The following is a 288,358-nucleotide window of genomic DNA, read 5'->3' as shown; positions in this document are numbered from 1 at the left end:
TATTCTCACCTATGAATCTAAGAATTATTTTTTCAAGTACCTTAGAATATAAATTGAAGATTAGAGAAAAAAAACAAAAGAAAAGAAAAGAAGAAATTAATTTCTACTTTACCTCCAAACAGGTACCCAACTGAAGAAAACTTTTACTGCAGTTTGAAAAGCTGTGCGACAATCCAATTTTATTTGATTGCAAATCATAGGGCATGCAAGGAGGAGATGAATCTATCTTGGCAAATGTATTATTAAAGTTTTTGAAATATGTTTCATAGAGGAGACAGAAATGTTATGTATCTGGATGAGAAGGGAACGAGGAAAAGAAAGCATCTTTGTGCATAGGTCCTGGATATGCTGGATGGTAGTTGGAATTGAACTGCCATAAGTGTGTAGTATCTAGCCATTTTTAGTAATGATGATGGGTGGCTGCATCTTCTGAAATGGGAGCAGAAATTCCATTTGTGTAAATGAAAAGCAACATACTTCTAGTTATTTGTACGGAGGCTATAGGAACCAGGATTCTAGGGTAAAGGATTCTAGGATCTGAAGACCTTGGAGTAAATGTGAACTAGAGAAATGTGAAATGGTGACTTACTTATATTCCCACATTATATTGTCAGTGCTTGGTTTCCAACTGCTAACATTTGCTTCTGTTTTTCTGAGACATTCTCATATCTCCAGAGTCAAATTTAGATGCAAGTACCTGTGGCCAGAAGTCCTGGGGAATAAGGATTGCCCTCTCCCAGAAACACTCCTCCCATGAATTAGCCTTACCCCATTTGCTCAAGTGGCTGTGGAAGTGAGTTCCACACTGGCTCCAAGATTCCCCAGTGGGACTGAGTCTACGGATGCTCACACTTGACATCACATATATGATTGGTCTCTTTCCTTCTCCTGTCATCCTTCATTCCCCAGCCAATGTTTTGTGGGACCACCTGCCAAATAAATTACTTGTACTCACATCTTTATCTTAGGGTCTGTTTCTGGTAAAACCTAAATCAAGAAAATAGGTTTTCTTCTTTAGAAAGAATTGGGGTCCTTATACTCATTGCTGGTGTCTCAGTAGTCACAGATAAAGGAAAAGAAAACCCAGAAACAGAAGTAAAGAAAGTATCATTACTAAGTGAAGAGACTGGTTGGGACTAGAGAGTTACAATCAGCTACAGTCTGTTTCATTTCATTTGGCAATGCAATTCTTGGTTTGCCAAATCCTCTTACAGGATATCTGATTTTCAAATATTGTAGATAGTTAAAATTCTTTTTTTTCTTCTCTTTTTTTATTAGTTGTTCAAAAGATTACAAACCTCTTGACATATCATATTTCATACATTTGATTCAAGTGGGTTATAAACTCCCAGTTAAAATTCTTTTTAAAAAAATACAAAATAATGTAATAAATTTGAAAAAAAGGAAGAAAGAAAGAAAGAAAGAAAGAGAGAGAGAGAGAGAAAGAAAGAAAGAAAGAAAGAAAGAAAGAAAGAAAGAAAGAAAGAAAGAAAGAAAGAAAGAAGAACGAACAAACGAACCTTTGGGTGTTACCTACAAAAAAATTAGAGTAGGTACATACCTTATGACCAAGCAGTTCCAATCCTGGGAAGACTGTCAAGAGAAATACATTCTGAGAGGACCAAAACTCTACTAAAATGTTCATAAAACATTCTTCATAGTATCTCTAAATGGAAAGGATGCTCAGAAACAGTTGAAGGAATAAATATATTGTGGGTATCCATGATGGAATACTCTGTAGCAATTAATTATTGCTCCCCACCATGATATGAATGATGTTTTCAAGCATTGTGTTGATTAAAAAGCCAGAACCAAGTATACCCACTATATGACTCTATTTATATAAACTACAAGACAAAAAAAAATCCTAATTTCCACTTGTTGGACATCAAAACAGTATTTTCTATTCCAAATCAGCTCCTTCATTCGTGGCCATACTTCAAGGATCCTATGGCTATTGATATACGCTTTAGGGTTAAATCATTTCTGCCTATTTTAAGGGAATTTTTCCTGGAAGAAGTGATAATGAAGTTCTATAAGTCACTATTACTTTAACATGATTTAGGTCCCAACATGGACAGAGGACCTGTTATCATTGTGCTAAAAACTAAGGACATAGACATGCCCTCAGTGAACACGGGGGTTGGGAGGGGAGCTCACTTGTTCTGACGTTCAGGATTCTGCATGTCCCTCCTATTTAAGAAATAAACCTTCTCACCACAGCCCTTGAAGATTCTCAGAACAGATATCACAGGCCTGTTGTCTCCTTATAGAATTTTCATTTTCTTGGAAAGCACTAGAAAGGGACAACCTGAGCTATTTCTATAAAAGGATAATTGGTTGCATGAAAGAGCAAGACATTTTGTGTATTCAAAGTTGGACCAGACTTTAAACTACTAATGAGACAATGGGCTAGTGTTTTGAACTCTGAATCCAAAGCCCCATTCGTAAATAATGAGAATAGCCCTCCACACTTCTTGGGTTGCTGAGGATTAGGTGTTGATATTCCTGGCATGCTATGAATACTCAAAGTCACTTTTCTTTTCTTACTGTAAATGCAAGTCCTCACTTTCATTCTAGTACAGAAAAAAAAAAGAACATTTCAAGTGTTGCCTCTCTTTCTCTTTCTCTTAGATATTTTTTCAAAAGTAATGAATGAGATAGGATTACATAGACTATTGGCAGAGTAAGCTAGTGACAGCAATGTGTTTATCAGGAGGAAAGGACTCCACAGTTCCCTGGCCTTGTCCCCTGCATTTAGTCTAAACCATTGTTCATTTTTGTATTGCATCTGCCTATTCATGATCTGCCAGACTCCACTGCAAAATCTACCTTTAGTCCAGCCAAAAAATGGTCATATTCTCTCCTTCCTTGCTCCATTATCAACGCACCTATTCATTCCTAATGTCAACTGAAAACGTCTCTTTCCCTCCGCAGCCTCTGCATCTCCTACACACACACACACACACACACACACACACACATGTTTTAGCGTCTGGGTTGTTTAACTTACTGCATGCCATGGGGGATACAGATGTGCAGCAGATGCCAGGCTAAGTGGAAGGAATGTCATGTCAAATGGAAAATACATTCAGGTATCATAATCATGGCTATATGTTATTTTCCTTAAGATTGCTGGCTTCTGGAACTTTCCTGAAATTTAAGAACTTTTTGTGATTATCTCATTAAAGCATAGAACAAAATTTTTAAAATATACACATTTTAAATGTATGGTCTGATGAATTTTCACAAACTGGAAGCTGGATACTTGTGTATCAGTTTCCAGAGCACCTAAGAGGATAACCAAAGCTCTACTCATCCATCATTTACATCCCCCCCAAAAAAACTGCTATTCTGATATTTAAGAGAATAAATATATTTTTTAATCTTACATAAATGAAATAGTACTAGCATTTTCTGTCTGGTTCCATTTGCCAAATATGTTTTTGAGATATATTCATACTGCTACCTGATAGAGTAGTACAAGTTTTCTCATTTCTATACATTTTCCCATGTTATAAATATTCCACAATTAATTTACCTCCTCTATTGTTTTTTGTTGGTTTGTTTTTTATTTTTTAGTTGTTGATAGACCTTTATTTTATTTATTTACTTTTAATGTGGTGCTGAGGATCGAACCCAGTGCCTCATGCGTGCTAGGTGAGCACCCTACCACTGATCCACAACCCCAGCCCCAACCTCCTCTATTGTTAGTGAACATTAGAGATGTTTTCAGAGAAAAGCTCTTAAGAAAACTTCCACTATGAATATTCTTGCACATGACTTTAGTTGCATGTATGTGTGCTGGTCTGTACATACCTAGAAGTAGAATCCATATTCAATTTTCATAAATTCAACTTTTGTTTTATGTTTTATTTGGTCTTTGGCATTATAGTGAATGTATATTTCCTTGTGATTTTAATTTGCATTTTCCAAATGATAAAGTCGAGCACCTTCTTCACATAATTATTAGCCATTAGGTAATCTCTTTTGAAATCTTTTGTACATTTAAAAAAATCTTAGTCTTTTTTCACATTGTTTCCAAAATTTAAGGTTTTATATAGAGTTGGAGAATTGACCGCAATTTTTTTTCTAAACATATAATAGATGTTTCCAGTATCATTAATAGCATCTAAAATTGTCAGGAATCTCTCTAAACAGCTTCATTTTATTCACAAAGAGCACCTTAAAGCATTTTAAAAGCAATGGATAGAGACTCAGATATCTGATTTGTTTTTGAACAGAAGAACTCCATGACGATAGGCAGGTGCTTTTCTTCTTTCATAATAGTATCCCCTTCCGATAAATGAAAGAATTGAACCTGAGATTGTCCAACTCTAAGAGTCTATAAAACACTAATAAATATGCTACTTGGAGAGGTGAGGAACAGGCATACTGTGAAACTTAACTCCCACAAATTTGTTGAGCCCTGCTCTTAGGTGTAGAAGATGAAAAATATTCTAATATTGTTTTATAATTTCTTCAAGGTTGTGGCATGTCTTACATCTTAAATCCATTGTGAATTTTCTGTTTAAGGAAGAGAGATTTTTGTATCAACAGGCTCTTTGTTCTTTCTAGAAGTTTTCATTTTATTGTTAACAGTCCCTGCATCAGAAATGAACACACACACACACACACACACACACACATACACACACACTTTGTGGTGTTCTGATTGTTTGTGTATGCCGCAGTCCGGCTGCAGCAGAATAAGGGGGGGGGGTGACGAGTAACTTGTGTACGTTGATACAGCAGGAGTGGGAGCCTTTTATTGAAGGACAACAGAGCTATTTATACATTTTGCACAGCTTATCTTAATTAGCATAAACTAGATACATCAGTCAACCAATAAGGAATCTCCACACTTAATGGCTCGCTTTTGTTACTTCTCAAACCACTCCCTCTGGCATTTTGCCAGGCACCAATCAGACTTGTTTACGAACTCTAACATTCCCCTGGCAAAATACCAGGTGTTATTTTGACTTGTTTACAGACCTTAACATGTGTACCTGAAATAGAGCTTGAAGACAACACTTATTTTCCATGGCCCAGCCATTGACCCTCCCTCAGCACCGCCCTATTGTAAATCTACCCTACTTCCTATACAATTTTGCCTTCGTGAATGAACACTTAACTCCTCAAAAGTAAAAGGGGTGCTTCCATCCCTAAATCTAAATTTCCTTTCTCTCCTTCCTCACTCAGCAACTAGCTGCCTGATGGTGAGCATTGTTGTGGCCTCCCCTTTCCTGGAAGAATTTGGAATAAAATATTTAATATTTAAAAAGTCTTCACAAATTCAGCGAAATGAAAGCTTTCATATAACAAAATACAAAATGCCCTAAGCATAGAGGAAATGATTAATAAATTAGACAACATTAAAATGAAGAACCTATTTCATCAAAAGACTCCACAGGAATGCAAAAGGTGAGCCAAAGAGTAGGATAAGATTTGCATAATCAGCAAAGGGCTTGCATCCAGATTATATTTTTATAAATCCTATAAATCAATGAGAAAAAGAAATCTCAATAAGAAATAAGTAGTACCTTTGAACAAACACTAAAAACCAAAGGACAAATAAGCATATAAACAGGTCCAAGTTCATTAGTAGTCAGGTAAATGCATATTAATGCCTTGATGAAATACCACTATGTGAGAGAGACTCATTAGTGTTTAAACTTATATGATAATATTCAACTTTGCAGAGGATATGGAACAATGTAAATTCTTATATATTGTTAGCCAAAGTGCAAATTAATCCATTTACTTTTTAAAAATCAGTTTGGCAGTGTCAAATAGAGTACACACACACACACACACACACACACACACACAGAGAGAGAGAGAGAGAGAGAGAGAGAGAGAGAGAGAGAGAGAGAGAGTGGGGCTCAGTAATTCTACTGTTAAGTATATAATACACAGAACTGAATACATAATATGTATATCAAGATACATTTAAATGTTTATAGGTGCAAAAAGATGAAAATAGTCTAAATGCCCATCAGTGGCATACATATATTACTATATTTTCCTACAGAAGAATATATATGTGATGGAAATAAATGACTATGTTATATAGAACAAGACAGATGAATTTTCAAAACATGATGCTGACAAAAGACACTAAGTGCAAAAGAATATGTACTATTTGATTTCATTGATGTAAAGTTCAAAAAAACTAAATGAAACTGTATTATCTAATGACTATTAATATATAAAGAAAATTAACAGATGATTACCTAATTACCAGAATAATGAGGACCTCTAGGGAAGGAAGAAAGGGAAAGAGGCATGTTTACAAGTCCTGGGTTGCTGACAGCACCCTGATTCTGGACACAGTGGTAGCTCATAGGTATAACTTTTACAAAAATTCTTACATTATATAATCAGGTTTATGAAGTTTTCTATGGTTTATTTACATTTAAAAAAATGTGTACCATGCCTGATCCTCAGGAAGGACTCTACAAATAACAAATATTGTCATTAACATAAGTATATAATAGAAAAATTTTATTTCGATTATTTTGTATTTTATAAAGGGTTTTACATGAAAATTATCCCATTTCAACCCAAAGTTGATATTATTCCTATTTCAGATGAGAAAATGAAGGATTTAGTCTTTCCTCAAAAGAAATGGGAAGGAGCACAGGTGAAGCCACAGCTCTAGTCTTTTGGTTTAAAATCCTATTCATTTTCTATGCTCCTGCCTGCTATTTTGTTTAAGGAAAAGAGAATGAACAAAAAAATCTGAAGATCCAAAGACAATGCTGGTTGTGGTCAGCTGTGAGATCTGAGTCACATGCCTTTATGTAAGTATAGGTTTGTTTCCATTTTTCCATGTGCTGGAATTAAGGCTTCCTATTGGCCACAGAACTGGAGATGACAGAAATGAACATGTGTGAAAGTGCATTAAATGCCAAACACATTCAATTAGTTCTATTTTTATGTTATTTAATCTACACTTTGAGACTGAGCAATTGCAAAACCAGAATTAATATTAGTGGTGTCTGATTCTTCCTCCCAATGGTACCACCCATATGCACACCAAGAGAAATAAGTGAGATTAATCTCATTGGAAGACTTGGGCTTTGAGACCAGTTGCAATCTATGTAACCTGCTGCATAGGACCAACACAGCCAACTATGATCAGAAGCAGAAAAACAAAACATGTATATTTTCTTCACCAAAAGTTAATACAAACATTTTTTTTCCATTGCATCATTCTGAAAGGTTAAAGTGTACAGACTTGGAAATTAAGCTCATTCTCAGCCAGCTTTAACCAAAAACAATCTCTAGGTCTATCTCATATGTCTTCTGACAGAGAGGCATACATTTGGGAAGATTGCATCTGTTATCAAGGAAAGCAATGAACTTTCCATTTACATTGGGCATTTATAATCTGATGAGAGAAAAGGTACATTTATCTAGTCTTTTAAAAAGGAAAAGGAAACCCTACAAATCTGTCCATTATACCTCCTGAGAGTCTAAAGTGAGGTCAAGACAAAAGGAGATTATTTTTGATAGTGTTAATAAGAGTTTATTGCAAACCTTGCAAGCCATATCTCCCTCTGTGTATTTCTGAATGGCTTTGGGAGCTGGGCTATTCTTAGAGTAATGAGAAAGAGCCTTATCTCACACTGTAGGAAATTCTAAGATCCCTTTGGCTTCAAAAGTCTTATTGATGCATGTTAGTAGAACTAAAAGCCAGGGTGGTTATCATCTCAAATGCCTGTCCAATATGGGAACATAGGAACAAAACTAAGAGGTACAGACATGCAGCTCACAACAAGGCATTTGAACAACAGCTCCCTAAAGGACACTGTGTGACTATGGCTTCTTCCATAAATAAATGACTTTCTGAGGCAGTGTCGACAGTATTACATTATTGAGGGTTATTGATTACAAACCTCAGAAACAGACTCAATTCATTGAAATAATATATAATAAATATATTAGAACAAATATTATGGACTGAAAGAATAGTGGGTAGTTGGATTTTAGAGGCAGGAGTCCAAAGAGAGAGAGCAGGAAGAAAGAGGTACAGCAATGACATCCTGCTGATCAAACCCTAGTCAGGATACCACCTTTTTTCATGGCTGACAATATATAGTTGCTGTGTTTTGGGATCCTGGGAGAGATCATCTGATTGACTAAATTTGGATGATACCTAATCTCCCTTCATCAAAAAATAAATAACTAAATAAACAAACCTCTATAGGAGATAAAGAGAGACGGAACATGGCCCTACTCAGCTTCAACAGTGAACACCTAGTACCTGAAATTCCTCTTCCACTGATAACTATGCATGATGTCTCACTGAATATTTCCCCATACTTTCATTTTGTGTCTGATTCAAGTCTTCAGATAAAAACGAATTTTAAAAAAGACCATAGTTGCTGTTGCTAGTGGATACACTCTGATCATCCCTATGTGTGTGTTTCAGTTCCCAGTCCCGCATTCTTCACTAATTACAAAGGAGCCTTATTTTCACTCTTAGATAATGAATGCCTTGAAGGAAGATCATGTATTTTTATAAGGATCAGCAGTTGCTTGGCCTGTAGTTGTTTTTCTTGCATTACTGGTGAAAGAAAGAGTGAGTGCTATTAGATTCTTACCACACCAAGAAGCAGATGGGCATCAACCTGTGTGACCATGGTCTGATAACTTCTTTGTGCCTCAAATTGTCCTCTGTAAATGGAGGTAGTAAGAGTACATAATTGTTAATGATACTGTGAGTACTGAGCAGGCTAAGGCACCCAGGACAAGTCCTGAAATATTACAAGGAATTAGTAAATGTTCCATAGGGCCATATACTCCTCCATTCATCTATTTGTCTCTTCACCTCCTGAGCAAGTCTCCCCCATCCTGGAAAAACTTCACAAGACTATGACTGAGACACAGTTCTGGCCAACGAAGTCTGGCATGGATCCAGGAAGTAGCCCATCATACCAGGAATGCCCATATTCTCTCTAATCTTGACAAAAAGAACAAGGAAATCCCTTAGGATCTCCTGTGTTTTAGTTCCCTCATATTACAGCATTTTTATTGATTCTCCTTTAGCCATACCTGCCTATAGAACAACTAACTACCTTTTATGAACTTGCTGGCTTATGCCAATTTCATTTCTTTTCAGTTATACATTTGACTACTTGGAATTTTTGTTTTTAATTTTGGTCATTTATATCTTATTTTCATTATGAGAAAAATTTAGAAATTATACTTTTAATGTCATAGTAAGTAATATTAAAATAAATGGCAAGTCATGAGTTGATGAATTAAAACACCTAATAATTGGATTGGAGAAATATAAAAACTCTGGATTCAGTGAACCAGTACCAGTCTAATTTAAATGTCTAATTAAAAGTTATTTGGAGACACAGCAACCACAAACTGCATTGCAGTCTTGTCTGGATGCAAAGGAAGCTTGGTAACCAGAAGAAAAATTGGAATTGCATGAATAAATGGGAATGGACTGTAATCTTTAATCAGAGTACTCCATTTTAATCAAGGCATGTCTGACTCTACATTCTATTACCACTTCATTAGAATATGCTGTCCCTGGTGCTGAAACTGCTGTTAGTTGTTTAACAGCAGAGCAACCAAGCAGCAAGCCAGGAAAGGAGGTAGTAATACCCCGATAGAGGCAGCAGCTTTTGTTAAATGAAGGACTGTTAATCCTAAATTACCACAGAACAACAGAAGAAGAAAAAGAAGAAGGTTTGTGATTAGGCCAGTCGAGATTAGAACTGATTTGACAAGAACAAGCCTTCCACTCTGCAAACTGATTCATTCAGAAGGCTATTCATAGCAGAGGGCTATTTAGCACATTGTCAAATATGACATTCTAAAAAAGCAGCATGATCGTTAGTACAAATAGCTAATGAACAGTGACATATTTAGATTGCCTGCATAGAGGTGGCAGGGTTGTGCAGCTAGGCAAAGAGAATTCTATCATTCTATGGGGGAAAAAATGAACAAAGTGAAATTCAAAAATTGGAATTGTTTTCAGGGGTTTACCAGTTCTGACACTGCCAACCTTTGCCTCTATTTGCTCATCTGCAATATGGGATAACAACTGTGCTTCCTTTGCAGCCTTGTTATGATGACTAAATTGAGATTCAGTGAGTTAAGTTACATAATGCAATGGGGAAAGTAGCCAGGAACTCTTAATAAGCACTCATTCTTTTCATTATTGGCAATATTATCATTTTTTTCCAAGTCCTGAAAGTACAGAGTATAAAATTTGTAGAGGTATCACCAAAGCAAACCTAAATTCTAAGCTAAACCTCATTTATAGTTTATTTAAATAGTCTTTTTATTTCTGGAGAACAAAGGATAATCTCTCTTTTTAAAGATGTTTTCTATGTTTAAGAGATCAAAAACCTCTGAAATCATTTCAAAAACCACATTTTTCCCTTTCCTCTCATTGTCTTGACGCTAATTGGTTTATTTCATTTGTTCACTTGTATTCACTTTGAAAAGTTCTTCAGCATATCATGCTCCTTTAATGAACCAGCCACTGTGCTAAATTCAGTTTTCACTACAGTGAAGACTAAATATGTTAAACAAGAACCTTGAAGATCCTCTGCCATGAATGAAAAGAGCTACCATGGATAACACAGCCTGTAACATACTAGTATACTAACAAACACATGTGCAGATTTAAAAGGTTTGTTATTATTCCTATGTTACAAGTGGGGAAATTGAGGTTTAGAGAAGAAAGGGTCTGCCTTGAGCACTCTGCCTGAAGGGCTCAATGTAAATTTTGCAATGTACAATCTGGACCACATCTCACTGCCCGGGCTCATGTTCAAGGACAAGTTGTCCTTTTGTTCCCACATCCCCTTTTTCAGGACCATATGAAGAAAACAGTTCAAGCAAGTAACTTAGAAATTAAAACTTCTAGTGAAGGACAAAATCTCAGCTTCTCCCCCTCCCTGCAGACACTCTTGTCAATAGAGGGTGAACTAAGAAAAATCTCTGCAGTCAAAATGGGGTGAGCACAGCAGATGAATTACCTCTTATCTTCAGTTCGGCTTCCTTTCTTAATGAATAAATGAGTAAATCAATAGATCCCTAGGTCATATGCACTGCCTTCTACTCCAATCAAGTTTCTTTGTTTTGTTTTGTTTTGTTTAAAAGAAAAAAAATACTAAGCAAAACAACCAGAGGCCATTTTCACAGTTTACCATCTAACAAAACACAGCAGTGGTAATTAAAACAATCTGGGGCTAGAGAAAGATGGAAGGGAAATCTGTCATCACGAAGACTATCAAGGAGAAAAGAAAAAAAAAGAAGAAGTCCTGAGGGATGAAGCAGAAACACTGACAATTTGTTAGATCTAACCCCAGAGTGATGCAAAGTGAAAGGATGAGGCAGAGATTGTTGCTGGAGGAAATGTCAGAGAAGCTCATGAAAAAAAAAACACTGAAAAGGTTCTCATATTCCCATCTTCTGCCAAGGCCAAGAAGGGATAGTATTTCCTTTGTACAAATGGGAATTAAATTTCTAGTCATTTTTGTAGACTAGTTTTGGAAAGAAACAACCATCATGGTATATTCACCCTGTGTCAGCTAAAAGTCAGGGGTTTTAAAAAAGTCAACTCATATCCTGACTTTAAAGTACTTTAAGTTTTAACGTAACTTGATTTGAAGAATGTTATAAACCTTTCAGTCTCCTTTTCTTTTTTTCACCAAACCCCCATCTACTGGCTGGACCTTTTCAGCCTTCTGACTGGCATGAAATTGCTCAATAGTTTCCAGCTTCCAATCTGAACCTCCTAAGGAGAAATCAACAAGAACAACCCTGCAAGACATTGCACTCCCCTGCTGTTCTTGATCCATTTTGCAGGAAAGAGTTTCCCAGTCACACATAAACCACAGAATTCAGTGAACTTTTTGGTGCTATGAATCTCATATACTTGCTATATTATGGGAACAAATTTGCCAGACATTTGTGAATTTTCCCACAATCGGAAAAGTAATCATTGAATTTGGAACAATTTTGCTAACCTCCTTTTTCTTGTTATGTGTGTTCATTAAAGTATATCAATTGAATAATATAACAATAGCAACAATATCAGAACAAACCACTATAAGACTCTGTTATAGTAAATGTTGTCCTTAAGTTAATCCACAAAGCAATTCTGTGACATAAGGACGATTGTTACCCCCTTTTCACATTCAAACACATTGGTTTGAAATGGTTCATGGTATTCCTTGTTATCATCTTCCCGAACTGTGGATCACTTAATTTACCATAAAAATATAATCATATCATGAAATTTATTTATCTTGGATATCAGCAGGTGTTTTTCAGTAAAGCTGAAACTGGAGTTTCTCTTTTGCTAGCAGAAGAGGTCTGCATAAGCTAGTTTTCTACAGCCAGGAAAGCCTGTTTTAGCGTTAACAGTTAACCAAGACAAGGTATGCCTGCTAGCATCAGCTCTGAGGTGTGCAGCTGGCAAAGCTGGATTCTTCTCCACTACTATTGAGTGGCATATTTTAGCTCTTAATGGTAAATTATGCCCTCCTCCAATGTGCAGCAGATCCCAACAGCTCACCACAAACTTCTCCCCACATTCTTATCTCACAAATTCAAAGAATGAAATTCATGGACAACAGAAGGCAAGAAGGGTTTATTCACATGGGAAGAAAATAGACAGAACTCTCACAAGGGAAGAGGGGGACCTAAAAGCTTGTTGCCTCATGAGTGTGCTAATCATGGAGTATATATAGATCTTGGGTCAACAATATTGGTCCAGTTTTATGCTAATAAGATTTTGGAAAAGAACCAATGCTACTGGTACAAAATTATGCTAATCAAGTTTCGAAAGCATCAATGCTATTGGTTAGCCTTGCAATGTCCATTCAGGTCTTCTCTCACTTCTGTTTTCTCAAGGTTCATTGGCCTGAGTTAGACCAAATAAACAAACTTGTTCTTGGTTACCCAAAGGACCAGGACAAGAAAAAGGACGTCAAGAAAGACAGAAGAGTTTCTGACAATAACAGACTACAGGAGTAAACCCCCCAAAATCTGTAAACTTACCTGTGGCAACAAGTACAATAAATGTAATGTAAATGATTCAAATATACCAACTAAAAGACAGATATTAGCAGAGTACATGTAAAAATCACCCAATTATATGCTATTTACAAAAAAAATCACTTAAAAATACAATGGCGTAAGGTAAAATTAAAAGGATTGGAAAGATTCTTTCAAAAATTCATTCAAATATTCATAAAAAACACATAAATAGTTTGATTGCAATTAGATTGACTTCAAAACAAAAATTTTAATAGAAATTGAGAGGGACATTAGATAACAATAGATGACAATCTCCCAAGAAAATACAGCAATCTTAAATATGTGGATGCCAAAAAAAGAGAAATGCAAAATATGTGAAGTAAAAACTGATAGAAATAAAGAAAAAAAAGAGATACCCAGGGTTATAACTAGAGACTTCAATAACCCTCTTTTGACAATGGATATAACAACTAGATGTAAAATCAGTAAAGGTATACAATACTTCAGCAACACCCTGAAACATTGAATTCTAATTGACATTTATAGACTACTTCACCAAACATAGATCATATCTGAACAATAAAACAAATCTGAACATACTTAAAAGAATGGAAATTATACAGAATAATATATACTAGGTGACAAATACACACACACATATCAATATATATGTAAAACCATTAGTCACATACATATTATCCATAGGCTTATCGTCACTGAAATAAAGTATGTGATACCATTTCAATGGCTCAAAAGAAAGAGAGAGGTAGAAATACTCAGGTATAAATATAACAAAGCATATACATGATTCGTCTGATGAAAACTTCAAAATATTGATGAAATAAATCAAAGAGAGTTAAATAGTGATGATAGAGATAATGTTCATGGATTGTATGACTCAACATAGCAAAGATGACATTCTCCCTAAATTGGTATACATCATTAATACAAATATTATCAAAATCCAAGCAATACTTTTTGCACATACAGACAAATGATTGTAATATCTATATAGAAAAGTAAAGTGAACAAACTTGAAATAGCTAAAAACCATTTGGAAAAGCATGTAGAATAAGAAATCAGTTTTACTCATTTCAACACTTATAAACCCATGTTAATCAAGACTGCGCATATTGGTAAATAGATCAATGGAAAAAAAGAGACAACTCAGAAAAAGGACCACATACTATATCCAACTGAAATTTTGAAAAAAATGCAAAAGTATTTCAATGGAGGAAAAATAATATTTTGAACAAAGAGTGATGGAATAATTGGACATTCATAGGCAAAAAAGTAAAAGAAAAAATCTTGGATGAAATTTCTTTGTAGAAAATAAAACTCAAAATGAGTCATGATTTTAAATGTAAAACATAATACTAAAACTTTAAGAAAAAAGATAAAATTTACTTTTAGGCAAAGATTTCTTAGAATTGATACTAAAAGCACAATTAATAGAAAGAAAAAAACTTGATAAATTAGACTTAATAAAAATTAGAACCTTGTTTTGTAAAATACTCTGTTAAGAAGATAAAATGAGGGCTTCAGATGTAGCTCAGTGCTAGAGCACAGGTCCTGGGCTTAATCTCCAGTATCCAAAAGAGAAAAAAAAAAAACTAAAATTCCAAACTACAGACTGGGATAAAAATATTAAAATGCACATATCTGACAAAGGACTTTCATCTAGAGCGCATAAGAACTCATAATATTCAACAGAAAAATATGTAATGAGCAAAAGACAAAAGAGACATTTCACTGAAGAAAGTATTCAAATAGCATATAAGCACATGAGAAGATGTTCAATATGATAAGTCATGGGGGAAATGAAAATTAAAGCCACAATAAGACATCACTACATACCTATCAGAATGATTTTTAAAAAGTGATACACAACAGACGGGCTACATGTAGAGAAATTGGGGTCACTCACACATTGTTGGTAGGGATATAAAATGGTACATCCACACTGGAAAATAGTTGTTAATTTCTTTAAAAATTAAACATCCAACTACCCTAAAACCCAGCAATTACACTCCTGGGCATTTATCCCACAGAAATGAAAATATTTTTACACAAAAATCTGTAAATAAGTGTTTATAGCAGCTTCATTCATAGTAGCCAAAACATGGAAACAACTAACAGTGGGTGGATAGTGAAACAAACTATGGTACATCTACACAATGATTAACTCTACACTATAATGGAGCAAACTATTGATACACACAACAACCTAAATGAATCTCCAGAGAGTTATGCCAAGTATAAAGATGCCAGTTCCAAAAGATAGCATGCTCTGTAATTCCATTTACATAACTGCTATTGTTTGGATAGGAGGTGTCTGTCCCTCAAGAGCTCTTGCATTAGTGAAGGAATGTTCAAGAGTGAAATGATTTAACTATGAGATTAGTAACCTCATCAGTGAACTAACCATCTGATGGAGTAACAATTTGAATGGACCCACTGGGTGTTAACTAGAGGTAGGTAGGGGATTGGCTGAAGGAAGTAGGTCATTGTGGCTATGACCTTGAGAACATATTTTGTCCCTAGCTCCTACGTCTCTCTCTGCTTCCTAACTTCCAGAAGGTAAGTAGCTTTATTGTGCCATGCTCATACACCTTGATTTTCTGCTTTACCTCAGGCCCAGAGTGATGAAGTCAGCCAACCACAGACTGAGAACCCTGAAACTAGGAAGCCCAAATAAACTTTTCTTTCTCTAAGTTGTTCTTGTCCAGGTATTTTGGTCACAGTGATGAAAAACTGGAAAATAGGATGACCAGAAAAATGACAAAATTTAAAAATGGATAGCAGAATTATCCTCACCAAGGGTTAAGGAAGAGGTTGGGTAGAAGGGAGAGGATATAGCCATAAAAGGGCAAAATGAGAGATTCTTTGATGACAGAAATGTTCTCTGTCTAGACTGCATTCAATGTCAATATTTTGGTGGTGTTTTAGACAGGTTTTCTTTTTTTTTTTTTCCTGCAGTGACCAAAAGACCTGACAAGCACAATTAGAGGAGGATTTGTTTATTTGGGGCTCATAGTTTCAGAGGTTTCAGTCTGTAGATGACTGACTCTATTCCTCAGTGCTCAAGATAAGGGGGAACATCATGGCGAAGAGTGTGGCAAAAGAGAGTGGCTCAAAACATGGATGATCAGGAAGCAGAGAGAGAGCTGTACTCAACATGGACAAAATATACACCCCAAAGGCACAATGATTCCCCTCCTCCAGCCACAACCTACCTGCTTTCAGTTACCACTCAGTTCATCCCTATGAGGGGATTAATTCAGTGATTGGGTTAAAGCTTTCATAACCCAATCATTTCACCTCTAAACCTTGCATTGTCTCACACATGAGCTTTTGGTGGATGCCACATATCTGACCATAACAGGTTGTGATACTTTAGAATAGTTTTATGAAGGATTTCCATTTAGGGAAATTGGGTAGAGGACATAGTGGTTCATTCTGTTCTTTCTTTTTTTTTTTCACTCTGTTATTTCTTACAAGTACACATGCATCTACCCTAATCTCAAAATTAAAAGATTACATTTATTGAATAGTGAGCATGGACTTGATCATAATTCTGCAGCTAGCCTTAGAAATGTACCTGCTCAGTACTATCACACTCTCTTAGAAGAAGTTGTTCCCCTGTAAGCCTCTATGAACATCCAACAGATATTCTGCCATCTGTTCAGAAACCATTCTCCAGGCTGCTCACACTCTGGTATCCTTTCCAGACCCAGAAGGTTCTGACTCACCTCTTTATTTTGATATTTCACTCACCCTAAACCCACATACAAGTGCAAAGTCATTTAGACCTATATACAATTGCTAAGCTACCACAATTCTTATTTTCCACTCAGACTTTTAAATCAGAATTATCATGCTCCCAAACACTGAGCAACTAAACAGCACATATGCTATAACAGATGGCTCACATGCCATGGTTTTTACCCCCAAAGTTCTTCTGCCTAGTAAACCCATCAATAAACATGTTACAAATAAGCACTGTAGAACAGGTAGAAAAAGACAGGAGGATAGAGAAAAGCAGCAGGCCATAAATTTCACCAGAGGGCCAATATTACAGCATCCAAATCCAAGGATTAAGGATTCTTAGTAGTGAGTTTTTGTTCTTGTTATTGTTCTGGTTTTGCTTTAGGTTTTTTTTTTTTATCTTGTTTGATGAAAGGGGTAAAGAAGTTTTCAGACTCTTTTGAGAATCTAAGGAAAGTCCAAGATCAATCTATCTCTCTATTTATTTTAAACATTTATTAATCATTTGACCCTTGTATATCCAAAGGACTTAAAATCAGCATACTACAGTGACATAGTCACATTAACATTTATAGCAGCTCAATTAACAATAGCTAGACTATGGAACCAACTTAGGTGTCCCTCAATAGATGAATGGATATAGAAAATGTGGTATGTATACTCAATGAAATATTATTCAGCTTTAAAGAAGAGTGAAATTATGGCTTTTGTCAGTAAGTTGTTGGAGTTGGAGAATATCATGCTAAGCGAAATAAGCCAATCCCACAAAACCAAAGGCTGAATGTTTTCTCTGATATGCAGATGCTAATTCACAATAAGGTGGGATGGAGTGGGGCACTAGAGAAGAATAGCATTACCTTAGATTAGGTAGAGGGAAGTGATGGGAAGGAAAGGGAGAGGAAGTGGGAATAGGAAAGATAGTAGAATGAAACCAACATTATTACTGTGTACATATATGTGACTACATGACCAATACAATTCTGCAACATGTACACTAAGAAAAGTGAAAAATTATATCCCATCTATGTATGATGTATCAGTGTGCATAAATACATTCTACTGTCAGGTATAACTAATTAAAACAAATAAAAATATTTTAAAAATACAATGACTGCTGAAACCATATTTTCCTGAACTAATGACTTTAGAGAAATATTTATTCACAATATGATAATATCCAAATGTTCAAATAGCAAATGTCAAACATATGTCTCTGAAATCTTTGAGCCCTGTGATAGCCATGTTCAACTCAAGCATCTTATGGAACAGTTATTAATTAGAAACATTTCCATTTTATTGTTATTATTTTTCTTCCCATATTCAAACTACTGAAATTCCCTACTAGTCTACGTCTACTGTATGTGCAATAGACTCAGTAAATGATATCTCCTTAACACACCATATATTAGTCAATTATTGCCACAAGAAAACTGTATAATTTTAGCCATGTCAAGACTGAGTGTCTTATAACAACTAGCATTTATTCTCATGTTTACAGCTTTGCAAGTCTGCCTCTGAGTGGATCTAGGCTGGACACACCCAGGCAGTTTTGCTTCAGTCTGCATACCAACTGAACTTGGCTTGGCTTGGTTGGGATATGGTCTAGTACTTCTTATGTCCTTTGACCAAATGATATTTAGAGAATGTAATAATGGTAAATGGCAGAAGAGAAAAGAATAAGCCAAAACATACAACCCCAGTTAGAGCTTCCATTTGTCACATCTACTAACATTCCATTGGCAAAAAAAAAAAACATTCATAACTGAGTCCAGCATCAATGAAGTAGCCAAAACTGCCCACAGTTAGAGAAAAGGAGAATATATGCTGAGTGCCAATCCAATATTTCACAGACCACAAACTTCTTTCTAGCATCTCTTTAAACAACTAAGAGGTTTATGCTAGTGTTTCATCACTGTGATCAAAATACCCAATATGAACAACTTAGAGAAGGAAATATTTTTTTTTTTAGCTCATGGTTTCAGAGGTTTCAGTCCATGGTCCCAGCTCCATTTCTTTGGGCCTAAGGTGAAGCGGAACATCATGGTGGAATGGCATAGTAGAGGAAAGCTGCTCAGATCATCATAGCAGGAAAGCAGAGAGAGGAAAAGACCAGGGAGAAGATAAATCCTTCCAGGGCACATCCTCAGTCACCAACTTTCTCCAATTAGGTCCCACCTATCAGTAATCCATTCAGCCATCAATGGATTAATTTCATCAAATGGATTAATCCAATGACCAGGTCTGAGCCCCCTTGATCCTACCATTGCCTAAAAATCTCACCTCTAAATCTTGCTGCCTTGGGAATCATGATTTTAACATATGAACTTGGGGTAAACATTCCAGATCCAAACCAAAACACTCCACCACTGCTTCCCAAAAGCTCCTGTCCCTTTGGTGGTATTTCACCATGTTCAAATATTTAAACCAAGTGATCAAAAAATATAGTTGTAGTTGAGATATATTATATGAGTCAATTATGTTTCAGAACAGGGTTTTAAACCTTGATGCTATCAACAGTTTGGATGGATAATTGTTAGAGGTAGGAAGAGGACTATCCTATGTATTCAAGGATGATTAGTCACATTCCTGGCCACCTCCCACTAGATACCAGTAACACCCCCAAATCATGACAATAAAAACTGTCTCCAGTTTTCACCAAATGTTCTCTCACTTTCAAAATTGCTAGTAGAACCGCTATCTTAGAGAATTAATCAGCACTCAAAGTATAATAAATATTATGAGTGACAAAGTAGAAAATGTGATAATTAAAATTTTTATATTGATATAAATAAATATTTACTGAAAAATAAAAAGTTGACTGGGTCCTTCCCTATGGTAGACATTGACTTTTCAACTTCAAATCCTTGAAACTGTTGAGTGAGTATTATTAATTCGTGCTACCTATGTTGAAATTAAGGCACAGTAAAGTGAATTCCTCAAATACCCAAAGATAAAAAAAAAAGAGACAAAACTCAGATTTGAACTGCAGTTCTCTAACTTTTAAAATGAGTTTTTAATAATACTACATACCTTTATAGCATCTATAAGAATTCCTGATTATTACCATCATGTTCATTCTATTTTACTTAGCATTCTGTTAATATAAAAACCATAATAACCAAGGAGTTGATGAGAAAATGAACCAGTCTTTTCTGCAATATTGTAATGCTGTCCTCTTTACCATTTATTTCACCAACACTAAATAATAAATAACTTATGAAATCTTCACCCACCAAGATTAGACGCTATATCATATGTGCATGATAAAACAAACTTTTACCCACAATAATCATCAAAGCATAATTTTTAAGTGAAAATGGTGCCAAATTTACCTTTTTAAAGATGATTTGTAGAAAGTGTGTTAAAGTCAACACTTCCACTGAAGTGGTTCTCATTGTTTGGAATATGGCACCTAAAAAGCTGCAGTTATCCTCGATTTCTTATTTTTACAAAAGACCCTATTAAATTTGTACAACTCACATTGAATCTAAAAGTGGATTTTTGGATCATTTTCAGGACATAGCCTCAGCTGACACTTCTGACTACATCAATAACCCCTGCCTTAGCTCAGGCCCTAACCTTATCTCTGGTAGACAATTAGAGTGGACCTAACTGATTTCCTTATTCCATCATTGGGTGTTATAGACTATCCTCTATGCAGCAGCCAAAATATTTGAAAAATGTAAATCAGAAAAAGTTCATCACACTCTTACTTAGAGCCCTCATGAGGATCCTACCACATATACAGCACAACACATATAGACCACACGTTGTTTCCTAAGTTTGTAAAACCCCTGTAAAGTGGGTACAGCACATCTGTGCCCTCACTCACAGCTTCCCCTCTACTCATTCAGTGCAACTTACAGCCACCCTGACCTCAAGCTCAAGCAAATTTGCAGCTTAGTGCCTTTGTTCTTGCTATTCATGATCTTCCTCAGATCTGTTTCCAGGTTTGCTCCAAGAAGCCTTTACTGACTACTGTCTATAGAAATGTACCTTCTGGTCTAGGGGTGCAGCTCAGTGCTAGAGCACTTGTCTAACATGTACAAGGCCCAGCATTGGGGTGGTGGGTGGGACACCTCCAAAGACAACTCTCTTCTCTTGCCTTGTTCTTTTAGTGAGCATCTTAATAATGGACATTGCACATCTTTTCTTTCTCTCTCTCTTTTATTTATTAACAGTCTTCACTACTGGAATGTAAGCTCTACACAGGCTGATACTATAGTTTGTACATTATCTCCAGAACCTGTAACCTTATCTAGTATGTTGTAGGTATTCAATAAATACTTAACAAGTAAAAGAAAGATATCTAAAGTTTAACTGAGAACTTTGAGATTCAGCCAACATTTTCTTTTTTTTCTTTTTTATAGTTGTGGATGGACCATAATACCTTTATTTTATTTGTTTACTTTTTTTTATGTGGTACTGAGGATTGAACCAGTGCCTCACGCATGGGGCCCCAGCCCCAGCCCCAGCCAACATTTTCCTACACATCTCCAACACTCTATCACTCTCCCTCTACACATGCTCTGTACATTCCAAAAACTTTCCCTTGATTTCTGAGATTGTCCAAACTTTGTGTTCTCCAGACAACTCTAGCTCTGCCTGTGTGCTTTTTCAGCCTATGAATCATGATGCTTCCCTACATAAACTATCTTTGCCCCACAAGAAGCCTTCTCACACCAGGCAACTTGAGTGTTTGGTAAACGTCATTGAAGATTTATGTGCAATCAAAGGAAGTGCTTCTACAGAGGTCTTGTAAAGAAAATCCACAAAGTTAGCAATGCTCATTCTTCAAAACCCCTCAGTCTCCACCACACAGGAGTGATTCCTAGACAAATCACCCCATGGTTACTTCTGACCCCACACCAAGCTCCCAGCCCATGTCCTCCTCACACCAGCCTCACCAGAGGGAAGAAAAATTCCTCTCTTTTGTCTCATCCAGAACCATTTGGTCTTCTCCTTCATTAACTTTACTCTTTTTGGCCTCACAGTTCAGGGTTTCTCCTTCCATCCCAAGAAGATATTTAAGGCATTTTCCTAAATATGATTCTTCCCTTTAAAAGAATGCCTTATGTCAATCATCAAAACAATATATCAATTGCTTCTGTAACTATAGGGGCCTCTAATATTCCAGAAGGACACCAAATATTGTGGCCTGAATATTACATGAGCCAACATGTGTTCATGTCTCACATACATATACATATATGCTATTCAAGTCATAAAAGAAACTATCGAAAACATTACTGAACTTACATGAACTCACAGTGACTTTTGATCAATGAGTATCTTGTCAATTAATTTGTTCTAAAAGATCAATTTCAGGTTGGACACAGTGGCACATGGCTATAATCCCAGCTACTTGAGAGGCTGAAGCAGGAGAATCACAATTTGAGGCCATACTAAATACCTTAGCAAGGTCCTAAGCAACTTAGTGAAACCTTGTCTTAAAATTTAAATAAATAAATAAATAAAAATGGCTGGGGTGTGTATCTCAGTGGTAAAGCACACTGAGGTTCAATCCTCAGTGCCAAAACAAACAAACAAACAAAGATAATAAGGGTTGGGAATATAACCCTGAGTGAAGCCCTAGATTAAATTATCAATAACACACACACACACACACACACACACACACACACACAAGTTAAAAGATCCACTTGAATCAGGCAGGTGCTATAAGCCTTTCTGATGATAAAAAAAAACAGTTTTCTCATACTTGAATAGATTAAAAGTATATTAGTCTATTTTATCCAATATCTATTTTCTCAAATGGAGATTTAAAATTAAGAAAGGAAAAAGACAAAGACAGCCATCCTTGTAGAGTCTTTTCATGCTTGTCAAGTATTTTCATCTTGGAAATTGCCACAGGGATGGAGAAAAGACAGGGATTGTTTGTTTTATCTAAATGACATGGACATATTGTTAAATGAAAAGCTATGTGATCTAAAAATAAGAATATGTTTTATTATGATTTTCTGGTGAAAAATAAGGTCTCACCTAAAATTTGAAAAAAAAAATATATATATATATATAATTACCTGGCAGGACAGAAATATGTAAAACATCAGGAAGTAGGAGTGGGCGTGGTGGTAATGAAGAGGCTGCTGCCTGCCACTTGTGTTGCACCTAGATTTTTTCAGTAAAATCGTCACCCAGGCCACCATGAATTCTTAGTCATGTTTCCACCAGTTACAGCCTCTAGTTTTAGGCACACTTAGCATATTCCATGTTGCTGAGGGTCTTAGGAAGAGTCAGTAGACTTCCCTAGGTCTCCTGAAACACCATATCTAATATCCCCATTATTCTAGCATATTCCATCAAGTTGCATTGTTTATTATTTGCCAGTGATCCAATTGATCCTACTGTCTAACAAGAATTTCAAGGCCAAGAAGGCCCTTTATCTAAGATGACAGCCTCACTTCAGTTATTCCAATAGGTTAATATCAGTTCCACAGACCTGAATTACATAGTCTCAACCTCTGAACTGCTGCTGCAGAGGCTAACTTTGGACAACTCCATACATTGCTTATATTCATCATTGGGAATAAGGGGCACTAACTGGTTGATTCCACAAACTTTATCCGATACTTTCCAGATTGGTGAATGTGACTTTCCTATGTCACTATTCCCATGTGGATCAGCAGCCTCCATATTATGATCCTAGTTGAATATAATACGAGCAGACAACAAAACAGAGTTAGAAACATAAGAAATGTATTGAGAATAAAAACTATAAAAGATGAAGGAATGAGAGAATATCTTCATACCATGATGTAGGTCTGACACCCCTAAATGGAGAAGTGAAAGAAAGAAGGAGGATTCCAAAGAGATTCAGACTGCTGTACATCTCTGAGAAAGTCTGAGCCACCCCACAGGGAGCTCCAGTACAAAGAAAGACCATAGAAAGTCCCATATTGAGTAGAAAAGCTCAGGTCCTAGTATCTCCATGCTGTTCAGGATTGACTTACAGCCTGAAAACAGTGTGACCTCAGCTCAGATGCTGCAACAGATCTTGAAGGTGCTACAGCTGGGCTATATCAGCTATCTGCTTTGCTTATAACAGGTTTTTCTTAAAGAGACATCTGAGCAGTACACATCCACAGTTGCCCAAGAAGGCAGCCTGAGATTCCACATACTTGATTGTGATCTTTTTTCCTAGGTGGGGGTTAATGGTGCTGATGACAGCAATATGGAATCTGTGAAGTATCTCAACTAAGTAACTAACAAAATTCTCCTTGCTTCAAAGACCCAACAAATTAATTTCAATTCTGTGGTCATTTTAAACAACAGACTGACTTAATTATCTGTTGGCCAGATGGGGACATCTTAGGCTAGAATATTTATTGTTTTCTATATGGGAGTATAAAGAAGTGTTTTCTCCAATCCGTAGTAACTGGAATGTATCCACTGACTGGAAGCTGGACTTCTGAGCAACTCTGTTAGGAGAGGGCTTCAAGTGTTACTCAAGCCTTTAATTTTCTTATTCAGGTCACAACCATACAAGATACAAGGGTTATGGTCTTAGAGATTTAAGATTTAAGATGGGTTCATGACTGATGATGGATAGAATCTAGCCCTTGGGATAAGAAATGAGCCGAGAGGTGAAGTTTAACTTTGTTCATTTCCTGTAGACTGACCCCTCAAGAAACATGATGGCCTCCTATGGGACTCCATAACAACTGTCCACTTAAGTCAATTAGTCCTGGAATAACAAAGAGGTGCAGCATTCAGTCTTGAGATACATCAGTGAACTTACTGTCCCAAAGCTTTAGCCTAGGCTTGGACTCCAGTTAGATGATCATGCCAGGGAAAGGGGAGTCAACCCATTACCCAAAAGCTATACACAATCTCCACAAATCTAACAGCTGGTCTCTCAATTTTCATGTATTGGCAACTTAATTGTTAATGCAACAGTGCTGAGAGGGGGGACTTGTAAGAAGTGATTAGATAATGGATTAATGTCACTATCTTGTGAGTTAGTTATTGTAGAAGTGGGATCCTGATAAGGGATGGATTCAGCTCCTTTTCTTGCCCCCTCTTGCCTTCTCTCACTCCCTTGCCTTTTGTAATGGGATGATACAGCAAGAAGTTCTTCCCCAGAAGCTGACACCCGGATATTGGACTTCTCAACCTCTAAGCACCATAAGACAAAATAAATTTCTTTTCTTTTTAAATTACTCAGTATTTAATATTCCATTATAGCAGCACAAAATGGATTCAGATAGCTTTCTAACTCCCTGGCTGCTACCCCAGAGAGTGATGGATAATGAGGACTACATACCTACTAACCTCATATACCTACAAATTTGTTTCCAAATAAATACTTTCAGAGTCATCCACCCTTATTTATTATGCAGCTCATAATAGCTACACATAAAATCAATAAAGATAGTAAACCCAAAGGAAACAAGAGTAGTGGGTAGATGGGGACATAGGGTATAAAAGAGGCTTCTCTGATTTCATTTCTGATATTTGAACACAATATGTTACCTAATTTAAAAAAATAAGTACATATTATATATAGAATATTGTACATAATATATATATATATATATATATATATATATATAATTCAAATGAAAAAGTTAAATGAATAACTTAACTGCTGGAAATAAATAAATATAGAAATAGATAATTTAAATAATGGTCACGTGGTTTTCTCTTCTGCTCAACATTCCTTAACTGGGGGTTGAAAGCAACACTGACAACCACAATACTGAAAGCACACCAGTACAAGCCAGAAGACATTCCAAACAAAGAAGCCTCATGTTGGATAGAAGACTGAGTGTTATGCCGTTTTCCTTCCATATGGAGTTCAATGTGCAAGTAGTCATCTAGCCTTTACAATATTCCTAGATCCTCTTCCAAGACCCTACCATTCTTACCCAACAATAATACCGTAGGATGTCATTTTCTTTTTCTTTTTCTTTTAATTATTTTTTTTAGTTGTGGATAGACACAATTCATTTATTTTGTTGATTTTTTTCCTAATGCAGTGCTGAGGGTCTAACATAGTACCTCACACATGCTAGGCAAATGCTCTACCACTGAGCAACAACCCTAGCCCTGGATGTAATTTTCAATGAATCTATAAAAAGTTCTTTAAACCAGAGAGGAATATTAAGAAAGTAAGAAAATTTTATAGTGCTTAAAAGTGGTAGGTGGGGGCTGGGGATGTGGCTCAAGCAGTAGCATGCTAGCCTGGCATGTGCGGGGCACTGGGTTCGATCCTCAACACCACATAAAAATAAAAAATAAAGATATTGTGTCAAAGAAAATGGACCCCCCCCAAAAAAAGTGGTGGGTGGACCTATACATCACACAGATGTTTCCCCTACTGAAAATTAGAAAGATGCCATTGACATTTTTCCTCCTAATTCTTTATAACTTAGTTGAGGAGACTGATAACTAAAAGAATAATTAAAATGCAGTGTGATGGTGTTTATAAAAATAGTTACATATAGATGGTTAGTCTAAAATATGAAAGGAAAAGCAAGGAAACATCTACAAGAAAATATCCAAAACTGTCTTGTCTATTTCAAGGTAGAAGAAATTTTCATTTAAACGGCACAAAGTAAATATATAGTGACTATAGAGGAAATGACTAATAGAGTCACATTAAAAATAAGAACTTCTGTTCATCAAAAGGCACAATAAGAGTGAAAAGGTAAGCCCTGTAGGCAAGAGAGACATTTTCAGTATGTGTACTTGACAAATCACACTTACAAATCAATGAAAGCAAGAAACATTGCCTAAAAAATGAGTGAGCATGAGACTGCAGTTGACATTCACAAAAGAAGAAAACTTCGTGACCAACGAACGTTCTTAAAGTACAAAAAAGAAAATTATAACCACAGTGTTTTGACACTACCATACAACCACCGGCTGGGCTAATCACTGATAATGCCTGTTGTGGGTGAGGTTGGGAGATTTGTAGGTTTTAGAATCTACAAACACTGCAGAAGAATTTGGTAAGACCATTTTGAAAGTTTGGTGGGTTTTTGGGGTTTTGTTTGTTTTGTTTTGTTGGGAGTACCTATGAAATCAAAGATTTGCCTACTCTATTACTTTTAAATATGAAGTCAGGAAAAATTAGTCTTTGTTTACACCAAAAGCCAGGGACAAAATGCTCATAGAACTGATACTTGGAAAAGAATCAAAATTAAAAACAACAAATACTTAGCAAGAGTAGCATTTCTGGACATGCTGGTGCACACCTATAATCCCAGTGGCTCTGGAGGCTGAGGCAGGAGGATCAAAGCTGAGGCAGGTGGATCATAGTCAACCTCAACAAGGCACTCAGCAACTCAGTGAGACCCTGTCCCTAAATAAAATACAAAATAGGGTTAGGGATGTGGCTCTGTGGTTGAGAGTCTGAAGTCAATCCCAGGAAGCCCCCTCCAAAAAAGAAGAGTAGCATTGACATTAAGTAGTGCTCCATGTATACAATGGAATACTACACAGAAATAAAAAAAATTTAAAACTACAGCTAGACACAACAACATAGAAAAATCTCACAATCATATTTTTATTACTCAGTAAAAGAAATGAAAAATAAAATTATATGTATTTCAGAATTCCACTTACATGAAGTTTTAGAACAAGAAAAACTGATAATAATATTAAAATTTAAGACATTAATTACCTAGAGAAGGAGGAGTTATATTGACTAGAGGGAAGCATTCAGAAGGCTCTGTATCTACGTAGTAGTCATGTGGGTAAATTCATCTCAAGTAAGCTGTATGTTATAAATTATGCATTTTCTGCTTGACTATTATACCTATGTGAGAGCCATGCTAAGGAATATGGATTTTTTTCAGTAATGAATTGGTTTTAAATAGGAAGGATTAGAATTAGGATTAAGTGTAAAACCACCATTGTATCTGCAATGGAGTCTTTAGAATAAAATTTGGAAGCTACTGGAAAAATAACCCAAGGCAAGGGAGATAGAAACAGGGATACAGAGAGAAGTAAAGGCTAACAAAAGTGTATTTTCATTGGCCTTGGCAATGACTTATTATGTGTGAAGGAGATTAAGGAGTGGAGGACAACTCCCAGATTTTAGGCTATGCCATTTTCTGAGATGAAAGCCACAGAAAACAAAAAGTTGGATGGAAAAGATGGGGTTAATTGACCACCGGTAGCAATGACTCTTGTATGTATGTCAACATCGCAGTGAGAACCTCACTATTTGGATCTTACAACCCTAAAATCTTAGCCTTTGTAAATCCCTTCCAATCTTATTTTAGCCCCTCAATAGGTTCTAGCATGATCAACCAGCCATTATCATTGCACACTGAAAATTCTTGGGTTCTCAGATCCATGTAGCCATTTAGAGTGGCAAAGCACGTGGTTCAGGATGTGAGAGTTGGGGCTAAAGATTCACCCCTTTTCTCCTTAGGAGTCTGTTGAGGAAGCCCAGTGCAGTGCATGGCTTATAATGGACAGCTGACATATCATGAAGTGAATTTACCCGTGTAACCCCTCTCAGGCCAAGACACTAAACACAACTAGCCACTCTCCAACTGCATCCCTCTCACTCCATGGCTCTTACCTAGATCACCACAGAGAGCAATCAAGGCAATACATGCCAACATGATTTTAATGTGAAAAAAGTCCAAGAATGATTTATTATTATTATATCCAAGAAGTGTATATAACCTAAAGAAAATCCTCCCACGGGGGAGGGGGGTGGGGGGAAATGAGTCTCCTTCTCAGAATTACCACAACCCTTATTTTTCTCCCCTCATGGTTGTATAAGTCCTGGCTTAGCTTTGGTCCTGGTTTGTGGAGTTGTGGAGTTTTCATGGCTTCTGAGACCCAGTTTATTGATTTTCTGTAAGAAGCAGCTATGTTTGGACAGGTGGGTGTGGCATTAAAACAAACTCTCTGACAGCTTCATTGCTTTGCCATGGACACCCAGATGCAGGATCTTGTCAAACACTAGGGACACTATAGCATCCCATGCTTGATGTCTCCCATTAAACTATAGATGCACATCAAGATGATGAATTCTGTGTCAACTCATTTTATTTATCACCTTTAAGATGGGCCGTTAAAAAACAGCAATTGTCAAATTTCTCATGTTTCTGTCGCAAGCCAAATAGTCAAGAAAAGTTCACAAAGAGCTGGCATTTGAACATATTCTTTAAGGGAAGAGAAATAGCTGAGCATTGCCATTTCTCTACATTTAATACAAGATCAAATTTAAAACTTAATATTTTTCTACTAACAAACAGAAAAGAATATATTAAAGAAGAAATGTTAGTATCATTGTACTATTTGATTTCAGGGTGATGAGGTAGAATGAGAGGAGGAGTTTAATTATCAATAATTTTACCTAAAATGAAATTTCAAATAGATAAGATTCAAGATCTGAGACAAAAGATTAAAATATCTAATCACTGGGCAGGCCACAGTGTCATATACATATAATTCCAGCTACTTGAGAAGCCAAGGCATGAGGATCACTTAATCCCAGAACTTAGAAACCAGACTAGACAATGTAGTAAAAGCTCGATGAATAAAAAAGAAAGAAAGAAAGAAAAAACTTTAAACACAAATGTCAAAATTTCAGGAAGCTTAGAATCTACAAACAGTTCCTCTAAAACAAACAAAAAAAAATTTAAAGGCTTGCCACCAAAACTCATATTATTTCTACCTTTTTCTACCTGTTGTTTGCAGAAATATATGGTACAGGAGAGAACCTAAGAGAATTTTTTTTTATAAACCTGTTACAATTAGAAGCATGGAAAAGATTTCATCTGAAACTCAGCAATCAATAAGTGTCAGGTGGATTGCTGTGGGAGAGCAGGGTAAATGTGAGATTTTTTCTGAAGAGTAACTTAACTATCAACTTTCATTTGAAAATGAGATGTATAAGCACAGAACATATTGCTATACTTTATCTAGCTGGAAAGGACTCTAGGTATCATCTTGCCTTGCCTCTTTATTTTACCAAAGAAGCATCTAGAGATTGAAAGTCTGAGGAACACAGCCAAGGTCACACCATCAATTAGAAGATGTGCTATGAATAGAACTCAGGACACCTTAACTTCCTCACTGGCAGTCTTTCTATGATTGACACCTTATACATTATAGTTGCTGACCTCATAAGTCTTTATTGACCATTATGTGTGATTGAGGCACTATACTAACTTCTATGGGAATGATGTTAACACTATCTGTCCTCATTTGGATCACATAAATCAATTGGTCTTTACCAATCAGTGCAATATCCACTGGGAGTTTAGTATCAGTGAGACTCATTCATTCATGTCATTCCTCTCCAAAGGTGATGTTTCTTTAAACCCATAAGCATGCTTGGGTGAGCCTGCATTCTCTGATATACACCTGTAGCTTCTGGGGCAGTTCTTGTTAGAAACTTTATCTCCACTAGCGCTTCCTATTCTAAAAAAAAAAAAAAAAAAAAAAAAAAAAAAAAAAGCCAGATGATTTTTTCTCTGTAGAAAGAAAGCTACTTCCAAGTAGAGGTTATGATATCTTAGATTAGATTTGCTAAAAAAATGTGTCTGTCCTCAGTGCTCATTTTTGTCCACATTTATGCAACCATATCTTATGCTTGGGCCATACTGCCTGTCCCTCCTATAAGATAAAAAGGAAGCCGGACAAGGGGAGAAAGCATTTAATCATAAGCTAAGACCTGAGCAGTGTCGGTAAGCTTGATCATCTCAGTGTAGCACAGCTATTGAATTCTGCTGTTGCATTATTAAATATCTAGGGAATTTTGTGTTTACATTGTTAAATAAGCTTTCTTTTTTGTTAAGCACTGTCATCTCCTTTTAAATGTGAATACTTCTGAAGAGTTAGTACACCAAATGCCTAATTTAGATGATCAGATTGTGTCCCTTCTCAATAGAAGGGAGGAAAATTTAAGGACACTGGATATTCATGGCAGGGGTGGGATACTCACAGTGATGATCTCAGACAAATCTAATTCTGTGAAAGTGGGATTCAGACCTGAAGGAACAGAATTTCTGTGCTGGAAAACTGGCCTTGAACAGCCTTCGCTGGGGTGATAATAACCATAATTGTCATCATTATCATTAAGGCAACTGATATTTATTGGGGGCTTATTGTGTTCCAGATACTTAGCTAAGAGCATTATGCAGTTTAGGCCATAGATAATCCCTCTGAGAATCTTAAATATTCACTTTTGACCCCTGCTAGATTGTCAAAGGATTGTGAACACACACCTCTTGTTTTTGCCTCTAGGCAAGGTGGATCTGTCATCCCATTTGTGGGAGTGCCAACCTAAAATACACTAATGGCAAAATATGGTATGAAAGCTGATGTGAGTATATGCTCAAGTACAATCAGTTATGCAAAAAGAAATATCACTTTCTTTGATTATCTGCCCTCAAGCATGGATCTTAGAGCTAAGATCCATGTTTGTGTTCTGGCTGTGTGACTTCAGTTTCCTCATCTGTAAAATTGGATACAAAATGCCAGCTCATAAGGTTTGCATGATGATTAAATTAGTTAGAATTTACAAAGTTCTAAGAGCCCTTATAAGTATTTCATAATAATTAATCATGCATTTGGAAGTGGCTTGCACATAGTACCTGCATACTACGGGCTAACTCTGATCATTCCTTTTTCTATTATTCCAAAATTTTGGTGGAATATGTCTGTGCTGAGTCATGGTGTGTAAGAGGTAGGAAAAGGTGTGGGTACAAGGGTTTTGCTCTCAGGTACTAGAGAAAAGGTCTTCCCCTGGTCAAGAAGCGTCTTCAAACCAAAAGACCTTGGTTGACCGTGATCTACACGGGGACGGGGGTGGGGGGAATCCAGGAACTTTCCTTAAGGCTGCACAAGGTCTAGTCTCCTAATATACAGCATGGCCATTGTCCCTCCAGGGCTCTGGCACCTCTCAGAAGCAACTGTAGGAAGGCAACTCCAGATCTCTCCTTACCAACTATTTTTCCCTTCTCTCAGTCCTGCACCAAGGAGAATGCTTTTCTAGTGCAAAGATTGGAGCTCTGGTTTTCTTCTTTTTCTTAACTGCAAATGTTCAATTTCCCCTGAGAGAGCAGGGTTTTATAACACAAAAGCCTGGCAGATATGTAGGCTATTTATGGTTTCCCAGTCCTGCTGTAGACATCTCTGCTCCGAAGCAACTGCCATCCAGATGACTGCGGTGGAAAATGGGGAAATTCAGTGAAAGAAAAAAAAAAAACAAAAAGAAAGGTAAATGCCTCCATGTATTATTCTGCCCTGCCTCATCCAGAGAATGTGTCTTAAATACACGTTTGGGAATACCTGCATCGCAGCAGAAGGCCAGGTTCCCACGGTTAGCTTCTTCCTGAAATCCCCTAAGCCCCGCCCTCCTGACATTGTTGTGCTTTCATTTTACATCCGGCATTGGCCTCCAGTGGGTGTCCAGGAAAGGAAAGCAGAGGGTGGTATAATACCCATGCTGAGGGCACACATGCATCTCATCTCTGTTTCAAGTAAATGCCAATGCAAGGTTTCTATATGCCTAGAGTCTATAAGTGTGTGTGTGTGTGTGTGTGTGCGCGCGCGTGCGCGTGCACATGTGGACTTTGTAGATTTGATGCTAGAGGTTGAAGTCTCCAAGACATTGGGCAGCTAGGAAGGAAGAGGACCAGGGAAGAACAAGAACAAACTGAAATCCACAAATACAACTTGGAGACCACAGACATGATCTGAAACCTTCATCAGTCCTCATTACCTCTGACCTTAGTGGTGGGGTGTTCTATGAAAGCTGAGTGCCCCAGTCATGAAGATAAATGTATACACACTGGTGTCTAAGTCAGGGGAGTTGTAGCAGGACCCTGGGAAGTTAAGGCACTCAGGCCTGGCTGAGGGGAGTCAGAAGATTAGTGACAGTGTGTACAAGCCAGAAAACAGTTCTGTCATGGGAGAAAAGACGTCTCTGCAGTAGGGTTTGAGGAGTTCCTAGAGAGAAGAGAAAACTGGGCTCAGGACTAGTGGGGTCTTTGGCTTATGTGAAGCAACAAAATTTCAGCGTGCACCAGTCAGAGCCATAGACAAAGGTTTATTTAAGAAAGTAAATACAGTTTATAGCAGCTCAATTCACAATAGCTAAACTGTGAAAACAACATAGATGCCCTTCGATAGATGAATGGATAAACTGTGTATATATTCACAATGGAATATTACCCAGCCTTAAAGAAGAGTGAAATTATGGCATTTACAGGTAAATGGACAAAGTTGGAAAATATCATGCTAAGTGAAGTAAGCCAATCCCAAAAAACCAAAGGCCAAAGTTTTCTGTAATAAGTGGATGATGACCCATAATCATGGGGTCGGGGGGGGACGCCAAGGGAAGAATGGAGGAACTTCAGATTGAGCAGAGAGGAGGGAGTGGAGGGCAGGGAGTGGGGAGAGATGGTAGAATGAGACAGACATTATTACCCTATGTATGTGTATGATTGCACGAATGGTGTGACTCTACATCATATAAAACCAGAGGAATAAAAAGTCGGGCTCCATTGATGTAATAAATAAAATAAATTTAAAAAATAAACATAGTAAAATAAGAAAGAAAGTAGATACATATTCAAGGGAGAATGTGGTCATCTTGAGAATGACAGAATTGTTTTTCAAGTTCCCGGCTCTTCTTTGGAGGGAAACTTGTTTCAGGGTAGGTATGGGAAAGTTTGAAGTAGTGATATCAGTGTGGTGGTTTCAAAATGGTTTATGGTGGTTTGGGCAATAAAAGGATCCCTAGAATGATCTGGTCTTCATTATCTGATTATTAGCACAAGAAAGTCCCCTATATTATAATTTTTAAAATATATTATTTCTCTTTGCTTAATCTATTTATTGAGAAAAAGAAACTAATTCATAGTGCACAGGTCAATTTTCAGATTTTCCAAAAATTTGGGAGTGAAAGGTCTGAGAGAAAGTATATAAAGGAGTGACAGGCCTCAAAAAGTGTGCAGGATTTATGAAATAAAACCTTATTTCCTCATCCTTCTTTTATGTCTCCTTTTTACCTGTTTCTTGTTTTTTCTATTCTACCTCAGTTCCAGAGTGGGGTTTGGCTCATTTTCACCACACAGGAAAGGCAGGAAAGGGAATTCTGGGAGTTGTAGTTCAGCCCAGCCCCAAGTTGACCCATTCCCAAATGACCATAGTTTCCCATCAAGCTGCACTCCTTGGTGCTAGACTTTTCTGACATGGCTAAAGTCAAGGTAGATTCAGAAAGAAAACACCAAATGTGTGTGTGTGTGTCACAGGTGCATGACACATGTAGGGTAGGGGTGACAACAGACAAGACTGTGGCAAGAAAGCCTACTTTGAAGTAAGCATTCTTGGCTCTATGATATTTTAGTCATATCCTCTGCTCTTTTCTCATTCCTCTGGTTATACATGATGCAGAATCCCACCAGATGTATAGTTACATGTGCACATAGAGTAATAATGTCTGATTCATTCTACTATCCTTCCTACAACCATACCTTCTCCCCTACCTCTACTCCCCTGAATTAACTCACCTAATCTGAACTAATTCTATTCTTTCCTACATATCCCCCATTGTAAATTACCATCTGCATATCATAGAAAACATTCAGTCTTTGGTTTTTTGGGATTGGCTTAATTCCTTAGCATGATATTCTCCACTTTCATCCATTTACTAGCAAATGCCATAATTTCATTCTTTTTTTTATAACGTTGTATTTTTTATATTTTTATTTATCTATATGTGGTGCTGAAGATCAAACCTAATGCCTCACACATGCTAGACAAGTGCTCTACCCCTGAACTAGAGCCCCAGCCCCAATAATTTCATTCTTTAATGCTGAGTAGTATTACATTAATATATATATTCAGATTTTTATCCATTCATCTGTTGAAGGGCACCTAGATTGGTTCCATAGTTTATCTATTGTGAATTGAGCTGCTATAAAAATTAATGTGGCTGCATCATTGTAATATGCTAATTTGAAGTTTGGGGGTATAAACCAGAAAGTGTGGTAGCTGAGTCAAATGGTAGTTCCATTACAAGTTTTCTGAGGACTCTCCATACTGCTTTCCATAATGGTTGCACCATTTTTTCATCCCCATCAGCAATGTATGAGTGTACTGTTTTCCCCACACCTTCGTCAACATTTATTGTTGTTTGTATTCTTGATAATTGCCATTCTGACTGGGGTGAGATGAAATCTTAGAGTAGCTTTGATTTGCATTTCTCTAATTGCTAAATATGTTAAACATTTTTCCATATATTTGTTGATTGATTGTATTTCTTCATCTGTGAAGTGTGTTCAGTTCCTTAGCCCATTTATTGATTGGGTTATTTGTTTTTTTTTTTTTTTGGTGTTAAGTTCTTTGAGTTCTTTATATATCCTGGATATTAATGCTTTATCTGAGGTGCATGTGGTAAAGATTTTCTCCCATTCTGTAGGCTTTCTCTTCATGTTATTTTTTTTCCTTTGCTGAGAATTTTTTTTTTTTAGTTTGAATCTGTCCCATTGTTGATTCTTAATTTTACTTCTTTTGCTTTAGGAGTCTTACTAAGAAAGTCATATCCTATGCTGACATGGTGAAGATTTGAGCCTACTTTTTCTTCTGTTAGGTGCAGGGTATCTGGTTTAGTGCCTAAGTCTTTGATCCACTTTGAGTTGAGTTTCTTGCAGGGTGAGATAGGGGTTTAATTTCATTTGGTTGCTTGTGGATTTCCAAGTTTCCCAGCACCATTTATTGAATAGGCTATCTTTTCTCCCGTGAATGTTTTTGGGGTCTTTCTCTATTATGAGATAACTGTATTTATGTGAATTTGTCTCTGTTTCTTCAGTTTTGTACCACTGGTCTGTGTGTCTGCTTTGGTGTCAATATCATGCTGTTTTTGTTACTATGGCTCTGTAGTATAGTTTAAGGTCTGGTATTGTGATGCCTTCTATTTTACTCTTCTTGATAAGGATTGCTTTGGCTATTCTGGTTCTCTTATTTTTCCAAATGAATTGCATGATTGCCTTTTCTAGTTTTATGAACAATGTCATTGGGATTTTAACTGGAATTGTGTTAAATCTGTATAATGCTTTTGGTAGTATGGCCATTTTGACCATATTAATTCTTCCTATCCAGGAACATGTGAGGTTTTTTTTTATCTTCTAAGCCCTTCTTCAATTTATCTTTTTAGTATTCTGTAATTTTCACTGTTGAGGTCTTTAACCTCTTTTGGTAGATTGATTCCTAAGCATTTTATTTTGTCTGAAGCTATTATGAATGGGGTAGTTTTCCTAATCTCTCTTTCAGTAGATTCATGACTGATGTATAGGAATGCGTTTAATGTTTGGTTATTGATATTGTAACCTGCTACTTGGCTGAATTTTTAGGCACTCAGGCTGGAGTGGGCAGCTACCTGATGCTGGCCTCCCTTCACTTTCCCTTTTCCTTGTAGTGACTCTCGGTCTTCTTCGGAAGTGACACAGCCTAGATGTTATGCAGGATGCTGCCCTGGGCGATGGTGACTTTGCCCAACAACCTGTCAGTTGAAGATGGCCACCTGGAGGTTATGAGGGATAATGTGAATCTCCCTATTGTGTCCGGCCTCGTTGCCAGCCAGCTCCAGTATTTCCACAGTCAGATACCAGAGCACTGCCACCATGTAGACTGGAGCTCTGGACCCCACCCATTTGCATAGTTCTCCTTATGCAGCAGATAATCCATCTACCCCACCCGGAACTGGAGACTAGTGTGGGCCTTACCTCTCTGTTTGCCAGGACCAGTGCTGACCACAACCAGCTCCCACCTGACCACCCAGACATTCTCAAAACTGTGATTTCAATCCACATCTCTCTGATCCCATATTCAAGATCACAAGTATGCTGCCATCTGTCACATGACCTCTTACTGCTTAAATCCCAACATGACTCACCAATAAATGATTACATATATAAAATATATATATTTATAAAAATATAAATGTATTTTATACATAAATGCATATATTTGTAAGTACATGTACTTATAAACATATGTAAATATGTATGCATGCATTTGTAAATCCAAATGTGAGGTCTTCAGACCCTAGCTCAGGACTCTCAGAGGCCAATCCCTCCTTCTGGTTTATAAACCTTCAGCCTGTTATATAGTCTGCTGCCAACTGGAAGCCACAGCTTAGCCAATTGCCTAAGGAGTGTGATGTCAGGATCACTCAGGGTCCTCTCAGAACACAGACAGCTACTCATGGAAGCCATAGTTGGAAGATATTTAATAAAAGGTCTAGTCACAGAGGTGGGGCCAGGTTTACTCAGCCAGTGAAGTATGCAGGGATTTGCAGCTGCAGGAAACCTAGTAGAGGTTTGGGGAAGAAGGAGTATTGCAAACTGTTGATGAGGCCTGCATCTTCAGGAGCAGCCACGCTGCTTTGCCTAAAGCTGGGGCTCCAACCTGTCTCTTTCAAGCCAGTGATTTCCTTCCAAGACCTCCTTCCAGTTCACTCATCAGGAAACCAGGAAGCCACTAGAGATGTCAGGGGCCACTTCCTAGAGCATATATAAGACAGGGTATGGATCCAGAGGGACAAGGGAATTCACTAGTCTTCTCAATTTGGATAATTCTCTTTAAGAATCACCAGTTTGGTGACTGGAGGGCACATGGTGACCCAAACATCAGAGCCATAGAGATGAATGAGCTGTCACAATGACAATGGCAAAGAGCAGGATATAAGGATAGAGTGCTGTCAGATATCAACCATGACCTCTAGCAGTAATGCAAGATCCCATAAGAGGCTGAAAACAGAGGCTAGAGCAATCTCTACATTTTAGATAGCAATTCAGAGAGATGGTCACTTTACTTTAAAATCATAGCATCCCTCAGGAAATTGCAGGTAGGAAAAGTTTTAGGTGTTTTGAGTCACCTGCCAATCTGCTGAGAAATATGTTGACATCTCAGAATCATAACAAAGCAGTAGCATTAGTTTTGTGCATATACATAAAAAAGAAATATAGATAGGCACAAAAAAAAGAACACAAATAGTACTGTAGTCTATTAGCTGCATGACTCATCTGCAGGGTTATTTTACCCATACCATTCATCCTTTTTGGCTCACCTTTCAAAGAGAACATCCAAGAATAAAAAAGTATGGGCAGAGCAGCCTGCGATCATTAGATTTGACACAAAAATTGGGACCTGTCAGGCAATAAGCCATTCCCCACAAGTAAACTCAGTGCTGTGAGAGAGACAAAAAAATAATCCTTCCAGAACCATGAACAAATAAGAAAAAGAGAAGGGGAAGAGGAAAGAACATCAAGTGATAATAAAATGAAACCTACACACTCATGTACACACACACACACACTCACACACACAGAGATAGAATTAAAATAAAGTTGGAACATAACAGGTTAGAATATACATCTATATCTGAATCTAACAAGCTTTCAATAAGTTGCTCACACATTCTTCATTGTTCTTGCTGTTAAATAGACAATGTAAATAAATAAATGAATAAAGTATTAACCTAAACATTCTCTGTGTAAACTCACAGAGTGGGCAAAGCCATTTTCCTGCATTCTCTGGGCAAGGATCCCAATGGAGTTGCCTGGGAAGGTATGCCTAGCATTTCCCCAGAGACAAATGACAGGAACAAATGGTGCCATTTCCCTAACACCACCACCATGCCACCGTGGGGGATGACTATAAATGTGCCAGGCCTCTGACATAAGATCAGTGTCCATCTAAGCCAGAGTTCTGTGCTGCTATTATGGCAGTCCTTTGTTCCTTGGGAGAATATGGAAGCATTGGTCATTTGATTACATCCTTTGACACTGGTCGCTCCAACCTGAAGACATTCAATGTTTTGTCAAGTCTACATGTCACACTCGCTATTTATCTATTATTTTTTTCCTGTTTCCTGTGTAAAATTCCTTTCCTTTGTGGAAATCAAACCTGGACTCAGAGAATAGGAAAAGACTTGCTTTGTACTCTGTATCTATCCTTTTATCAAATTTTCTTTTTTACTTTTTTCTTATGTGTTGTATAACTTTTTCAATTAAAAAACATGAATTTAAAGGACCAAAAATCTGCATGCTGCCTTCCCTGGTTCTTCCTATTCTTATTAGCAAGAGTTAGACCCAAGCAAGACAGGCAGCCGGCAGGAAAGAATTGCTTTGATTTCAGCCTCTGACTCAATCTCATTTCTGCTCCAAAGTAGGACAGTAAGACATAGCAGCAGCAGAACTGGCCTCCTTTGCTCCATTGATCCCAGAGCTGCAAATTTGAGTTCTTTTAACTCCAGATGGGCTAGTGCACAGTGCACAGCTCTGTGTGTCCTCCTGGCTGAGTTATTCTCTGACCCCTGGTCAGAGGTTGTATAAGAGGAATAGCTATGAAAGGTTTAACTTCATTTTGGCCTATTCTTGTAGTCCATGTGTAGAAGAAATACTCTTAACCAATATGCTAACCAGAAGAAAACAAAATGATCCCGGATAGTAAATTATATTATGATGATACATTCTTTCATCATATCTGGAAGGTCCATATCTCACTAACACTTACAGGACTTCAAATCCTTCCGTAATTCCTTCCTATACATTTGCTTAGTGACTGTGCATGCTGCTATACCCTCTCACTTCCCTGAATGCCTCTTCCCTTATATCAGCTCATGCATGACCTCTCTATTTATTTGACCTTTTTCACCCTCTCCCAAATCAGTTATGAACACAGCTTGTTGCTTGGGTCCTCAGCTACCACTTCTGCTTTGAGTAGGACCATAGAGTAGAAGGGAACAGGGTGGCCAAATGGGAATTGGTCACACAAGACATAAAGGAAAATAATAGAGGGAAATAGAAGTGAAGGTAAGCGAGGCCAATATTCTCTCCAGCTAGCAAAATTATTTTTGGAAAATGGAGTCTAATTTAAACAGCATAAAGACTCTTGCCTTTTGCTACAAAATCAAGGCCATCTTCTAAAAATTAGATCAACTGAAGTTAGTCCCTCTTGAAGTAAAGACCTTGTACAAGCTCATTTTTATATAAATATTTTAATTAATAGATGCCTTCGTCAAATATGAGAATTAAACATTAAGACTCATCAGAGACCCTGAAATTAGATTGATAATCTGCATCTTAATTTGCTTTTTCGACACCACTAATTTATTTTTAATAGGTCTGTAATTTAGCTTTATCTATTTCTTATTCTGCTTGGCAGACTCAAATGCCTGCAGCTCACCAGTCAGCCTCTGTAACCTTTAGGCACTGGGATCTGCACAGTATATTAATTTTTAAATTATCCAACTTAGTGTGAGAAAGAACATCAATTAATTTCTGTATTCAAGCCAGGCTAACACCTCTTCCTCCCCCAAGTAATGGTGAAATTTAAATGAAGGTGGGAGCCACTTATAGGGAGACTGTTGATAAAGACCAGAAATTCTCATCTTATATTACAGAATCTGCCACCCTTGAAACATCTTCCATTTGAATTAGAAACTTTGACATCATCGTTACAGTGAAAATAAACATTCTTCTGTTCATACCTGGTATCCACAGAGTGCCTCATGCTCATGGAATAATGGTGAATGGAGGGCAGGGACCTTTATTTATTGTGGTCAATGATATATCTGAGGCACCTAAAACAATCTCTGGATATGATAGATACTCAGCAAATGTTTACTGAATGAATTCATTACCATCTCTAGATTTTAGGCAAATAGTATTGATTTTCTCTACAACAGAAACAACCTTTATTGAAAACATGAAATAGGGACATATTCAGAGAATGATTTTCAGAAAATAGAAAAGACAAAGTCAGACATTTAAAAAGCACTAACACCAACAAACAAACAAAAACAAAACCCTAAGTTGTCAAGACAAATAGATGAAAAGCAGAGAATTCTTAAATCCTTGCCAGGGATTGTTTATAGACATCCTTTGTTTATCAAGAACATTGCTTTTATATCTATATATAGTCATATCGTATAGTGGATGAAGTAAACAGACACATGACATGACTAATTTGGACAGAGCCATTATGAGCCTGAATGAGAAAGACAACAACAACAACAAAAAAAATGAGTTTAATTTTGAGCCTAGCAATTTTAGGAGGATGTTGACAAACAGGTGACCTCCAGAAGAGAAAATAAAAATGAAGAAAAGATGCAGGATCAGGGAAACAAATATCTGAAGGGCCACTGGCATCTGTGTTACATCAGAGAGAGAACTGGGTCAATGCAGACAGATATTTAGTCCAGTTTAAAGATATTTAAAGCAAATGAAAGTGACTCAGGGGTTTCACTTGCAGATTAAACTCTCAGTAGCTCTCATCTGCTGAAGTATCCACTTTATGGGCCTCTCTCACTTCTGGCTTGCCCATCCCAATCCATTTCTATCCATCCCAATTTAATCCTGCCACTAGAACCTGGCTGACATTTCTACAGCACAAGATAAACTGCATCACATCTACCTTCAAAATCTCATCAGTGTCTTCCAAGTTCTTGTTTTGAACCAGATACCAATTTCTCAATCATGTATTGAAAGATGCACAGAGTAAGGTATCAATTTATCTTTCCAGGGATCTTTTGTGTACCCCGCTTGAACACTATTATCACAGCTAAGCCAAAACAATTCACGCTTCCTCAAACAAACAGTATGCTCACAAATAGTCCTGCTTAATCTCTCCCTCGCATGCTCCCAAGAGCATCTCAGGTTGTCAAAATCTTCCCACTTTTCAAAGGACTTTCAATTCTTTTATGTTATTTTTTTATGAGATAAACACTTAATTACTCAAAAAATATTTCCTAGATTTTTTACTCGTGAAAGAAGCCAACATTGTTCTAAAAAACTCTTAAGGTAGTCCATGACATAGGAAGTAAGAGCAAAAATGCAGAATCCTTAATAACAAATAAAAATGATTATGTGTATTTGCGTAGGAGAGGGAATGTAAACCATAGAGTTTTGATTTCTTTTTTTTTTAGTTTCTTTGTTTTGTTTGTTGGGTTTTTATTAATTTTTAACCTGATGTGGTGGGGGGGATGTCAGGAGAAAAAAAAGAGTAATATAGAATGGATGTATGCAGGGTGAAATAGAATTGTGACCTTTGCCTCTGAGGATCACTGCTGCGGTGTGGAGCTTGAACTAGAGTACGAACAGGAGGCAGTTGCATGAATCCAGGTACAAGTTCATCATGACCACAGCCAAGGGCATACTAGTATAGATGAGGAAAAAGAGTCAGATTTTAGACACTTACCAACAGATCCACTAGGATCACTGATGATCAGATGTAGGGAGGGGATGAATTGTGGATGAACACCTAGACATCTGGCTTGAACAGCTGGGTAGTTGATTGTTAGATTCAATACTGGGATCTGCAGCAGATGGAAATTGTACATCTGGATGATTATGTCTCCCAAGTCTGTGAGAAATCTGAATGGAAATATCAGATAAACAAGTGGATTATTAAGACTAAAGTCCAAAGGAAAGATCTAATTTGGAAAAAAAAATTAGGAGCTATCATTACAAGATGGTATTTAAAAGTCTAAAAATGGATTAGATTACCTGAGCAAAATAAAAGAGAAAGAGAAAAGATGTTGTTCTCTTTAGAAGTCCCAGAATTGATTTTGAGTGAAAGAAGGAAATTTCAAATAGGGACAGAGGAAAGGGAGGTTATGAGAAGGGGGGACATCTGTAGGCAACAATAGGAGATTACCTCAGAAGGGAGAGCTACCCATGTGAGTGAGAAACCAAACAACATGTGAACAAAACATTAATATTTATAGAGCTGTTAGTTTTATAAATCCTTTGAAGTAATGAGAAAATATTTGCTAGAACTTGAGGACAAGATTTAGTCGTTGATAAAAGTATGAATTCTTCCTCCATGATAATCAGAGCAAGAAGAAAATGGGCCCATTTATAGATTTCCAGGTCTTGACAGAACATGGCGTGCCCACAGGCAGCAACCCTCTGAGATAGGAAGCAGCTAATGATCTCACCTCCACATCCCTCAAATAACCTGCAGTCCACTTAACTCTGAACTCTAGCAACATAACATCAGCATGCTGTTCATAGACGCAATCTGCGGAATTGTCTAAAAGACTGTTAATTCTTTTGAGAGAATAAATAATCTTTATGTCCTATGCAGTAACCAACATAGTGTTTAGCTTAGAATAACTCTTCTGTGCTTTTCAGTTGAGATCATAGAATTTTTTTTTAAACGTTGCCATAAAGTTTCTAACACCACCAGCCTATTATAAAAGATAAACGAACCTGGTCCAGAAATTAGCAAAATCACAAATGAATTAATCTATAAATATATTACTTTTCTAATTTAAGAGAGAAAATCCTCACACAAGCTTTACAAAGATAAAAGAGATTAGTCACACAAGGGACAGAGCTATTTGATAATGTATTAATGATTGGTTAAGAAAAAAGCTAAAGCTGAACTCTGTATTTATTCTGAAGCTTATAAGCGGGACTTGTCAGAAACCAAGTCCATAGCATTTGCAGAAAATGTTCTTTACAAGAATTTACTCCAGGAGGGTTCCAAATGGGGATGCTTGCTCATATCACAGGCATCTAGAATTGCAAGAGCAGGTTATTTCAAGTGATGTTGTTTTTATGTCTCACAAAGTATAACTCACTATGACTTTTCATTCAGAGCACATCACTCAGTTCATAGTCTTAAAAATGGCAAAGTAATCTTTGAATTTATAGGAGAGATTTATGAAAAAAATAAATGAAGGCAAGGTAAAAGAAATATTTATGAAGAAGACTAAGAAGACTAGAAAGAGCTAAGAACAGGTGGAAATCAGGCAAGGAAAGCTAAACAATTTTCATAAAGTCTTAAGAGAGAGGGACACAGCACCCGGTCTAGGTCAGAAGGAGAGCCAGAAACAGCTGAGAAGCTACCAAGAGATTATTTCACTTGCTGACTACAAATCTCACTAGTTGGGTACAAAACCAAATCTCATATTCAAAGCAATATGCAATCCCTTAATTCATTGCTCTCCAAAAGATGTAGTCTGAGCTGAACTCAATTTCCCTAAAGAGAAAAGGACAAATCCCCCTTTGCTGTAGTTCTCCTGTATCTCTACAGAGAAGGTTACAGATGCTACCTTGAGTTCTTCCATGGGCTAGGGGCCATGCAAAGCCTGTTTTACAAGAGGGGTTCAAAAGCTGTGTGGAACATCCAGAACCATCTAATCTATGCCCCTTCAAGAGATCACAGAATCTAAAGAAAATATCTGGAATATCAGAATCCAGAAAATTCCAGAACACACAAAAGCCTTAATCCAACTGATTCATTTTAAAAAGTAGAAATGAGACCTATAAATACAGGTCAGTTAGAGCAGGTATCACCTGCTAGGTGCAAAACCAAAACAAGAACTATGCATCCAGCATGATGCCATGAATAAGTTTCTCACTCTGAGACTTGCTATTTTGTCTATAAGAACAAATAATAATGATCACCTTTCTGGATAGTGAAGAACAAAATACCTAATGTATGCAAAATACTTATCATAGTGATCAACTTGATTGACACATAGCAGACGTTTGATAAATTGTTCCCCTTTACACTTTCTTATTTCCATGACATGATGTTTTCTCTAATACTGTAAGACAGAAGAAATTAAAAAAAAAAAAAAAAACTTTTCCAGTTTCAAGAACACCTGGAGAAGGCAATATTCAGACTTTTTATTCCATATGAAGAATGTTTTCCTGTGCTTTATCCACAGTTGAGTATTACATAGCTTGGAAGGTCTTTTATGTTGCTTCTTAAATACTGCTCTAAAATATCCACCATGCACTGCATCTTCTCTCACAACTATGAATCTCTTGAAGTCACAGAGACACAGTAAGACCTGTGGCTCTCAGGTTATCAGTAGCCCCTCACTTACTGTTCTCTCCTCTGTAAGAGGAGAGACTGCTCCTCTCCTGGTGAGAACTGAGCTCACTTCCTTCCAAAGCTCTCTAGGATCCAGAATGTGAATGTCAAGTGATACTCAGTGTGGATTCACCAGATGTTTAGATACTTCAATATGGCCAATTGGTGTATCAACAAAGTGAGAAATGTGTTTTGTATCTACAAACATTGGCTGAAGAAGACAGATGGAGTGAGAAAGGATACGGGAAAAATTAGGATCCTCAAGATCCATATTAGAGCGGGGTGCGATGGCACACACATGTAATCCCAGCAGGGGAGGCTGAAGCAGGAGGATGGAATTAAAAGCCAGCCTCAGCCACTTAGCGAGGCCCTAAGCAACTCAGTGTGACCCTGTCTCTAAATAACATACAAAAACATACTGGGGATGTGGCTCAGTGATTGAGTGCCCTGAGTTCAATCCCCAGTATCTACTACCCCACCAAAAAAAATCCACATAACGTACAGAAAGTCAAATTTTATCTCTCTCTCTCCACATGATTATTCCTCTCATCCCTTTAGTATGTAATTCCCCAAAACTTAGTTTGCTTCCCTGGAAATCCTGCTCAACACCATCTTTTCTTTTTTTCTTAATCCTGAAAAATAGAAAAGATAACTAATATTCCAAAGAATTAAATATTAATAAGCACTTATATAGCTTAAGCCAACATAAGCTTGTTTTCGAGGAGGAAATCTCAAAAGTTGTATTGCAGGTCCCCAAGCATGGAACATCCTGCAGAGATAAAAGTTAAATCAATTCCTTCTCAGTCTACTTATAAATTGGAAGGAAGGAAAGAAAAAAGGAGGGAAAGTAAAAGACAAGAAGAAGCTTTTTCCAAGGCTATTTAACTTTTGTGGCAAGTATATTGGCTTTAGGTTCACATAGTTTTCATCTAACTTGAGGCAGGCTCAGATTTCAAAAATGAAACTATGCAAACGGTTAGTCACTGATTTTGTGTAAATGCTTTAGCTTTAGATGTTATTGTGGAAAATAAAATAAAACAGACTTAGTACAGTCCCAGTAAGCTTAGTCCATGGACAGCACATTAAAATCCTGAATTACATACTCCACCAAACTCTTCCTAATGAGTCATCTAACTCTCTGATGTATGTAATATACCTTTTTTTAAAAATGCATGAATACATATTCCACCCAGAGGTTTAGATGACTCCTTTGGGTTATTTAAGTTTCAAAGGAGTCCATCAGTCTCTGAGGTATGATGTTCTATGAAAGCCTTAAAAATGAAAATTCGGAAACTAGAAGCTCACAATGCCTTGAAGGGAAGAAATATATCAGCAAAAAAAAAATTTAAAAAAAATAAAAAAGCATACAAAGGCAAGCTTGATAAAGCATCTGCCTCCCTGAATTTCCTGCCTTTTGTCAGTTTGGGTCACCCTTAAAATAGCTGCCATTCTGTCCCTTCCAATCTAAGTATACAACTCTGGTTTTCTTTGTTTATAATTAGAATCCAGTAACCTCCTCTGACTCTTGTCTGGCTGCTATTACACGGCTGCTCTTGGATGCAGCATGAGATTGTAGAGCCTGAGTTGGGAGGGGCAGGATGTTCAAAATAACAGGATGGAGTGAGTCCCCAAGGGCTTGGGGCATCCCAGCCTAAGGAAGTTAGTCAATCCCAAAAGGAAATACTTGTGACTTAAGAAGAAAGAACTAAATCACCAAATGGGCTTACAGACTAGAAGCAGATGTAACCTTTCTTCTAGAGAAGCACAAGAAATAAACAGTGCATGACACAATAAGCAAGATGACGGGGAGAAAGGGAATCAAGCAGAAGGGAGGAAGAAGTCAGAGGATAACAGCTGTAAGCTGGGAAACTTCATGGTACCCATCAATTCACCTTGCTCCATTGCAACTCTGCCAGAAGAATAGAATCGCCCTCACTTGACAAAAAAGGGAACCAAAGTTCAGGGAGATATAGCAATATAACCCAAAATCACACAGCAAAGAAGTAGAGCCAGAGGTCACATCCAGGACTAGGTAACTCCAAAGCTTATAGGCTCTGATGCCTTCCTGGCTAATGACAGATGTAGTGAAATCGGTTCCAAGGACAGTTAAGATGACAGGAACCCAGAAGTACTATTCCAAAATCTGTCCACCATCCACCTTCAGTATGTTCCCTGAACTTTATAAAACCAAAGACTATTTCATAGAGCTGTTGTGAGGATTAGTTAATATGTGTAAAGCACACATGCCAAGCACATTGATACTATTACATGAGCAGAAACTTTTTTTATTATACTGCTTACCTGATGATTCATTTCATCACATCTGCTTGTGGAGGTTTATGTTGTGAGCCCATAGCTGTGTTTACATAATAGCAAAAATTTGATGGTATTTCAAGTTTTCTATAAATTCTACTTAGAATTCTTTTTCTTATGGTAGGAATGATGACTTACAATGGGCTAGATTTCGCTTGAGCAGATGAACCTGGGTGAGAAAATTGCAGATCATGACCCAAGTTTGATAAAATAAGACCTATAAAGCTAGCTAATTCCAGAGGTTGAGGTCTAACGCAGAAATGCATTTGTCGTCCCTGTGTAATTTAGATCTATATAAAGAACTGATATAAAGTAAATCTCAACTTTGATAAAGGAGCAAGGGGAGAATGAGCTCATCTAACCTAATGATGCCCCCGAATGACACAAGTGGGCTTGATGGATCAGAAGAATTAGCAGAGCCTAACCAGGGTGACATAATCAAGTCTGGGACTCCCTGCTTCTGGGTGCAACATCTGTACTACTAGGCTGGTGCCTCAGAAGTGTTGATGAACACACAAAAACACATTTAGGCATGATACATTCTCCTTGGTGTTATCAAGACAGTATGGATTTTTCATGGCATTGGTTGGAGGACCAGATGATCAGTCAAAAAAGACATCCCTAGGCCCTGAGATTATCCTTTCTGCTGAGGGCCATTACCAAGTAGGAATGACGCATCGAAATTTCCTTGCCAAGCGTACCCCATGCTGCTTAGAGGACATTCGATGGGACACTGCATGCATGCTTTAATAAGGTGACCTTGCTCAAGGACCAAGGCGGATCCGGGTTTAGAGCTGATCAGGTTTGAGGAAGTAACCGGCTCCTTGAGTTTAAGGCGTTGCCAGTTTAAGATAATGGGTTTTAGGGAAGTTAGAGGTTGAAGATTATTGCTGGGATTAGGGTGTTCCTGCTGCTTGTTCCCGTTGAGTTCTCGTGAGATTAAAATGGGATTTGGAGAGAGCCTCGTGGAGTAGGTGAATTGTGCGGGAGACGGCAGAACACGATTGTCCCTGGACCTGTGTGGAGGCGGTGTGAGAGCGGGAATAAAGAATTGCTGTTTGAACCTATGAAGCTGTGTGGTGGCTCGTGATTCTGGTGCCAAGCCGAGACATTGGCTTTGGCACCTTTCTAAGATTACTCAGACAGAGATGGATAAAGGAACAAGGTACTTCTATCACAAACTCAGAGAGTTCATGCTTCCATATGAGGAAAAGCTGAGAAGTGAGACCACTATAACAGACCACATGAGACTGATAATATATAAACAATAGAAGTTTATTCATCTCATAGTTCTGGAGGATCCAAGTCCAAGAACATGATGCAGGCATTTGGAAAGTACCTCCTTATTGTTTCCTGCCACACCAAAAGGTACAAGGACAATAGAGGATATAGAGAGAAAAAGAGAAAGAAGGAGTCAAATTTACTTTTACAACAAGCACATTCTTGGAATAACTAACCAACTGTAGCAATAATGACATTAATCCATTCGTGAAGGCTCTGCCAGTTCCAGCTCCCAACACCATTACAATGGGGATTAAGTTTTCAGCACATAAACTTTGGGGGATATATTCAAACCACAAAGGGTCGCCTATCTCCTGTCAGCTGCTGTACTGCTTTCTGCTAGGATGCAAAGCCCTGCAGATCTCCCATTGAACCCCTGCAGGCCAAACCTCCCTGGACTCCACTCGTCCCCCTTACCCTCCTTTCATTTGTCTTCATGGTTTTCCAGAACTCTCTTCCAAGAAGATTTTGAATTAAGGTTAAGATATAAAGGTGAGAAGGGAAGTAGTAAAATGAGAGCTTTAATTTCTCCTTTTTCAAGTCCTAAGTCCTGGACACAAGGTAAATACCATTTCTTCAAGTTCCCCTTAATATCTTGAATACTGCCTTGTCCAGATGAAAAGCTGAGTGCTTTCCCATGTGTTCCTGAGCTGTTGATTCATCAAGCCACCATATGTCTTCCCCAGGACATACTAGCATTATACTGGACATTATGGGTAAGCAGAGAAGCCCCAGATATAGTCACAGCTAGTCTGGGAAACAAGCTAAGGCAGCTATGAATGCTTTCCTTATATGGATGATTTGATGTGATTTTCCTTATAAAGTTGATTTGATATGATTATAAAATATGACAGAGATGCCCAAGCTATAAGTGTGATACTAAAAACAGCAGGGGGAAGGGGAATATTCTCCTTAGAATGAATTCCCTAATGTCCATTAAATCAACTGAAATTCATAATAACTACAGATGTCCATTTGATTCCCTGGGGTCTGTGATCTTCACTTGGGCTCACATCATTGCTGGTCTGGCCTTGCCTTTCTGGGATATAAGTTCCTTTAGGATGTTCTTACTAACAGTCTGCCTGAGTGACACTCTTGCTTCTGAGAAGTCCACTGATGCCTGGACTAAAATCTGCCCCAACTGTCCTTTAGGAGGTCAGAGGAACTTTACATGTAAATGTCTCAGGATCAGCACTTCACACAGTAAAAGTAACAGAGAAAAGATACCTACCAAGCTGGGAGCAGTGGCTCACATCTATAATTCCAGGCACTCAGGAGGCTGAGGCAGGAGGATCACAAGTTCAAAGCCAGCCTCAGCAACAGTGAGGTGCTTAGCAATTCAGTGAAACCCTGTCTCTAGATAAAATACCAAATAGGGCTGGGGATGTGGCTCAGGGGTTTAACGCCCCTGAATTCAATCCCCAGTACCAAAAATAAATAAATAAATAAAGATCCCTACCAGACTACAGAGTGTTAAGGGGAATTAGAAAGAGTCAGAGATGGCAAAATATGCAGAAGGAAAAGCTGGAGGCAGCCAGAGACATTGTCCAATGGCTAATGTGACCTTAAACCTGCCTCTGCACACTGACCAGTTTTCCCACCTATTTTGCCCACCAAGAGTTTTGGCTGACAACCATTTCTTAGTGGACAATTTCAGCACTTCCAGTACCAGCCTCCACTTCAGGAGAAGGTACGTTTTGAGAAAAAGAGGAAGGCCAGCTGAGCTGTTTGTCAACTCTCTTCTTGTTTTTGTTGTTTGTTTTTCTCAGTGTAGTTTGGATTAATTATTCTTTCTTTCCTTTTTGGACATAAGGCTCTCTGCCCCAAATGTAATTTTTTGAAGTATAGTCCAGCCTGCTCTGAATTATAAAAGATTAAGTTAATTAACCTTTCACCAGCTGATTATTGTCAACCTTTCTGTTGGCACAATGGGGAAATGTAATAGTGATTACTAATTAAAGGTATTGAGTATACCTTTACCTCTTTAAATTCTTGGACTCCTGAACTAAGTTGATTAAGAAAAAAAAAAGGAAAGTTTTTGTTGAATTTATCTTTGAAAATAGCAGGGGTAGCCTACAAATAAACCAGAAAATGGAAAGTTGCAACCTTATTTTATAAACTATATCTGTACTGGAGGACTTAGTACCATGTTGCAAGTACAGTAATAGCTAGGATTTATTGACTGCTTATCACATACAAGAACCATAATAAAATATCTACATGTGCCAACACATTGAACGTTTTAAATTCTTTGAGAAAGATATGAATTCCAATCCCATATTGCTGACAAAAAAAATTAAAGTTTAGAAGTCAAGTAAAGTGCCCAAGATCACAAAGTTAGTGTATGCCAGAAATAGAACTTGTAAGTAGTCTGTCTCCAAAGACAATCATTTATTCTCAACAATATTGGCCCAAGTGATGATGGAATCATTCTTTTGGAGTTGAAAGAACATAAAAACTCACTTGCAATTCCAAAGTACATAGTGTTTTCTCATAATTTCTTTATGCATTGGTTATTAATTACTGTATAACAAATTATCCCAAACATTTATTATGTCACTCAGGTTCTGAGGCTCAGGATTCCAGAAACAGCTTAGCTGGGTGAGTCTAACTCAGGAGTTGTCACAAGGTTGAAATCAAGCTGGTAGCCAGAACATCAGAAATCATAGGATTTAACTGGAGCCAGAAAATCTACTTCCAAGCTTATTAACATGGTTGTTGATAAGCTTTAGCTCCTCACAGATTACCGACCAGAGACATCAACTTCTTACCATGTAGCTCTCACCATAGGCAGCCTGAATGTCCTATTGACATGGCAGCTGGATTCCCCCAGAAAAAGTGACCCACCAGGGGCAGAGCCCATAATGGAAGCTCAAGTCTTCTATAACTCAATCTTAGAAGAGCCAACCAATAATTTTGTCATATTCTATTGGCTGCACAGCTCAATCCTGGCACAATGTGAAAAGAGAAGGGCATTAGATAAGGGTGTGAGTACTGGCGAGGAGGGGGCTTATTGGGTGCCATCTTGGAGGCTGTATACCATCTTTGCTTTCTTTCACTGTCCTCTCAGCATAGAATACCTCGATCCATATCATTTGTCTGCCGTACTTCTCATTTATAAAGGCTATTTCAAATATATTTTTTTCTGTAAAGAATTCTTAAGTTCTATTTCTCTTTTAGTGGTCTTGATGACTATTAATACACTGATCATACTATATTTTTTTGATTATTTGTTTGATCATCTTAGCTTGAAATTTTCCATAAAGGAGATACAAGGCTTGCACTTTGGAAATTATTTTGGGAAGTGATCCCAGAGAAAAGTAGTGAGTAATCTGGAAAGAAGAAAATATAAAAGGAGAGAAAAGTGATCCAAGGGGTAATTATTGGGCCAATCAACACTGAAGGCAAATGGACTCCATCTACTTAGGATGAAATCCTGAGAGACTATGTAAAGTATGCTTATACTTATCTACCTAAAGAAGAAAAGGGTGTTTACTTACTAGGACTTGTCTCTCAGTGATCAAAGTGGGATCAGGGAGCATTGACAATAATGCGGAAAGCAAAAAATGTGGTATGCAGTAAGTCTGATTAGGATACACTTGAATGGAGCATGTCTGGTCATCAAGAGTGATGACCTGAGCAAAAGGGAGGAATGGAAGGATGTGGATGTCCAGTATATATGTATGTATCCCAGTGATAGGCCAGAGACAGTGCCTTATTTACCTTTGTGCCCTTTGAATAGAAGAAAGCATGGCAACTGGCAAATCTCTGCCATCCCTTGCAACCATTCTAGAGAACCTGAATTTATTCAGCATATATATATTGAGTGTTGACGATAAGTTAAATACTCTGCAATATACAATTATTCCATTTGGTGATTTACAAATATTTAGTAACCATTGTGGCACAAGTACTTACTAATCAAAAAGAATCACAGGCAGTGGGGTCATCTACATTCTTAATTCAAACCCAGAAACAGTTAAATAATGAGCCATGCACCTCTTTTTTATGGGCATCCAATTAGGTCTATTTGGATTTTGGAAGGGAGCATGGAAGAAGGCAGTGTCTTTGGGTTCCATCAAGAGAAAGGATCAGTGAATAAAAAAGGAAAAGTCATTTCCATTATAGCAGGTGGGGAGATAGGGAGAAATTATGCACTTAACCATCCCTTACATAGCTGATAATTCAGCAAGAAAGCAAATGATAAACAAAACAAAAGTAAAAATCTTAGAATTATCAATTATCAAAAAGGACAAGTGCAAAGAGTGGAATACCCAGGGCCATATTAATGATGTAAACTTTATCCTAAGAAGTTGCTGAAAGACCTTCATCCTTCTCTCTGTACAGGTTGGATTGCTATGCTTTTGCGAGAGCCTCCCAGTAATATTTATTTGCTGAATAAATGAATGGAATCTAAACTGTTTGCCTTAAAATAGGAATACCTGGATTGTGTTTTTGATGAAGAAATTTTTGCCAAACACTATCACTCCCAACCTAACCAAGAAAGCAATAAAAAAAAAAAACTCTGATTTGTTATACTCATCAGAGAGCTAAGGATACTAAGTAACTTAAATAAATAAAATCTAGGGGAAAAATAAACAACACAAAAAAGATTTGTCTAGGAGGGAAAAGATCCAAAAGTTTTCTTCATCCAGAATGGTGGGAAGAGGAGGACTTTTTTATGGATAGGAACCTGAGCTCCAAGAAATGCTAAAAGACACTTTATAGGCTGAAGGAAAATATCAAACAGAATCTCAGATCAATAATAATTGAAAAAGAATACCAGAAAGGGAAGGCATCAAATACTTTTTTATATTATCTGTAGTATATTAACAATTTTAAAAGCCTATTGACTAAAACAAAAATAGTAAACATATATAATGTATAGTTTATAACATATAATGCAAAAATAAAAGATAACCAGAGCATACAGGGCAAAAAAAGCTACTGTATTAGTGATATTTGTATGAAATTCTTACAATGTGTAATGAGAGAATAAATCATGTGAAAATAAATTGTTCTAATTTAGTTTTTAATTATAATCCAGATCACCCATTTAAAACTGGCATAAAGATATATAACTAAGAAAAAAAACAGATGAAATAAAATGGAATATTATACTAAAAGAGTACTTGATTCACCCAAAAGAAGGCAAGAAAAGAGAATAGAGAGGAAAAAAGAACAGATTGGACAAACAGAAAATGAATATCAAGATAACAGATAACACAACCACGACAATAATTTTCTTAAAATAGAAAAAGCAATAATTTTATTAAGTTTAACTAAAATGTGATCAGTTGTCACAGAGATAATTCAAAGGCAGAGAGAATCTGAAAAGACAAAAGAGAAGAAAGAGCAAGACCCAACTCATTGCCATCTAAAGTGAATCCTCAATTCTGGGCACAATGATGCTTCCCTCTAATTCCAGCAACTCAGGAGGTTGAGGTAGGAGGATGGCAAGTTGGAGACCAATCTGTCTCAAAATACAAAGGGCTAAGGATATAACTCCATGGTACTGTGGCCCTAGGTTCAAACCTCAGCAACACACACACACACACACACACACAAATCAGAACAAACCAATAAAATTTTTAAAATGAAGTGACATCCTCTAAATACAGGCATAAATAGGCTGGAAGGGGAGAAAATGAAAAGAATCCAACACGCAAAGAGTTAAATAAAAGGAAACCAGAGTGGCTCTTTTAATATGTGGCAAAGCAAATTTCAAGACACAAAGTATTGTAAGAGATAAAAAGGGAAATTTCATAATGATGAAAGAAGATATTCATCTAGAAGGCAACAACAATCCTAAATAATTAATGTGTCAAATAAGAGACCTTCACAACATGAAAAGCAAAACCTGACATAACTGAAGGAGAAAAGAGTCAAATCCGCAATCTTAATCAGAGATTTCAAAACCAAGGAGATACTGATAGAACAATCAAGGAGAAAAGATTTGTAGTACATATATCTGATAAAGGACTTATATCCAGAAAATATAAAAACAATTCAATTAGAAGACAAAAACATGGGAAAAAATATACAGCATGGACCAACAAACATATGAAAAGATTCTTGCCACTATTACTCATCAGCAAAATGAAAATTAAAGCTACAGCGAGCAGTGAGATTTCACTACACATACTTACCAGAAGGGCTAAAATTAAGCAACAAGGATTTTGAGGGAACTAGGAACTCTAAATCATTGTGATCAAAGGTGATATGGCATAACCCACTTGGAAAACAATTGTCCCAAAAATTCCATTTCTAGGTGTTTGTTAAGGAGAAATGAAGACAAATGATGAAAGCAAACAACTTTATCCATAATAGTAAAAAGTAGAAACAATCCAAATATCTATCACCAGGTAAATATATTTAAAAAGTGGTATATTCATACAATACTAGTCAGCAATAAAATTAGCAGGCTACTAATCCACACACATGTGCAATTCTCAAAGAACATTATGCTGAACACGTGCAGGGGTACAGTTGGAGAAATATCTTCTACTGCTCTAATAGCATGGTAGGATAATTATGGTTGACAACAATTAATTAAATATATCAAAATAAGTAGGATAATTTTTGAATGCGCTCAAGAAAAAAAGAAATGATAAATGTCGGAGATGACAGATATGCCAATTAGCCTGATCTGATCATTACACATTGTGTACATGTATTGGGAGGTTACACTGTACCCAAAAATATACACACAATTGCTATGTCAATTGAAAATAAAAATGCATTTTAAAAGAATTATAAATAATATTGATCAAAGGAAACCAAACATAAAGAGACTTTCTTGTATTATTCCATTTTTATGAATCCCCCAAACTAGCAAACTAAATAGGGTGGTAGAAGTGAGAAAGTCTGTTGCCTCTACAATGGGGGAGAGAGAATTGCTGAAAAGGGGCACAAAGGGATTTGCTATAGTGACAGAAAGTGGTCAGGAGGGTTTTTTTCTGGATTTTTTTTAGGGGGGAGTGAACCAGGGATTGAACTCAGGAGCACTGGACCAATAGTTTATTGAAGATGGTAATTATATGAATGTATAAAATTGTCCCATCAAAAAAGTAAGAACATTAAAATCTGCTCATCTTATTTTATTGTGTGCAAATCATACTTTTAACATATAAAAAAGCATCCAACTAAAATTTGGGAATGTTAAAGAATTTACATTAATCAGATATTGTTACAATAATGCTGACCACCAAGGAACCCCCAAAAGTAGTGATTTGCAATAGGGAACATTCATTTCTTGCTCACATCACAGGTGCATAGATTGTCCAGTAGTCCTGTGGGCTTCAATCAGGAAACCACAGAAACCAATCAGGGCAAGTTCTCCTGGGACTGGCAAAAGCAGGAGAGAATGAGAGATGACAACCTTGGAACCTTAGTTTGTAACTACCTTCCTATATCGTCCACCTTCCATTAAGCAAGTCAAATGACCAACCCCAATGTCAATGGAGAAGGAAGGAGAACCCGGACGGGGCGGAAAGGAAAGAAAGAACTGTAGACACATGATACAACCTCCCTGTCACATCATGCAATCTTCCTGTCTTCAATTAGCATTAGCATAAGAGGTAGGGCAAAACCAGGTCTCCTGACAACTGGTCCAGTGTCTCTTCTGCATCAGACGCCACTATCTCCATGTAGTCTGGAATCCAGCAAGCTCAGCCCCATCTGTGCCCAAATGGGAAGGTTCCAGCACCTGTTCACACAACCTGACAGAGAAATGTGATGAAACCTGAATAACATGTTCTCCACGGGGATCTAACATAGAGAGCCTCACTCTGGTTTTCCTGGTGTTTGTTCCCCACACATTTGAGACTAACTCGAGGGGAGCAGCAAAGCTCATGGCTTGCACAGGGAGAAGAAACATCTGTTAATGGAAAGAAAGGCAATACAGCCACCTAATGGATCCTGGGTGCCATAGGCCTGCTTTCTTCTTCCCTGGAAACATTGGAAGTGGATCACAACATATAGTGATGTGTGTCCCTACTTGAAGGTTTTGAGTGTTTTAAGTGTAAGAGCCAGCAGTCTACATGGGCACCCCCAAGGGTGGAGGACAGCAAGTGTATGAGGTCTGTCACTAGATGTGGTTAATGATTTGCAGCAGATGCTCTTCAACTTTTTTGGTAGCAATGTTACCTGACTTAAGACCACCTTAGCTCAAACACACAAGAGTAGACATGATTCTGTTCCAAGAAAAGAGAAGAAACTAAGGCCAATTTTCACCCACCTACACATGGTAAAGACCAGCCCAAAAGACAGGTGGTGGCCATTTCTGGTGCATGTTTTTAATTACACCAACTGGAAATTCTAGCTCTTATTTTCCTTACAGGCACTTGAAATGATTTTCTCCCTGACTACGGATACAAAGCAAGTTTCAGAATGGCCTCTAGGTTCAAAGTCCCTTCCCACAAAATTATAGTCTGACCTGAACAAGTGATCTGTGCTTCCCCAAATCTCCCTGACTATAAGCCTTTGCCTGCTATTCTAGTTAACTGAAGATTAAGTAGATTCAATCCCATTCATTTTTCCAACAGACAATCAGCTACGGAGCAAGAACTTCACTAAATTCTAGGGATTAATCTGTAAATGAAAAATAATGGACTCTTCCTCTTCATAACTTATACACAATTAGATGAGAGAGACATTGATTATACAATTTCATCATGGTAGGAATTAAGAAGCAGAATTTCCAGGAGATCTCTTAAGTTTCATGATTCATTGTAAACATTCAGATCAGACAATGACAGACTCAATATCAAATGCCATAATCACAAACATTGAAATCCCGAAGATCAAATTCCTAATGTGTAAAATCCCTAAAGTCTAAGATACCAAAAGATCAAAATCCTGAAAATCACAATCCCAAAATATTAACATCCTGAATGCTAAAATTTTTAATATCAGAATTCCCAAAAACCACAATTCCCATTGAAAAGAAGGCTATCCTTTTAAGGGGTACAAAGCCAAATTCTGGGGAAAATATTAGTGATTTTCACTCATACACAGGATAGTTGCCAAAATTATTCAGTCTTGTACTATTTCTGCCCCTTCACACAGAACCACCTACTTGCCTTCAAAAATTGCCCTTTGTCAGAGAATAAAAAGAATTCGACAAGCTCGGTGACCTTCTGAACCAAAGACACTGGCGAATATAGACACATTACATGGTGAACTAGACTTTGTTAGGTATGTGACTGTTGAAGGAGAGAGCCTTCTTGCATTTACCACTAAATCTAACGCAGAAAGATGTAAGGTATGCTTCCCTTTGGCTAAGGACTCACACTTTATCCCAAGAACAGTGGGGAGCCATTAGAGGGGTAGCCCTGTGCAGCCACCTGCTCTGGCTGCAGTGTTTTTCCTGAGAACTGCCACATAACAAGGTGATGCTCCCGCCTCCACATCCTTCAGAGACCTTCATCTCACTCGGTGGGGTTTCGTGCTGGAGAGCATTCTGATGCACTTAAATTTTTACAAACTCAGTAAGAGGTAAAGTCAAGGTAGATGCAATCTCTGGCCACACCCCACAGAGATTGGAAACAGCTTTTAAGGACTTCAGAGGCATCTGACTGAGGCAGACAATGGCAGGAGACCACACACAGGCCACTCTTAAACTCTTACCCCTGAATGTCCTTTCCCAAGATGAGAAGCAAAATGTCCTCGCGCATTGTGATGGTTTTGAAAACCAGAACTTTTTTTTTTCTTTTGTATTGGGAATTAAACCCAGGGATGCTTTACCACTGAGCTACATCCTCAGTCCCATTTATATATATATATATATATATATGTATATTGTATATAATATATATTTATATAAAGAATATATATTTAAATAATATATATATATTTAAATAATATATATATATATTTAAATAATATATATATATATATATTTTAAAGACAGGGTCTTACTAAATTACTTAGAGCCTCACTAAGTTGTTGAGCCAGGCCTCTAACTTGTGATGATCCTCCTGTATCAGCCTCTCAAGTTGCTAGGATTCCAGGCATGTGCCACTGTGCCCAGAAAAAAACATAACATTTTTTAAAAATCACTAGAGGAGACAGAGTGAGGATTTTGGGTTAACACACTTGTTTTATATCTAGCCTATTTTATGGCATAAGGAAAATTATTTAAATACTCATTTCCTTTTTAGGTTTCCTTTGGTCAAACAAGTAGAACAAACACATAAGTCAAAGGCCTAGCTGACATCCAAAAAGTATCATGGGAACCCAAGCAGTAAAAAAAAAAAAAAAAAAAAAAAAATTAATTAAATGTAGTTTCCACAGAAAATGTAATGGGAAAAATGTCTTCTTTCTTCAGTTGGTTATTCCTCAGAATTTCCCATATAATACATAGTATCTAGACCACACAAAAAGAACAGTTTGCAACATGATATTGTGTTTTTGTTGGTTTTTCAAAGGGTGGGAGGCAGAAGGAGAATTGTGGTTTTGTTTTGTTTTTTCCCCTCACCCAGAATGTCATATGTACTAGAAACTATCATTAGCCAAAATTTGGTATGTGGACAGCAGCTCTATGTTTATAAACAAACACACACTGCTTAGGCATGCTTCATTTAGCTCCCTAAGTAGGAGCAGGATTGCCCTGGTTAGGTCTGGAGAGTGATTGATGGTGATGATGGAGAACTGAGCAGAGGGAGGTATGATGTGGGAGCCTCTGAGGGGCTTAGGAGCTCCACACCAGGACCAGCAGAATTGATGGAAGGAGATTTCATTTTTTTTCTAACTATATGGAAACTCTATCAAGAAAGGGCATTTGGGAAAATGATTCTTATAATTTGTTCCCAGAGTAACCCAGAATAATTGTTTTGTCCTGCAGTTGAAACTTAGCCATTCGGGAAACACCAGCCCTTTCAGAGAGAGAGGTCCATCAGCAACCACCATAGCATCAGCACTTTGCTGGCTCTGTTCTCACCGCCTGCTGGGAGCTGGCTCTGCACAGAAATTCAGGATAGGTCAGGTCTGGGAGCTTCCTGGCTCCCCTTCCTGCCCTAGGTGCTCTGTGCATCAGCAACTTTGGAAGGAGGACAAGAGAGGATTTGTTATGTTGGTTGAGTGTTGACCCAAAATAAATTGCAGTGCCCTTTACTTCTGCTTAAGGACTCGAGGCCGGTCTCACCTCTTGGTTTATGCACAGGGTTCAACCTGATGTCAGAGGAGCTGAAATGAACACACATAGCTTCACACACGTGCACACACCAGGGCTCCATCACTGTCTGCATTCTCTTCCTCCCTTTCTTCTTCCAGCAAATATTTAGGGAACTCTATTATGTGCCTGGTACTGGATCTGGGGGTCAAGTTATCAGTTTGGAGGTGATTGTTGAAGTGAATGCAAACAAACTCTCACTGGGAAGTGTTCTGGACAAGGAGAAGAGGGAGTACCCAATTGGAACTGCTCTGGGCCAAGTGGGAATCAGAGTGAGAATCTTGTGAGAACTTCAGTGAGACCCCTACCGGCACCTGAGACTGGGGCTCTAATCATTTCAAAGGCTGGGATCAAAGATGCAGAACCTTTTGTTTCTCCTCATCTGACTTTGTTTTACAACCAAGTAGAGAGAATGGAGAGGACAACTTATTCTATGACACAAGGAGGAAGTGTGTTTCTGTAGGAGGTATTTGTTATTTCTTAACTGCTCAGTGATCATGACCCCTTCCCAATAGTGCCCTTCTGCCCAGGATGAAGACTGGCCAATCTCAGGACTTACCAAGTGTGTGTGGAAATCCAAATGAAGCCCCTCAAAGATGTCTGTGTCCTAATCCATGGAACCTGTGAATGTGTTTTCTTAAAAGGTACGTAGGGACTTTGTAGATGTGATGGCATTAAGAATCTTGACATGGGAAGATGACCCTGGATCCCACCTGGGTGGACCTGATGCCATCAAAAGGATCATTATAAGAGAAAAGCCAGAAGGATTCAGAGTCAGAAGAGGAAAAGGCCAGGTGACAATAGAAGAAGAGGGAAGCAAAGGAGAAGGTGGTATCCCAAATGGCTTGAAATATGACCTCAAGAGCCATGAGCCAAGGAATGGAGTCTGATTCTAAAATCTGAAAGAAAGAAAAAAAAAACAGGAAACATATTCTCCCCTAAGGCCTCTAGAAAGACTGCAACTCTTCATCACCTTGATTTCAGACTTCTGACCACTGTATTATAAATTAATCTGTATTTTTGACACTAAGTTTGTAGTTAATAAATTTATAGAAAAATAATGGTCATTAATAGGAAGCAGATGCATCGTGTTATGATAAATACCTCTGGCTTCCACAGCCTTTGCGTTTCTTTCTGAGACCATCACACAAGAAGTTCTTAATGTTGATTGACACAACCTCCCCCTTGCAGCTTTTAATCAGTGATTTATGACAGCTGATAGATATAGATACGAGCTCCCTCACTTTGGGTGGACTAACAATATGCTGCAGATGCCACACAGGCTCCCCAAGTCCCCCCTACCCCATGGGATTAAGCTGGAGTTGCACACGCTGGTAGCTAGCCTGGTTAGGCACCAATTCCCAGACTTCTTCCCTGCTCTGTCTCATTCTCTCAGGCTCTACAGGTCTCTCCTGGGATCACCTCCCATATATGATATTGTACTTGAATCCTTGTATCATGGTTTCCTTTTTATGAAACTCAAACTAGGGATATGATCACAGCCCTGGTTGATTGATCTAAAACCACCCAGTTGAAACAAAAGACTGAACTGGACCTGGCCGACAGTCCCAGAGCAGAACATGAACCTTAATCAGAGAGACAAGATGAAGGATATTAAACCAATAAATGCTCAGTCCTGTAGCAGCCTCCTAACTACACTGCTCCCTCCAGGCATCTCAAAGTCATCCCTGCCTTCAGATCTATGAGTCCCTAAGAACTTTCCAAAGAACTACTTTCTCTTAAATCATTCAAAGCTAGTTTCTGTAACAGAGAATTAAGGAAACCGGTCTCTCCTGGGATCGCCTCCCGTATATAATATGGCAAACTTTTGAAGAACAAGAAGGAAACTGTGCCCTGAAAATAGAATTGTCAACAATGAGACCTGTTGGTCTATGGTTAAACATAGACTCATGGTGTATTTTGAACAGAAGACTCCTGGGCATCCATTTTACCCCTTCCCTGCCAGTATCAGCCTCTACTTCAGCATCTGGATGAGGCCCCATGTTCTGCTGTGTGGTTTGATTAAGCATGGGAAATTAGTTATTTAGAAATTAGGAGAATACAGAATGGGAGGAAATCTTTGCCACCTGCACCTCAGAGCACTAATCTCCAGGATATACAAAGAACTCAAATAACATAACACCAAGAAAACAAATGACCCAGTCAATAAATGGGCAAAGAAACTAAACAGGTACTTAGTGAGATTTTTCAAAAAATATATGACAAAATGTTCAACATCTCTAACAAGAGAGAAACACATACTAAAACTACACTGAGATTTCACCTCACTCCAGTCAGAATGGCAACAATCAAGAACACAAGTAACAAGAAATGATGGTGAGGATGCGGAGGAAAGGGTATACTAATACACTGCTGGTGGAACTGCAAATTGGTACAACCACTCTGGAAATCAGTACGGAAATTCCTTTAAAAACTAGAAATGGAACCTCCCTGGTTGACCTGGTTATACCACTCCTCAGTATATATCCAAAGGAGTTAAAATCAGCATACTACAGTGACACAGCCATATCAAAGTTTATAGCAGCTCACCTCACAATAGCTAAGCTATGGAGCCAACCTAGATGCCCTTCAACAGATGAATGGATAAAGAAATTGTGGTACATACACACAAAGTTTCCATATTACTTTTGCTGGCAAATGAATGGATCTGGAGGTTATCATGCTAAATGAAGTAAGCCAATCCTAGAAAACCAAAGGTCAAATGTTTTCTCTGATATGTGGATGCTAACACACAAGGCGGGAAACATGTAGAAGTTCATTGGATTAAACAAAGAAGAATGAAGGGAAGGGAAGGGAAATACAGGAAAGGGAAGAGAAAGAAAGGGAGGAGGGTTATGAATAGCAAAGACAGTGGAATGAAGGAATGAATCAGATGTAATATTCCTATGTTCATTTATGAATATACCACAGTGAATCTCTACATCATGTGCAACCACAGAATGGGATTATAAATGGAATAAGATATACTCCATGTATGTATACTATGTCAAAATATACTCTATCATCATGCATATCTAAAAAGAAAAAAATTTTTTAAAATTAGCATCACAAATAAAGAAAGAAATTGAGAGAATTATTTTGGGAACAAAAATAAGTTATCAATCCCTTATTATGTAATGCATGGAAGTGGCAGGAACCCCTTTGTTTGTCATTCCAGTCTTGTTGGGATGAGTCAGGATGTGTAAAGCTTGATCCTTAGTATCAGAAAGTGATCCTTTCTGTTCTGCTCTTCATCCTGTCACATTCTTCAAAAGATCCAAGGATTCTGAATCCTTGGTAAGGGAAGAGAGGCAGCCATTATGCTCAAGAAATTTATAGGAAACTTATTCAGTGGTTGTAAATATTTGTGAAATGTGTTGAAAGAGTGAGAATTACTGTTAGGAGTGTAGAGGAATGATTTCTAGTTCAGCTACAAACTATGTACACTTAAGCAAGAAACTTCCCCTCCTGGGCTTCCATTTCCTGCAATTGCAAAATTACCAGGCAATGCAGTCACTCTATGGCTTTAATGGTTTGGACATAAAGTGCTTTCCGAAAAGCTCATGTTTGGAAAACATCTGGTAAAGTAATGTTCTCAAATGAAATCATTAGGTTATGAGAGCTGTTATATCATCAGTGGAATAACCCATTTGAAGGATAAATAATTTCAATTACTTGGTAGTAATTGTAGTTAGGTAGGGCATGGCTGGAGGAAGTAGGTAACATGTCTTTGGGGATTACACATTGCCTTACCTTCTTGTGGCCTTACCTTCTTATGCTTCCTGGCCATGAACTAGGAAGCTTTTCTGCACCATTCCCCTCTGCCATGATGTTCTGCTTCACCTGAGACCCAGAACATGGGAGTTGGCCAAGTATGGAGTGAAACCTCTGATACGATAAACCCTACTTATTGAAATAAACCTCAGTTTATTTTATAAACTTTTCCTCCTCTAAGTTGTTCTTTTCAGGTCTTTTGGTCACAGGGACAAAAAGCTGACAAATGCAGTGGCCTTACAGCTATAGAAGAATATTTGCGGATGATCTGGTGCCAGCCAAATTGCCATGGCCAACTGTCATGGCAGTGAAATTGAGTGAACAGACTCTGCCTGCCTGCATGGCTGCCTCCTCAACATACTGGGCCTCCAGCAACCTGAAGTTTGAAATTGGTAATCCAGATTCTTTTCTTTCAACAGGAAATAGAAGCCAGAGGAACAAGGAAATAGCTTTAAGCTTAGTTTCATTCCAAATAACTGGTAGATCAGTGTTATATGTGAATGCATTGGCTTTGAAAGAGGAAAAATGGTAAAAGAACGTCTTATTCCTCTCATTGCATATAAAATTAAAATATCTCTGTTCCCTCTAGAATGCAAGAGCATTTGGTTTTCTAAAGCTGCTTTAAGAGAAATATGTTCATTTGGGGGATACTTAAGCTTACTGTTTTTTCATAAAACTGCTACTTCATAAGACTCTAGGTAAAACTCCTGATCTGCTGAAACAATTCATTTAGCAAACATTTTGAGCACTTTCTATATACCAGGCACAGGTAAGTAATGAGAATACAAAGCCATATAACAGATGATCCATTTTGTTTAAAAATTTACATTTATTCACAGTTCACCACTATATTCCAGGATCCTTTTATGTGCTAGAAACAGAACTAGTCCCTGGAGAAGCAAAAGTGACCAAGACCCAGTCTCCACCTTCCAGAAGCTCCCAGAACAGGATCCACAACAATAAATAAAAATGAGCTGTTCTGGTAGAGGGATAGATTTGCATATACAAGGAACTGATGGTAAATATGGTCAATATTAGGTCATTACCATGTGGAGAGGAATCTCTATCCACATTGACCTTGTAGGCTCCTGGACAGCAAGTCTGGCAGTGTACCATGCTAACCATAAATGTACATTGTACTCTGATGTGGCCATGTGGCCCTGCTTCACTACACTGGGGACTTGAGGTGACAATGGGAAGCATTTCCTTTTGGGTATGTCAATGAATGAAATGCAGGTGCTAAGAAAGCAAGATCTTTAATTTGATCACTTAGTGAATACTACAATGAACCTAGAAGAGTTCCTAGCACATGTATACCCTCAACAAATATTTACTGAATGAATGAATGAAACCCCAAAGGTTCAATATAAATCAATCACAGGTCCTTACAGGGGACTCCCCTTCCCCCCACCTTCATTCATAAAGAAGGGTCCACCTTCCAGCCTGGAATAATGATGATAAACACATAAAGACTGTCTGAAAAGTAGCTCTTTTAAAATATAAAGTCTTTTCCAAGGCTTAAGTGGCAGTTTGTCCCCCTGAGCAAAGCAATCAAGCAAGGGCTGCCCTCTACTGCTTCAGAGAGCCTCCTTTACTCCAGAGCCACTAGAACAGTAGAAAAGCAACAGGATAATTGAAGGCCTGGCCCCACCTTAATTGCAGTGTTTGGTCTCTCTCCATCCACAGAGAAGAACTCTGAAGGCCAATTTGCAGGCTACTGCTTGAGGTCAGGTGTAGGGCATTTCTGCCAGGAGTAACACTCAGAAATAATTTGGGGCCTGTTTCTATCCTGCCTCTCTATCTACCAAGATGTCAGCCCCGTGTGGAGCTCCCGGAGAGGAGGTACTGCTAATGAGCCCAGCTCCATTTCAAGAGCTTTGGCCTCTCTACTGTGCTGTCACCCAATGTTTCTCAGTGTGTCAGAAGAGCCTGGCCACAGCACCATGAAAAGGAGCCAGGGAAAAAGATGCCTGTTTGCTCTGTGCAAGTGCAGGGGGATCGACAAGAGCCCCAGGTGTCCAAATATGGAAGAAAAATGAAACAAATCCTACTATCAGAGGCAAGTAGAGCCAGGCTGACACTGGCAGGTTACACATAGGCTATGCACAGCACAGTGTCAAACAAACATTGCCAGCACTTGGGGAATACAAAACCATAGGCAGACACAGCACAGAGCACTAAGCCTGTCAATCCTGAGCAAGGAAGCGGATGGTAGTTAGAGAAAGAGCACTGTGACACATCTCAGAAGTTAGAAAGACCCCACTGTAAAGAGAGAAGACATTTGGTTGCACGGTTGGAAAAAAAGAAAATATTAAGAAGTAAGAACTGAAAAACCAGCAGAATAGTCTTACCTACAGGAAGTTCCCATTTTTTATAAATTGAATTAGAAATTTCCAGAGAATTAGGAAAGAAAGGAAGAAGAATACAACTCCTCTGACACTTCCTCTGGTAGATTTGAGTATCTACAATGACTCCTCAAGATAGATAGTGGTCATTGTTCTTTCAACCGCAGACACTCACTTGTGTTCAGCTTTTATACATGAGGTAATTGGATGACAGGTGAATCTATAAAATCAACCAAGTTTAAAAGAGGAAAGAGAATGAAAGTTATGGCTTCACTATTTGACCTTGGTGTTAGAGGAAAGACAGAGGAGGATGGTGGGAACAAGAAATTAAGAGAATAATTCTATAAAAGGAGCTTGCTGTGCTGACCCCCACGTGCTTTTTTTGCCAAAAAGCAATTTACCTGCAGCCCTGCCTGGCCTAAGGGGACAGAATTCGTCATAGTCCTTAGAAAGCTACCTGTTTTATGTAAGGAAATGCAAGCAGGAAATTACATTGATAAGAGGAACCCAAGTTACTTTGAAGGCAAAGACTTTTGGGACTCTTTGCAGAGACCAGGTTCTGGAACATAAGGATAATTCCTCCTAACCATACAACCTATAGAAATGAATAAGAACCCAATTAGAACCGGTCAGTATGGGCCAGGGTGACAAAGAGTTGTCATGGCAGTGTGGACTTGAAAGCCTGTTGTCATCTTGCTGTCAGTCAAAAGTCAAGAAGTGGACAGACCTAAGCAGGACTCTTTGGAAACTTCTCTGGGATCCCCAATAAAATTTGAGTTCAGGAGAGGTACATTGTTCCTCTCCTTTCTCAGAGGACCAACTCTCTCCCTTGACAGTATCCCGTTTCCTTTTCCCTAACCCTTCAATAAATGCATTTCTGTTATTCTGAGTAACATGTCTGAAATCATTCTGACTTGATCATAGCAATCAGGGTTTGAAGGGGGATCTTTGCACTACCTCAGTTTTTTGAAAGGCCCCAACTCTGTAACATTGGCAAAGGTGAAGGTTGATTTTATGTGTCAACTTGACTGGGCCATGAGATGCCCAAATATCAGACTCAGTATTATTTTTAATTGTGTCTATTAGGATACTTCCAGAAGAGATTGTCATTTAAATTGGCAAACAGTAAAACAGATGGTCCTCCCAATGTGGGTGGGCATCATCCAATCTGCTGATGGCCTGAGTACAACAAAAAGGTGGAAGAGGCTAGATTCACTCTCTGCCTGATTGCTTGAGCTGGGCCTTTGATTTTCTCCTGCTCTAGCTCTCAATCCCCTGAATCACAGTACCGACTTTCTTTGTTCTCCAGCTTACAAACAGCAGATCATATACTTCTAGGCCTCCATAATCCCATGAGCCAATATCTTACAATAAATTAAAAAATACATGCATATAATTATATATGCTAATATAGTAGAGGAGAATATGAAAGTCATAGATTAGGGGATGTGTTAAGAACAGTGCTAGACAGTTAGTTACTAGAAGAGATGGACCAAGCCAAATCCATTGAGTTCGTAGTTACGATCCCTTTTGTTCACACACCTACAAAGGTGAAGACTGAGACTTACTCATTCCTGAATCCTTAAGAATTAGAGCAGAGTGGTTGCATTTGTAGCAAATTCATGAGTCCCAACTTGCTTAATGCAGAATTCACATAAGAATAACCCCGCCAAAAAAAAAAAAAAAAAAAGCATGGTGGCACACACCTATAACCCCAGCAACTCAGAAGGCTGAGGCAAGAAGAACACAAGTTCAAGGCCAGCCTCAGCAAATTAGTGAGGCTCTAAGCACCTTAGCCAAACACTGTCTCAAGATTAAATAAAAAGGGTGGTGATGTAGTAAATTGTCCCTGGGTCTACCCACCCCCACCCCCGCCGCCCCTTACCATTACATATATAAATAAAAGGAATAACCTGAACACACAATGCCGCTGGGTTTTGTTTTGCTTTGTTATTTCCCTCAAAGGGGGTGCCATCATATTTTAAAATCTCTTATGAGCTCTTTGAATTCAAAACAATTTACTTCCTTGGCTGAGGCAGGAGATATCCCTCAGGTGACCTCTAGGTAATCACTCATCCTGGAGGACAATTCATTAGCCTACTGGTTAAAGTTTTAACCTAATAGACAGGAGGAGCACAAGGGTTGGAGTCCTTAGGGCTTGGGCTCAAATTTCATCTCTTTCACTTCTTCTTTCTCCTTTCACAGATCTCAGGAAGGCACCTTAACTGCTTGTAGACTCAGTTTCCTTCCCTATAACATTCAAGGCTGGGAGAATAATATCTCATAGGTTCATGAAAAATAAATCTAAAATAAATGTTAGGGGCTGGAGGTGAAGCTCAGCAATGTAGCATTTGCCTAGCCTGCATAAGGCTATGGGTTCAATTCCCAGCACTAAAGAAGATGAAAATAGGAATGTAAAAAAGGTAATTCAAAACATGTGTAAAGCTCTCTCGCGTAAAGCCTGGAACATATTAGAAGCTCAAAAACTGTAGTCAATATTATCTTGACCAATAAGAAAAATAAATGTGTGTTTGTTTTCCTGTAACAGGCAATAGGAAAAAGTGAGAGCTAAAAATTAACAGAGACAAGACCAAGAAAGACCAGGGTGGTAAGCTAATATCCTTTAGAGCAGTGCCATCATTATCCAAATAATGGTTTGACAATTTCTACCACTGTAATACTCTACGGGTGTGGTAGGCTGATGTCATGTAGATAGTTACCCAGAATGTTTTGAGTAGTCTTTCCATGTTTGGGTGATTTTCCATATTCTAAGTCTGTCTCCCTGCAACAGAAGTCAGAATTCACTTATCATCTTTTCCAAACCTCCTTGTAACTAAAACAAGGACATGTGAACTTAACTTTACCAATTACATACTACCAAAGTGAATTTGGAAGAGAAAGTAGTTGTCATGTGGGACTCACTCTCTGATAAGGTGACTGACTGTAGCAAAGAGAATGCCTATCTCAATTTTACATAATGCCCTATTAGTAATTGTTGTATTCTGCTACCTTTCCTATCCCCTACTATCCTCCCTCCCCTTCCCTCACATCTTCTCTCTCTACCCCATCTACTGTAATTCATTTCTCTCCTTGTTTATTTTCCCATTCCCATGTATAACTGATGTGATTCTGCAATCTGCATTTGGGGTAAAATTGGGAGTTCATAACCCACTTCAATCTAATGTATGAAATATGATATGTCAAGAGCTTTGTAATGTTGTGAACAACCAATAAAAAAAAGAAAAAAATTAAAAACAGTACTATTATGCTATCCAGCAATCTCACTAGTAGTTATATATGTTAAAAAAACTGAAAATGTTAAAAAGAGTATCAACCTACAGGGAATAAGTAATTTGTTCTGTTTTCCTTAAAAGAAAAAAGGCCTATCTAAATGAATAAACAATTTTATAAAAATAAAAAATAAAAATAAAAAAAAGAATGCCTATCTCAGAATGCCTATCTCAGATAGAGGTCTCTGGAGTTGTGGAGATAACACCACACATGGCACGTGTGGTGAAATGTATGGTTAGTGCTTTTTGAAGGCAGTAATTTGGTCTCTCCTTGAGCAGTCAGTGGTAACATTTGGACATCATTCCTGGCTACGCAGATTACATTCCTAATTATTTTATCCTCCATATGCTATGAATTATCTAATCTCTTAGAATAAGTTAATTTTGTTATTTAACTACTAGAGTGGACTCTTATTTGCAACCAAGAACACTGAGCTAGCTATACTTAAGATAATCACTGCATCAGAGCCCAGAAATTTGCATTCAGTAAATAAATACTTGTGGGGTAAATGAATGTTCATAAGAATGATCACCAACAGGAAAAAAAATGGTTTAATACGTTCAGAAAATTGGCATTTAAAATTTATGGTGCATTATTAAAAGTTTTCCATTTCAGAAAATGCTTAATGTAAACATTTATGAAGGAAAGAATAAACATTCTTCAAGAGAGATTTTGTGTTGTGCATTTAATGTGTATTATCTCATTAAACTGACTTCAGTCCTATGGAATTTTATCCAACAGTGCTGTTTGATCAGTCTGTTGCTCTTAATCATGACACATGCATTAAGTGTCAAAGGGTATTTGCAACCACATCCCCTCTATACTATAGGTCATAAGATAAAGATAAAAACAGTGTGGAGATGGGAAAGAGTTTCTTGATTCTCTACAAACACATCAAAATAAAATAATTAATTTTTACCCATTAATTATTGTTTGAAAACCACTGGTCATGAATCTATACTTGTTATTTTTATTCAATAAATATTTATCTATCCAGGGACTATCATGTACCTGATATTATGCTATAATACATCACCTAATACTGATTTGAGTGAATTCAACCCTCAGGCTGCTCTCTCTGAAACTCCTTAGCAGATATGCAATCTGGATGCCAACTAAAGTGATCTAGATCCTTAAGAACTAGATAAGATTGACTCAAAACTTATTTTCATGTCCTGGGTAGTTCCAAATGCCAGCCCCCCAAAGTATAACTATTTGGTGTTGTTCTTCTATTTCTTTCTAGTGCCTGCTTCTGATTGCTTCTGAATTATACATCTTCCATGATATACCTCATGATTTTCTTTTTAAACCAAATGTGGAATTCATATTCTTTCCTGATTCCCACCTGTACTACCAAAAAATCTCATTTACACAAGACCTTTCTGTGTAAGCAGGTTGGAAGAGAGATGTTCATATCACAGCAGTGCAAACAACTTTGATATGAATATTTGCCATCTGAGCTTCAAAACCCTCTATACCCTTGCAGTGCAGTTCGGCCATCCTATGGCCTCTATTCCTATCCTAGCCCCTACTTTTTTGTCCCTATGTCTCCTAATTCTCATGTATTATAGTACAGCAAAATAGTTAAGAAATCAGACTTTGGAGACAGGCATCTGAGGCGCAGATCCAAGTCCACCCCTTATATACAATCCCACAAGACTTTACATCTTCAAGCCACAACTTGCTTCTCTGAAAAATGGAACTCTCCATAGATCATAGTGTTGTTGCAAGAGCTGAGTAATGTTATACACATATGCAGTCCCTTCTATATAGTGAGTGAACTGGAGTACCAAAACCTTTGCAGCTGTGGAGCACCTCAATCGACCCTTCTATTTGTGCCATCATATGAACTAACCCCAACTCACACATTCTGTCCTGGGAAATGTTTGCAACTAAGTTTTCTCCCCTAAAAGGAATTCTGTTTCCATTTGCTATGATTAAATGTGCTGTTGGCCTGAATGTAAGAGCTCACTTAGCACAACAATTCAGTCGTTAAATACTTGGTTTTGAAGATAAATAGCCCTGGTTAGAACCTGGTACCACTCTTTCTGCTCCCTTTCTCCTCCCCAATATACAACTGATCACTCCTGATTTCTCCACCTTTCAAATGGAACTTTAATATTTTCTTCTCCATAGAATTGTTGTAAGAATTAAAATATTACTGCTTTGAGAAAATGAAAATTAGTTTGAACTAAAAAAGTAAAATCCTGTCTGGCTGTTCATCATGCTTGGGCAACAGGCAAAAGATAAAACTAGATGCAAAGTTAACTTCAACATTTCTCCCAAGGGTTTTGAAATGTAGTAAACCTTTCTTTGTCGTGAGAAATTGCTTTCTTGTCGAGTAACTTTGTTTGCTTAAATCACAGACATATTAAAAATATTGTTGACTAGAATCAAATTGGTATAAATTAAACATCCCTGTTATTTGTATGTTTGTTGTGGGGTTTTTGTTTCCTTTTTTAATGCGCATTTATTTTTTCACAGTGTCTGTAGGTCTTAAATCCGAGTGGAATCACCTGATTCCAATGCTAAGTGTTTCAGAATGCTGAAATTCAAAGTGTTGCCCTTCCTTCCTGGTGGTTCCAGGAAAAGCCTAAGATCACTCCGGTTCTTGACTAAGTTTAGCTTCCTACACTTACAGGAATGTGGTCTCCATTTCTTGACTGGCTATGAGTCAACTCTGCTTTTCAAGGTTTCTCATGAATTTGCCTCCCATCCTTGCCTAGAGGATTGGTCACGTTTACATAGAAAGCAGCCTGGACATACAGTTCACTCACAGACCTTCTGAAAAAGGATATGACTACAATATTTCACATCTGCCTTAACTTTGGTGTTTTGGGGAACAGGACTGACCTTGGGTCCACTTGTACGCAGACATCATGTTGTTGACTGCTTACACACAGTTCTGCTGCACTTTGTGACTATTAGTATACTACTTCAGCTAAATTTCATCCTTCTCCAAAATCCTAGAATAAACAGAGTTGCTTCTTCTGTTTGATAAAGATACATGCACTTTCTCAAATATGTGTTCTTCCTTATTGCAATGAGTCAACAGCCTGACATAATAGTGTCCCAGGTGGTCTGAGACTAATTGAGCTGAAAGAACCTAAAGTACTTTCAACGAAGCCTGGAACATGGATGAGTCTGGAAGACAGTATGTGAAAGAACTCCCCACGCAAAGACACTTCGCCAGGAGAATTCCAATTTTATTGCAAAAAGCTGTGTGCTTATATAGAACTAAAGGGGAGATGGTAGGGCTTAGATAAATGGCAGGACACCCGTGTATTGGCAAGTTCTTCCAGATATCAGTTCCCGCGCCCAGGAATTAGTTCTCATTGGGGCTAAGGTTCCCCGCCAGCGAGGTTTGAAATTTGAAATTGGCACCGGCGGGAGAGTTCACAAGGGCGGGAACTTTTTTTCGAGCTACTGCAGAGAAGAAGAAGGTAGGAAGAAGAAGTCCTTAGACGCCATGTTGGGGTTTTTTCTCTGGGGTACGGCTGCTGTTTATACTTTTCCCAACAGTATGTTAAGTGAAATGAGCCAGGTACAGAGAGACAAATACCATGTGATCTTACCTGCATGGGGAAACTAAAAAATTGGTGCGCATGAAAGCTGAAAAATTGATCTTATAGAAGTAGAGAATAGAACCGTAGTTGTCAGAGGCTGGAAGGGTGAGACATTAGTGCAAAATTATAGTAGTGTAGTATGGCAATCAGAGTAATTATAACTTATTGTACATTTCAAAATAGTTCAGAGAGAGAACTTTGAACGTTCCCAACACAAAGATGATTAATGTTGGATATGTTCCTTACTCTCATTTGGTCAAAACACATCAGATTCATGTATCAAAATATCACACTCTACTGCAGAAATATGTATAGTCAGTATGTATCAATGGAAAGTTTCTTAAAATAATGAAGCAGACCTGGAACATGGCAATACTTGAAATAGTCTTACCTATAATAGCAAATATAATAATGATAATGGCTACTATTATTATTATTAACATCAACTCTGTGGGTGCATACAAATAAAAGAACAAAGATGCCATGCCAGAGATGGAAGTTGTACATAAACCAATCAGAGGAGACAAACCACCACGCCCACGCACTGTATCTGCAGAAATCTCGATAACCACAAAGATTTTCCCAAGGCAAATTTCCACTTCAGAAACTCCACTTACGGACACCTTATTGCACCCAATGTACCTGCAGAAGTCATTCAGTCGTTTGAAATACTTCCTCAACATGCAGTGTGGCTCCATATCAGCTTTCCTGGACTATGAGTTGAAATAATAAAGCCACAGGAAGGCTTTAAAACTGTTTTTAACTCAGTATCAAGATTAAGTGAAAAGGCAAATTAACTTCAGAACCATTAATGAAAATGTAAAAGTAATATATTTTTATTAATAATTTTGAGTAACCATAGCATATTGTAAAAGACTCTGAGGTTTGGGGGATCTTTTATAAAATAGGCCAAGCACCAACAATTCGAAACTCAAGAGAGCCTAATGAGTTTAAAAGATATCAAGCTCATAGCATCAGGAAGACGTCACTCAGAGAGCATCTTTGCTTCCATCTTTCTGGTCCATCTAGGTCACATCATTCATTTGGACAATGAATATTCAGTGTTTATCAAACACTCAATTTGAAAGACTTAAGTCAGTGTCTAGCAATGGTTGGCATAAAATAGCGTCTCAATAAATATCTGTTGAATAAATGAGTAGGTTCTACTATGTGCTTCAAACAGAATTCTGCCCTCTAGAAATATAAATATTAGAGGGATTGCTGACATGAAATGATAAAAGCCGTCCAGACAGCAGTATAAAAATAGTTCATACGTAAATGAACTAGACCTGCCCTAGGGACACAGAATAACAAAATCATTTAAATTCAAGGCAGACAAAGAAATTAAGCGCACTTTGATTGGCAAAACCAATCATGTACTGCTTTTCGGGTCAACTATCCTGCCATCTTTAACTTTCTGGGTTTGTTCACAAGTAAACATTTGATATAAATTTTGACAGTATGTGTGGTTTTCATCCAATCTTAACAGAATTTTTTTAGTCAACTTTTCATCCCTATGACCGAAATACCTGACAAGAACAACATAAAGGAGGAAAAGATTCCTTTTGCTCACGGCTTCAGAGATTCAGTCTTGGTTGCCCAACTCCATTGTTGTGGGGCCAGAGTTGAGTCACAACATCAGGGTGGAAGGGTATAGTGGAGGAAAGCAGCTCAGGACATGAAAGCCAGGAAACAGAGACAGACCTCTGCTCATCAGGGACAAAATATAAACCCCAATGTCTCACCCCCAATAACCTTCTTCCTTCAGCCACACCTGACCTGTTTACAGTTGCTACCCAGTTAATTTATATCAGTGGATTAATCCACTGATTACTGCATAGCTTTTATAACTCAATCATTTTGCCTCTGAACATTCTTGCATCATATCACTGGTGAGCTTTTGGGGGACACCTCATATCTAAATCATAACATAGATCAAGGTCTTCCAGACTTTTTTGGACTTTTCTAATATTCAATTTGCAGGATCTAACTAGGCTAATAACTAAATATATAGACAGCAAATGTAGAAACAAACACCTGATTCACTAATTCATGCTATACATTCTTTTCTGTAGCTATGTTATTATTTTTGGAGAGGGAGGATATTTAAGATACAGCAAAACACATAGAGAACAACAGAAGAAATATCTGATTTAAGTAATTTTTAAAAAACATCCAATTGAAAACCCATTTCTAATTATAGAACTCTGTATCAACAATCCCTAATTTGGGAATTATTGTTTCCATATCTCTTTTTTAACTTTTAAAACATTTGACATTTGTAATCACCCCTTTAAAAGTATACTTAGTGGGACTAGAGAAGATGTTCAGTGGTAGAGTATTTGCCCAGGCATATAAAAAGCCCTTGGTACAATTCCAAACACTGACGTAGAAAACAGTATATACCGTATTATTTGCCTATTATAGCTTGAGTATAACTGAAAATTTACTCTATTTTTCTAAAAATGTTTCTAATGAATGATATATTTTTGTGGCTCATCCCTAATAGTAACTCTACCTTCTGTTTGGTAGTCCATTATATAAATATTTCACAGAATTTTTTTATCTTTGCTTTTTTCAATGAGCTAGATTTTTAAATTCATCTTCAGATATATATGGAGATAAATATATAAACTATTTTAAAATATTTGTTTGATATTTTAAACAATGATATGCTAAGCATTATATGCAGGTCTCCTTGGGGGATATGCACAAATATTCTAGTTTATTTTATATATAGTTTAAGAGAATATATAGTTTATTTAACAGAATATATAGGTATATATAGTTTAACAGAATAATAAAGATTCTGTCTTAGTCTATTTTGTGTTGCTATAATAGGATACCTGAGATTGAATAATTTATAAAGTAAGGAGGTTTATTTTGACTCATGGTTTTGGAAGACTATAAACAATATGCCAGCATCTGCTTGACTTCTGGTGAATGCTTCTTGACAGAAGGGCAAGTGGGCACATGCAAAGAGACAGATGGTCACTGAACACCATCAACAGCTAAAACCATTAACACAATAAAAAACATTGATCCATTCATAAGAATGGATCCCTTATGACTCCAAACACCTCTTAAAGGACCCATCATTCTTCTACACCATTACATCACATTGGGGACCAAGGCTCAACATGAGTTTTGTTGGGCACAAACCATATTCAAACCATAACAGATACTATTCCCATTACTACAACTGCTGCTATTGAGAATAAGAGCTAACTTTTCTTAGTCTGTTTGTTTTAAAGTAATTAACTCATCTAATTCTAATACTTCTGTGAAATAGATGCAACTATCGAATTCACCTTAAAATTAAAAAAAAAAATTGGGGAGGAATTACCAGGTTATAGAATTTTCTACTTTATGAAATACTACCAAATTCTTCCCCAGGACACTTGCAAAATTTTATATCCCCATGATGGGTATGTGAAAGCTCCTGTTGCTCCACATTCTCACCAAAAAACTTGGTATTCTCAGACTAAAAATTTACATATATATGTATGTGTGTGTGTGTGTGTGTGTGTGTGTGTGTGTGTGTGTGTGTGTACATAAAGAGAGAGAGAGAGAGGAGAAAATGTAAAGAGAGATATTTATTGATTGTTTGGAAGATAGATCAGAAAAGACACAAGGAGAAAGAAATCAAAGTAAAAGCAAGTCTATTTTAAGAATGAGGGAAAGATGGTCAAAGAATCAACAAAAACACAAGATACCCCAAATGAAGCTCTCTCATCCTACTTGATAGTCTTATACGCACCCATCCAAACCATAGAACCATACATATGCTAATTCTTTCTTTTCCCAGGGCTCATCTGGCTGTCAAAGACTACAGGGGGATATCTGAATTAAAGATCAGAGAATGGAAAATTCCTTTATCTCCAACTCTCAATTCATCCCCACTTTTAACATTATGACTTTTCAATAAATGGGGTATCCCTAAGCACCTCTGCTCTCTCCTTTTTATTATGAATAATTCAAATAGCACAGAGCAAATCAATAACATTCTTTTTAACCTAAAGTTATCACTTTCCACCAGGATTCATTCATTTTCTTTTGTCTCCTGCAAGAGGAAGAAATGTTTATTATGTGTGCTTGATCAATGGCCAAACACACCCAAACTATGAACAAAGGAGATTAAAAGGCCTTCGCTACAAATCAAACACACACTCTTCAAAAAAAAAAAAAAAAGAAATGTAACTCCACTAGACCACAGGAGACACCAATTTTCCCTAATTTGTTAGTATTTACTCTCTAAAGTCTCTAGAAACTTCAAAGTGGTATTACAGAGCTAGGATCTTCTGGGTAACTGAGGCAGCGTCGAGCTCCCCTTTAAACCTCTATTCTTACGATCAAGTCAGAAAGATTTCAGACACGTCACTCAGAGCAACAGGCATGAGTTTATTACAAGGATGGGAAAAGGGAAAGGGGACACTCTCAAGGGAAAAAGTGGGTTCTTCCAGAGAGGAGAAGAACAGCATGTCCTCCTGCCCTCCGATTTTATTGGGGTCCCAGGAAAGTTTCCAGAGTCCCACCCAAGCCCACCTTACTGACAACATAGGAACTGCATGAACCACCTCCAAGAGAGAAGGGTGTGGTGGCCATAGAGAAGGGGTTTTTAAAGAAATCGAGTCACCTTGTTTTTTTGCTTCAATTCAGGAATTTTCAGTTCCTTATGCTTTGAATAGTCCCCACCAAGTTCTGTGAGAGTCTTGATGTTTTGCTATCAGGTGATTGGGTGTTGTAACATAGTTTCCAGTGATGAGTGAGGAGGGTCCTAGAGACAAGGTTACAAAAGAGAATGGCATCAGGCTCAGGAATGGTAGTTTTATCTTAATTCTGGGGGAGGTTTTAATATACCAAACCCCAATCTTCCAGGTGCTTTCAACTACCCTTCATTATCTTTTCCCTGCTCACTTATTCATGACCAAGTAGTTACCTGACAGTAGGACCAACTGGAGTCCCCAAGGTATAAGAAGAAGGATTTTGTCACAGCTACCACTTATCCCTTCCATGAGCCAAGGCCTTCTGCATCCAGTGGGTAATAGAAATTTGGGCACTTCTGTAAAGCAATGAAAACAGGCTTGACTGGATAAATGGTTACCATTCTGCTCAAAAAAACAAATTTAGGCCATAAAAAGTAAAGTAACCTCTAACAACAAAATAAATGGCATTTTAATTGTGCATTTTATGTTTTCATGGCAAACTCCTTTTCCTCACTGATAAAAATTAAGTTACTATGACCTCTATTTCAGAACTATAAAAATTCTGGGTCCTTACTGAAATTAATTTAAGAATTGTCACTGGCTGTGAACTACTTCCTCTGATCTCAGAAACCCAGTAAAAATATCAACAGTTACTGCTCCCTCAAAAAAAAAAAAAAAGACTCCTTTCTTTTGATTTTTCAGTTCCACCCATTTTTAAATCATCTGAGCTTTTCAAATAACCAACAAAGATTTTCTAATGGGAAATAGTGAAAGAAATCATCCTCTCTGCCTGGCATTCTGGTTTCAAGGAGAAGCCCGGGTTTGGTGTCTGTGTTACTGGTCAAACTACTCAGGTTCAGTGATAGAAGGATATTGGAATAGTGTCTTCTCCCTCCATCTTTCCCAAAGTAAAGTAAATGTGTTTTGTGGCAGAGCCTTGGGCATTGAAAGGGTTTGCAAGCTATTTAGTTGTTATAAACCAGTCCTTATTCTTTCATGAAATCACTTCAAGATAGATAGAATTTGCTGTGATTTCCAAACCAGAATCAAAGAATACTTGTACATTTAAAACAAAATCCCTCTCTCCATTTGAGTCTTGATCAAGCCAGGTTGTATATGTTCTCCATTGGGAAATGATATCCAAACCTTCTTGAGTTAGCCAGGACTTATAGCTATGGTTCATGATTCTAAGAATACCAGTGGCTTCTTTTGAGAATATTCTAACTAAGAGTAGTTGAGATCCTTCCTCAGAAGACAATGACATTTAAAATAATTTAGTGTGAGGTTAAGATATCAGGAGGTATGTCATTAGGCAGAAGTGTGTTTGCCTTGGGATAGTGTCTAGAGAAACCACTCAGGCTTGTCTTCATTTTACAGTGTATGTGAGGGGTGTGAGAGGTCTGGTAGGACCGAGGAATGTGGAGGGACGAAAAGCAAAGGGAAAGGAGAGGGACCAGGGAGTGAAGAAACAGCAGGAAAAACATAAAAAACACGAGAGTGTCCTTATCCCTACAGAATCACTGCTCTCCCTGAAAACAGGTATGCTAACAACTCTGTTGATTCTCCATAAAGAGACCTACATTTTTTTCTTTCTTTAACACATTTTAGACTTCCTTGGGGCTATACTAACCTCCACAATATCAGAATAGATATAGCAATAATCAGGATATCAGTAAGGGAAAAGGTGACACAGCTAAAATAATAAGTAGTTTTGAAAAAAGTAGCTCTGTGTACACAAACACACACACCAAAAAAAAAAAAAACCCACTGATTTAATCAGTTTTTTCATCACTGTGACCGAAAGATTTGACAAGATCAATTAGAAAAGGAAAATTTTATTTGGCTCACAGTTTCAGAGGTTTCAGTTCATAAATGGCTGACTCCTTTGCTCTGGGATGGAGATGAGGCAGAAGGGTATGGAGGGAAAAAGCAGCTCAGGACATGGAGGTCAAGGTGCAAAGAGAGCTCTGCTCACCAGGAACAAAATATATGCCCGAAAGGCAAACACCCAATGACCTACATCCTCTATCCAGTCCCTACCTGCCCACAATTTCCTCCCGGTTAATCCATATGAGTGGATTAATGCACTGATAGGTTAAAGCTCTCCTAACCCAATGTTTTCACTCTAAACTTTCTTACACAAGAGCTTTGAGGGACACCTTCTATCTGAGCCATAACATACACATTGATCAAAGTGAACCAAGCTTCCTCAAGGTTTTTCCTATGTGCTCTATTGGCTATGTGACATGGTGGTTGTGAGAACATGATTCTGTATCTCAGGCACTGATGTCACCTGAGACAATACACCCACAATCATTATTGGGCATTGTGTTTGTGTGGGTTTCCCCTGAAATTGGTGTTGAGACAGCAATTTAAGAGCATTTAGTTTACTTGGGGAAAAAAGGAATCACCAGGAAGAGGAGTAGGGGAGAGGACCGGCCAAAAATTCCTTGTCAAACCAGCTGCCACTGAGGATGACCAGGGGACATCTGGAGATGAGTGAAGAACACAGTGCCTCAGAATTAACTCACATGAGGGGAGAGGGAGCTGGGAAGTATACACACCAGGGCTGCAGGGATGAGGGGAAGAGGCATACATAAGTTTCTTTGGTGGTGGGTGAAACAGTCTTAGTGCCCCCAGAAAGCCCTCGGGAAAAGAGATGCAGGTACGAGCCAGCGAAAGCAGCCCCGTGAACCGAGTCTGTAAAGGAAATGGAGCTGGGCAAGGCCTTGAGGTAAGAAAAGCTTAAAGTCACCCTCACATTACCCAGAGCACCTGACAGACACATAGGTGTCGTCTCCTTCAAAGGAAAACTATGAAGCTCCAATAGTAAGGGGACAATTGAGTTTTCTATGGCCAACTCCACTTGCCTTTAGATGCTCTAGAAAGATGTCCAAAGGGAACATTATGAAGCTCCAGTCGAGTTACAGAGGGCGTCTTTTCATTTCTCAAGATGGATCTAAAATCATGATAAGGGGGCCTCATCTCACAGAAGCCTCATATCAGCACCAGTGGAGCAAATAGCGTGTTACATTATTAGAAGAAAAAAAAAATACCTGTCTTTATTTCCAGTTCTGAGAAAGAACTCTCCAACCCCTTGGAGTTGTTCATGAGAGTGGCTATGTCATTGGTGTTGGGCCCTTGGGTTACACTTGAGTTTATTTTAAAAAGGAGACTTATGATGGACCCATTCTATATAGTTCAGGGCACAGCTAGCTATTCAGGGCTCACAGACCAAGAATGCTATTATAGGGCTGAGATTTGACCTGCATTATTAGCCCCTTCTCATGGGAGTAGAGAAGACCAGAAACTGGCCAAATGATTGATTGTCGATCATGCCTACATAATGAAGCCACAAATTAAAATAGGGACACTTGAAGTTCAAATGAGTTTACCTGAGTGACAATTGCACATTCATGTGTTAGGAGGATTCTGTGGGACTGTGTTTCCTACTTAGGACCCTGGCAGACATAGTCCCGAGCATCTCTTTGTCTGCTCCTCCTTTGTGCCCTTAAAAAAAAAAAAATGACAACAATAATATAGCACTTTCCAAGTCCTCTGACACATTCTAATGAATTATCCAACTTTCAGGGAATAACAAGAACCCCAGAATTTATAGCCAGTTGGTCAAAAGTCCAAGTGGCCTGGAACTCTAAGGCTTACAGCTGGTGTCTGACTTGAGTTCACTCTTCTACAAGGCTTTTCCTTCAACCCGTGAAATTTGACCTCCCTCTGGATAAAGTCAGAATTATATTATGCAGTTGAAGAAATTATGCAATTCATCTAATGTTTTCTAAATGCTCAAAGGGCATGGGCTCTGACTTGGATCCTCTTTGCTCTAGTTACAAGTATCTTCTACCCCATCTTGCTGAATTTTAGGCTATTTCAAGGAAGATTCAGGCTGGGGTCAGGGAAGACGCTAGTCAAAGCTGGTTTAAGACCTCTAGGAATATTGTGAAGTGTGTGACAGTTTCAAAATATGTAAAAATACCAATAAAAATGGACAAAATTTCTTTCAAAACACAATTAATCTATGGGGATATCATGTATCTACAATAATTCCTAAGCCTGTTCTTGAATCTCATAGCCTGAAACTTAATCTACAGAGTTTTGACTAATATTGGTTTAAAATTAAATATAGAGCTTGAGATTTTCCTTCTGATATGACCATCACACATTTGGGGAGATTTCTGGGTTTGCTGGGGTGGTTCCCCTTTTTCTTGCAGATCATATGAAATACAGTTGCGTTTTTTACTCACATTAATCTTAAATGTGCAGATAAAATGATGTATTTTTACTTTTCTAGAATTGAACTTAGATCTCTCACAACTACCTAACAGCAGATGTGTGCACTGTATTTCATTGTGTAGGGTAAAATGGAGATAAATCTGTATAGATTTTTAAGTCACCTTTAAAAAAAAGATTAATGTTGCATTATAATTATAAATAATACTGGATTCATTGCAACATATTCATATATGCATAGAACAAAATTTGTTCAATTTTATTTCCTAATACCTCTCTTTTCCTTCCCCTCTTCTCTCCCCCGAATCCTCTTCCTCTACTCCATGAGTGCCCTTTCTATTTTCAAGACATATCTCCTCTTTTTTTCCTCTCTTGCTTCTCCATGCAAAAGAGAACATAGACCTTTTTCACTTAACATAAAGACATCGTTTTGAAGAATAATATACACATAGAAGTATGCACAAATCATGAATGTATGTCTGAGTGAATCTTCACAAGGTAAACATGCCTGTATAATCAGCCCCAGATCAAAAAACAGCATGACTAGCACCCCAGAAGCTCCCAGGTGCCCCGACTTGGTCAAGATGGTGGGAAGGTTGTGATCCAGACTTTCACACCTGCATTCAGACTTCTTGGGTATATTCTAGGACATAGGTTTATCCTCCTGTCATCAGCTGCTGACATCGGTGGCCATCATAGCTAATCAATGCCCATCAATTGTCACTGCTTACTGAATCTCATGACACTTCTAAACACTGCTATGAATCCTCACAGCACAGTCCCCAGGAATACTATCATGCTTCTCATGCAATTCTGGCTCATGTGGTCATTTTGTAGTCATCCAGGTAAGAATGTTTTTTGCCCCACCATAGGGACACCATCTGGAAAGACACTTTACCTTTCTCTCAACTGTTTTCCTTCACTGGGGAGAGAAGTTAGGCATGGAAGAGCATGGGGGACCTGCTCATAGCATACCCAAACTCCACTCTCCCTCTTTCTGCCTCACAAGATGGCACCATGTTTAAACAAGACCTCCTCAGCTTGTAGCTAAGGCATCTGGGAAAATGGCACTGATCTTAGAAGGGAAGCCAGATAAATCGCTCTAACTCCCTGTTTTTTTACCCCTAAAGCAGCATTATTGCCTAATGTCATATAGGATATAGTCACATGCAGAAATACAGGCTTCTAGAGTTCATGTAGTGTGCCCTTTCTAGCCTGCCCAGCCCCAGTATTTTTGGGATGCTGCACACTCAGCTGAAGAACTTAAGTTGGCCTCACCACTACAGCCAACCCCTGGAAGAGATCCATCACTCCCTCTCCATCTCTCTTTCTTTAACCATAGTCTATAAGATAGAATCTTCCAAATTCCCCTTCCATGACATATCCTTCTACTCTAGGGCATTAACTCTACTAGCTGAGTACTTCTCTCCTTCATTTGGATTATCTATCTCCTATCCTAGTAGCCAGAACCAAAAGGGGCATGTTCACTACCTTGGAATAAAATTGATAAAAATTCTCCAAAGTTAAAGAAGGCTTTTTGGCCCCTCAAAAAAACTGATTTCCAAGATTCTGATTTCCAATTTCATTGTGTGGGATAAAATGGAGATAAATCTGTATAGATTTCTTGCAAGAGGTGTGAAAGGAGCACTCTATTTCATGCCGAGAACTGAATATTCCTTTTTTCACTTTAAATATCTTTTATAATAAACCTAATCAATCTTAATTCTATCCTGCTCTTTTCTTTTTTATTTTTCCCCCCCTCTGAAACAAGCAAATGTTCTCAAGGGAAGTAGAATAGAATGGGGAAGTCACACACACAAAAAGAACTTTCGCCTTGTGTTAACCTTACAACATCCTGTGGGATATGTTTTACTGTCTTCTTTTGAAGGCTTAAACCAGTTAAGCTATTGGCCAATGTAGAGCTACAATGTGAAACAGAAAAGGAATACACTCTAAACTGGTCTTCTTGACATACTTTGGTAGAAATTTGTATTAGAGGGAAATTTCTGTGTTTTTCCAAGGAGATATTTTTACCTTTCGGTTGTTCAGATGATAATAAAATGTAACTTTACTCCTGGTGCCCTGGGAAGCCCTCAGCAGGTAAATTATATGCAGTGTGTATGTGCTTCAAGGAAGTGCCCTGCCTTAAAAAAAAAAATTTATAAAGGACCACCATCTTCACAACAAAGGACACTCTTGACCCCTTTGAGGTTGGTATGATGCAAATTGATGGTTTTGCTTGTTTGAAGGGAGGGAAGGATTGAGGAGAAGAAGGGAATGCTTGAGCCTCCCTCTGGAACATGAGAGTTATGGGCACAAGGGAGCCTCTAGGAAACTCTGCCATTCCCCAGGGTTTTCAGGAACCTGCTAGCACCCATGGAAAGCTCATATTTGGGATCAGGACCATTGGACAGTAAAGGGAGAGAGTCTCTCATAATTCGGGGAACCTGGGTTACCACTTTAATCAGCAAGAGGAACTGAAGTTGAACTGTCTCCATTTATCATTCATACCCACTTGCCACAGAGAGAGGAGGGCAATTGTGAAAGTAAAAAGCTCAGAGTTCATAGTTTGTTTTACTATAAATAATGAAACCATCACTATGGATGTAGACATATTCAGGGCTTTGAGTCTAGAATCAAAATCATCTAAATCCCAGCCATTTGATTAACCTCAGACAGGCCACCAGATCCCTCTAACAACTAATTCTCCCCGATGTGAAATGGAGACTATCAATGCTATCTCATGGGTGGCTTTCTGGGAGTTAAGAGAGATAATTTAGAAAAAGTCCATAGTGTGGTGTCTGCTAGTCCAGCCCTCAATAAATATCCCAAAAGTGTCCCTCTATCCTGAGAACAAAGCTTTGTTCACAAGCTAATTGGCCATTGATCTTCACATTTATTTTCAGAAAAAAAAATGAAAATTTCAAGTTCATTGGAATTAAAATGTTCTGGCTCCTTTTGGAATTATGAAGATATTGTTTTTCAAAATGTAAGGTGAGTAAAAAAAATCCCTTTGTCTTATGATCATCTTTCAGCTCTTTTCAGGTGGCATTTGCATTGGTCTGCTGGTAAACCCATCTAGGATGCTGAGCAAATAAATGTTTGCCTTCAGTTGGATTTTCAATGACACCAGATATGTAATTTGATGTCTGGATGCCCTCGGCTGACAAGGACAGAACTGTCTTTGTTATGTTATTTACAGGAAGTCTTTGTTTACCTGCCCCCAAATGTCCTCCTCTCAAATATGTCTTAAAGTCTGACAGGCTTTCTTCAAATCCCAAAGGCTCTCTATGTGTTCATGAGCTCTTCATCTATTATCATGCAAATGTCCCTAATTAGAAAAAAAGAATGATTCTGCATTGATTCATATTTTAAAGAGAAACACAGCCACGATGTTAACAAGAATTTCATGGCAGTCCAGATGTGAGGGTGGGGTGGGGAGTTAACATAGGAGAGAGCATGGGACAAAGGGCAAATCCAGGTGGATTATCTCTACCAGTGCAAGTAGAAAAAAAAGATGAATTTTAGAAGTGAACAGGTGTTCAGAAGTGGAGACGTGTTCAGATTCAAAGGGAGCCAAACTCCATGACCCTTGTTTTGTTTTCTCATTTACAAAGCAGTCATTTAAATACCCTTCCTAAGGTGATTTTAAAGATTAAATGCTTTTAAAGATTAAATGCTTTGGAAGGAAGTGATGATCATTAGTTCTATCTCTGGGCCCTGGAATCTGAAGGCCTCTGCTCAAGTCCTTGCTTATCCACCCCTCGCTCATTGCAACTGTGAGCATTGCTTGGTTCTTATCTATGTAAAACAGCAACACTTCAACTGTCCTACTCATTAAGAAAATGATGGATGAGGAACACTCAGCTTGTTTCTAGTTAAAACTACACAAATCACTTGAGTCGGCTGCCATTAGTTGATCATTTAAAGAAAAGGGTCATCCACTGATATTAAGTGAATAGATTATTAACATTAAAAGCACAATCAGTCACAATTAGCCAGAAACAAATTTGTCTGTAGTCATTACAATTAAAATATCATCTTTCTGATAGCTAAATCAAAAAGACTATTGAGTGAGTTTAACCTGTAATAAGAGAATGAAGGAAAACTTCTTAGACTGCAGACAGTTTCCTCAAGAGATGCCTGAACTCCTGGAATCACTTCTTGGCCCGGTGCCTTCTCAGACTCATCCACAAGATGGCAGCCTAAGCTCAGCCATTTTTGCGTTTTAGCTGGCCTTCTAATTTCTTCCTTCGTGTTTTGTTTTCGGTTTAGGGCTCTGAGCAGAGGAACAGTTGTTTCGGATTGTGGACACAAAGCAAATCAAAATGGATTCACATGAGTACTAGTAACCTCTAAAGGGACTTTGCTTACAACAGTTTTCACAGTCTCAGGAAGACCTACACTTTCTTCAGGTTGTAGTCCCTGAGTCAGGGGGCATTGTCTTTGCTCAGGACAAGTATTTGCATTTGTTGGTGCCTCCTGCACAAAGGCAGAAACCCCAGTAATGGTCATATGTACAAGAGAGACTGCAGTTTACCTGTGACAGTGAATGAAGGCAATTCCTAGGCTGGCTCAGCAGCCTTGGGAACCTCTGAGGGTAAAAATCACTTCCTCACTTGCAACCTGTGCTCCCTAATGAATCTGCAGAACCTTCCCTCCTGGGTACAAGATGCCTGCAGTAGCTCCAAGAATCAATCTTGCTACAGTGAAGGCAAAAAAAAAGTGGGGAGCTTTTCTTTCTCCATGGATTCTGTAAGAATGGAAAGAATCTCCCCAGCAGACATACGCTTACAATTGAGCAGTCAGAAATTCATCTTCTGACTTACCAGCAAGAGGAGTGGGAATGCCATGATTCTTTTGGATCAGTCATATCCATCCCCTGGGCCTGGTGAGAGTCTGCCTTCCTTGACCACATTGTTTCTACCAGATATCAATTATCCTGGAGCTGAGTTCTAGAATTTAGAGAGTTAAAACAAGTTTAGGACAGTCTTACCTCCCTGACGTTGGATGAACACAAGTCCAGCTGTGGCTGCCCCAAGAGAGCTACACTGGACTAGAGCTTATGTTAAGCAAAGACCAAGAAACTACCAACTAAACTACCTGCCCTTTGATGAAGGAAGAAGTAAAATAAATGCTGCTGTGACCTGTGTTGGCCATGACATCAAGACGCTACAGGATGAGTGCAGGAATACTCATTTGGCTTCTGGGACCTACTGTGCTTGGACTGTCTCCCAACTTAAAAAATTGCCTTTGCTTTCTGGGACTGGTGCCTTCAAAGACATGCAGCCTGTTCCAGCAAGAGCAGCTTAACACAGAATCAGCCTGGGTGGTGGCCCTTCCATAGGAGCAGACAGGTTTAGGACCCTGTTTGTCAATCTCTCACTGTACCACTGGGCCAACAGTTAAGCGATCCAGTAATTTTCAACCAAAGGGACTTTTGTCCACTTTCTATGGCCTTTCCTGGAACTGACCAATGGGGATAAAGCAGCAAAATATAAATGTAGGATAGCCTGAGGAAGGGGGCCTGGGAAGGGCATTAATAGTAAAACCATTGATCTGAATGCTTATAAAATGGAAGATGAGTTTACATATCATCACTGCACAGGACTCTATAAAACAGGAAGTTAGATATTCAGGACCATGGTATGCACCAACTCTGGGGAAAAGAAGAGAAAGAAATGGGAAGTGACTTTGAGTCATGTGTGCACTCTTTTTTCTCTTAAAAAGTACTTGCTTGCAGAAATGAACATGCTGTCTGTTGGGATGCCAAGGCCACAGGAATAGTCAAAAATTTCTTCATATCCATTTGCAGTTAATTCCCTCTCCCAACCCCAGCCTTAGACAAACACTGATCTGTTTTCTACCTGTAAATTTGCCTTTCCTAGACATTTCATACAAATAGAATTTTACAATGTGTCTAGTTTCCTTCACTTAGCACAATGTTTTGGAGGTTTATCCATATTTTAGCATGTATCAGTCATATGCTCTTTTTAGATACTGAATAGTATTCCCTTGTGTAGATACAGCACATTTATTCAACCACTCATCAGTTGGTAGGCATTCAGATCACTTCCAGTTTTCAGACATTTTGAATAATGCTCCTCAGAAACATTCACATACATCCTTGTACAAACATGTTTTCAATTTGCTGGGTACATTCCAAGTGGAATTGCTGGGTTTCATGATCAGCTTAACTTTTTAAGAAACTGCCAAACTGTCTTTCAAAATGGCTCTGTCGCTTTTCACTCCTACTAACAATGCATGAGGATTCCAGTTTCTCTATACCATCATTGTCTGTTTCCTTATAGTCATTTTAGTGAGTATATAGTAGTGGGGTTTTAGTATTTAGGTACTGGGAATTGAACCCATGGTTGCTTTGCCACTGACCCATGTCCCCAGTCTTTTCTGTTTGAGACAGGTCTTGCTAAATCCCTGAGGCTGACTTTGAATTTGCAGTCCTCCTGCCTCAGCTTCTTGAGTCACTGGGATTACAGGTCTATGCCACCACACCTAACTGTATAATGGTTGTAATCTGAATTTCCATAATGGTAGATAACATTTACTATATTATAATGCACTCATCATTCTTAGACTGATTAGCCATTTTTATACCTTTTTGGTGAAATGTCTATGCGAGTCTTTTGAATATTTTGGAGTTGTCATCTTGTTTAGTTTAAAGAGTCTATAGTCTGAATTCAAGTCTCTATATGATTGTCTATACATGATTTGTTTTCTACTAATGAGTGTCTTGTATTTTTGTTATTTTAATGGTATCTTTTTTAATGTGAACTTTCTAATTTTTATGAAGTTCATTTAATATTTTTTATTGACATGTTTTTGATGTTATATCTACGAAAACTTTTCCCAGTCCAAAATAATAAACATTTTCCCCTTTCTTTTATTGAAAGCTTAAAGTTTGGCTATTGTATTCAGGTCTATGATCAACTTTTAGTGAACTTTTTGAATAATGCAAATTAAGTGTCATTCTTTTTTTTCTATTTTTGCACATGGATATTCAGTTGTCTCAACACTATTTGTTCAAGAGGTTGCACCTTTGTTAAAAAAAAAAAAAAACTCATTCAGCTATAAATCTAAGTATTTATTTTAGACTCTCCAATAGTTTCCAGTGATCTATATACCTGACCTGTGATAACTGTGATAATACCATGATGTCTTAGTTAGTGGAGATTAATAGTAAGTTTTAGAAGCAGATAAGTAATCCTCCAAAACTGTGTGTGTGTGTGTGTGTGTGTGTGTGTGTGTGTGTGTGTACAAAGGGGATGGCGGGGTGTGCTGGGAATCAAACTCAGGGCCTCATGCATGCCAGGCATCCGTACTCATATTTTATTTTAAAATTGTTTTGGCTATTTAAGTTGTTTTAATTTCTATGTAAATTTTCAAATAAATTTGTCTGTGCCACCAAAAATATCTACTGGTATGTTTTTAGTAATTTTTGAATTTGTAAACTGCTTTAGAAAGAATAACTATCTGGAAAATTTTGAATCTTCCAATCAGTGAATATGAAATCTTTCCACTTATTTATATCTTTTAAGTGTTTCTCAGCAATGTTTCATAATTTTCACTGTTCAGGTTTTGCTACATTTAACTTTATTTTATACTTTTTCATGCTATTATGAATGAAATTTTTATTTCATTTCTGGATTATTTGCTAGTATGCAGAAACACAATTTAATCTTGTAGTTTGAACTTGTATCCCATAAATTTAATAAGCTCCTTTATAACTTCTAAAATTTTCTATATAAAGGATCTTGGCATCTTAGAATGAAAACTATTTACTTAAGAAATCGTATGGTTTTATTTTTCTATTTATATATTTTTTTTCATTTCACCAGTTTAAAATTATAGTGTAATGTTAAATAAAATTGATAAAAGTGGATATCCTTTCTTTGTTTCACAAACTTAAGGGAAAAAAATGACACTTTTGTACTGTTAAATATTCTGTTATATGTGCTTTCTTTCATAGCTATTATTTATTAATATAAGGACATCCTTTTTGTCAGACCATTTTGTTGATTTTTTTTTTATCAAGTGTGGGTGTTGGGTTTTTGCAAATGCCTTTCCAAAGTCTATTGATAATGTGGTTTGTGTCCTTTATTCTATTAAAATGGTAGGTTGTTTTCATGGATCTTTCACGGTTACACCTCCCTTGCCATCCTGAGATAAATCCTATTTGGATTTATCTCATGGTATAGAATCCTTTTTACGTGAGGGCATCCCTTTCCTTTCACTTTCAATATGTATCCTTAAATATAAAGCGAGTTCCCTCTAAGGGATATTTAGTCTAATCATGTTTTTTATCCAGTCTGGCAGTCTTGGACATTTTAGAATGTTTAACCATGTACATTGATGTCATATGATTGTATTCCTATTTGTCATTTTGTCATTTGTCTTCTATGTGCCCCTGTCATTTTTATTCTTTATACTCATTTATGACCTTCTTTGGCATAAAATATTTTTTCTCTAACATTTTAATTCTGTGAATTTTTTTGAGAACTTTTTTGATGTTGTTTTTTAATGGCTGCCCTAGGGAGTGAAACATGATTCATCCTAATTCTAATAAAATATAAAATATTTGCTCCAATTTAGCTTCATTTCCTCCCTCCTTTGGGTTGTTACTGTCATTGGCACAACATTGACAATGAATTTCTTAATGAATAAGAAATACACTTATTTTGGGTCTAACCACATATTAACTATTTCTAATATTATTCATTTCTTCCTTTGGTTTTGAGTTACTGTTTGACATCATTTGCTTTCAGTCTGAAAGCATTCATTTTGTAGTTCTTTTTCAGATTTTTTTTTTGTAAGTTCCTTTAAGTCTGGTATCAATTCATTTTCTCAGTCTATGTTTGAGAATATCTTTAATTTCCCTTACTTTTGTTGGGGAGGGGTGTACTGAGGATCTAATTCAAAGACACTTTACCACTAAGCTCCATCCCCAGCCCTTTTTATTCTTCGTTTTGGAAACCGAATCTTACTAAGTTGCTGAAAGTCTTGCTGAATTGCTGAGGCTGGCCTTCAACTTGTCTCTGCCTCCCAAGTCTCTGGAATTACAGATGTGCGCCATCTCCACCAGCTGCCTTCACATTTCTCATGATGGTTTTTTCTGGGTCTGCTGTCATGATTTAGTAAGGTCTTTTGTTTTGTCTTGTTTTGCTTTGATTCTTTGCCTTTTTTGTCTCCACTGCTTCTGATGAGTGGTCAGCCAATAAGGAGGATTTCTCCACTCTGAAAGATAAACTATTTTTTTTCCTTGCTACTTTAAAAATTTCCTCTTTGTTTTCAACTTTTGGCAACTTGACTACAAAATGTCTAGGCATAAATTCTTTTCATTTATCTTTTCTAAGAGTTGTTAAGCTTCTTGGATGTGAAGGTTAGTGCTTCTGATTAAAATTTGGAAATATCTAGCTGTTATTCAAATAGGTTTCTTCTCTCTCTCCTTTTTCTTTCTACTACATACATTAAGGTTAATTTTATATCTTCCCCTCAGTATCTGTGAGTCTGTTGATTGTTGCCTGTACAAATCTGTTTCCTAAAAAATTTTCTGCTCATAGACAATACACATGACACTAGACAGGCAGAGTGATTGTGGAAAATAATGATAATACAGAAAACAAGTTTCCTGAGGAACAATACAAAGATGATCAGATAAACAAAATACCAGAGGACTTTATAATTAGGAAAATAAAATAAAACAAACACAGAAAACTTCAATAAAATACCAGAGCTCAATAAATAAGAAATATACTTATTTTGTATCTAACCACATATTAACTCTCTCTGGTGTTCTTCATTTCTTCCTTTGCTTTTGAGTCATTTGGCTGAATGCCCCTGAGTTCAATCCCTAGTACTTCCCCCCCAAAAAAAATAAAAAATAAAAATTTATAAAACTATAGAAATAAAGAAGACTTGGGTATACACTTTCTTGCTGGTCCAGTATTCCAGTCAAAGGCAAAAAGGGTTTTAGCTGGTTTCAGCTAAATCTTGGTGAGCCTCCATTCTGTCAGTATCTCATATGCAAAGACCCACACATGGAAACTGCTATAGCTAAAGAAGACTGAATTCATGAAAATAAGTAAAAACACATACTATGTGGAATTATGTACTCTATCACAGTCAGAAGGTATTAGAAAAACTTGAAAGATGTGGGGTTTTATGAGACAATTTGGGAGACAATTCAGAGAAGTGGGACTTTGGCCTGCAGTGGATGCTGTCAGAGAGTAGGAACTGATATTCATGGGTATCTTAATAAATCTCATTCAAAAGGTGCTGAACAAGGGATGTTAAAACTCTATTTGCTAAAAAATGTCAGTAACTCATTTCTTGCTAGGAGAGGAAAATGTTTGGCCAGCTTTGCAATTTCAACAATTATATATATATATATATATATATATATATATATATATATATATATATATATATATATATATATATATATATATATCGTTCTAGGGATTGAACCCAGGAGTGCTTAACCGCTGAGCCACATCCCCAGCTCTTTTTATATTTCATTTAGACATAGGGTCTTGCTGAGTTGCTGAGGCTGCGTTTGAACTCTAATCCTCCTGTCTTAGCCTCCTGAGCTGCTGTGATTACAGGCATGCACCACTGTGCCTGGCAATTTTCATATTTTTGTCTGCAATTAGACATTATTACTGAGTAGACTTGCTTTTTCTTGATGTCATGGTGACAGAGTTTCCTTGTCTGAAATTCATGCTCTGTTCAACAGAACACCATTACCACCACTTTTCCTCTGATTATTGAATTTATCATTTTATTTTTCTAATTTCTCTTAAATGTTTTTCTAAAACTTAAAGTGATCACAACACTCAGAGAGACCAAGAGATCTTTATTGCAGCAGTGTGAAAGAGAAGAAAAGAGAGAGAGAAAGAGAGCGAGGAAAGAGAGGAGAGAAGGAGAAAAAGAGAGAGAGAGAGAGAGCGCAAAGAGATTGAGGGGCCTAGCAGGAGGGAGTTTTTATAGCCAAATCTAATGGGGTCTCTGGGTCTGCAAGCTGCCTTGTTGGTGTACAGTGATTGGATCATACAGTAGTTGCTAAGGTGTCATCTTCTGCCTTCAGGCAGATGGGGCAGGGGTCAGATGTGGGTTTCCATTGCACCAGATGGGTGGGGGTCTAGTATTCAGCCTTGAGTGGGGTTGAGTATTCAGACTTGAAGCAAACAGGTGATAAAGGACCAGACAGAGGGGGGTTTAAGTGCCCAGGTTATCCTGCAGCTAACATTCGTTCAGCCCGCCCTGCAGACAACTTAGTTCAGCCTGCCCTACACCTAACAGAAACTGTATTTAATTCACTTTTCTTCTTTATCTCTATAGTTTTTAAAGTTTTATTTATTTTAAGGGGTACTGGGGATTGAACTCAGGAGCCACATCTTCCTCTTTTTTTTTTTTTTTTTTTGCATTTTATTTAGAGACAGGATCTCACTGAGTTGCTTAGCACCTTGCCATTGCTGAGGCTGGCTTTGAACTAACAACCTGCCTGCCTCAGATTCCCGAGCCACTGGGATTACAGGCATGTGCCACCCTACCCAGCTCTATATTTTTTTAAAGCACCATATATTGTCTTATAAAAATATTATAATCTGACTAATAAAAACTATTTGGGTTTCTCTCAAGATGACAAGAATTTATCTTCTCCATGTATTTTTGAAAAACATCTTATCTTCCTCTTACAGAGGTTAATTTAGATCCACCAGAAATAATTACAGTATTTTGTAGCCAGAACTCTTCCATCATGAGACATGTTCTAGTGCTTGCTTTTTCCTCCCATGAGGAATGTCCCTTTTCTCTATCGGGGTCTGCTGTCTTCAAGGTTCTCTTGTGGATTCAATTTCTCATTTTTCAAGGTTTCACGGCATTTGTTTCTTATAGCACTTCAGGAGGGACCAGCAAGACACCTTTCTCTGAAAGCCATTGGCAGTTCATCCAGATGGCCAGGAGCATGACCAGGTTAAACTAGGCTAAGACCCTGCCATGTTTTTCAGGCCTTTCTTCTAACCAGCCTTTGCAACCTCCTGCAAGAATTTGCAAATCACAGTGTTTTTATGGTACCCTCACACTCTGGTGGTAGGGAACTTATGTATTCCTCAGAGTGTCATCTTCAAAATGGCCTTGCTATGAAACTTTATCTGGTGATTCTGATAGAACCATTTCTCTTCTACATAGTGATCTAAAAAAAAACTCAGGTGGTCATGACCATCACAGTGATCTGGAATTCCAAGTCGACAAGATGCACAGAGAAGAATCAGCAGGTCAACCAAAGACATGGAGACAGCGGGTGGAGGAATCCAGAAAAACATTCTGTAAATCCAAGAGGCGGACTATGGCTGTTGACAACTAAGAGAAGCTGGTGACAAGCAAGCTTGGGGTAGGGGTGAGGTATAAGGAAGCTGTAGGCCATGGTTGACTCTGAGATCCATTAAAGGATGTAGATAAGAAGGTGTCCTTGTGAGAGGCCCACATGAAAGAGACCTGTATCGGGAGCCCAGGTGTAATCCTTTCATGCTCAGCCTCTACACTGGGTTCAGGCCCTGGCAAGTGGCCTTTTTTCAATATCCTGTGCCTGCATGGCCAATCCCAACTCTGCCTTAGGTTGGTCACAATGCAACCCTAAGACCTCAAGCTTCCCCATCCCAACCCCACACTTGAACTCCATCTCTTGACCTCACCCACCTCTGATCCTGTACAGAGAGACCCACCCAGCAACACTGCTAGTCTCCTTTCAGATCTTATTTCTCTTCAGACGTCTTACCTCCATCTGTTCAGTAGAGATGATGTCACAAGATTTCTGGAGAAAATAATCAAGGCTCATTCCCAGGATGCAAGGGGAGCTGGGCCCAAGAGGCCACCCAAAAAACATAGGGTGGTTTGGGGTCAGAGGCTTGTGCTGTCGTTCAGCCTTAGTATCTGAGCTCACCCCATTGAAGCACCTTCCAGAACTTTTGGCTGAAGTTTCCATGATGATAGTAAACAAGACTCAAATGCTATGGCTACCAGGCTGGGCCTCATGCCGGTTTTGTTATGTGCTTAAGAATTAAGAGCTCAGATGTGCAGCTGTGATGAGCAGAACAGAGGAAATGGAGCCTCCAGTGTACAGAGGCCCGGGAGAGACTTGAGCAAGAGAAGACTAAAGGCATAGATAGGGAAAGGAGAGGTTCAAAGATGTACTCCAAACCTGGGATCATGGCAAAAGCAATGGGAAGAATCAAAGAAAGGACCTTAGACTGTGGAACCTAGAGAGAGAGGTATGAAGTTTGAGGGAAGCCCAGACATTTCTGTGTTTTCAAGATTCATCAGAGAAATGAGAAGACCCAAGAGAGGTTGCTGTTGGTAGGACTGTCGTAAAATAGAGCACATCCCTGGAGAGCAGAGTTCTCCCAGGCTGCGACTTCGTGAGCAGAGGCCTGAACCTCCTGCCAGGAACACCACCTGTGCAGTGCAAGCATTAGGTAATCAGGAAAAAAGGTTTGTTATTAGTCTTTTCCTTTTATGAAAGTTACAGTTACATAGACTAAACAGTCAAGTCATTTATTTTAGGTTTTCATTCAGAATATGATTCCCTCCCTCTGTTCTCTGATGATATAAAAGAAAAACAAAGTGAAACTCAAACTCAGTTTTTCTTACCATATGTTCACAACACAAACCACTTTGGGCATCTCAAAGTGGATGGGGTTACTTCCCACCAATATGCAATTCTGCCATGGACACACACATCTCTAATTCAGTTTAATTCTGACCTTATCCACCATCAGATCCCACAGCAGGAGGGCTCTGCCCATAGGTCTATCCTCACCTCACTCTCAGATTCAGGCCTCTGGAACTTCTGAGAAGCTACATATTAGGGTTCCAAGGATCATTTCTTCAGGCTTAGTTAAGGTGCTTGAATGGCTCATGGAACTCAGAGAAACATTTATCTGTTTATTATATAGATATTTTAAAGGATAAAAATAAACTACCCAATAAAGAGATTCATAAGGTAAGGTCTGGAAGTGTCCCACTTCCAGGCACTTCTGAACCAACACAGGGAGCTGAGGTGTCCTACCGTCCTGGCATGTGGTTGTGTACTTATTCACCTTCCTGCAAGCCGCCATGCACTCAGAGGTCCAGAAGTCCTCCACAACCTGTCCTTTCAAATTTCTATAGAAGATTCTTTGCATAGGCATGATTAAAGCATGCACAATCATGCAGAAAAGCAATAGAAAAATAAGGATATGGGCTAATGCTTATAGACTGAGTGGGGAAACCCAGCAAGGCCTGTCTGCTCTTCTGGGCCTCTCTGTGCAAAATTTCTCCCTATAGGGAATGGAGCAGGACTCTCTGAAACTGGGGTGGGGGAATTTATGATCTATTATCAAACATAAGTCAGAGAATTTCTTTATGGTCTCTTCAAGACAGAAAGGTGGGGAAGGATTAGTTTCTATGGCCCACAGATGAAAGGAGGGTAGGAAATAGGTCAGAGAGAGACTCTGTTTTCCAGGACTACTTCTGAAGCCTAAAGTATCCCAATGTTATAGCAAAACACTGTCTTCATTCCAACCATCATTGTACAAGGGCTTCCTTTTCTCTGCATCTTATGTCAATTTTTGTCTCTGTGACAAAAGCCATTCTAACTGGGGTGGGATGATATCTCATTATGGTTTTGACTTGCATTTTCTTGATGGCTAATGAAATGGAGCATTTTTTCATGAATTTGTTGACCATTAGAATTTCATCTTTTGAGAATCTTTATATCCTTTACTCATTTTAGTTGGATTACTTGTTTATTGTCATTGAATTTTTGAAGTTCCTTATATATTCTGGATATTAATCTTTTGTCAGCTCGATAGTTTGCAAACATTTTGTTCTCTGTTACTTCGTTGATTATTTACTTTGTTGTGCAGAAGCCGCTTAGTTTGATATAATATTGTTTTTGCTTTGGTTTCTTGTGTTTTGAGGAGTCTTATCCAAAAAATAATTGTCTAGGTCAATGTTTTCCCTGTTTTCTTCTAGTAGTTCATGGTTTCGGGTCTTACATTAAGATCTTTTAACCAGTTTGAGTTCATTTCTGTTTAGGGTGAGAGAGATACTAAAAGTAAATCTACTATATTATTCTGCTATCCTACTTCTGAGTATATTCAAAAGGAAATAAATGATACTAATGTATCAAAGTGATATCTGCACATCCATGTTTATTAGTGCTCTATACACCATAGATCAGCTATAGAATCAACCAAGATGTACATCAATGAAGGAATGGATAAAGAAAATGTGGCCATATATACACAACAAAATGTTATTCAGCCACAAAGAAAAATTATAACCTATAATTTGCAGCAAAATAGATGTAAATGGAGGGCATTAAGCTAAGTTAAGACTGGACCAAGAAACACAAATACCCCATGTTCTTTCTCACATGTGGATACTAAAAATAGTCACCAGAGCATGTAAATGACTACTAGAGGCTGGGAAGGGTTGGAGGAAGGATTTAGAAGGAAGTTGAGTAATGAGTACTAAAACACAGTTTGGGATGATCATGGTTCTCAATGTCCTATTTTAAATTTTGTCAATAACTAGAAGGAAGGAGCTCAAATTTTCCAAACAAACAAAGTCATGATGGAAACATTAATCATCTTGATTTAATTAGTACATATTGTATAAATGTATTGAAATATTGTACTGTACCCCCAAAATATATGCAATCATTATATGTTAATCAAAATTTTTTAAAACCTTTAAGGCAAGGGAAGCATTAACCACCCTGATTTGATCATTACACACTATAGAGATGTATTGAATGATCACACTGTACCCCATAAATTTGTACAATTACAATCACAATTTTTTAACAAGATTCACCTCCATTACTCTGAAGCTGTTCAGAAACTGCTTCAGGAACCAAGGACTAAAGGCCAAATACTTTAACTTTATTATTCTTGTCATTTAGGACATAATAAGAGCTATTAAAACTATGAGCCAGGAACCTTGGACAAAAACTAAAAATATGCGTATCTAAATATCACAAGTCTCAGGAAAACCTTTTTTCTCACTGGTATTGTCCTCTATTGAACTTCTCCCAGTCCTGCAGCTCTCACTGAAGCATCAGCCTATGCCTCTCCTCTAGGTAGGTCTCTGCATGACAGCTGCCTACGCAATGTGAGTCAGTAGTTTGGGTCACAGTTGTCATTGGTTGCTGACAGATAATGTGTCCCTGGAGAGAATTCTCAGTGAGTCCAGCTTTGCCTTTTCTTTTCTTTTTCCCCCTCATCTATACTTTTGTTGTATCTTTATAGGACTATCTGGGTGGTTTGATCTCATCTTTGAATGATGTGAACTTTTCCTGAATCATATTTTCAATAGGATGTTCATATAGGAGAAAGCTGTACGCTGTGGGCCAGACTTCAATTGTTTGACTGCTTAAACAACATATGAAATAGTTTTCATGTCCATAAACTTTAAATATAATTTCACACTGTGCTATTCTTTTTAATCTTGATTTCTTGGAACAGTGTCTTGCTCCTACCACCTCATCTAAGTATCACAAAAGTTCATCTTTCCATCTCCCTCTCTGTCCCTTTGATTCATGTCTAAGTTGTCACAGCTTCTCTGACCTATCTAAACTGTTATGCCTAATGGTCTGTGAACATGGTATATAGGTAAAGACAGAAGTAAGGATCCAACTCCAGTGGAAGAATTTGCATATCTCAAAAGATGACATTGGCTACTCCTATTATAAGTAATGACACATACACTCACAATTTAATCTGTATTCCCCTTAGATACTTATACATTTTGGACATCAAACTTACATCTATTATCCCACTCACACATATATATCTTATATATTTGGAGTAGATATTTGAGATGTATAAAGAATTGAAATCTAAAACTGTCCTCTTTCTATTAAATCATGTTACTTCTAAAAGAAAATCTAGAAATCTTCAGAAGAAAGCAAGAATAGGCTACTTGGAAGAGCTCCCAAGAGGGGTACTGACTCCTTCTTCATACACTAGTGAACATAAAGACCCTCAGTATGTGGTACCCTTTGTTACAATTGCAAGTTTTTAAGTCTTTTTTAATAATTTTTTATTTGTTCTAATTAGTTATACATGACAGTAGAATGCATTTTGACACATCATACATAAATACAGTATAAATTCTCATTATTCTGGTTGTACAATAGAATTACATCAGTCATGAAATCATATATGCACACAGGGTGATAATGTTCAATTCTACTCTCCTTCTCAGTCCCCAATCCCCTCCCCTCCCTTCACTCCCCTCTATCTAATCCAAAGTACCTCTATTCTTCACAAGCATCACCCCCTTATTGTGAATTAGTATCTGCATATCAGAGAAAACATTGGCCTTTGGTTCTTTGGGATTGGCTTATTTTGCGTAGCAAAATATTCTCCAGCTCTATTTTCAGGCAAATTTCATAATTTAATTCTTCTTTAAGGATGAGTAATACTTCTTTGTGTACATATATCAAAATTTCTTGATCCACTCATCTGTTAAAGGGCACCTAGATTGGTTCCATACTTTAGCTATTTTGAATTGAGCTGCTATAAACATCCATGTGGCTGTATTACTGTAGTATGCTGATTTTAAGTCCATTGGGAGTGGTTAAGTCTTTGGAGTTAGCTTCTCAGAGACTAATGATCTCTGTCTTCCTTAAAGCTCTGTCTAGAGGGTCAAGTGATTGCATTTTTTAAGTGTCACTCAAACACCCTTATGCCTTTGTAATTAAGCCTTTACATTTACTCTAACACTGATTAGTACCTGTTGTTTAGTCAAGTAATTTCAGCTGATCCTTCTCAAACTACTTGCTATAAGGACCAGTGTTTTACTTTCCCACTGGTCCATATATACTTTTTAAAGTATACAGATAAATACTTTAAAAAATTACTAGAATAACAAAATGCAGAAAATCATTGCACATAGACATTAGGAGTCGAAATTTATTGGTAGTTTCAGCAAATATAAAACTAAATCAGAACGGATATAGCATCAAAAAAGAAAAGAATTTCAGAAACAATACATAGTGTGAAAAATAGGCACATGGATGGTTAATATAAAAAAATACTGTTCTTGTTACTTTTGTTTTTAATAAAAAAATTTAAAATTGTGAATAAGATAGTCAGTTTCTCATATTAAACATGTATGTAACACTTTGAACAAGCTTAATGACATTTAAAAGATTTTATATTACAAATTATTTAACAATGGTAGAATAAAAGTTTTAGAGCCATTTTATCAATCTCAAAATATCAGGGATTTTTTAGCTTTTATCCAAACTGAAGTATATGAAAGTGCTATATTTTCAAAATTGATTTTTAAGTCACACTAGCCCACACCTATAGTCCCACTTCTTGGAAAGATGAGGTAGAAGATGAGGTAGAAGGATTTTATGAACCCATAATTTTGAGAACAATTTTGACATTTTGAGACCCCATCTCAAAAACAAAAGCTATATACATATACATATATATATATATACACACACATATATATTACTTATATACATATATAGACATATATTAATCTTTTAATGATAGTCAGTTACATGATTTTCCTGTGAAATTGTAATAATTAAAAATAAATCACCTTCTAGATAAAATAATAAGATCTATATACATAAGCACTAGGCATGGATCTTCTTTTGTTAGAAAATAATGAAAATGTAAGGTGAGGCTCTTGATGATAAACCTTGGCAGATGTGCAATATCAAGATCACCAATTACTTCCTTGATAATTGTTGTCAAGTCATGGAACTGTATTCTTTCAAGCTTCTACTTGGGATTTTGCCCTTCAGTCTTATCTGCCATGGAAAGACATGTTAATTTTTTCCTTCCAAAGCAATTGTAAGGCCACACAAAGAACACAAAAAGACAAATAAGACAAATTAGACAATTAAGAGCAGCCAGTTGTCCAATACTGTCTTTAAAGTCAGTATCAAATCACTTACCTTGCAGAAAAACTGAGTTGATTCCATAGTTCAAATATTCTCCACTGAACTTTCCCCGTCAGTCAACAAGTTCCTCCAAACACATTAACAATTGTTTTTGATCGGCTCCCACATTATTGCTTCCCAAAAGGAAAATAATCTTAAATCTAACTTATTGTTCCTCATGGGATACACGTTTTACTATTTCTCTAAGCACAGTTCACTTCAACTGTATAGTACTTTAAAAAAAAAAACGAAGAAAACATTACTTTGATTTATAATCTCTCACAAACCTCTACTGTGTGCTATTATTTTGTATTGTATTGTTTTGTTTTTTGGATTTCATGGTACTGAAAATTGAACCCAGGAGTGCTCTACCACTAAGCTACAATCCCAGTCTTATTTTGAGACAGGTTCTCAAAAATTGCCCAGGCAGGCCCCAAATTTTCAATCTTTCTGCCTCACCCTCCCCTCTAGCTGAGATTAAAAGCTTGTGCCACCACCTCCAGCACAGTCACAGACCTGTTAATATGGGTAATTGTTCTAGAACTGCTCAGCAGTTATATGTAACTCCTCCCAGTTATGTCTTGTCTTTGACGTGGTCTATACCCTGTTCAACAAAGAAACTCCACTTAGATGTTGTAACACAAATGGCAATAAAAGACTCTAAATACTTGCTCTTGGTTGCTGTATTAAGCCTATTTTAAGACAGAAGTAAATTATTCACTGGTTAGCAGTGATTCACAGACTACACCTTGCAACTCACTGATTCAACCATTATATTCTCCCCACTCATGGGGAACTCTCAGAAGTGATATTTAGATGATTTTCTGAGTTTGCAAAGTCGTTCCATGATAAACTACTCTGCCCTTAGGATGCATTCAATAAATGTTTATTAATTAGAACATTTAGTAGAACTACATGACGAGGCCATGTTGTCATTATCTATATCCAAGAAATATTTTTTAACACAGTTGTCTTAATTTTGGTTCAAGTCAAAAAAGAAAGTTTGTTATTCTTTTTGTATCATTTCGAGTAAGTCTTTTTGTATTATTTTGAATATATCTTTCCTTGGTATGTGGAGAAACTCAGCAACAGAGAGCTGAGTTTCCCAAAATTTCCAATCAAAGAACAATATATTCACTGATCTCTCAAAACCATCTCCTTTATTTTATTTATTCATTCCAATTTCCCACTTCTTTTTCTACTAACATTCCCCAAAGGAACATATACATTTACTATATGTCTTTTATTATGTGTAGTTCTTATAAAATGCATAGTGCTGTAATGTGTGCTTGTTTTAATTTTAGTAAATGCTACTATTATATTTTATTTTCTTTCTTACTCTTTTAGTCTTAATTCTTCTTCTAGACCATGCCAAGAGCATAAACTTTGCTAGCTCGTTAGTGTTCTTTTTTATTAAATAAAAAAAATAGATCCATCTAGATTAATGTTAAGCAACCACTACAGACAGGTCATATCTGGCGCTGCTGCTTTATGAAAATAAACTTCATGGAACATAGCCAAGCCCATTCATTTGTATACTACGAATGCTTTCCCTCTACAACTGCCAAGTTTTATAGTTGCCACAGAAACCATAAAAAACTGCAAAGCTGAATATATTTACATGGGAGTTTTGTAGAAATTTCACTGTCCCTGGAACTGGACGATCACGGGATGACAGCTCCCATATTCTCATTGTTAGAAATCTTTTTGACAGCCATTCTTACTGCCTGATGAGGAAGATAAACAAACATTTACCATGGCTGCAGAGATTCTCCTAAGGCACTTTCCACTTCAGAAACCCCACTTGTGGTCACGCGGCACGGCCACAGCGCTGGCACACCCAGTCGCTCTTTGGAAATGCTCATTCAACAAGCTCCATCTTAACTCCCCTGGATTTTTATGGTCTTGAACAATTAAGTCACGGTGTCTGAGACTGTGAGACTGCTTTTGAAATGAGCCCATAACTAATGCTCACTATAAAAAGAATCTGAGCTCACTGAGAGCTGATCCTCATTCTTTGTGACTAATGATGTGCCCTTTTACTTTTTAGTATTAATTATGGATGACAATTGTTTCCTATATTATAGAACACTCTAAAAAGTTTCAGGTTTAGGGGTAACATTTAAAAATATAGCAGACACAAACACTTTGCAATTGAAGCAGGACTGGTAAAGACAGCACACCCTAAGCTCTTCGCATCAGATGAAGGTCTTTCAGGGTATGTTATTCTTCATCTTTTGTCCTGTCTAGCCAGCATATTATGGGGTGGCTTATTAAAGACTCAATTTATGGCAAAGTCTATGTCTCGTAAAGTGCTAGCCATAGAGAAGCTAGTCATTAAATTTCAGTTGGATGAATGTGGGGATGTGCTGGGTGTTTGGAATTGAATGCCAGCCCTCTAGAAACTTTGAAAGTAAAAACAAAGAAAGTACTGATACGGGAAATTGGTGTTGAACATTCAGGCCACAGCATGAGAAGAGTCCAAACACAAATGGACAATGAGTTACAAAACCCGAGGACCTGCATGAGGACCATGGGCTGCTGGGGAGCACAGGAGGACACAGTCAAAATAAATGACTAGCCTCACTGGAGTCTTATTTATGCTCAATTGGTGCAATTAACATCAAGGAAACAATCATGCCTTCATTAACCCTGAGGAGTCAGTAACAAATGTTTGGTGTATGAATATTTTAATTGCTTTTGGATTTCACTTGTTTTCAATTCCTTAGCAAAGATTTAAATTGAATTAAGACATGATTACATGAAACTTCTTATATTGAAATCAAAGCACCTTTCCAGATTAACAAGCAATTATTGTTCCCAGTAAATGTAAAAGTATAAAAAGCTAATCCCTGAATATGATACTTATTCATTATTCTTGCTATTTGATGTTTTTTAAAACTTTGTTGTACAATATTTAAAATTCACTGAAGGACATAAAGAATGATACAGTGAAATATAATTATTTACACATTACTCAATTTGAAAAGTGAAATATCCTTAATCCATTTGAAGCCCCAAGTGGTCTCATCCCTGATCATAGAACACTATGATCTATCCCTACCAAAAATAAATATTCTATTGATTTTGAAGATTATGTTACTATATATATAATATGTATATATATATAATTTATAATTATCTTAATAATTTTCTAGGTATATATCCATCCCTAACAATATAAAGTACTGTTCATGGCTGTTTTAGTCAGCTTTTTCACTGCTGCGACTAAAGTTGTGATCTGACCAACACAACTGTAGGGGAGGAAAGTTTATTTGAGGGCTCACAGTTTCAGAGGTCTTAGTCCAGAGAAGGCTGGCTATATTCCTCAGGGCTCGAGGTGAGGCTAAACATCTTGGCGGAGTGTGTGGCAGAGGGAAGCGGCTCACATCACTCTGGTCAAAAACCAGAGAGAGCAACTCCAGCTCCAGATGCAAAATATATACCCAACAGCCACGCCCCCAGTTAACCACTTCCTCCAGCCACATTCCACCTGCCTCTAGTTACCACTCAGTTAATCCCATCAGGGTTAACTGAGTGGTAGCTAGATTGGGTTAAGACTCTCACAATCCAATCATTTCTCCTCTGAACCTTCTTGCATCGTCTCATATGTGAGCTTTTGGGGGACACCTCATATCCAAACCATAATAATGGCATACATGAAACTGGTATTATATTTGGGTACTCTTTAGCAAATTATTTTAATAAGTATTACATTTTAAGATATATCCATACTGATACAGGTAGCTGTTGTATAATATTCCATTGCATGAATCTAACATATCTTTATACATTCCATTTTTATTAATATTTAGGTTCTTTGCAATTTTTGTTACTATTACAAATATTATTTTATGAACATTAATGTGCATTTTTCCTTGTGGGCATTGTAAGAGTTTCTTTAAGGTAGGAAGCTCATAATAATAACTTTACTACTACTAGTACTACTACTACTAATAATAATAATAATAAAACGTACCAAGCTAAGAGCTAAATATGTAATATCTATATATTTTACATATATTAAATCGTTTTATTTCCACATCAACCCTACACCACTGTGCTGCCCATCACTACTGCCCCACCTTGGAACCCTATGAGATAGATAAAATTATTGTCACCATTTTACAGCTATAGCAAACATTAAGTGAGAAATCATTGGAAATATGTAAATTTTCAATTTTACCAGATGGGAGAAAATATTCTTCCACATGTCATGACAATTTCCATTCCTGTTTGTGATATATATAATTTCATATTTTTCAACATTCTTGTAACACATAATAGTGTTAGGTTTTCAAAACTGGGTTTTGAAAGTCTTTAGATAAATAATGTATATTCATCTTTTATTTGTGTAAATGCTTGGGTGAGAGAGAGATCAGAACATATGATCTTAGGAGTGATACAAGAGAAAGGAGAACTCAGAGAAGAGGAACTGAGAACACGGTGACATGCCCTTAAGAGAGTCAAATGTTAGGGTTCATCTTGGAAGGTGCCTGTCCAAGAAAGAGCCAGACAATTGCAAAGTCTTTGTTTTTCCAGTGCTCACAGGGCCTTAGATAACTACAGAGGAAGTCTGAATTAAACATTAGAAGATAGGTAATCCCATTCTCTCTAACTTCCATTTCTTTCCTAGCTTGAACAAGGTAACTTTCAGTGGGTGATGTGCTTTTAATACCTTCCACTTTCTTCTCTTTAAGTTGTGAATCATAAAGAAATTCTCACGAGGTATGAAATAACAGAGAAAAAACAGTGCCTTTTTGAAACATCAAAATATTCACTTTTCCCCAGCACTAAAGAATTTTCTTATACTTCCCATTAGAGGAAAAGTGTTTATTAAGCATGTTTGATGGATATGGAGATGCACCCAAATTATAAACAAAAGATTAAGAATCTTTACAACTGTGGTCAAATCAAATGAAATAAAGCTTTCAAGCTCATGAAGATTATCGGAAGTGCCATTTTCCACTAACACACTAATATTAACACTTGAAGAACGCTGAATCTTAAATTGCACCAAATGGAAAATGCTCTGCAGAGAGAGTGGGCTTTTCACCCCAGGCCGACTGATTCCCTCTTCACAAAGGGCCCCTATGTGTTCAGCAGATTTCAGAGAGTGGCATTTTTGTAAGGGTGCTATACAAACATGCTTGATTAAGTAAAAGGGTAGAAATTGTTTTGCAAAGACATAAAAATTCAGGCCATAAATGTTAAAAATAAGCTCACGGCAACAAAACTGTAATTTAGCCACATATCCCTATGTTTTCGTGGCAAATGCCTTTCCCCACAGAAACTTAGAGGTACTATCACCTTCATAAAACACTACCAACTAATCCTCAAAGGGGGAATTGAAGGACTCTGAAAGGTCTGATCCCCTACTGAATTTTATAGAAGAAGCTTTATGAGACCATGAATGAGTCCTTTTTCCACCACTCTCCTCCCCAGTACTGGGGATTGAACCCAGGAGCACATCCTACCCCTTTTAATTTTTTAATTTGAGATAGGGTATCCCTAAATTGCTGAGGTTGGCCTCAAACTTGATCCTCCTTGTTCTTCTGAGTAGTTGGGATTATCAGTATATACCACCATACCTGGCTAAATCTGATTCTGCAATTCCTGAGAACACAGCCACAGTAACAAGAAGAGCTTGCTTCTTCTGTTTCTTAGTCCCAAAAGATCTCTAAACTCTTGAAACATCAACTTGGATTATTTAATGCACAAAATAAGGAATTTTTCATCTTCCTGGAATTTCGGTTATAAAGAGACACCCAAACTTGGTGTCATTGTTATAGGCCAAAGTCCCTCAGTTCAAAAATGGAATGTCTTCTCTTCCTCTTTTGCAAAACAAAGAAAACATGTTTCGCGGTGAACACTTGGTGATGGAGGGTCAGTTCTAAGTGACTATTAGCCAGACTTTACTCTCCCGTGAAACTACCCAAAGAAGGATGGAGTCCACCATAATATTCAAAAGAAGAAGAGAGGGGGAACAGAAAAATAAAAGAAATGGCATATTTTGAGGAAAAATATTTGTTCTTCCTGTGTCTTAATTAAGCATGTTTGTTCTCCATGAGGACATCTGCATTTGCACCTAAATTATTTGAGATCTCAAGTCATAAGACAAAAAAAAAAAAAAAACTGTCTCAATCAAGAACAGTCTAACTAGCAGAATTTCTGCACATGAAATACTCAGAAATCATTGTCTTTTAATGTATTTACATACCAAAGGGGAAAAAAAGATTTTGAAAGGTGTGTTATTAGCCAAGAATGTGATCTTACTGCGATAGTTTTCTGAAGGGGTCTTCTGATATTTGTCTTCCTTTAAAATGGATTCAGAGGAGGGGAGAGGAAATAAGAAAGGAATGTGGAAGAATGAAAGGAAGAGAGAGAAAGAAAGGATGGGAAGGATCTCTGAGAGAGAAAATTTCATTCATTAAGATGTCTCATTCCTCTATGACAAATTAGCATGTAGAAATTTCACAGTTCGTTTCCTTAAGGAAACAAAGGATCTTTGTTATCTTTAATGCATTCTAAGTTTATTTCTTTGAAATTATGCTGAATTCTGAAGGATTAGCATTCAGGAAGGAGAAGCAACCCAGATGACACTAAACAATAGCAGTTTTAGAAAATAGACAAGTGAACATATACCTACTGAAATAAACCAATGCTCCTTTCCCAATTTGGTTTTACAAATTTTTTTAATGGCCCAGGGCATGGATGGTGAGAAAAAAAGGCTTCTGAATTCAAGGAACCCAAGGAGAACCCATAAGGAAACCAACAAATTCAATTTCAAGGATCCAAAATTATAGCTAATATTGTTGGATTTGTCTTGGTTTGAGATTCAACAGAGGCAGATCTTGAAACAGGGATATAAATGCAACTAGTGTATCCGGGAAATGAAGAAAATACCAGCAGGACAGTGGGGAAGTGAGACAAGAAGATAAGTCACCTTAATAAGTATGGAAATCAACCATAGAGCAAGAGGTTGCTGTCATTGTAGGACACAAGTCCCAGTGTCATCATTTTTCAGTGCCAAGGAAGCTGGAATGCTCATTGGGTGCTGCTTCTAGGGGTGTTAATTCTCTGACACTTCCCAATAATTAGGGACGGTCAGTCTCACTCACCAGAAAAACACCCAGACAGGGCACCATAGGAACAGGTAGTTACAATATATGGGAATTCACTGAAGTGCTTGAAAGAAGGGCATACAAGGGGCACCAGAAGTGTCAGCAACTGTTGCGCAGGACTGAATGCAAAAAGTAATTATCCTACATCCACTATGTATCATAACCCACAGAGAATTTGCCTTCATATAGCACAAACTGTTTAGAGATATATCATTTCATATGACAAATTTTTAAATAACATAAGGAACCAGTGAAATTTTAACATGACCAATGCTACTTCCTTTAGACCATTAGATAAAGTACCAAAGCCCTGGAAATATGAAGCTACCACTGGAGTTTTACAGAGTCGGTACATATTATGAACCTCATTTCTCAAGACAGATTTACAATGGTCAAGAGTGTCCTGTTATTACAGTTTACAAAGGACTTAAACATTCAGCATCTCCTTTATTCTCACTGCAGGATGGTGGGTTGGGCAGATTTGAGGATTATTTCACTTGTGAGGAAGTAGCCTGAGAGGTTACATGGTTCGCCTAACATTCTACAACTGCTAAAGGGCAATTGACCCACTTTCTTATTTCTCTTTTCCTCCTATGCCTCTGTATTCTAAGACTACTGACATGGTTCCAGGAAGGTTTTTGTTAAAGTTAATTAAAGGTCTCCAAATCTATTGGAAAGTATATACTTGCATTGTTTCCCAAAATACAAAAAGTAACAATAAAATAAAAGAAATATATTTCAACTTCTCAAACATCTATGATAGTATACAGATCTGGTACTATAATGACTAAGTCTCCTCATTAATTTCTATCATATGAAATGGATTCTACAACATTTTCTATTGTAGATAGTATTTAATATAGCACTAGCCTAAATTTTTCCCTATGGAAATGAAAAGTCTTTGTGGATTTTTGACAAGTTTTTTTTAGCAAAACTCATAAGTGAAGCCACATGCTTCTTACTCATATTCAACTCATGTGTGGAGAAAAGATGACATCTTTATTTCTCTAAAATTGATATTTTGTTTTTTAAAAGTACCACCTGCTGGGATTTATGTGTGGGTCCTTATGGATGGGCAAATAGATGTGAAGGAATAAGAATTTACAAGCAAATATTTTGCTAAAGAATAGCATATTCTTGCATATAAGAAAATATGCAAATGTTAAGTGCACATCTGAATGGATTTTCAAAAAGTAAACAAACTTAAGAATTTAGCACTCAGAGCAAGAAATAGAATATTACTAGCACCCCATAACCTTCCCCCATGTCACCTTCCTGTTTCTACCCTTGGAGTGTGCAAATAGATAAAATCCAATTCACTGCAGGTCAAGTATCCCTTATTCAAAGCTTGGGACCAGAAGATTTTTCTCAGATTTAGAATATTTGCATATATATATAATTAGAAAAAAAAGTCTAAACAGAAAATTCATGTATGTTTTATATACACCTCATATATCTAGCCTGAATATAATTTCATATATTTTTAATGTACCCGTATTTCGACTGAAACCTGTCACAGGAAATCAGATATGAAATTTTGCATTGGTGCCCTGATGATGGTACTCAAATTTAAGTTTCAAATTTTGGAAAACTTCACATTTCAAGGTTTTTTTATTTGGATGCTTTAATTTATATTTGATAATGCTTAAATCGCCCATTCCCTATCTAGTAGACTATGCTCCTTTCTTCTTTCTCTGCCCTCAACAGGAAAATAGCTCAGCATGGAAAGTGTGGGGCTGAAGTCTCTGTGATCTGAGAAGAGGGTGTCAGATCTGCATTCAGAGTCCACACTGGTTCTAAAGAAGAAATAAGACACTTTGCTCTTGTCTGTGTCACTCAGTGCATGGCAGGGTGGAACCAGCCGTTCCTGAGGACTGGGCCCCACATCAGCACATTTCTGAATGGTGCTATGACTCTTTACCAGTTTGTGATCATGACTCTGGCCCAGACAGTTCTAAGATGGTGCTCCTTTCTCCACCATAATGATCCTTCTGCAAAATCCTTAACCATGATCCCAATTCTCTTTTCCCCTTCAGAGGTCTATGTCAACATCTATGTCCCACTTATAGCATATAGAAGCTACCTACAGTTTGAGAACACCCAATGTCAAATCCTCCCTTGTGCTCTCATCATTATAATTTTTGTTTTCCTTTCAAGGACCCAAATGGGAAATATAATAGTTCTTGAAAGGGATGTCAAATAATGTCTAATCACCTATCTCCCTAAGTCTGTCTTTGCCACTACAGGAGAACTGTTGCTCATCTCTTTGTTGGAAGTGGTCATGAGCAGAGTGTAAAAGCCTGTGCATTTTATCTAGTGCTTCTATATCACATTTCTAGGAATAAGAACTTCTGCAAAGAATATGTTCACCCTCCCACCAACATATCCCTTTCTATTTTTATTTTACATGTTTAAAGCAGTAACCATCAGGCTTTTCTTTCTTCTATATTGTATTAAATCCTGTCCTATTCCATTGAACTTTTCTTTTTCAATAGCATAGTCATTTCCCCCTCCCTTAGTGGTATTGGGTGGTAGAGCCATCTCATTTCTATGTAAGAAAGTCTATGACCTGAGTCTGTAGAATAGTTATCTTCTATGATAGAACAGACCTAGAAGAGCATTTGAAAATCTGTTCTATCATAATATAGCAGGACATCCAAAAGTCTTGTTAAATACAGCAACAACCGTACAAGTCTTGTTATTCTCTTTGGATTTCTGCTATAGCAAACCTCACCTCTCCCCATCCTCCCACTTTTCACCCCTACCTCACCTATCTTCCCAGATGATGGATGCTCAAGTAGACTGAGGATAAGGCTACTAGTCAGAAACAGAAAACAGAAAAAAAACCATATAAACATATTTCAAAATATCAATTCCACATACACATATAAATTAATATAAATTGCATAAAGAATAACTTTAGCATATGCCCCACCCCAATCTTCCTGCATTACTGAGAACTGTGCATTATAACTGAAGAACTCTGGCCAGTTTTAGAAGCACTGAGTTAAAAACAATGCAGTAAAAAAAAAAATCAACAGACATTTATGTTTGTATGATCCTTTCCAGTTTAAAGATTATTTAACTTTAATTATCTCACTTGGTTCTCACTAAGTGAAGTTATGTTCTAATTTAGAGGACTAAAGAGTTTTACCTACTTCCCACTAGCAATAGTGGTACAGTGAGATCAAAAAAGAAACTTCGGCTTTAAAATGGATTCTTTTAATGTGTCTCACTCTGAGAGCGGAAACTAAAATCCAGACTTGGGACTGAATTGCTGGGTTTGAAAATTATCTTTGTAAACCCATCTTTATCATAAGATATAGATCAAGCAGGAGTCCATTATTCTTTGAGAAACTCTGGACATTGGAAAAGTAACCTCAATTTAAATGCTTCAAAGTGAGATACTAAGGGTGTTGTTTTACAAACATGACCAGCATCGTAGTGAATGGGTGCATTCTTGCACAGGTTAATAATGTGGACTGATGATTTGCTTCCTGAGGCAGGGGCCTGAGGCAGGACTTGAGTCTTTCCTTCCAGAGACATTAAAATCAGACTCTTTGGGGAGTAAAAATATGGACTCCAGGATCTTGGCAGTGTGCCAGGAGCTGCAGTTCAAGGAGAAATCAAAGAGAGTAGGCAGCTTGATAAATTATAGGAAAGTAGAAGCTGAAATCATATTTTTAAGTTTTCCTTTTTTGCATTGGAATTTCCTTATGTTCTCTTCAAGTATCAGCTAAGTTTCATTCATAATCTTTTGGAAGTTGTGCTTGCATGAAGCATCCTGGTTCATAGCTTTTGGTGAAAGAGATCAGAGGAAATAATGATGTTAGACAAGGGATCTCAGACTCCCAAAGGAGAGAAAGATGAGGGGACTGAGCCTCAATCTAGAAAATGAGGTGCTGGGGACACAGGTAGGCCCATAGAACCTGCAGCACCTCTCATGTTCTCAGAAATTCCTACTGGCATCAACAGAGGGCACTTATCACAGACCACTAGACAGTAAAAGACAGGGCTTCTCATAGTGGAAATTGGTTTGAAATAGAGTAAGTCAAACTTTTTGAAATTCTTATATACACTTGTATTAAAAATAAATTTAAACCCATAGTTACTAATGTCAAATATTAACTTTATTATAGATATATTTTAAAGTTCAACTAAATAATATCACCATATTGTCCAAAAATTAAATAAATTGGTTTTTGTTTCTTCCTTGCATCCTCGAGGACACCATTCTTCCCACCTGCTGGCCAGTCTGAGGAATAGTTCCTTAGTGAAGTGTCTATATCATGCTGAGCCACAAGATGTCAGCCTAAGATTAGTTGGTTTGGATTTTTCTATCCCTTGGAATTTTTTTTTTTTTCCTCCCTTTCATGAACAAAAGGACTTTTGAGGACCTCAGGATACTTGGGATCAGAAACAGAGACTACAGATGTCACTCACCCTGAGAGCTCTTCAAGCCTGTTAGCAGCCATCTTTGGTGGAGAAATGACAAAAGGTGACACTAGCTCCTTTCTGTCATATCACCAGAGGAAACTGCATTCCAAATGTGGTGTGCAAACATTTCTATTATCCTTGCTCTGTCTCCTGCCCACCTGTCTTCTCTGCCAATTCCCTCCTGAGTTAGGCTTTCAGGCAGATGGGCAAGCCTGCATGCCTTGGGAGACATCCCTCTGGGAATGAGATCCTGCCTTCCTTTTATTGCAAGCATCCCTAGTCTTTGTGAATGATTTTCTCCAAGACCCCATCAGTTGGCATTACAAAAGATAAAGCCCCTTTAACAGAACACTTGCTTCACTAACCTGACGCTCACACTTCCTATGAATACTCCCACTTGTCTGGATTCTTCTATAAGTCTGGGGATGGGGTGGCTTTCAGGGACAATAAGGATAGTGTTTCTTTTCTTGTCAAATCCAGAACATGGCCTGGACCCATCTGTTTGCAGTCCTTTCCAGAAGGTGGGTAATAAGGGGCCAAAGTATGAATGTCCTCTTCAGACTCTCTTAAATTTTACATTGTTAGCAATTGTTAAAGAGAATTGGAGTTGTGGGATTCTGTGTATTGTGCTTATGAGAAAGACTCTAACAAGTTTTGAATGCTTTATTTCATCTAACTGTCGTAATTCAATGAATTAATATTATCTTCACTTGATAAATTAAAAAATTGAACTCAGAAAGTCTTCAATAACTTACTCATATTCTTATAACTAGTAAGTCATACAGAAGTAAGACCTGTCTGATTCCAGAACCTTCCACTTAACCCTTTCTGAATAGCAAGTTTTAAATAATCTATGTGAAAATATGATAAAAAAACTGCTTGAGAGGGTATAAAGCCCCCCAGCTAAAGGGTTACAACAGGCCATCATATCACCCATCTCAACCATTTAGAGCTGCCATGTGTCTCTGGCCCATTGGCTAGTACTGCAGAATCAGAACTAGAAATAGTGGCATCTATGAATGGTGACAAAGGTACTGAGCATCCAGGACTATTGAGCTACATTTGTAGGTTTGGCTAGAATCAGAAATAGAAGTTCAAAATAAATGATGGTCTTTAGCATTAAATGTTCTGATAAATGTAATTTTTAAAGAAAAACATAAGTAAAATAATATTTAATCGTTTGTAGTCATTATTGGTCTTCTCTCCCTCTCTCTGTCGGTCCCTACCTATGGTCATATGAAGGTTCCCTTTTCTCAAACCCATCAGATTTACCACTCCTTTTTTATAGTAAATCTCTTATAAAGTCTCATACAACACAGACATAAAATTCAGAGATCACATAACCTAGTTGACCACAAAAATCTTTAAAACCATCAATATTATTTAAAACCATAATACAAATGAAAAAGGCAAATTTCTAATATATGAATGTATAAAATTGCACAAATGTTCAAGTGTTATTAAGTTAGAAGATATTATGAAATGATTTGAGGGTTGAATCTACTCATATTATGTCACAGCTCCAAATGCATATTGGTCCAGGTTGTAGTAGTGAAGAGTCAATGAACAGAAGTATTTTTGTCTTAATGGTGATATTTTATAAAATGGTAAAATAATCTGAATTAAATTATAACAGGAAAAAATAGAATCTTCCCTTGATTGATTGATTCACTCACTGAATTGGAACTGGAGATTGAACCCAAGGGTATTTAACCATTGAGTTACTTTCCTAGCCCATTTTAGTTTTTATTTTGATACAGGGTCTCTCTAAGTTGCTTAGAGCCTTACTAAATTGCTGAGACTGGCCTTGAAATTGCAATCCTCCTGCCTTAGCCTCTTGAATTGCTGGGATTACAGTCATGTATCACCATGCCCAGCTTTCATCTTTCCTTGATTTATATTATGATTTATTTCTAGGAAAGTTATGATTCATTAAAATTATGCAGAAATGCCTTCTGTGCAGATGGTACAAAGAATTAGATTCTAAATTGTATTCTAAGCTTTTCATTCTCAGGAAAGTCTGGGGCCACTGGAAATCTTAAATGCACAGATTGAGCTGGATGTCTAGCTCCATGGCTTTGCATCAGAATTTTTGATCAGTAAGACAACCAAAATTCTCTACATGTGTTTCAGAGCCCTCTGGGGGTGGTACTGTGCTTACTGCAAACTCAATTTGTATATCACATTGGGGGGGGCACTCCAATCAACCTTGGTTACCAAAGGAATCCCATTGGACCCAGCTATCCTGATTCCTGGATCCTGACATCTATGAGATTTCAGACTGTACTTGGACTTAGGAAGCTCTACCAAGATTGATAACCAATCCTAGGGTGCAGATGTGCTAGACAGACCTCATGAGCATCCCTGAAGAAGTTCTGCCTATATCCTCCCATGGCACAGCCACCCACAGAATGGAGGTTCCATCTCCAGCCAAAGGATGTTTGCCCTTCTTTCCTCATCAACAGCATCTTCCCTTCCCTATTGCACACATTCCAATTAAGGACTTCTATACCATTTCTTCAAAATAAATCCACAGTTCTCAAAGTGTGGTATAAAATCCCTTGGGATCCCCAAAACTCTCACAGAAATCTTTGAAGTTAAAACTATTGCTATTATGATGCAAAGCAATTATTTGCGATTTTCATTATTTTGGAAGTGTGAAATGGGATTTTCCAAAAGTTAATAACGTGATATCAAGATATAACAAGTGCTATCAGGTAAAGTGGTGCACAACTGTAATCCCAGTGACCCAGGAGGCTGAGGCAGAAGGATTGGAAGTCTGAGGTCAGCCTCAGCAATTGAGTGAGGCCCTAATCAACTTAATGAGACCCTGTCTCAAAATAAACAATAAAAAATAGGGCTGGGTATATGGTTCCATGATAAATCTCCTCTAGGTTCAATCCCTGGTACCCAAAACAAAACAAAAACAAAATATAGAATATACCCGCTGTGTTCTATTAAACCATTAAGGAGATTTGTAAAATGAACACAAAGCCATTGAAGAATAAAAATTCCTTGGGATCCTCAATCATTTTTAATAGTGTTAAGGAGTACCCAAACCCCAAACATTCTTAGAAGACAGAAAGAAATATTTCCTTTCAATAGCTTCTCAGATACACAACACCCTGAAGTTAAAAAAGAAAGAAAAGAAAAAATAAAATTCAGAACTGGCTCCTTTTCTATAATGATAAGAAGAGAAGGGATAACAGAGAGGGAAAAATGGAGACAACCAGAGCTCACACTAAAACCTCAGTATGTGTTCTTGGCACAAATCATTATCAGATAATGAGCATGGCAAACTGAAGAGTAGGGTAGGGTGTGTATTTCATTTTCAACACCCAGTTAAAACCCACTTAAAAAGAAGTGACAACCACAGGTAAATAAATAAATAAATAAATAAATAAATAGATAGATAGATAGATAGATAGATAGATAAAATAGGACTTTTAAGAATTATCGAGAGCCCACTGTGAACAGGGAAGAAATGGGGTGTTAACCTCATCTTCAAAGGATGTTGCAGCTAGGAGATCTCCAGGCAGACAGCAAATGAACTACAATAAAATGTGCTATTTAGATTCATATATGTGTTGCATGATGATCAAGTCAGGGTAATTAGCATGTCTATCATCTTGCACTTTCTTTTTCATATCTGTATGGTTCAAGATTCTCTCTTCTAGATATTTTGAGGTTTATAAATATAAACAGTTAATATGTATCAACAAATAATGATCATATTTTAAATGTCCTAAAACAAGGCAAAAATCCAACTCTAAAGGGGTTCTGAAGCTCCCTTTCATATTTGGGGGAGTGTGGTGTCACAGAAGGTTGCAACTTGAGCTGAGTCCTGTGAATGGGTAGGCTCTGGAGCTGAAGGATTGGGGTGGGGTGGGGAGCACACAGGCAGAATCACCCTACAGGTTTGGGACACAGCCAGCTGTAGCCAGTTTGGCCGGAACACAGGCTGTGTGGAAATTTCATATTAGAGATTGAGAGATAAAAATTGAAATTTAAAATAGAGTCAGATCACAGAGAACCTTCCCAGTCATGCTAAAGTTGTGGCTGGTAAACCATGGGAAGCTTGTGAGTTGAATATCATCTCATAGGTATTGTGCCTTGGACTAGTGAGCCTGGTACAGGGCGAAGCATCAAAGTGGGAAAAAGTTGTAAAATTTAAAAAGTAAAAGGTAGAACACCAGGAACTATTTAGTTATCTCAAAATGCAAATATCAGCCAGGATGTGGAACAACTGGAACCTTTGTGTACTGCCAGTTGAAATTTAAGTGGAACAATTACTTTTTAAAAGTTTTTTGGCAATTTCTTGTAAAGTTTATCTTTACCTTATGACCCAGTAATTTCACCTCTTAATAATCCTGCAGTTTCACCCATTGGTACTTATTTAAGAGAATGTAAGTATACAGAAAGACTTGTATAGGAATATTTTCAGCAACCATATTCAAAATATAGTAGCAATGGAAACAACTCAACTTGTCTATCAGAAAAAAAATAGATAAAAAATTGTAGAGTATTTTAAAAAATAGAATATTACCTAACAACAAAAAGGAATAAAGGACTGATGCAGAAATGATTTGCTAAATCTCAAGAATGGTATGTTAAGTAAAGGGAACCCAATACAAGAGAATATTGCTGTGTGGATCCATTTATTTCCAATCCAAACTCAGTCAAAATTAACCTAAAACAATGGAAATCAAATAGTAACAGAAAAAGGGGTGGGATAGGAAGGAATAGGAAGGAACTCTCTAGAAGATGCAAGTATTCTGAATATTAATTAATTGAGGTGGTATTTACACATACTATACAATGGTCAAAAATTCATCCATCTGAACATGTGATACTTGTGCATTTTATTTTATGCTAATCACATCTCAGTTTTTTTTTTAAAAAAAGTATAGGTCATTGAAAATTAGGCTTTCACTCACCCTTCCTGAGAATAAAAAAATGACAAATCAAAATATTCTTAATACCTGAAGAATCATCACAATTAATAATAACAGAAATTATGACTGAACAAAAAGCCTAATGGTGAAGAATAAAACCAACAAAGCTTATACTAAAAATAAAATTGTATGCTTAGATTTTTTTAATTGACCTAATGATTTTGTAAGAGCTAACAATTGTTATAAAATTAATAATTTAGTAATGGTCTTTTTAGCAAATGCTACATTATGTGAAAAATCAATGGGAAAAGAAAATGCAGCAGTGTGTTTAAAGAAAATTAAGCTGGACACAGTGGCTGAGAAGGCTGAAGCAAAAGGACCACAAGTTTAAGGCCAGCCTTAGCAACTTAGTGCGGCCCTAAACAACTTAGCGAGACCCTGTCTCAAATTTTAAAAATGCTTTTTAAAAGGATTGGGGATGTAGCTCAGTGGTTGAGCACCCCTGGACTAAATTCCTGGTACCAAAAACTAAAAAAATTAAAAGAATTTTAGTCTTGCTGCTGCAAAAGACCAATGATAATATCAAATATTATATATTTACATTTAAAAGTATTAACTATAGCCTTAAGGAGTTTTTTTTCAGTTAAGTTCATGATTCATTAGTTCACTTCAAAATATAAACTGATTTTGTTGCATTTATTTCTCATGCTGTGAAGTAATTAGTGCGTACTGAAGTGTGTCCTTCCATCTCTTGGGTAGATAAAGTCCAGGGTTAAAAAAAATGCAGCATATAACTTTACGCTGTCAGTTTAGGAAGCAAAATTAAAATTATTATTCATCATCTCTCACCCACATAAACTCTAAGTCTATACTTATCAGAAATAGTATTTCATGTTCAAAACAAAGATAAAAATCTATGGAATCTGTCATTTTAGTGACTTGCTAGGGGAGTATAAAGGAGCAGTTGGAAGTCCATTTGAGAAGGAAAATACAGCCTTGCACCATGTATAACTCATATACCTCTCTCTACAGAGTAAGCTCAACTGTAACCAGTGTTTTCCAGTGATAATCAGATGATAGTAATAGTAATATGCAGGAATTAGATTCTGTATAGGGTTGATTGAGTGACAAGTGTCACACACAGTGCAAACCTTTGAGATACACTAACATCTGGATCTCCCCAGCTTCCACTCTAGATATTTGTCACTTCTCTGAATATCTACTACCTGGGGAGGCTAGAATTTGGTTGCTGAAAACAAATGGAGTGATATAAGAGGCAAATGAATTAATAAATTATGTTAAATCCCTGCAAGGAACTCTTACGAAGTTAATAAGTAGGGTTAATTAGATCCATATTTTTTATGACATATTAAGTGATAAAAATCAAGTTTCAGAAAAATGTGTACTATAAGAATTGATTTTGATTAAAAATTAACCGAAAAGGTCAAAAGTACCAAAGATTTGAAAAGAGCTAAAATATGTCATAGTAGAAGAGTTATTAATGTAATTCTGATTTAAGTGGAAATATTTGACAGATCTGTTCAAAATGAATATGGCAACTTCTATGAGGAAACTGCTTGGGAAATGCATGGACAATAAAAGGAAATTCAGGAAAGATGAGTTAATATGATGTATGGGTGAATGGATATATGGGTGGATGTATGGGTGAATAGATAAGTGGATGGACTGATGGACAGAAGAGAATAAAAGGAAAGGGAAAGAATGATAGGCAAGGAAATAATTATTCTTCAGAAATTTTAAGACCCTGTCTATTAGCCAGCGTTCTCTAGAGGAACAGAATCAACTGGAAGTATAATTTTTAAAAGGGTACTTATTAGGTTGGCTTATGCAAGCAGAAGAAGCTGGATAGTCCACAATGGCCATCTGCAGGGTGGAGAGCTGGAACAACCAGCAGCTGCACAGTTCAAGAGGCTGAAGCCCCAGAACAAGACAGATGAACAGTGCTACCCTAGTACAAGATTTAAGGTTTCTTGAGAATCACTGGCAGAGTCTGCTTTGGAAGAATGAAGAAGCAAGAGTCCGACATCCTCAGAGGATCACAGCAGCAATCAAGAACCTATTCAAGAAGAATGGAGCTTGCCTCTGCAGCTGCTTCCCCATTCTTCCAACTTTTATTCCATCTAAGCCATTATCCTATTGGACAGTGCTGCCCGTGCTTAAGGAGGGTCTCCATTTCAGTTGGCTATCCCACATGCCAATCATTTCTAGACGCTCCTATAAGCCTCATAATCTAGTTGACAATTAACCATTACACCCTGTTTTGATTGCTTTTTTTTTTTAAAGCATCTGGTGTTTCCAATGATAATTCTACTGCCAAAAATAGCTGGTCTTCTCTTTATCTTTAGTATTCTCATATTTCAATTAGGATCTAAATGTGAATCCTCATATTTAAAGAATTCTCTTTCCTTTGGGCTCTGAAAAATATCCTATATTGCTTCTTAGATAATTTAGACTCCTCTATTTCCTCTATTCCATCTTTTCTGTCAATACTACCTGCTGCCGGTAAGATCTCCTAGATAGATTTTGTGTCTTTTGCTGTTTTTCTAAAACTTTCTGTTTCCCTTTCTTCGTACACTATATTTTGGCCTTCCCCCCAACACACACACACACACACACACACACACACACACACACACACACCGTGGCACTAGGCATTGAACCCAGGGCTTTGTGCATGTGAGGCAAGCACTCTACCAACTAAGCCACGTCCCCAGAAATACCCTGTTTTTTGATAATTCCTTTCTCTCTCTCTCTTTTTTAATGAAAGAATTGTTATGAACTTTGTTTCTTTTTATAGCATCCTGTTGTTGTTTTATAGACACTGTATCTTCTTAAGTTGCCATGTTTTTTTAAGTTCTTTTCTGTGCCTTGAACTACCTGTGTGTATGTGTTATCCTAAAGCAATTAAGAGAAAAGGAACTAGAGTTGTAGTTTGAGAACAAGAGATGTCCACAGATTTCTGGAAGACAGTAAAAAGAATGGATGGCTGAGTTAAAGGTAAAGAGGGAAACTGTTTCTTAGAATGCATAAGGAAGAAAGTACATTGAAGAAACCAATTGTCCTGGATTGACATTCTATAACTGCCAATTATTACCTAGATGTCTCTAGGCATTTTACTGAATTTCAAGTTTTTACCACTATTAAAAGATCAAATATGGCCACACCTTGCGGACAACACCTGTAATCCCAGCAGGAGGCTGAGGCAGGAGGATGGCAAGTTCCAAACCAGTCTCAGCAAAAGCAATATGCTAAGCAACTCAGTAAGACCCTGTCTCTAAATAAAATACAAAATTGGGCTGAGGATGTGGCTCAGTGGTTGAGTGCCCCTGAGTTCAATTCTTGGTACTAGATAGATAGATAGATAGATAGATAGATAGATAGATAGATAGATAGATAGATAAATGAATAAATAAATAAAGTATACATGACCCAATTTAAGACAGTAAAAATTAGCAATATTTAGAAGCTTCCCTGTATGCTTCTTCCAGATTACAACCCTCTGTCTCCCTAGTTCTTTAACTTCCATGCTTTTATTCTTCTAGTTCTTAGTTTTACCATCTATATTTGACTATATTATTTATATGTGGTATCTATTGTTTTATAGGTATATACAATGTAAGTTATATGTGCATGTAACATAATTGGTTTTAAGCTTACATAGAATTGCATATTAACTTTCCATTTTCTGATTTAGTTTACCCTTTCATAAAAATTAGGTCATTTTGGGCTAGGGCTTAGCTCAGTGGTAGAGTGCTTGCTTCCCATGTGTGAGACACTGAGTTAGATCCTCAGCATGACAAAAAATAAATACATAAAAAATAGGTCATATTCACTTTGGGGCTCTTATGAATGATACTGTCCTGAACACCATTCCACCCTACCAAGTTGCTGAGATTTAAATGATTGACAATGATTAGAATGTGGAGGAACTAGAATTTTCATGCATTGCTTATTGGGATATAGTGGTATGCCAATTTTGAAAAACACTTTAGCATCAAGAAGGGTGGAATGGTGTCTTATTTGGGGTTTCGTTTTTATTTCTATTATTACAAGGAATTTGCAGCATAACTACATGTTTTTTTTGAGCCATCTTCATATTCTCTTCTGTGAAAAGTTTTGCTTATACCCCTTGACCTTTTATCTACCAGACTAACATGGATTTTTTTTTCACTTAGTAAAGAGTCTCTCACTTTGCTAATGATTATCTCTAACTAACAGTAATATTTACTAGCCCTGTTGTCTCCTAGGGTCCTCCACATTCCCCAGTTCCTTTGTAGTACATGGGACCACGTGTGCGCAATTGAAAAATCACTTTTAAATCAAAGTGTTTATGAGTGAAACATGTCTCTCTCACTCTTGTTTCTATGCCACAATAAACAAAAGGCCATAAAATTCTTAAAGGTACACTTACAAGATGAGGAAGTCTTTGTTTTCCTGAATCTCTGATCCCCTGAGTGATTCTGAGGAGCAGAGTACATGTCCCACCCCCATCTACCCACACAACTCACACTGGATTCACACTGTGAGAAGTGTGAGGAACAATTTGTTATTACAGCATTGCCTGGACTAACCTGGCTCATGCTTGCCCTTCCAAGAATCAATTTCCACTAGGCAAAATTTGTTATGAGCTGTGTATTGTGTCTGCAGCACTATATATCTATCCCACCACGAATAGCATACTTTATCAATTGGTATGATGTAATAATAAGTTCTCTGCTTCTGATAAGGAAAGTTGTTGTGCCTTGTTCTTTCTTCGGGAGAGTTTGGTTCATTTCTTTTTTTCTTGTTTTTGTTCTTTTATATAAATTTAGAATCATCTTCTCAATGCCTGAAAACTCTATAGGGATTTTGCTTGTAATTGCATTAAATTCTCAATTTGGTGAGAATTTATATCTTTGTTCTATTGAAACATTTAAACATATTGTTTATCTCTTCACTTAATTTATGTTTTTTTAAAAAATGTATCTTAATAATTTTTCCACAAAGCATTTGTACATCCTTTATTTAATTAACCTCTAAATATTTGACATTTTTACATTTATTTTTTCTAAATAATATCTGTTAAAATGTTTTACCTAATTTATCACTACTGGTTTATGGATAATCAATTAATTCTACTATTTCTATTAATATTTTTATTTAAAATATTTAATATAGACAATCATATCATCCATGAATGATGTCAATTGTGTTTTCTCTGTTCAGATACCTTACTGATCCTTCTGGTATAATACTTTTTTTTTTTCAGTAGTGGGGATCAAACCCAGGTGCAATCTATCACTGAGTTACACCTGCAGCACCTCCTCCCCCTTTGTTGAGACAGGGTCTCCTGGTTTCAAACTTGTAATCCTTCTGCATTAGCCTCCCAAATCACTGAAATTGTACGTGGGCTCCCGTTCAAACTTGAAAAGAAATTATAACCATAGGCATCTTTTCTTGCTCTTAAACATACAGGAAATGCTTTCATTCTTATCAATCTTGTATTATACTTGATGTACATTTATATGGAGGCTCTTTATCAGATTGAAAAAGTTCCCTTCCATTTATAGTTTGCTGAGAGGTTGTGCCTGTTTTACATAGTGTCTTCATGAATAGGTGGTGAATTTTGTCAGGTGATTTTTCGGCTTACATTTAGATGATCCAATATTTTTTCTCCTATTAATGAGATGACTCATACTGAAGAGTTTTATAACATTAAGCTGAAATAAACAAAAACTGGCAATGATAAATATCATCAATTTTGTACTTCCTAGATTTAATTTAATATTTAATTGAGAATGTTTTTATTTATGCTAGTAAGATAACCCTATAATTTCTTTCTCATAATGTTTTTGTCAGTATCTGGTATCAAGGTTACTATAGTTTTATCAATGAGAAAGACAGCATTTCTCTTCTTTTATACTCTGGAATACAATGTTTAATAGTGGAACTGTTTATGAAAAAAATGGCTATTAGAATTCACTGAAAACTTAGGGCTGCTTTTTTTTTATGTTTGGAGACTTTTAAGTATAAATATAAATACTGTGAAGTTTTCTAATTATATCCAGGTTTCCCTTTGACACTGAGGCAGCTTTCATTAATTAATTGTACTTTCTTGGAAATTATTTATCTCAGCTGTTTTCAAATTAATTTCTTACATTATCTTATATTCTATGTCTGTCCAGTTCTTTTGCTCTCTGCTGATTTCCATAAGTGATATCTCCTTTCCTTGTGTATTGTAAAGTTTGAACTCTGAGCTTCTCCTTTTTACTTGAAACTTCATCTGGGAATTTTTTGGTACCAGGGATTGAACCCAGGAACACTTTACCACCGAGACTCATCCCAGCCCTTTTTATTTTTTATTTTGAGACAGAGTCTTGCTGAGTTACTTAGGGACTTGCTATGTTGCTGAGGCTGGCTTTGAACTTGCAATCCCCCTGTCTCCACCTCCTGAGCTGCTGGGATTACAGGCATACACTGCCATGCCCAGTATGTGGGAATTTTTTAATGTAAGTTCAAATTTGAGGTTTCACAAAACAAGCATTTTTGTCTGCCAGGTGCCCAAAGGCATTACCAAATTGCCACCACCTGAATTAAGTGAACTTGTTGAAATTTTTCCAGATACAAGGTAATCTGAACATGAACTAAAACCCAGATGAGAACTGCTTTACCATTGTGTATTTTTAGAGGAGATTCCCACCAGCCAATCCAGCACCAAGGTCAAAAAAGATGTTTCACTGATATTCTATCTGCAGAGTGAGGTTTTCCCTAGTTCACCTTACCTCCAAGGTCTCAGCCCTTGAGGATCCAAGCATTAGGAGAACTTTTGGAACACTTAACATTTTGTGTTGTTCTAAGGTTCATCTTTTACTTCCTATATCCTGCAAGGCCCATCAGAAGATCAGGTGTCCCTAAGCTTCTTAGAAACTCCTGGGGAAGCTCCAGTTGTGGCATGTACGTAATTTACAGCTTCTGTAAGGGTCTGGCGGAGCGTCGGAGGGAGAGACCACACAAGAGACCTGCTTCATGCAATTGCAGGGGGAAGTTTTATTGAACCAGCATGCTGGGGCTCAAGGCTCACTCAGGAAGGGAGAGCAGCCCAGAGCCCAGAGCAGAGGTCAAGCAGAGCTTAAGTACACTTTTTGGAGAGGGCGGGGGGGGGGGGGGGGGGGCTTTGCATACATCAGAACAAATCATCTTCAGGCGCGGGAAAACTGAACAACAACCCTGAGCCATGATTAGTACATCTATTGGCGGGAACAGTCTGGGCCGAGGTGATTGGTCACCCCTGAGTGGGGTACACATTTAAACTGATTGGTTTTGTGGCCTGGATGCTTATGTCTGAGCTATTTGGAGCTCTTAGCTAATAAACAACCAGGGAATCAATGGAAATATTTACTGGGAAGTTCAGGTATTGTTCTAACAGCTACAGAGATTACAGGTTCTGGGGGTAGCAGAGGAATTTTAACAATACCTGGCCTATTATTATTATTTTTAGCCCAAGCCTTTCAATTTAGAAACCTTACAATCCCCAGTCTTTTACACTTTAACTCAGACTCTTGCAGCTTAGAGTCAGCTTAGAAATTTTACCTTTACACTTCCTGCTCTCACTTCAGATTAATTCTTTCTTTCTTCCCTTTTTCTTTCTTTCCTTCCTTCCTTTCTTTCCCTTTTTTAATGCCAGCACAATGAAGCATTTAGGCAATATTTTTAAAATAATCTACCCAACATTGTTGTTGTTTCAAGTGGTCGTGCCATTCAATGTATCTAATTTGGCAAAGATTGCAAAAACCCACTTTAACTTTACCCAACATTTCCCTGCTGCTAAGAAACTTTCTGTGATAATAGAATGTTCCACATTTGCACTGACCAATATGGAAGCCAGTTTGGCACACTGTGGCAGCAGAGCCATTGGAATATAACTCATGATTAAAGAAGTGAATATCTATTTTCGCTTAATGTTAAATGATTTAAATTTAAATATCCACTTGTGGCTGGTGGCTCCTTATAAGACAGTTCAGAAATACACCTTCATTCACTCACAGGAGATACCGATACATGAGCACTACAGTGAGGCAGAATTATCAGAATTATGTATAAATGAGGAGATGAGACTCTTGGCTACATGATTCAGATTGCAATGGCCAAAGGGGGAAAAAAATAGTATAAAAGGAAGTGTAAAAACAAACAAAAAAAAAGTTAATTTTCCTGCTGAATTTGCTAGGCCTCTGGCCTTATCTTCTTTGTTTTGGTTTTGTTTTGTTTATTTGTTTGTTTTTTGTAAAAGAAGAATTTCTGGATGTGTGGTATCCATCAGGATATGTCACAATAAAGGACTTAGTACAGGTTGTGGGATTGCACAAACCACAAACAGAAACAAAGCACAGGAAATGAAACAAGGCACTCCCCAAAAGGCTTAATTAGGATAAATCTTATCTCAGCTACAGTGGCCTTCCCTCCTAATCTAATGAGCCAGCTCTGACTCAAACTGACTTCTTGGATTCATGCCAAAGCCCATACTCACTCACAGCTGGGCCTCACCATGAAGCCTTTCCTTAATATTATTTGTGGCATTGAATCTCTACTTAGAAATTCAGGGAATGAGCCTTTCAGCACTAGGCTCACCCATAGGGAGGTATCTCTCAAAACTATTGGACTAAAGTCCCAAAATGTATATTTCCTTTTAGGAATACGAAGAAGATTTTTTTTTTTTTTTTGTGAAATCGTGCAGAAACATCAGATTTCTGTTTCCAGCTTCTGGGTTCTCATCATAGATCAATTGCAGTAGAAAAAGAACCAGCCATAAACTGATACCCAGGGACTTGATGATGAAAATGGCACTAATTAAGGACTTGGGGGACACAATCCTGTTTCTAGATTGCACAATTTATCACAACGCATCTGGAGACTTTCCATACTGATACCGAGGGAAAGGCAGCACTAGCCTGGTAGACCCAATGAGGATTCACTAGGTCAAGAGCTCTTTGTGTTTTTGCTCTGTCCAGAGCTTTCCAACCCAGCAGTGGTGGATGGTGATTTTGAGTCTCAGAATCACTGAAGGCATCTTCCATTCATACCAATAATTATTACTCCTGTTTCTCCTTCGTCCTTGGCATACCGTACTTAATGACCTGTTTTCTAGTTGAGAGAAGATTAAACGCTCAGAGTTCCTGACACTGTTTCTGAGCCATTTCCTGGGGTTTTTGTCCTCTCTTTAAGGACAATATTTAATTTTCCATTAGCATGCCTTTCACTTCCATGAATTAAAAACCCCTTCCATCTATAGTGTCTGAAAAGCCAGAATCCATAAGACGAATGTATGTTAAGACAGTAGGTCAGTTACATGTTTAAATAATAGGCACTAAATTTAACACTATGGGTTTAATTTCTAGTTGGGCAAAAAGTATAATAAATATACCACAGAGTGCCCTAAAGTTTGAAAACAGACAAACTCGTAAATTTATTATATATTATGCAGAAAGAGAAACTGAGTCTCAGAATGGTAAAGAGCTCATTGTTAGTAAGTAGTGTGTCACATCCCAAATTCAAGCTCATATTTGTCTCCTCTGAAGCTATAGTTTGTCACACATTAGATATAAGCATCTTGAATCAGAACCAGATCACTAACATTTCTACGGATTTTCTCGCCATATTTATAAATAACAGTCTAAGACATAACCAATTCACCTTGAAAATGACTGAATGAAGCCATCCAGATGTTTTTAATGCTTGATGCAAATATTGAATTACACTTTGGTCAGTTCAACACATTAAAAAATCACTGTTTTCATATTTTTTTTCCAAAAGGAATTTTATATAAATATGTATATACCTTTTTAAATGAAATTACTTTTATCCTAAAGCCAGCTATATGAATCAAATTTTCTTCATCCTATGACGTTAAATATATATATATTCAAGTCATCATTCTCTACTTGAACCAGAAATCTAATTACAGAGTACTATGCTGCCTAGTTTGTTTCTATAGTGTATGTTACAGTATCTGAGTAAGTATGATTCAAACTTAAAGAATTAGCAAATGTTTGGGCTGAATGGGACCTTATAATAAGCTACTCCAACCACCCCCATTTATAGATAAGTATAATGAGATCCATTCATTCATTTGGCACATACCTACTGTGTGATTGCAGTGAATGAAAAAAAAAAAGAAAAAGAAAAAAAGGAGAAGAAGGATTAGCTCAGAGGAGTCAAGTGATAGCCCAGGAACACTTATGACTTCATGTCACATTTAGAATAATGTTACCTTGCGCAATGGTGATAAGGATGCTTAGGACTTACATGTAACAACACATATCTAAAATCATTTGCAAAAGTAGCAAGAGGTTTGCTGTGAATGCAAACTCAGTGAGCACATGGGGAAGGAAATCTGGCAGGTATTTTTAAATATTAAATGTTAAAGAACTATTTCAAAGCTCATGTATCAGTGCCACTGAAGTTGGGGGATAGGAGTTGATGGAATAGTTAAGCATTTAACAAAAGAAAAATGCAGGCTATGGATGGCATGGTGTCCAAAAGGTTCAAGGTGGAGTACATGAGGCTCTCCATCCTTGAGACAGCAAAAAGTCATTTCTGCCCTGGGTGGAACCAGTTTCTTCCAGACTCATATCTTTCTCTCCTCCACTCTGCAAGTGAAATCCACAGGCACGCCTACCCAAACAGATACTGAATTGCAAATGAAATCAGTCCTCCTTGGCAAATACAGGAGGTTAAGGTGCAAAAACATCAATAAAAATTCTCTTCTACATCATGTACCTGATAAGGCAGCAGGCCCACCGATAAGAATTTGGAATACTGAGGAGTACAATGGAAACCTCCCACGCTTGTTCTCTCCAAGTCTCATGGCCACTGTGGCTCCCAGGCTGGTTCTTCCAAGACAATAAACTGTGTTCTACTCAAGTGTATCTAGACACGTTTGGAGGACTTGGGAGGTAGGACCACAGATACAGACTTGACAGAGATCTGTCCAAGCAACACCTTTGGCTTAAGGGTAATGAGCAGTGTTGCAGATGGGAACAGTAAGGGAGATGCACTCGCATGGAGGCTGGAGGCATGAGGATAGGTACAGACTCTCATAAAAATCAAGTAAAAAAGTAAAATCTCATGTCCCTTAGGCTAATAAATCTTCTTGTGCTGGGAAAGGAGACAGTGCTTGAATTGTGCTAAGTAGTCCCTTACCTAAGCTCTAGGATGTGGCCATGACTACCCTGGTGCTGGTGCTGGGTGCCTCTTATGGAGGCAGCTGACTCATGATCTCGAGGCTGCAGATATTTGTAGTTTTTCTTTTTAATTTTTTTTAGTTGTCAATGGATCTTTATTTTATTTATATGCAGTTTTGAGAATCAAGCTTAGTGCCTCACACATGTCAGGCAGGTAAGCCACAGCCCCAGCCCTGCAGATATTTGTTTTGAAGGTGTAAAGTCCTGGTCTACTGGCCCTGCTACTCTTGGCTAATTGTTCTTGCCAAGTCACAAGACTTTTCTCATTTTACTTGAGAAAAGCTGTCATTCTTGCATTGTGGTTGAGGTGAACCCAGAAAAATACTGTTAGATGACTCTTGTCATGAGGTTGACTTATTTATTTGTTCTTATGTTGGAACACAGCTTAAATTATAGGGGAGGTTAAAAAAATGTACTGTGTAAAAATAAAAGTCTATTTGGGGAATTTGACAGCTTAGTAAATTATAAAATATGATTTCCACCCATGTAGTCTTCTGGTGGCTGTTCCTGCATCTTCTCCATGTACTTCTCTATGAACTGCTTCATAAATAGCAACAGTCAAGATCAGAAGAGTAATTTTTTTCTTGTGCATGCTAGGGAAGCCCTCTCACAACTATATTAAATCATAGTTTATTTAGTGAATCAATGTCACTGGATTCTGAAAATAAGATACATCAATTTCTGTTAAACTGACCAATATCAAAGAGGTTCTAGAAGATGCATAATGTGTTCATCTATTACTATGAAAACATCTACCCTTTAAGCATTTTGTACTTAAAAATCACCTCTATTAATATTGCATTTACTACCTCCTTGTTTAGTGTTAACCTTTACAAATGCATGTATGTTTGGGCAAATTTTACACACACACTTATGCATTATAAATTATAAACACACACACAAACACACACAAACACCTCCCCCCCAAACACACACATATATCCTTTTTCTTCTTTTTTTTTTTTTTTCCCTTGGAGAGTGTGTTTATTCAGGAAATTTCTAACACAAACCACAAACAATTGATCTAATAAAATAAGAAACAGGGGAGTTTAGATGTGGAATGCCACACCTTCTTACTTTAATCTAGGACACCAGTGGAATTACCAAACTAGGGAAGTTTTGAACCTTACCTAGATAGAGAGAATCAACGATTGCCTAGTGTTCTCTTAGTGTTTGGAAGTATTATCCCCACCCCATGTATACTGAGTAGGGGAGACTGCCTCTCACACTCCCAGATAAAAAGATTCATGTAACTCTTTTTACAGACCCAGAATGAGATCCTGGGAAAGGTTCTTAACCTCTTGGGGTTCAATTTTATAATGTGTAAAATGAGAATAAAAATATCACTTTTTTCTACCTCATAGAATTTTTTCAGATACCATTACATAAAATGAAAAACTGCAATGCCCATATATTCCCTTTTAATGACAATCACCTTCCTTTAAAAAACATCAACTAAAAATTAAAATTGTCCTTTTAAAATGACTCCTTCTCATGACCTAAAATATTGGAATACTGATTTCAAATTTACTTATAAACAATCTTTGGGAACAAAGCCTTCTCAATAGCTAAGGGCAGTCTGTGTGGTTAGGAAAGGGGGTGTGTTAGATCAAATGTTCCCTGAAATCCAAAGCAATAACCTGTTTTTCTGTAATCCAGGTACTTTATAACATAGCGTAATACACACTAAGTATTTGCCCGGTGGTTCGAAAGATAAACAGGTGAAAAATCACATTTCAGAGCTCTCTAAACACTGAAAAAGAAATGTAGGTTAATAAAAAATGTTAACAGATTCAAACAGTTGAGACTTTGATAACAGGATAGATATCATGTTATATGTTTCTTTCTCCACAATAAAAAATAAACTAACCATATTTGTGCCCAGAGATACTGATTTCTCCAATGCATCCAAGAAACTCCATCAGCCCCATTGGCTAACTATGGCAGGTCCTTTGTCAGAACTTTTGGCAAGAAGAATGCATGAATCTTAGGATCTTTGCCTGAGATAAACCCTTGGGCTCAGACAGCCAATTTCTGTGCATCACAGAGGTATTCTATCTAGTCTATTCATGTATCCTTGATTGTTGAATAATCAAGAATTATTTGTGTGTGTATGTGAGGGAGGTATTCAAACATGTACTTAGGGTAATGATGTCCATCTCATTCCACCATCTTTCCTAACCCCATGCTCCCTCCTTTTTTCCCTCCCCTTTTCCCTATCTAAATTTCCTCCATTCCTCCCATCCTCCCCCCACATCCCCATTATGAATCAGCATCCTTATATCAGAGAAGACATTAGGCATGTGGTTTGGGGGGGTTAGCTTAACTCACTTAGCATTATATTCTTCAACTCCATCCATTTACTTTCAAATGCCATGATTTTATTCTCTTTTTTAAATTTTTTATTTGTTATATATGACAGCAGAATGCATTACATTTCATATTACACATATAGAGCACAATTTTTTCATATCTCTGGTTGTGCACAAAGTAGAATCACATCCTTCATGTCTTCTTACATGTACTTAAGGTAATTATGACCATTGTATTCCACCATCTTTCCTATCCCTATGCCCCCTCCCTTGTCTTTTCCCCTTTGCCCTATCTAGAGTTCATTTAATCCTCCCATTGCCCCCCCAGCATATTATGGATCAGCATCCTTAAATCAGAGAAATCATTTGGCATTTGGTTTTTTGAGATTGTCTAATTTCACTTAACCATTTTCACTTATATTCTCCAGCTTCATCCGTTTACCCTCAAATGCCATAATTTTATTCTCTTTTAATGCTGAACAATATTTCATTGTGTATATATACCACATTATTTTTATCCATTCATCTACTGAAAGGCATCTAGGTTGGCTCCACAATTTAGCTATTGTGAATTGTGCTGCTATAAACATTGATGTGGCTGTGTCCTTGTAGTATGCTGTTTTTAAGTCCTTTGGGTATAGTCTGAGGAGTGGGATAGCTGGGTCAAATGGTGGTTCCATTCCCAGTTTTCCAAGGATTCTCCATACTGTTTTCCATATTGGCTGCCCCAATTTGCAGTCCCACCTGCAATGTATGAATGTGCCTTTTCCCCCACATCCTTGCACCAGTTTTTGTTGTTTGTATTCTTAATAGCTACTATTCTGACTAGAGTGAGATGAAATCTTAGAGTAGTTTTGATTTGCATTTTTCTAATTGCTAGAGATATTGAACATTGTCTCATCTCAGCTGTCATCATGAAACAGGCTGATGGGAGCCCCATCCCTCAAAGAAAGCAAGATGTGCTGGTGTGAAGAGGATTAACAATTGTGAAATGCCAGCAGCCTATCTGGATGCTAGGATAAGTTTCTGCCCCACCCTATTTGAAGTAAACAGAGGAAGGGATGGTTAAGTGTCTTACTCCTAAAAGTGAGGATCAGAAATTTGTAATGTCTGAAAGAGGGGTTCTCACTCTTGTTTAATTCACAAAGTTGTTCTTGGACAACCTGTAATGGATTGGAAAATGTTATATTTAGTAAAAAAAAAATGAAGGATATTATGCAATTTTAGCTTTTCAAAAAAAATCAAGCATTAAAAATATTACTCAATTCATTAAAAATGAGTATTCTTTTTATTACACTGGTATCATTTCTTTTTTTTATTGGTTGTTCAAAACATTACAAAGCTCATGACATATCATCTTTCATACATTTGATTCAAGTGAGTTATGAACTCCCATTTTTACCCCAAATACAAATTGCAGAATCACATCAGTTACACATTCACATTTTTACATATTGCCATATTAGTGACTGTTGTATTCTGATGCCTTTCCTATCCCCTACTATCCCCCCTCCCCTCCCCTCCCATCTTCCCTCTCTACCTCATCTGCTGTTGTTCAGTTCTCTCCCTTGTTTCCCCCCTTCCCCTCACAACCTCTTGTATGTGATTTTGTATAACATTGAGCGTTTCCTTCCATTTAAATGAGTATTCTAAAAAATAAATATTCTTCATTGATTTTACATGTATTCTAGAAGCACTTAGACTTTTCACAATCATTTATACATTCTTATATGCCTCTTGATATTAAATGAAACAGCTACATAATAATTCTAGACTTAGCAATTTATGTCAGAGACTATATTGTTCAGCATTTAAGTATAAGTGCTTTGGCAAAATCATCAACTTTTAAAAAGTTATACTTTCTTCTATTGTCTTTTTTCTGAGAAATTGTACAATAGCACCTATACTCAAAGTCACTGATGAAAATATCCATTAAGAAAAAGTTAAAAACTTATCCCTTTATTTGCCAGGATAATATGGGAATCAGTTTTTCTCCATGACTCCAGAAAAGTATGTGATATTTTTTAGTATCTTAACAAAATGGTTTTATATTAGTCACAACTCACATTCCTCTTCAACTTTTCTCTTCTCACTTATTAATCTCTTTTTTTTCCTTTTTTTTTTTTTAATGCCAGGGTTGAACCCAAGAACACTTAACCACTGAGTCGCATCCCTAGTCCCTCTTTATTTTTTAATTTTGAGACAGAGTTTTGCTAAGTTACTTGGGGTTTCACTAATTTGCTGAGGCTGACTTCAGACATTCAATCCTCCGGCCTCAGCCTTCCAGGGTCTCTGGGATCACAGGCACACACCACTGTACCAGCCTCACTAATCATTCCTGAGAACTCCTTTAAGTCCAACTTGTACCTCTAAGGTCATTCCTTATCACACCTGTAAAATGTTTCATTCTGTAGATGTAAGCCATTTGCCCAATCATTGCACAGCTTATGGACATTCAGGTTATGTCCAAGTGTCTCTTTCTTATTTTTTTTTTTATGAATGTGTATCTTTTTGTGGTTGTCAACTTTTCTACTACAAACAGTGCGGTGACAACCTGATACATTGAATATCCATGTGTTTGAGTCTTTTGGTACTATAAGTGACATGGGATAGATTCTCAAAGATAAGATTGTTTGGACCAAAAGATACATGCATTTTTATTTTATCACTTAATGCATCTCTTCCCTCCCATTTTTAAGATCTTAAACAGAAAGAGGTTATCTTGTACTGGTTGTCGTCCTCCACAATTCTTAGCCTGGATCCCAGAATGAGTAAGTAGACAACATTAGACTGATTACCTTAGGACCCTTTTATTTGGGGTGATGAGATAACCAGATGCCAATCAGTCACCAAATATTCTTATTGTGTGGTTGATTTCAAGGATATTCATATCCTACATGCTCTTTGAAAAAAATAATTTTACTTTAAAATATTTTTTTTCAATCTCATGCCAAGAAATAAGTATTAATTCCAGTCTCCAAAAACATATACAGAATTGTTGATTGATTTCTCATCAGGATTACTTTTCTAAAATAATAACAAGTGTTGGTGAATACATGGAGATATTGGAACTCGCGTATATTGCTGGTGGGACAGAAAATGAGACAGCCACTTTGGAGAAAACTCTGGAAGTTATTAAAAATGTTAAACATAGAGCTACCATATGACCAAAAAATTCCATTTCTATATATATACCTCTGATAATAACAAGAAAAAAAATGTACCAACTCAACCTCAGTTTCTTCTATTATACGCTCACAACACAGATCATCTGTCACCCAAAAAGATGTGATGACTTTGCACCACCAGGGAGCAAGGAATTAATTCTGCATCAGACACCAGCTGAGTGTCCTTCAATTCAATTTAATTTAACTCCAACACTATCTACCTGAAGATGACATCAGGTTCCATAGGCTGACGGCTCAATCCTAAGATTACCTTCCCTTCCAACCTCAGATGCCAAAGGCAAGCCTCCGTTTATGATCTGTTCTACGGCTGAGGGGCTATAAATTAGGGTTCCCACAACGCCCTCCTTAAGATTGATCGATTTTCTCAGGTGACTCACAGAACTGAGGAAAAACACTAACTTATGTTTACTAGTTTATTTTAAAGGATTTTACAAATGGTAGAGCTGAAAAGATGCACAGGGCGAAATCTGTGGAAAGAGGACTCCAGTTTCCATGCCCTCTGCAGTGTACCACTCCCAGGAACCACGTGCTAAGCTCTCCGGAAGCTCTCTAAATGCTGCCCTTTGAAGTTTTTATGGAGACCTCATTACATAAACATGATTGAAGCAGGCACAACTGTGTACCAGTGTGACCAGGCAACACAGGCAGGATCTAATGCCAATAACCTGAGTGAGGACATAGCAAGGCCTGTCTGTTCACACTGCTCTTGTTCCCTATGCAGCATTTCTTCTTCCCGGCTATGAGGCCAGACCTCTTCTGAAATAAGATTCTTGTGAGCAACTATCAGACAAGGTAGTTCAGAGAATTTTTTTAGGGCCAGCTCCAAGGCAGACAAGTTGGGGGAAACTGCAGTACATGTTTTTGATTGTTTCTGTGACCTGCCTTAGGGAACAGAAATTCTAGTTTCCATCCTGCCTTGAGGTGAAAAGAATAAGGGTAGCAGATCAGAGGAAGAAAGGCAGAAGGGCAGTGGCAGACAGATTTCACTTTCTGAGTTTGCCTCCTAGGTGTGAAGCAACCCAACATCACTGTCACATTTATTACTGTCATATTTCTCTAAAGCAAGCTTGTTCTCTCTCTCTCCTCTCCCCTCCTCCCCCCTCTCCCCTCCTTTCCCCTCCTCTCCCCTCTCCTCCTCCTCCTCCTCCTCCTCCTCCTCCTCCTCCTTCTCCTCCTCCTTCTTCTCTCTCTCTCTCTTTCTCTCTCTCTCTTTCTTTCATACCAGCAGGGATTGAACCCAGGTGCCCAACCACCAAGCCACATCTCCAGCACTTTTTAAATGCATTTTATTTAGAGACAGAGTCTCATTAAGTTTGAACTTGCCATCCTCTTGCCTCAGTCTCTGGAGCCACTGAGATTACAGGCATTCACCTCTAAGTTCATCTGAAGCTGCTTCAGGAACCAAGGATAAAAGATCAAATATTTTAACAAAAGATATTGTCATTGTCCAAGGACTATGAAAACCCCACGCATTTATATCATAATATACAATCCAAGAAAATAAAAACATTTCCATATAAAAAATTTCATTATTAATACTAAGAAAAAAGGTGGAAATAATCCAGTTGTCCATCAACTGATAAACAGATAAACTAAATGTGGTATATCTATACAGTGGAATAATATTCATCTAGAAAAAGGAATAAAATACTGATATCTGTAACAATGTAGATGAACCTCAAAAATATTATGCTAAGTAAAATAAGTCATGTACAAAATACCACTTATTGTATGATTCCATTTCTGTGAAATCAGAATTGGCAAAATCATACAAAGCAAATTAATGGGTCCTTAGTTGAGGGGAATAAGTTGAGAGAAAATGAGGAATGAATGCTAAGAGATATGAGGTTTCCTTTGGAGTAGTGAAAATATTCTAAAATTGATAGTGTTAATCTTGCACAATTCTGTGTATATATTAAAAATCATTAAATTGTATACTTTTAAACTGGTAAATTAAAGGGATATGTGAATTATCTATTAATCCTGCTCTGATATTAAAAACTAAAGGGGTTAAAGTACAGTCCAAGAAACTTCAAAAACATTATAAAAAAAAAGCCATAGATAAAATATACTAGCATTGGAAAAGCTAAGGTATCACTGAAGCATGTCTTGTGGTTCATTTCTGAGAGTTTTATCATAGGTCACCTACATGTGACTCTTCCATGATCATTCTCATGAAAGCAAGAACTAGAAACCAAATAACTTGAAAATGGAACAAGAGAAAGCTGTCAGGTTCCCAGAACCTGAAAAACAGGTTAAATGTAGATTGAGCATGCCACCAGTCAAAGTTATATGCATGAATTCACAAGAGGGAAGAAAAAATAATAATCATTTGGAAGAGAAAATAGTATGATTAAATATGTCAATATCTTCTGGAAGCTTAACACTTTGCTGTTTCTGGGAAATTGGCACCTCTTCCAAGTTCAAAACCCAGTTGGTGTCCCTTCCCACCTCTATTCAAAGCGGACTGATTTCATCACAGTGAGTGCATATGTGTGTGTAAGATGTGCAATTTGGAAAATTATACTGAAATGATACTAAGCCAATAGTAGTAACTATGTTAAGATTTTTATAAAATAAATACAATTTAGCAATAGTAAAACTACAACTGCATGTAGTGATGTGGAAAAATCTCACCATCATGTAAAAGAGAGAGAGAGAGAGAGAGAGAGAGAGAGAGAGAGAGAGAGAGAGAGAGAGAGAGAGAGAAAGCACACACCATGTAAATAAAATGGACCATGAAAACTTTCAGAAGTCAGGGTCACCCTCTGCAAAGTAGGGACTGGAAGAGGGATGTGCAGGAAGCTTCAGGGTGTTAGTCATGTACACATGGAGTTTAAGCTTTCAATTTTTATGGGGCCTACAAATTATATAGTTTGTCCTGCCCTTAGCTCTACTTAGTTAACACATTTACTACATCTTGAAATTTAAGGAAAAAATGTTTATTGCAGCTCTGCAGAACTGTCATGAATCACAAATTCAGGAAAGGAAAATAGAACAGTAAGTCAAGCCAGTCTGAAGCAAGATTCTTACATAAGAAGCACCCTATATACTTTACCATTCAGCTTTGAATCACAGCTACTTTGTGGTTTGGAGAGGAGAGAAAAGGGAAAATAGTTACGATAAATTGACCAACTTTGAACCTGAATACTAAGCTGTTATAAAACATTATCTTCTATACTTAGTTCTTTCCACAAAGGAGAGGAATAATTCATTTGATCAACAACCACTAGTTGTGATGTTTTATTTTTTACTTTAAAAATAATTGCTGACCTAGGTGCTCTTCAACAGTTGAGTAGATAAACAAATTGTGGTATATGTACACAATGGGGTATTACTCAGCCATGAAGAAGAATGACTTTATGGCATTTGCCAGTAACTGGATGGATCTGGAGACTATCATGCTAAGTGAAATAAACCAATCCAAAAAAAGCCAAAGGCCAATTGTCTTCCCTTATATGGGGAAGCTAACTCACAATAAGGGAGGGAAAGGAAGAATGATAGTTCAGTGGTTAGAAAAGGCGGAATGAAGGGAAGAGAGGGGGATAGGAAAAGGAAAGACAGTGGAAAGAATCTGACATAATTTTCCTATCTTCATATATGAATATACCACAGTGAATCTCACCATCATGTACATTCACAAGACTGGGATCCTAATTAGAATAAGATATATTCCATGCTGGTATAATTATATCAAATGGACGCTACTGTCAGGTATAACTAAGAAGAACCAACAAATAATCCTGTTAATCATTTTTTAAATTTTATGAACTTTTTTATCTCGCATATTCTTGCCTTTCTTCTGCCAACAAATTGTTGATTATTAGCCTCATAAATATCATACATTCCTTCATGCAACTGACATGCATACTCAATATCCTCTATAATATAGGGAGGGGGCCAATTTTGCCTTGAATTTAAATCTCCAAAATGAACAAATTGTCTTTTTTTTAAAAAAAAAAAAGGCTTTAATAAGGAGCACAGTGTCTTCAAAATTTTTACAAAAAAAGAACTGTATAATCCTCAGCAATTTTGACTTTAAAATGATCCAGATTGACACACAGGAGGCACCAAGAGTGAGAGTAAGCTGGAATTCATTGGAAACCCAACAGTGTTGCATAGTAATAAGTAACTGTAAGATCCTTCTCTGAGCCTCACCAGTTTTGCCAGTTTTTAGTGTAAAAAAATGGAAATCATATTATCTATTAATTGTGAATGTTATTGCAAAGACTAGATTGAATGTGGAAAAACTCTGAGAGATATTCAGAAAAAGGAGAGGATAAAAGGGGCAATTTAAATACCAAAGAAACATCCTTTACTAAAAATGATTACCATATAATCATTGCTTTCAAAATGTGAAAACACTTGACACTCACACAAATATAAAATGAATATGTCAAAAAAAATTTATCCAATTCTTTTAACTAATCAACAGTAATATGTAAGGACTGGTTCACAGGAGAACTTGAAGGAAGGAAAAATATAAATAGATATATACAGAGAGAGGAATATAGAATGAATTTTTTAATGGATATAAAGGTGGATTATATCCTCTGGGAAATAGAATCTAAAGATGTTTAGGTTTATTTTATCAAATTGGTAGAAATCAACTCTATTTCCAGTAGTAAAATTTCATTTACATTGCTATCCACAAGGGTCACTAGTATTTCTATCAGTTTTCTACACATTAACTTCTATCCCTTAAAAATTGTAAAACAGTCAACAGAAAAGGTACATACACCTAAAGCATCAGATGATCTCCTGAAAGTTCTCTAGATTATGTCCTTGCCCTCCACTAAAAAATGTTCTGTATGGGTTTTTTTTTTTTTGCCTCTTTCCAAGTATTGAACAAGTTTTAAACAAAATTATCTGTTGTATAACAGCATATATGTTTATGTAGCTGATTGGGAACCATTTGAAATGCCTAAGATCACATCCATTCCAAACACTGGTCGTACAATACACTGACTGTGTGTCTGTGTTTGCCACAAGGATGGATGGGTAGGCAGGGGGATTCTAGTAGAATATTTTCCTAACATGCCAACTGATAGGCATCATCACTCTCTCCTTCTCTCCTCATCCTAGCTGCTGGGCTGCTCTACTCTCATTGAATCAGGAAGGAAAGTAACAGAGCAAAATACAGAGAAATAAAATAATAATTAACTCTTCTGGGTTTGGGGGTTCCAAAACAGAAGTCTTTAGGGGAATTACAGAGACACGCATGAGTGGTAACAGCAGGTTTTCAGTAGAACGGGATGTTCTGGCAGACTAGACTAGAAGAAAGACGTTTCCAGGTTTAAAGGACACGTCAAGGGCACAGGAGCACAGCAGCAGAGGGGCTTGCTCTGCTTCCCAGGTGGTGCCTCTAAGGAAAGGAGCTGCCGAGGGAGTCTTGGTAGATGGGTCCATCTTTTACAAGCCTGCATCTTTTTACAAGCTGACTGTTTTTTTCCAACCTTCTTTACTTGCAAGCAAATTATGACTCTGTGGTACATTTCCTATGGTGAAGCTAAATGAGAAGCATCAGAACCTGTGTGTGCCGGGGCATGAGGGGAACGAGTTTCAACCATGCCATAAATACCTCATTGGACATGACTCACGCAGGAATGTAATGAGCAAAAAGAAGAAGAAAAGAGGTGGATTTCGAGGTCTGAATGATCTTTTTTTTTTTTTTTCCTGCATACTTGTGGCACCAGCAGCAAGACCTTAGAGAAGAACATCAGACTCTGATGCCAGGCTTCTCTAAAATGTTCTTGAGACTCAAAAGCTATGGTTCTGACTTTCCCTTTTCCAGCCAAGTGACCCTGAGGTCAGTAGGCAAATGGACTCTGAGGTAGAAGGGAACACATACTAACTCCATTAATGCAATGGTCCACTGACCTTATATATGTGCAAGCCTATGCCCGAGTGTCACACCTATCACTGGGAGGAGGGACAGGAAGTAAATACTGTTTTCCCTCTTCAACCATGCAGGGTTTAATCTCCAAGCCCCTCTTAAGAGGCAAATTCACAATTAAATGACTTGGAATCTTGTCAAACAAGTTTAGGGTTTAACAAAATTCAATGAATTTCAACTTCATATCTGTGCATTTCATCATATGTGAAGTCTACCTTAAAAACAATAGCAATAACAATAAGAAGCCTTAGTGAGATACCACTACACATTTGCCAGACTGGTTAAAATATTAATGACACTGACCATCCCAATTGTTATTGACTGGTGTGTAAAGTTGCACAACCACTTGGAAACTGTGTATTAATATCTCCCAAAGTTACACTGATGCACACCCTATGTCCTGTGGTTTTACTGCTAAGTACATACCCAACAGGAATATGTAAATACAGTTACCCAAAAATATACTAGAAAACTCACTAACAATAATTTTAACACCTAAAAATAGGAAACAGCCCAAATTTCCACAATACAATGGATAAACAAATTACAGTGTGTAAATACAATGGAATACTATATGACGGTTGAGAATAAATAGGTTACTTCTACATGCTAGAGTACAGAAAACATTCTTAAGTATAATTAGGTAGAAGAAGGAAGGCATTAAAAATAAATGCTATAATTCCATACATATGAAATTATGAAACATAATTAATCAAGCATGACAGAAAACAAGATAGTGGTTTATTTTAGGAGACAGGAAGTAATGAGTGAGAGTGGGGCTTGAAGAGGGCTTCCAGATTCTAGAAAGTTCCCATGTCTTGGTCTGAGTGACAATTCCCATGTGTGTTCACTTTTGAAAATTCACTGAGTAGTAGACTTAAACCGTGTATCTTTTTCTCTGTAAAATAGATTGCAATAAAAATTTGCTGGAAAAAAAGTTTTTAGATGCTCAACTTTGGAATAAACTAAGAAAAACTTTAAATGCACATTATTTAAAAGGAAATGACAGGAAAAAATAAACTAAATAAAAGACACCCTCTGTGACTCTTTGTACACTTAACATTAGTGGCAATAGGTACTGTGGTAGGCAGAATAATGATTCCCTATACATGTCCAAATCATAATCCCTGATCCTATGAATACCTTACCTTATATGGCAAAAAGGACTTTACATGATATTGGACCCATGACACAAAATTTCACTTAAGCAGGAGGAATAAATTCAAGAGACCTATTGTACAATATGATGACCATAGTTACTGACAATGAAATACTTGACAATTTCTACAAGAAAAGTGTTCTTACCATACTCACACATTAGTCATCCTACAGCATATATGTATAACAAAACCCACCATGTGGTATACCGTAAATAAATATGATTTTATTTGATAATTTAAATAAGTTATTTTTGCTGATGAAATAAACTTTATAAGTATCATTGAGACTATTCTGAGATTTTACTGGACTGTCCAGATACTCACAATCTAATCACATGATTTCTCTTTTGGAGGGCACTCTGTCACTGATCCACACCCCCAGCCCTATTTTGTATTTTATTTAGAGACAGGGTCTCATGGAGGTGCTTAGTGCCTTGCTTTGCTTAGGCTGGCTTTGAACTCAGGATCCTTCTGCCTCAGCCTCTTGAGCCACTAGAGGTATGCGCCACCACGCCCGGCTCACATGATTTCTTAAAAGCAGAGGCAAATGACTGAAAGATATCCCAAAGATATCCCAAAGATGCAGGAATGTTAATTTGAAGATAGGAGGAAGGGGTCTCAACCAAGGAATTTGGATGGCTTCTAAAAGATGGAAAATCCAAGTAGACAATTCTCCCCTGGAGCCTCTGGAAGGCAATGCAACCCTCCTGACATCTTGATTTTAGCCCAATGAGATTCCTGATCTACCCAGCTCCAAAATGATAATTTATGTTACTTCAGCTATTAAATTTGTGATAACTTGTTACAGTAGCAGTAAAACCACAACAACAAAAAAACAATAAAAAAACTGATAAAAGTGCTGAGCATTTCATTTCCATTTACCGTCTCTTGCTAGCTAAAAACCTAAAAGGAGTCTTTCAAAGAAAACATTAAGGAAAGGATAATAAGTTAGTTTTATTTTTTTTTCAACCACTAAAATTTATTCTAAAAATAATGTATTTTCAAAGACTTTTCAGAGTCTGTCCCTAATATTCAAATGCATGCTGCTGTTATGATACTGTAACTAAAGTTGATGATTTTCTTTCCCTAAGATTGTAGACACTCTCTTCTTACGTATCCCACCAACTTTTTCCTATGGAAGACAGAAGAGTGCAGATTTCCTATTTCTCTCCTGAATTTATTGAGGTTTTATTCAATGAACATATTGAGCTTTCTGATATGATACTTCTCTTGATTTGGGAGCAATCTAATATTGATGATCATTCAAAAGTTTCAAGTTAATCTCTGAGCTACAGATCTGAGGGATCAGTTGGGACTTGATTGTCCTGATTTAGGTTTCTACAGACTCTGAGACAAGGAGTTGGGTGCAAGTAGTTTTTTGGGGGGATGTTTTAGGGAGGAATGGACAAGTCAAACAAGTATGGGAAGACGGCCAATAACAAATGATTTCACAAGAGGGTTACTGCTGAGGGTAACAAGGTCGCTGGGAATTGATTATGAACACACCAGAGAAGATGAATAGATCTCAGAATTATCCCATAGAGAAGAAAAGAACGGGGGTGTGGGGGTTATGAGGGTGTTTATCCATCAACTCCTGTGCCTTGTTGGTTGAGGGTTGATCCCAGGAATATGAACTCAGCACACCTGGCCCACACTACCAACAGGGGACACCTGTGGTCAGTTGCACTATTCAGATACAGAGATACATATGTTTGCCAACCTATAAGGGGACTATCTCACAAGGACATCCAATTAACCCAAGAGAATATGAATGAGAAACTGGTAGAGTCTGCAACCATGGATATAGTCCCTTTCAGGGAAAAGTTATGTGATAATCAATATGTATATGACTTTCCCAGTCACACCACTGCACAAAACTCAGAGGTGGGAAGACTAAATTTAACTTGATCTTAAAAAAGACTTAAAATTTCCACCTGAAAATAGAAAAAAAAAATGACATGGTTATTTTCTGGGTTTTCTCAATTTCAATGACCTCTTGGTCAATGCAGATTTAATTTTTGGTCATCTATAGTTTGACCTTACATTATTATATTTATAATCTGTTGTTGTACCTGTTTAATCGATTGCCAGATTTTAACAGATCAGGGAACGAGAGGGTCTTTTTATTCATGGTTTGGTCAATTCAATGTAATCATTCATGTCACAACAGTCTCTGCCACTTCTTTTCTTGGTGGCTGATGGCTCTTATGTCAACAGCTGAAGGAACAGTACCATGGTGTCAGGGAAAGGAAATTCACTTTGGGCCCAGAGATTCTTGAGTTCATGACCTACTTCCACCACACATTATACCTGTGACTTTGAAAAAGTCACTTAACCTATTGGAACATTAATTCCCACATCAGCATCAGAGAAAGATTGAGTCACTGAAAATCAATAGATCTCTATACACCACACGATTGTCCCCATTCGTTTTGCTCATTTCCTCCCTTTTCTTTCAACTTTTTAGCTCCAACAGGTTTCAAGAGTATTTTCCAGAATGTACTATTCAGCCTCTGAACATCCTTTTCTTGCTTATCCCTACTCTGTGATCTCTTTTTCTGTCTGCTTCATCAAGAACTGAGAAAACAGACTTCTGGGCAAAAAAAGTCACGTCAGAGAATATAAATCCATTGCTAACATTGAATTCACCTTTAGTCACTAATGGACAGATTTACTTTTATCTTCAAATAATGACATAACTTCAGTAGAAGCTAAGCAGGGGCTGCTAACTCTTACTTTCAAGATGGTGGAGCTGTGTTGGTTTTTATTCATTGTTGAATCCAGGGACTTAGCAAATAACCCACTAAACACTCATTCTTAAAACATTTGTTGAGTTTACTACTCAATTTGAAATGCATTTAGTTATTCAAAGAGACCAGATGTTTCTCAGTATTTAGTCTGTTACCTCCATCCCCATCCTTAAACTAAAAGCTACTGCTCAGATTAAGAGTACTCCACGTTACTGTGACTGGAGATAATGCCAAGCACTGACCCACCAGTGATTACACGGGCCAGCAGTAGCTGATGCAGAAAGAGTGCTGGATTAATATGATTTCATGCACACAACAATGCCCATATTCCAATATAGCAAGTAAAATAGCAAATGTTCAAGAGTGAGAGCTCATAGTAGGTGGTTCCCAAAGGTTTACGTGTGAATATCTAGATTTGCAGTTGGGGTTGGGGAGGTGGGGCAAGTAGTGAAGGAGACTTCAGCTGTATTTTGATACATTTTTTTTATTTTTATTTTTTGACATTTTAACTACATTTAATGTTTCAACCCAGGAGCATGGTAGATCTTTCCACTTATTTAGGTTTTTTTTTTTTATCTTATCTCAGATTCAGTGAAATTCTGTTAGATTTATCCTTAAATATTTCATATTTTATGCTATTATAAATTATATAAGAAATTTGTATTTGTTGCTAGTATATACAGATACAATTTATATTTGAATACTGGCCTAGTAGCATTTTAGGTGTTTCTACAGTTTGTGCATAGATGATTATGTCATCTTCAGATAAAGTTACTTCTTCCTTCAAAGTCTGGATGCCTTTGCTTGATCCTCCACTACAGCAATGAACAGAAATAATAAGAGAACAGTTTTACTTTCTTTATTAGATACAGGACTGTTTGGGATGTAAACTTCTTGAGAGCATTGGTGGCTTGCATTTTTCAAGGAATTTGCCTATTTCACACAAACTCTCAAATTTATTGACATAAAGTTGAGGTAGTATATCTTTTATATTTCTGTAGAATCGGTAGTAATGTCCCTAATTTCTGATTTAAGTAATTTGAATCTTCTCTTTTTTTTCCTTAGTCCACCTACCTAAAAGTTAGTCAAAGAACAAACTGAGTTTCATTAATTCCCAGCTTTTTGGTATTGTTATTATGAACGAATGTTGAATTTTGTCAGGTACTTTCTCTGAATCATCTGAAACAATCAGGTGGCTTTCCCCTTCATTTGTTAATACAACATATTATATTGACTGATTTTCAAATGTTGAACCATTCTTGCATTCCAGAAATAAATACCATTTGGTCATCATTTATATTTCTTAAATGTGCTGCTGAATTTGGTCAGCTAGTTTGAGGATTTTTGCATCAATGTTCATAAGTGATTTTGGTCTCTAGTTTTCTTTCTTGTAGTGTCTTTGCATTTCCACCTCTTTCTTGATAACTTCAAGCAAGAATCAAGGAGAACAGTGTCAGTCCAACATTACCCAGGGAACTGTCCTTGAATATAACTAGTAATGAGACTGAATCGGAAAATTAAAAATCTCTGAGAAAAAAACCCTGACCCTGATGACTTCACTGCACAATTGTACTGAACATTTACAGAAGAGCTAATGCCAATCATACTCAATCTGTTCCAATAATTTGATGATTAGGAAGCTCCTTGAGTCCAGCAATGTTATATTTTTTAAATGCATGTCTTTTGTCCACTTGTAAAAAATTAAAAATGCAGAGAAACAAGAAAAAGAAGGAGGGAGACGGGTTTAAAAAAAAAAGAAAAGTGTAAAAAAGGAAAGGGAAGGAAAAAAGAAGAAATATCTAACATTCTCACTTTAGTTTTATCACAAAATCTTTATTTTTTAAAAAAATAGCTTTTGGAGCTGGGTGCAGTGGCAAAAGCCTGAAATTCCAGCTACTCAAGAAGCTGAGGCAGAAGAATTCTAAGTTCAAGGTCAGCTGGGGAAACCTAGCAAGACCCTATCTCCAAATAAAGTTTTAAAGAAGGGTTGGGGTTGTAACTCAACATTAAAGTGTTTACCTGGCATTTGCAAGGCCCTGAGTTCAATTCCTAATATTGCAAAAAAAAAAAAAAAAAAGATAAAGATGAAAAAGAAAAAAATATGTGTGCATATGTATGTATGTATAGCTTTTAGCTATACATACATACATACATACATACATATTATACATACATACATAATATCCTAATATTGCAAAAAATTATAAAGATGAAAAAGAAAAAATATGTGTGCATATGTATGTATGTATGTGTGTACATACATACATACATGTAGCTCAGTGGTAGAATGCATGCTTAGGATTCTCAATGCCCTGGTTCAATCCCAGGTACCAAATAATAATAATAATAATAATAATACAATCTTTGTATAGGACAATAGAGCTCAGTCAAATTAATACAATGTCTTCAACTTGTCCTTCTAAGTAACAAGAGGCAGTCAGGCCACCAGCAATCAGTACTCACTCCCATTTCTTTATCTTTCCATTGTGTAATTCTTAGGGATAAATAAGCCAATAATGGTTTAGCTCCCAACACCCAGTGTAACAGCTATGGAAAAAGAGAGACCAGTGAAAAGTTCCTTCTGCTCTGATGACAGAGGTTGAGAGAAATATAATAAAAATTCTAACTTGGAGACACACAGTGGGATGGATACACATAATATTTATTCCATTTCACCTTTTGGTCAAAGACCTTAATATTATTCCTCCAGCACTTCTTGGGATGGGCAGAATGGGGACCCTCACATGAAAATTGTTGTCAAGAAGTCAAGGAAGCATGATGATCACCTCTTCTGGTAGCCACATCATTTTGGAAAAGAAATAAACCTCTAAACCCCAACCAAGCTCTCTTGGAATTAGAAAATGAAGCTTTAGCAACAGGGGAGATTATATATATATGGTTTGTTATGGGTTTATTTGCTAAGTACCTGATGTCAGAAAAGTTTTGATTCAGGTAGAAAAGGGAACAATCCCCTTCCTGATAGGGTGGTGGTGTATGTCTCTGTATTGACACATTAATAAGAGACAAATATAAATATATCTGGTCATAGTTTTACATGGCATGGGAGCCTTCAGATCCAAAGATTTAGGGTGAATAATCCAGTTTTATACTGTTTTGCTATCTGTTTTATACTGAGTGGGGGAACCCAGCCAGACCTATACATTTAGATTCTTCTTGCTCTCTCTGCAGCAATCTGTCCCCTAGGTATGGGGGGGCAGGATCCTTCCTGAAATGGAGATCTTATGATCTACTGTCAGAAAACGGTAAACTAGAGAATGTCTTTTTGTTTGGCTTCAAAACAAAAATCTAAGGAAATCAGAACCTATTTTCAAGTTTATGCCTTACCTTGGGGAAAGGGGGTTTCGTTTTTATCAACTACCTTGAACAATAGAAATTCTGGCTTCTATGGCTTTCCTTGGGGGAAGTGGGGGATAAAGGTGAGTAGGAAACAGAGGGTCAGGAGAAGGGAAAAGAGGTGCTTTACTTCTAAGACCTTTACTTTGGAGTATCATTCTCCCTACTCCAACATAGGAAAACCACGAAGGTGGGCTTGGACAGACTCAACAGGCTGTAAATGATTAACACTCTCTAATAAGCCGTGCCACTACAGTGCCATTTGATGATGAGAGAAAGAAGCAGACCTCTGATAATTGGTGCATCGAGAGAAAAAGAGTTAATAAATAAACCGAGAGGTATTTGGGGACTGGGAACCTGCAGTCACCATCTGCCTCACATACCTGTGTTAGTAACAAACCCAAGCCACAGTTTTATTTCCTAATGCCCCATTAGACACAAGTCCACCAAAAATATTTTGTCTCATTTTTTAGGCAGTAAAGTTGAAACAGAAAGAGGGTTAATGACTCCTCCAAGGTCACATGATAAAGATAATACATTTGTGAATAATGAGAAATCAAACATTCGGTCTCACAGATTTCCATCTTACTGGAGTTCTTTCTTTTTAATTTTTAAAAATGTTTTTGTATTTGTTCTTTTTAGTTACACATGACAGTCAAATGTATTTTGACATATGATACATACATGGACTATAAATTTCCATTCCTGTGGTTGTACATGATGTGGAGTTACACTGGTCCTTACTGGAATTCCTATGATCATCCCTCATTATATCTGGTTACATACGTTCATATATTTACATGGATTTTGAGTGTTGTTTTTATTATGGTAAAGTATATAATGCATAAAATTTACCATTTTCCTTCCTTTTGAGTGTAAATCCAGCAGCATTAAGTACCTTCACGCTGTCATGCAATGATCTACCACCATAAATTTTTCTTCTGCTCCACTGAAACCCTGTACCCATTAAACACATTCCCATTCCCACATCCCTCTAGTCCCTGGCAACCACTTCTGAATTTTATTTTACTGCAAAGAGAAATCGTAACCTATGAGCTTGGTTTACAACCAAAAAAAAAAAGTAATTACATGCAGAAGACAGATGACAATGAAAGAAAGAGGTAAATTCAGAACCGGCTGTACAGTACTTAGAAGACTCAGTGAGCGTGCTGGGTATGCAATGTGTGTGTGTGTCTTTAAAAGACTCTCCACCTCCCTGCCCGCCTCCTTACAGTTTGCTACTGGGTTTCTCTTCCCCAAGTTTCCTCAGTCTCCTAGAGGAGCTAGCATGGCCAATTTCCTTTGTAATTTTGGAAGCAGGTCTGTTGCCATGGAATCTACATTCTGACTGGAGTCGAGGTGTATAAAGGTGACCATTTGTTTTCAGTTTCAAAGATCTGGCAAAAAGATAGGTTGTTGCTCTTCTTCTGGAAAAGCCTGACTGGTAGGATTCCTTTAAGGGCTCAGCCCCAAGAGCTTTATCCCATCCCCTCGCCTACTTAAAAGTTAAAGCTCCAGGAAACCTCCGAAGGGGATTCTGCTCCATCACTTCCCCCAAATGGCTAATCCTGGAGGTGGTGCTGTTTGCAATGGGACGCTTCACAATCACAAGAACCCCAGCCATGGCTCGCAAAGTGGAAACGGCACCAAGAATGGAATCATGAAAGAAGCCCAGGTAAGAGGCCATCCCCTGCTCCCCTTGCTCTGCACATTTCAATACTGTCTTTGCAAAGCTGTTTGAGGCTAACTCGGAAGTTTGCTGGTGAAGTGTATTTGATGTGTCTGGGCTTCTCATCGCAGCTAGTATTTTGACAAGCTCGGCTGCCAAAAAGTTTAGGTGTGGGGAAAAAAAAAAGGAGGGAATTCTTTCTCTTTAGAAGACTGAGCACACAGAGACCCACACAGCTTTAGATTTTTCGAAAATACACACTCAACCTACTACACTTTCAGTTTCTCTCAAGCACTGAGGGGGCAGGGTTGTGAAGGTTCAGACTCTTCAGCTAAATTGCAGTCCATCCAGAAACCTGTTACCTTCACTATGCTTCAGAAGGGAAAGAAGAAGTGAAAGGAAATTTTGCTCCCATTATGGGATGTAGATGGCATTTTTCCCTGGTACTCGCTAAATGTCTCTGAAAGGCGAGTTGTTTTTGGTGTTTAATAGAGCATTGTCAGAGTTTAGACAACTTGATTTGAGTCCGGTCCTTTTGAAATTTGGCATCACAAAAATTTCTTCCTGAAACATTTTAGAAAGTGTGGCTCACTGTAACATGCATGCAGAAACCAAAGTAGTGTCTTTAAAACAGACTTTTTACGGTCACCCCACCACCACCCAGATTTGATGCTTTTATTTATTTTTTTCTTTCTGCTTTTACTTTTGCTTTAATAGAAAGTTGGAAGGGAATGTTTAAGGGGGAGCAAGAATTCAAGAAATGATTCAAAGAGGAGCCTGGATCTGTGAGTTTCTTGTTTAAAGGCAGTTCCACACTTCCCACACAATGCCCTGTCACTCTGCTCCTGCAGAAGGGGTGAGCTTATCAGCCCTGGGTGCAAACTTAAGTAGCCAAACGGATAGCCTTATTTGTTGAGAAGTGAGAAGCTACACAGGGAACCCCAGGCAATCTTCCATCATTCAGTCATCCTAAGGTGTCCGCATCCACCTAGGGAAAAGGTCAGATTATTCTAAAATCACAGTACAGGTGGAGCTAGCTAGAGCCAGTCCTCCATTCATTGAATTAAATCTGTGGATCCAGTTGCAAGAGGCAGGAGGCACTATAGAGTCTGCTTTGTGTGTAAAAATTAGTGTGATCCCAAAATGTATTCCCCTTTTCACATTCCCCTAGCCTGGAAGTATCTACCAGAATCTCAGGCCTGACCTCTCCCAACTGAGTATATGAGCAAGGTAAAGAGAAAGTCCTCATTCTCTGCTATTAGCATGGGGAAAGTCACAATAATATGAACATGTATTCATCATTTAATGTGCATTCAGATCACTGCCCAAGATGTTTCTTGTCCCTGAAATGTCTGTATCTCATAGACCATTCACCCATGCACCTTCTGGATTATTCTGTCCCTGAGGGCTCTTTTTTGAAAACAAATGCCTTCAAAACTTGTTTTCCCTTTGTCTATCTTAGTTTTATAACCATACTCTAATGTTTGAGTTTAGAGACTTTGTGTATGTTATAGTTACTGCTATGTAAGGAAAGACTCTAAGATCCTAAAGATTTCCTACTAACTGTACCTACAAGACTACCAAAAACCTTGAATATTGAGGCTTCCCTAATAGCAGGCAAAAATATAAGGGCTGCTGTTGTGTTTTCTGACAGCTCTTTCTGAAGGGCCACCCAGAGCCTGTTGGCTAAGATATATTTAGGTGTTGCTAAGTTGAAATTGGCTTCCACCAAGAGCCTCAATTACAGCTTAAAAAATATTTTCCAAAAAGAATAAACCCCAATGAGATCACAGTGTAATACAGCAAAAAGGGTCTATTTTCTTCTTCCAAGATGTGAATGATGTTGTCTTTACTATCATGATCTTCAGTCACTAGTTTCATCCCATAGGCCCTTTGACAAACTAGGTCTTGAACAAAAACCTTACACATATCTGAGACAGTGGTCTTACAAATACTTTCTTCCAGGCTTAGCATCTTCCAGATAGAACATCATCTAAAATTCTTCCACTTTCTCTGAAAATTCCCTCACCCTTTCTCTACCAGCTTTTTTTTTTTTTTTTTTGCAACCATATAGAAATAGAGTTATCTCTTTTATATATTGAGGGATCCTTTAAGGTTCTGTTGATGGAGGGTTTGGTATAACAATTTGAAAATCTCTGTTAGACAGTAGCTTGGGAATCTTCCTTCCTTTTGTTCAAATGTAGCCAGGTTTGAACCCCCTCACTCTGGCTTGCAGGCTTGCTACCCCAACCTCAAGGCTAGCAAGGAACCACACACTTTACATTCTGGGAACCTTCTATAGTTCCTTTCTAAAGTTGTTTGTTTGCTTATTTATTTTGTTCTATCACATTGCCTGTTTGATTTTTTCCCTCCTCTTCTTTTCTTTAAACCCCATTGAACCTGAAGATTCACTGACAGTGGTTTTCAACAGTGCTTAGATCTATTTCTTTGTTTACTGCTAATCCGTCCTTCTATCTGACTTCTAATAGAACACTGTTATCCTAAAGGATTCCTTCTCCCTCCTCATGAGCAAGTCCAAGGAAAATAGAGAAGGTGCCTTTAATATCCTTAATCCATAAACACGAGATTTCTTATAATTTCCTATTGACTTAATTTCATATAATTAGTTTGAATTATATTGTCTCCATAATTGCTTTTTAATTCACACTAATTATTTCTGACCCGGCTACATGCATTTTTTCGGAAACCTGAAACTTGGGCAGTAGACATTGTGTTTTCATTGGTCTTAACTGTGTGCCTCTGGATATGCATTTTTATTAGGATGAGCTCTGCATTTTCTTATTTAAATTGATTCTATAGGATAAAGAAAAAATAGCGAGATTTTCCTCTAACCATTCCTTTTCTGAAAAACAAAAAGTCCTGGAGTTAGAGACAATCCAGTGTTTATGGAGTTCTTGAACTGAATATTGTAATATTACCAGGTATGGAGTTGCAGGTCCTTAGAGCTAGCTGCTTTTACTACCTTTCATTCACTCATTCACCAGTAATTAATAAGAATCTGTTATCCTTGGGACATGTAAAGATAAAAATAAGTTTATAATTTACCTACTAGGAGAAAACATTTATCATATTTTTCATATTAAAGTTAAATGAGCTGGGCACAGTAGCAAATGTGTGTAATCCCAGCAGCTTAGAAGGCTGAGGCAGGGGGATCACAAGATCAAAACCAGCCTTAGCAAAAGCGAGGCACTAAGCAACTCAGTGAGACCCTATCTCTAAATTAAATACAAATTAGGGCTGGGAATGTGGCTCAGTGGCAGAGTGCCAGGAGTTCAATCCCTGGTATCTCCCCCAAATAAAAGTTAAATGATAGTGTAGGACAAGAGCTATCATAAAGCAGGTGTGATTTAAGGGCAAATTAGTGGTATACACAGAGAAGTTCAGAGAGACAGGGGAGAAAGTGACTTATATCAAGATTCTGCCAGGTACCAGGACCAGGCTAAGCACATAGCCCCATGAAGTGGCAGCATCATGCACCTTACAATGAAGAATCATAAATCATTGAGGACCTTGAACAGAATCACAGGTAGCCTAGCCCAAATCTAAACCCAAATTTGTGTTGCTCCGGGGCCAGTTTCCTTTCCACTACTTTCTAGGGAAGCATAAAGTAGGGATTATAGGGGCAGATTTGGGGGAACTAAAAGGACTCAAACTGAAGCCTGAAATATTGACAATGACAGATAAAATGGGGAGTTTATTCCTAGGGGACAAATGAGGAAATGAAGGGTAAGGAATCCCAGAGATGAATGTAGGAGTTGTTAGAGAGAGGGCACAAGAAACATCATAAAGTATAATGACTGATCCTGGGGTCCCACAATGCTCTCTGAGGACATGCCCTCAGTGACCTAAGGACCGCTCACTGGGCCACCTCTTACTTTTTCCACACTATTTCCCAACTCCATCACCATGGGGACCAAATTTTCTACATATGAACCCTAGAGAGACAAACTCAAGCCATTTCCAAACTATTGGACTCCACCCCTGGACCCAAGGCTCATGTCCTTCTCTCTTTTTTAAAATTTTTTAAAATTTGTTTTAATTAGTTATACATGACAATAGAATGCATTTATGCACTCTGATATATCATACATAGATGGGATATAAGTTCTCATTTTTCTGAGTGTATATGTTGCAGAATCATATTGGTCATACAGTCACATATATACACTCAGTAATAATGTCTGTTTCATTCTGCTATCTTTCCTATCCCCAGATCCCCTCCCCTCCACTCCCATAAGTTCCCTCTACCTAATCTAAGATGACACTATTTTTCCCTAGTCCCCCCTCCCCCCACTTATTGTGAATTAGCATCCACATATCAGAGATAACATTTGGCCTTTGGTTTTGTGGGATTGGCTTATTTCGCTTATCATGATATTCTCCAACTCCAACCATTTACTGGCAAATGCCAAAATTTCACTCTTCTTTAAATCTGAGTAATATTCCACTGAGTATATATACCACATTTTCTCTATCCATTCATCTATTGAGGGACACCGAGGGTAGTTCCATAGTCGAGCTATTGTGAATTGAGCTTCTCACAATGCAAAATATATTCATTGCATCTCTAATAGTTCTGAAGTCTTACTTCATCTTAGCATCACACAAAAGTCCAAGGCCAGACACACAGCAAATTTCTCAAAGCTCTGAGTTCCTATAAAATCAGAAAGCAAATAATAGACTTCCAAGATACAATGACAATGAGAAGATAAGTTAAACATTCTTATTCCAAAAGGAAGGAGTAATTACTCCAAGGCAAGACCAAAACCCAGCCCAGAACACATTAAATCTTAAAGCTCCAAGTCTGGCATCTTGTGCACATAGAGAGACAGGTTGGCACCCAAGCCTCCAGCAGCCCCGCCCTTACAGCTTTGCTGGTCAAAGGCCACATGGTTACTCTCTCAGGTTCCTTTTGCACTCTGCTTGCAGCTTTCCCTAGCAGGTGTTGCACACCACCTGTAGCCATTCCTTTGGGGACTCTTAGGGACAGTTCTACTCCCATGGTTTTATTAGGCATCACCCCATCGGGGACTATTCTGACCCAGAACACACTTCTGCCTGGACTTTAAGAATTTTTTTTTTTTAATCTCAATGTAAGTGTCCAAGATGCCACTAACTATTGCATTTTGTATGTCTACAAAATCAACACTTTGTGGACACCAAGATCTGTCCCTGGGATGAGCTAAACCTGGGCCTAATTGAACCACAGTTGCAGTGGCTACAAAGCACTTTACCAGAAAGCCAGAATCCTCAAGCAGTCGTGGCAATGTGCCTTAGAAGAGAGCTCTGGATTTGGTCCTTTGAGCAAATTTGCCAGGAGTGCCTCTGGGCCTGTGATGGGAGAGATAGCCTTGAAGATTTCTGAGATGACCTCCAGGAATTGCCTCATGGTCTCCTTTTTATCCATGATAATCTCTTTTCCAAGAGATTGCTCCACTACACCCTTATGCTCTTTTACTCCTTTCCTCACTAAATCGTGAGATTTTCAAATTTTTCTTTTCTGCTTCCTTTTGCTCCCAGGTCTCACTGTCAATATGACTAAAGAGTGTTACAACATCTTCCAGTCACCCAGTTCCAAAGCTGCCTCCACATTTTCCATTGTATTTACATTTACAACCCCCTCCTGAATAACAATTTCTTTTTTTAAGTCAGTTTTTTGGTACTATAACAAAATGATACTAGGTGACTTTGTAAGAAAAGTGGTTTATTTAGCTCACACTTTTGGAGGTTCAAATATATGATGGCTACATCAGCTCAGTTCTGGTGAGGACCTCAAGTTGGGTGGCATCATTATGGTGACAGTGCAGGCCAGAGAAAGAGATGACGTCATTATACTGGAAGCCAGAGTGAGATGGGGGTCGTTGATCTCCCCTATTGACCTAAGAACATTACAGTAGGCTTTACCTCTCCTCTTGTAAGTTCCACACAGTCTCCCAACTCCGCTACCCTACGGACCAATCTTCCAACACATGAGCCATGTGGGAATAACTCAAATTATTTCCAACTCATACCACCAAGTCTCCAAGACACTTAGTGTTCAAGACTTTACTGTTGGTTGTCGTCCAGGGCACCTTCACAAGGGCATCCCTCTATGTGCTCTCTAAATAGTCCATAGAATAGCCCTAACTTATTACAGGGTGTCTTCTTCTAAGAGCATATAAATGGACACTGCAAGTTATCTCATACTCAGAAATGATTTGGTTACATTCTGTCATCCACATCAGTTATGGTCCAGCCCAGATGAAAAGGGAGGGGAAATAGACTCTATTTCTTCGTGGGAGGAACAACGAAGTTAAAATGGTAAAGATTGTGACTGACTGGAAAGATTAATGTAACCATCTTTTGAAAGAGTCCAATACAATTGAGATATATCCACTATGCTTGGGAACACAGAGGAGAGGGAATCTGACTAGCTGGGAAAACAAAACGTCACTCAAGACATCAAAATTTGACCCACTTCAGGGAGTTGGTGTAGAACATGCCTCAAAGTTTCCTCAACTGAGGCACAATGAGAGCAAAATTTCTATCAACCATCTCTTGTCCTTTATTGGGTAAGGGGTACTCCCAGAGACAGCATTTTTACCCTTCCTACACATGGGCTGAGTATACTTCTGTGGTCAGAGAAAGCCTTCAAGCTGATGTGTCAGTGTTGTGGTACACCAGACATCACCGGAACCCATGAGGGTCTGGCTGTACCACCAAGAGCATCTACTATAACCATAGTAATTTGTGAGTAACGGAGATTTTAGAAGAGGATTGATGTGATTAGCTGTGGTTTTCTCTGACTGTGATTTTAATTTATGATGACTTTTAGAACACAGTTTGTGAATTATCCCTTAACTATTGAGCTAATCATCATAGAAGACAAGATAATGTTGTTGAGCAACATGAACAAACTTACTCACTAAACTTGGCAAGGAGATAAGGAAATATCCATGTTGAATGTCACCATCATAATTTGCTCCCTTTGCATTCTAGCAAGAAGAAAAAATAAACCATGAAATCTTAGGAAATTGAACAATATATGGTAAAAGACATCAGAAAGGATAATGAATAAAAATCAACCGGAGAATGTAATTGGAAAAAAAAAAAAACATTTACAATAGCACCAGAAAAATTAAAGACTTGGGAAAAGATGTAAGACATAAGTTGCAAATTAATCTGAAGAGAATATCAAATGCTACAGAGGAATAGATGGAAATCCATGTAATACTCATGGATAGGTAGCCTCAAGATGAAAATACGGCAATTCTACCTTTGGTAATCAATAAATTTCATGTGATTCCAGTAAGACACCATATTTTGAGCCAGACTTTAATTTTTTGTGGAAAAATGAAAAGGAAGAATAAACAGAAAAAAATTAAAAAGAATAATAATGAAAGGTAACTAGCATTGATGACTAGTAATAAACCCTATTATGCAATAAAAGACTTAGAATAGTTTCATATAGTATACAAATAGATAAATATTACTTGAAAATGTTAACCTCAATTCATAAAGTAGTAAAAAATGTAGAATTTTAAATGATACTTATATATGAATTATCTTTACACAAAAATCAACTGTCTTTTTGCATAGCAAAAACAAAAAAAAATCAAAAACATCAAAAAACAAATTACAGACTGTGAAAATGGTTACGATGTACATCACAAAATGCAAACTTTTTAATACATAAATGAGTTTTGAAAATCAATACAGAAAAAAATCTAAACACTAAAGAAACAATAACAGGTAAAATATATAAAGGAAATACTAAGGGAGACATAAAAGCTTAGGAAAAGGAAAAGAAAAAAAAGAAGGAAAGGAAAGTTAGAAAAGTTATATGCTCACATCAGGTTTTATGAGAAGGGAAAGAAAAATCTACTTTTCCAGTTTGTGTCTAAAAAATACAAAAGCAATTTGAAACTTAGCTTGAATGATTTAGTTATTTATATGAGCATAAGAATAATGGTACAGTTTTTTCATACATTTGTTGATCAATTGTATATCTTCTCCTGAGAAGTGTCTGTTCAGTTTCTTAGCCCTTGTGTTGATTGGGTTATTTATTTATTTATTTATTTATTGGTGTTAAGTTTTTTGAGTTCTTTGTATATCCTGGAAATTAGTGCTCTAGCCAATGTGCATGTAGTAAAGATGTTCTACATGTGGGCTCCCTCTGTTATTGTTTCCTTTGCTGAGAAGAAGACTTTTAGTCTGAATCCATCCCATTTGTTAATTCTTGATTTTATTTCTTGCGCTTTAGGAGTCTGGTTAAGGAAGTCAGGGCCTAATCTGACATAATAAAGATTTGGGCCTACTTTTTCTTCCGTTAGGTGCAGGGTCTCTGGTCTAATTCTTAGGTCCTTGATCCACTTTGAATTGAGTTTTGTGCATGGTCAGAGATAGTGGTTTAATTTCATTTTGCTGCACATGGATTTCCAGTTTTCCCAGTACCATTTGTTGAAGAGGCTGTCGTTTCACCAATATATGTTTTTGACGTCTTTGTCTAGTGCTCCATTTATGTACAATGGATCAAAATGCATTCTGCTGTCATATAGACCAATTAGAGTAAATTTAGAAATACTAATAATAATTAGTACAGTTAATGAATAAGATTGTTGTTAGATACTATACATCGGGCCCTTTTGTATAATTTGCCTCATTTAATTCTCTTATTGATACTGCCAAGTAGATATTATTAGCCATGTTTGAATAGATGAGGACACTGAAGCTCTGAAACCATAATTAACTTACCCAAGTTCACACAGCCAGAAGGAAATTGGGACATAAACTTGAGACTATCCATGCTAGCCCAACTTCTTTTTACTCCCAGTAACATTGCAGGGTCCCATGGTGCCATTACCATAGACCTAGAGATTCTTATTTCAAGAACCAAATATGAAATCAGTTGCCTAAAATATCAGTACATAAGAAAAGAATTTAGTATTTCCTGTAACCACAGAATCAAAGAACACAATGCTTCAATTCCCAATACAAGCTATTCTGCAGTGAAAAACATTGAGAGGTTAAAAAGGAAATAATAATTATAATAATCTCTAATGAGTATTGAGTTCTTTCAAAGTTCTAGGCACTCTGTTTTATGATCATCATTTTGCAACAGTCCTATGAGGTATTATTGTTTGGCTTATTATGTCAGTGAGGAAACTGTCTTAGGAACTTAACCAAGGTCACCAGATTATAAGTATTAAAACCAGGTTTGGAAGTCAAGTCTGCCCAATTCTACAACCTAAATTTTTCTTCCTTAGTTCTCAGGCTTCTCTGAATGCAAAATATGATTAGGAATAGGATTGACACCTACTTCCACAGAGAGCAGGCCAACTGGACTCAGTATTAAAGGTCAGAGTCAGTGTGAATTAAAGTCATTATGGATTGTTTTGCTTGCTGGCCTTTTTGTTCTTCACTAAAATTTGAATTCATCTTCACAAATGACATTGAAATGTTGCATATCAAAACTTTTAATATGCAACATTTTCCCACTCATAGACAAATTGTATCAAGTGAACTGACTACCTCCCATGCTTCACTTTAAAGGACTTTTGAGTTAAATAAATGGAACCCTGAGTCATCTGGACTCAGATTTAGCCCTATCTGGGCTCAAGGGATAAGCTGCCTGGCACTTAGAAAACCTGGAACTTCCAGAAACTTTCTGCAGGACACATGGTCTCCCTGAATAGGCAGTTCCTTTTGCACAGTATTTCCTGGTAATACAGCTATTTTAGATATGTAATGTGAAAATGAGAAGTAGATGTAGATTTTTTTTTGAATTTTAGACGTAGATCACTTCCCACTGAGTCATAACATCTAATTCTGCCCCCATTGAATCTGCCTTGATCTAATGACTTACTAGGCCAATAGAATGCGACAAAGGGATAATCTGGGATTTTTTGAGGTTCAGTCACAAGAAACATTTCAGTTTGAATCTTGGAACTCATACAGCGTGTTTGGAGGAAGCCCAAATTGCCCCAGGAAGAGCCCAGGTGGAAAGAAAACAAGTATCCGAGCTGTGTTCCTGGTTGAGATGTAGCACCAACTCTCAAATGGTGTGGGTGATCTCGAATAAGTGGATCTTCCAGCCCTAGCTTCTGTCTGCTCCAAATGATACTGCATGGCACAAAGAGAAAATGTCCCCAACTGAGCTCTACCCAAATTACGGATTTTGTTTTTCTGAGCAAACACATGATTATTGTTTTAAATTTAGCGGTAGTTTATTAAGCAGCAGCAGAAACCCACACATGGATATTATATTTCTTTCAAATGCCTACAAAAGTCATTTTGCAATCTTTTTTTGTAACTATTTCCAGTGCTTGCATTTACTTTTTGAGGGAAGAGTTTGTTTTGGCCATCTGTTTTTGGCAATGATGCCTTTCCCTAGACTGTAAACTTCTGTTTTATTTTGTTTGGCGAAGAGATTGTATGCTTAAGTTCTTAACCCAGTGATGAATGTTTGGCTGTAAAAGTCAAATACAATGAACGTAAATACCATCAATGAAAAAAGCACCATCATTTAGATATTTCCAAACATGAAGTGTACTTATTCAATCTGACAGGGCCTGTAATGTGTTGTGTCTTCTGCGAATGAGGAGTTGGCTCAAGAGAACCTGTGTACTCAGTGTTTCATTAATTAAAAGAACAGATATTTTTAAAATGTATTTGATATATTTTAACTGTGTTATTTAAAAGGAAACATGTTGTTAAGTATATTTAATATCTGCCAATCATAAATTAATTTTACTTATTCGTTAATGTTTTCTAGAAGTCTTTTTCTCTTTGGAAATACCATTAGCCATAAATTGATATTCAACTACTTGCAAAGAATCTATTGCCTTTGTTTTGAAATAGGTCAGTACAACCTCTTTTCTCATGTATATTTAAGAAAAAGTGGCTCTAGGAATTTGGCTCCCCTCGCTTCAGATTTACTTTGTACTTTAAAAAAGCAATAGATAATTCTTCCATCTTTGCTTTCCTGAGTTTTCATGTTTAACTCCTGGTCCCAGAATGTGCAGGTTGGAGGGACCCTTATAATAACTTCATGCACTAAATCTCCCTGGCTAAGCCTGATTTTAAACATTAGGTCTGAGAATGATCATCAAAATGTCATAAACTTGGCAAAATGTATTGGCCAAACCCCATTTTTTTAGACTTGGAAGGAAATAACACAAACACCTTCTGTTAGACAATGAATGGTCAAAGCCTGGTCACCATTATTGTTCTCTGGATCTGGCCTAACTGGGCCTTCAGACGTTGTCCAACAAGAAAACTAGGTGTAAACCCCGATAATCCTTCTAACCTTAAGTTATATGTGGCTGTTTGTCCTCTGCCACGTGGTTGTTAGCTTTTGAAAGGTCAGGGATAGCTTGGAGAACCTGACAGATACGTGTTATAGAAAAGCAGATATGTCTATAATCACAGAAATTTCTATGTACAGAATTCATATATTCCCTCGTGTCTTCAGTCCCCCAGGATATAAATGTTAGTGCTGAAATGTCTTTATCAGTTATGGTAACCCTATAGTCACAACCCAGCCCAAAGTACCAACAAATCATCTATCTCAGAGAAGATGTAGGGTGAAGGCGTCACAGAAAGTCACCAAAGACAGAAAAACCACGCATAGAAAATCAGTCCATAAACTCCCTGTGTGTAAAACATTTATTTTAAAATTATACTCAAATTTTGCATTCTACTCTGTAATAAATTTACATTTCCTTTACTACAAGAGTACTTTTGTGTCTTCACTTAAAACTTTTGAGTAAAACTATACTCCCAAGATGGATATTTGTGTGGTAGCTTTTCATACCACAGTTCCCCTTGAATTTCCCAGGTAAATCAAAACTTCTTAAGGACCTCAGATACAGTGAGATTCACAAGCCTTCCACTTGCTAGTTGTGCCATATTGAGCAGGTAGTTTTGTGCCTCTGATCTAACCCTCACAAAGATATTGTGAAGATTTAAATAATAAAAAACATGAAAGATTACCAGTAAATATGTTATACAGTATATACTCAATAAATGATAACTATTATCTACTAAAGCCTACAGCCATCTCTTTCACCTCTACTACTATCATAAGAGTGGTCAGTACAATGCCTGGCATATAATAGGTGCTCAATAAATGATAGTCTTATACTCTTAAATTTCTTCATCCAATGGTAGGTAACTTCTTGATCTCCATTCTACTTGGCCGTCAGCAGCATTCGACACAAGTATTCTCTCCCTTCTTGCTATAGTTTGGATATGGGTTGATCTTATGCCCCAGGACTCATGTATTGGAGCCTTGGTCCTCATTATGCTTGTGTTGAAACTGGGACCTTCAGAAGTGAAGCCTAGTAGGAGGTCAAGGCATGCCCTTGAATTGATGAATGTTAGTTCTCATGAAGTCAGTTTGCTGACTTAGTTCACATAAAAGAGAGTTGTTTTTTTTAAATTTGTTTTAATTAGTTACACATGACAGTACAATGATCTTGACACATCATACATTTGAATCAAATGGGGTATAATTTCTCATTATTCTGAGTGTACAGGTTGCAGAATCACATTGGTCATACAGTCACGTATATACATACAGCAATACTAGTATCCATTAAAAAAAAAAAATGAGCCCAACCCCTGAATCTCTCTGCAACCGCCTGTCTGGAAATGATCTCTTCTCCTCCCACACGTGCTTCTATCATTGTGGTGCCATCTGCCATAAGGTGATGCAGTCAAAGGGGTTCTTGCCAGGATCAGCACTGTTTTTGGACTTTCAGCCTTCAAAACCTCTTTTCTTTATAAAGTACCCAACTTCAGGTGTATCATTTCAATAGAGACAAGCAGACTAATACACCCTTCCTTAAAGCCTTTTTTTCTCTTGGCTTCCAGGATGTAACTCTCTAGATTTTTCTTCTTGTATCAATAGCTACTTTTTTGTAGTTTCTGTTAGAGTTCCTTCTCATTTCTTTACCTACAAACCATGGAGTGACCCCAGGCTAAATCCCAGTATTTCTTCTTTCTCCTAACCACACATTTCTCATGATGATCTAATATTGTCTCATTACTATTTATATGTAATGTTTTATATATATATGAATATAAATATTTATATATATGAATATATAAAATCCATATATTTATATATATGAATATATAAAATCCATATATATGAAGAGAGAGAGACATAATAGACATTTCCAACTAACTGTGTGACATACATACAAACACACACACACACACACACACACATACACACACATAGTAGATCATCAAAAGTCTTCTCAATCTAATACCTACAAAACTGATTCCCTGGTTTTCCTCCTTCCCTCCCCAACCCTGTTTACTTTACAGTCTTTCTCATCTGAGTAATGACAGCTCTATTCTTTTCGTGGCTCAAACCAACATCCTTGGCATCATTCATGACTGTTCTTTCTCATCCTTCATATTCCGCATGCAGTCTGTCAGCAAAGCGTAATCCGTCCTTCACAACAGATCCAGCATCTGAACACTCCTTAACCTTTCTCTCAGCAACCCCTCTGGTCTCAGCCATCATTACTTCCTGCCTGGATTAGTGCAGGAGTTCCATCTCTTTTCTCTGTGTTCAGTTATCTACTGCTCTATAACAAATCAACCCAACACATAATGGCACAAACAACAACTGTTTTATTGTGCTCATCGATTCTGCTGGTCAGGAATTCAGAAAAGGCACAGTGGAGACAACTCTTCCCTGTTCTATATGTCTGGTGGCCTCAGTTGGGAAGACTCAATTGGCAGGGCTGGAAGATCTGTGCCGGAATGATCCACCTCCAACTTGGAGTCCTCACTCTCAGGTCTGGCACCTGGGTTATGATGACTGAAGGGTTAGACAAGCCAGGACTAAACAGGATTGAAGCAATCTCAAACAAGATGACCAGGTCTGGGGAAGGGACCATCCTACCTCTCAATGGGAACAGTATCAAAGAATTCCTAGACATATTTTAAAAGTGCCAGGCTCTGCTTGTACCATTGCCCTGCTGTCTGTTGCCATCTGTAAGACCATTCTCAATGCAGCAACCAGAGATCCTGTTTGAAAGGAAATCCACAGCTGCCGTTCTTCTGCCTAATTCTTTCCCATGGCTAGCATTTACTCAGAGTGAAAGCTAAAATCCTTACATTAACCTTAAGGCCTCAGTGCCTGGTACTCCCTGACTCATCTGCTGCTAATGTCCTTTGAATTCACTCTCTTTCAGCGCCTCACTGCTCCTTGAGCTGGCTTGTCTGTGACATTTGTACTTCCTCTTACCTGAGCCTGAAACACCCTTTCCCTGGACATCCAAAGGTTCACCCTTCCTTCCTTTCAAGTCTTAGTGCAGTACATGCTCTGGGGGACGTAGGTTCACAATCCTTTCTGAAAATGAAAGAAATGAAATTGCAAAATTCTTTACTTGTCCCTTCCCTGTTTGTATTTTTGTTTGTTTGGGGATATAGCAGGGATGGAACTCAGGGCACTCTGCCCCTGAGCCACATCCCCAGCCCTGTTTTGTATTTTATTTAGAGACAGGGTCTCACTGAGTTGCTTAGTGCTTCACTTTTGCTGAGGCTGGCTTGCAATCCTCCTGTCTCAGCCTCCTGAGCCACTGAGATTACAGATGTGTGCCACCGTGCCCAGCTCCTGTATTTTTTCTTTACCATTTAATATGATCTGTGTGTGTGCACACATGCACACACACACACACACACATACACACAGTCACATACATGCCTACACATAGAAAGACACGCACACACACACAAACACAGTAATATATTTTCCTATTCATTGTATGCCTCCACCTCTAGATTATGAGTTCTGTGTGGGTATGGATTTCTGTTTTATTCATTCATGAATCTTCTACACCTACACCAGAGCCTGTACATAGTAGGTGTTCAATAATATTTGTAAATGAATAAAACTACTCATTTTTTTCCTAATATGTTGTTTGAAATCTCTTATTTTATCCTGTTTTTTTAATTCAAATTTCTATTTGCTACTCTGCTCAGACTATATGCAGCTTTCTTTATAACCTTTAAGCTATATTACCTCTCATTAATTAATCCACAGGTTTTCTAACTTTTATTGAAGAACATGGATACTAACTATGACTGTCTTTGTGAAAATTGTTAAATCTTTAGATTGTTTTTGTGACTAGGTAGCTACCCACTTTTATATTGTTTTCCAGTTATTTTATATAATGTACTACAAGACTGAGACAGGAAGCATGTTTCAAGCAATTGGAATTTTTTTTAAAAAAAAATGAAAATAGAAATTAAACATTATTAACTCATTCCAAAAATTCTTGTTACTTCTTAGCAGAAGATAAAATATATCAGGATTAAAGGGGAAAGTGGATAATCCCCCAGGGTATATTGGCCTGTCATCGGGTACTAATAAAACTCTGCATTTTCATAGTTGAATGCCTGAGAAAAATCAGTCTGATCTCTTTTTTCACTAATGACTCCATAAATAATTTTCTAAAATTTTATTTAATGAAATTACATATTGAATTACATGCTAATAACTTTAGGAATTCTAACTTATTTGGTCCTCAACTGACCTTATGAGGTTAAAGTATTACTATGCACATTTTCTAGATAAGTAAATTGAGCTGTACCAAAGTTAATTGACTAAGTAGCTAGTTTAGCAGTGTGAACTGGTCCCAGGATCTGTGTTTTTATCATTAGATGAAATGCCTTTTCCTTCAATATTTTATTGTGAAAATTTGCAAAAGAATTCTATAGGAAATAATCATATATCTACTACTTACATTCTACAAGTTTTTTTCTATTTTTATCATGTTTACCCATCTATCCTTCCCTTAATCCATCAATCAATACATATATTATGCTCATTTAAAAGAAAATTATAGAAACAATAAAATTTATCACTAAAACCTTTAGCATGCATATTGCTAAGCAGATGTCCATATTTGACTACAGTATTTTTTTTACTTGAGTTAATGGTATACTTCAAGTCTGTGTATTTCACTGCATGTAAATTTTAACTCAAATATAACAATTAATTAATAACATTTGTTATTACTAGATAAGATTTCATGAGACAGCTTTGACTGATGGTGTTCTAAAACTTTGTAGTTAATATTAAGGGGTTTAATCTCTAGAAAAGATAGTCAATCTTTAAATTAGCATCTAATCAGGTAAAGGAAGGGCTCACTAGAAGGCAATCAACTAGAGAAACATCCCTATTATATACCCATAATACCAAAAGGATCAAAAGCTATTTTTCTTTGGGTCTTTAGTATAATTCAGATAGTAGGAAGAGAGGTTAGGTGTGGAAATCCTTACGATTCCCTTCTATCCTGTCTTCCTACACATGGAAACCAAGGATCAGCAAGCGTAAGTGATTACCTTCAAGGTCATACCAATATTTGATGTCCAGTCTCTTGATTTCCATTCCAGATCTCCTTTCTAGCAAGTTGCATCTTTTTTTGAAACCTCAACTTGTTAAGGGAAAAATCAGTGACTGTAATTATTTGATGAGTCTCAAAGTGGCATCTGCAGTTACAAATTCCTCCAGTTGCAGTTTCAAAATTGATACTTCAAAATTGCATTCATCAGAAGTAAAGACAGCCCCAAAATAAAAGCCACATGTAGAAAGCTTCCTTTTCTGCATGTTTTGGGACCTCAAGTCACAGAATCAATAACAATTCAAGTCCTCACACATGAGGATCTACTCTGTATTTGCCCTTTTTAAAACATTGTTAATTCTAACAACAGGCTTTCAAATTTCACGTGTAAGAAATTAAAGTTTGTGGAATAGAACCACTATTTGAACCAGTCATTCCACTCTTTGGCATATACTCAAAGGACTTAAAATCAGCATACTATATTGACATAGCCTTATCAATGCTTCTAGCAGCTCAATTCACAATAGTTAAACTATAGAACCAACATTGGTACCCTTCCACAGATAAATGAATAAATAAAATGTGGTATATATACACAATGGAATATTACTCAGCTATAAAGGAGAATGAAATTATGGCAGTTACTGGTAAATGGATGGAACTGGAGAATATTATGCTAAGTGAAATAAGCCAATTCCAAAAATCCAAAGGCGGAATGCTTTCTAATAAGTGTATGCTAACACACAATAAGAGTGTGTAGGGAGGGAGAATAGAAGTTCATTGAATTAGGCAAAGGGGAATGAAGGGAAGGGAGGATGGATGGGAGCAGGAAAGACAATAGAATGAGTTGGATATAACTTTCCTATTATTCATATATGAATATATGACCAGTATAACTCCACATCATATAAAAACCACAAGAATGGGAAGTTATACTCCATATATGTGTAATGAAAAGATACTTTGAAAAGATAATATAATCATTCATATACTGCTAGCAAGTGATAGAATCAGGATCTTCTGATTCCTAATATCAATCACATGACTTGTTACCGTACTCCTCAGATCTTGTGCACTAATAACTCAAATTATGACATAGAGTTGGGAGCAGGGCTTTCTATTCACATTTTCTAGGCTTGAATCCCAGCTTCACACTGAAAAAACTGTGACCTAGAGCAAGTAGCTTAATGTCTCTGTGACTCAGTTCCTCATCTGAACACTAGGAGTAATAGTGGTGCCTTCCTTATGGGGGCTGTTGTGAGAAGTAAATAAGCTACTACATGCAAAGCCTCAGAATAGTGCCAGATTCCAGAGATAAGTCATTAATGTATCCTATTATTAATGTTGGCCCTTGTAGAAATCTGTCTTATTTCTAACCCTATTCCTTCTTTGGTGAAACAGTATAAGGAAAAGAGATTCATACTGGGCTGCAGAAGCCTTTAGTACATTGTGAAGAAAATACTTGAATAAATAGCAATAATTCTTCAAGTGAAAACAAACTGAACATTAAAGTATAATACAGAGCAATGGAAGTTAGGTGTTAAGGAAGTGTAGTGATGACATCGAGGTAATAGCTGGAGATCCTCTCAGTGCCATATCCACTTCTGCTCTTAGCTCTTCCATTTCTGTATACACAGCTTCATTTCCAACATCCAGCTTTTGTGACCTCTGTTTGATGACTTTCTCTGACCTTCTGGAGATGTTCTGCCCTAATATGAAACAGGCAAAAAGTGCTGGGGAATGAGCATCCCCAGGAGCAGCTCTCAATGCAAGCTGGAGGATAAATATTGATGTGTCCCACATTGTCTCAAGTATTTGATAGTGGAAGAGAGTTCCAGCTTCCTTCATGGGTAACTCCCTTGACAGAACATCATTTATGGGATTTCTTCCCTTCCCTGTCTCCTATTTGCTCCTTTACCAGTGCTTCCTGGAATCACCTTCTAAATAAACAGATTACATATGAATCCCTTATAAGGGTCTGCTTCTGGAAAACCTTAAACAAAGAAAACAATTCTTAAGGATGCATAACCAAATTGTATCCCTTTAACCATCACCTTTAACTATAATGATCCTTATCGTCTTTATGCATCACTTATACATCACTTTTACAACCAGAACCTAACTGGATCCTCAATGGTCCAGTGAGTGGTTTGATGCTGGTAGGTAAATTTTAAGGATAAAAAAGCTGTGGCTCACTAATGAGACCACAGTCATCTGGATAATGGGAACAGAGCAGGATAATAATCCCAGACATGCTGACTCTAAGATCAGGAATGTCTTGAAGGATTGGCTGCAGCAGACATTTTGTCAAGCATTTATTTAGTACATAAAACTCCATCAGCTGCTCCTTATAAGAATAGGTAGGAGGTTAAAAAAAAAATCAGTCTCTGTTCTTCAGTATTTTAATTTAGCACATATGCAAGTTCAAAAAAAGAAATGAAAAATAACTTTGGGGCTCAGGATTAGTAATTTTTTTTAAATGTGATTCTAAAAGACTGAAAGAATAATGTTGATTTCTATCTTAGATTTCCAAATCAAGGCAATAAAGATATTTTACAAGGCATGTCAGAAAGCCAGGCTTCCTATAAATCTCTCTTTAAAAATTATTTACCTTTGTCTTCATGTCTTTATGTTACATAGGATGGATATTCCTTAAAATTACATTCCTCTGAGTCTTGGATCAGCTTCAACTCCTTTTTTAAAATCATGACATAGTAAAGATTTGCTTTCAGACAGAGCAAGGGAAAATGAATTAGTTTACTCATTGCTGAGCTTGCTCAAGCTAATTACATCAGCGGGATGGTAGGGACCCTTGGGTTTTTGCAACTTGGCATATTTTTAAGCCACCAACTCTGATATTTAATCCTAAAGAAATCTCGCTTTAAATCTTCTCAAGCATTAGAATAATAATGGCAGAAAGGATCTCAGATCTCCAGAAACCATGTTATCTACAATTTCTTTTACATATTATTGATATGTTTTTCAATAGGACCAGAAGTTTCTATTCATAAAGTGTCAAAACTCAGAAGGCTAATGTCTAGTGATTCAGCCCAGTGGAATTCAGACTTTAGAAAACTGTCAGATTTTTTAAAAATGAATTTTAGTGTGCCAACTTTTTTATCATGATTTGAAAAATTATAACCCATGATCTGCTATCATCATCAACTATACATCCACAAAAAAATGGTTTGTCAACCAAAAAATTAATGATGACATCATATCTGATTAATGGATAGTCCTTAAGAAAAATAATGTGTATGCATGCATATATGTGCATATATATATAATTTATATGTATGTATAATATACTATATAAATAAGTGCATGTGTATTATTTTCTAATATTCCCATGCATCAGCAAAAATTTTAGCAAATATCTTCATAGAGCTGCAGATGAACATTTGGGAATGATTATAATAACTGACAGAAGGATACAAAAATAGGAGTGGGTTGTTTTTCCTCACTGGTTTTATGTTTTGTCAAATCCTATTATGTTTGGTTATGAGGTGTTCCCCCAAAGTTCTTGTGTTAATGCAGGAATATTCAAGGGGAAATGATTAAACTACTAGAACTTTAACCCAATCAATCCATCTTAACTTGAGTGGACTGACTGGGTGGTAACTGTAGACAGGTAGGGCCTGGCTAGAGGGGGTGGTCGCTAGAAGCATGCCTTGGAAGGGTCGATCTTTCCTGTATCCCCTTCCTGTCTTTCTCCTTGCTTCCTGGCTGGCACAAGCAAAGATCCTGTTCTCTGCTACATTTTTCTGCCATGGTACTCGGCCTCATTTCAGATCTAGAGCAATGGAGTTGGCTGATCATGGACTGAAACCTCTGAAACCATGGTCCCAAAATAAACTTTTCCTCCTGTAAGTTATTCTTGTCAGGTTTTGGTCTCAGCAATGAAAAGTTGGCTAACGTAGAAATTGATCATGGCTGTGATTAACCTGACTATGTGGTTCAGAAGCTTTTGGAAGTAGTTTGTGGTAAGAGTTCTTAAAAGTTTGGGGATGCAGGCTAGAGAAGCCTTAGAATGTCATCAGCAGAGCTTAATGGGTGAGTCTGGTAGGCACTCAGAAAACCAGAATGCAGATAGGAATTTGAACAGTAAACACTGTGCTTATGAGATTTTAGAGAGGAATGAGAACTCAAGTGGGATTTGGACTGGAGGCCATCCATTCATGTTACATTATGGCAAAAAAAGTTGTCGAAATTTTGCCCAGGTCTTGAGACTTTCTGTGAGGTTGAATGTAAAGGTGATGGACTACTTAACCTGGTGGAAGAAATTCCAAGGTAGTACAGAATTCAAGAGGTGGCATGAAAATTGTTGGCACCATTTAGCCAAGTTTACTGTGAGAATCAAGAGTGAAAAGCAGAGCAGAAGGATTTTTTAAACTTTCAGTTTGGCTAGAAAAGTGTATGTAAAACTGAGGGCAAGGAAGATATGTTGGTTGAACAAATTATCAGCACTAAAGAAATTTAAGTATTTTTTCCACAGAAACAATGGAAAAGATATCTTGAGATCATCTCAAAAATTGACAAGACCACTCCTATCTCAGGCTCAAGGGTGTTAAAGTAAAAATTCCTTTGAGAAGAGTTCATGGGGGCACCCTTCCTGCACAGGGTGACCTAGAAGGTGTTTTCATCATGCCTATCCATCCAGACACTCAGAGGCTACTGCAATCATGATCCCAGGGAGCTCAGCTGCTGCCTGAGTTGGTGGCAGACCATGTGGTGGTGGTTCTGCAGGAATGCAGGATGCTAAAGTTAGGAGCTTCCTAAAGACGTCCACCAATATTTCAAAGGAAGCCTGGGAGGCCAGGAAAAAAAATGTAGCAGGATTCGAATCCCTGCAGGCTGCCTCTGACAGGGTGATGCGTGAAGCTGTGAGGTTGAGGCCCAAGCTGAAATGGAGACCCCAAGAATTAAGAGATACGAGTAAAGTGAACTGTCTGCAAAGGACAGCTGCTAGGTACAGAGAGAACCAGGCTTAGAAAAAGGGAAGAGAACTGCAACAAGCAAGACCGAAGGGGTGGGGCTGCATGAGCCTTGTAAAGATGGCATCTTGCCATCATGTGCCAAGAAGCAGGAGTTGTAGCTATCGGACACTGCCCAGCTGGGTTTCCAGTCTTGTTTTTGTCCTATCCCTTCTTTCAATGCCTTTATTCCTCCCTTTTAGAATAGAAAGGTTTACTCTGTGTCACTGTATATTGAATAAATGTAACTTGCTTTTAATTTTTATATGGGCCACAGCTAAGAGCCTCCGAGGAGGCATTGAACTTAGACTTTGGGGCAGTGCTGTAACTGTAAGATTATGGGGACTCTTGGACATGAACTAAATGCATTTTTTACTGTGAGATGAACATGAGCTTTTGAGGATCAGGGCAGAATGTTATAGTTTGGATATACCAATCTCCCAAGAGCTCTTGTGTTAATGCAGGAATATTCAGCAGTGAAATGATTAGATGATGACAGCTGTAACCTAATCAGTTATCCTAGCTTGAGTGACTGACTGGGTGGTAACTGTAGGCAGGTGGGGCATGGCTGGAGGAGGTGGGTCACTGGAAGCATGCTCTGGAAGGGTTCATCTTTCCTGCAGCCCCTTCTCTTGTCTCTTTCTGCTTCCAGGCCACCACAAGCAGAACAGTTCTCCTCTGCTATGCTCTTCCACCTCTGATGCTCAGCCTCACCTTAGGCCCAGAGCAATGGAATCAGTTGACCATGCATTGAAATCTCTGAAACTGTGAGCCCCAAATAAAGTTTTTCTCTCCTAAGTTGCTCTTGTCAGGTATTTTGGTCATTGTGTTAAAAAGCTGACTAACACAAACCCCCAAGTCAAAATTCACCACAGTTACAGTTTCCTTTTCCTTTAAAACTGAATCCCTTTTGCTTTTTGTCTTCACTAGAATCTGAAATTCATACCCGGGACCCAATCTTTAACACTCATATCTTTTTACTACTGGTAGAGCTATTTGACTTTATTTTAAATGTGAAGCAACGGAGACTCAAACAGGTGTAGTCTTTTGCCCAAGTTCTCAAAATAACCTCTACACAATATATCCTTGGACATCACAGAACCAAGAACAAACCCTCTTGGGGCCTTTGACACTAACACTTTTTGTCAGCTTGTGGGAATGATTTAGGGTGCTTAGGAAAATCCCACAGCAGGATTGTGAGTTTATGACAAGAGAGGATGCCTGTTCTCTAAGGGGTCATGCCTCCTATTGGTTAATTTTTTAACCAATGCAATGAAATAAAATGTCTATAGACTCAGTATTATACTCAGAAATAAGAGTACTGAACATGATAATCTGTAAAAAATGATCTACTGGCCAAAATAATTGGCCAGTAATTATTAATCCATCAAAATAAGTCACAAATATCAGTTTTATTTTACTAAGTATAACATGCATGCTATACTTAGGTCCCAGGTCTGAGTACCTCAATCAAATGACTTAGGCCTTGCGCCCAGCCATTACTTCAGGCTCAAAAACTAATAAGGCTTTAAAAAAAATGCATGTATCTGCTAAAGTAGTTGATCCTGGAGTACAGGTAAAGACTAGTCAAGGTTAGGCTTGTTCTGGGAGATGTTATCTTTTTTTCTATTATTTGCCATCGATACCAGATTTCTTGGAAGCAACAAAATAAATCATAGTGCTTTATTCTTAGTGAATTGGCTGTTTGGAGACATTATACTTATTTTTCATGGACTTGAAAGGTTTTTATGGAAAATAAAACAACCATGTGCTGCTTTCTGTGAATAACAAAGTGAATCTATGTACACTCAACTTGGCATTATCTCTTCAAATGATGATCAAGATTATATGGAGTGACAGGCAGTGAAGGAGGGTAGAGAAAGCAAGAGGTATGTGCAACAAAGAGTCAGTTCCTAACCAACACACAGAAAGAAGCAGCAGTTGACTCCCTGGCAAGTTTCTGACTTTCTGGGTCAGAAGGATTTGTGCTTCTGCACGCTGCTGAATGGCAGACCTTGTTTGGTCTAGCCCCAGGCGATGGGAAGTTTGGGGTGGGAACCAAAAACCGCAGCTCAGCATCAACTAGGAACAAGAAGAAATTGGTTCATTTTGATTCAAAGAGTGGGGAAAAAAACATTGTTCCTAATACAAGTTCGGTTCACTGAACTCAGCCAAATGACTCAGGAGCCCCACCCTCCTTATAACTCATCTATGAGTCATGGCTGCCCAGCAGCACCATGAAGAAATGCCACAGTGCATGCCACACTGTGATGTTCAAAACCTCCTCGGTTAGTTCATTTCTGTACAGTTTGGAGACTCTATTCTTTTGATTTTTAGTCAGAGGGTCAAAATTCCAGAGTCAACTGAGCAAGTTGGCTTTGTTGTCTTTTTCTTCCACCAATTGCCATGAATCACTGCATGTGAAATCTGCATGAATATCCTTTTCCATGCCACCTTCTTGGGGCACTTTTGAGAGTGCATATCTGATCAGGCCATCATTTATTTTAATTCATCAGTGGCTTCTCTTATTAGGATCAAGGCAGCAATTCATAACTTGATTTACCTGTCCTGCATAACCTCAGACTGCTTATTTACATATCCATTTATTCATCAAATATTTGCTGAACACTTTCTACCTGTTAGAGGCTGCTTTCGGTGCTAGAGTACTATCAATGGACAAAGTGGAGAGTCCCTTGTCATGGAACTGACATTCAGCCACACCTATCCCTCACTCCCCATGCTATCTCAACCTTCTTCCACTTCCCCAAGCTCTGTTTTCTTTTGGAGACACTTTCTACTCCTGCTAAACTCCTACTAATTCTTTATATTTCATTTTAAATAACATCTTCTTTGGGGAGGCCTTTCCCTTTTTGTGAATTAGGTCAGATCCGTATGCTATCTATTCCACAGCATCCTTACTTAATCTCCATCTCTCTTTTTATAAGTATTGTTTTACATTTGTATTTCTATCTATACCAGAAGTTGCCCAATTTTTTTTTTTTTTTTTTTTTTTGCTAAGGGGCAGATAGTAAATATTTTTAACTCTGTAGGCCATTCAGTCTATCACAGCTACTCAACACTCCCATCATATCACAAGAACAGCCTTGGAAAAAACATGAACAAATGGTTATAGCCGTGTTCTGATAAAGTTTTGTTTACCAAATCAGGCTGTGGTCAAAATCTGGCCTCTGGGCCATAATTCTCAAACATCTGAACAACAGAATTTCCTACAATGATGGAAATGTTCTACTAAGTCCTCTCCAGTATAATAACCACAAACCACATGTGGCTGTTGAACACTTGACATGTGGCTAGTGCAATAGAGGATCTAAATTTCTAAATGTATTTAATTTTAATTAGTTAAGTTTAAAAGAAACTTAGCCATGTGTGGATAATGATTTCTGTATTGGACAGCACAGATCTAGACCATGTGGTCAGGAGCTGTGTCCTTTTGCTCACTTCTGTGTCACCTGGACCCAGCACAAAAGCTGGCACAGGGTAGGTATTCAATCCTACTCTATGTGTGTGTTGAATGAATGGGTGAATGAATCAATCAACGAAAAAGTGCTGAAATATGAAATGATAACGGAACTCTTATTTCCTTTTAGCTACCACTATGATACTTGATTAGATGTTGGGATACTTTTTGCTTTCTAGTCATAATCGGTGTGTGCATTTTTATCTCTCCACTACATATGAGCTTGATGAGGATGCAATCTCTTGATGAGGAGACTACCTGAGTAATCTCCTCATGCCTTCTCATGCACAGAACAGTCAATCTTCCCAAAGAGTGTTTGCAGCTATTAGTGGGAAAACAAAAGATTCAGCACATGGTTACTTTATTTCTGAAATATGTTCCAATCTGTCTTGTCTCAGAGGTCTAAATTCATACTTCCTTCTGGCTTCAATTCTCAAGTTGTGGAGATAACAGATTCAAAGTCTTGGTTTTTTCTGCTTTATAATCTTGGCCAAGTTGCTTAACACCCTTGTATCATTTTTACTAAGTGAAGATAATTCTTAGGGATATCATGCAAATAAATAAATAAATTCTTATAATGTCCATAAAAGCTTTTGAGCACCTTACAGATAAACATTATTCTCAAATAGCACATTATAATTGGTCAAAAATGTGGTATTTATTCTCAGAGATATTTAACTGGTGCATTGTTTTTTCTGGTTAATCAGCCCAACTTAATAAAAGCTCTCTGTTCCTCAAGTGAGCCAGGTGATTGTAAGCCAGGTCAAAAGAATGCAACCTTACAAGGTGGTGAATGACAGCCACTCAGCTCCAAAGTTGAATCATGTCCAATAAACTTTGGCACCTCCACCCTAGCTGCCTCCCCAGGTAGGTTCTAGTTTACAGATCTTTGTGCCTTGCATTCCTTCTGCAGTTATGATAAGGTGGCATTCCAACGATGGCACAACTTTCTTACACAGTACCTAAAAGAGAATGTCTGTCTTATCTTGCCATGGGAAAACTTTCTCATATTCCATTCCAAGGGGTTGTATGCATCTCATCTTCAAATATGTATGATGGGAGATCCAGCTAGAGGTCTCTTCAAGGTCCTAGGACCTCATTTCAAACCAATGAATGTTCAAGCCATGTCTCCTCTCCTGGAATTTCCTTCCTCCTCTCCTCTCCCAAGTTTCCCAGTCTTGGCTCTTCCTCATTCATACATTCCTTCAGAAGATATTCACTGGTCATCTTACTAAGGCTCCATTTAGACCCACTTAGTACAATCATGTTGCTCCTGTGAATTTCTCAACTCACCATTCTGGTTGTACCTATTGAAGTCTGTGGCTCTCCTCATGGACTGCCCTGGTTACTAGCCCACTTATCAGGTGAATGAAACTAAAAGTAGTGATGACGAGAAACCAACTTCACCTCTCAAATACTGAATTGGCTCATCAATAAAAAGAAAGGGTTGGAGTAGCTAATATAGAAAGTTCTGTTTATAACCTGTCTCTTTATCTCCAACTTCTAGTGTCACTGAAGCCTCAAACTTGCAGTGTACCATTTTCCAACATGTACTACTTAATACCAAGAGATGCTTATTAAATCAAGAATTGAATCTTTGAGTTTTCTGGCTTACATTTTCCCAGACTCAAACTAGAATTTTGGTCAGCTCAGGTGAGTCCTGAGGTAGAAGTTTCTTTGAAGAGGTGACTTTCTTCTCAGACTTCTTCTAAACCCTTTTAAGCAAGGATTAAAAATGAGGAAAAAAAATCAATTTGTGCGGGAACTAAATCCAGGACCTCAGCTTGCTAAGCACACACCACTCTCCTATCCTCTGGAGTACAAGAATTTTAACAATATTTGTATTGTATGTATGTATTAAGGTACTAAGTTTTATAATGTGTAAACTACCAAATCTCAATGGCATAACTCAATAGAAATATCTACCTCACTCATATTAAGTCAAATTGTCAGTAATAGAAAGTTGAGAAAGGTGGAGAAGACTCTGCTCTGCAAAACTTTTCAGGGGATCAGCAAACAAAGGCCCTACAATTTTTAATGTGTAGCTTCCAAGGTCACCTTGGCTGTCAATATTCAGATGAAAATAGAACAGAGAGACTTATTGTCCAGGTGCAGAAGTGGCACATTTCACATCTACCCATTTCTAATTAGCTAGAACTAAGCCACATGGTTACATTTGTATAGAAGGGATGTGGAAAATGTAGCCTCACTGTGAGAAAAGAGAAAAAAAATGGATTTGGTGAATAACCAAAATCTTTGCCACACTGAACAGTAGTGTTAAAATATTTGAAGGTCCTTTGTGTGAGATAATGAAAGCTACTATTTTTGCAAGTTATCTTTTATTTTCTGTTCTCTTTCTAATGAATAGAAATATTTATTTAATGACTTGTCTTTTAATATATTGTCAAAATAGTTTTATAAAACAATAAGTTAACTGTACTGATTGTGTCATGCAGCAAGAATATGTAGCCTGGATCTTTTTAGTGAAGCCAGAGCTTGGTCTTAAGCAGAGCTGGTCATAAAACAGGCAAAAATAAATAGATCTATATATAGATAAAAAGCAGGAAGTATAGCTAGGAAAAAATTGCAGAAATTACAGAAAAGTGACAGCACACAAAAAAATTAGGAAAGTATAAAAAGCAGGGTATGAAGTGGACATAGTTTAATGATGCATACAACAAATGGAAGATGGGAATCAGGCTGGGCATTATCTTCTGCTTTAAGCAACTTAGCTTTATATTGAAACTAACACTTTCCAAAGAAAGCTTTTGCCATGGCATAGGCAAATTTATATAAAAGGTGCAAAACACATTTGATATACATACTAGGCTATCCAAAGTTTGTTTTTCACTTCATTATTTTTATTAAACATTAATTTTTTATTTTTAATATTTAATTGATTTTATTTTTTAAATACAGGACAGTGGAATGCATTACAATTCTTATTACACATATAGAGCACAATTTTTCATATTTCTGTTTGTATATAAAGTATGTTCATGCCAATTCATGTCTTCATACATGTACTTTGGATAATGATGTCTACCAAGTATATGATATATGTCATATAAGCAAATATTTGTTGATTCAATAAATATTTGTTCAGCATCATGCATAAGCCTAGAGGCACACAGGGGGATGCAGTAATGAACAAGAAAGTTCTCTCCTCTGGCTCTTACAACCCAGCTTCTGTATACTGCAAATCCTCCAGAGGCGGCAGAGGTCAGTATTATTTTAAAGCCCTTTGTGTTGATGGTCATCTCTATCTAGGGAACACTTTGGAAATAGCTAGGGATAAAATTATCTAGCAAATGCAGAATTGAGAAGTCAGTATAGAATAAACAAACCACACAGAAGGTAAATGCAGTGGTCCAAGAGAAAGGTGATGAGTATCTCTCTTGAAGCTCTCAATTATATCTTAAGGATCTTTCTATCCATTGCCACTGCCCTTATCTTCCCTACTCTCATCCTCCAAGCCTTTGATCAATTATCCCCTGATTCGTAAAACATTTTCTCCATGTTCTAGCCAGTGTTAGGTACATCTTCCTCCCAGTTCCCACAGTACTCTGGACATCTCTCTATAATACATCTCTCTTTCTAATGGATAGTCAGTTTGCAGTCTATTGTGAGCACCTTGGGTCTTCTGGCAGAGCATTAGCTAACACAGGCAACCCACTGAGGCTTGGTTTAGGTTAAAATCCAAAATTTTTTTTAAAAAAATTAAATAACAATAAAAACAAACCTTTCAGATAAACTTAAATATCCCATATCTGTTATCATTATCACATCTTCCTAGTGGCTTAACCATTTTATCATTATAAAATGTCCCTTTTTATTTCTGATTACAGTTTGGTTTAAAGTTTATTAATATAGCCAATACAGCTTTCTTATGGCTACTGTTTACTTTTTTAAATCTTATTCTTCTTTTTAGTGGTACAGGGATTGAGCCCAAGGCCTCACACATGCTATGTGAACACTCTGCCACTGAGCTACATACCAAGCCCTTGATTGCTGTTTTTATGATCTTTTTCCATTCTTTCCAATTTAACTTACTTGGATCTGTGACTATGAAGTGTGTCTCCAGTGGACAACTTATGGGTGAATTTAATTTTGGTTTTATTTAGCTTGTTACTCTGCCACTTGATTGAATTGGTTGATCCATAATTTTACAGTGGTGATTAAGAGTTGGATTTGTGTCTGCCACTTTAACTTTTACTTTTTGTATGTCTCATGTCCTTTTTGTTCCCCTATTTTCATTTAGTGCTTTCTTTTCCATGACATGGATATTTTCTAGTGTGGCAATTTTCTACAATGGATATATTTCAATGATTTTCATATTTTTTAATGTTTTCTTTGTGATGATTCTAGGGCTTAACATAAATAGTGTGTGTGTGTGTGTGTGTTAACTTTTCAAAATTGTTTCAGATTTATACAAACTTAAATTTAGTGAGATATAGCTGAGCTGTTCTCATCTATTTAACTCACAGTACAGAGTCTCTCCTTAGAGAATGCAGCCTTTACTATCTACCCTGGAATGACAGTGGCTGTAGCAAGTCTCTTACTATCTTTTTCCCTAATCTGTTAAGCTATCTGCTTTTATTGGTATCAGTCCCAGCAGCTGGTCTCCACTATTTATTGGCTCTATTGGTTTTGACAGTACCCTGGGGCACAAGTTGTTCCACAATTTGATCCAATCAAATTCATGATCCTTGACATAAGTAGTGTTTTGAGGCCAGTCTTTTGAGGTTCTGACCCCAAGAGTACTCTTCTTAGCTTATTTCCCTGGTTCTCTTCAATGAACTGACAACTGCCCACCGTTTAGCTTGTATTTGTGAAGAACCAATCCCCTCTGAATTGTTTACCAGCAAAATCTCCATGGTTTCCAAGGGTTTCCTGTAGCCTTACACTTTCCTGCTCTCCATTCCAAATACAATCAATTCCCTTAGTGAATCCTTTACTAATCTGTGTTTTTATGATCAATCCTTCTTCCTGGGCAAAGCCAATAAGCTACTGTTTCTGAGCTGGGTGCAGAATTTGGCCTCACTCTCTAGATGGGACATGAGCAGAGTTTTATGAGCAGGGATGTGGGTGGGACAGTAGCTTCCGGTTTTCCTCTTCCACCACAGAAACCATATCCTGCTAGTGAGCTGGGGTAAGGACAACTGGGGCTGCAGTATTTCCAGCATGCCAAGCCTAGTGAAGAGGTTCTACTTTAAGAGTGGGTGTTCAGAGGAAGAAGGGAACTCCCAATCTCTCAGCCACACTTGCAAGGAATTTAGCCTCTGCAAAATAGACCTGGGGTGATAAAGAAAGGCATGCTTCTCTCGGGGAATGTATCATAGTCCTGGACTGGATCAGGGGAGAGGAAGCTCCATCCTCTTAGCTATACCTGCTCAGAAGGGAAATTTTTTCATGCTGAACTGGAAGGTGGGGGAGTGGAGGGAGAGAATAGGTCAGGGCTTGGTGCCACAGTCTCTCACTGTTTTCACAGCCTCTCACTATTTTCACAATCTCTTTTAGGTTATTCAGTAGGTCATCTTGAACAAATGTTTTTTTCATTTGCTGTATGCCCTTAAAGCAATTCCCAGACACTTTAAAAAGTTTCATTTTGATTAGTTTATCAGATTTTTTTTATTTTTAAAGAGCATCTATGGAGTTCTTTATGCCACAATTAGGGAAATGGTCTCTCCTGCCACTAATTTTTTTAAAATCAGCTCCTGTATTTTGATACAGTACAATATTTTAAATAAATCTCTTATTCCACATATTTTGCAGTAGTTTCGCATCCCTGTAAAAACTTCACTGGTACAATGTAAGTGGAGATTCATTCCCCAAATGCCAGTATCTTTGAAAGTTTGTGTTCTCAGAGGAACACCTATATGTTAATTCTTGATCATAATGTGGAAAACTCTGTATGTAGTCCACTTCAGAAAGGAACATGATCTCCTTATTTCCAGTGCTCTGGGTTTCCTTTGGCATTTCAACATCATGCTGAACTTTCTGCTCTTGTAGAGTGACTGAGGCCTGAAAAACTCCTCATCTGGACTTTTCTTTCCAAGGAATGACCCAGCAGCATGATGGAATGAATGTGCATGTTACATGGGATACCTCATTCTGACAACAATAACTTACTTGTGAATGGGTGGTAAATCAACAGAATTCTCTTGATTTTAAAGCATGCACTCTACCACTAAGCTATATCCAAAACCCTTTTCATTTTTTTGTTATATACCCAAGAACCTAGAGCAGAACGAGAGTCTGCAGCCCAAGTTCCCCAAAGTGCTGAGATGGTGTGTTGTTATGGTTAGGATAGTCATGTGGGCTCCTCATTCCATCTTCCTTAGGAGATCTCATTCTAGAACTTACAGTATTCTTACCTTTCTCTCCAATTTACCTTGATCTATGAAATGTTTTTCTCAACTCCTAAAGACACTCAATATTTTTTTTATTCCAAAATAAGTATCTCCCATCACTACTAGTATCCAAAGCCACCACCTTTTCTCTGTCCTGTTCTCCACCACTACATTTCTTTGATGATTAGTAACAACTCTCAGCCCTATCACCTCCCCAGTCTCTCTCTTCTTAAGTCCTGTTGGTCTAATAAAATGGTAGCTATAATAGGCTGATAAAACCACTTGCTCAAGTTGTCTTGTGAAACTCCCATACTCAGTGGTCTTTTTCAACCCTCAATGACTCTTGAGCCCTTGCATGTCTCTCTTCTTTCTTACATTTTCTGTCTTGTTACTGGCCCCTCAGTCTTCTAATGCCCCCTATGTATAGGTATTGAACAAGACTGTGTGTGTGTGTGTGTGTGTGTTGTGTATGTGTGTATATATTCTCTTTTCTCCTTTCCCAAAAATTTCTCTAAAAGTAGCACCATCCATTCTAACAGCTTCAACAGTCATCTGTAGTCAGAAGATATCATGAAAATTCTAATATTTAATGAGATCTGCAACAAGTAAATATGATGCACATGTATATCTTATTTAATTTTCAAAATAACATTTGTTGGCCCCATTTTACCCTTTAGACATTTGATATCCAGGGAACTAAGTGATTTGCACAAGGTCACATAGTCAGCAAATGAAATCAGTGCCTGGATTTGAGCCCAGGCAGCCTGACACCTGTGCACATCTTCTCCATTTATTATGCTCCATCAAGGCTGGACTCTAATTCAACCTCCTTCCGGAAGGCACTCCTGATCACTTAATGTGATAGGATCCCATTTGTGTCTTCCATATGTCATTTACATTATCAGTATATCATGGTCATTTTCACACACACAGACTTTAATAGGACTTTGGACACCCCACTGCACCATTGACTCTGGGAGAAAGATTGTATTTACTGATTTCATATCACATTTCATGTTAGCCTATGACACCTGGCAAAAGAACTGACAAATTGAGTGGAAGATAAATCATCTGCTTCTCCCAGCAGGTCCAAGCTCTTGTTTATATCCAGATGTGATAAGAGTGCAAGAAGAAAACAAACTTCAAGGTGTCATCAGGCTCCAAGTGACTAATCACTCTGGGCAAGGTGGCTTAAGCTCTGTTTATTTTGAAAGATGTGTAAGGAAAGGTAGAACAAACCACCATGTATTACAGATCATAGTGCTGTGTCTGCAGCAATGATGCATGTTTAATTAATAAAAACTTATTAAGCAAGATGTTATGCTTCATCTACTTTAATAGGACAAAAATCCCATATTTCAAAATAACTATCCAATCTCACATTGAGAAATCCTTTCTAAGAGGTGTGACTGACTTCAACTCTAAATAAAGGAATGTGGTAAATGAGTCACTTTCCATCTGTTAAGAAAAACACCAAGAAAGTTTTTTGTTCTCCATGAAGGTCTCTCATGTTCTCCCTGTGAAAAAAAAATTTAAATTAAATAATACAGGAAAATAGACATTATTGAGGGCTGATAAACTTTGAAAACTTCTCCTTTGTTATAAAACATGTCAAGGGAGAATAAAGAACAAAGTTTCCCAGGCCCAGCCTGTGCAACCAACGGAGGGCCTTATTTACATCTAGTTGAGCTATCTGTTCAACTAAGAGAGAGGAAACTTACCTCAGAGCCTGTTCATGCAGAAAGTACCCATGGATTTCATGGGAAATGCTCTACTTTATTTGGGCATATGCAGATTTAGAGATGAAATGTGGGCAGGAAAGGAGAAAGAGAAAACCTGCTGATCCTCAGAGGCTGACCTTGAACATTCTACATGTTTATTGCCCTACAAGCACTTACATAACTTAGCCATCTTCTAGATCAGCCAAAAAGGTTTGTGAGCAGGTTACAATAAGGTTCTGAGTAGTGCCCATAAAAAACTGTGACCCAAAATTCTGTTCCAAGACTGTCACTCTTTGTTTGCTCTTTGTGATTTGTCCCTTATCACATTGACCTTCAAGCACAAGAGGAATTATGCTTCATTGTAGAACATTGGTTGAACAGGTGTATCATGATCTATTTATTCAACCATTCATTGTTTGATACAAGTTATTTCCATACACTGGCTGTTGTAAATTACTTCCATGAATATGGGGATCCAGATGTATCTTCTAAGCACAGACTTCATTTTCTTGCACTCAGAAATGGGATTGATGAATTATATATTAGGTCTAGTTTTAATTTTTTTTGAGAAATGTACATACTGTTTTCCATATTAATTATACCTATTAATAATCAATAGTATGCAGGAATTTTTTTCCTACACTGTTGCCAAATATGTTATCTCATACTCTTTTGAAAACAGCTACATTACCAAATATGAGATGTGGTTTTCCTTTACATTTCTCTGATGATTAGTGATGCTGAACAAAATTTCATGTCTGTTAAGCATTTGCATGTTCTCTTTGAAAAAATACTTTTGAGGACCTTTGCACTTAAAATTGGGTTATTTATTTATTTTTGTTGCCTTTATTGTCTTGCTTATAAATTGTGTGAGTTCCATCTATGTTTTTACTTTTAGCCCTTTTCAAACATGTTTTCCTGTTCTGTAAGTTTACTTTATACTTTTTTTGATGGTTCCCTTTGCTGTGAAGAAACCCTTTTGTTTGATTTTTACCATTTGTCTGGTTTTGCTTTTATTACCTGTGCTTTTGCTTTCATATCACAAAATATAATCACCAAAAACAATGTTGTGAGGCTTTTTTTTTTCAAGAAATTTTACAGCTTCATATGTTACAATTGAGTTTAGAACTCATTTCTAGTACAGGGTTAAAAAAATCCAATTTAAAAAAAAAGTAATGTAGAGATCAAAATGTTTATCTACCAGATTTTTTTCATCTATTGTATGCCTTGCAAAAAATACTCCGAGAGACTAAATCACACAGCATTTCTATTTAATACTACTTAATATAATACATCATTCTATATTAATGTATTAATTTAGTTTACATATGTAAACTAAATTAATACATTAAATATTAGTAGATATTTGATGCTTGTAAGTCTCTGAGGACTGTACATTCCAAGTGGTCAAATGGCTTTTTCATGGATCATTTCCCTAAGAAATAGGGAATCTTCAAATAGACTTATATAGACTGAAGGAAATAATAAATGAATATATAAATATTTATGAAGGACTAAAAATTAATTAATATCAGCATTAGAAATCATTTGCTCACTCATACATTGAACAACCATTGATTATGTTACTGTCTGCTAAGCAAATAATAATCAGAATAGTCTAGTGCTAACAGTCCATAGAAATGTTAAAATAGAAGAAAAAGTTTTTTTAGCTTATTACTTTAAAAAATTGGAAACATATAGAAAAGTAGGAAAATAATATAAAGGATACCCATATAACCTCCATCCAGAGTCAACAATTATTAACATTTTTCTAGAATTGCTCCATGTGTACATGCAATTTGAATGAACAATTTGAAAGAAAATTATCGTTGTCATAACACTCTCCCCCTTAATACTTCAGCATGCATCTACAGGATTAAAATATTATAATATTGCAACCATTTCTAACAAAATTAACAATGCCTATAGTTCATATTGAATTTTCCCACAGTTGTTCAAAACATAGAATTTTCACCTTTTTATCCACACACACATGAAAAAAAATAATAATAATTTAAAAATAAAATCCAATCTTAAGTCTACCCTCTCTACCGGTTTTTTTTCTTTTAATGAGAATTGACTTTCTGAATAGACCAGGCCAATTATCGTATAGAAAGTTTCACATCCTGAGTTATCTCATTGTTTTCTTATAATGTCATTTATTATATAATTATAATTTCTTGTAAAAGACATTAGATATAAGAGCGTGACTAATTCAGGTTAAATATTTCATAAGTGATGTTGTGTGTTGATTATTACATCAAATTTCATAGGTGTTGTTGTGTGTTCATTATTACATCAAAAAAAAAAGAGTACAGAGTATCTGGTTGTTACAATATTTGTGATGTATTTTAATTACATGGTTAAAGAACTAACCCCAGGTTTGCGATTAAGGAATAATTTAAGGGATTTTGCTTTGGCATCTTGTGAACACCCTATTCTGCTAACTTTTCATTTAGTGGTTTGATCATTGGTTGAGTTATTTTTTTTTCTTGAATCAATTATTTCATTAGACTTTATGAAGTAAACTTTATATTTCTGTTTATCCTCTTCAATGATCAATTTCCAGTTTTCCCAAGCAGTTTTTACATCTTAAGTATGTTATTTAAAATATAAAAGGTCAAAAACCCAAATTTTTAAGTATGATGGGATATTTGTAATGGAGACTTACTCATCTTTGGTTTTTTCTTGTGTTTTCAGCAAAATGGGAAGCCACATTTTTATGAAGATCTCATTGTTGAATCTTTTGAGGAAGCACCTCTTCATGTTCTGGTTTTCACCTACATGGGATATGGAATTGGAACCTTATTTGGCTATTTCAGAGACTTTTTGAGAAACTGGGGAATAGAAAAATGCAATGCAGCCGTAGAGCGAGAAGAACAAAAGGTATGTATATGCATCTCTCTGGATCTGTGTCCTTGTCTGCTCTGAAATGCTCTCAGAAATGGTGATGCAGAGACAAGAGCTAAATGGTCTGGAACTATTCAGGGTAAATTCTACTAATTTCTACCCCCTAAACCTCACTCTCTGTGTGTTCATGGATTTTTTTTTTAATTAGAGCTTTATATTTATACAGTAGGTTCTTTACAAGCTCACACATGCATAGAAATTGATAGATTTGTTTTTACAAACATTTTTTTTAGCAACTGCTAATTGCCAGACACTGAATGTAAGCTCTTCTATTCATTTAAATGTTTAATTTATATATGTATATATGTCAGGAAATAGATATCACTTGAAAGATAAAAACAGCAAAATATAAGAGTAAGGACACCTGAGATCATACTCTCATCTTCTAACTATAGATTGAATATTTACACCCTATCCTGAACTAGGAAAGTATATCTCAATGAAATATAATATTTTAATTTCATCTCATCAGTGTCTCAACTTTCTCACTATTGATGCTTTGCACTAGATAATTCTTTGATGTGAGAGGCTCCCCTGTGCATTGTAAGAATTTTAACAGCATACCTGCCTTCACACACTAGATTAATCACTGCCCTCCACAACACACACACACACACACACACACACACACACATTTGATCATCAAAAATTCCTCCAGACAGTACCAAATGTCTCATGGGATACAAAATCACCCATGATTTAGAACCACTGACCTAGTCACTCTTTATAATTAACCTATAAAAGCCTACATCATCTGGTGTTTGCAAAGAGTTAGAGAACAACCTGGAAAATATTCAGAGCTCTACAAAAACCCTGCATTGTGTTAATACATTTTTCAAATTGGTTCAAAATATTTATGATGCCATGAATCTCTTTTTTCCAAAACTTGCTTTTGGATATTGTGAATATTACCATGAACATAGGTGAGACATGAATGTCAGTGTAACAAGAGAATCTCAACTCATGTGATTTATCAAGTACTACCATTGGTAAGATAAACATTTATCACACTAACACACCCATGAACAAATCATATGGATCACTTCTTTTGGAATTTCCTTAAGCGAAGTGTATCACCTTCAGAAGAAAATCAGACTCAGTTCCATCATTATAATCCCTGTTGACCTTTACAAATATTTTAGCACATGTTAGGGGTGATCTACATAGAAGAAAATATAGGGCATGCCATCAGAAAATTTGAATTCCAGTATACAAGCAAGTAATCCATTTGCTCAAAAGTGATGCTAGGGAACAGAGATGTGGCTCACAGGGATCTTTACCCTGTGACTCTCTTAGGAAATGAGGAAGTCTTGATGCTGAGGCCTGACTGAGGAGCAGGAGTTTGCCAAGTAATCAAGGATGCAAAGGAAAACATTCTCAAAAGAGGGCATTGCTTATGCCAAGGTGTGTGTCCACTCATTAATCAAGCCAGTTTCTTTTTGAGCATGGGTTTTTGTGCTGTGGACTGTGCCACAATCTGGGGATACCAGAATAACCAAGTTGGACATAGTTCCTGCACTCAGAGACTAAATTATAAAAAAGCAACAGCATTAGGGGAGGAAAGAGACATGCCTAACTTGAACCTTCTGCTCAGTGAAGCCTTCTGGGAGGGACAGAAAGTTGAAGTGAGATCTGAAGACTGAAGAGCAAGCAGTAAGGCAAAGGGTGAGGCAAGACCCAGTGGGGAGGGGCAAGGATTCTTTAGGGAGAAGGCATGTGGACAAGATGGTCCAGGATAAGAGAAAGCATTGTGTATTCAAGGAATTCCAATGACTGGAGTGTTGTGAGTGGGAGCAAGAGTATGTGAGGAGGAAGACTGAGAGGCAAGCAGAGGCTGGAGTATAATGGGTTTTTATAAGCCATGGACATATATTGTAGAAACAGCGAGAAAGTGTTGAACAACTTCAGACAGAAGAATGCAAATTGGTATATGTAAAAAGATCATTCACTGTACTATGAGAAATGGGTCGCAGAAAGTCAACATAGAGATGAAAACCTGGGCAAGAAACTTATACTGAAACCAAGGTAGTAATAGTAGGGGTGGTGATTAGGCCAAGAGACGTAGAAGAAGTGGAGCTAGAGATGGTCGATTTGACCTGGGAATTTAGGAAGATGGACAAAATCAATGGCCACACTCACATTTATGCAGATGGGCACAAGGTAGTGTCATTAATTGAGATGAGAAATAGAGAATAAAGATCCAGATGGAGGTGGAAACTGGTCAATTCCTTTTTTGCCAAGTTGAATTAGAAGAGGTGGCAACTAAAAATAGAGATCTGGACCATAAGAGAAAAGTCTCAGATGGACACCATGGCAACTTCAGTGTGTCTTCAGCATATTGACATGAATCAAAGCCAGAGAAGTCGACAAGATCTCCCAGGGCAGGTCTGAAAAGAAAAAAGAAAGAGAAAGAGAGAGAGAGAGAGAGAGAGAGAGAGAGAGAGAGAGAGAGAGAGAGAGAGAGAGAGAAGAGGGAAGAGAGAGAGAGAGAGAGAGAGAGAGAGAGAGAGAGAGAGAGAGAAAGAGAGAGAAAATGAAAAGAAAATGAACTTCAAGAATTTAGTACATGTCAGGGATGGAATTCCAATTCAGGACTAGAAACAAAGCAACCACAAAGAAAGCTAATGGTAGCTTAGAAAAGAGGTCAAAATAGGGAAGAAAGGAAGGAAATGAAAAGGGAACTCATTGTAGAGACTTTTAGAAAGTCATCAAGTCTTGGTGGCTGAATGCGTGGAAGGTAAGATAGGAGAAGGAATACAGGGAGGTTCCAGCTTTCTTGCTTGGATTGACATGTGAATGGCAGTGTCAGACCCATCTTATATTGACAAACGATGGTGACAGACCCAAGAAAGGCCCCACAGGGAGCTCTGAAGACAAAAGGCTCTTCAGAGTCATTCTGAACTGTGGGAAGGAGGCTGGGCATTTGAACTTTGGCATTGATAGGGGTTGCTCCTAAGGATCCTGGCTGACGAAGATCCCTTCAGGCCCAGGTGATGCTCAGAGAAATTTTTAGCCTCCAATGCTTCCAACAACTAGGAGAATGGGTAAGTCAGTCCTGAAGGAGGGACTGTGGGCAGCCTATGCTTTAACAGCATTCCAAATAGCTACAAGAACTGCTTAACCCACTTTATATGGGGAAGGCCCTGCCTTAAATAAATTGATAATTTACATTTCTTTACAAAATAAATGGTTTCCATCCTGTTTGATCTTTACAAGGTTGAGAGCATCAATCAATATGCTCACATTGATTGATGGCATACATTTTTATATGGTATATCTTTTATTACTTTTCCCACTTGAAACCCTTAAATGATTCAGAGCCTTTTAGAGTAACAGATTCTGACTAACTGTGATCACTATATTCCTTCTGATGGGACTTGATTATTCTCAATCATGCCTACAGACTGACCCTTTATCTTTTGAATAGTCTTCTTGCTTCCTGTTAATGAACTATCTGAGGCACATCTTGAAGTCTTTTGCTCAAAACAGGAAATATGCTATTTTCCCATTCATCCCTGGTTCTTTTTAGTGGAAAGGAGTATTACATTTTAAAAACTGGTCACTTAGAATGCAGAATGCATTGCCTGACAAGACAAAACAATCATTGGCAAATTTCCCAGGTGATTTTCACATGCAGCCAAATACTTTAGTACCATGCTTCTCAAACTTTACTAGGCACACAAATTATCTGGTGGTCATGTTAAGATGCAGATTCTGTCACACCAAGATTCTGTATCTCTAAATAACCTCCCAAGAGAAGTGATGCTGCTGGTCCAGGGACTACATATTGATCCAGTTTGGTGCTATCACCTGACAGCTTGTTAGAACTCTCAGGCCCAGCCCAGCATTTCTGAAGCAGATCCTTTATTTTAACATGATCATTGATGATGTGGACATGCACTAAAGTTTGACGAGCACTTCTATTCTAGAGATTCCTTATTTGAAGTCACCTGTGATCAGGTAAAAAAAGCATCATCCCACGAAGCCTCTAGGTGCTCATCACCTTTCACTTGTACAGCTATTCTACCATCACTTCCGTAAAATGGAGTCTCAGCCCATCTATACTTTATTTTTGGTAGTTTTTTGGATGCCAACCAATCCATATTAGCAGTTGAAAATACAGATTCAGAGCTTCTCAACCATGAGTGCCAACCTTATCTATTGATCTGCCCCAGGAATTTGTCTTTGACAACTTTTGTCTTCAGTATCACCTCCAAATTGCTCTATCCTACTTCATCCCTAGAGTCTATGTCCCTTGATTTTAGTTTCTTTCTATTCTAAACTCCCCCATGTTCTCTTTTTCTTCCTTGTATCCAGCTTAAATTCCATAGCTTTGATACACCCTCAATTTGATGCACATCCCTGCTTAAGATGACCAATCACCCTGTAAATTCAGCATCACTAGGCCCAAGGTGGCTCAGTGCCTCCTGCCAATCACTCTGCCTTGCCTTGTACATTTAGTCACTACCTTCTTTCCCCTCAAGCCTCCAACATCTCTTGGCCCTGTTGACATTCAGCAAATAATTATGTTTCCTACTTCACTGAAAAAATAGAAGAAAGCCAGAACTCCCACCTGCTGATTCTCCTTTACCACTTCCTTACCGACACCTGTGCTTACATATTTCACCTTCTACTCCCTTTCCACGCACAAGGTGGATGGACTCCCTTCCAGGCCAGCCCTCCACCTGTGAACTAGATCCCATTCATGAGCAATCCCTTAGCCTTGACACATTCAAACTCTGCATTCAAGCTTCCCTTCCAAGCCTGTGCCTTTCATAATCTCTCCCAGATTAGTCAGTGATGACTCCACCAGTCCAGGTGCTCTAGACAAAAACGGCTTAAGTCATCCCTGACTTCTCTCTTTGACCCCATCATGTATACAATACATTTTATACATTATCAAATCTATAGGCAATAATAATAGTTCTATGTTTAAAATATATCTATCAGACTACATTTTGCCATACTGCTGCCTCCAGGTTTGTGTTCATTAGCACCTTCTCTTATGTACCCGGTTTCTAGTTTTGAACTCTACAACCTTCTCTGACAAGCACTGTTATTCTTTTAACACCTAACTCTACACAGAACCCTTTCATGCCTTTCCGACTCACATGGACAAAGAGCCACAGAAGGTTGAGGCTCTGCAGAATACAGCCCCCTCATGTCTGTAATTTCATTTCCTCTACAACTCTCCCCTACTCTACACTGCTTCAAACACTAGGACCTCCTCGCTATTCTTCAAGCATCACCTACATATACCTTCCTTGGAGATTTTTCACTCCCATTTCCCTCTACCTTGAGTGATCCTCCCTCAGGTATTTGTGTGGCACATATAGTGAGAGAAGTCACTCCTTGACTCAAGCGTCACAAAAGAATCAAATACCTTTAAATGCAGTAGGAATCACTGACCAGTGAAATCCCCCATCTCCCTTACCAGGGTTGGTTCCAAATATTTTCTGGCCTAAAATCAAATCCACTCTCATAGGGGTGGAGATTTTCTATTAGTGCATCCATCAGAGCAGATTCCATAGGCTGGGAAGACAACTCCAAAATACTAAAGTTCTAAAAATATTTAGCACATTAGGATCATCAATTAAATGAGATCACAACCTCTCACAATGAGTACACGCAGAATCCAGAATTGACTTGGAGATATATATGTGTGTATCTATGTGTGTGTATATACACATATGTATATATGTATGTGTATGTACATATACATATATATAAAACATGTATATATGTAAAATATGCACATACAATATATATCATGTATATAATACATTTTATATATTACATATTAGTTATAATGCAATTGACCGTATATTTTATTATAATTAATGTTATATAGAAGATACCTATGTACAAATAATTTCTGATGTCGCCTTCAAAAGTTAGTCAAATTGGGTTTTTTTATTCTTTTACAGTATAGACCCCTCTGCTTTATTCAGCAACAGGAAATATAGGAAAGTGGGAAGGATGGACTACATTAAATGGTCAAAAGCCAAGCAGTGGAATGGGTGGATTATGACTGCCTTAACAAAGAGCCACTTATCAAACTCTGGTCTTTTTTCTTTTTCCCTTTTCCTTTTATTATGGAAATAATGAGTAAAAGCAACCACTTCCTGTGTCCGGGGCCCCTTAGTGCACCTCACTACACTTATTTTCCTTTGCATTCACCCTATCCTTTCCTTAACACAAATGAGATTGTATTACACATAGTGCTGTGCTGTATAACTAACTTCTTTTTTAAAAACTTAACTATAAAATATATCTGGGTATCTTTTCAGGCCAATACAGAATTACTTCATTCCTTTTAGTAGCTTTATGGTTGTATTCTATAATATGAATGTAGCATAATTTATTTATGATCCCTTTTTATTATTGTAAATAATTTGTCAATGAGTAACATTGGCATCATTCCAGGATAGTTCCTAGAAGTAGCTTTCTGCCTCAAAGGAATGCATGCTTTAACTTCTGTGAGAAACTGACAAATTGTCTTTCAGAAAAGCTTGCAGAGCAAGACTCAAGTGATTAATAGCTGAGTGTAGTTCCTTGTCCACATTTGGTATATTGATACTATCAACATTATTTTAAAAATTTTTGCCAATATCATGGGAGAACATTTTTATTCATATTTTATTTCTCATCTTCCTGAGTAATAATGAGGCTAAGCTTCTTTTCACATAATTTTTATTTATTCATACTTATTTTTCCTGAATTGTCTATTTAAATTCTTTGCTCAAAATATTATTAAATTTTCTTGTTGATTTAGCAGTACTCTCTCTATCCTTATATGGATCATTTATTCTTTAAGAGTATTTTAAATATTTTTCCAATTCTGTTTCTTGGCTCTTGACCTGTATTTTATTTAGCTGTATACAAATTATCAGCTCATTTGTATCAAACATTTCTTTTAGTAACTGGCTCTGTGGTGCAAAACCTCTAGCGAAACCTGTAATGGCTATTCAAACATTTCTTTTATGTTCTCTTTGTTGTTATTGTTTTTTTATCTTTGAGAAGAGGGAGATTAGTCATGTTTAGGAAGGTCCTTTTTTCAACTAAAGTCTTGATAAATTTTCCTACAGTTTCAGTCAATACTTTTATGATGTCAGGTATTTATTTTATATATGTATGCACAAATCCATTAGATTTATTTTTATATGTTGTGAAAAGTACAAGGACTAATTTTTAAAGATATTTCTGGTTGTTCCAGTATCATTAACTATATATTTTTAACCCACTGTCAAGAAATATTGATCAATCCCCGTCTATTTCTTAGATAACTGTAAGTTTTTAAGTAAATATTAGATTTTTTTCCCTCTGTGTATGCTTGAGAATTAACTAGTCAAGTATTGAATTTTGAAAAAGAGCTTGCCACTTTAATTGGGAATTCATTAAATCTATAAGCTAACTTTATAACATGTAAATCTTCAAAATATTTAGTCTTCTCACTTGGAAAAAAATCTTTCCATTTCTTTATGTTTTTCTAATGTTCTTTTAAAAATGTTTTATTTTTTTAATAAAAGTTTCACCATTTCTTTTTTTTTGGAACAATTTTTTATGGTATTATTGAGATTATCTTTTTTTCTTCATAACATCTTCTAATTAGTTATTGCTAGCATATAGAAAGCCTATTGATATTTTCATATTTTAATCTCAAATATACCACTTTAATGATTTCTCTTCTTTGTAGCTTCTCATATAGGTGAGTTAAAATTTCTTGAAATTTTTCGTGTCCCACAAAAAAAAAATGTAGGTTATCTAGTAGGTGATTATTAAAAGACACTTGCTAATTGTGTTAGTTAAGTCCTCTAGTTTTACTTTTTGTCTACTCAAACGTTTTCAATAAATGTGTGTTAATACCTTTCTCATATGTATTTTAGTGTTAAATCTCATGTACATAAAAGTTCCTGGTTCTACCAGTTCTTGGTAGATTTTCCCTCATACATTACTTTTCAAGATATACTCTGTTGCCTGGTTTTAATCGTTATACATCTACTTTTTCTTCACTAGCCATTCCTTTCTTTCCACGCTTCACAATTTTCAGAGAATGTTTGCCTTTTATAAACAGCCTCTATATTGATTTTAAACAAATACTAAAGCGTCTGTATTATGATAACATTAAATATTACTTAAAGTATATTAAACCACTGCTTTCAAAGGCTAAAAATGGTCTCACATTAGCAATTCCATATGACTAAACCTATCATTTTGTTGACTCATTTTAGACTTATTTCGGCCTTCATTATGTTTTATGTACACATTGTTGTCTTTTTTAAAAAAATATTTCTCCCTTTATACCATGGTCCATTTCTTTGTTTTTCTTTAATTTATATTTTAATATCATTTCACTTATTGTAATGTCCTACAGGTTCATCCATGTGGTTACAAATGAGAGGATTTTCTTCTTTTTTAAGACTTCATGGTATTCCATCATGTACATATACATTTTCTTTTTCCATTTATCTGCAATGGACACTTGGATTATTTCCATATCTTGTCTATTGTGAATAATGACAATATGAAGATGAGTATGCATATACTTCTTATAGAAACTGATTTCATTTCTTTAGAAATTTTATCCATGAGCGAGATTGCTAGATTATATAGTAGTTGTATTTTTAATTTTTTAAATAACTCCATGTTGTTTTGCACAATAGATGTTATCAATTCACATTCTCACCGTGCATAAGGTTCCTTTTTCTCAAAGTCTTTATCAACCCTTGCTACCTGTTGTCTTTTTAATAACAGTCAATTTAACAAGTGTGAAGTAGTATCTCCCTGTGGTAAATTTCATTTCCTTGATGATTTATAATGCTAAATATTTTTTTCATAAACCTATTGGTCAGTTAGTATGTCTTCACAGAGAAATATCTGTTTGGTTTATTTGCCCATTTTATGGTTATTTTTTAGTTGGGTTGTTATTTTTAATTGGGTTACCTTGCTATTGAGTTGAGTTTATTATATATTTTGGATAATAATCTCTTATCAGATACATGGTATGAAAATATTTTCTAGCATTCCATTGGTTGATTCTTCACCTGTTGATTATTTCCTCTGCTGAACAGAGGATTTTTAGTTTGACATACATAATCTTATGTTTTCTTTTGTGTGTGTGTGTGTGTGTGTGTGTGTGTGTGTGTGTGTGCGCGCGCGCTTTTAGGGTCATATCCAAAAAAAAATCATCCTCTGGACAATATTACTGCTACTTATTTATTAGGCCAGCAAAGGGATCTAGCTTCCCAGTTAGTCTCCCTGAATATCAACTTATTCTAGCTCTTCACTCTCAACTTGGAGTTACCCTGAAGTTAGTTTATATTATAAACCAATGTCAAGAAACTTTTCCCCTATTTTCTTTCAGTAGTTCTATAGTATCAGGATTTAAATTTAATTCTTTAATCCAGTTTTAGTTCTTTTTTTGTTTGTTATTTTTAGTTATTCATGACAGGAGAATCCATTTTGACATAATTATAAAAGCAAGGAATATCTTGTTCTAATTCAGTCCCCAGTACCTCTTGTTGAGTTCATTGTTTATGACATGAGATGAGGTTCCAGTTTCATTCTTCTCCCTATGGACATCTAGTTTTCCCACCACCATTTATTGAAGAGATTGTCTTTCCCTGTTATGTGTTCTTGGCACCTGTGTCAATGGGTCATAAATGTGTAGACTTATATCTGGGCTCTCTATTCTGATCCATTGGCCTATATGTCTGTTTTTATGACAGTACCATGCTGTTGCTATTACTATTACTTTGTAGTATATTTTGAAACCCAGTATAATATCCTCTCAGTTATTCATAAAAGTCTGTGGTTATTAAACCCATGACAGTGTAAATATAAGGGAATGTGTTTCTATCATTTGATTATTGATTTGGCTGAGTATAGGATTTTAAGTTCAAAATAATTTGTCCTCAAAATCTTTTCTACCATTGTCATCAAAGAAAAGTCTAAAGCAATTTAACTCTTATTCCCTTATGTAAAAACTGCTTTACCTCCTATAGGAAACCTTTTTGGGACTTTCCTCTTTACCCTTGGAGATTTGGAGTTGAAGTAGGATGTATCTGGATGTGAAACTATTCCTTTTCTCTAAGAAGTACTTGATGGGCTCTTTACATCTTACCTTTCAATCCTTTCTTCATCTCTAGAAAATTTCACTCTTTCTTCCTTCTCCTACTGCACCTTCTTTTCCTCATCCTTCTATTCATCTCCTTAATTGCCTGTTTTGAATTTTGTCATGCCAGTTACTGAGACATTGAATCTTTTGTATCAATCCAACATATCCCTTAACTTTTCTTTCATATTTTCTTTTCTCTTTGTCCCTTTTTCCACTATGTTCTAGGAAACTTAGTCAATTTAATATTGAAGCTTATTAATTTTCTTTTGGTATAGCCATTATACTCTTGAACTGTTTTATCCTTTTAATACATGCACTGTTCTGTTATGTCTCTATATATTAAGGCACTGCTCTTCCTTTTAGTTTCTACTGCCCATCACAAAGCTTCATCCTCCATCCTCCGGACAATATTACTGCTACTTATTTATTAGGCCAGCAAAGGGATCTAGCTTCCCAGTTAGTTTCCCTGAATATCAACTTATTCTAGCTCTTTACTCTCAACTTGGAGTTACCCTGAAGTTAATTTATATTCATACCATTCTTCACAAAAATGTTTCAAACTATGGTATCTTATGGTTTTATTTCTCCAGATTTTATTTATGTTCTATTTTATTTATGTGATTCTTCTGATTTATTGATGATATTTTTATAATCTTTTTAGGCATTTGTAACTACATTTGGCTTTATTAAATGTTTAATTTTATCTCATTTTATAGAACTTTTATAGGAGTGAAAGGATCCATATAAGTACTGAGTCTGTCATCTTTATTCTGTCCCCATCTGTGTTAGTCAGCTTTCCATTGCTGTGACAAAATACCTGAGAAAATCAACTTAGAAGTAAACTGACTCACAGTTTCAGAAATTTTAGCACATGATCACTTGGTCCCATTGCTTTGAGTCTGAGGCGAGACAGAAAAATATGTCAGGGAGCACATGATACAAGGCTGTTCTCCTCATGGTGACTAGGAAGCAAAAACAGATAGAGACACATAGAAGAAGGGGCTCAGTTCCAAATATTCTTTCAAGAGCATAACCCCAATCACTTCCTCCCACGAGGCCCTTCCTCTGAAAGGTTCCACTACCCACCAATAGCACCACAGTCTGGCAATCAACTCTTTAACCCATGAGCCTTTGGAGGATATTTAAAATGCAAACCATAATATCACCTACTTCCTTTAATATAAAAATTAATTTATTTTAATTAATTAATTTAAGTTTCTCACTCTTCAAAGAACTAAAATTACCTTACTAACAAAAAGAAAATTATAAGCATATTCTGTTATTACTCTGAGCTTTCTGGTAATATTTCTCAAAAGAAAGTAAAGATATAAAAATAAATATTAGGTGAGAAAAGAAGTGTCAATGTAGACATAAGTTAATAAATGGTGTTTTATAATGACCTTCTTTCTCTAAAAAGCTATGATTCTATTTGGTACTTAACAGGCATGTAATTAAATCAATTAAGAGAGACTTGCTTCCAAATATAGCAACAATACTTGGACCCTGAATATCTTCTTTTCACTTCCTAATAAACCCCAAGCCCTGTTCATTGAATAAAGCATTGATAGTAGAATTTATTCCAACTTCCAATTTTTGCAGTATTTTCTGACTTTTCATCTATTTATCCACAACAGTTGGATGGAAACATCTACTGTGTTTGGAAAATGATGGATGACCATCCAAGTTTAAAGTTAGAAAAAACAATGATTGCCACCTTGAGGAAGAAATAAAGCCTTTCTTTTGGTTATATTTTTAGGTTGGACTCATTCTTTCCTACACCTGACCCCCCAAAATGGTTGCGTCTTGATGACCTAGAATTACCTATCACGTTGATCCATTTGTGTTAGAAAGATAAACAAAGATAGTGAGTAAGCCATGATAAATTAAATGTATAGATAAATATATGTCCTGTTGCGATGTTTCTGTCTTTGAAATATCAAGTCTAGCTTCATTTTCTGGTGTAGTTATATTGCTGTGGGAAGCTTGTCTGAGACTAGAGGACATTGACCTTTTAGAGGTGTTGGCTGTTCCTGAAGAAAATTCACTGCTGCTCACAGGAATGGGGTGGAGTGAAAACACACCCAAGCAGAGGCAGGAAGCCACATGTGTGGGGAGAAGAGGAACATGCCCCAAAGCAAGCCAGTTTGTTCCCAGACCAGATCTTCCATTCTAAGGAGGCTGCCAAGGCTCAATTGTCCATAGGTTGCTGAACTTGTGTGTCAGATCTGGGTTAGTATTTACATCATACCCAAAAATACACCTCTGTGGTTAAAAAAAAAAAAAAAAAAAAAAAAAAAAAACCTACCTTTTGTGACAAGGAAGGCACAAGTACCTAATCTGTAACATTGTTATTGAATGTGAAGATCATTCCCAGCAGGAATGACCCACACACACAATAGGTGTGAATCCCTCTAACTTGTCCTCAAAGCCTGTGTTTCAATAAATAGGTAACTGCCCATTTCCACATGGTACAGATTCTACATCTCTGAGTCAGAAGGGAGAAAATTGTGGGAGGATGTACATTGGAGCCAAGATAGCCTCTTCAACAAATGATGCTGGGAAAACTGGAAATTCATATGCAACAAAATGAAACTAATGATGATGTAGCTTCATAAAGCAGGACATGGGGAAGCTACACATTGTTTCCTCCCGTCAATGCAGAGCTCCATGTGACTAGTAGACACTCCTGCTCTAGACTGGAAATATGTTGGACAGAGTTTTACTTATTCTCGGTGAGGTATTTGTGTCACCAGTGGTACCCTAGAGAGAATCTGAATAATCCTGAGGTCATTCTGAAGTCTCTCCTGGGAGAGGGAGTGAAGCCAGAGGATGACCCACTCCTCTTTCTGGGTCTGATTTTCCTGATGTGTCAAGCAGGCACTTGAGCTCTGTGATCCGTGTCCTCTCCATCCCTGCTGCCTTGTGAATCCTGGGGTGACAAATCTGAAATTAATTTTGTTTTGATTTTATAGACAGAATGGTTTGGCTTTATCCTTCTCTCCAAAATCAAATTTTGCTTTATTTTGAGTAAGATTTATCAAAAAACCCGAAACTGTAATTCTACTTAGATCCCAAAAATATTACCTGCAGACCTACTTTTACTCTTTTTCTCCTCATAAAAAAATAAGTTTATATGGCACATTTTAAATAAGTCTTGAAATGAATAGAAGGACACAAATAACATATGGGACATGAAATAATCCACCAACAGTAAATAGTCTGAAAAAAAATATTTAATCAAAGGGGAAATAGTTTGCAAATAATTTTCCAGAGTATGCAATCTTGTCTCAAAAATATGTCTTTTTTTCCCGTGAGAATGTAAAAGGATCATATAATTACCATAAACTCATCATTTTAAATGATAATAAAACCGAAACCACAGCTATTTAGAAAAAAAAATGCATTTGGTATGAAATTTTGAAATGTAACCAGTAGAGTTTCAAATTCACATGTAATAGTACCGTGTACGTTTATGAAATTTCTTTGTACAGAATACCATAATGGGATTTCCATAGGGAACCCTAGGAATGATGTCATTATCACTGAGTACCAAAGGGTCATGTGACACAAAGGACTGTGGCTTAACTATGGCCACCTTCCATAAAAGACCTGTATATTTTCATTAAGGAAGTTGGGGCCTAATCCCACATGATGGAGATTAGAGCCTACTTTTTCTTCTAATAGGCTTAGTGTCTCTGGTTTAATTCCTAGGTCTTTGATTCACTTTGAGTTGAGTTTTGTTCATGGTGAGAGATAGGGATTTAATTTCATTTTGTTGCATGTGGATTTCCAGTTTTCCCAGCACAATTTGTTAAAGAGGCTATCTTTGCTCCAATGTACATTTTGGTGCCTTTGTCTAATATAAGACAACTGTAATTATATGGGTTAGTCTCTGTGTCCTCTCTTCTGTACTATTGGTCCACCAGTCTATTTTGGTGCCAATATCACGCTGTTTTTGTTACTGTTGCTCTGTAGTATAGTTTAAGGTCTGGTATAGTGAAGCTACCTGCTTCACTCTTCTTTTTTTTTTCACATTATATATATATATATATTTTTTACATTATGGATTTTTAAAACAAAACTAAAGGACAGCAGAATTTATTACAATTCTTATTACACATATACAGCACAATTCAGTTTTTTATATCTCTGATTGTTGCTTCACTCTTCTTGGTAATGATTGCTTTAGTTCTTCTAGGTCTCTTATTTTTCCAGATGAATTTCATGACTGCTTTTTCTATTTCTTTGAGGAATGTCATTGAGATTTTGATTGGAATTGCATTAAATCTGTATAGTGCTTTTGATTGGAAGTGCATTAAATCTGTATAATATGGTCATTTTGACAATTTTAATTCTGCCTATCCAAGAACAAGGGAGATCTTTCCATCTTCTAAGCTCTTCTTTAATTTTTTTCCTTAGAAAAAAAATTTCTGTAGTTTTCATTGTAGCACAAGAATTAAAATCAAGAATTAATAAATGGGATGGATTCAAACTATAAAGCTTCTTCTCAATGAAAGAAAAATCAGTGAGGTGAATAGAAAGCCTACATCTTGGGAGCAAATTTTTTCCACTCACACATCAGATAGAGCACTAATCTCTATGGTATTTAAAGAACTCAAAAAGTTAAACACCAAAAACAACAACAACAACAACAACAAACAGTCCAATCAATAAATGGGCCAAGGAACTGAACAGATGCCCCTCAGAATATGATATACAATCAATCTACAAATATATGAAAAAATGTTCAACATCCCTAACAATTAGAGAAATACAAATCAAAACTGCTCTAAGATTTCATCTCACTCCAGTGAGAATGGTCGTTCTTAAGAACACAAACAACAATAAGTGTTGGCGAGGATGTGGGGGGAAAAGGTACACTCATATACTGCTGGTGGGACTGCAAATTGGTGCAGCCAACATGGAAAGCAGTATGAAGATTTCTTGGAAAACTGGGAATGGAACCACCATTTGACCCAGCTATCCCACTCCTCAGTCTATACCCAAAGGACTTAAAATCAGCATACTACAGGGCCACAGCGCCATCATGTTTATAGCAGTACAATTGACAATAGTTTAATCGTGTAACCCACCTAGATGCCCTTCAGTAGATGAATGGATAAAGAAAATGTGGTATATGTACACAATGAAATATTACTCAGCATTAAAAGAGAATAAAATCATGGCATTTACAGGTAAATGGAAGAGATTAGAAAAGATAATGCTAAGTGAAGTTAGTCAATCCCAAAAAACCAAATGCCAAATGTTCCTTCTGATATAAAGAAGCTGATTCATAGTGGGGTTGGGAGGGGAAGCATGGGAGGATTAGATGAACTCTAGATAGGACAGAGGGGTGGGAGGGAAAGGAAAGGGACATGGGAGTAAAAAAGATGGTAGAATGAGATGGATATTATTACCCTAAGTATATGTATGAAGACACAAATGGTGTGAATATACTTTATATACAACCAGAGATATGAAAAATTGTTCTCTATATGTGTAATATGAATTGTAATGCATTCTGATGTCATATATAACAAATCAGAATTTTAAAATTAATTAATTTTCTCTTTAAAGACTTTAAAAAGACTTGTGTATTCTCTATATTCTCCTGCAGAATGGAACAGCTCTGAAAATGAGTGAGCTAGCTAGTGGCACCAGAAGATCATCCAGAAAGGCCTTCCCACAGTCTTTTTTCCCTTGGGAAATCTGCTCTCCATCTCATAAGGGAAAGAAGAGCAAAGAACTCAAGAGGATAGGAAAGCAAATGAGACACTCACTCCCAATTATTTAGTGACTCCCTGTTACCTAGAGAACAAAATTCAACTCCTCATGCAGAAGCCTAAGGCTCCTGCTTTCTCTGCCAAAGTAACCTTTCAGCCTCATCCATGCAACAGAGAATAGTGAAGGGATGGGATAAGAGAGGTAACCAGAGCCAAATAAATCAGGGCCTTGGCTTTGACTTGGAGTAAGATAAGAGCCAATATAGGCTTAGAGCAAGGAGTGGCAGGATATACCTGATGCATTATCCTTATTCATTCTTCTCAAATGTTCTCCATATTTTAGCATACAAACTCATCCACCCTGAGAATCCTCCCCCAATATTCCTAATCATAATACCCTCATTCTTCCTTAGTGCCACCTCAGTGTCCCTCCCACTTAATCAGCTTCTCTGAGTCCTTCAGCACGATGTGATGCTTGCTCCGGGTCTAATCCTATGAATGCCTGCTTAGACCACAGCCATGACTTTTGCATTTTCTGCCTAGCATGTACTAGTAGAAGTCAAATGACAAAATCAGACATGTCTTCAGCTGGTCTGCAGATCCCTCCAGCCATGAGTTACATTTTATACAGGAACACAGTGCTATAGCTTTGGCTGGTGTCCCACAAGTTTCTCAGCCCAGTTTCCAGGCCCTCAGCAATAAGACAGCCAGCCACCTGCCAATCAGCAGTTTTGCCAATAGGTCCAATAATTCAATTCCATCCATTCATCTAAAAACATGATAAAGGGGAATACAGACATTCAAAAACAGTTAAAGCCAAATTATCATCTCAACCATTTTTTTTTCCGAACTAAACTGTCTGGACATAAACACATACCTGCCGTTCCCCTTCAGCCATAATTCTCTCTGGGAACACCAACAGGGACTCCTTGTCTCCACCACTTGTTCTGGGACTTGCTTTGTATGGTGCTGTCCTCTTTGTTACCCTTATTTATCACATTTTTACACCCTTTTCCCCACTAAAGGACAGGCTCTTTAGGGAGAGAGGTCTTACGGTTTTATTTGTGGGCCCCATTAGTTTCCTCAGCCACTGACTCTTGCTCAAAACAAAACAAAACAGAAGTCCACAGATGGATTGTTTGCAGGGCTCTCCCAGGTCTTCTCTCAGCCCTCAACTGCAAATGAAATAAAATTAAATTAAAAACCCAGAGCCCAAAGCTAACCGTCTACCTCTGTTACAGGATTTTGTGCCCCTGTATCAAGACTTTGAGAACTTTTACACGCGGAACCTTTACATGAGAATCAGAGACAACTGGAACCGGCCCATCTGCAGTGCTCCAGGGCCTCATTTTGATGTGGTGGAAAGGGTATCTGATGACTATAACTGGACATTTAGGTGAGGCAGACACCTGGAGGGGCTTGGTGGAAAAATAAAAATCCCTTCAAGAAATTCTAGCATGGGCATCAGGTCACAGATCTGAAAAAACCCAAATACAGAGGTAGCTGGGGTCTTCATCATCCAGTCCTTGGCAGCTCTCATGAGGCCAATAGAGGAAGTCACAGTAATTATGTTGGAAAGGTGGCTTATTTATAATGTAATTAAAGTGAAACCTGTGTCAGAAGTACAGAGTCAGCCTTGAAAAACCCTTTTCAGCTTTCCTGTCAAATTGTACCCTTCTGTTCTCCCTAATGGGGACAGGGGTGACATAGCTCTTGTTCCTTTAGAAATTCTTGTTGGACTTTGAACCAGAGCATGATTTTCATGAAAGCAATTGCCCAAGGGAAATCAGGAGTGAGTAGTACACCATGGCCCAGGATATCTTTCTCTAATGCTCGTCTCCACTTCATTATGGTTGCTTTCCTCTAAGGATAAGCCATGATATGCTGAAAACAGTGTCAATTTAAAAGAAAAAGAAAACATATAACTTGGGCCAGGCCCAAATCCCAGTCTCTTGGGCACTGGGAGAATATTGAATGAGATAGTCCTCCGTGTTCACTTGCCTATTTCCCTATAGGTTTACTGGAAGAATCATCAAAGATGTCATCAACATGGGTTCCTATAACTTCCTTGGGCTCGCAGTCAAATACAATGAGTCTATGAAGACAATAAAGGATGTTTTAGAAACATATGGCTCAGGTGTGGCCAGCACCAGACATGAAATGGGTATGTGCATCCACCACTTTGGAATTTCATCCGGTCCGGTCTCAGATTCCTTGTGACTACTTCTCAAGTTGAGATTGTATCTAGACTATGTGCCTCAAATCACTATTATAAACTTCAAAAAGCAAAAGGGATATAAAAGTCTTTTTGAAAATTTCAAGCATTGTGCTATTGCCAGGTGGTTTATTAAATGTGTTTTAATTTTCACGCATGAGTGAAAATATAACTTTTCTGATCATATTTCTAAAATAGCAACTATTGTGCCTCCTCCAACAGATCCTTTCCTGTCTTTTCTCTCACTTTTAGTATTAACATTCATCACTGATTCAAATAATCTTGTTTTTATGTTTACATATAACCTGTCTCTGCTACTCCAACATAAGCTTCATAAGGAGAGGGACTAGCCTTGTGGAATGTTGGGTTGAATGAATAAATGATAAATGAATAGACAAGATGGCACAGACTGCCTATTATTTATCTTCTAGCAAAAAAATAAAAAATAAAAATCTTATTCAAAGGAATAAAATTTGTAATAAGGAAACTTCCACTCCTCTCAACTGCAGGGAGAAAAAATACTGTGAACTTGCTCTTGGAGAATGCTTTGCAATAGCTGGTATGTTGTGGTGGTGATTGTTTTCATGTATCATATCATTTATTCCTTAAAAAATAAAATTCAGTGGTGCACGCCTATAATCCCAGAAGATCAAGAGTTCGAAAGTCAGCTTCTGCAAAAATGAGGCACTAAGCAACTCAGTGAGACCCTGTCTCTAAATAAAATACAAAATATGGCTGGGGATGTGGCTCAGTGGTTGAGTGCCCTTGAGTTCAATATCTGGTACCCCCCTTAAAAAATAAATAATAGCATCCTGTACTGTAAGCAGCATGGGTGGTATTTTCCCATCTTCTAAAACAAACTGAATATCATGTTATCTAAGTGATGTGTCCAAGTGGTTCATTAACCACCCTATATTTCAGTCTAGTTCAGCTTTCTCTATTATTATGATTCTCCATCATGAGGACAAATGCAAAATTTACCAGGTTAGTCTGAATCTGCCTAAGAATCAGTGAGAAGTCTGATGAAAAGGGATTTACCATTAATGAATAATGAATCACATGCCCCTCTTAGATAATTAGTATAAGGGCTTAAAGATCAAAAGTTATTTGAACAGTAAAACAAATAATTCAAATTGCACAATGTAACTTTATTTATTCAAGCAAGCATTTGACAAATAGCCAAAGCTCCAGTTTTAATGTGGTTGCTCAGATTTCTTAAGAAAGACAGCCTACTTAGCTTCAGAGAAAAGCTTTCTTAGCATGAGAGCTGGAGATGTAACAGAATGCTGGTGGGTTGTGGGAACAGGGTTGGTACTAGCTCACCGATGATGCCCCATCTGGAGATGGAGAGAGAATGGAATAATACCCCAGCCATAAGAGGCACAAGTAAGAAACATTTAGGGATGTTTCCCCTGGTGCTGGTGACATCCAGTATCAGGTTCGTAATGACCAGGCAAAAGTAGAGTCCTAGAGATGATGACCCCTCCACTCAGTGAGATAGAACACTCCGCCATTATAGCTGGCAGAATCTGAAGGAAGGCATTTGACACTGGCTATGGTTTACCTGCAAAGGAAAGTAGATATGGAATAAGGATCCCTGATTCCATGGGTTCAGCAAACCCAGAGAAACTATGCAGAAATGAAGTTTCCATCTGTTACTGATCACAGCCTAAATTCTTTCTCTGCCTACTAATACCTTTGAATTGTTAATCTTTTATATTTACCTGCTTCTTGCAACACTCAAGTTCAAGTTCCAAGAAGAGATTTCAATAGTTTCCAAGAGTGCATAATGACAGACCCAAAAGAGAAGTCACCCACACAAATTTTAGACAAATAGAAGGACTGAAACATAAAGATAAGCAATCAGTCAAGAAGTGAGTAAATAAGAGGGGACTTTGAAAGTATTCTGCAATATAAATAATAATCTTAACATGGCATGCAACAATTTGGAATAGTAGAACTCCAAAAGACATTTATTCTAAGAAATTCAAGTAACTCTTGGAAAACATGTGCTTTAGAGTCTTAAGAAAATATTTAACTGCACAAATGGATTAACAACAGATTTGCCTACTAAATGGAAAAGATTGAAATTTGGCCCCAAAACCCAAACTCAACTATGTGCTGTAAATTAAAATAAATATTATTAAATTAAAGTTATTACAAAGGATGAAAAGTATAAAGATAGGTCTTAACCAGATACCTGGTTTCTACCTCCCTGCTATAACTGAAAGTAAAGTGACCATGACACTCAGAGCAACCAAGACATCTTTATTGTGGCAGTGTCTGATTAACAGGGAAGGAGGAGGAGGAAGAGGAGGAGAAAGGGGGGGGAGCGTGCAGGGGGGGCAGCAAAGTGAGAGAGAGAAAGAGAGAGAGAGAAGAAAAAGAGAATAAGAGGGAGAGTGAGAGAGAGCGCAAAAGTGAGAGAAGAAAGAGAAAGCAAGAGGGGGGGGGCCCTCCAAGAGAGTTTTTATAGCCAAAATCTAATGGGGTCTTTGGGTCTGCAAGCTGCCTTGTTGGTGTACAGTGATTGGACCATACAGTAGTTGCTAAGGATGTCATCTTCTGTCTTCAGGCAGACAGGGCAGGGGCTAGATGTGGGTTTCTGTTGGGCCAGACAGGTGAGGGTCCAGTGTTCAGCCTTGAGGGGTGTTGAGTGTTCAGACTTGAGGCAAACAAGCGATAAGGAACCAGACGGGTGAGGGTCCAGCGGCCAGGCTACCCTGCAGCCAACATTTGTTCAGCCTGCTCCGAAACTAACAATAACCACCAGCACCACACCCCTAGTGGCCAAGAAGAGGCCAGGCCAGTGGAAAAAGTGATGAAAGCCAAAAAAGAAAGTAGTTGCTTTTGAAACCCACACCTGTTAGAACTGAGGCCAAAAATAAAGCTGGCAATGATACATTCCCACAAATACACATAGAGAAATGCAAATGCCATTTTCAAGATGTGAAATAATGTACTGCTCTTTATTTAAATACACCTTAAAAAAATAATGGAATACAGAATTAAGGGAGATTTCAATTCTCTTGTGAGTCAATTTAACATTGTGCAGGACGATGATAAAAGAAAATGCATAGTTTTCAAATCCTAACTATGAGACAGACTGGAATGGTATTTTGGAGTCATAATCCAGTATTTAAAATATCTAAAATATTTAAAATTATTAATATCTTCTACTGGTGATTTTTTTTTCTCTGATGCTCCTGGATCTTGGCTCTCCTTTTCAAATTATGTGCTACATGTGCAAGTTTAATAGTAGCTACATAGTGACAGTCTAGTTTCTCTTAAATATATTGCTCAAGTGCTGTGAAAGGTTAGAAATTTGTGAGTGACATCAAAGATGTGCAATAGAGAACTCTAGGCCTAACAACTTATCAAAGCTTTAAGAAACTGGGCTCAATTTACTCTTTTTCATGGTGGCTGGAAAGTCACTAGAAGAACTATTTGCAAAAGGATTCTAAAATTACATAGACTTTTAGATTTTCAGCACTGGGATTGAGAATTTTGTGCAAATTGTTCATAATGTCTGAGTTTTAAATATCAAACAACAATAAGTAATATCTATTATGCAAGACATTTCCACATTTGATCTTTGAATTTCCTTGTATTCAAAAACAACTTAATTCTTCTCTACTTAGAAGATATTTGACTAAATTGGTTTAGCAATGGAAAAGAGTGCAGCAACCCCTCAGGCAGAAACAATGCATAATTGCTTGTTCTTCCTTCACATGAGTCACATGAGTTGAGTTTCAAAGAAAGAGTAAGATGAAACTTTAAAAAATAAATAAACAAATGGACTAAATGTCTGGTGTAAATATGAACAGAAAACAAAGCACAAAATAAGCTTCACTTATGAATCATTAAACAGAATAAAAGATGCACATCATAAAAATAATAATAAAGATAAATACACCTCCTTTACGCATCACATAACACAACAGATACATGTATGGATTTTGTTTATGTGTATGGGTGTGTGTGCAACCAACAATTAAAGGGATAAGAAATTGTGGAAGCCTTCAAAAAGCATAAGGTCAATTTATATTCAGTCCACAGAAACAAAAGAAAAAAACAGAACATGAAAGAGTAATAGAAGACCATAAGTCTCAATCCTTAAAAACGCTTAGCCAGGGGCTGGGGTTGTGACTCAGTGGTAGAGTGCTTGCTTAGCATGTTCGAGGCACTGGGTTCGATCCTCAGCACCACATAAAATAAATAAATAAACAAAATTAAAGTATTGTGTCCAACTACAACTAAAAAAGAAAAAATTGAATTAGCCAAAAACTGCAAGAAAAAAGATATAGAAAATGAAAACATGTAATTACAAGTGATTAATGTTAATTTAATAACTGTGTATTGAATACTAAACCTTAAAACATAATATCTGTGTACTTCATCTTTTTGAACAGTTATTAAATTTTCACAAAAATTTACTATAAATTATGCCACAAAGGAAATCTCATTAAATTCCCCAAAGTGGAACATACATAAGTTGCCAGTGAGCCTATGAAATTGATATGTTAAGTAGTAGAAGAGTTTTTTAAAGAATAAAGTTTACTCAACTTAGGAAAAATACCAGAAAAAAATGTGGCCAGTGAGCTATGAAAAATATTCTAGCCCATTAGTGAAGAAAGACTAAGACTTGAGATATCGTTTTTCCCCGAATTGACAAAAGTTTTTTTAAACTTTTCTTATTATTTTTATAATAATATCTGGTAGTTCCAAAAGAGTGAGGAAAAGACCACTTTTTATATATTTGATGAAGGAAACTGAAGACAACAGCAAGCTATTTAACTCAGTCATTTTGAAAATTTTGCCTTAAAAAAACTTGAATACCTAATTAAAGATATGTGTTAAAAAATAATCACTACAGTGTGCTTAATAATAGTAAAACTTAGAAAACTAAGTGAGTTTCCAACATTAAGAAACTGATTAAATATATTAGGTGTATCTTTTCGACAAAATATTATTTAGGCATTTAAAATTATAATGAGGTTTCTTAGCTCCACGTTTGAGAGCAAAGGCCCTAAGATTGCTTGGGTTCAAATCCTAGTTCCTCTCTTTCCAAGCTATGGTCACAGATAAACTTGTGTCCTTGATTTTCTCCCATGAAAAACTGTAAATACGTTGCCAAAAAAAATAAAACAAGTTATTGAACAATGTATATATGAAGCATTCTTTTAAGAATGTATTAGATATGAATAAGTGCATCAAGGAGTTTATATTTATTTTGTAATATTTTCTCATTTTTTCACAAGCATACCATATTCTTTGGGCAAATTATTTTCAAAATTATCACAAAAAAATGAGAAGAAGAAGGCTGGGAGTGTAACTCAAGGATATGTATGACTGAAGCACTGAGTTCAACCACCAGAACCAGATTTAAAAAAAAAAAAAAAGAACAGGAGCCTAAATGAAGTTGAGTGTTTAGACACAGTCTTATGAAGAGAGTTCCTGTACTTCCAAGATGTTGCTATTGAATCAGACCATAGTTCGCTGTCTATTTGAGGAGCTGTGGAGCAGAGAGTTATGTCTCCTTCCACCTAAAACAGTAGCTCTCAAACCTTAGCTCACATGAGAATCACCTGCAGGGCTTAAGAAAAGATAGGTTTCTGGTTCCACTTAACACAGCTTCCAATTCAGTAGATCTGGAATAGGACCCATGAATTTGCATTTCTAATGAGATTCCCCTCCATGTTGACCCTGCTGCTCTGGGGACCTGAAATGATATAGCATGGCTAACTTTCTTTACCCAATTGGTCAAAAGTTTTCCAAAAGTCACTTTGTGTTGTATGAACACCAGGTATGCCTGGGAAACAGAGTCTGCAAACTAAAAATTGCAAGTAGATTAATAAACACGCCAAAAGTTAGCACCACAAGTTAGTTTTGATCACTGAACATCTCTGGACACATCCTTGTGGTCTAGATTTCCAAATCCAGGAAAGATTAAATTCAGGAAAACCATAGAGAAGCTTTTCTTTCACTTCTTCCTCCTTTCACACTTTTGCTCTACCAGGGTGTATAGTTTCTTAGACTTTCTTTCCTTGAGCACCTGAGGGTGAGGAACAGATGTGAAGTAACAGCATATAATTTTCATTTTTATAATCGATTAGTCCTTTGTGCTACCTTCATTTCATCCAGGGCTGTTAGTCAGAAGTTCACTTCTAAGAAAAAAAACTCATGGAATAACCACAAGACTAATTCTTATGACAATGAAAGCTCATCCCAGCTTGTGATATTTCTACCCTTGTAAAGGAAAACCTCACGCTTGCTTCTCACTAGGGGTGCCTGAATAGTAGGCATGCCTAAAGATAGCCTCCTTGAGGACATTCCTTCAAACTGTAATTGCAATTTTGTGATTTTTCAAGGAGCCTCTAATACTTTCATGTTCCAAAACATCAAAATTTACATGTTGACTTAGGCATCCATGCAACTGGATGTAATAGAAGATTCTTGTCTAGAGTTTCAGGTGTGATTTTTACACGAGTGGTTATATACAACTTTACTGAAATGTCTATTTTTTCAGTTTGAGAACACTGACCTTACTCATTCTTATTGCAACTTAATCTTCCTAACACATTCTCTGCTATCCTTTAATTCAATTATCAAGGTTCTTCTCGTATATCTTTCTCAGAGATTTGTAGCTAAGTCTAGGGAATGTACAGTTTCATTAACCTGAAATTTGAATAAAGGGCCAGGCTAAATTTTTAAAATGTCTAAATTAAAGCATATTTTAAATAAATAGCAACATAGGTCCTTTGAGTTCCTTCATGACTGAGAAGTTTCTAAGAAACTGCTACCAAGTAGTGATCCTGCTTCCTTTGAAAAGCAATTTAAATGGACACATTTTTATGAAAATAAATGCTACAAGTGTTTTTAAGCAGTAGTCAATTTAATTAAATAAATTAAATAAGCTATAAACATCCCCACTCCAATTAGTTAATTTACATAGCAAAGGCTTCTTCATAAATAACGCCAATTCTGCTCAGACTAAATTGTTGTACATTCTAATTAATGAGATTTTACTACATTTCTCTCAAGCCTCTTAATTTTCCTTTAATAATGTTTCTAAGGAAAAGGGGACTCTCAGAGGAATTGTTTGGGAGTAGAAAAATGAAAGCATATCTTGGTTTCTGAAAGCCTTTTGACAATTTTCTGAGACCAAGTAGAGTTTTGACAGTGATAGAAATTACAGTCCAGCCAAATTTCAACTAGCTGGGGTATTTCGAAAAGTGTAGAATTTGGCTCTGCAGGTTCGACAAAGCCAAGCAAGCACGATTCAACGAGGTGTGCCAATAATTTTATGTAAGTATAATATTTGCCAACAAGGTGATACCTAGGATGACAACAGAAGTTGAGATTCCTAGAACTGCAGAATTTGTAGATCATTGCCCTCCTTTCCTCCCTGCCCTAAAAAATACCATAAGATGGGGCACCTGAAGTCCAGAGTTTTTTTTTTTTTTTTTTAATGATGTGGCAATCAGTGTTCTTGCAGTCTGTCTGTAGCAAAGTCAAGACCAGACCTGGGTTCTCTTGAGTCCCACTGAAGAGCTCTTTGTATTGTTCCCTACTGTTCAAGCTAAAACCAGAAGCCATCTAGATCAAGGGTCGCTAACCTAGTCCAGGTGCTCCCTGGTTTTGCAATGCCTGCAGTTAAGAGTTTTTATATTTTTAAATCACTGGGAAAATGAAAATAAGAATAATCCTTTGGGACACATGAAAATTATATGAAATTCAAATTTCAGTGTCCATAAATAGTTTCCCTGGAACACAGCCGCCCTCATTCTTTTATGTTTTGTCTATGACTACTGTCACTTTACAGTGGCAGAGTTGACTAGATGCAATAGCAACCATATGGCCAGCAAAGCCTCAATAATTAACTCTCTGAACCTCTATAAAATGTTTGCTAGTACTTTAAGCTAGTACTTGCTATCATTGTGATTTGGAGAGAAAAATCTACATTTAACAGCAATGGACCAGATATCCAAATTTAGTGCATATCAGCAATACATTAAGCTTTAGCTTCCTTCCTTTAAATTAAAATCCTATTATTTCCAAAGACATTAAGAATGCAGATTTGTTTTAATGAACATCTGCACCTGCGTACATCCTTTAAGGTCACTGTTATCAACCTGAGGGAGACCAAGGACATCATCAAGTCTAATTTCTCACATTGGTGCGATCATCTGTGGAAAGAGGAGCAATTAGGATAGAAAAAAAAAAAACCTGACAGAAATACCTATCCATTTATTTTGTATCCTCCTGATAATGCAAGAATTATGTATGTTGGTAATAATGGAGGTCACTTCTGATTATTTAGCACCTATGTTTCTTCTGATACAAAGAACATAACCTAATTGTATGACCTCACTTCACTTCTCACTTGTTGACTAGTAAAACTGAAAAATTTTGAATTGCAAAACTTATCCATTCTTCTCTTTTTCTTCTACCTATTTCATGTGTCAATCATCATCCTTCAGGAAAAACTGGACACCATATATACTTTGAATGTCTTTTCCTGAGTTAAGAAAGAGAAGAATAAACTCTCCAATGAACTCAAGACCACATAGGAGCCTATATATTAATCTCTAGCTAATGTATAACATAGAATATATCCATCTTGTCACACACCATGTTGAGACTTATATCTCTGCCACTAAATTAAAGTAAAATACAGAAAGAATGATAACTGGGTTTTTGCACAATGTCCATAGAGTTTAGTTTAATTTAGTGAGAGAGAAATCCAAGGTTCAGAAAGTCTCACTAAACTTTCTCAAAGTCATATAGCTAATGAATAAAGAGGTCATGTGTATCACAAACTCAAGTATGCAAGAAGTGTTTAAGGTTTGTTTGTTTGTTTTAACAAGTTAAGTACAAGCCCCAATCTGGCTCTTTTATTTTTAGTCATTTTGGGGTTCTCATTTTTCAAGATGGAGTGAAGATTCTAGGATATCATTGCAGCTCCCAAACATCAGGTTTGTCTCCTAATCTTTGGACCAAAGATGACATTGTTCAATGTTGATGGTCCTCTGTTTCTATCAACACAATCTTTGTGGTCTAGCAGCCCAGTGTTTCTGTCACTTGTGGAGCTCTGGGAGTGTCTAGTGAAAATAGAAACCAGAGTCTGTTGTTCAAGTTACTTTCAGGAAACTTATAACCATCTGCATGCAGCTACCACCAAGAGATGTGCATGGACCCCTTGATCCCAGCCTTGATCAAATCTCTCTTACCCTTTCTGCTTCAGATACTCTGATTTTTCTCTTTTTAGTACATCTAATGAAATCCTTTCAACTTGTGTAAGCTTTTCTAAAGATATGAAGGAAACTTTCCACTTTGGATCCTATATTATGAACCTCCCCAGAAGCAAAAGTGGTGTCTGATCACCTACTCAAAGAGAAGGGGGGAAAGGTTATTTAAGGGGAACATGCACAGTTAGTATTTCAATAATTTGTCCCATAGTGTTTGTAACAATTAATCTTTATATATCTAAAAGCATGCAGATGCTTGGCACACCTTAGGCCATCAAGAGTTCTTGCTTTGAGAAGAACCATGAAGAAGGGGTCACTCTAAAGTCAAACATGCTGAGTTTGAATCTTTGCTCTAGATTTTCAACTGTGTGATCTTGGAGCTTCTAAAGAGTCTTGAGAGTGAACTAAACTTTCAAGCTTCTGTGTTCTCATCTGTAATGTGGGACTAATTCTAGTACTAACCTCAAATAGCTGTGTTATAATTAACCAAGGTAAGCCTTGAAATGATTCAGTACGGTAAATTGGCACATAGTTAAGTAGATGGCCTGTATTATTAACTCTGCTTCTTTGTGAGTAACAGCACCCCTGTGCCTATTTACTCTTTAGTAAAGTAAGGAAACAATATCCTACTTTAATAAAGCATCTATGGGTGTGAGGATTATAGAGTGTGTGCAGGTGTAAGGATTAAAATAATTAATCACAGCACATTTGTAAGCACTCATTCCAAGTTGCTTCATTCCATTTCCTTCTACTTTTCTATTTTGGTGATGGGTTTTAATAGTGACAGAATCAAATCTGAGTTAAGGCTATAAAATTGATAATATATACAGTATCAATGATAACATTACAATAGGTATATAAGAGAATTTCTTGTTTACAGGAAGCATGCATTGAACTATTTTTTTTTAAAAGAGAGAGTGGGGGGGAGGACAGAGAGAGAGAGAGAATTTATTTATTTTTTCTTAGTTCTCGGCGGACACAACATCTTCGTTTGTATGTGGTGCTGAGGATCAAACCCAGGCCGCATGCACGCTAGGCAAGCGCGCTACCGCTTGAGCCACATCCCCAGCCCTGCATTGAACTATTTAGACTAATTAGGAAATTATGACTGTAGTTCATTAAATAGTTCAAAGAAAGTACACGTATGTATGTATGTATGTAATATATAATAATTACTACATATTAGTAATTGGTTGTCCTATAGTATTCATAACAATGACTCTTTATCTAAAATTATACAGATGCTTGGCATGCCTTAGGCTTGCAGCCATCAAGAGTTCTTCCTTTGGGCTGGGGTTGTGGCTCAGTGGTAGAGCGCTTGCCTAGCATGTGTGAGGCACTGGGTTCAATTCTCAACACCATAGAAAAATAAATAAATAAAGATCTTGTGTCCATTTACAACAACATCAAAAAAATTTTTTTTAAATAAAAAATAGTTCTTGCTTTGAGAAGACAATGAAGTAGGCATCACTGTAATGTCAAGCATGCTGAATCTGAGTGGAGGGTATGTTGGATTTCTTGCTACTATTCTTGCAACTTTTCTGTATGTTTGAACCACATCAAATAATTTGGAAGTCACACTAAGTGAAATAGGTCAGTCACAGAAAGAAAAAGATTGTATGATTCCACTCATAAGTAGACTATTTTTAAAAATCAAATACATAGTAGAAAATAAAACAGTGGTTATAGAAGGACAGAAAAAGGGAAGACGTAGATCAAAGCATACAAAGTAGCAGATACAGGATGAGCATAATTACAAATCTAATATACACCATGGTATATTAAATTTAACAATATCATACCATACTCGGAAATTTTGCTAAAAGTAGATTATAGGAGCTCTTGTCACACACACACACACACACACACACACACACACATATGAAAAGAATAACTATTTTAGATTATGAATATGTAAATGTTGGCTTTTCAATATCTGCATGTTTATCAAACATCACATTTATATAGCACATATATAAAATATAAATAAATAAATGTTTTTTAAAAACTATTTAAAAATGAGAAAAGAAAGTGAGGGAGAAGTCATGTTTTTCTCTACTTAAAAGTTGTTCTCTCCCTAGTATTATTTACCATAGTTTCACCATAATTATACGTCCACATCTCCCTTTGATCCTTGTTTACATTTGATTCTGATTATCTCCTGATACGTTAACCTGCCAAGAGATGAGGTTTGTTTAAAATAAAATAAATGGGCAGTTCCAAGTTGTTTCTGCTCTTTTACCCAACTTTGTCTAAAAGGAGGGTCTCTGAACACAGCAGCAGTGGTCTGATGTTCAGTGTGACAGTTAAAAGACACCATGTCTGACTCCTTTCATTCTTTCTCTGAATGTTGGTCAGAAAAACAGTCACTGGGCTGGGGATATGGCTCCGTGGTAGAGTGCTTGCCTGGCCATGCATGAAGCCCTGAGTTCAATCTCCAGCACCACAAAAAGAAAAGGAGAAAAAATTATTCACAACGCATCGTGGCTCCATAACCTCCATCAGACTGAACACAGTGGGGAAGGAAGAAACCAGAGTACACAAAAGCCTTGGAGCAAAGTCTTAAGGTAGAATCCTTTAGGCAGAAGGATTGATACTGACTTGAATGCGGAATCCCTGGCTCAAGCAAAGTGGCCCAGATGTGGACTGATGGCCATGGCATAATTGGAACAGATAGATGGACAGCTGGCAGGTCCCCATAATAAATGTCAGCCTGCTCTTAGGCCAAGTGTGGGAACAGTCACAAATAGGACATTCAGAACCAAAATGACTATGATCGCAATTTGGAAAATATCTTCACACACGCTACAAAGGAAAAATTGGTAATTTTGGGAAGCAAGCTTATTAACTATACCCATATTCTTTCCTTCTAATCTATGGTAATATGTCAGTATGAAGACCAGCAATCTTCATGTTCTATCTAATGCATGTAACCCCGTTAGTATCAGTGAAAATCCCGCAGGAGTGTACAGTCCATCAACAGAATGTTGATATTTTATCCTGAATCTAATTTTGATCAATTTGACTAATGGAAGTGAACCCAGTGCTTGGCGCATTAAAATATTGCTTAGAGAACTGGCAAGAGAATATGTTTATTCATGAAGCAGGTTATGAGTATCACACTGTGTAAATAAACCATCAGAATAAGAGTCAATATATGCATAGCATAGCAATTTGGAGATGCATTGTCATAAGCCAATTTATAGCTTTTATTGACCTTCACAAACTAAAATGTCATTGAGAGAAACAAAAATAAACACTACTATGGGTTTATTTGTACCTTCATCTAGGATTATAGTTTAGCTGTCTTGGGATTTTTAAAGAGTCAATATTTGTATACCAAAGACAAAATTTTGAATATAATTCCTTTAGTGCTGGGACCATGGACTGCAGCTTCACATCTTTACTCAAATAGAGGATGGCTTCAATGTGTGTGGAAAGGAAGCTAATCAAGTTTCTAGTGACTACTTTGTTTCTAAGCTCTTCTTGCCTTTTTATTTATTGAATTAGAAGAATTAAGAGAGGAAAGCAGCACTAACTGAGTACAAAAAAATTGTATTTTTTTATTATTCTTTAGCAAATTTGACCTTACCCCAGATCATCCCAGACTAACTTTCAAAGACCCATGTCTTTCTCAAGTGGAAAATGTCCAGTCATCCTGGAACTCTTTCAAATTTGTTTATAAAACCTGAGCTACGAACACTAAATACACATTCCATGATGGTGGGATTTGGGGAATATTGTTTTCTATAAGCGAAGGTGAACTTTTAGATGCAAGACCCTCATAATGCAGCTGTTAGATATCTGTTCATAGAAATATTACTCTATTTAAAATTACTTTACTATGCTCTGCCAATTTTTTCTGGAAAGGCAGGGGGAAAAAAAAAAGTCGATTTATCTGGAGACTACAGATGAACCACTACATTTCCTCCCCCACACACACTTTTTTAAACCAGAACTAGCGGTAGGATTGTCTTAGACATACCCACATTTCATAATTACTTGTCTGTTTAATTGCTTAACAGCACATTTTGGCTATTCTAAGGACTTACAGTGATGCAGTTGTAGTAAGGAAGCTAATTTACTAATTTAAATAGAATTCTGATATTCCACTCTGCATAGTAAATATCTTTATCCTTAGGTTGAAGGAACCATGTTTATAATAGTCCTAAATATGTTAACAATATTTCTCTCACTTAAAATCTCAACAACAGCTTCCTACAGCCTGTGGATAAAAAATTATAGCATACGTCTGTTTTTCTCTTTTGCCAAATAAAATACTGCCCAATAAAAATATAATGCAAAACCTGTAGTTTTAAATTTTCTAATAGTCACATTAAAACTAAAAAACAAAAGGCTGGGGAGGTAGGTCAGTGGTAGAGTGCTTGCCTAGCATGGCTCAAGGCCATGGGTTCCATACTTAACACTGCCAAAATAAATAAATAAATAAACAAATAAATAAATACTAAAACTAATCTTTAAAACGTTTTTATAGTTGTAGAAGGATGCAATACTTTTATTTACTTTTTATGCGGTGCTGAGGATCTAACCCAGTGCCTAACATGTTGTGATAAGCAAGCACTCTAGCACTGAGCTATAACCCCAGCCCAAAAAACTAAAATTAATTGAGTAGCATATTTTAATTAACCTACTATATCCAAAAAATTATCATTTAAACATGTAATCAATATAAAATATCTTAATGAGCTATTTTATACTCATTATTGTACTAAGACTTCAAAAAAAAGTATATTTTTTACATTTATAGAACATCTCAATATATACACTAAGGTTTGAATGAATAATCTGAAATATAATCCTATCAAAATAATAAAGTTTTGTTTGGTGAAAAATATTTTACAGTGCTTCAGTTTAAATAGTAAATTAACTACAATTAAACAAAATGTAAAATTCATTTCCTCGGCTGCACTACCTACAGGCAGCCTGTGGCAACTCCATTGGATGGTGTACAGCAAAAGTGGAATGAGTTATGGCATGTAGGAATTACGAGTAGCATCAACATTAGCTATCAGCAAGACAGGAAGGAATCATGTTTAAGAAGCTGTCAGACAGCAAGCACACAGAAAGTTATAGAGAGATGAAAACATGAATTTTGGAGTTAATCTAGATGGTCTCTGCTTTTGACCTATGAAATCTTTAAACTTCAGTGTTTTAATCTGGAAAGTAATAAACCTACACTTCTGAGCTCCTAAGATTAAATAAGATAATCTAAATAACAGGTTTGGCATAGTATATAGCACATCCCAAAGGTTCAATAAATTATACATATATATTATATCTATAGACATCATGGGATCTATTTGCATTTAGGTGTGGGAGGAAATCTATGAGGAGGTTTTAATTTAATTAATTAATTGTCAGATATGGGGGGAATTGTGGTACATTTTATAAATTTATTGCAGTATAGAATACATCCAGAAAAGTGGAACAATCATAAGTATATATCACAATGGATTTTCACAAAACCAACAAATCTGTGTGGTTAGCACGCAAATCCTTGAAATAGAGAATCTCAAAAACTCTCCTCTCTCATTCCAAACAAAAAAACATCTACCAGTCTAGGTCTGTTTTGTCTGCTTATCCATTTTATATAAATGGATTTCTATAGCCTGCACTCTTTTAAATGTCTGACTTATTAGCAATGTGTTTTGTGAAAGATTTCTGTACATTGTTATGTGAAGCAGTAGTTTATGCTTGGTGTTATATTTCATCATAAAAATATCACCACAATATATTTATCCATGCTACAGTAGATGAACATTTGGGTTGTTTTCTATATTGGAACTGTGACAAATATCCCTGCAATGCACAGTCTTGTACAGGTCTTCAGATAATGTGTATTGACTGAAATTTGATTTCTCATTCTTGGGCTTGTTGCAAAGAGAAAAATCACTTTCACTTAATTCCATATGCAGGTACCTTGGATAAGCACAAAGAGCTGGAGGACCTTATGGCTAAGTTCCTGAATGTAGAAGCAGCAATGGTCTTTGGGATGGGATTTGCAACTAATTCAATGAATATTCCTGCACTAGTTGGAAAGGTGAGAATCCGTTAATACAAATGACTTCCACTATATTCCTATGAATTGTAATTCTGAGCAGGTCCTTTGATAGAGGTATGGCTGAGATGATCTTTTTCTTAGGGAGATTCAGATTTTTTAGTAGGTTGCCAGCTTAGTACAGCAGATCTCTTCACCTTGATGTTCCTCGTTATAGAATTGCAGACCTAATAGTGGGTGAAGCTTCAACATCAGTGATGACTTAGCAAGGTCAAAATTTTACTCTTGAATCCCTATTTGCAATACTTATTAAGCATTTATTTAGACAAATTATTTTTCCTATACAATCCATTCATTTATTCATTTAGGGAGCCATTTATTGAAAATCTACTGTGTCATGGAATGAGACCAGATACAATATAGGGATGAACAAAGCTTGCATCTTGAAGATTTATGTATTTGACTGTCTAGTGGGGAAACAATACACTAAGTAAAATTCGGGGAATACCATAAAAAGTAATACACTACAGAGTTGTTTCAAAGTCTTCTTGAGAAAGACTGTCAACTCTGCAGGTGGTGGCATGAGAACAGAATTTTAACAGATAAGTTATTTCTTTAAGTCAAGAAAGAAGGGACAACATGTACAAATTACAGAGGTTTGGAGGAAATAGAGCAATAATAATTACCAAAGAAGAGACTAGAGATATAAGGCAGGTTTCAAATCACAAAAATTCTTATAGTGTAAAACATCCTGGAATGTTTGAAATTGTTCCTAAGACAAATGGGAAGTAGTTGGTTAGTTTACATAAATAAGTGTGATAACAATATTGATATTTTAAAGATATCTTATGATAACTAAATGCAATGTGTGACCTTAGATTTGGATTCAGCTTTAAAAAAATATAAAAGAAAAGATAATGTCTATAAAAGATGTTAGAACAGTATTAGAATAGTTGGAGAAGTTGAACCTGAATTATATATTAGATAATAGTACTCTGTAAATGTGGGACCTCTTGGGTATGATAATTGCATTCTGATTTTGTAGGAAGATGGCTAAAGGATATAGAGATGAGGATTATGATAAATCTCAAATGTTTTGATGGAAAAAAAATTTAACTTGTCTCAGACACATGCCCACAGTGTGGAAATGTGGGAATTCTGTTGGCTTTTGCCTCAAAATCTTAAAGCACATCGTGTGTAAGAGTACCAAAATGTAGGAGAGAACACATTTTTGTGGTCTAGGCAGCCACCAAAGACAAAGGTTCAATATAATTCATCACTGCATTATTGGTATGCTTAAACAGTTCTACAATTTAGACATTTTTTAATTAAAAAAGAAATTTACAAACAGTAATTTTATAAGCAGTAAATTCGACTGAATTTTCTCACTTATCTCAGGCTAGATGGCCATCCATACGTTCCCAAATTCAAGGTTTTTAATTGCAGAGCAGTGGTGTTTCTGTCTCTATGCATGTGAACACTGTGGAAGAATGAGAATCACAGCGTGAGAGCTTGAAACATCCTGCTGGAGGAGCCCTGATTTTCAAGGACCATCCCAAATAATCTAGAAGGATCAAACCACCCCAGAAGGTCCACAACCCTCTGCAAAACAGATAGGTTTTCCTGTCAGAAGGTCAATCCTCTGTACTTTAGCTGATGCTCAACCAAGATCTTGGATGAACTTCTCTGCTGCAAACTATGTGTAAATGTTCCAGTCAAGATGTAATCTCTTAAAGCAATTCTCCGCTTTGTGAGCTTACTGCTATCAGTATTTTATTCATATAGATACCAGCTTAAACTCTTGGCCTTTGAAAGTTTAAGAAGGCTTTAGGAATTTGTGATAGGTTTTATAGTGTCTTCTTGTTCCCTTCATTTTACATACTGGCTTGTGTTCTGTGTGCTTGTTTTCTGCATAGGGATGCCTCATTTTAAGTGATGAGTTAAACCACACCTCTATTGTCCTTGGGGCCCGACTCTCTGGTGCAACCATAAGGCCCTTCAAACATAACAGTGAGTATTGTGTGTTTCTTCAACTTGTACTGGCTTGCTCCAGGATGAAAGGAGAGATTATTGATAAAGCTTTGTCCTTGCTCTTCAAACTGGCAAATTTTCCTAATGAAGAGCAATTATCTTTATATTCATGGCTGGATTGTTAACCTCTGGTGACCTGGAACAAATGGCTGAGTGTATTAAACATCCAGATTGCTAAGTGTAACCCAAACACATTAGTGTCACTGTTAGTGGTCTTACAATGTGGTCTTTGAAGACATGATTGATCTCTTAGGATCGTGGGTTAGCAGAGAGTTATAAATCTCCCCTTCCTGAAACTGCCGTGGGCAAGTGTGAAGATTTAAGTTTCGTGTTATTTATAGTCAGGTAAAAAGTGAGCTTATTTTGTAGCGTAATGCCTTCTTTCACTCTTCCCACCCACAACTAGTTTCCATATTCAGATACTGTCCCCATAAACTATTCAACTTCATTAAAATGTCCTTTGAGGGTCAGTTTGGGTTGTGAGATTGAGTGGTCAGAAGTCAAAGAGCTATTTCTTCTTTAAAGATCTGATGAGATGGCATGGCTAGTCTTCGGAAACACTCTGAAAAAGGTAGGTGGTGGTAGACACCTGAGATGTGGGTGGGATGTGGGATGTGTTCAGGCTCTTCCCTTGACTTGCTAGGTCACTTTGTGTAAATCCTTTAATCTTTCCATTCAGTTTCTCATCTGTATACTGAGGGTGTTGAACTATGTGATCTACAAGGATCTCCTGGTTCAAAGGTTCGGATTCTAATGCACTGTCATCAGAGACCTTTCTTTTTGAGTGCACAACATACAGACACACAGACACACACACACACCACCACCACCACCACCACCACCACCACCACCACCACCACCACCACCACACCACACAGGTTTTCTCTTTTTTCCTTCCAACCCCCTTTCTCTACCACTTCCCTTTCCCCTCCACTTCTCCTTGTTTCTCTTGCTTGGTACTTCTTCCTTGAAGAAAGTAGCAAAAGTAAAACAAAGATAACTGATAGAAAGAAGTAAAACAAAGATAATTGATAGAAAGCAGAGAAAGAATGCTCCCAGTTCTGTTCTGCTCACCTCACAGCAACCTCAAACCAAAAAAAATAATTGATGAGAAAGGAAAGAAACTGCATAGGAGCATTCTCAAGTAAACCCTCTTTTTTCACCTTGTAGAGCTGTTCAAATTACAAAAAATTCCTGCTCTCACTGACTAGGGGCGTGGAGTGAGGTCTGGTTATGCCTCACTGAACCACTTTCAGCTTCTGTTGAAGGTAAATCTTTGGAGTGAAGTTTAGGGTCAGGCCCTCCATAAGAAGCAGATGGTGAGCCCTAAGGGCTCATCTGCAATGTCCAGCTAGATGCCATTCAAAATACACGGACCTCGTTGATTAACTTTGCATCAAACACTCAAACTTGGCTTTAGTCTTTAATAAGCCGAGTTAAATCCCTTCAGTTCTGCTTGATTTACTATCATTTGTTATATCCAGACTCAAATTATTTTGGCAGTTTGGGGAATTCGTGATAACAATATTGATATTTTTTTTCCAGAGGCACACATGTTTTGGGCCTCCAGAAGTGAAGAGACCAGAGCAAATTCTTTTGGTAGTATAGCTCAAGTATACTAGGCCCTTATGAAATCTTTAGCATGACAGATAATTGGTGATCAAAGGCTTTGCCTTACTGTGAAAATAAAGGGGACTGTTGATAATTATTTAACTGTAGATTCATCCATGTATATGTTTAACATGATAATCTCTCTTCCAGAAGGAGAAATAGTCATATTGTTATTTATATGGAACAAATGAACTATATCATGGCCAATGTTAATCTCTCATGTCTTCACTCCATTCTGTTGAGAGCAGTGGGTCATGACCCTATTTGCACAATATAAGAACCTAGAGAATATTTTTGAAAGATTAATGACTATACCTACCTTCAGATCAGCTACATCCAAATATCTGGGTTAGGACCAAGGCACCTACAAATGATTATGATGCATAATGAGCACCATAAGACCTACAATCTTATTTTCTAAACTTCCGTTTATTTGAGTTGATGCTGGATCTTGCCAGTGTGCCTTGGAGTATCACCAGGTACTCACCACATACTAACTCTTCCTCTCACCACTCTTTAACACTTCTGATATAAATCCTGAGTAAAAATAATGCAGAGACAATGTCCCAACCTAAAATGCCAAGAGCGTTTACTGAATAACTATTCTGATTCAGATACTATATGAGTTCTTTGGAGGACTATAAAAATAATTAGATAATATCTTAGCTGAGAGCATATGATCTAGTAGGACAGGCAGGTATGTTTACAAGCAGCTATACCGTGGATGAAAATATAAAAGAACCAGGATGGCATCAGGCAACATCTAAGAGCACAGGCTTTGACCACAGTAATTTTCACACCCACAAGAACAGCTAAAATAAAATTATGACACCACCAATTGTTAGAAAAGATATGGAGCCACTAGAATTCCCACCCATTGTTGGCGGAGTATAAAATGGAACAGTGTCTTCAAAAAACTCTTTGACAAAGTCTTACAAAGCTAAACATACCCCTATACTATGACCCAGAAATTCCATACCAATTATTTACCCATCAGAAATGAAAGCATATGTCTACAAACAGACTTGTATAAGAATGTTTATAGAAGTTTTATTCATAATAACTAATGACTGGAAATAACTCAAGTGTCTTTTGGCAGAAAAATAGGAACACTTTTTTAACTTATTCATACATAGAAAACATTAGAAAATAAACAAGATACTGTCATCTTGGATGACTCTCAGGAAAAATAATTTCTAAGGGAATAAATCAAACAAAAGTGTGTACAGGGCTGGAGCTACAGTTTCACGGCAGAGTGCTTGCCTAGCACGTGTGAAGCACTGCGTTCCATCCCTAGCACCACATAAAAATAAACAAATTCAGTGAAGGCATGATGTACATCTACAACTACAAAAAAAATTTTTTAAAGGAGTACACATACTCTGTCAATGTATTTATAGCAAATACAAGACTTGACAAAGCCAGTCTATGGAGACAAAATCATAACATGCCCATCTCTGGTAGTATGGGAGGGAACTGATGTGAAGAAGCACAAAGAAAGTTTCTGGAGTGATGGAAAGATGTGATATCTTGATTGGGGTAATGGTTATATTCTTACTAAAACTCTGAATTACAAACTTAAGATCTCTACATTTCCTAGGAGAAAATTGTATCTAAAAGTATCCTATCTAAATTGTACCTAAAAGTATACTGTATATCATGTAGTATGTAAAAAAAATTAAGTTGATTTGATTTTTTTCAAGTATAAGCTTTGATCCAAGCATTAGTGTCCTCATTCTACAGCTTATTAGCCTATGGTCTTAAACAGATTACTTAAACTCCTGGTTCTCAATGTATTTATTCAAACAATGAGGATAATTATTGATACTAATTCAAAATGTGTTGAAGGACACAGAGCACAGTGCCTGGCAATGGGAACTACTACTAAATCATTTAAGGCTGCAGTGTTGTTAGTATTTTTATCCTCATGTTGTCATCATGTCACTAAGGGACAATAGAAAAGGCTGAGGTCAGTTCACCCTGTATTGCATGAAATGGGTTGCATTTTGCAATAGTCTTTAAAGAATTAAGAGAATTCTAATCAGAGGAACCATTTTGTGTGTGCAAGACTTCCAGTGTGACCTGAGTGCAGGGCCAAACTATTAGAGAAGAAGCTAAAAACTAAGATCTAGCCTGTTAATGTAGACTCATTAAGATGCATATTGCCAGCTAAGATGTATGTACTTCAAGGAGCAACAACAGGTGCCTGGGAATTTCTGTTTCATGCTATGCTCTTCCATGGGTGAACTGGTTTTTCTCAAGACATTTAGTTGCCTTGCCATATGTCTAGTGCCTTCTCATATTTCAGAGGTGGAAACAGAGATCAAGTTTGAATTAAGCTGAAGCTTTGAATAACATTGAATAGAAAAACCAAAATTATTTGTTCCCCAAACAGTATCATCCTATATTTTTTCTACCCTGCATTTTCTTATTATTTAAAATTTATACCAAATTCTATCATTTCTAGTCTTTTCTTGGAGGCTTTTAGAGATAGCTGATAAATAATTTAAGTGACTGATTAATGGATAGATAGATATACATACATATATATATATATGTGTATACATGCATACCCAACTGGAAGATTAAGCACAAACTTCATTAAGCCCTCATCACACATTCCTATTCTGCAGATTAAGGCTATCATTTTTTTATTTGTAATTGATACATACTACTTGTACATATTTATGGGGTTCAGTATGACATTTCAATACATGTATATAATGTGCAATGATCAGATCAGGGTAATTGGCATATCCATCAACTCAGACACTTAACATTCTTAGGTTGAGAACTTCCAAAATTATTTCTACTCATCTCAAGGCTATTTAGGTATCAGTCTTCCAAGACAGCTACCAATGATCCCCATCTACTATTATTTATTCTTTTTTTGTGGTCCTTTTCTGCAATGTATCAAAGTAGACAAATGAGATCGATAGACTACAGATAAAAATAATAAGGTTAAGATTCAAATATGTAGCTTCTGCCTTTCTTATTCTCTTTTGGGTCACTTATGTGGACATGTGTGGACACTTAGGCAGCCTATGGAGAATAAGAGAGGACCCTTACTAATAACCTTATGAATGGGGCATTCTAACTGATCTCTGACCTCTGAAGCCTCCAGATGACTCTAACTCCAGCCAACATCTGATTGCAGCCTCATAAGTTTCCTGAGCTAGAATCACCCAACCACTTTTCCCAAATTTCTGATGCATAGAATCTATAAGATGATGAATATTAATTTTAAGACACATAGAATTGAAGTAACTTAATACATGGCAATAGATAACTAACACAGTTTCTCTGGCCACCATTGCTGAGGCACAAGTCAGACACTCAAGTACGGCTTCTTACTTCCTCCTCCAGTAAGTTCTATGGAGCAGATAGAACTGTGTTATCCACACCACACAGTCACTGGCAAAGAACCCCAAATGGAACAGGTTGGAGACTAACTTCAGCTATCAGGACAAGCCTTTCCTAGTCTGCATGAGGACAGAAATCATGAGAGCCTGTGAAACATAGGTCAGGAAGTACCTATGGGAATTGGTGGATAAATACCCCAGCTCCCTCCCTTATCAGGTGGGATAACACTGAGGTATCTACACTGGTGCTCAGATCTCCCTGAGATCCTAGTAGGATCTTGGCTAATACTTTTTGACTTCTTCAGACACAGTTTCCTACCAACTAATGCAACATGGCCAAGAAATGTAGACTTTGACCTTGGGAGCCTTTGGGGCGGTAACTTGAAGTACTTCTTGCACTGTTGTCCAAGGCTGAAATATGAAGAGAAGACCAACACCTTCGCATCTCACAAAGTTTATGAAGAAGGCTTCTCTTGTCCACGGATACATGAAGTAGATGCCCACAATGGAAACACATCAATTTCCAAAGAAAATATTAAAACAAAAACTGCAAAATAAAGAATTTAACAAAAGCCATGCAATGGGAAGATTTCTAAGCAGAGCCTTACAAGGCAACTTTATTTTAAAAATTTAAATAAATCTTATTTAGCCACAGATTATCTTTCTGCCAGTTTCAACTGCTCAGTGATTATTCAGTGATACAAAGTAGTTCAACCTGCTCCTCCTGACCCAGCCCATGCCAGATATGCAGCTATTTTAGTATCTTCTTTTTTAGATTCCAATTCCAGGATAACAGTTCCACTGAAATTATTCTCCAGAGAGAACATAGTAACTATACCAGGGAGAAATCAAAGGAGACAGGGACAGCTAAAAAAAAAAAGAAAAGAAAAAAGTGACTTCATCAGTGAAGGGCAGGTGAGCATTGTGTGTCTCCAGATGTGACACCTGAGAAGTATTCAACATCATTTACATACAAAGGGTGCAGATCAGAACACAATCTTATTGTTAGACAACCCCAAATTAGAAATGCTCTATTAAAACAATAGAATTATATTCTCCAAACGTGTCAATAGCATAAAAAACAAAGAGAGGCTGAAGAAATGCTCCAGAATAGAGTCTACTTGAAGAGCTGTGACAACTGAGTGCAATACCTGGTCCTAGAATGCATTCTGTAAGAGATGGGAATAAATGCTATAAAAGTGATTTCCAGGCCAATGCACGAAATTGGAAGATGAACAATAGATTAGATAATATTAGGTAAGAGTAATATGTCATTGTTAAATATACTGAAGGGGATATCTGTAAACCTACCCCTGCAAGCTTAGAATAGATTTTACAGTCTTCCTGCCCAGCTTCCCAAGTAGCCAGGATTATATGTGTGTACCACCAAATACAACAGTTTTTACATTTTAATTTTACATTGTATAGTTAACAGAGGAGAATGTGTGATGAAGACCATATGGGGTTCATAAAGCTTAAAATATTACTATCTAGCTTTTTGAAGGAAGTTTGCTGACAGAGACAGGAAAGAGAGGGCAGCAAATGCAGGGTGTATTGTGGAGTAAATTACCACAGTGGACAATTCCTACTAGGATCTCAGGGAGATCTGAGCACCAGTGTAGATACCTCAGTGTTATCCCACCTGATAAGGGAGGGAGCTGGGGTATTTATCCACCAATTCCCATCTGGGATGAATTGAGGACTGTTCATTTCTCAGGCCAAGTATGTATGTGTCCACAGTATTAAAAAAAAAAAGTGTTCTTGTACAAAGAATGGCCTGTGTTTACAAAAAGGAGCTGACATTGAAGGATAACATTAGAACACCCACAGCATTTTTTAACTCTGCTTGAGTCCAGTAATGCTAGATCACTTGTAGGACCCAGAAAACTGTATCCCCTTATGTAAAAAAAGAAAAAAAAAAGCCATTCCAATGTAATGGCTATTGGAGTTCTATCCTAATGGTTGCTTAAATTTTCCACTCAGAATGTTACAGTTTGGCCTTTGAATTCTTGCCAGCTAAATATTAGGAATATCTTCTTGCATTTTGTACTGTAGGAAGCTTCAATGAAATAGTCCATCCTCAGATTGACTCACTGCGTCCCCCAAAACACTCTGCAGCTATTTCGCAGCCTAAGCTAAGGAACCAGATCTACCCAGGAACCAACACATTTGTTTTCCATTGTGATTCTGCTGCATTTTGAAGAAATGAGCAAAAGCCTCTGTGGGACACTTGTGCAACTTTGGGAAACACATTTTCTGGGCAGAATGTATTAACCCCCTGAGCATTTGAAGATCTCAAACCCTGGAGAGGCTTTAATTCCCTGGAAGGGGCAGTGTCTTCTTCTGATATTTGGAGAAGTCAAGACTAAGTTACTTCTTCCCTCAACCTGCTCACATTACTGGTAATTACGTATGATCTAGAGTCAAGGACAAGTCTCTCAAGCTTTAGTGTGCAGATGAGGCATCTGGGGGTCCTGTTAAAAAGCAGACTGTGGGCTGGGGATGTAGCTCAGTGGTAGAGCACTGCTCTGATTTCATGGGCCTAGACAGGGGCTTGAGACTCTGCATTCTGAAGAGCTCCCTGCTGATTCTGATGCTGTTGTGCAGGACCACACCTGGAGCAAGCAGCCTTTATCCTCAAGTGTGTCACAAAGGATTTCTTAAGCTAGTCTTGCAGAAGAGAAGATGTCTCTTTGCTAAGAGAGTTGCCATGAGATCAGAAATCCAAGTGAGCCAAGAATTGGAGTGGTTAAAAAACAAATGAAGAGGAACCAAAATTCTACCTAGCAGCAATTCAAGGCCAAGAGGAGGAAGAACAAAGAGTCTAGTGTTTGCTGGAAAACTCTGAGCACTGCCTCCTCTGTATAACGAGGGGTCATGAAGTTGTTTGCGTGAAAGGTCAAACCTATAAACATTGCTTGCACTCTTTTGCAAGTCATGGCCATTTAGATCTCCAGGTCCGACTTGGGATCCTCAACTAGATTATCTTTTAACATAAGTTAACAATATAGAAAGCTTGCTACAAGGAGCCTTTTATATGCACTACAATTTTAGTCTCACAACTATACCACATCGCATCTGCTGTTATTTCCCCTTTATTATAGGAGAAGAGACAGAGGCACAAAGTGATGAAGTGACTTGCTTAGAGACAGAGAGCTAGTTTGAGGCAGAGCTGGGATTTAAGCCCAAGACATCTATCCTGGGCAAATACTTTGGTTCAATCCAGAGCTAAGAAAATCTGTACCAACGTATTTGCCCAATATGTTTTAAAATGTAAAGGCAGCAAGAATACTCGCAGTGATTTCATAGAAAATAAACTCCATAAAAATCACTTTCAGAAAAGTATTTGTTTTGCTAGTCAAAGTTAGCCATTATGATTTTTCCCCAAAAGACTAAACAAGCTGGGGGGCAATCTTCCTTAACACCATCATAAAAGAATAATTTCTTTATCATTCACATTTAAATACCTACTCATAATTATCCCACACTTGGGCTGAATCTTAAAGGATTAAACTGGACAAATCTCCAAGGGAACAAAAGAAGTAATAACAAGGAGCAAGAGAGGAGAAACACTAAAGAGTAGCATTCATTCATTATCATCTATTCATTTTTTAATTTATAAAATATCTGTTGAGTGCCTAGCCTATGCAGATGTGAAAATGTTTTTGATCAGTATGCCGTGGAGTAAGAACCAAAAAGCATCTCTATCTGGGCAAGGAGGTGCACGCCTGAAATCCCAGGGACTCAGGAGACTGAGGCTGGAGGATAACAAGTTCAAAGGCAGCCTCAACAAATTAGCAAGACCTTGTATTAAATTAATTAAAAAAAAAAAAAGACTGGAGATGTAGGGATGAAGCTCAGTGGTAAAACTCTCCTGTGTTCAATCCCCATGCCCATGCCACTCCTAAAAAAAAAATGTCTTAATGCAGCTGGAGATAGGTTTTGAGAAGCCCTGAATGATAAAAGGTAAGCCACCAACCACACCAGGAAACATACACAAAGGGGAGGCAGAGGAGGCAGGAAACCCGGATCTCCTTCTTCTGAAAGAGAGACAAGGCATAGAAATGGGCAATGAAGGAAGCCCTCACACAAAATCCAGGCTTTCCGTGGAAGCAAAAATCCACAAGAGGAGACAAATGGCAAAAATATGGGAGGAGGAATTGTGTTGTCACTCTACAGTAAAAAAAAGGAACAGAAATAAGCATCCAGTTCTCATCCTCAGGAAGATACACTTGGAACTACACCTAATCTGCCCCTCTTGGAAGATTCTGGTGCCCATGCTTTCAGATGCTCTCTTTTCTCAAGATCATATCTACAGCTTTCGAACATCTAGCTGGCTTGCTGATGTTATCAGGGCTTTGAATTTAAGGACAGGTACAGGCTCGGGCTTGCCAAGTGTATGTGTCATCCAAGCCTGATTGCAGTTTTCAACACATCTTTGGATTATTCCAGATATGTAGTAATTCAGCGATCCAGTTGCCCATATCTGTGAAAGACCAGGCCTGTTGTACCAGCCATGGACCATAGCCTCCACGTTTTCATTTTTGATAGTTAAATATTCACAACCATCTTGTCAGGTCCATCCTCTTGGTTCTCCACAGAGCAAAAGAAACCTCCCTGGTGAGTCAGATTTTGTGGTGAGTAACATCTAAAGCATTGTTGATGCGCAAATTTAGAATGATCATAATCACATAGTATGTCATTATGACTTTACAACAACTTTGTACAATAGTGTCGTGTGCCTTGATAGTGTCAAAAATCATTCCTTTATTTGAATTTCCACATCTCAGAGTTTTCTTATAAGAAACACTTGGAACTACAAGTTTTATAAAACAACAAAAATGGGCTTGTTGGGGGACTTTTTTTTTTCTAAACAAATTTGGCATTAGTTTGCTCTCAAAAAAAAAAAAAATCACCTAGTCATTCTTCCCTGTTTCTCAGAGTTGTTGTAAGGATTAACATAATGCTAGAATAAGGGACGTAGTAAGTATTACTACTTAAAGATCCCTCGAAGATGTTAGCAGGTGGCTTGGGAAATGGCACAATCCCACAAGGTCTACAGAACATAAATCACAATCCCCTGAATCCTACAAGTTTGAAACTGACACACAGAGACTTGCAGAGCAAGACTTGCAGAACCAGAGAGGAAACTGCCCAAGCAAGGCTAACGTGGGTACAGAACTCAGACTGAGTGAAGTCATCCCTTTCCCTGTCCAACTTCTGTGATTCTAGGTCAGTGATTTTGTCCCTCCCAGGGGAAAACAGGAGGGAAAAAAATCTCTGATTTTTTTTTTATATGCAGATAATACAGTATGTGCACACTGGGGTTTTTGTGAAGTCCACCAAAAGCCTCTCTTCATGGAATTTGCTATTCAAGTGACAAATGATGAGGCACAGTTTTGAAGGCACTAGGAATCCTTTTGGTTTCATTGGGAAAAAGGCATAAAATGTATCATGTCACTTAATGGCTTATTTTCATGTTCTGCTTGTTATTAAAAGAAGAGAGAAACTTCTCTGTAGGACTAGTGGCATTCATTTTAAAACTAGCCCTGTAGAGGGCGTATATGACGTTTTCAAGGGGAAAGAAAAAGCCTGTGGATTTACAGATTTTTCAAAATCTTGCAATATCCATCTTAAAATGACTGTGAATGTAGTTCACTTGAGCTGGTTTTTATAAGGACGGCATTCGAGTCATCCGCATCATGTATCATTTCTAGACAAAACTTCCAAATTTCAAGTCCGGAAAGGAAAAACATCCCTTAAATAGAGCATGTCTTTATTCATTTAGAGGCTAACAGCCTGCCCGACGTAGATGGAGAAAAGGGACACAAGTTCCTCCAATCACATGGGTTCTTTCAACATTTTAGACACTCAGTCTACAGCATAAATGACAACAACAACACCAATGAGGGTTGATGACCCTTGAAAATTTGACAGAACTACTTTTTGTTTCCTTGGCTGCCATCTAGTGGTTAATGATAAAACATGCACCCCAAAAAACATTCAGAAGAGATAGACCTGTCTTTGAAACAAAAACAAAAGCACAGGTGATTAAAGAATTGTCACAGACAGTTGGCAATTATCCTTTCTAATAATTTTTACTTATATCTAAAAGTGGTCTTTACTTTTATGAAAAGAGAATCTATCCAATAATCCAATATTGATGTGTCCTTAATATTTATACTTGGACTTTGGCTAGAAAGATACAGAAGAGAAGGCCCCTGTCTTCCAGGGAGGAGAGACGTGAAAATCAATAATTAGTATTGTGATGGGTGCTTAAAAGAAGGGGGCACTGAGGAGAAAGCCCCATTATTGACCAGGAACTTTTGAGTTGATGTTTGAATGATGAGTGGAACTCTTCAGATAGACAACAGGAAGAGCTTGGAGACTGTGTGTCGGAGAACACTAAGAAACTATGTCGGAAAAATATGCAGAGGCTAAACTAGAAAGGGCCTTTTGAGATTGTATAAGGTCCCTGTTGTTATAAAAAAATAACCTAAAAACCTCAATAGCACATAAAAATCAGCACTTATTTCTCACTTGATACTGTAGGAGGGTTGGGATAACTAAGCCCTGCCTGTCTTTTATTTTTTTATGGGCCCATCCCAGGACTAGTGGACTAGCCTGGGGATTTTTTTTTATCAAGACACTAGCAGAAGCTAAAGAGAAAGAATAGAAATATATGAGGCCTTTTTCCAACCTGTATTTGGAACTAGCAAACTATCTCCTCTTTACACTTGATTAACCCAAGATATTCACTTGGCTGAACCCCAGTCAAGAGGCAGGTTGTCTACCTTTTTAGTAGGAAAAAATGGCAAAGTCATATAGCAAAAAACTCAAGTGAAGGGAGAGTGGGAAATAAGTCTAATAATGCAATCTGCCATGAGTTCCATCTTGGAAATGTTGGGTTTGAGGTACCCACGGATTTGTCTAAAGAGTTATAAAGTTGGAAAACCAGTGTGTAACCCAGAACAGAGATCTGGCTTGCATTTAAGCATCCAAGAGCTCTAAGAACCCAAACATGCAAACTTCTGGGCCTCATCTCACACCAACTCTCAGGAGAGAGTCAATCTCAATAAAAACATCAGGAGTCTGCATGCTGATCAGAACCCTAGATGATGTATTCTGTTCACACTGAGGGTGGAGACCACTGGCAAATAAATGGCAAAGTAAAAGACAAGAGATGAACATCAAAAAGAACAGTGGTAGAAAGAAGAAATAGCTCCTATGAAGGACACTAGAAATAGTGGGAAGAGGGATAACAGAAACCAAAGAAGAATGGTGTCCAAACACTAGAAGAGAAAAACTTAAAGCTAAGTACAGGCTGAATTATATCAAATGAATTATATCTAATAGGACAGGATTGGGGGGAAAGAAGCCTATAATTGTAAAAGCCCCATATATTTGGCAATTAGGACGTACTTGATGCATAGGAAACAATACTGATGCCAGGCATATCATTAAACCTGTTTTGCAGACAAAAGGAAAAAAAAAAGTGGCATGAAATAAAATGAAAATCTACCATCTCTTTCATTTCTTTTTTTCACGGATTTCCATGTTATCATTACCATTGATTAATTCTGTAACTAAACAGATGTATCACCCAGAAAGTTAGTCTCTGGATAATTAAAGAAATAAAAGTGACATTTTTTTTATCTGTTGGTTCACATATGATGCCAAATGTGATTGATGAAACATTAAAAAGGGACTCTTGCCAATATGTAAAGCCTTATTTATTTGAATAAAGAATTATTTCTTCATTTCTTCATTACTTCATAAAATACACTATGAGTTTTCTTAAGATCAAAGGATGTCAAAGAGTGTGTTAGAGCTAAGTCTTGGATTTCCAAGAGCGCTTTCTAGAACATAATGCTCCTAGTTACATGTCATATACTTTTTCTGAATGTCAGAGCTCAAGATAGTATGTTGGTGCTGGTGACAGGTTGTGAGACACAAAGAAACCAAGGTTTCCTTTGCAAAAATGTTCTGAAACTGAGCCAGCAAAATCTGATTTATCCAAGCCTACTCCTATTCACATGAAGGCACCCTTATTGAATGTACTTTGCTCAAATGTACTTGATGATTCTCTCTCTCTCTCTCTCTCTCTCACTCACACACACCAACACACACTTACACACACACCAACCACGCTCACACACACACCAAATAGCTGAGTTGATAGACAAGTTCATCATAATCTCTCAACCCAAGCCCAGCCATCTACATCAAATTGCAGATAAATGAAATGCACTGTTAATTATATTTGTCAGTAAATGTTAACAAGGATGATCTGCTGGACTTTCCTCCTTCTTTCCACATTATCATGGAGTTTGAGAAGATAGCACATGGTTTTCACATAAAGCAGTAAGGGTAGCAGTCACAAATGAGAACCACAGTACAGACCATGAGGTCAAATCCTGACTTTGCCATGTATGATCTAGACCTTGGGTAGTTTACCAAACCCCTCTGTGCCTCAGTTTCCTAAATCATAAAATGGACATATTTTTAGTACTTTCTTCAGAGAGTTCTTATGCAGATTAAATGAACTTTAACAAAGAATGAATGGGCTTGGAAAGGTGAATGCACACATACAGGACTCAATAATCAGGAGCTATTATTAATGTGTCCAGAACTCTGCAAATATATTTTACAAAGGAGGACTAATTATCCTACCCTCTTATAGTTTTGAAATTTCTAAGATTGAAAGATGTCAAAAATCAAGCCCCGCCAGGCTTGATGGCACATGTCTATAATCGCAGTGGCTCAGGAGGCTGAGGCAGAAGGATCCTAGTTCAAAGCCAGCTTCGGCAACTTAACAAGACCCTAAGTAACTCAGTGAGAACCCGGCTCTAAATAAAAAGGGCTGGGGGTGTGTTTCAGGGGTTAAACACCCTGGGTTCAATCCCAGGTACCAAGAAAAAAAAAATCAAGTCCCACAGCATAGGAAGTGAGATCCCTTACCAGCAAAGTCGCCATGCCATGAAAACTTAACTAAATCCTAGTATACTAGTCTGCACAATACCTGAGTGGGAGTTACTTGTATCTCTCAGAGGTCATTTTAATCTGACAACAAGCTTTAGCTTAAGAGATGCATTAAATGTAGAATTTCAAGCTCTTTAATGTAGCAGAAGAAACTGTTGAGAGCCTTGGAAACCACGCACCTTCAGTAAGGGTTGACTCTGCCTACTCATACAAATCCAGCTATTCATCTCAAGAGAGTTAGGTTTTACTAAGAAATAGAGTTCTGTCGTCCCTGGTGTTCTCTGATTCTAACTTAGTTCTCTGAAAGTTCAAGTCTGAGTGTGAGCCTAAATTATCTGACACCTTCTTAGGAGAGAAAATGAGGGAGGGAAAGAAAAACCCTCTCATGACTCAATTTCTCTCTCTCTCTCTCTCTCTCTCTCTCTCTCTCTCTCTTTATCTATCTATTTTATTATTATTATTATTAATTTTTTTTGATTATGTAAAGATATAGAAGACTTAGAGAAGCTCCTGAGAGAAGCTATCATCTATGGTCAGCCTCGAACCCGCAGAGCTTGGAAGAAGATTCTCATCCTGGTAGAGGGCATCTACAGGTATGTAAATAACCACAGCCATTTTAACACCCATAGAAGGGATGATCGATGGGGGAAAACTGACCTTTCCTAGGTAAATGAAGAAATAAATTAGGTATGGATATTATGAAAAAACTGAAGCAGAGTTACTTACGGGAGTTGTCAGTCCTTGGGTCTCCATCTTTTCAGTGACATTTTGCATATGGTGGGACACTTTGGAGGTTCACATGCTCTTGAAGCCTTCATCAGAAGTGTTCTCATAATTAATGTGTGTTGATTCTTTCCACTACCTTTACCTGCCCTGGGGTTTTAGACATGTTTTGTGACTGAGTTAATCAACATCAAAATGTTCCTTGCCTTTCCTCTATAATATTAATTTCAATCAGTGGCCCCTGATACCGCTAACTAGACAGTGCATTCAACCACCAGCTGCTTTCTGAATTTGGCCAACTTCACGTTCAGTGACTGGCATCCGAAGACAAAAGGCTTTCTCCAGAGCCAAGGGAGGAGGGAGGATGGCAGTGTGATGATCTTAATATTTTAATATATGTTCAGGATCAAGTTTTTCTGTCTCCTTTTAAGTTGGGCAAACACTAAGCCATTCATAGCTGTACTTTTATATTTCCGGTTATGATATAAATCGCTTCATTCTCTACCTAAACGAATTATCATTGTTAAAATGAAAACCACACCTAAGCTTTTTTTTTTTTTTTTTTTGCTGTTGGGTTTCCTAATCCATAGGCCAAGGAAATATTATCTTGGAGGTACCAATTCCTACCTAAATCAATTCTCAAATCATCTTAACGTTAGACTATTCAAGGGAGAGATTTACTATGAAATAATGATAGAGAAGTGAAAAATGTTAAAAGGAAAGAAAGGCTGTTTAACCTTCCAACCAGGAGGAGTATGACTGCAAAGGAGACTTAAGAACTAGCTACCTTCAGCTGGCTAGTCTGATCAATCCCTTACATAAGTAATGTGTTAGTCAGCTTTATGTTGCTATGACCAAAATACCTGACAAAACCAACTTAGAGGAGAAAAATGTATTTGAGACTCGCAGTTTCAGAGGCTCAGTCCATGGTTGGTCACCCTCATTGCTTTGGACCTGAGATGAGGTAGATTATCATGGTGGAAGGAAAGTGGCAGAGGAAAGCTACTCACCTCATGCTGGCCAGGACGCAGAGAGAGATGGGAAGGGGCTGAAGGGAAGACAAACCTTTCCATGACACACCCCCAGTGAGCCACCTCCTCTAGGCGTACACTAGCTGCCAACATTTAACCACCCAGTTAATCCATTCAAACCAGGATGGACTGTTTAGTTTACAACTCTCATAATATAATAATTTCACCTTTGAATATTCCTTATTAACACAAAAGCTTTGGGAGGACACCTCAGATTCAAACCATAACAACTGAGAAACAAATAACTAAAGAAATACACTACCATCCCTTTTAGAAACAAGAAAAATCTCCCATATTTAAAATAATAATGATAATTATGATATCTTTTTTTAAAAATTTAACTCTAGTACTTGCCTCCAAAAGTACGGCTGTTCTGAATATTCCCAGAGCTAGTGAGGGGTTACAAAGGAGGCTTTTAAATTTCTCATAGCCTACTTCCTGCATCAACTATCATTACCTCCTCATTAGGTCACATTACCCAGCGGTGTGGCACTAATACAGAAGGTCACATTACCCAGCGGTGTGGCACTAATACAGAAGTCTTTGGGACTCTAAACTAGTGGTCCTCAACTGTCCCCAATGTAGGCATATTTGGCAATTTTCAGTTACTACATTTGCAATAGGATGCCGCTGATATCTAGTGGGGAGAGGCTAGGGTAGCTGCTAAGCATTCTGCAATACACAAGACATCTTCCCTCACAACAAAGAATTATCTAGCTCAAAATGGCAGTAATGCCAAGGTTGAGAAACCCTGCTCAAGAATAATGAACTCTTCACTAATCCTAAACTTGCTGATTTTAACAAGCAATCTCCTATTTACTCTGTGTCATAACCTCAAGTATAGCTATTTCTCCTTGTGCCATTTGTGCCAGTGCCAGCCTCGGAAAGGAAGAAGACAGCCCTTATCAAACACCTGTCATTCAGACTTGGACTAGTGGGAGTATATATGGGCTAAGGGAAAGCACACCAGGCATCTCCTTTAACTAGAGTAACTGAAATCAATTACAAGTAAACAGAACTAGATTCTACTGATGGATAATTAAGTTTCAGGCATTTTAACCATGGCTGAAACTAAGAGTACCACCACCATTTTAATGTCAAATATTCTCATTAGTTACACAGAGAAACCATTTCAGCTGAAGAATTTGTTAATGGTATGTGGGCCTGTGTCCTACATGATATCAGAAGGACAAGCAAGCCAGGTGTGGACTTCTGGCTCCAAGCCAGGGTGGCATTAACTTATAATTTAGGTTGCATTAGCAATGGTAACTGCTCAGTTGTCCATTGCTATGTGACAAATCACCCCAAAGCACAATGGTTTACACAGAAGTGATTTATTATTCTCCATTCTACCTGGGTCATCTGAACCAACTGGGCAGTACTTCTGCTCTATGTTGGATTCTTCCTGGCAACACAGTTCAACTGAGAGTTCAGCTGGGACTGGAATATCCAAAATTATGTCATTTACACCTCTAACCCTTGGTACTGGCTGTTGACTTGGGTGCCTTATTCTCTTTCACATGGCTTTTTCTGCATATATTCTCTTTCTGTTTGACTATTTAGCCAGAGCTTCCTTACAACACAACAACTGGCTTCCAAAGGAGCAAAAGCAGAAGCTGCCATCATTTTAAGGGATTGCCCCTGAACTGAAACAGCATCACTTTTGTCATGCCCTGTTGGCCAAATCATCTCATAAGGCCATCCCAGATTCCAAGAAAGTGAAATAGACTTTGCCTATATATATTTTTAAATTTTTTTTAGTTGTAGTTGGAAACAATACCTTTATTTTATTTATTTATATTTATGTGGTGCTCCAGATCAAACCCAGTGCCTCTCACATGCTAGGCAAGTGCTCTATCACTGAGCTATAATCCCAGCCCTAGACCTTGTCTCTTGATAAGAGAATCAACTTGAGTACACAAGGATAGGAATACTTGCAGGCTGTACTTGTTGGAGGCAGTTTACCATAGCATCTCAATCAACCTGGCATTTATGCAGAGTGAAGTCTCCCCTTGACATAGACATCCTTAACAAAGAGGCTCCTATCCTATCTGCACATGATAGGATGCCCGAAAGGTCTTATTCATAGACAGGAATCAGGGCACCTCTTAGAAAATGCCAATACCACATGGAATCTTAGTTTCCTCATCTGTAAAATAAGGCTAGCCTAAGGGGAGTTCTTCAGCAAACCTTAATGGAAAAGTATTCATACAGGTGTTCTAATTTTCAGCTATCACCAAAACATGGAATCATTCCCAGAGGATTTTCCAAAGTTAGAAATGTAAAATCAATAGTTTACAACTGTACTTCCACTTTTGAGAGGTGTATTATGAACACGGATCTAGGTGATGCCTTCTCAAAGCCCCCTTTGAATTTTAACTTCTAGGATTTTCTTTTTTTCTCTTGCTCGTGGTCTGTCAACATGGAAAAAGTACCCCCACCACAAAGAGCTCACATATCGTATATTTTTTCATAATGCCAAAAAAGATCAATCGGACAAATCAGAAAGTTCCTGAGAGATATCACTATTGTCATGTATTTTTTAGAATAAATAAATAAATAAAAAGTTTTTAAAAAATATTTAAAAAGACTAGGTACCAAGACTAAAGAGTCAAAAAAAACTCCACAAAAGTAATATAATAATAATTATTATTATTAAGTTATATCAGTTATGATTAATGTCACCAACTGTACGTGTAATTTTATTTTTATATATAATATAGAAGAGTCAGGATTTGTAGGCAGGTCTGGAACCTGGGTTCAAATCCTGATGTGGCTGCCTTCAACTATGTACCCTCAAAGGAGCTATTTTGAAAGTATTAAATGAGATCATATAAGTTGGTCTTTGTCAGAGGCCTATCCCATAGAAAGGCCACACAAAGAGTGGTTGTCTTCTTCATAATATTTGTTTACAGTTGAGGAAGTTGCAACATATATTGGCCGCAAAGCTCTTTGCACTTCATTCACACCAAGAGCAGATGTCAGAGGATGGAATCATAATTTACCATGTGTCTGCTCCTTGCTATGTATTTCACAAATGCAATCTTGAATAATCCTCTCAGTGCCCCTGAGGTTATTTTGAAGATGAAGACACTGAGGCTGAGAAGCCTAGATAACTCTCCCCAAGACCGATAAATGAGATAAAGCAGAGCTAGGATTAAACCCAGGTGACCTTGGTAGGACAAAGGCTCAATAGAAACACAAGAGTCAGCCCATCTGTTCACATCCAAGGAAGTAACCATGGAAACCCAAGATCACTCATTTCAACTTTTATAGCTAGTCTATCTAGACTTTAGTTTCTTTATAAAATGGGGAGATTGAAACTTGAAGTCTCAATGAATCCATGATTTATGATCCCATGATTTCCATACACCTATGTAAATATTATAATGCAATAGTATTATTTTAGTATTCTGATCTGCATTTTCCTATTGTTTTAAAATCATATTTTTGTAGAGTTTTTTGTCTCTGAGAAATCTAGATTTCTTATCAACTCGTGGTGGTTCAGAAATCTCAAAATTATTTAAAAACATACTAGATAAGGAAAATATCCCAAATAACCTGGAACCTAAACTAGCATGGGAGGAGCCCAAACTTCAAAAAAATGCACATATAAACTTATGCTGAAGTCTCAGAATGCCATCTGATTTAAGAATAGACTAAGTAATCCATTTGACTCTCCAAAACAGTATAAATTAAGAATTGAGAACTTCAATGGTAAAACACTATCCTATATCTCTATGGTTTAAACACGTAAAAGCAAAGAATAATGAAAGAATAGTTATTTTTAATCATAACTCTCCCTACCCACCTCCTCTCATCTTTGGACCCACCAGGGTGATTTTTCCACATGCAAATTGGCCAACCAATGGTTTAATTTCCAATCCTGCCAGTGGATAATATGGTTTATATGTGGGGAGAAAGGTGATGAGAGGGAGATTTCAAAAGGGAGTCTTGTCACTTAGCTAATACACACTATGTAATAGAAAAATATATAAAGAAATGATTCACTGACTTGCTGGTTTAAGAATAATTCAAGTCCCTGCACAGAGCTTTCAAATTAACTGATGGGATTATCTTTACTTATAGTTATACTTTAGTTGTTTTTTCTTCTATTGAAGTTAAAAATATAATCTTTCCTTTACAAAGAACAAAATGCTGTTCTTTCTTCTTTGTTGTTTTGGGTGCTTTTTTTTACAATAATTCATGATAATAAGATAGTTTTTATGCAAGATTTTAATATCCCACTAAAAGAAAAGGTTCAATTAAAATATGATCACACTGAGAAAATGAAAATAGCTGAGTTCTCTCTAGGACTCTGTGTGTGCCCTGCATTAACTTCAGAAATCAGCAGTACTGTACAGTCATTAATCTTAGAGGAAGAAATATAAACCAGGTGGGCAGGCTCCTAACATCAACTAGACTAGCCCCATGGAAGGATGGTTAATTACCTGCCGAGAGTGTCTATAAACACTATTCAACATTAACTGCCTCCTGTCAAATCCAGTTCCAGAACAAAGAACAGCTATTTGTGGCATGTCAAATATTTTTAGCATATTTGTGTTACCAACTTATAACATTTTAAAGATGAGAAGAAAGTTCTAGAATCCCAAAGGCCCAATGCCATTTATTATATTTGACACCCACAATGACACCCACGTGCCTCATTCCTAGAAGATTCAATGCAGGGCATTGTCAAGAGCTCCCCGTTTTCCAAGTTAGACCTCATTGCAACCATTTCCTCCTACATGCCTCCTCCCAGGAACAATAACAATTCACTGAGCACTTGTGTGTCACTTTACAAGCACGATTTCTAGTTATATTCTAAAGACCCTGTGAGGAGGGCTCCATTGTCATGCTTATTTTACATAGGAAGAAACTGAGGCAGAGAATGGTACATAAGTTGCCCAAGTTTCCAGCTAGTGGCCATAGTCTAAATTTAGGCGGTCAGATGGCCATCCTGCCTCCTCTTCCATGCAGACAGCTTCAACAAGCAGTCAACCTAAGGAAATGTTGAAATTAACTCACAAATTTACATAAGAGAAGACATCTAAAGTAACTTTGCAAAAAACACAAATGTTGCGCTCAGTGATAATCATACTCTCCTCAAACCCACCTACTTTGGTCTGGATAACTATGCAACCAGCTGCACTACTGTGATCCAATCAACCTCACATATAAGCTTATTTTTTTTAAAGACACTAAATTTAATCTAATAAACTGATTATAAAGGAAGCAGTAGTTCAACTTTGTTTGATTGAATTGATTTAGTCCTTGAACTAAATTAAAGGGGTGCTAGCATTGTTTGACAAGCTCCTTTGTGTGGCGAGCATGTTGAGTTTGAGTGTTTTTGTGAAACTCACCTGTCAGGGCAATCAAAATTGTGTGCAGTGTAGATACAGCCCACAGTTTTCTGAGAATGGATGAAAGTCCAAAGTTCTAAACCCATGGAATTCTAAAAAACAAACAAACAACAACAAAAAACATGTAAATATAAATTTTAATTTTATTGATTGACATTATATTTTTCCCTTTGTTGGAAGATTTAAGTGTTTTTTGCAGTTTACAATCTCATGAAAAATAAAATACTTAGGTCTAAAGCAAAAGGATTCCTCTGTAGCATTTGTCTTCCAAGTGTTGTCCCCAACCCCTGGTGTCCGCTCTCCTGGGAGCTTAGGCACATTCAAAGCCCCACCCTAGATCCACTGAATCAGAAACTCTCTGGTAGGGAACACAACTTAAACCCTTTGGGGGGATTCTGACACTTGCTCAACATCGTTTCATTGCCCAAAAGGAAAAGAAAGAAGGAACTCCACAGGGATGCTTCCAATAAGACTTTGACAGGTAGTGAGTACTGAACAGAGGTCCTAGGGATTGTCTATTATGCTATAATCAATGCCATGATGTCTTAAGTCAGTTTTTGGTGTGTTTTTAATTCCTTCTTTTAATCTTTGGCAAATCCACGCACTTAATTTAGGTCAGACAGGCCTGGCCAAACAGGCAAAAGCAGGTGGATAAAAAGTGGGTCACCATAGAGAAATTTATAACTAGTAGAATACCTGGAAGCCAAAAATGGTCTGTCTAGTTACAATAATCAGCTTTACAAGTAAACTGGATCAAAAATAAGGTGGGTTAATTGTTGGTTTGGAGATTAACTGTAACAACCCAAAGTGGTTCAAATTCATTGAATGTAAATTATTTTACTCAAGTAGCTTAGACGTGCCAGACCACCCTTACAAGATTGAGAGGACTGTCTTATTTAAAATATATATATATATATATATATATGCCTTGAGAAGAAAGGAATGATATGTCCCTGACGGCCCCCCACCCCAGTTGTGTCAGAATAGGCAATCTAGGATGGTTAGAAGAGAGACGAATAGAGCTTCACAGGAAAGTATTTGTTGATTATGAGCATTTGATTATGAGCATTTTATTCCTAGCATGGAAGGTTCCATCGTGAATCTGCCCCAGATTGTGGCTCTGAAGAAGAAATACAAGGCCTACCTCTACATGGATGAGGCTCACAGTATTGGGGCCTTGGGTCCAACTGGCCGGGGTGTCAGAGAATTCTTTGGAATGAACCCTGATGATGTTGATGTGTACATGGGCACCTTCACCAAAAGCTTTGGATCCTCTGGAGGTTATATAGCTGGAAAAAAGGTAAGGAAGGGATTCGTTATGTCTTTTTAAACCCTGAACACCCGAAGCATGTCAGCAGGGCTTCTCTGAATTCTTTGAAAGTATCAATTCAATGCACCTTGTCTTGTCTAATCTCTGTAACCTGTTCAGAGCCAGGCAAGGCCTGGAACATCCTAGAACTCACACTCCAGTGATAAAGTGAAACCTGGGGTGAATGATTACATTATAATAATAAAAAAAAAAGAAGAAATGCTAGCAGTGTGCACAAGGTACAGAGGATCCAGACTCTCCAGGGTAGGATCTGGGATCTTTTAGAATGAATTTCAATCTATAATTGAAATCTAAATTTTAAATGAAGACAGATATTAAAGAGGCTGACCCCATGGGTTTTAAAAGTGTTGATCAAAAGAATGACAGGATCAGGAACAGACTTTTAAGACACTTTGTCTACAAAACTATACTTACTCATGTTGTTGGATAAGTGATAGGCCAAATATTGTCATTCTCTAATTTCTTATCTGTATAACTAAAAAAAAAGTTCTGATTTGATGTGATTAGATGATTAAATGAATTCTAACCCTGATATTTGAGTGCCCATATATCACCAAGGGGTTTGTAAACATACAACAGCAAATATTGGAAAGAAATTTTTTAAAAAGAGGGACAAGAAGAAAATCAAATATTCAAACTCTCCAGATCAGGGAGTGAGTTGTCAGCCTCCTTACATACAGCCTTATCCAACTCTTGCAGGTCATCTCACACAAGCCTACACCTGTCCTAAACAGATTGTGTGACCATGGAGTTTGGTTCTACCTTGCATTCATGGCACCACGGGCCCCAAACTAATGCATGCAGGTGGCATCTATAGCTTGTCTAAAATTCCCAATTCCCTTCCCCTATGACCAGCAGGAACACAAGCTCAGCCTCCTGGACAAAGCAGTGAAAGTCTATGATTTAAAATAACAAATTTCATTTTAGCCACTCTCCCTGCCATGAGATGTACAAATGCTTTAAAATGTTCAGAGTTTAAAGTGGTCTTTTACCCTTCAGTAAGTACTGCTTTCTTCCGGTGCTCGAAGCATGGTTTTTCATCCTCCTCTACTGTGGGAATTAGCAGGCTAATGCTAAAAACATAGGAGAGGCCCAGATTCTTAGAAATGTCAGCTAAATCTAGGGAAAGGTTAAATATCACCTCCCTAACTGTCACAGCAATGGGATCAGAAGGTCTCAAATTTAGAAGCTCCCTCATCCAGGTTACATTGCTTTGTGAGGTTGTGGTTTTGTGATTACTTTAGCAGCAGTCTGAGCTACAAAATTTGTAACCAAGCGTAACTATGTTTCCTGAGCCAAAAGCACCTGAATAAACTGAAGCAAGCAGATCCTTGAAAGGCTGTCAAATTGGGTAGATGTCACATTTTTCTCTTTTGAGTGTCTTCGTTTGTTACCCACTTTAAACAAAGGCCTGTGATTAGCCTCAGTTAGGACCAGCTTGCTATGATTTTCTCCCACTTTCCATCCTGAAGTCAGTTGCCATATTTAAAAGTGGAGGTACTCTTGCCTACATGACATCTATTCATTTGGGGATAGAGACTAAGCAACTGTTAAAATTATTTACATTAATTAGGATTGCAGAATAAGTTTTTACATTTGCTCATGTCTTTGCACCTTGAAAATTCAATTTTGTTCACTATATTTGGATCCAGCAAGCTGCTTCATGCACACCCCTTCTCTCCTTCCTCTCCTCTTTTGTCCCCAAACTCCATGTTACATGCAGTCTCTGAATTCACCACAAGATGGCAGCAGGAATTAGAGAGTGTTTGGCAGAGGTTCATCCGCCAGGGCCCTAAACCAGCAAGATATGAAATCTTGAATACATAAGGTAGTTTGGAAGACCTGGAGAGTGAGCAGAGGACACCTAAGAAACTGCGTGTGTGATCATTCTCTGATGATTTTAAATTTAGTCAGACCCATAACTGTCTGGAACAGTTTGGGTGAGACCATAATAAACCCAGATAAATTTATTTCCTTCCAACCTAAACAGCCCATGAAAGGAATACAATTTATGTATCTGTTCCTTGATATCTTTATAATTTTTAATTATATTAATTTAAAATTATATGTACTTCTTACTTAAGTCACATATTTTATTTCCCTAAACTTTATATAATTTTGTGAACAATTTCATTTTAAAGTCTGTTTTAAACTATGCTTTTGAATCAAAAGAGCATAGGATTGGGTAAATAGTAAAAATTTTTATTTGAAAAAATATTTCTATTCATTTATTTAAATAACTAGTACACAGTTTTCAAAGTTTATGAAACTTTGGATATTTGGAAGTATATATTTCAAGGTGGTGGGGGGGACTACAAAATAAATCTAAGATTCAGAACTAATGGTTACAAAATTAACCATAAAAAAGTTAAGTGCACACTCTTAGTCTTGACATTTTTCTGAAACTCTAAAAAATTTCAATTTTATTGGGTTCTTGGTAAATTTTGAAATTGGAAAATAATCATGCAAATACAAAAATCAAGAAAAAAGATTTGAAAAAAGACAAAAATATATGGCTCTGAAATCTCTTTAAATGGCCTTACTCATGTAGAAGGATGATATTCCCAAAAACAGTGTTTGGGAAGTTCTAGAAATCCTTGAAGAATGGGTCAGGGTCAGCTTTATACGTTAGTAACTGAACAAATCATACAAGAAATCAATATCTTGATTGATTGAAAAAAATTGGCTTAGTGCTGCTAGGACCACAGACAATAGTGGTTGTGTCTGGGTCTCAGCCTTCCCCTCACAAATGTCCTACAAATTTATATCTGCTAATTAGAGATTGTTTCTGGGCTGTGGCTTGCTTTCCCTACCTCAGGTAAACTGTCAAAGCAATTTCTCAAAAGCTTGCAAGAGTTTTTAATTTTGTTCACATGGTGTTTGGAGCTGCTCTATATACAGAGTGAACAGTCCATTTGGAGGACCCTGTCCTTTTAAGACCTTTTAGATGAAATGTCAGATAATCCCTTCCCTCCCCATGTCAGAGCTCCATGCTATGAATGACTTCTTTGAAGAAAGCCTGAGGTGATAAGGCTAGGTTTCTTTCTGCTTTCGTTTCTTTCTTTCTTTTTTTTTTAAGTTTTATTTATCCAGTTGCTGGGAAGATGTGTTGCACACAGCAGACCCTCGGTTTTTCTCCAGGCATAGATCTGCAGGCTCCTTGCATGCCTTTGCTATTCACTGGCTTCCACAGCCTCCAAAGGCTGACCAGAAAGTTGCAAATGAATGAAGCAAAGGTTGTCCTCATGACTGATAGGTTGCAGGGCTGAAATTCTGAAAGAGGAGAGTGGGATAGGGCAGCAGAGTTTGGGGTGATCATTAGCCCCAGCAGCCTGCGTGCCAGAAGGAGGCAAGCCCCTTGCAGAAGCCAGCTCTGCCCTGGGTGTATTTAACAGCCCTTTGAAGTAAATAGGGGTCATGGAATGAGTACCAAGATGTTTATTCTAAGAGCCTCCTGTCTGATTTCCTCCAGAAAACCCACCCTTGTCCTTGAACTCCAGGCCTATGGGTAAAGAAAATAATCAGGGTTTTGAACTTACAAATGGACTTAGAAGCCTCATTCTGAGCAGACCTCTAACCCACACTGAAGAAAGACACTACCCAGACTAACCTTACAAAAGACCAAAGCCAACGCCTAATTCATGGCTCAAGGAGCCCAATGGGGGGTGTGGAAAGAAAGAAAGGGAATCAGTAAGCAAGAATTGAGGCTTTCCTTGACACTCTCCAGAAGTTACTTAAAGACTCCCATTTTCTGAACCACACAGAAAATTAACCCTCATCAGCAAAGTCAGACTGAGAGAAAGTGAACTCAGTCCAAAGGAATAATAATGTAATATGGAAGGTCTTCGTGTTGTATTGATGGGCTACTTACTCAAACTGAGAATGCTTGTGAAATTGTCAGTTTATGAAAGAAAATTGGAGTTGGGGACAGTGGGAATCAAAAGAGGCTTTGTTTCCTTGTCTGGTCTTGGTCAACAGTGCCCTTCAGACCAGGAATATTTGCTATACTTGTTCCTAAGAATGCAGCTTAGTACTCCCTTTATACATCAAGGAGTCCCGCTATCCTTCTTGCATCTTTGAAATCCCTCTACCTTCCACTAGATAATTAGGATGTGCTGGACCCCTGCTAAATACCCACTTCTGTGGATTTTAGGAAAGTGTACTAGCTCTATCCCTATTCCCAACAAGCTTTTCTTTCCTTTGAAGAAACAAAAGTAATAGACATGAAACATTTAAAGACAGAATTCAAGCTGTGGTTTAGGACACTGTAGACTGGTGTATATCCAGAATTCTTTCCCATCTCCCCCATGAAAGAAACAATCTCTGTGGATCAGGAGAGTATCAAAGAATAAATAAAAGTTTCATTGGTCTTTGTGCTCTCCTGGACCCTCCTTCGCCTTAAACTAAGCTCACTCTTGGTCTGATTTGGAGAGATAATGAGTCTAATACCAAGGATGGGGTGGACTCCAGCACTAGATTCTTTGGATTCAAATCTTCATTCTGCCACCTGTCGTGAATAATTTTCTGAACCTCTCTGTGACTCAGTGGTCCCATCTGTAAAATGATGAGTTATTGTGGAGCTCAAATAAGTTAAACACCTACAAAGTTCTTAAAATGGAGCCTCACATAGGAAATGCATACACATTATCGATGGTATCAATTTTTAGCCCCATTTTCTCCTCAGAGTCATTCAGTCTGTCTTCATGTCTGAGTATTCCTTTGTTTAGAATGCCACTCTTTTTCTTTCTTTTCACTGCTGTTGCACCACCCCTCTAATCATGAAAGAAGATCATGAGCTGAATATCGTTGGCTTGTGGTGAGAGGTTATCTGTGTGTTGTTACATAACCTTAGGACATTACCTCCTGCAAAATGATGGAGCCGAAATAAAGACAATCTGCAGAGTTTTATCTTTTTGTCTCCTCTACCCATCCATGTTACATGCTTGACCCACTCACTCTCTCCTACTTGGTTCCTCCAGCATCCTGTGAGAAGGTACTCGCTCTAAACAGAGAAAGAAAATCCCTGCCGGTTCTCCCTAGGGGTGCTGGACACAGAACTTGAAGGGCAGCCTGGTTGTAGCAACCTGGAAAATGATTGCTTTCTTTTAGAGGTATACCAGATGCCCCAAAGTGAACTTCCTGAATGCTACCTGGCTAATGCCTTAAGTCAGGACATCATCATACACATGCTCTTTGACTAGAGGAAAACTCTCCCAAAGAGTTTCACCAAACTGATATGATTCACAAAAGAACAGAATAGACATAAAGTTAATTTTCATCATAAACATGGGTAATAGATGCCAGAGACCAGAATATGTCCTCCCTTCCCTCTTGGACTGCCACACATAGGTCAGAGCAAGTCTTTGGCAAACACTGTCTAGAAGGAAAGATGGAAGAAAGGAGTGGGAAGAGGAAGAAAGGGGAGAAGAGAGAGAGTGAATGAAAAAAGTGAAGGAAGGAAAAAAATACTAAGGAAAAAACATTTCAATGGAAAAATTGAAATGAAAAAAAAATGAATAAATAAAGAGGGGGGAAAGTAACCCAAGTCCAAGGAAGAGAGAAAGAAAGAACCTAGAAAGAAAAGAAGAAACAACCAAAAGGAATAAACCATTTAAAGTGCAGAAGAAGGAGGAAGAAAGTAGAGAGGAAGGCAGAGGGACTTAGAATGAAGGACCTTGGAGGAGGCAGGAAGGACAGAATGGAGCTTTTGGCTCCCCCTAAAGGCCAGGTAGAGTCATCACCTATTGATTTAACCTTCACACACCACATGTGAGGCTGACCAGCCACTTTACTGAGGAAGATGAACTTCAAATGTTCAAAATACTTGTAAATTAAAAAAAAAAATGCCTACAAATACCCCAAAAAAAGATGAGAAAATGAGAGGCAGGGCCCATTCCCAGGCTCAGAGCGGGGAATTTTTATATGACCAGTGAAGGAGGGTTAGAAGGATATGGATCTACCCAAAAACAAAAGATCTCAATTCCTAAGAGCTCTTCCCAGTTCACTGCCATAGGAATAATTGAAGACTTAAAGGGAATTTTAAGCTATGATGATATCCTAGAGAAAATGGTGTATCCTTTAAAGACCTCGCTCTTAATTCATAGTTACCACTAACTGCCTTAGTTTTTCCATAGGACATCCAGAGAGTCCCAGGCCATGAGCTAGTGAAGTCAAGCTGAGCACATACAAATACTAGCTCTGAGTCCCTCCCCATTGTGGCATTCGATTTTTGGAACTTCTTAGGACTCTCAGCAAACTTTCCTGGAACTTTATAATTGGCCCCAGAAGTTAGGCATGTGGGTTAAATATTGTTCCTACCCCTGAAAACCAAAATTCTGTAATGGCTCAGCACTCCAAAGATTGTTATACAAAAATTCCAATAGGTCTCTATGGCCTAAGGCACAATCTGCATTTATCTGGTCCTATCCTGTATCCTGGTTTAATTTCCCACTATCCCTACCTATCTAGTTCTCTGCTAGCCTACAAAAAATGTGTATCTGTTAGTCTTTGCTAAACAACAAACCACCCCAAAACTTAATGACTAAAACACCACATGTATTTAGCTTACAATTCTATATATAAACAATATGGGCTAGGCTCCACTGGGCTACTTTTTGGTCTCATCTGAACTTGTCCTTGTGTGACAGTCAGCTGTAGGGTCAACTGATCACTGGATGGCTGGAGTGGCCTTTGCTGAAATGGCATTGCTCTACTCCACATGATCTCATCCCCCAGCCAGCTAGCTCAGACTTCCTTTGCATGGCAGCTTAAGAAGGTTCTGAAAGAACGAAATTCCTCTTAAGGCATAGGCTCAGAACTAGCTCACCATCACTTCTGCCACATTCTACTGCTCAAAGTAATTCACAAGGCCAGCCCAGAGTCATCTGTCTCTTGATGGAAGGGCCTACCAAGATGGATTGCAAAGATGTATGGGTACAGGGAGTAAAAGAATTACAAAATTTTCTTTGCTAACAAATCAAATATACGTGCTTTCTGCTCTCTTGCCTCTCTGCACCTTTGATTTCTCCCTTGTGCCACCCACTTCTTACAAGTTTTCTTTTCTTGTTTCTTCATTCTTCAAGGCTTAATCGATACCATCTTCTCACTGGAAGCTTTCCTATCTATTCCAACTATCTACCAGCAGCCTCTCTCTTTCCTATGCATCTTGTAGCCCTGTAAAATACATGTATTTGCATATCTATTATTTCTTGTACCCTTCCACTTCCATAAGCATGATCATATGTAATATTCTCAAGGGCAAGAACTATTTCCTGTATTCTTTAGATACTCCTGAATACTAAAGCAGGTGGTGCTCATATGTAGTAGGCATTCAGAAGTGTTTCAGAAATCATTTTTCCTTCATACATCTGGTTTTAAATTGAAGATCTTAATTCAAACTTGTAGCACACCCCCCCTTTATACTGTTCATAGGTGTTTGAAGGAAAGACTAAGAAAAAAGGGATAGAAAAAATAAGCAATTGGCAATCCCCATTGGAAACCAGAGCACATTCATCTTTTGAGCTGAAAAAATCAAAATATCTTTTGTTGCAATGAATGGGGATGGAACTAGATTTGATAATCACCACCAGTACTGATATTTATTTGCCTTCCTTTTTGGTTTCCTCTTTTCTTTAAGGAACTTGTGGATTATTTACGGGTTCACTCACATAGTGCTGTTTATGCAACATCCATGAGCCCCCCGATTGCAGAGCAAATCATCAGATCCCTGAAACTCATCATGGGCCTGGACGGGACCACACAAGGTAAGAGCATCTTCAAAGAGCACAGTTCTCTTAAACTCCTCTCTCAAACCTCTCTGTCAATCTGCCTCCTTCTCAAGTACACATCCTTGTCTTATGAAGTCCAATTTGTAAATCAAGTTGGGTGACAAGTATACTATAGCTGTTGTCAGTACACACACATATACACACATGTACACCCACAAATCCTTTGTTAAACAAAGAAAATCTTCTAATTCACCCTTTAACATGATTAGCAAATTTGGACAATTTTGTGTGACCCATGTTAAAATGAAGTAAACATTGTGGGGTGTGTGTGTGTGTGTGTGTGTGTGTGTGTGTTTGCCTATATGTGTTTGAGCTCTGTCTCCTGTATTTCCCAGAGACCAAATTAGTCTATTTAATATTCACTTCTTGAAACGCTTTTGTATTTTTTCCGGCAGAGGTTAGGCAAGGGAAAGCCACCAGTGGCCACTTGAGGACCTATGGGGAAAACACACACAATAGCTTTTCAGTCATTTATTTGTCATTTATTTGTCATCGGGTCACCTCATCTAAAATTTGGCTACTTTGTTCAACCCAAATGAATATAATCTTCTTTTTGAAGAATTTCTTTTTGAAGAATGGTTTCATCAAAGCCTCTTGGAACTGTCCTTCTATCTTTCAGATCTCTTTTATACAGTTTTTACTATGTGTCACATACCAGTGGGGACTTCAATGATGAATAAAGCAACTCTCCCTGCCAGGCAAGCTAGTAAGCACATTTATAGAAGTAGCAAATCATACTGACCCCAGAACAGGCCACTAGGCTAGGCAATTCTTGTATTCTGTCCCTCCTTCCAGCTGGTCCAAAGCCCTGTGTTGTTTAGTGCAAACTTCCAAAGCTATTTCAGTAGATACATGGTGATATCCCTCCTTTTTAAATATTATTAAAGGCAGCAGAATACTTACTCAGATATGTGTTTTACCAGAAACCTAGGACCTGTTGGCCATTCACAACCTGAAATTCTGAAATCTCAAATGCTCTAAAATCTGAAACAAAATTTTTGAGAGCTGACATGATACCACAAGTGGAAAATTCCACACCTGACTTCATGTGATAGGACATAGTCAAAGCAAGTGATTAAAAATATTTTATAAAATTACCTCTAGGGGGCTGGGGTTGTGGCTCAGTTGCAGAGCACTTGCCTCACACATGTGAGGCACTGGGTTTGATCCTCAGCACCACATAAAAATAAATAAACAACATAAAGATACTGTTTCCATCTATAACTAAAAAATATTTTTTTAAAAATTACCTCTAGGTTAGGTGTATAAGGTGTATGTGAAACATATATGAATTTTGTGTTTAGACTTTAGTTCTGTCCTCGACATATCCCATTATATATATGCAAATATTCCAAAATCCAAGAAAATCTGAGATCCAAAACACTGCTGCTCACAGCATTTCAGATAAGGAACAATCTATGTTCCTCATTTATAGCAGAGAAGAATAAGGCTGGTCTGGTTAAAGCAGTGTCTCCATACATTCTGACCTATAGCCCCTGCGGCCCTTCTATTAAGCTGTAGTTCTCCCCAGGATACTTATCTGGAAACCACAAAGTAAAATATTTTTCCCCCTAAATCAGGAAAATGGCCTGAAGAATGGTTTCTGATAATTTCTCTTCCTCCTATAAAATTCAGTGGTTGATTGATCTCTAAGGTCTTCCCTGGGATTGCATCTTGTTAAATGCTCTTTGCAAAAAGGAAATTCAAACCCAGTATAGGAAGTCCTGATTTTACAGGCTGAAGATAGTTGAATCTACTTCCTAGAATCTGCTTAGCATTGTGTGGCCTTCAGAAAGTGATTTATCTTTTCAACCCTGAGAAAATTACTTAGATTCTCTATGCTTCAGTTCCTCCAGCTATAAAATAAGGCAAATAACATTTATGTGTCTAGGTTTCATAAGAATTTGGTACATTAATCCGTGTTGAATAATTTTAAATGTGCCTGGAAAAAATAATAAGTCCTATCTAATTGTGTATTATTGTTATTTGCTATTATTACTGAAGTGTTCAAGAAGTATTTGAACACTTTTCAAGGATGCCGTAGGAAAAATTCTTACTACAGAGGAAAGTAGGACTAGATGTCTATCCTGAACATTAATCAGGATAAACTAAGTTACACACCATAACAAATAAACCCTGAAAATCTCAGTGGATTAACAGAATCAAGTTTTATTTATTGCTTGCACCAAACAAAGCTAATAAAATCAGACAACTCTTGGCACACTTCTTGTCTATAGAGCAGTGATTCAAGTCGTTTTCAGGCTTGGCCATCTTGACTCATGGCCTCTATGGTCACCAAAGTAGAGAGAAAGTGAGGTCAGTCTGTAAGTGATACTTATCACCTTGCTTATAGTTCATTGGCAAAAACTGGTCACATAGTCATACCCCCAAAAAGAGGAGATGGTAAATTAAGAGATATGGAGATTAGGCCAGGTGTGGTAGCGCATGTTTGAATCCCAGTGGCTTAGGAGGCTGAGACAGGAGGATCCTGAGTTAAAAGCAACAGTGAGGTGCTAAGCAACTCAGTGAGACCATCTCTAAAATAAAATACAAAATAGGGCTGGGGATGTGGCTCAGTGGTTGAGTATCCCTGAATTCAATTCCCAGTACCCCCCAAAAAAAGAGATATGGAGATTGTATAAGTAGTTATTTCTCAGCCTTTAAAAACTAAAGCTATTTAGAATTACATTCATTTCTATGTGTGTCAAGTTATCTTAAAAAAACATTTCAGGGCCTGGGAGTATGGCTCAGTCATAGAGCACTTACCTAGTATGCTCAAGGCCCTGGGTTCAATCCCCAGCACCACAAAAATAAATAAATAGATGAATAATACCAAATAAAAAAAAAAGCTGGCCCGAAACCATTGGCTTTCCACAAAGCTCTATTAGTTTTTTCTTGAACTTCAAGCACTTCTTAATGGAAAATCAATTATTTGAGATTTAAGCAAAAATGCAAGTGACTTGTCTCATAATAATCAAAATTATCCTTTGGTATTATTTTGAAGATGATTAACTAGGAAAACGTTATTTTGAAAATTAGCCTAAGTCTCAGCAGGGATTTTCACTAATTTCTTAAACTCTTTGGTGCTTTGTTCTTAGAATCAGTTGATTTATATGTATACAACTTTACAATCATTTCCTTCCCTCCTCTGGATTGCTTTACCCCTTCATTGCAGACAGAACTCACTGTTTATCTGATCAGAATTGAAGATCTGCAGAAAGATTTCATTTGAAGATATGATAATTTGCCCTTCAGTAGTCATCCATCATCAATTTTTCTTCCCCTGAGGTGGGAACTATTTCTCTTAGTTCTTTCCCTCAATCTTATGATTAAGCAATTATTTGGTTATTATTTTTAACCTCATAGTTGAAGTTTCTCACTTTACTCCTCTTGCCATCTTAAGAAAGAAAGAAAGAAAGAGAGAGAGAGAAAGAGAAAGAAAGAGAAAAAAAAAACAGAAAAGAGAATTCTGTGTGTATAGTCTATTTTCTTAGAGCCAAGATAGCAGAAATAGGAAGACAGATAGGAAAGTTTCCTTTCAAATAAATGAACAAAGGAAAGCAATAGAAAACTCAATTGACAGAATCATCAGCCAAGTTTCAGGTGGTTCTGCCTGGCACATCTTTTGAAGAATTCAAAGGCACACAGTGAATGATCACACTGGCCTCATTTACAACAATGCCTGCTTTAAAGAAAATGAACAGAAACAGGTTGGGAATATTGCATTAGCTTACCCCTTTCTACAGAGACAGACTGCCTTTCAGGGTAAAGTTGCCCAACACTCAAAGGGATGCACTGTCATGCTAGAGCTGACTTACAGGATCTGAGAAAGAGGAGCCTGGCTCCAAGCCTTCATCTTCAGCCCACTCCACTGCAACTGTGATTGGAGCCTTTCAAGGCTTTGTTTCTGGTGGAGTTTGGGGAGCGGTTGGCCAGATCTGTTCCTTGATGAATGTCTTCACTTTAATCTGCAATGCAAAGCCATACGCTTCAAAGAAAGGCAAGCTACAGGAATAAGGTCAGTGTTCCTTTGATGCCAAGGTTCAAAGATGAAATAGCAGTCCCAGTGAAATGACAATGTTTATGCACAAACAGCCACCTTCACTCTGCAGCCAGGCTGCTGGTGGAGTTAATGCACACAGGCTGAGGGGCTGCAGGCCGGGTGTGCATTCCATATGCACCAAGACCAGTTTAATCTCCTGGCCTGTCACTCTGTGCAATGCAATGAGCCCAAAGTGGAGATTTGATTTCCCCATCCTAATGGATGTTGGGTGGTCCCTCAGCCAAACCCATGCTGTAAACCCCTTAAGGGCAAGAAATGTGTCTTGAATTAATTTGGTGTTCCTCGGAGTGTCAAACTCAGTGCTCAGCTTAATAAATATGTCATGACTCAACTTCCATCTTGCCAGCCTGCTCGATTTCAGGTCAGTGTTTATGCTAAATAAGATTGTGGGGATGTTTATCTCATAGGACTAGGAGCCCGGAATCAGTTCCACATCAGTTGTGGCAGCTGAAGGGATCACTCAGTGGTTGAGATTACTCTTGGAGAGGTCCAGAAAGATTGCAGCTCAGCATCTTTCTTCATCTAAACCTAGCACAAGCAGCCATAGGAGGGTGAGTCACAAACTACAGACCTCTCCCCTAAAGAAAACATTGTCAACAGTTGTCTTCTTTTGTTTAAGTCTTTGATGCCTGGTTTTCAATTCATCAGTCAACAATTTTTTTTTTTTCAGCTTCCAGTCTTGACCATTCCTCTCCACACCCACTTTTCCCAATTCTGAATAACCTTTCACTTCTCAGAAAAAGTACAGATTGAATCACATAGATGAATAAAGGGGTACACGCTGTGCCAGACTGCATTGGGGCCCAGGGCCTGGCCTACCATTTGCTTCATAACCGTTGCTTGCCCTCTCTTCACCTCAATCCTGCATTGAGAGTTGAGGTTGTCAGGAAGATCAAATGATGTGATACAGGGAACATAGTGTGATGTTTGATACATAGTAAACAATAAAACTACCAGTATTTTTAACTTGTTTGCTGTTTTCCCCTTCCTTTCACAAATTTTCCAATAGCTTTTGCCCATCTTGGAATTCTCCCTTGCTCTCACACCTGATTCCTACTCTATCAGCAAAACTTCAGCACTTTTTTTTTAACATATATCTTCAGAATCTGGTCACTTCTCACTTCTCCATCACTCCTTCCATCATGTCTCACCTGGATTACTGGAGGAGCCTCTTGAATATTCTCTCCACTCTGCCTTTGCCTTTTTATGGTTTGCTCTCAAAAGAGAAAAATCATCCCTGTTATTATTAGTTTCAATGTACAAATTTGTGGGGGCCCAATGTGAGAATTTAATATATCTATACGCTGTGGGTAATGATCAAATCAGGGTAGTTAACATTTATATATCCTTCAACTTTTGCGAATTTCTTATTAACACTTAATTTTTCATATTTATGGAGTTCAGTATAATACCTCAATACATTGTATGCAATATTGCTGATCAAATCAGGATAATGAACATTTCTATCTCCATATCATTACTTTTTGTTTAAAGCCCTTGAGCTCTACTCTTCTAGTTTTTCATAAAATGATAGAATATTATGAACTATAGTCTCCCCCACCCACTCTTCTATAGAACACTAGAGCTTGTTCTTTCTATTTGTGTTTGGGTACCCATCCTCCAACCTTCCTCTATTTTCTCTCTCTCCATAATTGCTATTCTACATTCTAATTGACTTTTTTTTATAACATCCATACAAGAAAGAATATGTGGTACTTTAAAAGAAGAAAACAACATAATTCAGACCATGCCACTCCCCCACTCAGAACTTTCTGTCAGCTTCCCAGCTTACTCAGTATAAGGTCCAGATGCGTGCAACTGAGGCAGGAGGATTACAAGTTCAAAGCCAGGCCCTAAGCTACTTAGTGAAAATCTGTCTCAAAATAAAAAATAATAAAGGCTGGGGATGTTGCTCAGTGGTAAAGAATCCCTGGCCCCTGGGTTCAATCCCCAGTTCCAAATAAAGAAGAAAAAAAACCCCAGTAACCCAGTATAAGAAGCAGACTGGCCTTCATGCCTTCAGTGGATTGGCCCCCTTCATACTTCCTCCCACAATTCCCTTTATTCAGTGACCTCTGGGCAGCCAGGCAGCCAACAACCTTGGAGTTCTGGGATCATGTGGAGCATCTCCTGCAGAAGGCCTTTATGCTTGCTGGTTCCCCCAGAACTGCTCCTCTGACCAGCATCTGTGTGGTCCATTCCCTCACTCTTTCCTCTCTTCTCCCTCTCATCACTGCTCAGAATCAGTCTTTCAAGGGGAACAGCTCTATCCTAAATAGTACACCCTCCTTTTCTCTCTCATTTTCCTTGCTTTGCTTTAATTTCTATAGCATTTTAGGAGGGACTGAAAATTTGATACAGATAGATGATAGGTAGACAGATGTCTGCCTATTGTCATTTTTCTCTTTTTAAGAGAAGCAGCACTTTGTGCTATGTCATTCATTCACTATACCAAGAGCAGTGCCTGGCAAGCACCAATTCTCCACAAATATTTATGGAAAGATAACATTCTTCATTTTTCTCTCCCTCTTATCTCGGCAAATAAACAACTCTGATCTCCTTTAGGTCTCTGTTACTCAATTCCTTCTGAAGGCACTGGCCCCTTTTCACAACCAAAAACCTGTTGGTTTTGCTTATCCTAAAAAGCCTTCCCTTTGCCCTTTGTTCCCTTTTTCCTTCCGTAGCAGAGAATCTCAAAACAGACAACTGTCCACTTGCTCTGTTTTCAGTCCCCTCAGCTTGTCCTCTGCCCCTCTGCCCCATGGACTCTGCCATCTCAAAGTTCACTCCTGCTCCTTTTGCCGGATTGTACTTGACCTCTCTGCATCGTTCCCTTTTAAAAAATGTTCTTCCCTCAGATTTTTTCTTATTTTTCTGTCTCCCTCCCTTTTTCTGCAGGGTTTTTTTTTTTCCTATTGATATTTGCCAGAATCCCAGCCTCTGTTCTCTCTGCATTTCCCTTTACACAAGTACCCTTCCTTGTTTTAAAAATATGTATAAAAAATGTTTTTATATATAAAAATATGATTCTGCATCAAGATTACCTGTAGAGATACGGACCCCACCCCCAGAGATTTCTGCCTGAAATACTTATTGTAGTTCTAATAAGGCCCAGGAAATGCTGCTGGTCTAAGGACCACTCTTTGAGAACCAATGCTTATTAATCAATCACCTTGGATTCCTTCTGTCCTTCCCATCAGGCACTAATAAGTTGTAAATTTCTTGTGGATACAAATCATCGTGGTTATATCATTAGCCTGAGCACAGTGCCTGGCCCCATAATAGGCTTTCAATATAGAGTCAAGTTGAATTAAGAAGAAATTGTGTCATGATGAAGAGGCTGATAAAATACTTGAGGCCATTTTTTTTTCTTTTTCCTCAGAAGACTTGGGGACATTTTTTTTTTCCTCAGAAAAACTGAGTACTTAATATCAGATGCCTAAGTAACTAAACTTGCTCACCAAGGTCAGCCTCTGACTTATAATTCTTGCCCGTTTCCATAACTAGTTTTGCTCATTGTATTTACATGTAGACTATAATCCCATGGATGCAGCTGCCTATGTGTCATCATTTCGAGTTTCATGATGACAGGAGTGCCTGATAGGAGGGAGCCATCTCAAAGGATGGTCCCTAGACTAGCATCATCAGCATCACCTGGGGCTTGTTGGAACTACAGTGGGCATTTCTGAATCAGAAACTCAAGGGCTGCATCCCTCTAGGGGATGCAGGCTCATGTTTAAGAACCACATTTCCATATTTAAAAAAAAAGAAAAGAAAGAAGTCTATGTCTGCAGAAGGAAACAAGGACTGAAGATAGAATTTTTGCCAATGCAGGCAGAGGTAGGAGGCCTAGCAGATATAGAATAGGGAGGACATACAGGGGATAAAATTACTGAAACAGAAAAAGGAAAGCATGAAACATGTTTTGATCCATATCTTTGAACCCTTATTTCAATCAAAATATGAACCCTGTTCACTCAGTTACTACAGGAATCTCGCCTATCCTCCTCAATACCTGTGACCATCTAGGCATCGAGACTAACAAAGAGGATTTTGCTCTCATGAAGTGCATGTTCCTTACAACAGGCCATCCCTAAAACTTGTGCTTTCATACAACTTTTTGAAGTATGTAAAGTCATAACCCTTCATGGTCACAACGTTGATTGTATTATGCAATTTGATAGTAGGAATCTCACAGAGATGCTGCCATTTCTTCACTAACTCATGTTCCTTGGGTTAAAGAGAATGGTATTCACATTAGTTATTTAAAATTGTTAACATGTCAGTGCATCTTCAATAGGTAGAAGGGAATGTTTTGAGGAAGGAGATACCCAACAGGCAACACTGCTGAGTGTTGTTTTATTATGGGAATAAATTATGACCGATATTTCATATCCATAACTTGGAAAGAATGGCTTTTCCAATAATTATGTGGGATCTGCTTGACTTTGCACTATAATTATCACCCTCCTTCTGGCTGATCATTGTCCTGCCATGATGATTACAATTTTGAAGACATGGTGTTGAAGTGATTTGAGCCTGTTTTAAGAAAGTTCTGCTCAACCTAATACACCTACTAAATGTAGGATACTAAGTTCTTGTTATACCTCCAATTTCATTATCCCTGAAATAGCTATTATATTAGCAAGCACTTTGCTTCCTTGTTAATGTGTATCTTTTAAAATCTGCACAACTATATATCTGAAGATGTAAATCTTTGGATATTTTAGAATTTTGCGTTAAAAAATATCTTTTTAAATAAAGAGTTAACCAGAGACAGGAATAATTGGAATGATTCTAGCTATTATTAGCAGGCTAATGATTAATTTTGGATTACTCCATTGACTAGCTCATTCTTTATTTCACAGAAATGGCTACAGGAAAAACCATAATGTCTACGATTTAATCAAAGCTGTCTCAACTGTTACTTCAGTGTTAACACTGATGGAATAACTATCAACTTTCTAAATCATGATATCAGTTTTTGCTAACACATGCATGGAAATAATTTGTTTATAATTGAGTGGTCATTAATGTCTGTAGAAAGGAAAAGAGCAGTGAAAATTTACTTCCTAAAGAAAATGAAGACAAAATTCTTTTTCCTAATGTATAATATCTTATTTCAGCAGACTACACCTGCATTATTGCTAATAAAATCTCCTATGCTTACATGATAAATCGAGGAAACAACGAAACTACTTTTCTTTACAGTTGTGTGTTGGCTGAACGAATTACCTTATTCAGTGTAAGGTTGGCCACATCTCATCAACTATTCCCCAGGCATTTATACCTCCCTGGGTGTGCTCAGGGTTTGTCCTCCATCTGGTAGGCTCTCATCTGTCCCCACAACCTGCTACCCCCATTCTTCATCTCCTAAACCCCTCTTAATCCTTTTGAACACTATCTTGATAACCCCAGTCAGAAAATAATCCTCTGCTGCCCCTCCAATTTCTGAAGGTTTTTCTTCTTATTAGTTATATGCACCCCTAATCCAGCCCTCCAAATAGGCAGTAATTTGTTATTTAATTGTGCTTTAAAAATTAAATATGTGAATGAATATGGATACCAAATGCTAGATTTTTGGACTAAGCAAAATTCCTGTACAAGTCTTGGAATTTAAACCATTTATAGATATTTCCAACTTATTTTAGAGGTGGCCTATAAATCATTTTGGTTCAAATATTGAATCACTTCATAGATGGGTACATGCATGAAACAAAATCTAAATTCACTTTTCAATAATTTTGCTAAATGAATGATTTTACATTGTGTACAGTAAGGGTTTATTTATACCATCAGATAGAGAAATGAGTTGAGTAAGATGAATAATTCAAGCTAATGCTGCCCAAATTTCAGAAAAAAAAATGGAGTTCTTCCTTTAATTATCCAATTAGTTCACTGAATCCTTCACTTAAGGTTTCCTATGAAGACACTACCTAAAACTCAAAAGTCCATTTGAGCTTTTTATGCACAATAATCAGCAGGGTCTGGGGGCACCAGCTTAATCCTCTCTGTCCAGATGTGTATATTTCTGCAATATAATAGACTGGATTGATTCATAACCATTCAAAATGGCCTTTTCCTTCCCCTCTCCAATTCCTCCCGCTTCTTGATGATTTGTACTTTGGATGTTTTTCAATCAAGAAACTACTTGTTTTCATGACTTAATCTGGTGACTAGTAATGAGAGGCTAAGAAACTAAAAATCCCATGAAAAAATGCAGATTACATTTCACAATATACAGCTAATAAAAGAGAGATGGGCTGGGGTGTGGGTACTGTAGCTCAGTGGTAGACTACTTACCTAGTATGTGCAAGTCCCTGGAAAAAAAAGAAAAGGTAAAGAGCATTAGGGTTTTGAATTCTTAGTAGCTTTTCATAGTCTCCTTCAGCATTAGTTACAATTGGTTGTTAAAACATAGAAAACCCAACACATCAGTGGCTTAACACAATAGAAATTCACTTTCTCCTCATATGAAATCCAGAATTGGTATTCCTGTTGAGCCAGTTGTTCTCCTCCGGGAATCTAGTTAGCTTCCTCCCATTTTATGTTTCCTCCAGTGTCACATATGGCTTTCACGTTTTCCACCAAAAAAGTAAGGAGCATAGAGGACTGTTCTCATAGGCCATGACCGGAGAAGCACATTTCTGCCCAAATTCTATTGGCCATAGCTCTGTCACATGATTTTGCCTAACCACAAAGGAATCTGGGAAAATGAGGTTAATTATCTGTCTAGGAGTAGAAAATGAGTCCCATGAATCGGTATCCAGCCTTTGTCACGGTAGTTAACTTCAGTCCTGGACTTGCTTTCCTCGGGCTTTCTAACTGTAAGATACACATATATTATATATTTAGATTGTTCCCAATTTTTTTTATATTGACTTAATAAATAAGCTCTTGAACTGGAATAGAGTAAAAGTAATAAAAAAAACAAAAGCAAATAAAGTCCAAAGGACTAAAGTTGGATCTCTTCCTTTTATAGGGACCGTGAGGGTTATTAGTCTGACTTTTAATACATCCACTTCTGGTTTCTTTTTCTGCTTGTGGGCCAGAACTCTGCCCACTACATAGCAGGTATTCACATCATTATGTTGCCAGTTTATCAATGCTGTGTACTTTGTATCCCTCCAAGGATACTGCTTCCCCAAAGTGAATTAAAATGACATACAATTCCAAAAGCTCTAAGTTTTGGGCCAGAAGAGGGGAGAAAGTATATATTGGAAATATTAACATGTAAACCTTAGACTTTTTTATTATTATTGTCAAAATAAGATAAAACAGAAAATGGCATCATTGTCAGAATATTATAAATTTCAACTTAAAGAACACACACATTTGTACTTTGGATGTTTTTAATAATAGGCCGATTATCTGAATTGGATGGGTTTATTTTGGGTTAGCCCCAACTGGTTCACTCAGCTTTCATTGAGTTCTTTTGGGACTACAGACCAAGAGGAAGCTAACAGGCTGGAGTGGGTATTGAACATCTGATGTGGATCACATTAGCCCTAGCTCTTGACAAACCAAGGTAACCAGACACAGGGAAAGATTGAATTTTGACCCCAGACAGAGAAATGAAATTGGAGATTCCATATCAAGCTTGAGCTATATAAAAGTACAATCCTGTTCAACATCACTTTCAGCATTTCATCTACTTTGAGAAACACTGAAGGTTGTGTGCTTCTGTTGTTATGTCTAGGTAGACAAATTCATGCTATATAATTCACGTTGTGCCATATGTGGGACTTTTTAAACAAAAAAAAAATCTCAAGTTTAAATTTCTGCGTTTCATCCAATGATTAAAAGGAGGAATTGAATAAAAATCCAATGTCTTTCAAGTAACTTCATTAATTTTAAAACTCAACCACTTTTATGTAAATTCTGTAGAGAAAAGACAAAGGGAAAAAGAGTGATAACTTAGAATGTATTTACTTTGAAAAAATAAACACATTCCTTATTTTAAACTCAATTTGTCAGGATGATTTCATTCATTCTGATCATTTGGGAAAGTTTATCATGAGATTGGCAGATGAGATGTTGACCCTGCTTCTAAACCAATGTGGACTTGGAGAAAGTGGCACCAGCCCCTTCCAGCTGTGACCTTCAACCTTTGCTCTGGTCCCTGGAACAGGGCACACATATTTTTACACTTGAGTTTGATAGGTTTAAAAACCAGGAGTGACTAAGTGGGAAGATTTAGGGCACTGAGAGGATGGAGGGAGAAAGGAGTACATTGGGTGACAGCAATTAGCTCTCAAGAGAGGAATTTTCTTGCTTTCCTACTGTTTATTTTTGACATCAGATACAGTCACAAACTTCTCTCATCAAACACTGCTTTTCTTCAATACCAGCTGTTTGGGGGATGCAAACTACACATATCCACCCACATCATCAAGCCGATCTTGGTGTCTGTTATTTATTGCACAATTTTACTCTCCAGTAGAAATTCTGTCTCTCCTCTGAGGAAGCAAAAAGAACTGTGGTCAAAGCAATAAAACTATGTTAATTAAACACCCAGTTTTAAAAGGTCTGGGATTTTTTTTTCATATTTCTCATTTTTTATCACAGCACAGAGTTTATGAATACCAAATTGGCTTCCTCCCCCACCCCCTTTTTTTGCTCTCTGTCAAACTCAGCCACAACAATCCTCCCAGGGAGGATTAGTTCTGTCCCTTTGAGGTCCCTTGATGAATGCAAGTGGCATCAACAGAAAATTCCACCTAAAATGCACCATCTGAGGGCCTTGGCATCAAAGGCCCCTGGCATTTTTGTGAAAGGCGCTAACTGCTGCTTACTAAATATATTCGCCACTTGGTAACCAGCTGGAGACACCGAAAGAAGCTAAGAAAGAGACAGAGGGCACAGAAAGCTGTGTTTTCTAAATGGTTTCAGGCCACTGGCATTTCAGCAATAGCTAATACAAAACAGATGTCAGGTGCTATGCTCCACTGGCTTTCAACGGAGGGGCTGCCTGGACCCATGATTAATCACCTGTGCTGGGGGGTTAAAAAAAAAAAAAAGTTCTACCTGGTCTTTTTGTGTGTGCAAACCTAAGGTCAGGGTTAGCCATCAAGGTGACAGGCATTGCCCCCCTGCCCCATTGCTTCTTAAATACACGTAGGACAACTTGGGTTTGTCCAATAAACACAAAATTCACCAACAAACTGAACCCTGGCTAGGAGGGGACATTTGCCTGATGGTAGAAAAATGGCTAGCAATCTGTTCCAGAACCTTTCACCCCTTCATTGGCTTCATCCTAAAAGTTAGCCAAGAGTAGGATTTTATGGCAGTCCAGGAAATTCTGTACTTGCTTGGAATCCTTTAAAAAATTTTCCCCATCAAGAGTGTCAAGAAAATCTGTTTGTTTTTTATTTTATTTTTTTTAACTTTTTTTTAATGTTTATTTTTTAGTTTTTGGCGGACACAACATCTTTGTATGTGGTGCTGGGGATCAAACCCGGGCCGCACGCATGCCAGGCAAGCGTGCTACCGCTTGAGCCACATCCCCAGCCCCACCTGTTTGTTTTTTAGATGGCTTGGGGGGCCGAAGGATAGTGTGGCCACTTCTTCCAGCCATCTTACAAACAAGATCTTTTTACATCATGACTCCTGCTGAAGATTGCTCTTCTCATTTGTCTCCTCTGTCTGGATGGCCTCTGAGGTGGGAGAGTTGTGAGGTAACGTGCATGGAATTCCATGCTACCTCAATGCAACTGGAAAAGGAAAGAACACAGTTCCCTCTGTGGCATCTCCCAGAGCTGATGTTGCATGTGATTCTTTGTTTTTCCCAACATGGTCTCGGTTTTAACTAAGTTGGTTTGGAGACTTTTGTTATGAAAACCAGCTACCTCAACTGCCACAGCTGGGGAGGATTTAGCAGGTGGACTCCTGCCCGAGATGTGTGTGTGTGTGTATGTGTGTGTGTGTGTGTGTGTGTGTGTGTGTGTGTGTGTTTAGGCTAGAGGGAATGTATTAGCTTCCTATTTCTGCATAACAAATGACCACAAACAGAGGCTTAAAACAATGACCATTTATTATTAGTCTCCTTGTGTCAGGAGTCTGGGGACAGAGTGTTCTCTGCTCAGACTCTCATGAGGCTGAAATCAAGGTGCCAGCAGCTACGCTTTCATCTGAAAGTCAGCTCCTCTTCCAAGATCAACTGGTTGTGACAGAATTCGATTCTTTGGGGTTGTAGGACTGAGGTCCCCATGTCCTTGTTGTCTGTCAGCCAGGGCCTCTCTCATCCCTCACCTTTGGCCCCACAGTTGTCAAAACCAGTAATGGAGTCTCCCTCCCTTTAAATCCCTTCCTGTCTCTCTTTGAAATCTCTTCCTTCTGGAAGAGCTGAGTCCCCTCTAAGGGCTTCCTGTGACAGGTGCTAACTATTGTTTCATGTTCCTAAAGCTTTCACCCCATTAAAAAGTGGGACGACTTTATATAGTTAGATTCTCAGTGATCATAAGATTCAACCTGAGCACCTAGAACAAAAGTGATTCTGATGAACGCTTAAACTCTTGGAGATAGAAAGGTATTGGGGGACATAGTCCACACACTAAAAAGACCTAGGAGGGCACAGAGGCAGCCTGATAGGCTGTAGTGACATTGACCACAGGACCAGTTAGAAAGCGAATCCCCTCACTCTATTAAGTGCTTAATATTAATAGTCATAATAGTCTTAAATGGACATTGTTATTATTATTAATTATCATCATCATCATTCCCATTTTCAGCTGAGAAACCCAAATTACAGAAAGATATAGTACTTTGCCCAAAAGGATAGTGTTGATTTTGAACCCAGGAAACTGGGTTCACAATCCTTGATCATCTGTCTGTGGTAGTGTTATTAAAAGCCAAAGTAAAGTTCTTTCCATCTATTTCCCCCTTGCCCACCCCTCTGGGAGCTTCTACAGTGCACTTCTCCCAAGCAAGTGCTTTGGAAACATAATTTTTAATTATGTAGTTGGATGCTCCAAAGAGGGTCTGCCTTCATTTGCATGACTTCTCAGAGTTCTTTCAAGGGACCGATTAACCAGTTTACCTAGTCCAAGATGGGTCCTTTGCCTTTGTGTCACAAATCAAAACAATCATTGACATGTATCTCCTCACCTACTTTGGACTTTTGCACCACTCTGGCTGTCTAGCTTGTACTTTAGGTTTTCCCTTCTCTGAATCCATGCATGATACACTATGAGCTTCATTAACCCCCCTCAGAACATGCTGTCTTCAGCTTATGATGCTGCCTTTGCTCCCCACTACCCATTCCCAAATTCTGACTCTGAGGGTGGAAATTGCAGCTCCCACTCATCTGACTCCATAATCTTTTCATGACTCTAATCCAAATGTTCTAGGCAAGTGAGTTACCATTCCTGCTATAACCCCCACCAAACTTATGTGTCCAAGACATGAACTAACCATCTCCAGGTCTCTACTCTAAACTCTCAATACTTCTTTCATGATGCACTTGATTTTCCACCTACTCTTATGAATGTATTAAATTTTCTAGTTTATAAGCTTCTTGTAAATAGTAAATGTGTTTGTCTTTCAGTCGTCTGCTAAACAGTAGCCACCTGCACATAAGAAGTCCTAAATAAGCAGATGCTAAATTAATCCTCCTCCTCAAAGTCCTAGGAAATACATGAAGCAGCTATTACTGTCATCCCCATCTAATAGTAAATTGAGGCTCAGACATGTTGAGTGACTTGCTCATCTTCATAGAAAAAGGGACAGATGGAACCCAGCAAAAATTCTTTATCACAGAATGTCTTCAGTTATGATCAATCATTACTTTTAGAGATTCAACCACTTTGATATAATTTTTCACTTTGAGCAATGGTTCTTAATTGGGGTACACCCCACAATTGCCCAGAGAATTGTTTTATAAACATCCCTTCTGGAACAGAATATATGCAGAGGGAGGCTAATATATATATTCTAAAAATTAAGTAAAATAAATTTTAAAAATTCCAGAAGGCTTTGGTGTATCCCTCTACTTAAGAATCACTGATTTACAAGGGTTTCCAGAAGGTTTTCCTCTCAAATTACCTCCCTTAATGTTTAAAATTCCATAATTGGTGACTTGCTAAGAAATTGTTCTCTGCTTAAATACAAATTAATATTAGGCTCTGTTATTCATTCAGTAAGTATTCATGACACAGTGCAGTGAGAATATCTATATCTGTTATAGGGTACTTATTTTCAGTGGTATATTATTGGGTATCTATACGGTCTTCTATCAGAGTATTTCTTTCCAAACAGTCTTCAGAATTTTTTCAGCTTCTACTCCCACCTCTGCAGCTGGCCTGGCTCCTGTACATAGAACTTTTCACATGTGAAATGTATGTATCCATGAGTCATGGGATTCATAGATGATACTGAATGAATTAGCGAGCTTTTCCAAAGGACAGATTGTGTGTCAGGCACAGCCCCTTTCCAGATCATCTGAGTAATTCTTTCCTCATCTCCAAGCCTCAGTTTCCTCATCTGTAATGGGGACCCATAAACACCATTTGCTGGCTCACAGTAGGTATGCAAGCCATGTCCTTCTTCAACCCTCCTTGTGGATTAAACCCCTAAGGATGTTGTTGAGCAGCTGGTGGGGAGGTGAAAGCAGAGTTTTCTTCAGAGCCCTTGAAATCTGTCCATGCAGACGTCCAGCCACCCACTCTAACGACCAGCCAGCTCCTGCATGCATTCCACAGGGGCATGACTGAGCAGCCTGGAGAGCCCTTGGAACATGTGTATGGGACTATAAAACATGCCGTAACCTTGGAATCCCGACATCAAAAGGGAGAGCTTCAGTGCCTGATAAAAATGTGCGTTCCTCTCAGCAAACCACTCCAAATGCTGTTTTCTCCACCCCACTGGGAAGCTTGTCACTGCTAATGTGATTCTTATGATTCTCACCGCTCTGTAGCCTCTTGATCTTTACCGAGATCTCTCTGCCCCAAGTGTGTTGGAAACACAATGTCCTGTCTGGTGTCCAGTACTTAAAATAACAGACTCTGGGTTCCTGCTGCCACATTGAAATTTTACTCCCAGATCTCTCCCCAGTACCCCAACACCATGCCAGGGGGAGCAGCCAAGGACACCATGGGCAGAGAAGTGGAGAGAACATTCTTAGACCACTGCAGGCATTCTTTAATATCAATTTGATTTTCTCTGGCTTAATTTTTCATAAATAAGAACTTCTTAAGTGGTGATAAATATTTTATGGAATGATACTTTCCCATCTCCAGAGACAAGGAGTACATTTTCCAAACAATACTGCCTAGTAGCATATTTGAATTGTCTTAGTCTGTATTTCGACAATAGTGATGTGATAAATAATTTAAGGAGGGTATAAGTCGTGTATATGTCAATTTTTGAGCTTAGGAAATAATAAACTAGTATATATCCTGTGGATTCTGGGTATATATATGTTTCCTCCATTAGAAAGTGAGCATGGCACTGGTATTGGCCCACAAGCTCATCAAATTCGTCTCTTTTTTAACTTATAGGGGGAAATGCCTTTCTCTTTTTTTTTTTTTTTTTTTTTTTTTTTTTTGCATACCAATGGTTTTACAGGGAAGAAATTTTCCTTTTTTAAGATAGGTCATTCTGGTAGTTTCCACTGTCCATAATTCCTTCTGGCCCTCTGGGAGACCGAGTTGTCCCAAACATAGTTTTGGAAACGCCACAGACCATTGTTTTTATTAGGGGACTGCAAAGCTTTGTAGTAAGATGCTTTGTGTTTTATTTGTTTTCCTTCCTCTGCCCCAGCTGTTTTTGTTTTAACAGCATTGGAGGGAAGGTTAAAGCACTCTTGGCCTCTGTTAACCTAGCCCATCTCTCAAGCCAACAGGGCTAGAGATCTGGTTAGATAGAACAGCAACATACAGGTCATCAGCCTGAATGGGTTCTTCCCTGATTTTATCCACCCTCATGAAAGAGGTGAGGTTGACAGTGGGGGGGGGGGGCTGATTCCGTGTTGAGTACTTGGGAGCAGGTAGCTGTCAGGGGAGCAGGTCACCCTCACAAAAATTCACCTTTTGAAAACCAAAATTCATGGCCCAGTCTCATCCACAGAGACCCTAATTCAATTGGCCTGGGGTACAGCTTGGGCAATGGGATTTTTCCAACCTCTCCAGATGATTCCAAGGTGCCACTGAAGATGCCGAGGGCTACTTCTATTAAAAAATTATATAATTAACTTTTTGAGCACTTGCTGGATACAGTCCTGAGCAGTTTTCCTTCATGAATCCCTTTATTTCTCTCAATCTTCCTATGAGATAAGCTTATCTCTATTTTACAGATAGCACTGAGATTTCAAGGCTTTATGTTCTCGAGGTAGAGTTTGATTCCCATTCCATTTAACTCCAAAGCCTGTTCATTTTCACTCAACAGCCTCCTCAGAGAACCTAGAATTAGGTAAAATAAACACATAAATTCTCCAGAAGTCTGCATAAGAAATCTTCTTATTCTCCTATCTGAGTAAGGACCTTTCCTAACTTCCATGTAAGATATGGAAGAAGAACCTCTTAGGAATTTTTGGCATTTCAAAGAGGATTTTGTTGTTGTACACATTCTCCTGAGTGCCCAGGTACTATCCTGTCAATGGCCAATACTATAGGAAAGGATTTGTGCCAAATATTCCTTTCATTTTTGCAAAGCACTCTTCAAGTGAGGATCTCAAAGCACAAAATAATTAATAAAATCACCCACATCCTGTCTAGATGAGTAGCGTTTTATATGTACAAATTCTCCTCTGCCCCCAGGCCCTCAGAGAGAATGCAAATGTTTCCAATTTTAAAGAGTGAGCAATAATAGGTAATAGAAAGGAGTTGTATCTTGGCCAACTCCAAAGACCCCAAAAGCATTTATAGTGACCTATATGAGGAAACATGGTGACCACAGAGTGTGTCATAATGGCTTGTCAACCATGCTGTGCTAATAACTGGTGCAAAGATAGCAAAGACAGAGTGAGAGCAAAAACATTCAGCTCTTACAAGTCAGATATCCCCAGAGCCAATATTATGATCTATTTGGTCAAGCCTCCAAAGGATCTAGAAGCACTGAAGTGGTGACATTAGCTGATGATCCAGTTACTTGGGTTAATCAAGGCAGAGGGGACAGACGGGGCCAATTAAGTAGCTGAGCAGCCCAATGATAGATGAGTCATTATAGGCAAGTGCAAAGATAATGCCATTGGGAAAAGCAATTTAAGTCATTCGGGCACTTCCAGGCCAGGAAATCCTTCCAGTCTTAGAGGGGGAACATTTAGGAGTCATCAGACCCAGCCTGATGAAGTCATCTATTCATTGTGCAGCTAAGGATCAACAAAAGAGCCGAACACACAAGGGGACAGGACATATGGAATAAATTTTGGTGGCTGGGATGTATTTCTGTGACTTCATTTCAATCACCTTTATAACAAATCTTACCTCTTTTTTTCCCCTTCTGCCTGTAGTATTTCCCTCCACCCCATGTTCTTATCTCTCTAAACAGAGTTTTGATGTAGGAATGAACATTTTAAGTAAATATTCTCCTTCCCAATGTTTAGTTTTTATCTTCAAATAGACTGATCTCTATACACATATGAGTTTCCAAGGAGCACTTTAGATGTTACAAAACTATTCTTTTTTAAAAACACCAAGGAGGCTGTTTCTATGCAACAGAACTTGTACAAATTTGTACACCTCTTCAGATCCTTTATGTTTACTTCACAAGTCTAGAATTGGAAGATGGGGGAATGTTATATTATTTTGTGAAGTGAGTGGGAAAATATATTGTTATGGTTTAGGTATTAGATGTCCCCCAAAGGTTTATATGTGAAACAATGCTAGAAAGTTTAGAGAGGAAATTGGGTTAGGAGAGTCTTAACCTAATCAGTGTGTTAATCACCTGATCAGGATTAACTGGGTGGTTAAGTGTAGGCAGGTAGGTTGTGGCTGGAGGAGGTAGGTCTTTGGAACATGCCTTTGGGCTATATATGGTTTATATTTTGTCCTTGGTTAGAGGAGTCACTCTTTGCTTCCTGGTGTCCTGTCCTGAGCTATTTACCTCTGCCACACCCTTGTGCCATGATGTTCCGCCTCATCTTGAGCAAAGAGCAATGGAGTTTGCCATCTAAGGAACTCAGAAACCATGAGTGCCAAATAAACTTTTCCTCCTCTAAAATGCTCTTGTCAGGTCTTTTGGTCACAGCAGCAAAAAAAAAAAAAAAGAAAAATTGACTAAAACATGCATTGAAGGAAACTATACTTGCAACTGTTTCTGTAAACCTACATGCCATTTGGGAATCCCAAAGTAAAGGTTTTCAATGACTGCTGTACTGATAAATCCAATAGATTCCATCTTCTGATGTATCTTCTTCTCTGATTGCTACTGTTTTGTCTCCCTTTTAGGTTCAGCCTCCTCTTCCCAACCATTAAATATGAGATTATTTGATCTCTAAAGTCTCATATGCCCCCTCCCTTTTTTTTTAGACAATCTTCCATGTTTCCAGACATATCTTTCTTCACACTCAATCACATCCCACATCTTGCTTGTTTCTCAACCACTCTGTTCTCCTACAAACTATGGTACCATTATACTTATTTCTTATACCAGCATACTCTTTTCAGGGTTTTGCTCTGATTAACACTTGCTAGCTCATATCATTTTTTGAATGTATCAGATTTGTTCCAAACTCCCTAGTGTGAGCTTTTATAACATCCCATAACATTTCTTTTACAGTACTTATTAGAATTATAGTTTTATATCTATTTGTGTGATTCTTTGATTCATGTCTACCTTCCCCAGTACACTATAAGCCTTTTCTGTTTCTGTATCTTCTATTTCTATTGCTACCATCTAACTTTGCACCTCCCACCTTTCTTCTTCATAGGTTGCCATAGCTCTTGCCAACCAATGGCTTACCCTGTTTTGCAGATTCTGCTAATAAGCTTTTCTCTCTGTCTTTCAATTTCCACTCTTACTGCCAGCTGTCAGTTCTCACTAAATTTTTTTGTATCCACACTCTACTAGATAGAGACCTGGTTGGTCTACTTCATATTTATCATGTCTTTATCAAGGTTCCTTTGACAGATTACTTCATGGCTCCTTGTCTAATGCTCAATGGACTTCACTCAGGTCAAGGTCATCCTCGTTCCTTTGTTTGTGGCCAGGATGGTGGGATTGAAAGGCCAAATGCCCTGAGAAAGACACCAGGGCTGGGGTTTGGGCTCAGCAGTAGAGTGCTCACTAGGACATGGGAGGCCCTGGGTTCGATCCTTAGCGTGCCACATAAAAAAATAAAATAAAGGTATTGTGCCCAACTACAATTAAAAAAAATATTTTAAAAATTGAGACTTTTTTTTAAAAAAGAAAATACACCAGATACATTCTTCATTACAGTCTGCTTGGTAGGAACTAGCAAAATTGGGAAAGGATCTCCCTTAAACTGAAGTTGTAGGAAGGATAAAACAGAAAATAAGCATGGAAAAGAATAGAACAGAATGATATCTTTCCCGACCATGAAAGACTTTCAAACCATGATTTTTTTTTCCATATTCCACGGTAGAAAAGTTCATACAAATGAATTTGACAGCTCTTATTATCCATTGTAACGTTGGTGTGCTTCCAAGTTGTGCTTGTTCACCTTGGAACTTGATGAAATTGGACCATGAATAAAAAAAGAAAGAAAGAAAAGAAAAGGAGCACAGAAAATTGTAGAGCATTCAACATCCTGCTCTTTGGTTGATGTTCTGCTCAACAAAATCTCCATTCCTCTGCATGTTGTTAGCACATTAAGATGCACAGGTTAAGTCCATTTGTGTCTGATGAGCAAAGAAAAAGTCTTAAAGGAGGATCTGAAGTATTTGGGGAATGACAGAACCTACTAAACACATGTCAGAGTATTGGATAAAATACTCTTCAGTGGCTACTCTACTGTTCCATCTTTACGTCTTGTGTGCAGAGCTTCAGGCCCCCACCCAAACTGAAAGGGGTTCACCAGTTCTCCCCTTTAGCAGCCCTGGCTTCTAATCCTTGATGTTTTACCCAACCCCTTAAAAACTTGAGGTTGTCAAAAAATTTCTCAAGATTCAATCCTTCAACAATCTCTATTACAAAAATGAAGAAATGAATAAAAATGTAATTGTGACCTAAACAGCTGGCAGAGATGAGATTTTTATTAAACTTAAAAAGATATGGCCACCATCCATTTCCTGGGCAGAGCACTATAGTGTTGAGATTAATAGCACAGATTCTAGAATTTGATTGCCTGGGGTTAAACTCTGGATTAAATTCTGGCTTGACTATCTACCAACTATGTGAACTCAGGTAAATTACTTGGCTACCCCTCATGTGTAATATGGTTGGTGCAAAGATTAAATAAGTTACTAAACATCAAGTGATTACAACAGTGGTGACATTAGATGTGTGTGGGCTATAATTGTTGTTTATATTATTATTGTCCTTTAAGCCACCTGATCCAATTAATGGCCACCTGTATCACTTAGGACACATTTGCTTGAAGGTAACAGAAAGGAGATTTATTGGCTCACCCAACAAGGAAATCCAAATGATGGCCTAACTTCAGCGAGGCTGAACCCAAGTATTCAAATGATGCCACCCAAGAACTCTGCCTTGTGCCTTGGCTTTCATCCAAGCCAACACTATTCTCAAGCAAGCTTCCTTTGCATGGTAACAAAGATGTAGCTTGAGGACTACTCTGTCCTTTCACTTCTTCCTCAATGGATCCCGAGAGAAAGCCTAATAGTCCCAGGTTCTGTTCCATCATTGAGCCCATAATCAGAGGGATGGAGTATTTCAATCAACCAGTCCTGGACCTCGTGCTACCTTTGTAGCAAAAGGGACAAGTAGGGCTAACTCTATACAAATATCACGATCCCCTGAAGGAAAGATGCTCAGCAGAAGATACTCACTGCTCAACCATTTGTGAAAGCCCAATCTGGGACCACTTTTTCTAAGGAGGGACTAGATGATGCCCATTGACATGTTTATTGACACTTTTAGCCTTTTTCCATTGAAAGAGTTCAAAACATCCATGACTGAATGTTCAGACTGTTGGAAAATTTCTAGAGTGTGACCTCTGGTTCAGTCTGAATGAACGTCAGAACAATCAGAATGGAGGAAAGCTACTGGCAACCAGCACAACTGTCAAAGGACATTCCCACTGACCAGCAACACTGCATCAAGTGCAAACACTGGGTTGAATCTAGGGGACTCAAATGTTCAACCCTCTTCATTTTCATTGAGCACACACTCTCTAATTCTTTCTGCTTTATTCACCTACCACTTGGAGGCAGGACTGGAGTAGGCAGTTGTTTTCAGAACTTCTCCTACTCTTTAATTCCCTTTATCGTCTTACATGTTTGACCCCTGATTTGGGACACATACTTGGGACAGAGAATAAGCTTTTGAACGAAAGCTTGAAAGACCTTGATATGGAGGAATGGAGGAAACATACTCTTCTTATCGTCTTTCCCTGCGACCCACTCACCCTACTTCTTCAAAACCAGGTTGAGGCAACCTTTGATTAGAGACTTACATGAGGGGTAATTTAATAGGCCAGCTCAATTTGGCTAAAATGTATTTACCAACAATGAGTGTGTGTGTGAGTGTGTGTGTGCGTGTGTACTTCTTATCACACTTGATTCTCCTAAGTTTATGTGTTCAAAGCACTTAGCACAGAGTTCACACCAAATAAATATTCCCCCTCTTCCCCACTAAGCCCTGAAGTCTAGCCTTAGTAACTTATTTAATCTTTGCACCAACCATATTTCACCATGATGAAATAACAGTTAAAACACAAAGATGAGTTGTTTAGCGTTACTTGCTTACAATACCTAGCAGCACCTCTTCTTCATCCTGTCTTCCAGACACACAAAAGTGTCCACACCTGCTCACCAGGAGATATTTCCCCACCCTTCTCTCCCAACTAATATGCATGCCTACAGAAAGACTTAGAAATGCTTGCCAAATTGAGTTGACCTTTGCTTCCCTCTTCTCAATGGAAGTTGATGGATTTCACACCTGTCTCCCTTTAGGATTGCAGAGAATACAGCAACTTGCAAAAAACACAAAATACTTCCGAGAGAAGCTGAAGGAACTGGGATTCATTATCTATGGCAATGACAAGTCTCCTGTTGTTCCTGTGCTCCTTTACATGCCTAGTAAAGTAGCGTAAGTATCTGAGGACTCCTGGAGTCACATCTGAACCCCAAGCTGACCTAAGATGGTGCTACTGACACTCTGCAGTTTTCCTGCAGTTATTAGATTATGCATTTGAAAAAGGTACTTAAATTCAGAACTCACTTATACAACTTCTCAGAACCCACATGCCAGACATAGCAGAGATTTTTCCACATGTCTTATAATAAAGGAGTCAGATGCTTAAGGACCAACTAACTCTCTCCCTTGCTACCATCTTCAAGCTCTAGAAATTTGGGGGAAGTCACTTATCTGCACTATAAATTAAGAATGATCCTGAGCCTCCTTCTAATCCATGGTCTTTCTTGGGGAGAACTTGCAAAGCCCAGTTCTCTCAATATCAATATCAAAACAAATCAGACCTTGTCCCATTGTACTCTCATGACCATTCTCAGAAGTAGGCATCCTCATTCAGGTGTGAGAAAGCCGAGGCGGAGGGAAGTTCAGCAACTTTCCCAAGGTCATATAAATCAAATGGTAGTAAAACTAAGAGCAAAATCCAAAACCTAGATTCACAACAAAGCTCATTTTCCTAATATCAAATCTTAATGCCTCTGCTGTAAGCCTATTTGGGGTTGTTTTCTGCTGTTTTCAACCCAAATATTGAGCATTGGCAACAACTACATAGAGGAAAAAATTACTTTTTCTCATTATGGCTTAGACAATTTTATACAGGAGCCATGCTTCAACCTGTGTGAGACTAATTACCTCCCTGTTAAAAAGAAGTTAACCTAAAATGTTCCTAAATGTTTATTGGTGTCTTTGACCAAGCATAGGGTAGAAAGTAATATTCAACATAATATTTCTTAGATTCTAAAGAGCCCAAATTCCCTTCCAACATAAGGCCATTACTGGAAATTTCTGTTTGACTCTCTAACAGTCTGGACAGACTGACAGACATTTGCAATAGAAAAGTACCAGTGAAAAGGGTGTGGGGCACCAGTGTTGAAAACTAGGGAGAGCAGGGTTGAGTTCAAAGTTCCCAAGAGACTGATTCTTTGAAGCATGCTCTGGTGTCATTTCACCATGACGAAATAACAGTTAAAACACAAAGATCAGTTGTTTAGCATGCCACACCAGAACCACTAGTTGGTCCTTCTCTTCATGAATCTGGTTCAGGAAGACAATGTGCGGAGCATCCAAGCAGACAGAGTGCTATAGAAATGTTACACACCAAGGCATTCTACGACAGTGGGGTGGAGGATGACAACAGTAATTCCCAGTAGCAGATGGTTTTGGAAGGTGCACACACACACACACACACACACACACACACCAAAAAAAAAAAAAAACACTCAAAGTGGCTGGGGAATTGCATGTTCTAGAAGGAAAATCCCAAACTTAGCTCTTATGTAACTAATATTTGATCATTAGCTCAAAAGAAGGCACCCAAAATAAACTTGCTTGGGGATACAGTGCACAATATTGGAGTGGCGGCATAAAGGAGTGTGCTAGGTAGTTCTCACTTTCAAGAAAGCTAGAATTAAGATCTCAACATGTTGGACAAATGAACCAAAACTAAAGAGAAGAGTCTGTGAATAGGAAAAAAAGGGGAAGTGGCAAGAAAAGCATTTCTACTAATTAAAATATAATTTTAACTGTTATATACATTTAAAATGTATATATGTACATATTAATGGGGTATCACATGATGTTTAAGTATATGAATATACATTATATAACATTTAAATCAGGTTAAGAATATCTCTCTCAGTCGGGCACAGTGGCACATGCCTATAATCCCAGTGTCTAGGGAAGCTGTGTCAGGAAGATGGTGAGTTCAAAGCCAGCCTCAGCAATGGCGAGGTGCTAAGCAACTCAGTGAGACCCTGTCTCTAAATAAAATACAAAATAGGGCTGGGGATGTGGCTCGGTGGTTGAGTGCCCCTGAGTTCAATACTCAGTACAAAAAAAAAAAAAAACAGAAAACAAAAACAAATCTACCTCCTCAAATATCATTTCTTTCTGGTGAAAACATTCAAAATTCTTTCTTCTAGCTATTTGAGATATAGAGTACATAATTGTCTATAATCACCCTATTGCACAATAGCCAGCTAGCTCTTCAAATGCATTCCAGTTCAAGTAGTCACTAATACAATATGCCTCATGTAAAACTCATGCTGTATGGCATAGTGAGTGGTTTTGAATCAAAAAAAGAGTTTTGACTGCCTCTTAGGAATCTGTGGAATATTGGCAAAGTAGTCCAACCTTCTGAAATCCTAGTTTTCTTATGTATAAATTGAGATATAAAAATACCTGCTTCCTAAGATCATTATGAAGATTAAACAAGGTAAGTTCTTTACAGCATTTGGCATGTTGACTCTTACATAACGATGTTAGCTGTTATTAATAATATCAATAATGTATATGATGCACTTAACATAGTTCTTGTTTTACTATAAGCATTTAGCCAATGATAGTCATCATTAGTGCTGTGATTATTGTTCTTTTATCATAATGACGATTATTAGTTTCAATTGAATACAATGATGAGTCATTGTGATTACATGACTCTCCAGAATGCTTATTGCAATTTTGGTTACATTAATAAAAACGGAACTCCCAGAAAAATTAGCAGGTAAAGATCTTGCATCAATTATGCTATATTGGGCACTGGATGATATGTTGAAGGGTTGTGTTCATTCCAGTTGAAGAATGTTTTCCAGGATAAGCTAAAATTGCTTAATTCTGATTATATGCCAAACAAGGGTATTTGACCTCAGTGATCACCCACGAGTTTAACCACTGAGGGTGGGATACTGACACAACAGTCAGTTGAAACTGTTTAGAAACTGCTTTCTAAGGCTCACACAGGTTGTAGGCAGCAAAGCTCAGAATTCAATTTGCCTCCTAAACCTGAGCACTTTTGAATACACAGCCATTCAAGCTTCAATCCATAAGAGAAAATGCACATCTCATTAAAGAAACAGAGTATAAATTTAACTCTCTTGAATGCTATCACCGGTCATTCAAAAGAAATCAGTCACTGTGACAGAAAAATATCTGTTTGGATTTCCTACAGAAACTGAGAAAAACAAAGAAAATATAATCGCAACTAGGAGTTGCTGGCAAGAGCTTATTTAACTGGCTGTCTTTGTTCCTTTCTATGATACTTCTTCCATTGAAGGTTTATATGCAGAGAAACAGAGAGTTAATTGTATCAGACAGTGTAGAAAACACTTTTTTCATTTACACATTTAAAAACCTTCCATGTTATTAAAACATTGTGGTTTCTCCATATTACCACTTCTGTCAAATGAAAGGATAATCTCTAGCTAGTTATCCTTTTGAACAAAATGCTGTTACAACTCTACTGGAATCATCTATGGCATCTAGAATAATGTGATGTCACTCGTAATATGAGCACTTCAATAATCAAGAATGTTCATATTTGGTATGTGGTATAGGGAGGATTTGTATTTTTCTTCCACAATTCTTGTCTTGAACTTGGAACACAAGATGTGGTACACAAGATGTGGTCATGCTGAATGTAGTAAGATGCTAATGTTCATCATATGTCATCATCATCATTATTATTTCACCCAGTTTAGCTTTTTCCTGCAGATGCCAGTTCTAATTTGCTTTGGGGAATAAAACCCAGAAGCTCATTATATAAAATGTTCAGTGCAATCATATATATTAATATAAGAATATAAGCTGTGGTAGTATAAGTTTTCAAGTCAAAAGTGCTCCAGGGAGACCCTGAATTAGCCTAATGAATCAATAGAGTCATATATTTTGCTCTACATTTTTGGCAAAACTTGCTTCCTTCGGTACAAAGGGAAACATGCAGACAGTGAAAATGGTCTTCTGGGGCCCGAAAATTGGCCTGAGATCATGGGTCAGGTGGTTTGTACTCTAGCAATAAAAGCACTTGACTTGTTTCTCAGACAATTATGAGCTCTCATCCTGTGCAGTTCCGTGGGCAGCCTTCCATAGGGTGATCAAGAAGGAGACAGAACAGAAGAAATCAAAGGGCTAATCTTGCCTTGCCCAAGCCAGGGGGCCAGAGAGGCCGTGTGCCCTGTAGGTCTCACAATCTCCACTGCTTCATTTGATAACCTGCTTTCTGCATGAGGCAACCAAAAGGCAGACTTCTAAACAGCAGGACAGATGAATGGGCAAGCAGCCTTACTCTCCATGTCTTGTTCTAAATTCTTCCTGAGTTATGACTGTAGGTTTTTGTGGCTCTGTCAGTATCCAGCCTAAAATAATATACCAGCAAAATCTTAATGCTCAGAACAGATCTGAGGCTTTTACTTTACTTATGGGTAGAGCCACTCAGTAATTAAGGTTTCCTGCAGAGAGCAACAGAGCCCAAAGCAGGGAAAGACTCACTTGGGGGTATGTGCCTTTTTATCTGACCTTGGCTCTCAGCACAAGCAATTTACAGACTTTGAGTTTAATATTCTAGAATTGTTACTGAGATTAGCTTTAGGAAAAAAGAAGGCTAGAAGGATGAAGGGAAGGAATCAGAGCTTATAAAGGTTTACCCTGCATCAAAGAGCTTTATCTGCCCATGAATTTCTCTGTGTGCTCACTTCTTACCCTGCATCCCTCCTGCCTGATTCTCCTTGATCCCAGTCAATGGGTTTATTATCCCAGAGCATACCTGCATATGTTCATTCATGCACTTAAAAAAAATGAGACCCTTGCTATTTCTTATTTCTGATTTTATATAAAATATGATCTTTGGCTCTGGAATGGGAATGTTGGGTTGGAGATTGGATTCTACAAACCCTGAGATCCTGATCTTCAAATGATAATAAACAAATATAACTTACTGGTATTAAGTGTTTTAAAACATATAGATTTGCCTTTAATATATATTCTTTCTAATGTAATTGTAATGTGTTAGGTGTTTTTAATACAAGGAACCCAGCAGATTAAAGGTTTTATATCAATTCAGTCTTGTTAAACCAGAGTCATATTCATCAACATTTTCTGCTCAATCTCACAACAGACTCAGTGCTCACAATTACCAAATGTGTTTGTCAGACCCCATAATAACCCCATAATACTACACACTTAGTTATGGGAGATATCAAATGACCACCCGCCTCTTTTCAGTTGCATCTAACAGAGTTTAATAACTTTAAATCTACTTGTTATTATAAAAAAGAAAAATCAATTTTCCATGTTCTTTTTGGACAGTGGAGATCAGGATAATTCTGTCTCCTTTATGTTAACTGTTCCCCCTTTTTCCTAAGGGCTTTTGCAAGGCACATGTTAGAAAGAAAAATCGGGGTGGTCGTCGTTGGATTTCCAGCTACTCCACTCGCAGAAGCTCGGGCTAGGTTCTGCATTTCGGCAGCACATACTCAGGAGATGTTGGACACAGTAAGTACCCCACAGGCCAATGGGAAGTCTACTTGCGGCACCTTGGATTCTGAACATGTAGTTTTCTTGAGCCAGATTGGGATTCTCTGAATTTTTCTTGGGTAGTGACAGATGAAACTCACTGCTAAAAACCTAGGGTATGGCAAAAATACCCAACAAAGTGATCAACTCAATTGAAGGGAAAAAAAAATCAGTTTAGTAAAGGTGAGTCAAGTCAGTATTGTGGTTTCATAGAACAGACAAGTAAATAGGCAAATGTGCTATAGACTTGTTCTGCAATGTGAAAGCTGACCTTCCATGCTATTTTTTAATGTTTATTTTTTAGGTGTAGTTAGACACAAGACTTTTATTTCATTTGTTTATTTTTATGTGGTGTGAGGATCGAACCCAGGGCCTCGCCCATGCTAGGTTAGCTCTCTACCACTGAGCCACAACCCCAGCCCCCTTCCATGCTGTTTTAACATTAACTACCTGTATCCTGATATTTTCATAGCCACTAAATCTTCCATCATAAAACAGGACCCAGTTAAGCAATACATTGGAAAACAAACAAGGACAGACATATATGACATCAGCCAGATAAAAGTCAGGTGGAAATAATTTCAAAACTGCATTTTTTTTGTCCTTTGATTTCAGTTTTTATATTAATGAGTAATATCAGAGAACTAAGCCATCTCAATCAGTTTGAGTTAGTGGAATGATCTAATAATATCAATGTAGTTACAATGAACAAACCCTGGAGCAAAAATAAAAGTCTAGGAGTAGATACAAATAAACAACTAATGATAACATCAGACAGAATAAATTGTAAAGACTAGATATGTAAATAACACTGTGGGAGCTTGAAGGTGGGGATTAATTATAATAATGGGGGAAGATTTACAGGTAAAGTGACTTTTCAGCTGAGTCTTTTTAATAAAGATTATGGGGCATGATTCAAGGTTTCTGACCAGTGGTACAGCATTATCATGTCACTATGAAAGAAAAGTGACAAAGGGGTTGAAGAAGAAAGAGGCGAGAGGAAGGGATCTAAAATGGAGGTGTTAGAACAAAACAAGAAATGACAATGACTGTGACAGCAGGAAGACAATGAATCTATGAACTTACATTACAAAAGCAGGAATTGCCAATATCTGTCAAATGACTGGAGCAGAACATGTATGGGAAGAAACAAGAGCAAAGGTAATTCAAGGTCTCTAACCCTGGTGAACAGAATGGTAAATTAGTTAAATGAGCTAAGGTATTCAGTAAGGATCAGCAAGTCTTCAATGGGAGTAAACTCATACATACGCTTGTTGAGATTACGTGTCCATGGGCCGTCTGTGGAAGAGAAAATCAATTCTAGAACTTAAAGGAGTGTGCAAAGCTGAAACTGTTGTAGTTTCAGGAATTGGGGATTCTTTTTCTTCCACAAGGTAGAAGATATAATTGTCCAGGGAAAAACAAGGGTAAATAGGCAAAAAGCAAATTCTTGTGAAGTACATGATCCCAGGACACAAGGATCACTGGTAGAGCAGTCAGGAGAGACACGGGCTAGCATAGTGTTGAACACAGTAAGAGGAAAGAGTTTTGAGGAGGAAGAGCAGAATTAAAATATTCTCCCAAAACTTAAGAAACTTCAAGTGGGGTGAGGGATGAGAAGAACATCTTGAGTTAATAATTCATAGCAACTCAGTGTTTCTTGTAGTGGACAGTTCTAGGGGAATGTAAAGAACAGAAATAGTACAAAGAATAACAGGATGAAGGAGATAGCTTGAGCTTTGTCTCTCTCTCTCTCTCTCTCTCTCTCTCTCTCTCTCTCTCTCTCTCACTCACACACACACACACACACACACACACACACACACACACACACCAGTGACCATATCCTTCTTCTTTATCATTTATCCCCTCAGGACCTAAATCAGTGTACAGTACATAATAGATACACAATAAAAACAGATTAAGTGACACATTAATAACCAAACTAACTCCAGGTTTTGAGGTGATAGGTAAACTCTGTTGTTTGTCTTTATGTCCTTCTGTATTTTCCAGGTTCTCTCAAACGAGTCTATATTTCCAGTAATTTAATTTTAATATATTGCTTCTTTTAAATGGAGTGAGACAGTGATAAAAAGGAGCAGGCAAGTATTTAAAAAAAAAAAGTTTGGTTGTAAATTCAAGAAAATTAAGGCAACTTGGGAGGTTGAGGCAGGAGATTGGCAAATTGGAGGTCAGCCCAACAACTTAGTGAGAGCTCAGCAACTTAGCAAGGCCTTGCCTCAATATAAAAATAAATAAATAAAGAGGACTAGAGATGTGGCTTAGCATAAAGCACTCCTGGGTTCAATCCCAAGAGAAGAGAGAGAGAAAGAGAGAAGGAAGGAAGGAGGGAAGGAAAGAAGGAAGGAAGGAAGGAAGGAAAGGAGGGAGGGAAAGAGAAAGGGGGGAGGGAGAGAGGTATAGAGGAAATTAGATCTAAGAAAAGCCTTTGAAGATGGGGAAAGACATGTACGTGTTTACCCATAGAAGGATGAAGAGAGTGAAGAGGGAATCCTACAGGTACAGAAGACAAGAGGACATGGCCAGGAAGCAAGCTCCCAGAAGTGACAGGAAGGATTGGACAACAGGAGATTAATTTGTGCTTCTTGCAGACCAAACGGCATTGAAGTATTCAAGTATACCCTTGTGATTTTTCTTCAAAAGTTCTTCATTGCTGTGGAATATGTGGTGTGAAAGAAGCAATGAGCCAGCATCTATTCAGACTGCTCTAAACTTCTGAGATCATGCATCCATCTCATAAAAATTTTGAGCAGTTCTTTAATATAAGTTTAAGAAAAAAAGTGAAATTTGACCTGTTGAATAGCCAGGGCATTTAACGCAGCAACTGAAACATCACAGAATATCGAAAATATGAAACCAAGTGAGGCCAGAGACCATGTTTAGGACAAAACACAAAATGATTTCGCTCTCCCTTTCTGACTGAAAGCTGCTCCTTTTCCGATGACAGCTCTAGCTTCACCTAATCCTTCCACCTGCCTGATAAAGGTTATAAATTAATAACCAGTTGGTGAACTCATCCTGCGACTTCATAGCATCCAACCCAGAACTGGGTTGGTCTCTGCTGCTTTAAAATCTTCTCAAGCACAAAACCAAATGCAATAAGAAGCCCATCCAAACTTCAGGTCATTAAGTTGTCCTTGGCTCTGGAGCTTTGCTCTCCCATGCTGCAGCAAGCTAAAGAAACCTGTCTTTGAGTAGCGTGCATTTTAGATAGTCTTGGATCAGAGAACTTTAACAGAAGCTATTTAAATAGTTTATGTATGCATTCCCAATATATTATGTACATTATTTAACAGATATAAAAATAGAAGTTAAAAATATTAAGATAAAAATGAATGAAACACCTAATATTTTCGTCCCATGTTCTCCATAATTGTCACATATATCCCACAAGGGCACAGGTACTCCTCTATACAAATCTCTGAACTATCCCATGCCCATCTGCAAAGATCAATAGAAACTACCCTAAATAAAAGTCATTTAAAAGACAACTTTTGCTGCTTTTTCTTAGTATATATATTTGATGTAAGAAATTTAGAAGAAATAGGAAAGAACATTTTAAACCACATAACCTTATCAACAAGAAATAAATTTCTCTTAACATGTTAGTGAATATTTTAGCTGCTATTAGTTTGAAAGACTTCTCAAATAGGAAAGTTCATAAGCCTCATTAATCATTCACTTTAATGTTAATAATTCACACTCTCACTTTTATAGAGCAGATCCTAATATTGTTTTTTTTTCCCTTATTTGGCAGGTTAATAAATACAGGCTTAGGGCTATGGATGTGGTTCAGTGGTAGAAGGCTTCCCTAGCATGCCTGAGGCCCTGGGTTTGATCCCCAGCACCAAAAATAAAATATAATAAGTCAGAAAGATTGGAAAGGTGTGCTCAATACCATTATTATAAATATAGATAGACAGAAATTTATAAATATCTAGCCAGCCAATGAGTTGGATCCTTGTGGGTTTAAGTTGCATTATTCCATGGAATGTGGAAATGAAAGAGATGCGTTTTTAAAAACAGGGGTTTTGGGGAGAGTTAAAGCATGGGAGGACTGAGGGTGATGCTAATTAGCTCCCACAATGTTCCATTTTGTTCTTGGCCAGATTAGTTTATTGTGTCATGAAGACACAACCTCAAATGGATTCTGCAACCTTATCTTTTTCTTCCACAAGGTTATATGTAAGTCATTAAATTTTAAATAAATCCTTAAAGGTTTTAGATGGGTCAGCTGTTTTTATTCCTCTCCTCACATTCCTCAAATAAAATAAACATTCATAATGTGGAGTTAGGCCATTAAATAAAATGAATTAGCATCTAACATTCCTCTAGGACTTACAAACCACAACCTGATGATATGGATCTTGCTCCTTTTCTTTAAAATCAAAGGAGCTGGCAAAATTAGACTGAGTCTTTGTGAAGCTTGTCATTAATCTGGGCTTTGCAAGGCAGAGCCACTTAGGGGTTTAAAGATAACTGACGGAAGGCAATCTCATTGCAGGTTTTGGAAGCCCTTGATGAAATGGGTGATCTTCTGCACCTGAAATATTCCCGGCACAGGAAGTCAGCACGCCCTGTACTCAATGACGAAATGAGCTTTGAACTTGACGATTAAGTTTCCTGGTCCTGGATGGAACATAAAGACTTTGCCAGAAAGACCTCCCTCCTTGCCTCAGAAGGAATATAAATGGATTTCTCCCCCTTCCTAAGGACAATTTTGTTTTTCAGACCAGCTTAATTGAACTGAGGGAGACATCATTGTGTTTTTAATGTCTCAACATGTGACTACAGAAATGAAAATATGGTTCCAGATTTAAGTTTCTCCTCCTCTCCCAAGTATCTGCTAGAAACACACACACACACACACACACACACACACACACACACACACACACATATACACGTATACCCACATGCACGTTTCTAAGAATATTTTTAATGGCAATGAGTCTGCTTTAGCTGCTACTATGCAGCCTGATTGGTTCAGAACCTTTCAGGAGTTCCAACCAAATGAGAGGATTTTGATGGTGAATTCCACAATCTCACTGTATGTTTACGTATTTCATCTACAGACAACGGTAAGGGTTGTGGAGAGTAGCTGGAGTAGCTGACTTCCTCATTCCACCCATAAAAGTTCTAGCTACAACTCATCCACATCATGGGAAGCTCCAGGCAGGAGGGTAAAGAAATGTTGCTTCTACCATTTGCCACATTTGGACTTTTTCCAAGGACAAGTGTCAAAAGACACAGTTAACGTTTTAAGGGAGAGAGCAGAATTGGCCTGCAGCAATTGGAGACGTCTTTAAAGGAAACTTTTCCTTTTCCTCTTGCCCTTCTCTGGTTTTACAGCTGAGTTTTTGAGGTTGGGAAAATTCAAGACTCTTGTATCATAAAGAAGGGCACAGAAAGCAAGCACAGCCAACTTTAGGCCTAGACTAGAACTGTAAAATTATAACTACTCCAATATTGCTTGTGCCATACAGAGTGAATGTTTAGCATGCACAGCCTTTATTACTTTAAGGAATAACATGCCATTTTCCTGTTGAATTCTGAGTAAAAGGTAAGATTCAATCTCCTTTAGAATTGACTCCCAAGACTACACTTGAACAATGTATTGATTCAAGAAGGACATTTAACATTGAATTCTCTCATCCCCTTCAAGACTGCCACACCCCTTCAGGCCTATTAAATAATACTGTAAATTTGGCACATATACTCAGATGGGGTGCAAGGTGGGCCTGCACAAGTTCAAGCAACTAACTGTAATTTATTTGTTTACTCTCTCGTTTTCTCTCTCTACCCTCTCTCTTACACACACACATACAATATGAACATATTCTTCTTTGAAAAATTAGTCCTTTGCTAATTGGATCTAGTTGGTATGGAAAAAAAACAGTGGAAAACCTTATCTTTAACAAGCTCCCAGATGGTGCCCAGATTTGGAAACTCTAAAGAGCAGTGGTGACCTTTTAGCCAAGCTTCTGTAACAGTTCGAATGAGTTACAGAACATTCCACTCCATCAAATGACACTGTAAACAAATCACTTCAAGAGAGGTCTGGCTTTGTGTGACACAGATGGGCCCAAGCTTTCAAGCTGTGCGCTGAGATAGAAACTCAACCCGCAGCACCAGTGTTGGTGGAGAAATACGCCCCGATGCTCAAAGCTCGTTCAAGGAAAAAGGTGATCGGCATGGAAAGCTTTTTATGAATTATAACCCCCAGTGGGTTCATCAGTTTAAAAGTGAATCATGGTGAGGAAGTTCCTCATGAATGGTTAATGTTAGCGATGGAAGAAGAAAAAAAAAAAGAAGTTCTGAAAATTCAGTTGCTTCATCCAAGGATTGGTTTTGATAACGAATTCCAACCCTTTCAATGAACTGGTGCAGCATTATTTGTGCAGTGAAAGCATATGTCATATAAATGTGCAAAGAAAAGAGACATGTAGGCCTTTTTAAAATATGCATTTGAATGACATTGTTCCTAGTGAATTGTCCAGAATGTCTGACAATTCTGAAGTTCTATAAAGGACACAAGAGGTGAGGAGAGCAGTCAGACATCTAGGCCTTCCCTAAGATATAACAAAGCAATAAACATACCCCTTTTTTCTATATCTGTCTGGGATCTTCACATATGCCTTCACAACTAACCTTTGAGTTTTAAGCCCCTAGATGAACAGGTATCTTTGTCAGCAGAAATATCTACCCTTAGAACTTTCATGGAGAAACCTGAGTCTAATTCATTACTCACCTGGAACGTGGGGCAGGGAGAATAGTTCCTTTTCATTAAGATCCAAGAGTCCTGGACAATTTAATACATTCCCATATACAAGAGAAAAGACCTATTTCTATCAGAGAGCCTATGCTGAATATACACTTACAATAACAACTCTAACCCAAGTGGAATGCTTCTAGAGTACACCAGAAGAGACCCTGACTCATAGAGCTAGCAATGTAAGAGGAAAAGGTTGATTGAGAGGGTGATTATGAATAATGAGAAATTTTTTATTTTCATGAGCTGAGTCCTCTACTGATAGGTTACTAAGACCATGATTTCAATTCATGATTATTGAGCCCTGATAACTGCATCAGAGTCTGGGTCCATTAGGAGAAAGAATTTTCTAACAGATTTATAACGTTTTGCATCCCCAACACTCATATTTGAATGCACACACACACATACACAAATGTGTCTTTCCTTTGCAGAAGAAATGAACAAAAAGGTATAAAGAAGAGAATCTGATTGGATGATAGAGGGATGGAAAATGTTGTTCTAGAAGATAACCTTCAGAGAAGCAGAAGCCAAAGGTTTCAGACTCGTATTTAATAAGGACACCTTTGCACAATAAGGAAATGGCATAGACTCACTGCTAATATCAACTTGGAATGATGGCATTGTGGATATTTGGCCATAGAACCTTTTAGCATGTTTTGATTTGACAGAGACCGCAGGTTTCAGAATTTACTAGGAGGCTTGTTAATGTACAGTTCCCTGGGCCCCACACCAGACCTCCATGGAATCAAATAGCTGTGGTGCCCAGGAATCTACATTTTAATAAACCTTCTCAGGTGATTCTAAAACATGCCAGAATTAGGAACCATTATTGGAGGTTTTGGAAGACCAGTTGGCTCTAATAACATAACTGGAACTTCATTCTGATTTTCTGTTGATATTTAAAGATGCTTATACAAAAGTGAATTTATTCTATGGCCACCCTTTTCTCCTCAATGGAACATTTTCTTCCCATTCTCTAAGTTACTTTTCTTTTTTCAAAAATGAACCCAGTCTTGAAAAATAATATGCCATGCTTTGGGGCCAAATTCCTTCTCCAGTTTTCTTTTGCATCAATATTTACAAGATGTTTTTTTTTCTCTTTTCATCACCTTGTTTCCTTGAATGTGATATCTTCTTTTTTCCTATTTTTTCTTCCTATCTTAAAAAAAAAACTCAACCTGATTATTTATTTATTCCAACAATAGCTCCTCAGCAGGGTGAAATTCTTAACGGTTTCTCAAACATGCAGTATGTCTCTGTATTTTTCTTCAAAGATAGCAAATACGTAAATGGATTACTCTGATTTAAAAGCCTAAGTTCTGATGATGAAACCTGCACTCTGTTAAATGTAAACTTTTACGATTTACAGCAGTAATAACAATTGTAATAATGGCAATGAGAACATCATGTGGTGAATGCTTTGCACTTTTTCCTGGTCTCAAAACTGTAAGAAGGACATTTTTGAAGTTTGTTCTCTCAGAGCCTACCCAGCTGTGTAGTCTTTAGGAAATTAAAAGGAGATCATATCTTAAATTTTTCTAAGCAATTATTGTGGGATATTAGTGTTATGATGTACAGTACATGGCCGATGTGTGTGTGTGTGTGTGTGTGTGTGTATGTGTGTGTATGGGTGTGTGTGATGTGTTTCACTGTAACATTTGAAGTGACCAATTTTACTTCATTCTGTCTGTGAAATATTAGTTTCTTGAATAAACAAATCACCAAATTTACAGTATAAAAAAAATATTCAATGATTTTGTTGTTGTTGATTTAGTTTAGGTTACCCTGAAAATAAAAAGACTGAGGTGGAGATCTGCATTTAGGAATTTCACTGGGGAAAACTGGTAGGGCTGATAGGGGCAGGCTTACACACTCATGAGAACCAACTGAGCACATCTCTTTCCAACTCCTCGTTCAGTGGCATTGCATTGAGAGCACAAAATTAGCCACAGTGGGTGTATTTACACCATAGAAAATGGAAAATGGTATGAATCAAAGATCTGGAGAGATGGCTATTAGGCATTTGCCAGCATGCCACTGAGATCATATACAATGGCACAATACCTAGGACACAGTAAGGGAACAAGATTAGAAAGAGGGGGAATTTGAACTGTGATGTAATCATGACAAAGGCCTCAGTCAATTCCATGGGAAACTGTGCAACTGAGATAGTCCTCTAGAATATAGTCCTCTACAAATATAGGGAAAGAAAATCAGGCCTTTGTGTCCTCTTACCATCAACCAGTGACTGGTTAGATGTGTAGGGCATGCATGACTT

The 288,358-nt window shown here is 37.5% G+C and overlaps 1 protein-coding gene and 2 long non-coding RNA genes across 3 annotated transcripts; 1 reads left to right on the top strand and 2 right to left on the bottom strand.

Annotated features, from left to right (window-relative positions):
- The first annotated feature begins 147,884 nt into the window (after window positions 1-147,884).
- On the top strand, window positions 147,885-287,613 carry Sptlc3 (serine palmitoyltransferase long chain base subunit 3). The gene is made up of 12 exons (XM_005320471.4): window positions 147,885-148,323; window positions 183,913-184,098; window positions 201,204-201,358; window positions 201,978-202,126; window positions 217,365-217,489; window positions 219,364-219,457; window positions 233,921-234,026; window positions 241,631-241,850; window positions 249,517-249,643; window positions 273,761-273,896; window positions 279,134-279,263; window positions 283,810-287,613. Exons 1-12 carry the CDS (start codon window positions 148,207-148,209, stop codon window positions 283,921-283,923), a joined length of 1,659 nt encoding a protein of 552 aa, XP_005320528.1. The 5' UTR covers window positions 147,885-148,206; the 3' UTR covers window positions 283,924-287,613.
- LOC144378050 (uncharacterized) lies at window positions 180,753-184,010 on the bottom strand. Its single transcript, XR_013439545.1, has 2 exons — window positions 183,884-184,010; window positions 180,753-181,008 (listed from the first exon to the last, which is right to left on the bottom strand). It is a non-coding gene; the product is annotated as an uncharacterized LOC144378050 (long non-coding RNA).
- Window positions 216,823-240,638, bottom strand: LOC144378051 (uncharacterized). Its single transcript, XR_013439546.1, has 2 exons — window positions 240,551-240,638; window positions 216,823-218,927 (listed from the first exon to the last, which is right to left on the bottom strand). It is a non-coding gene; the product is annotated as an uncharacterized LOC144378051 (long non-coding RNA).
- Window positions 287,614-288,358: the final 745 nt, after the last annotated feature.

The sequence above is a fragment of the Ictidomys tridecemlineatus genome, chromosome 5 (assembly GCF_052094955.1).
Source record: "Ictidomys tridecemlineatus isolate mIctTri1 chromosome 5, mIctTri1.hap1, whole genome shotgun sequence".
In the NCBI taxonomy this organism is placed as follows: Eukaryota; Metazoa; Chordata; class Mammalia; order Rodentia; family Sciuridae; genus Ictidomys; species Ictidomys tridecemlineatus.
The sequence above is the reverse complement of the archived record's forward strand: the minus strand, read 5'-3'. Positions and strand labels throughout refer to the sequence as shown.

Coding starts and splice junctions, on each gene's coding strand:
- Sptlc3 (XM_005320471.4), top strand. CDS start 148,207: ATGGCTAATCCTGGAGGTGGTGCTGTTTGCAATGGGACGCTTCACAAT. Junction 202,127..217,364: donor CAGCACCAGACATGAAATGG/GTATGTGCATCC, acceptor TTCCATATGCAG/GTACCTTGGATAAGCACAAA. Junction 241,851..249,516: donor GTTATATAGCTGGAAAAAAG/GTAAGGAAGGGA, acceptor CTTTTCTTTAAG/GAACTTGTGGATTATTTACG.